The sequence below is a fragment of the Staurois parvus genome, unplaced genomic scaffold, assembly GCF_062004578.1.
Source record: "Staurois parvus isolate SC_StPar_1 unplaced genomic scaffold, SC_StPar_1.0 ptg000133l, whole genome shotgun sequence".
Classification (NCBI taxonomy): Eukaryota; Metazoa; Chordata; class Amphibia; order Anura; family Ranidae; genus Staurois; species Staurois parvus.
The window spans coordinates 7,884,973-8,140,915 of record NW_028317929.1 but is presented as its reverse complement, the minus strand read 5'-3'; the positions used below and the strand labels follow the sequence as shown (position 1 = coordinate 8,140,915).

The following is a 255,943-nucleotide window of genomic DNA, read 5'->3' as shown; positions in this document are numbered from 1 at the left end:
AAACAGGACTTTGGAAAAAGGTGATCTTTTATGTATACCAGCCACTCTTTCCTTTCGAGCTTGACACATTGACCGTGTCATCAGGCAAAAGCAGTTATGGCTGCCTTAACAAATGACCATAGGATAGCGCCAGGGTTCACCACAGTTGTTTTAAAATATACACTTCTTGATTTTCTGATTACCAAAGGTGTTATCAAAAATTGAACATCCCTTCCAGAAATTACAAAAGGATATATTCAGATCCAAGTCAGGATTTTACGAGTATGTACTGGTCTGTATGGACATGTTTTCTGAATGGCCAGAAGTTTGGCCAGTGGCAAATGCTACTGCAAAGGCCACAGTAAACAGTGTTATCAGAAGTAGTTCATGAGTAGAGAGTCCCAGAAGCTACAGAGAGTAACAGAGGAACTCATTTTATGGGAGAGCTCTTACAAGTTTTGATGTTAAGGAAATGGTTGGAGATACAATACAGCTTATATTTCATGTACAGTTTACAAAACTTGAAGGAAAGTCACCTGGATCCACAACAGACACTGCAAAAATGGCTAAAAGAAAGTATCCGTGTGTTTGATTTGGTTTCCTGTTGGAATCACAGCCTGAGGTACTATTTATTCAAATGCTTTAATAAATGTATTAGTAAGGGATATATATATATTGTAACAGTGCAGGGCCCTGTCATAGCATAAATGCAGGTAGCAGTGGTCAGGTAATGGACACAGGGTCTACACATGTGAGGAGTGCAGAACCGCAGAGCATAGATTTTGAGTGGAGAAAACTTCTGTTGCAGGTTTCTCCAGATTTTGGTATTTCTGGATGGGGCTCCGTAGTTTGGAGGTTTCAAAGTACCTTGGGAGGGAAGAAATCTCCAATCCAGTGTCCAGAGTTTGAAAGCAGCTAGCAAAATAATGGTACAGGTGTGTGCAGGCTTTAAATGAGTGTCTCTGTGCGAGACTGATGCTGGGTGCGGTTCAAGGACTCTACGGTTGTGTGCGGACCAAGGACTCCATGGCAGACCGGATGTTGCTGCCTTGGAGTCAGGAGGGCTTCACCAAGGAGAGGTGGAAGCCAGAGTAGCTGTGTGTTAGTGGCTAGCTGTGTGCTTTAAAAAAGCTCTACTATTTTGATGCTAGTTCCCACAATATATATATATATATATATATACAGTGCCTTGAAAAATTATTCATACCCCTTGAGGTTTTCCACAATTTGTCATGTTACAGCCAAAAACGTAAATGTATTTTATTGAGATTTTATGTGATAGGCCAACACAAAGTGGCACATAATTGTGAAGTGGAAGGAAAATGATAAATGGCTTTCAAATTTTTTTACAAATAATCTGAAAAGTGTGGCGTGCATTTGTATTCAGCCCCCTACACTCTGTTACCCTGACTAAAATCCAGTGGAACCAATTGCCTTCAGACGTCACCTAATTAGGAAATAGTGTCCACCGATGTGTAATTTAATGTCAGTATAAATACAGCTGTTCTGTGAATCCCTCAGAGGTTTGTTAGAGAACATTAGTGAACAGACCGAATCATGAAGGCCAAGAGACAAACCAGACTGGTCAGGAGTAAAGTTGTGGAGAAGTTTAAAGCAGGGTTAGGTTATAAAAAAAAGACTTAGGGGTGTACTCACTTTTGTTGCCAATGGTTTAGCACCTAAATGTGTTCCCACATCAATAAAAATCCCCAATAGTGCAGCACTGCCCCCTAGTGACCCAAAAAATTAACTAATAATAAATAAACGCCCTCCTGAGCATAAAAACCAATGTGTAAATGAATAAATCTGTGAAACAAATAAAGTCAATAGTTAACAAGAAAACTGGATGAGCCACTAAATCCAAATGGTATGAAAAATATATAAAAAATAAACCACAATCGAGTAGCAATAAACACCTGACCAGCCTATAATAATCACCTGGCTGAGCTGAAGAATATAGTGTAAAAAAACAACAAGAACAGTAATAAATATGTGAAATGTATATCAGAAATAAAACACGATCACAATAGCAGTACATACCTGGCTGAGCTAAAGCATTAAGTGTGAAAACCAACAAAAACAGTATTAAATAATTGTAAAACAAATGTCCGGCTGAGCAATCAGCCCCCCAATGGAATATATAGGTGATGAATCAGGTGAATGTTCAACTGGACTAGATATTCTCAAAAAGTTTGTAATAGAAAAGATAGGCAGCTCTACTGAATATATACAAAACACAGATGAATGGTGAATGATAGGTAACACTTAATAAAATGCAAAATGCAGTCCAAAAGTGATCAAACAGTCTCTTTCTTCCAACATTTAAAGTAATGCATCAGTGACATCAGCAGGTGTGCAAATCTATCGTGCTCCGCCACCTTCAGGCATGCACGCTCACCTTACAGCTTGTTCACATCTATGCGGGTGGTGCCACTGCAGGACCCACACAGATACCTGCAGCTGCACCACCCACACAGAGGAATGCGGGACCCACAGGTGGTGCCATTAATTCTAATGGCACACCGCCAACACTGTAAATCGCAACTGTACTGGGAACCTTGGTTCCCGTGTGGGATGCAATTTCCCAAGTAGTGCAGGGACTTCTTCCTTGCGTGTACCGGGGCATGGGAGTCCATTCAAATGAATGGGCTCTCTTGTCTGCACAAATCGTGGCCCGCATAGCCATACATATGTGAACCAGGGGTAATAGCTGACTCATAGAAAATATAGGTCAACATGTGCTAAAAATTAATCCCATGGGATTCTCTGGTTCCACAGGTCTCTCTAGGCACACTCAGGAACAATCCCCACTCTGATGGATAGGTGCTCAAAAGAGAAGGAACAAGGAACTCTCATCATGTAGTACGGCTTTATTACCATTAAATGTATAAAAATGCTCACAGAACATATTACAAGTATTTAACAGAAAAGCAGGGTGAACACAGATAGTGGCTCCCGCACGCGCCAGAAAAGATGTCGCAAGCTTCAGTCCTACGTGTTACGCCATGAATCAGGTAACTTCTTCAGGAATCAAAATATGCAGCTACCACCTTTTGATTCTACAGGCCCATTACTTTTAGAAAATATATCATATTTTGGGAAGGTTTCAAGGTTTTAATCTTCAGGCCAAAAATGCATTCATACATTTAATGTGCGTGTGTGTGTTTAAAAATGAAAACAATTGCCAGCAGTGAAAGAGTTAAAGGCTGAGAGTAGTCTTAGTTTTCCTTTTTTCCTGATGGATGAACCCTAGGCAGGAACTATAATAAAAGTGACAAGGCCACATATATTTAGCAATGCTGGGTTAAGGTATTCCTTTTTTAAAAGTACACTTTGCAGGTGTACTCCTTATATGGTCTGGCACTCTTTGAAAAAGCAGTCTTCCATGTGAAACATGTCAGAGGTGATTTCTGCTTCCACTTAAATAAACACAACAAGTTTCTGCAGTCTGGTTTATGGTGATGTGTTTTCTTTTCTTACTATTTCACTGGAGTGCAACAAGCCATGCTGCGCCCAGGGATTTCTATGTGGAGCCTATGGTCAGCCACTCGCCCTAAGTGGTAAACATATTTCCATATATGATCTGGGATTAATAACTACATTGTGTGTATCGGTTAGTTGTCTAAAGTCTTTTTTGTCTGTTACAGACACAAAACTAACTTACTGGGATATTATTATTATTGTTATTATTATTAATAATAATATTGTTCATATTATACCTTTTTTTTATAGCATAACCTGCAAACGCAAAAAGTAGATCCTTTTACAAACTGCAAGTTTATTACAGAATTTTGTCCCCTGCCTGGGGTTATTTGAATTGTTTTATTCATTTTTGGGAAGATGGGATGCATTTTTATTTTTTGAAACGGGAGTTTATCGGGCCTTTACTTGAGTGCAAAACATTGACAAATCAAACAGCACCACCTAAAGGAATAAATGATGCCCATTCCAATATGCATTTCATATATCTGGTGGTCGTGTTGCTCCTGGCAATAATTGTATAACATCTGCCTTGAATCAATATGCTGCCATTTTAATGGCTTGAAACATACTTGTAAGATTTGAAATGATCTCTTTGAAATTAAAATACTCACAAAGCAGCTATTTCTTTTACATGAAACATGTTAAAATATCGATGACAACTTAATTATGCAGTCATGATATAAATCCAATTTTGATATGAAGAAGATAATAAGCTATCGTTACTATATCTTTCCTCCCTCATACTCATCTTTTGCTTGTAGTTTTATTCTTCAAAATAAAAAGAGAAATGTGAAATTCTTTCTAAAATCTTTTTTTTAAATTATCTTTTATTATCGTGATTGCATATTATGCTGTTAAAATCAGCCATAAATTACTCATCTTAGGTGAAGTGAAATTACATCCGTGGGCATACATGCAATTACCACATTTGTTACAGTTGCTTTGTGGATTTTTCCCCCAGTTCTCTTTACTGGAATTACGTAATGTTTATCCAAGTCCTTGAATTTATCATATACCTCTTGTATCTTTACACGTGTCTCTACTTGCTAGATATTCATCCATAACAACCTTTACAGACATTAAACACATTTTTATTCAATCCAAAAAAAATACTTTTCATCAATTTATATGCCTTTGCTTTTTCAAAACCATATAAAATGTGCATATATTATTTATCAAAAGGTACAAAACAACTCTTTAAAAAAAGAAGTGCGAAATTGAAAATACCAAACATTTATACTCTCTTAGATGACTACAATTGTTCCCTGCCAGCTGTACACTGAGAATTGAGCAATCAAAGACCATTGATTGCTCAGTTCTTGGTCCTCTCTGAGCAGAGACTGGTGATTATCAGTCTCCAGCTCTCTTCTTTGACCCTCCAGTGCTCACTGGAGCACCAGACTGTGGAGGAGGCGGGAGCAGTTGGCTCGGGCTCTCAGCAGCGTGCTGAGAGACTGAGCCAGCTGCTGAACAGACAGGATCAGCTCAGTGATACCAGCCGACAGCCGGCTTTAGCCTGCTGCCAGCTGCATATGGGTCACAACTGTGCAGAACTAAGTGCAATCCTGTGACCCTTAGATCAAAAGCTTTGGCCATACCTCTCCTTTAAATATATGTGAACCCGATAACTAAAATTTCATATAAGCTTTAACATGTTAAGGTGGAGCTAAAGTCACGATCACTTCTTGGGCTCTTGGCTAAGATCAAGTGTATTATCTGTTCTTATCAGTGTCCAGTAGGGGTGCTCCGCCATCATTCTTGCCTTTGGTGAGGATGGCTGGTTGTTTAGTACCCTGCTGGGATGATGGGGGCTCTGAAGGCTAGTACCAGCCAAAACAGAAACCGAGGCACTCACCGGCAGTTGAGGCACGGGAGTAATTCCTCCCGGGAAACCAGATGGGCCCACTTCCTCCTGATTTGAATGGGTCTACCTTGTCTGGCAAGGGACCGGGGAGGCAGAAAGTCTGTGGAACTGTGCCCCCTGTGAGTGATCGCCCCAGGGGTGCTCTTAGTAACACTTGGGGGTGGGAGCCAAACACGTCAAAAGTGCATATGGTCACAGTCCTAAACACTTTTTCTGCATTGCTCTTTTTAGGGCGAGGCTTTTGGCTAAGTCCAGGGCAATTTTTTTGCTACGGCCTCAGGGCCTAGCCAGTGCTCTATTGCACAGCCGCATATTTATTTGTTTATTTTCTCCACGTGTTTGTCACCTTTCACATGTTTATGTTTTTTTACCACACTGGAAGTAGTGTGTGTGGGTCCTCTCGGACGTCTAGGGGCACTTTTCAGGAGGGCCCCTCGACCAAGTACTTGGTGGTCAGCTTTGACTGACCACAAGCAAAGGGGTCTGCCAAGTCTTTTGGCTAGGTGGACCATGTTGGAAACCCTTCGTCCTTGTCAGGAGCCTTGCACCCCGGGGGATCAGGGTAGAGGTCCTACCCCATCGGGGGGTGGACCAAAAGCACACCCCTAAGTGCACTTTTTTGTATTGGTGTTTTGCACTTGCACTTTTTTTGTTCACTTACGGTTTTTTGTTTTTTGCACTTCCGCAGACAAAAAATCTAAATCAAATGTGAAAAAATGCAGGGTATGTTTTTTGGCAAACAATGGCAGAGACCATGCAGCTTGCAATTCTGCTTTGTATATATATGTTGCACTGTGCATGCACCATGCAGTGTACTTCTCTGTCCTGGTATGTCAAGAATACACAGGTGCCAGGGATGACATACAATGCCTTGAAAAAGTATTCATACCCCTTGAAATTTTTGACATTTTGTCATGTCACAACCAAAAATGTAAATGTATTTTATTGGGATTTTATGTGATAGACCAGGGATCTTGAATTAAAATTTATGGAGGTCCAGTCAGCAAAATTTCCTTCCAGCAGAGGTCTGAATCTCGTTACCTATATAACACATCACAGTCCCCTGGTACATTATGATCTTTAGCGTACCTTTCACACTGTAGTCCCCTCTACATCACAGTCCTCTCTTTAAAGAAGTCCCACAGTTTCCTCTTTTCCATTCACATTATTGCCCCCCTTTACATCACAGCGCCCCTTAACAAAGCATATCATCTCCTAACACAACACAGCACCCCTTAACACAGCACAGTGCCCCTAACACAACATAGCGACCCTTAACATAACACAGCACCCTTTAACATAACACAGCAAATATATAGCAAAGGCGTGATGTCTCTTTGCTGGACAGGGATGTCTCTTTGCTAGATGGGAATGTCCCTTCTTGGACTGGGCTGTCTCTTTGTTGGATTGGGATGTCTCTTTGCTGGACCCAACTAGGCAAAGAGACAGCCCATCCAGCAAAGAGACAGCCATCCAGCAAAGAGACAGCCCATTCAGCAAAGAAACAGTCTGTCCAGCAGAGACAGCTCATCCAGCAAAGAGACAGCCCATCCAGCAAAGAGACAGCCATCCAGCAAAGAGACAGCTCATCCAACAAAGAGACATCCCCTCCAGCAAAGAGACAGCCCCTCCAGCAAAGAGACAGCCCACCCAGCAGAGACAGCCCCTCTAGCAAAGAGACAGCCCTTCCAGCAAAGAGCCGTTCAGCAAAGAGACAGCTCGTCCAGCAAAGAGACAGCCCCTCCAGAGAAGAGACAGCTCATCCAGCAAAGACAGAGCCATCCAGCAAAGAAACAGCTCGTCCAGCAAAGAGCCAGCCCCTCCAGCAAAGAGACAGCCCCATACAGCAAAGAGACAACCTGTCCAGCAAAGAGACAGCCCCTCCAGCAAAGAAACATTCCATTCAGCAAAGAGACAGCCCATTCAGTAGAGGCAGCCCCATCCACCGCCACTACAGAGCTGTCACAGTGTGCAAGTGGGTGAAGAAAAGAGGCTGCCATTGTCCCTTCAGTGCAGTGGCTGGCCGAGGAGGTGTCCCTGTGTCAGCGGCGCTTCCTGCTTGTCATTTGGAGCAATCACTGCCGCTCCTCCTGTTGGCCCTGCTTTAGGCATAGCTGCACAGCGGGAGGTGAGTGGCGGCTATGGTCTGTATTAGCCTCAGCCAGACCGTGGTCGCCGCTTACCTCCCGCTGTGCGGCCCAGTCATCCTAAACCTGGCGGCCCCGGCCCACTGGACAAATACCCGGTGGGCCCTATGGCCAGTCCGGGCCTGGGCCTGAGGGAGGGCACCCAGCGGTGGCGCGGCTGCGGTCTGGACGAGACTATCCCTCGGTCAAGTTCCGGACTGCGGTCTGCCATTTCGTGATCGCTGTGATAGACCAACACAAAGTGGCACATAATTGTGAAGTGGAAGGAAAATGATAAATAGTTTTCAAGATTTTTTTACAAATAAATATCTGAAAAGTGTGGAGTGCCTTTGTATTCAGCCCCCTTTACTCTGATACCCCTAAACTAACGAAAATCTAATGGAACTAACTGCCTTTAGAAGTCACCTAGTTAGTAAATAGAGTCCACCTGTATTTAATTTAGTCTCAGTATAAATACAGCTGTTCTGTTACGCATTCAGAGGTTTGTTAGAGAACAATAGTGAACAGGCTGCATCATGAAGGCCAAGGGACACACCAGAGAGGTCAGGAATAAAGTTGTGGAGAAGGTTAAAGCAGGGTTAGGTTATAAAAAATTATTGCAAGCTTTGAACGTCTCACAGAGCACTGTTCAATCCATAATATGAAAATGGAAAGAGTATGGCACAACTGCAAACCTACCAAGACATGGCCGTCCACTTATACTGACAGGCTGGGCAAGGAGAGCATTAATCACAGAAGCAGCCAAGAGGCCCATGTTAACTCTGGAGAAAGAGATCCGCAGCTCAGGTGGAAGAATCTGTTCATAGGAAAACTATTAGTCGTTCACTCCACAAATCTGGCCCTTATGGAAAAGTGGCAAGAAGAAAGCCATCGTTGAAAGAAAGCCATGTGGGGGACACAGCAAACATGTGGAAGAAGGTGCTCTGGTCAGATGAGACTAAAAGTGAACTTTTTGGCCTTTGGCAAAACGCTATATGTGGTAGAAAACTAACTCTGCACATCACCCTGAACACACTATCCCCACCGCAAAATATGGTGGTGGAAGCATCATGTTGTGGGGATGCTTTTCTTCAGCAGGGACAGGGAAGCTGGTCAGAATTGATGGGAAGATGGATGGAGCCAAATACAGGGCAATCTTAGAAGAAGACCTGTTAATTGTCTGCAAAAGACTTGAGTCTGGGGAGGAGGTTCACCTTCCAGCAGGACAACGAACCTAAACATACAGCCAGACTTGCAATGGAATGGTTTAGATCAGGGGTGGGCAACTGTGGCCCTCCAGCTGTTGTAGAACTACAAGTCCCATGAGGCATTGCAAAACTGACAGTTGCAAGCATGACTCCCAAAGACAGAGGCATGATGGGACTTCACCAACAGCTGGAGGGCCACAGCTGCCCACCCCTGGTTTAGATCAAAGCATAATCATTAGCTAAAATGGCCCGATCAAAGTCCAGGCCTAAATCCAATTGAGAATCTGTGGAAGACTTGAAAATTGCTGTTCACAGATGCTCTCCATCCAATCTGACAGAGCTTGAGCTATTTTTCAATGAAGAATGGGCAAAAATGTCACTGTCTAGATGTGCAAAGCTGGCAGAGACATCCCCAAAAAGGCTTGCAGCTGTAATTGCAGCGAAAGGTGGTTCTACAAACTATTGACTCGGGGGGGCTGAATACAAATGCGCGCCACTCTTTTCAGATATTTATTTGTAAAAAATAATGTTGAAAACCATTTATCATTTTCCATCCACTTCACAATTATGTGCCATTTTGTGTTGGTCTATCACATCAAACCCTAATAAAATAAATTTACTTTTTTGGTTGTAACATGACAAAATGTGGAAAATTTCAAGAGGTATGAATACTTTTTCAAGGCACTGTAAATCCTGTATACATACATATTTTAATACTGCTAGTACACTTCATGGTCTGAAGTTTTCTTACCAGCAGTATACTAGCAGTAATAAGTAATAAGACATTACTCAAATGCTTTATACTAGGTCATTCTGTATGAAGTTTCTTTATGTACCTGACCTTTTTGTTATCAGAAACTACATCCTATAACCAGGGAGAATTATACAATAAGGATATTCTGTACTTTTTTCCTATAGATATATTTTTTTATAGAACTAAACTACTCAGTAATGTTTAACACTAGCTACCTTACTTAATAAGGCAGTAACCCACTGCAAACAGTGTGCATCTTGCTAAAATAAGCACATGGAAAGGTAATACTGCATTTTGCACTGCCTTATTAACTACTTCAAGACCAGCATGTTAAAACCACTTCCTGCCCAGGCCCTTTTTTCAGTTTTCAGCACTGTGATACTTTGACTAACAATTATTTGGTCATGTAATGCTGTGCCCAAATGAATTTTACATCCTTTTTTGAAAAAGAACTTTCTTTTGGTGGTATTAGTCACTACTGTTTTTTTCCCTTATACAGTAGAAAATAATAAAAAAAATAAATTTTTTCCATTTCCTTAGTCCTTACTTTGAAACTTTGCAAATAAATAATCATTCTTCATAAATGTAGGCCAAATGTATTCTGTTACATTTCTATAGTAAAAAAAACAACTAAATAAATAAATAAGTGTATAATATTTAGACTTGTGTGAAAGTGTTAGAACGTCTACAAATGATGGTTTATATATATTTGAATTTTATCAACCCTGGTGTCCTGACTGCCTATTTCATTTTTTGAGCCCTTAAAATATAATATTTTGCCACATTTTTTGGGAAAATTAATAAACTAAATACAGTTTGTTTTTATTTCACAAAGTTGTCATTTTAACAAGTATTTCTCACACACAGCATGGCCATACCATAATTACACCTCAAAACACATTCTTCCACTCCTCCCAAGTATGCAGATACTGAAGACTAGACGCAAAGAGGCCCAAAATCAAAGAAGCACCTTCAGGCTTTCAACAGGCATAAATAATGCATCTGATTTCTTGACTATCTATCATACTTCTTGAGGTGCTGAAGTGCCAGGACAGGAGAAACACCCACAAAATGACCACATTTTGCATGTAATTTTATATATATATATATATATATATATATATATATATATATTTTTTTTTTAATTTGTTTTTTTTTACACACAGCTGTCATTTAATAAGATATTTATCACACATAGCATGGCCATATTTAGAATTACACCCCAAAACACTCTCTGCTATTCCTCACAAGTATGGGGATACCACATATGGGAACCTTTTTTGCACCCTAAAAGACTAAAAAAAAGCTTGGTGTTAAATCTCCAAATTACATAAAAAAACATTAGGTACAGCAGTGCTCAGTAACACATCAAAATACTATGTGATATTATACAAAGAACTATGTGATATTATACAAAGAACTCTACTGCACGCTGGATGGACTGCAAGCAAACATCCTGGGAAACATCTCCTACAAGTCTGATTTCCACTCCATCTACCTTTTAATATGCCCGCTCTATGCCTCCTTTTCATATTACTATCCTCTGTTCTCAAAATCTCATTTCTTTACCCCTCTACTCCAACTCAAAGCTTATACATATCACCCTCACTTCTACCACCTCCCTACTACTGCTCTCATCACCTCCTGCTGATACTTTACTCACTTGCTGACCCAAACACCAGGACAGGAAGGCATGTGCATTCATATACATCCCGCTTTCACCTTACTTTCCTCACCCTCCTTCTCCTAACCTCTGGGGATATCTCCCCAAACCCTGGTCCTCCAATATCTCACCCCCACACCAGGCACCTTTCTTCCTTCCTCCAAGAATAGCCACAATCCACTCAATTTAATCTCTATCCCCGTGCTCCTAAAAACCACCCTCCTTTTTTCATGTGCACTCTGGAATGCTCTCTCTGTCTGTAATAAGCTCACCTCTGTCCATGGCCTTTTTGTCTCCCACTCTCTTAACCTATTGACAATTACAGAAATCTGTCTTCAAGTAGCAGATTCTGCTTCTCCCGCAGCACTTTCCTATGTAGGCCTTCTCTGGACTCACTCACCCAGACCCAGTGGTTGGAAATGAGGTGGAGTTGGTTTGCTTCTATCCCCACTGAGCACCTTTCAAGTCCTCCATAACCCTCCCTCTCTATCCTTCTCTTCTTTTGAGACTCACTGCATTCGGCTGTTTTCTCCCATTTCTCTGAGGATTGCAGTGATCTACCAGCTTCCTGGACCGGTGTCCTGCTTTCTTGATGACTTCTCTGCCTGGCTACCCTACTTTCTCTCCTCTGAAATACCCACTATCATTCTTGGAGACTTTAACATCCCCATTAATGTTAACAACCCAGCTACAGTTATGTTCAAAATAATAGCAGTGTGTTGAAAAAAGTGAATAAAGCTCAAAATCCTTCTAATAGCTTTTATTTCCATACACACAAATGCATTGGGAACTCTACACATTCTATTCCAAATCAAAACTTGAAGAAAAATATATCAAATTTATGTTGTTTCTCTAAAAAAAGTGAAGATATTGAATATTAGACTGTTCAAAATAACAGCAGTGTTTGTATTCTTCTTTACAAAGTCAAACATTCACTATATAAACTGAAAAATGTTTGAAGATTTTGCTTTCCTTTGAATCACTTAATTAATATTTAGTTGTATAAGCACTGTTTCTGAGAACTGCTGTACATCTGTGTTGCATGGAGTCAAGCAACTTCTGGCACCTCTGAACAGGTATTCCAGCCCAGGATGATTGGACTACATTCCACAGTTCTTCTCTATTTCTTGGTTTTGTCTCAGAAACTGCATTTTTGATGTCACCCCACAAGTTTTCTATTGGATTAAGGTCTGGGGATTGGGCTGGCCACTCCTTAACATCAATCTTGTTGGTCTGGAACCAAGATGTTGCACGTTTACTGGTGTGTTTTCAAGGGCATTTCCTCTTTAGCATAAGGCAGCATGACCTCTTCAAGTATTCTAATGTATTCAAACTGATCCATGATCCCTGGTATGCGATAAATAGGCCCAACACCGTAGTATGAGAAACATCCCCATATCATGATGCTTGCGCAACCATGCTTCACTGTCTTCACAGTGTACTGTGGCTTGAATTCAGTGTTTGGGGGTCATCTGACAAACTGTCTCCGGCCACTAGACCCAAAAAGAACAATCTTACTTTCATCAGTCCTCAAAATGTTGCGCCATTTCTCTTTAGGCCAGTCAATGTGCTCTTTGGCAAATTGTAACCTCTTCAGCACGTCTTTTTTTCAACAGTAGGACTTTGCGGGGGCTTCTTGCAGATAGCTTGGCTTCACATAGGCGTCTTCTAATTGTAACAGTACTCACAGGTAACTTTAGACCTTCTTTGATCTTCCTGGAGCTGATTGTTGGCTGAGTCCTTGCCATTTTGGCTATTCTTCTATCCATTTGTATGGTAGTTTTTCGCTTTCTTCCACGAGTTTCAGGTTTGGGTTGCCATTTTAAAGCATTTGAGATCATTTTAGCTGAGCAGCCTATCATCTTTTGCACTTCTTTGTATGTTTTCCCCTCTCCAATCAACTTTTTACTCAAGGTACGCTGTTCTGAACAATGTCTGGAACGACCCATTTTCCTCAGAATTTCAGAGAGAAATGCACTGTAACCAGCATGTACAACATTTGCTGCCTTCCTTCCTTAAATAAGGGCAATAATTGCTACCTGTTTTTCAAAGAATGAATGACCTCACTAATAGAACTCCACAGTGCTATGATTTTGAACATGCCCCTTTCAATTAGTGATTCAATTACACAGAATCAGCAGCATGCATGTCATGACTGTTGGGTCTGTTGGATTTCTATTACTCTGCTACACCTGCTAGTAAATTATTTGCCATGTAGAAATATCATTTCTACCAAAACAGTGATTGATCAGGTTAGTGATGTCTGACTGCTATTATTTTGAACACAACTGTACATCCAAACTCTTCAACCTAACCTCATCTTTTGCTTTAACACAATGGACACAGTCCTCCACTCACTCTGATGGAAATACATTAGACCTTGTTTACTCTCAAGTTGCACTCCCTCAACCTCACAAACACCCCCTTTTCTCTCTCTGATCACAATCTCATCACCTTTACAGTGTCCTCGTCTTCAAACACCTATCCCTCCAAGCAGCAAAAAATTACCCGTAGAAACTTTCACAACTTAAACCCTTCTCTTTTCCACTCTGCAACTGACTGCCTCTATGACAGAATCTCTCCCCTGTCCTGCCCTGACCTGGCCATTGCTGTCTACAACAGTTTGCTTACATCCACACTAGACTCACTTGCTCCTCTAACTACACGAAGTATCAGGCCCCAACTATTACAGCCGTGGCGGACTGACGACACCAGAAAACTTAAGAGACATAGCCGTGGACTGGAGCGATTGTGGCGTTAAACCAAATCTCAGCAAGCATTCACCCTATATAAATCTGCTTCCTTAAAATACAATCCCTCCCTCCATGCTGCCAAACAAGCCTACTTTATCACTCTTATTAATAGCTTGTCATCCAGTTCTCGTCATCTCTTCTCTACTTTTAACTCTCTACTTTCTCCACCTCCACCCAGTACCTCACTCAATGCTTATGAGATTGCAAATAATTTTAAAAACAATATTGATGCAATTTGTAGGGGCATTTCCACTGCACAGACATCTATCCCACTTAGCATACCTTATACTAAACCTCCCTCAACACTTTTCTCTATTGGCCTTGCTACTACTGAAGAGGTCACTAAAGTTTTCTCAGAAGCCCGTCTCACCACCTGCCCCCTGGATCATGTTCTCTCACAACTACTACGGTCACCCTCTTCTTCTATCCTATGCTCCCTCACTCACATCTTCAATCTTTCCCTCTCTAATGATGCCTTCCCCACTCCTCTAAAGCATGCAAACATCACTCCCATACTTAAAAAACCCTCCCCGGACCCCACCAACTGAACAACTTAAGACCCATCTCCCTGCTCCCATTTACCTCTAAACTCTAGAACGCTTAGTCTACAATTACCTGAGCTCCTACCTCACTGACAACAACCTTCTTGACCCTTTACAGTCTGGCTTTCACTCACTACACTCCACTTAAACTGCTCTACTAAAACTCACTAATGATTTACTAACTGCTAAAACCAATGGCCACTACTCCGTACTCTTACTACTTGACCTCTTTGCGGCTTTTGATACTGTTGACCATCCCCTCTTCCTCAAAAAACTCCACTCTCTTGGCCTCCGAGACTCTGCTTTCTCCTGGTTCTCCTCCTACCTATCGCAGCGCTCCTTCAGCGTTACCTATAACTTTGTCTCCTTCTCTCCACTTCCTCTTTCTGTAGGGGTCCCTCAAGGTTCCCATGGCTTTAAGTACCATCTCTATGCTGATGACACACAAATCAATCTTTATACTCCTTACCTCACCCCTTCAGTCTCCTCTTGCATTACTAACCTACTAAGTGACATATCAGCATGGATGTCACTCCACTTCCTCAAACTCAATCTTTCGAAAACTGAGCTCATACTATTCCCTCCAGCCCATGCCCCCTCCCCTGACTTCTCCATCAAGATCAATAATAAAACCATCAGTCCCTCCCCTCATGCCAGGGTACTAGGTGTAATCCAAGACTCCCATCTATCCTTTCAGCCCCAAATCCAATCGCCGTCCAAATCTTGTAGACTTCAACTCTGCAACATCTCCAAGATACGCCCGTTCTTAATTCCCCAACTAATAAAATTCAAAACATTAACAATCACATATAAAACCATTTATAATTCTGCCCCAAATTACATCACCAATCTTCTCTCCAAATATCACCCAAACCGTCCTCTCCGCTCCTCCCACGACCTCCTGCTCTCTAGCTCCCTTGTCTCCTCCTCCCATGCTCATCTCCAGGATTTCTCCAGAGCTTCCCCCATACTCTGGAACTCTACAGCAATCAGACTATCGCCTACTCTGCCCACTTTTTGGTGATCTCTTCAGGGAAGCCTATCCTGCTGTCAGCTAATAATGGAATTTTCTATTCCTTCTACCAGTCCATCCCCCAAAGTTATTACCTTTTGTACCACCAACCCCTTCCTCTTAGATTGTAAGCTCCAAGGAGCAGGGCCTTCCTAACCCTCTTGTATTGCACTGTATTGTTGCTGTATTGTCTCCCAGTTGGCACTATATAAATCCTGTATAATAATAATAATTATACCAATAAATAATAATATTGTGCTGTGCCTTTAAATCATCAATTTTAACAAAAAAAGAAATTCATAAATAATTCATAAATCATAGAATTCACTAAATGTAATCTCGGCCAATTACTGATTATACTGTGCCTTGAAATCATCAAACGTACTTTGGTGAAGAACATATGTTTAATGTTCTGCTATTTCAAACACAGCCTATAGTCAGTTATTCATTTTAGGCCAAAAAAGAGTGCAGCATTATACCTCCCACTTGTATTATACAATACAAATACTTAGGCACAGTCTGTTAAATGTTCAAAAGTTTTACTAAACATTTAACAAAGAATAATGGAAATACACTGTGCAGTAAATAGTACATTCACTTACAATCTTCAAGGTGACTTGACTGATCTAAACCTTAAAGCCATATAAAACCCAAAAGCAAACATTTATTATATTGCAGCTTACCAATGTATAGATGTGATGACTGTATTCTTTTTTCTTTTTTAGGCTCTCTTTTATATTTATCTGGTAATCCAGCCAGTAAGTCTGTTGCATTTCAATAAAACACGCTGTCCTGGAGATGTAATGGTTAGAGGGCTAAGACAAACCATTTACTTCTGACAGGGGTGCATAAAATGAAAAGCTTTTATGTATTTATGCAAAAATGTACGTTTATCACAAAATGAACAAATCTGTTGCTTTGACTGCCTAAAAAGTGTTAGCTGGAGTTTCAATTAGTGTATCTGCTAGTCCATCTTACACTCCTCTCCCTCTTCCTCATGCTATGAACAAGGCTGTTACAGCCGAAACTCGTTAGCATATTACCAGTGTATTTTACATGCAGCCAATGAAGTATCTTCCTTTTTATGGATTACACAGGGTGCCAGCTCAACTGTATTTTGGATTCTTTGGATAGAGTGCAGAGACTGGTTTCCAGCCACAAGAAGCTGTGTGAGCAGTTGAGCTTGGGTATTGTATATCCTTATGCTCAATAACAAATTCCTAACATGGGTAACAGCAGGCATCTTTAGGTCCAAGCAGGGCATTTGCTTAAAAATAATTTTAAAATATCTATCAGGTTCAATTTAATGCATTTCAAATCAAACAATGTAATCACTGAAATAAATTTTCTCTATGGAGAAGGAGAGGGTGTGTCTTTGTCGGACCATCGGCACTGCTTTTCTGCCCGAATATTCAAAACTTTTACCCATTGCATCATTGCATAGCTAGAAATTCAGCTAAATTTCAGCTTTAAGAATGCATTACTTCATACTGCATATAGCTAGAGAGGTCAGGGATGGCTTGTTTGAAAGCTCATTGCCTGTTTAAGAATATGTAATTACTTCAATGTTAACAGTCTGGGTACCAGTACACTTTAAAAACTAATAGTGACCAATCGGCATGTTATAATGTAAAATAAAAGGAGTATTTGCATCGTGATACCGAAGACTATAAAGTCAGATTTTATTCTTTTAAATATGAACATTTTCAAACAGCTGTATTAAAAAAGTCTTGCTATTCCTTATTTAAATAAAAGCACAGCCATGTGTGCTATCCCTGTGTATTTAGCATCAAATCACATTTGAATTAGATTTTAGCACATTCACTTATCAATGCCACCAAAGCCTTGATCCTAACAACTTTATTACAGTGATAATAAAATATATGGTCCCAGCTGCCACTAGGGGCCAGTGAAGCTTCATATGACTGCATCCACTTTAAATCCATATGCTTGATGACATTTAGATATATCTAGCTAATGTGTCATGCATTTATGAAAAAATATCTAGAGCATATAAAGTATAAACTTTTTTGTACTGACAGTGAAACAGTGTATAAATGTGTTTTAAGAAGCAATTTCTTACATTTGCATGTAAAAGGTCTAGACAGTAGAACAATAGTTAACTTTTTTGTTCAATCATTTTTTATTCATATAGTACATAGAAAAGAGTAGAAAAAAACTCTAGTGAAGATTATGTCTGACCTTGAATCTGTGTCTAAAGAAATATACAATTGAGGGGTGTTGAAATATCAGTGGGCTCACCACCTATGAGCATAAAAATTGCTGCACTAAATGAACACCCTACTACATATAGGGTCCCTACAAGAGTGCATATACTTCAGTGCCCTATGGGCTGACAATTATATCCCTCCTACCCAGTGACTAAATCATAATTAAGAAACCAATGTATATACTCAGCGTGCTCAAATTGCACAATTGTGCTAAAAATAAATATACAATACCATCAAACTATGTATACGGTGAACTTATATGCAGAACACAATATGTATGTTTGTTAAAGTCCCAATCATTGTGCGAACATATGAGTTCCAATGTGAAAAAATCCCCATCCACATCCAATGTGAATACTAAGTGATACAATAAATCTTTTTATCCATAGCAATTCTCTGTGCGAAGTGCTCTAATTAGTGCTCCCCCTCCAGACCCCACTCACGACAAATAATTGACCACCTTGGATGGTAGGTCAAATATCGCATTAGATGTTGAAGCCCTCTCCTACAGAAAGTTGGCCGTCTGTATGGTCTTGATACCTCTATACGCGCGTAATGGACTCCATATGTGAAAATACCTCTAGACCAGTCGCTTGTGAAAACTCCTCCAGAAAATCTACAATGCTCCTCCACCACCGTAAAAACATCAAAAGGAAACTTCCATAGTGTAACACCGTATTTATTAGAAAAAAAACACTTAAAAATGCACTTACATAAAAAACATGTGTATGGCACTTTAAATCCCAGCACAAAGCAATTCCTTCTCAGAGGACAAGTGTAGCGCTATCAGGCCCTGCCTTACGTGTTTTGTCATATGATGTCATCAGGAGCTATGGTGTTGCCAGTGCAGGAAAAAGGAGGGATCTACCAGGAAAGTGGGGTAACAGTAGCTAGGAACTATTATTCTTTGAAGATGTTAAAACTGGGTTTTAGTATACCAGGAAAGCTGCTTGGTCAGTAAGGCTGCTTTCGGTCTGCTCTATTTCAAGAACACGGTAATAATGCATATGCTTTTTACACCTATGAAAAAAGGACATGTGACTCAAAAAATGCACCAAAAATGCAACCACAGGTGCATTTTTTATGTGTTTTTGATGATTTTTTTATACATTTCAATTCACATCAATAGGGAGGCATGTTTTGCACCAAAAATGCAATGCAATATATACCAAAAATGCAACAAGCATGACTTTTACAAATGCAACTGACCTGCAACTGACTGGTGTGAAGAGCTACATAGCATTTAATGGTCATGCATTTAATTTTTTCGCCTGCTTTTGGTAAGGCAAAAACAGAAGAAAATCTGATCAGCATGAAAGCAGCCTAAAGCCTCAAATGGGTGCTTTCAGTATATCCCTGGTGACTGTGCAGATCACCTGAAACCACACCTAACCAGAACCTCATAACCTTTGGACATCCCCACTAAATGTGGGCAAAGTTGCTTTGTGACATGCAATTGTAAATAGGAGGGAAACTTACTGGACAATAGTCAACTTTTTAAATATAACTGTAACACCCTCCTAGATAAGTGTAAGGGATTTCCGACAAGACGAATCACGATCAGAAATGCGCATAGGAATTCCCAGAGAAGAATCACCGGTTGTGCGCATGCGCGCAGAAATGCGCGATCGCGCATACGTACGGCGAAGATTGGCGCCAGACGGCCTATTTAAAGAGTGTCTTTGTCCATGTTGAGTGCTGACTGGTCTTCAGCTCCCACGTGTCCTGCTTGTTCCTGTGTGATTCTTTTGTTGCTGCCCCGGCTTGTTCCTCACCTGACTCTGATTGCTCTCCTGATTGATACTGGTTCCTGACTTCGGCTCTGCTCCTGACCTTGGCTTTCCTTCTGATTCTGTACCGTGCTGCCCGACTGTTGATGACCCTGGCAATAACCATGACACTGCTCCTGTCTCTTACCCTCACTACCTGCCTTGCTCTGGTGCACGCCGGGCAATCTACAAGACCCGCTCTGCTTGTTACTACTGTGCCTGAATCAGAAGATCATCAGTCTTCCAGAGTCATCATCTGCAAGAGCTGCAAACAACAACTACTGGCGCTCTTGTTCCCCTGGGTCCTAGACTCCCTCTGTTCCAACTCCAGTGGGGTAAGGGCTAGTGACATAAGTGAGGCTGACCTCGTCATTTCAGTCTCCCATCAGGTACGTGACAATAGGGGTTAGGTTAGGTACACTTAGTTCTGGCTCACTGTAATCAGTGTGGCTGCATGTGATTTGCTGGGTCTGTTCTCTGACTGGAAATGTTCTGGAAGACAGTGGGCTGGAAAAGTCAAATTGGAGTCTGAATATTTATGCAGCACTGGCCAATCCTTTGGGAGAGTTGCCCAGATGGTGACTGGGGGTGTGTATAAATACTCTGAGACCTGTAACAGAAGTGTCTTGTCCCTGAGGAGAAGATCACAGCCTAGGGAGACTGTTTGCCCCCGCGGCAACCGTGCCATGTGTCAGTGGTTTGTCGAGGTCCCAACTGACCAAGCTGGGGAATATGGTTGCTGAAAATTGCTGGAGCTGACTGAGGGGATTTTCATCAGATTTTCGTCTGGTACCACTGGGAGAAAGTGTCTGGAAGGTATTGCAAGAAGGCATCCAATCAGATCCTAGAGACGGTGCGCTTTTGCCACCGCTCTGGTACTATAGAGGCAGCTTTGTTCAAAGAAGACATTGTGTCTGATGTCCTAAAAAGTTCAGTCTATGCAATTCCTAGTAAAATGACACTGCTCAGATCTCTAAGAGAAAGATTAATATCCTCATGTTAGAAAGTTTAGTGTCCTCAAATTGCTTCTAAAGGTTACTGAAGTATCCCACAGTTACCCTAATCCTATCCAAGTACAAGTTCTACAATAAAGCATCAGAAAAGTATGCCCCTAGACTGTTCATTGAACCAAAGTAGTGCTTGTGACTCTGTGCCTGGCTGAGAGACAACTACGACAAAAGACCTAAGGGACTTTTAATACTGCAGGCTCCTACAGGGGCACCGCTACATATCTATCCACTTGGAGTTGATAAGAATTTTACCTTGAATATTCCTTTTTTTTAAGATTCCAAATATTTTTGGACCATAGCCAGTGGTGTATTTTGGTTTTGTGCTGCCGTAGACAAGACTAAAATTGGGAACCCCCGATCTAAACTTTCCCACCGTTTCATCTGCAAACCCCACCCCTTCCCATTTAGGCTCCACCTCTTCCTATTAGAGCTCCGCCCACTGACAACGATGATGGGGCACGATTCCTCCCACTGACACTAATGATGGGGCACTATTCCTCACACTGACACTAATAATGGGGCACTATTCCTCACACTGACACTAATGATGGGACACTATTCCTGACACTGACACTAATGATGGGACACTATTCCTTCCACTGATACCAATGATGGTGCCCCATCATTATTGTCAGTGTGTGAGGAATAGTGCCCCATCATTAGTGTCAGTGGGAGGAATAGTGCCCCATCATTAGTGTCAGTGGGAGGAATAGTTCCCCATCATTAGTGTCAGTGTGTGAGGAATAGTGCCCCATCATTAGTGCCCAGGCTCCCTCCTTCAGGCACAGACACTTACCCATCAGCTGTCTTCCTTCTCCAGCCGCTCTCCTCCTCTTCACTGGCTCCAGCTGCTCCCTCACTCGATCTTCAATCTTTGCGCTGCCGCTCAGTTCCTCCTCTCCAAGCTCCACCTCCTTGCATGTGATTGGCCACCTTTGTGCCTTCCAGAGGGAAGGACAGGCTGCCATAGGCTGCCCAGTGATCCTAGGGGTGTGACCAGATTCAAGGGGCGGCTTGTCATCCCGCCCATATCGCCATCAAGATCCAGGAAGATGAAGACACTGGACGGACACCCTCTGCACTCCTCCTCAAGCAGCGCCTTGTGGGACGTGGGAGTCGCGGACACAGGTAAGACACAGCAGCCCCTGTCCCTTTGCCACGGAAGTGTCCCTTCCGTGGGAAAGGGGGGCGGCGCTGCTGCTGTGCCGCCCTCCTGAAAAGTGCCACCCTAGGCAAATGCCCTGTTTGCCTTGCGGCAAATACGCCCCTGACCATAGCAGTAGGTGTTTGGTTAAACTGCTGTGAGGCATATATAATCCTACATCTTCCTCTTTAAAATAATCTTTTCTATGCTCCAAACATGTAAACTTGATACATTCATAATTTGTTGCAAAAGCACTCTTCCCTTTAGCCAGATGCACATTCCAAGCAGGCGTAACAGCACTGTTTGTGATATGCAGGTTTTGACTTTTAGTAAAAAAAGCACCAGCTGAGCATTCATCTTTTTCTCTAGACTTTGAGGCTAACACATACAGAGAGTTGTCTTTCATGTTTGGGATGTGTTTAAAAAATACTTTTAAATAACCCTGTTGCTTAAATTAAAAAGGCCAACACAAAAGTGCCTGCAAAGAAGGTAGATACTTACCTCTCCCGCTGCCTGTGCCACCAAACACTGCTCAGATGTGGAGAAGTCATTCCTCCGAAGTCTCTGCTAAAATTGACACTTCCTGAAGTGTCTATATCCTGTGTTCCCCACTGCAGTTGTAACCTGAATATAAATACTGTCTTTGTGTACTGGCAATGTACAATACCCTTTTTTTAACCATTTAGTACTCATCATGGCTTTGAGTCTTCAGAGTTTCTGTCCTGATAAGCAAATTTTATAATGTGGATAACAAGAAGTTTAATATATGAAGCTTCAGCCCGTAGTGATGTCAGAGAGGAGCAGCACATAGATCTGGCTATTGGGAGATTGAGGTAGTTGGAGACTGTTATGATGTAGCTTTGTGAAGCCTGTTAAGTCCACCACCACACAGAGGAAAAGCATGTTAACTACTTAAACTTCTGTGAATGCTTGGAGAAACTGAGAATTGTGGGAGAGTTAGTTCTATACAGACTATGCCTGCTTTGTAGACTGAGGAGAGGAACTACAGATTGCAGAGTCATTGGTATTCTGGGGAGCGGAAAAAGGAGAAGGCGCTTTCTTGGCTTAAAGTGTTACTAAACCCAGGACCCTGTATTCACTATATCTGGTCTCCCACAGTACACACTACATGGAAATGCAATTATTTTAGTAAATATAAACTGCTAAATACTTTTTCTCATCAGCAGTTAGAGCAGTCTTGTGACTTTAGCAGAGCACTGGTTGAAGCTTGTAGGAGGAGTTTTCATTCTGGTCTAGGAAGATGCAGAACCCCTGACCTCTGCCTGCACTGTGCTGATCACATGCACTCTCTCAAGGGAAAAAAAAACCTCTCTAGCAATACACACCAAACTGAGCATATGCAGAGTGTCTCTACACAATATGTCTTATCAAGAGATAAGAGGGGGCACTGGAAGAAGGGGAGAATCAGAGAAGTCAGCATCAAACTGCATTTTTACACAATGCAGAGGGTTAATCCCTTAGGTTCCACAGTGAGTATAACAAGTATGCTTTACTGCATATACAGACTGATTTTACTGTTGTGGGTTTAGTAACACTTTACGGGGATGCAAGGACATTAAGGGAGAAAGCATATGCATCTGATTGCTGGCAAGATGCTCACTACTGCATCTGAGATATAGGGAGGCGCTACTGACCTGAGATTGTCACTGTCACTAACTGGGCCTGGCCAGTTGTTGAAAGGAATGCTGCGGATGCTGACTTGGAACAGTGGAACAGAGAGAGATCATCTTTTACCACAGGAGTCGGTAAGAGGCCACTGGCTAGCCTCACTATACCCTGTAAAAAAATAGCATTGTCCCTGTGGGCCGCAGTGCAGGTGCTTTTACTGTGTTTAGAATAACTTTATCCTAAGCGTTTCAACATCAGGTTTAGGCCCCAATGTGCTAGCAAGTGGGGAAAGGGGTTTAATATATTATTGTGGTACTACTCCCTTTAGACAGGATTACCCCAAGTACAGGAGTTAAGGACTACTCTCTATTCTGTGTTTTTATTTACAAGGGATAGAATTTATTGGTAAAATGCTATGAGAAAAAAGATCACCCAGCATTTATAATTTAGTTTTAAAAATCATATAGCTGTATTCCTGCATACAGTAGATGAATAGTGCTTTGTATACAAGTTGCCAGCAGGTTCCTAACTGTCCCTGGAAAATGATGGTAGGCAACGCTTTTGCAAGAGCTCCATCTGATTTGAGCAAAGTTTGTGGTAATATGTGAATTAAATTTCATGAGATATAAAGCCCTGAAGATCCTGGTTCCTGCAACAGGTCGCCATGGTACACAGTTTTATTGTAGATGGGCAAATCTCTCAAATCTTCTGTGTTTAGTAAGAGATCTGCATTGTCACTTTAGAATCTGAATTAGTGTGTTTTTCTTCAAATTTTTTGAATGTAGCAAAGAATAACTAGAAGCATGCAGTAAACAGTGGTGATCAATATGCCTATAATAAATAATGCTGTTTAGCTTTAAGATGTCCAACTTGTCAGTATTCTGATCTGTTTTGAGCACACGATAGCACAGTTCCTATTTGCATAATATCGTGCTTAAAGGATGACAAATATCAATAAATCTGCCATCTTCGTTTCACGCTTCTCTTATCTTCACCATTATAAATAAACATCAAAGATGAGGCCAGTAGAGTTTTAAGCTGCATGAAGTAGAAAAAGTAGATGGATTTTCATTCAACTTTCACCAGTAGACAATAATTCAGTATGGTATTGTATTATAGCACCTTTAAAAAATTGATAAAGTGCAAAGATTATTATTCTTTCTAAGCAAATTAATCACTTTTATTAACATTCGACTGAACCTACTCTAATATAAACGTAATATAATTTTTAAAACATTTTTTAAAAAAATGTAAATATCCCAACTATGTTTTTTATATTAAGATTACAACAATTTCGATTCAGACCACATGCAAAATGCACTCCATTTGTGATCTGCAGCGGGTGTCAATACAAAGTTAACAACATCCCAAATGCAGGTCACAAACACAGTGCGTTTGCCCTCTCCTACCCACTTAGGATCGCATGGTACTTTTGTACTATGCAATCCAGTTGCAGTGCATTTTAAAACGTGGTGCATTTATTCAAAATGAATGGACTGAAATTGCACCACACAGAACCACATGTGCATTGCACAGAACATTCCTGTGCGGTTCATGTGCGGGCATGGTGTGAACCGGCCCTAAGAAGACATTTCATTTGACTAAGGGTACTCAATGTTTTGCCTATGCTTCCAACTTAATTTTAATTTTACCATAAAGCTTATCTATGGTCAAAACTTAAAATCATACATTCATTTCCACATTGAATTTCAATTATTTCTAGACCACTCCTATTAATCTGAATGGTATTGAAGTTTAAAAACGTACCTTTTTTTGTAATACCACACTTTTCCTTCCTAACATTCTGTGACATGTATTCACTACGCTATGTTAACTGCTTTACCGCCGCCCCCTATAATATACTACTACAGGGTGGCAGCGTGCGCAAAATCATGTATATATATATGATTTTGCATTTTTAGGGGGCGTGCATGCGCTCTACCCTGCACCACCATTCGTAGCCTCGGCTGTCAATAACCTGGTCCCCCCCGGTGATTATTCACAAATTGCACCGCAAAGTATTGGTACTCACCGATACAAAAAATGGTATCAGCGCATCCCCACTTTAAAGCAGAACTTTTTTTTTTTTCATTTTGGATAACAGAGGGTTATAACCTCTGTATTTTTTTTTGTTATCTGTTTCCCATTGTGGAGATTTATTTTCTTATCTTGTCTCGCAGGAAATGAGAGGAAATCCTCCAAAGTGAGGGAAATCCCCATTGGAAAATTTCCCTTCTACTGGTACTGGTAACTACACAAAATTTGCAATTTTCTTTCACTTTCATTCTTGGTGATAACGGTAAAGAAGACAAATACAGAAAGTGAATTTACCTAATGATACAAACAGCAATAAAAACCTGACATATGTTTGAATCCCTTTCCTCTCTATCTGAACCTAACTGTTGTAATTTAAATAAAGTTGACAGCTGACATGTCCATATGTTACAACCCCACCCCATCCCCCCTTTTTTTTAATAGATAGCTGGTAGATGTAGTGTTTTTATCTCTTGGATTTATTTTAGATTTAAGATAAACAAAAGTATGCAGTGATATACTCATAAAATGTTATCTTTGTAGAATGGTGTAATCATACACTCTGTAGCTGGAAAAATGTTGTTAGAAGTACACTGTCGAGACTTGTTTTATTGCAAATATTACAACAGTAATTCAAGAATATTCACAGTTTCTTGTATTTATGAATCGTTGTAGACATCAATGTTACAGTCACAACTTCCTATTGGGAATCAAGCCAATTATCTGAACGGGTTGTGAAGAGTTAAAAGGGCTGTGTACGCAAGTTAAGAGGTTCAAACAAACTATGTGGGAGTTTTCAATGCAGCCACAGCTTCAGGAACAAAGCTGGTTTGTCTCTTGAGAAGTCGTCTATTGAAAGGAAAAGGTTAGTTATTGAATCAAAACTAATTTGGTGTTCAAACTGACACACTCTAATTGGTACAGCAACATTAAATGTGCATTTGCACTCTCAGGATGAATTCACTATAAAATGTGTTAGGATGTATTGATCAAAGAATAACCAAATTTTATGTTAGGTGATATGACCCAATGGAGTGTAAAAGCTTCAGTACATTTTATTTCTAGGACTGAACATCATAAAATGTACTTATATGTATCTGCCAATAGCAGAAATGATGCTAGAAATGAACTAATTAAATGAAATAAGGAAATACATTATTTGCCGTGTATTGAAAAAGATCCCTGACTGTATCAACAGACTGTAACCCTGATTGTTTCAAAAGTAAAAATGTGTATTCTTTTGGTATATGGAATCCTTTGTTGATAAGGGACAGCTGACCTGTGAGTATATAACACTTTAGAAGTCTTTACAGGTTGTATTTTCATTACACGGTAGAAAATGCCTCTTAAGCACAGGAATATGAGACATAAGGATAGGATTCCAGTGCTATGTTTACTTTATAGTAGGTTTATAAGCTCGTTAAAGTAGAAGTACCTATCCAGTTTGCTGTTTAGACAAACTTTCTATTCAATAATTGTCTGTGGAATGGCTGTTGAAAAAGAAGCTCGGATAATTTCTGTATTATTCAAAGACCACTAACATGCCATGTCTCCTAATACATCCAATTCAGGATGCCTTCACAACTATGTTTTGGGTAACATGCAGTCGAAATACTGTATGTGCTTTACCAAAACACATACACTATATCAGAGGTGTCCAACCTTGTAACTTCCCTGGGCCACATTGGAAGAATAGGCATTGTCTTGGGCCACACATAAAATGCACTAACAATAAGGATAGCTGATGATCAGAAAAAGTCAGGCAGATCACAAGTCAACAATCACTAATATAGATAATGTACCTATTTGAGTAATTATTATTATACAGGATTTATACAGGAGTAATAAAACTTCCTTTTTTTTAATATCTTTTATTATAAAAATAAAAGAGTGAAAAATAAATCTAGTGCAATATTTGACACTGTTTTCCGAGGTTTGATGGATGTAGTAGCAATTCTCAATTAATTCTCAAGGTGCTCATCAGATATTTTGGTTATAGTTTTGCCCTTCGGTGTGCTTCATCCTTGAAAATAGTTGCTTACAAATATAGGTGCTGCCAAAAACTGATGATATGAATAAGGCGTGATTGTGAAGAGCGGGAGATCTTATAAAAGTCTGGTAAATTTTTCTTCAGCTACACATGTGTAAGTGTATTTTTACAAAACAATTCCGCCCAAAAAAATCAACATTTTTAAGTAAGTTTATGATTTTGTGTTGGGTCGCATTCATAGCTGTCTTCGGCCGTAAGTTTAACACCCCTGCACTATATGATGTGCGGTGCATTGTGGTGCCATTCATTTCATGTTTTAAAAAAATCTACAGGGTCATTTTTTCTTCCATTGTTGTGTCAGCAGACCATTCCTAATGAGTCATAAAGCAATATTTATTAATGCTCAATATACCTAGTGCAGTAACACACTGCAAATGAGTACACAGAGGCTATTAAATGCAACTTTGCCACTGCTTGGAAACCTGGAACACACAATCTGTTGATGGTCCCTGATTACTGGTTTGCACCCTCCAGTTTTAGTAAATAACTCCCCATTGCAGGTATGAGATGTGGTAATGAAAAGCCACCTTTGTGAACAAATCAAAAACTTTCCACATATTTCATTTTGTTTCCTGTTGTACAAAATACCTGAATCCAGAATTTTAGTGTTTTGGTATAAAAATTTTTTGTGGCCCGTGGATTCATTCTCAGCAGTCTACGTTAAAATTTTTAGAGCACAACTCTTGGTATATTGGCATTAGGGATGAGCAAAAAAATGGCTTGTTATTAGCAACATTATATTATAATTTTTTTCCCCATGAAAAATAAACACACAAAGTGGGAAAACAAGAGAACAACGAACCCATAAAAACAGATCTCAAAGAGAATTTTAACTACTGCAGAAACCCTAAAGACACCCCTTAAATACAGAAAGGAAGAGCTTTTTCAAGCAAATTTTGCCTAAGCAAGACATTGAGTAAATTTAAGGCTCCATGCGCACTGGACTTAAAAAAACACCAGTTCCCTTGGCAGAAAAAAACACTGATATAGAGTGTGTTTTACACAATTTAGGTGAATTTTGGAGAGTTTAGCATTTTTTCTGCCAGACGAACCCATAAAAACAGATCTCAAAGAGAAATGTAACTACTGCAGACACCCTAAAGACGCCCCTTAAATACAGAAAAAAAGAGAAGGGCTTTTTCAAGCAAATTTTGCCTAAGCAAGACATTGAGTAAATTTAAGGCTCCATGCACACTGGACATAAAAAAAAACACCAGTTCCCTTGGCAGAAAAAAACACTGATATAGACCTATTTTTACACAGTTTAGGTGAATTTTGGAGAGTTTAGCATTTCTTCTGCCAGATCAAAAAACTCAAACCAGAAGGATTTTTTTTCCTGCCTGCGTTGAACTTAAAATATGCCTCTAATTGTCCTATTGTGCATGAACATAGGATAACACTGAGCTGCTTCTACACGCAAAAGACAAAACTTCTGTAGAGCCAGTGTGCATGGAGCCAAAGAGTTTCTATTTAGGTAATGTTTTGCTAACTTTGAAAATCATTTTCTCTGAAATTATTTGATTTCTCACTAGTTAGCATACAAAAGTACATTAATGCCTGCCTTTTATGCTGACAGCAGTTGATAATTATCGTGGATTAGAGGTAATGCCTTAAAACTGTTTTAAATTCTGTTGAAGTTGGTACATAGATAATGGAGAGCCACTCCTGTATTCCAACTTTAGTCAAAATTTCAGGTTAAGGCATGAATTCCATTTTACTGATATCACTGGAATTCTTAGCAAAACCTGGTCTTGATTCAACTATTTTTACATGTTACATTCTAAAAATGAAGTTAAGGTTGTGTTAAACTTTTCAATAAATTTTTTGCACACGTGTTAAAATCTGCAACTTTTTCCTAGAGCCTTACTTTAACCACTTGCCCTCCTGAGGATTTACCCCCCTTAATGACCAGGCCTCTTTTTGCTACTTGGCACTGCACTAATTCAACTGATAATTCCACGGCCATGCAATGCTGCACCCAAACGAAATTTACGTCCTTTTTTTCACACAAATAGAGCTTTCTTTTGGTGGTATTTGATCACCTGTGCGCTTTTTATTTTTCACGCTATAAACAAAAAAAGACCAAAAATTTTGAAGAAAAACTAAATTTTTTTACTTTCAGCTATACAAAATATATAGTAAACTCAAAGTTAGTTATAAATTTAGGCCAAAATGTATTCTGCTACATGTTTTTGGTAAAAAAAAAATCCCAATAAGTGTATATTAATTGCTTTGTGTGAAAGTTATAGCCTCTACAAACTATGGTATAGATACTGCAATTTACGCCATTTTTTTGCTATACAGCGCTGCGCTAGTTTAACGGACAATTGTGCGGTCATGCAATAATAAATGAAATTTATGTCCTTTTTTCACACAAATAGAGCTTTCTTTCGGTGGTATTTGATCACCTGTGCGGTTTTAATTTTTTGCGCTATAAAAAAAAAAGGCTGACAATTTTGAGAAAAAAAAATAATATTTTGGACTTTTTGCTATAAAACGTGTCCAGTAAAAAAAATTTAAAAATCAAATTTCGCCATAAATTTCGGCCAAAATGTATTCTGCGACATGTCTTTGCTAAAAAAAAAACCAATACGTGTAAATTAATTGGTTTATGTAAAAGTTATAGTGTTTACAAATGGCGGTAAAGATACTGGGATTTTTTAATTTTTTTTTATACTAATAATGTCGGCGATCAGTGACTTATGGCGGCGATCAGCGACTTATGGTAGGACTGCGGGACTGCGGCGGACATTCTGACACTGGGGGGGGGGAACTGACTTGGGGTCACTGACATCCCCAGTGACACCAATACAGTGATCAGTGCAAAAAAAAACACTGACACTGTACTAATGACACTGGGGAGGAAGGGGTTAACTTTTTTATTTACTGAAAGAGTTAACTGTGTGAGGGGAGTGTTTTACTAAGGGGCGGGGATGTGTACTGCCTGGGGGGGAGGGGGGACAGCTGATCAGGAGAGATAAACTCTTCTCTCCGGCTCACCTTGTCAGGAGCTGACAGGGAACTGACAGAAAGCAGAGCTACTGCAGCCCTGCTCTCTGTCAGTGATTGCCGCTAATCGGCGGGACACAGCCGGTAACGACCCGGCGACTGACATCCGCGGCCGTGATCGGCGGGATAGGTAGGGCGGTGGTGAGGCAAATCGCAGGGATACAGCTGATAACAACCGGCTGTGACCCGGCGACTGACACCCGCCGCTGAGATCGGCGGTGAAGGTAGGGCGGCAGCGTGCCCCTACCTGTTTTGCAAACACACGTTTTAAAACATGGTTTTCCCCAGCCGTGCCGCCCTTCCAACGTATTTCTACAGTGGCTGGTCGGCATGTGGTTACCATCCCCCCCAAACATTATGTCACGTGATATTTGTGCAATTGTTTACCAAACATGTATTTAAAGAAAAAAAAATACTCTAAAATGAAATCTAGTACACTCAAACACAATATAGTATCAATTACCTAATTAATAGGATCACGTACATAGATACCAAATTTGGCAAGCGTTAAAATTAGGCTTGTTATGAAATGGCAATAAATGGTGATGTGTGGTGCAATTGCTGTTTAAATACACATGCATGCCCAACACATGCATTTGATGTACATGTGGGGTAAAAGGGGTGCCTTTAAAATGTATGTTTTATTACTTTTATTTTATTAGAGTTTTTTACAGTCGCTTATAAATCACTTATATGTGACAGCTGATTGCCGGTTGAAAAAAAAACAATACCAAGCTCACAGCTGTAGCCATTGGCTTATTTTAGTCTCTTGAATACCAAGGTGTGTATAAATGTACCTTGGTAAACAAAGAGATAAAGTGTATCCAAACCCAACAATAGAAATGGAATATATTCCACTAGTCTAAAGATGTAGTGACTGCATTCATTTTCTTTTTCAGACTTTTTTTCATGTATTTTTAATGTGGTGATCCTGCCAATAATACCCTTAGGCTGGCCATACATTATACAATTATCTGCAGATTTTCTGCCCAATTTCCTTTAGATTTACCTTCAACTATGTAGTGCAAGGGCCTGCCTAATTGGATACAACTGAAAGTGTTGTTTAGGTTTGTCCTCCTATTATATGGTTTTTGGTAAATCTAAACCAAAAATCTGCAGATAATTGTATAATGTATGGCCAGCCTTACCTAAGCAAAAACTGAAAGTATCCCACTATGTAGCCTGGAAAAGTAAAATAACATGGTGTCTGATTAACACATAAGGCACCATTCAGTAGTTCTGCCAATTCTGCCAAGCGTGAACAGAGAGGTCAATTCTAAGTGTACTCTATTTGCCACCTTTTTAGCTCGCTATGGTGTCCTTTTATCAAGCAGTGACCACTACTCAGTTCTCCGGCATTCTCAGAGAACACAGTTCTCCTGTGAATGCCTTTTATGAAGCGGTGTAGATCAGTTCTCCGAATGAAGGGAGAAGCGATCTACAAACACTGGTAAACGGCTGCTTTTACTATAATCTCGTGAGATTACAGTAAGAGATCAGTCAAACACAGTTTACTAAGCAGCGGTAAATTATCGCTGCTTCTTTTGCGGTTCCTCCGATTCTCCAGCTCTGGGCTGGAGAATCTGGAGGGAGAACACAGATCGCCAGTGAAGGGCTGACATCACTCCTTCATATACTGGCCATCTGTGTGCTGAGATGATCAGCGGAGAACATGTTCTCCACTGATCATCTTTGTTTCCTAAACCACAAATGATCGGAGATCAGCAATGATCCTCAGGATCGCCACTGATCTCTGTTTCATAAAAGGACACCTATATGACATGACAGCGTAGGGGTTTTCTCCAATTATCACATTCCAAAATATACTGTTAGGAAGATTTCTTTATTAACCGCTTAAGGACCACCCTATAGCAGATACACTGCTACAGGGCAGCACCTGTGCGAAAAATCACGTATATATATATATGTGATTTTGCATTTCCCGATAGGGAGCGTGAGCGAGCTGAGCGCACGCCCTACCAGCGCCGCCATTCGCAGCCACAGATATTTATAACTGGGTCCCAGGCGGTAATTACCCGCCGATGCCTGGTGATTACCAAGCATCTCCGAAGAAGAGGAAGATTGTTTTGTTTACAAACAATCTTCCTCCCTGTCTGCTCGAGCACACTGCTCAGGATGGCTGTGTACAGTACAGCCATCCTGATCAGTGTGCTTACAGTGAAGCACACCCCCCGCCCCCTAGTAAAACACTCTCAGCACACAATTAACCCTTTGATTGCCTCTCACATTAACCCTTTCCTGCCCGGTACCATTAGTACAGTGTCAGTGCTTTTTTTTAGCACTGATCACTATATTGGTGTCACTGGGGTGTCAGTGACACCATGTTAGTTCCCCCCAGTGTCAGAATGTTCGCAGTAGTCCCGCAGTCCCGCTAAAAGTCGCTGATCGTCGCTATTACTAGTAGAAAAAAAAATCCCATTATCTATAATGCCATTTGTAAACGCTATAATTTCACGTAAACCAATTCATTTACATGCATTGGGGTTTGTTTTAGCAAAGACATGTAACAAATTACATTTTGGCCTACAGTTATGACAAAATTTGATTTTTTACATTTTTTGGACATGTTTAATAGCAACAAGTTAAAAATATAATAAAAGAAACGTAGGTGCAGCGCTAAAAACAAAATATAAATGTTTCTCTATAAAATATATAAAAATATCAGTGGTCAAACAGATATGCCACACAGGTGAATAATGCATATAGTCTATAAAGAGTGCTGAGAGCACACATAAAGTTCTCGTCCCAGAGTGATGGTAATAAAAGGTAAAGGAAATCCTGGAAAACAGATAGAGTGCGCACTCACCAGAGGTGCGTTAAAATAACGCATGTAAGGAAATAGCTGCTGCAAGATCTCTCCAGCATCAGGGCTCTGGTCAGGTCGCACTGCGTCCTATCCTCTGTCTCACGGCAAGGAGAGGTGGCTAAGTAGCATCCGAACGTGTGAGCGTCAGGGAACTCCTTGGTCCAAAGAAGTACTGTGGGAGATGGTGCTCTCAGAGAGAGCCCAATGAAGGACGCCACATAGTGTAATACTGTTTGACTTGCGTTTAATAGTCAAAAGGGGTAAACAAACAAGAGTACTGAACATAGATAGTTGGCCACATAAAGTGGCTAGATGTCCATGAGCTGTAGCCCCCCCTGACGCGTTTCGTGCGATGCACGTCCTCAGAGGGTCAGGGCTTACCCAGAAATCTTCTGCACCAACTCTAGCAGCATGGAAATCCTTGGTGAATAAAACAGTTCCATTTTATAAGGCTGCTTATCTAAGTAGGGGGGCCTTTGCTAAGTTTGACAAGGTATGGGGTGAATGGACAGCTTCCTCCAACACTGTCTCTGATTAGGCTATGGTTAGAGTCCTGTATTAGTCCCTCTCTGTGTAGAGTATGACCATATTTGCTGGGCGTGTCAGCTGACACTGCGCACATTCATCAGTTTCATTGGGGCAAACTGTTCCATCCGATATATATGTACTAATGTGTTCGGGGGGTTCCTTCAAAGATTTGATAATTGTATTGCATGGGTTGTTTTTCGAACATTTATTTCTTTGTGGGAAGGGGAGGGGGGGGGTCCTGGGCTACCACTTTGTCTGTCCATATGTATCCCACTGTGGGTTGCACTTCACTGGTTTACAGTGACTGTTCGCCTTCTGGTGCTTTTTGGGCGGGGCAATGTTTGTTCTTACCTGTCTTAGGCATCTATTTTACTGTTTTGTAATACCGCCATGGGCGGGTTTTTGTTATTGTTTTTCTAACTGTTAAATTCAACAATAAAAAGAATTTTACAAAAAAAAAAAGTGATTGTAGGGAAGGGATATTTTTTTTATTTTTTTTTAAAACCAAACATTTTATACTTCCTGTATCTGCTCTGTAATGGTTTTACACAGAGCAGCCTTGATCCTCCTCTTCTCGGGTCCCTGCCAGTGCTCTTGTCTCCTCCCCCCTTACCCCATAACAAGCCGCTTGCTATGGGGCACTCATGTAGGCTTGATCTCGAGGTGTGCTCTGTGTGTCCATTGACACACACAGCTCTGCCCTGCCCCTGCTCTCTCCTCACTAGCCTTGATTGACAATAGAAGGTGCCAATGACTCCCATTGCTGCCTTCAAAGCCAGTGGGGAGAGAGAGAGGGGAGAGAACCGCTGCTACCGGGTACAGTGCTGGATTGAGATCGGGCTCAGGTAAGTATAAGGGGGGGGGGCTGGGGGAGCTGGAATCACTTTAAATTCTTTACTCCATTTTTCACTTTCTGTGTGCTGATCTGACTGCTTGTTCTAGATAACTGTCTCAGACAGAATTGAAGGCAGAGAAAGCCAGATAACTAGTATTTTCGGAAGGAAGTCAACACTTACAGCCCCATTTTCCTCTTTGTGAAGATTTTAGGTAAAGAATTTAATATTCAGAATACTTTTTTCACATTCTACACCAACTACAAAACCACAGAAAACAATAAAAATGATTTGCACTCAAAGTGGGAAATGGTTAGAATATCTTTTGGGTTGTATTTTCTCTGCCTATTGTGGGAAAAAAATTTTCTTTATTTTTAGTGTCTAGGGTCGTTGGTTCATATTCCCACCGTGGCCTGGCGTTTGCATGTTCTCCTTGTGCCTGCGTGGGTTTAGTACTCTGGTTTCCTCCCACACCCCAAAGACATGCTGGTAGGTTAACTAGCCCTAATATGTGTATGATTGCAAGTTAGGGACCTTAGGTTGTAAGCTCCTTGAGGGCAGGGACTGATGTGAATGTACAATATATATGTAAAGCACAGCATAGAGGGCGCTATATAAGTACCTGTACTAAATAAATAAATAAAATTAAATAGTGTCACCAGAATGGAAAGTAAAACAAAATATCACTTAGTGTGGAGAGGGACAGTAACAAAAAGACCTATTAGATCTTTCTAACATATTTTTCTAGAACCGAAAAGATCACAATGCCCAAAAAATGCAAGAATTCAAACAAAAACAATTTCACATATTGGATATATAATCTGAATGTGAATGATAATTTTATAATTTTCTTCTTTATTTTCTGTTCCCACAAACTCTTAGACTATATGGCCAAAATGTTTGGACACTGAAAAATCACACTTATATGGGTTATTGGACATCCCATTCTAAAACATTTGCCTTAATAAGGGTTTCCCTCCTCTTTGCGACTGTAACAGCCACTTTTCTGGGAGGATGTTCCACAAGATTTTGGAGTGTGTGTATAGGAATTTTTATCAAATTAGCCAAAAGAGCATTTGTGAAGTTAGGTACTGCTGTTGGATAGCAAAACCTGGCCCACAATCTGCATTAGAATTTTACCAATGGTGTTAAGGTCAGGGCACTACAGTTCCTCCATGCCAAACATGTGAGAACATGTTTGGTCATGTCATATATGAACCTGACTTTATGCTATAATATTATTTGGGTTCAGATTTTAACACTGAACTCAAATGTGTTGGGACTTTCAACATAATTTGGTCATATTGCAAATGTATAAATGCATTGATTGGACCTGCCTGGGACTGTGGGAAGCAATATCAACCAGCAAATGACCACAAGGATATGCAGTATATTAGGAGGTAAAATTATTGAGATCATGGACTGGAGTCCAATGTTGTTAATCTGGCTGATATCTCTCATACTTTTCTTTACACATAAGGATGGAATGTTTAACTTCCACTCCTTACTACTGCTGTTGCAACATGTTCATTATGTGCATCTTCGTTTTTTGTTTTTTTTTCTAATCATTTTTTCATTGATTTCATGACAGTTGACATCTACAAATGCAAACCTTTTGAAACAGAAACTTATTTACCATGTATTTTAATTATGTGTGCATGTAGTGTGTATAAACATTTATAGTAGGTGTGGTCCATAATTACCTGTTAGGAATACACTGGCTGATCTCAGTTTATTATTAACTAGCAACATAGAGCAGGTGAAGTAAATGCAGTTTTAATCCTGCTGGTTTACAATACAGGTAAGCATATAACTTTCTAAACATGATGGATTGAAAGAAATCTGGCCATCATGGAATTGTCAGACTACTGTTGAGTAGTGTCCATTATATTTTTTGCATTAGCATTCAAATTTTCAGGACAAGCTCCCAGTGTGCGTCCTCTTCCTGTAAGATCCAAGTAGTACTCATACACAAAGTTTAAGCAAAATGTTAAGTAGGAGAATCTCTGAGAGAAAGGAAAAAAAATACAGATATGCATAGCAAAGGTAAACTGGGATAGTTGGTGAGATAAAGAAAGGACTGGGCTCAGACTACTGGGAAATAAAGAAATTCAACTGATGATGACGAGTCTGCTTGCAGTACTTCAATTCTTTCCTATTATGCATAGAAGACAGAAGAGCTGAACTTGCTCTTTACTGCACCCTTTAGCCTGGGTTTACACTGATGCGGTGTGGAATTTGCAGCATTTTCTGTGCGAATTCCCACACCGCATCACAATCGCACCCTAATTGAACCGCTGCGGGTGTGTATGTTAAGTTAACAACACCCCGAAATCAGTAAGCAAAATGCGGTGCGATGTGCAGAATCGGATCACATAGGTGTGAATACCCATGTGATCCAATTCTAGTGCGGACCAAAAAAAGGGTCCTGCACCTTTTTGGTGTGGGTGTGGTGCGATAAGAGCCATACAAAATGTATTGCTCCAAACACACCACACACAAATTGCATGTGATTTGTACATGAAATAGGAATGCAGTGCAGTCCCTGTGCGAATCACATGCGATGTATCGCACTGCATATATGTGAACCCGGGCTAAAGGTCCAGAGCTGAACCACTATTGAAAGTGTCAGCATTAGATCAAGCTTAAGTTGCTATTATTGGGGCATTTATAGCCACTCCTACATAACAATTTTTTTCATAAACTGATTTGGGCTGTCCATAAATTATTCTTTCAGTTCATATGCAGTAAATGCAATGGTTGCATATCTAAAATTACAAGAATACACACTATACTAGATTCTAGAAATAATATGCAAAAAATGTAGCGACAATCTCTTGAATTCATAAAGAGCAGTGCAGACTTTCTTTCGAATTATGTCTTGCCTTCATATGACAAATCTCAGTGCATGCAATTCATGTACATGTCGGAAACATGACACCAGAATCTGTACAAATTACTCCAACATGGCAGTGGTCTAATTTACTTTCAGTTTTCCTAACTCTGATATGACAGTATTGCTTAATGAATTTATTGCAGTCATAGCGACATATTAGAAAAGTGTCACGAAGTTGATGCACTTGTCATAATTAACTATGGAACTGTCCCAAGAGTTCCACATACAGCCATAACATCAGTATTGTATCACAAAGCCTTTACGGAGATGCTCCCAATGTTTTTACATTTTCCATGGCACCTACTAAGAATATTGCTTTCATGAGTGGTGGCCATTTTTATTTTCTGTATATGTAATTTATTCTATATTACCCTGCATTCTGGGCAGTATCCTATACCAGTTAAAGTAGAACTTGCAACTGAGGGATGCTTTTCTGTTCTTATGAGTTCTATCAGTGTAGCTATAGTGGTTCACAAACATAATCAGTGTAAACGGTTATTTCTTTACAATGGTTTTCTAATAAATTGTCATCTCATCACTTTAGCTATCCCCTTTATTGGAGACCTGGGTACTGCTATAGCTGAACTGACAACACAGAGAAGCTGAATTAGTAAAGAACCTTAACTCAATAAACTGTGTAAAGATTCGCTACAGCTATCCAACCATGTGAAAAGCAAATTCCTCTTCACTTTGAACAGCCAATTATGTGCAGATGAAATGACTAATGAATTTACTTTTCACATTGTTGAATAACTGAAGTGAATATTACACCATTTAGTGAGTGAGGTTTTTTTTTTAAATCCTTTAGTAAATCAGCCCAAGTGCTTTTGCCTCACTTAAATCTCAGTTCGAGTCGCCAGGCTTGCTCAGTTCTCTCCTGCTGAACTTCATAACACTTTTCCTGCTCTTCTTATCTCCATAATATAAGGTGAGTTGTTCTTTAGTCCATGAATTTTAATGGCATCCCAGTCTTAGTCCATAGGGTGCAATATTGAGTTGGCCCACCGTTTGTAGCTATAACAGCTTCAACTCTTCTGGGAAGGCTGTCCACAAGGTTTAGGAGTGTGTCTATAGGATTGTCTGACCATTCTTCCAGAAGCACATTTGTGAGGTCAGGCACTGATGTGGTGTTCTATCGGGTTGAGGTCAGAACTCAGGCCAGTCAAGTTCTTCCTCCTCAGACTTGCTCATCCATGTCTTTATGGACCTTGCTTTGTGCACTGGTGAGCAGTCATGTTGGATTAGGAAGGGGCCATCCCCAAACTGTTCCCACAAAGTTGGGAGCATGAAATTGTCCAAAATGTCTTAGTATGCTGATACCTTAAGAGTTCCCTTCACTGGAACTAAGGGGTCAAGCCCAACGCATGAAAAATAACCCAACACCATAATCCCCCCTCCATCAAACTTTACACTTGGCACAATGCAGCCAGGCATGTACTGTTCTCCTGGCAACCGCCAAACCCAGACACATCCATCGGATTGCCAGACAGGGAAGTGTGATTTGTCACTCCAGAGAACAAGTCTCCACTGCTCTAGAGTCCAGTGGCAGTGTGCTTTACACCATGGCATCCAACACTTTGCATTGCACTTTGTGATGTAAGCCTTGGATGCAGCTGCTCGGCCATGGAAACCAATTCAATGATGCTCTCTACGCATTGTTGTTGTGCTAGTCTGAAGGCCACACGAAGTTTGGAGGTCTTTCGCTATTGACTCTGCAGACAGTTGGAGACTTCTGTGAATCAGTGCACTTCAGCATACACTGACCCTGCTCTGACATTTTACATGGCATACCACTTAGTGGAGTTGCTGTTCTTCCCAGTTGCTTCCACTTTGTTATATTACCACTAACAGTTGACTGGCAATATTTAGTAGCAAGGAAATTTCACGGATGGACTTATTGCACAGGTGGCAACCTATCATGGTACCACGCTTGAATTCACTGAGCTCCTGAGAGTGACCCATTCTTTCACAAATGTTTGTAGAAGCAGTCTGCATGCCTAGGTGCTTGATTTTATACACCTGTGGCCATGGAGGTGATTGGAACACCCAAATCCAAGGATTTGGAGGGGTGTCCCAATACGTTTGCCAATATATCGTGTGTGTGTATATATATATATATTGTATACATACACTTGTTTTTCATACATTTTTATTTTAAATTGAATGGGTTATTTTACGTACAAGGTAAGGGTTCACATATACTTTGTTAGGAGTGCAGTAGATTTATGTAGGAAAATGTGCATGTATTGCAGAATGTACTAGATATGTTTTTTTTTTAACCAGACATATAGGGGGAAAGCATGAAGAAAATTCTGACTAACACAAAAACAGCCATTCTTTACTCTCTTGGTGTAAATGGATTAGACAACCCCGTCATTATTTATTTTATTATGCACTGCTCTTATGTATGTGCACTGTTCTAGCTGCACTGATTTGTTTGAAAACTTGAGTAAGGACCTGTTCACACCACTGAGGTGGAGTAACACATGTGTTGCATGCATTGGTGCCATGTAGTATCATTTATTCCAAATGGCAGCCCAATACACTTTCTTAGCACACTTGCATTGTGCTGCTGTATGCACAATTTCAGGTCTAAAGTGGTGCATTGGGCAGCCCATTCAAATGAATAGACTGCCTTAAGAAAATGCACATGAATGCACAGTAGTAGACATTAATATGAGCTGCTGTGAGCAGGCACTTAACAAATTTCAGTGAACCCTTTGCAAGATGTTGCAAAATGTTGCTGGTCATGTGCCTAGTTAATATAGTTTACTAAGCAAGTCAGATTACTAAGAAAGCGTGTAGATTGTTTGTTGTTACACTGAGAATTTGCACATTCACAAACATAGTTACATTTAAAGTGTTACTAAACCCAGGACCCTGCATTCACTATATCTGGTTTCCCATATTACAAAGAACAAGGAAATGCAATTATTTTAGTAAATATAAACTGCTACATACCTTTTCTCATCAGCAGTAAACAGCAATGTTGTGACTTCTTTCAGTGTCTGGTCAAGCACTGGTTAAAGCTTGTAGGAAGAGTTTTCATTCTGACTGTCTTATGAGGCGGCATAACCCCTGACCCTTTTTCTGGACAGTGCTGATTGGCCCTGTGCTGATCACATGCACCTTGCCAAAGCAAAAAAAACCTCTCTAACCTTACACACTAAACTGAGCGTGTGCAGAGTGATTCCTAGAGCTCTGTACTATCAGGAGATGGGGACAGTAGAAGAAGGGTAGGATCAGAGTGGAAAGGATCAAACAGCGTTTTTACACAGTGTGGAGAATTAACCCCTTAGGTTTCACAGTGAGTATAACAAGCATGCTTTACTGCATATACAGACTGATTGTGGGTTTAGTAACACTTTAAATGCAGTGCATAAAGATTGCTGTGTTTTAAGGCGATAGGAAATACTAGGGCTGGTGATTTCTGCTTTACCTCTGTGCTGCAAGGAGCATGTACTTGTGGTATAGTGTTTCTGCAAAGCAGAGCTCTGATCCTGACAGGCACACGAAGAGAAAGCAGCAGCATTTTATAAAGTCTTTTGTATTTGTGAATCACAAATGACTCACTTGAAACTAAGCTGTAAAACTAAGGTGAACAACTGCAAAGTGTCTCATGAGGAATGGCTGTATAGTAGACGATAACAAATCCTTCATGTCCCTACTATGGGGTCTGACTTCCAAATTCCAGAATGATCTGATTCACAAAGGAAAGTGAGTACCAAGTGATCTAATTTTATTTTATTTTTATTTTTTATGGTAGGATGACTATATTAATGTAATCTTCTCATCAACCAACATGGATGATTTAGTCATTCTTGATCTGCTGAACTGTCCCGTGTGCTTGGGAAAATTGGATGCTACTGCAAAGGTGTTGCCATGTCAGCATACCTTCTGTCAACCATGCCTGCAACGGATTCTGAAAGCTAAGAAAGAGCTAAGGTGCCCGGAATGCAGGACCCCAGTATATTGCAGCATAGAAGAGCTGCCAGAAAACTTGTTGTTAGTACGCCTACTGGAAGGTATAAAAAGTGGGAAAGGCCTGATGAGAAAAAATTCCTTTCAAAGAATGGGAGGGCTTTTTGCCCAGGACTCCTTCAGGAAGACCCGTGAGCAGAAATCAAACCATGAATCAAACTACAGGCTGTTTCCAAAGAAAAGGATGCCTTTGGAAGGGGTAAGAAGTGCCATGTTTTAAAATTCCATTAGATATGTGTCTCGGCTGTAAGAAAATGTCATAGCGATAACTGTTACTGTTTCATGAAAAAGCTATTTGTGGCATTGCCTCGCTATCATTCCTGCAGTTAAGCTGTCTATATGTCTATTATACACAATATTCTTGTTTTTACATGTCAGATAGATGTTGGAGTGTTTTTGATTTAAAATGAAAATTCAAAATTACAATTTGTAACAGTGTAAGATGTTACATTTAGAGGTGTATGCCTTGGTGGACATACTGGTGGCCTGGTCTCAATACTGCATTGTTAAAGGGCTTTCCTTTTTTTCATCTGATGGTTATAAAGTGCTTTCTTTACAGGCAGCACAGAGCTGTCTTAAAGTTGGCTACACATTACATTCTGACTGTACAAGCTCATTTAAATTTGGCCTATCTGATATATTGATTGATTATATTGGGTTCAGAGGGTGTCAAAGCTTCAGCATAGGTAAAGTGGAACTTCACTTTCTCAATCAACATAGACTATTATACTGTGCAGGAAAAAAAGCAGCATGTTGCTCTTTTTTTCTCTGGGCCTAAAAATCAGTGGAACGCATTGCACTGGTGTGAACTACGCCATTGGAACCCATATAACCTACTTTCCATGCTTTTTTGATGCAGAAAAAAATCACTGCATGTGGTGTGAACAGGGCCTTAGAGCAATTATTTTTTAGAATTCTTGCAGGCATGTTATTCATGGTGACACACAGTGCTTAGTATGCCAATGAAACTGTTATTTGTAAAACATTTGCTTGTATCACATCATATATCAAATTCAAAATCCTAACGCTGACGTACAAAGCTGTCCACCATACTGCCCCGAACTACATCACTGACCTAATATCCAAGTACCGCCCAGCACGCACATGCCGCTCCTCACAAGACCTCCTTCTCTCTAGTTCCCTGGTCTCCTCCTCCCATGCCCACCTCCAGGACTTCTCCAGGGTGTCACCCATCCTTTGGAACTCCCTGCCCCAACCCATCAGATTATCACCTACTCTCCTCTCCTTTAGGCGCACCCTGAAACCCATCTCTTAAGGGAAGCCTACCCCACCCCCTACTAACTTGCCGACCTCCTCCACTCTTCCTACCACTCCATCCCCCACAGCTATCTCCTCCTGTACCACCATCCCCTCCCTCCTAGATTGTAAGCTCGAAAGAGCAGGGCCCTCAATCCCCTCATGTTTTGCATTGTATTGGTATTGATCTGTCACATGTTCTGTCCCCCTTTGTAATGTACAGTGCTGAGCGAACTATTGGCGCTTTATAAATACTGTATAATAATAATAATATATCCAGGACGATTAATAGTCGTGTTGCCTCATTTAGACTGGATTCACACTTGTGTGTTGCAGTAATGAGCGGTAAAATATACATTGTAGAAAAAATCCTGTACGTGGTTGAGGATTCTTCGGCCCCCAATACTTCCAAAAATGGAATGCCTGGTCCCCTCTAAACTCACTGGTTCTGTATACTGAATACTACATAGTGGTGTAGGGGACAATAAATGAAACCATTGCTTGCAGTGTGGGACCTGGTATCTGACATACCCAGAAGTGTGATGAATGCAGAAAATTGCTCTACAGCTGTACTGTAGCTTTTCAACAGAGTAAACCTTGATGGGACAAGCGGCAATACAGGAGCATATAATTGTAGTATGATCCTCCTGCGCTCCTAAATAAATTGCTATTGACCGTGGGGAGCTGCTAACACCCAATCATATACCATATGAAAAATACAACAATAATAAATCAAATGGTGTAGCGCTAACCTATAAATAAACTATTACAAAAAATTATACTAATATAATTACATACGTGACAAAAAACGTGAACTTGATCCATAGTGAGAAAACGTGGTTGAACATAATATTCAGAGAGTAAAATCAATCAAGTCTAAATGGGACTAAGATAAAGTGAACAAAGTGAACTGATCCTAATCAGGGATCCAAAGTGACATCCTCAAAGTGATTCAACGTGGTGGCTTGAAAAAAATATTAGGATGAATCCAAACAAAGTCCAAATGGGACTAAGAATGTGAAAACAACAAAAACAAAGTGTCAGAAATCCCTTATTTTGGGATTAATATCACTCAAACAAAACACAATTACAGTGACCAATGCTTATCTAAAAATAAATAAAAAATTCAAATACAAGTGACAGATAAGTGAATCTCTAATAGGGGATAAAAAAAACTCCTCTATAGAGGTGCGTGCTATGTTGAATCTTCAAAAAACTCTAGTGATAATAAAATAATCCTAAAAAACATCACTATCCCTTAATTCACTATCCCCTCCTGCTGTCTAAACACACATACCGTATTTTTCGCCGTATAAGACGCACCTGACCATAAGACGCACCTAGGTTTTAGAGGCAGAAAACAGGAAAAAAAAATTCTGAACTAATGGACTGCAGACAGAGTACAGGAGATGACCAGAGACTGCGGACAGCACAGGGATGACCAGAGACTGCGGACAGCACAGGGATGACCAGAGACTGCGGACAGCACAGGGATGACCAGAGACTGCGGACAGTACAGATGACTGCTGACCTTTGAGGAGGTGGGGAGCGGGTACCTGAATTTGACAGGTACCCGCTCTTACTTCCGCAGAGTTTTTGTTTGATCTTACCTCTTCCTCGATCCAGCCGCGCACTGTCTTCCCGGCTTCTGTAATGGCGCTCGGCATGACAGCCGGGTGCCCAGTGCGCATGAGCGAGAAGCACTTGCGCTTTGTGATTGATCCGGCGGCTTCTGGGATCTGTCATGTGTCCCAGGTACTGCCTTACCATTCACAAAAAGCACCGCTTCTTGCGCATGCGCACTTGGCACCCGGCTGTCATGCCCAGTGCCCACACTACAGAAGCCGGGAAGACAGCGCGCCGCTGGATAGAGGAACAGGTAAGGTCCCGCTGCAGAGCTGAGCGGCCGGCCCGGTATTCTGACACAGCCGCGGTGGAAATACCGGACCGGCCGCTCCATATTCGCTTTATAAGACGCACTGACATTTCCCCCCCAGTTTTGGGGAAGAAAAAGTGCGTCTTATACGCCGAAAAATACGGTAACTGAAGGGGATATCACCGCTTTGGGAGGATATCATCCGCAGAAGAGAGTCTTATCGTGGAGGATCCTTTTGTGATCCTAAAAGCGTTTTTGGCCCGTTTGGGTCGCTTGTTTGAGTGATATTGCCTTCAGTAAATCAACCCCACTGTATCTTTTAGCAAATCAACCCCTCTGCCCCGGGACTGTTATCAATTGGCATTGTTCCCTACTATCAGTTGACTATTCCTGATATAGAAAAGAGGTAGGTGTTATGTAGTTAACACACTCCCTGTCCTAGGGTGACAACACTGCTCAGTACGGTTGTCACCATAGGACAAGAAATGTGTTAATGGCAGGATTAGCAGGTTAAAGTAAAGGAAGTAAGTGTGAAAAGATCAAATAAATGCAGCCACCACATATAAAAAAAATCTGGTATGCTGCAAATTTTGTTCTTGGGTTTAGATATACTTTAACTTCTTCCTGTTGTGTTTGGGTTTGGTGATTGGCAGCTCAGGCCAGAGGGTTGCATCCTGGGTCACATGCTTTTTCATACCTAGAAGCACTGAGCAAAGTGACTGGTTCTCTTTAAACTTAGCAGACTAATGTACTGTACCAAACCATACAGTATTCCAAGAAACACAGACCATTCGATACATTTATCAGTGAGTATATTGTGTGAACCTGAACTAAGCAGAACATTCCGAGGAATCTCTTACCTGTTCGCACACAGCAAGATAAGCAATCTACGTCATGTCTGCCATTGAATACAGCCAGAGTGTGTTTGGTTTGGCTTAAACATCAGAGCACTGACAATATTAAATATTGTGTTTTGTACATGTTAGCACTAGGCCTGTCAAATCAAATGGATTTTCAAACTAAACATTCATTTTTCTATCAGTCGATTGTAAATTCAGTGAGAAAGGGTGATGTCCTACAATTTGTTTATAGTCAAACTAAAATGGTATTTCGCTATGACAGGGCATGAATCGTGATCAGGTTACTGAACGTATTCTTTGTTTGATAGCTAATATATTATTATACTAAATTCTGTAGTTATTCATTTGCACAACCAAAACCCCACATTTTGTAACTAAAATACATCATTTTAAAGCAGAACTCTAGGCAGATATAAAAGACAAAAAATAATGAAGCTCTGTAATAATTAATACATCATTAAATATATTTATAAATCAAGTAGTGTAAGTACCTGACTTAAACCTGGTATTAGCCGCTGCGGAATGGCAATGCTGGAAAGTGAGATGCAGCACAAGGAGACAACTGGTTAATGTGCTGACAAAAAACATGCTGATGAAAAGAGAAAGCATAGTGGCAGGGCGATGATCTCATCATTGTACTGCTTTTCTTTTCACTGTCTGGTGCACCTTTGAAACAGGGAGAGAGCATTGGGAGCCTTAACCATGAAGTGCCTGAACAAGGACCATCATGGCAGGATCACCAAGTATTTATTTTATAAAAGATGCAGATTTAGTATTGAAAATTGCAATTACTATTGAAACTTATATGCGGTTTCTGTGGTTGGGATTGCATATACTTTAAGTAGATCATAGTCACAATAATATCTACAAAATATATTTATTTAACCACTTCCCGTCCAGCCCATGTATGTAAACAGCCAGATGGGAGCAGTGGAGGGGCCGGTTTCCGTTCATAAACGACGCCCACCATTTTAGCCTGTGTGCACTCCCTGGGAGCACGCGGCACCTCGATCCGGTCCCTCTGTGTCCACCGATTGCTGTACGGGACCTCAGTGTGAGGTCCCGGTCATTGCTTACTACTAGTGAAATCTGTGAATGATCACAGAGGTCACATGGTACAAGGCCATTCACAACAGCCTTGTACCATGTGACAAGCTGTGACCAATCACAGCTCTCACAGTATTTCTCTCTGGCTGCAGCCTTTATGGGTGTAAGAGCAATCAGTGTAAAAAAAAAAAAAATCTTCATCATCCCCCACAAGTAGTACAGTGTCACTATGGTGACACTGTACTGCTAGGGTGGCAGTATGTTTTTAAAAAAAAAACAAAAATAATATAAAAAAAAAAATAAAAATGTAAAAAAATATTTTTTTAAAAATTACATTTTTGGTTATAAACTAATTTGGGTTAATTTTTTTTAACTAAAAAGATAGACAAATACATTTTGGCCAAGATTTATGAAGAAACATTATTTATTTGCAAAATTGTATAAGAAAAACACTTTTTTGCAAAATTTTTGGACTTTTTCATCTATATAGCAAAAGAAATTAAAATCCCAGTGGTGAATAAATACCACCAAAATAAAGTTTTATCTGTCTCAAAAAAATGCTAAAAAATTCATATGGGTACAGTGTTGCATGACCACGCAATTGTCATTCAAAGTGTGATAGCACTGAAAGCTGAAAATTGGCCTTGATAGGAAGGGGATAAAAGTGTCCGGACTGGAAGTGGTTAAACTATGTCTTTTTACAGCAGGATATAGACATTTCATAATCTATAACTTCTATAATCTCCTAGAATTGTTGCAACTGTTTTCCCTTTAGCTCCAGTCGCAAGACCGACTCATGGCATCTTCGGGGAAGCATTACAAAAAGTATTAAAGTATCTATCTATACAATTTCTTATGAGGGGAAATACATAAAGGAAGGTTGAGGTGAGGGTATAAGATTCCTACTTTATAAGTCCTCATGCACAGTGGATGTTTTTGGCTTTTGAGGTTTTTTTCTACAGCCAGTAAACTCTCCAGCATGTTATCCTATGTGTCCATACACACATAGACTGTAATCAGCGTTTTTTGGCTGGAAAAAAACCCAAGACTAGTGGGTTTCTAGAGGAGTCTTATAGCTGTAAAAATGCTCTAACGCTGAAAAATGCTGTAAAACACACTAAAACACAGTAAAACGCCACAAAACGTTGCAAACTGGTGTTTTTGGGCTTTTTTTAAAAAAAAAACAGCTAAAAATGCAAATGCGGAAAAACATGGGGAAACGCTGCTAAAAGCGGCAAAACGCCACTAAACGCTAATGCAAAAACGCCCCCGTGTGCATAGAGCCTTAAACAAATCTAAGTATCTAACAATGAGTTTATTGCAAAATAAGCAGGGCTAGTCTTCTAATGAGTCAAGGTACTTTTGAGTAATTGCTCTTCTAATTTGAGTGCTTTTTCTATACTTTCCTGTATTAGTACACTTATAGATCAAAATACTTAAAGAGGGTACATATTTAGCATTTTAAGGTTTATGTGTTAAATTTGGATGCTGATCTGTAGATCAGGCATCTCCTGGTGCCTGCACACATATTCACCTTGTTTTGAGAATGCCCAGAGAGCACCAATATCTGGGGTACTATATAATGAAAAATTCAACCAGACATCATGGTCACATTTTCCCTACCACTTTCCACCATCTTGCTGTCTCTCGATAATAGCACCAAGTCATATTTGCAGCCCAATAGTGCAGATGGCAGATAGTAACAGGCTATTAGCGTCCATTGCTATTTTATATTTAACCACTTGCCCTCCTGAGGATTTAGCCCCCTTCCTGACCAGGCCATTTTTTGCTACGTTACTTTAACTGACAATTGTGCAGTCATGCAATGCTGCACCCAAATGATGCACCCAAATGCCCCCACAAATTGAGCTTTCTTTCGTCTGTGCGTTTGTTATTTTTTGTGCTATGAAAAAAAAAAGACCGACAATTTTGAGAAAAAAACAATATTTTTGACTTTTGTTATTAAACATGTCCAGTAAAAAAATTTAAAAAATCTGATTTCATCATAAATTTAGGCCAAAATGGATTCTGCTACATGTCTTTGCTGAAAAAAAAGTCCCAATTTGTGTAAATTAATTACGTGAAAGTTTTTTTCTTTTTTTACTAGTAATGGCGCAGGAGCTGACAGGAAGGAAAATTGGTGGCAGGAGCTGACAGGGAGGAAAACTGTTTTGTTTACAAACAGTTCTCCTCCCCGTCGGAGATGCTCGGCAATCACTGGGTGCCGGCAAGTAATCACCAGGCGGGACCCGGTAATCGACAGACGCGGCCGACTCGCCCGCACCCCCTACACGAAAATGCAAAATCCACATATATACATGATTTTGTGCACTCATGCTGCCCTGTAGCAGTATATCTGCTATAGGGTGGTTGGAAAGTGGTTAAAGTGTGCCACATATTTTGGGCTTCTGGTACTGCTTATAACAGCAGGTGGTATGTGCAGTGGAACAGTGCAAAGTGTATGATTGCAGACAGTGGGATTGATTTACTAAAGGCAAATGGTCTGTGCACAGCAAGTACAGTTGCTCTAAATCTCAAGGGAAGCTCTGAAATGAAGGGAAGCTCTGCTGATTTCTATCATCCAATCATGTGCAAGCAAAAATACTGTTTTTTTTCCTTGCACATGATTGGGTATTCTTTGAAAAGTGAAGCTTTACTTAATTTACTAAGCTCTGGAGCAATTGCACTTGCAGTGCACAGTATATTTTCCTTTAGTAAATCAACCCAAGTATGTGCCTGAGAAGAGTGCAGATGATATGACAGCAGGCAGTATGTGCAAAAGAAGAGTTCAGAGTATATGACAGTAGGCAGTATGTGCAGAAGAAGAGTTCAGAGGATATGACAGTAGGCAGTATGTGCAGAAGAAGAGTTCAGAGGATATGACAGCAGGCAGTATTTGCAGGAGAAGAGTTCAGAGGATATGACAGCAGGCAGTATGTGTAGAAGAAGAGTTCAGAGGATATGACAGCAGGCAGTATTTGCAGGAGAAGAATGCAGAGGATATGACAGCAGGGAGTATTTGCAGGAGAAGAGTGCAGAGGATATGACAGCAGGCAGTATTTGCAGAAGAATTCAGAGATATGACAGCAGACAGTATTTGCAGGAGAAGAGTGCAGAGGATATGACAGCAGGCAGTATTTGCGGAAGAAGAGTGCAAAGGATTTGACAGCAGGCAATATTTGCAGGGGAAGAGTGCAGAGGATATGACAGCAGGCAGTATTTGCAGAAGAGGAGTGCAGAGGATATGACAGCAGCCAATATTTGCAGGAGAAGAGTGCAGAGGATATGACAGCAGGCAGTATGTGCAGAAGAAGAATGCAAGGGATATGACAGCAGGCAATATTTGCAGGAGAAGAGTTCAGAGGATATAACAGCAGGCAGTACTTGCAGGAGAAGAGTATAGAGGATATGACAGCAGGCAGTATCTGCAGGAGAATAGTGCAGAGGTTATGACAGATGCAGTATTTGCAGGAGAAGAGTGCAGAGGATATGACAACAAGCAGTATGTGCAGGAGAAGAGTTCAGGGGATATGACAGCAGGCAGTATGTGCAGGAGAAGAGTGCAGAGGATATGACAGCAGGCAGTACTTGCAGGAGAAGAGTATAGAGGATATGACAGCAGGCAGTATCTGCAGGAGAATAGTGCAGAGGATATGACAGCAGGCAGTATGTCCAGGGGAAGAGTGCAGACAATATGACAGCAGGCAGTATGTACAGGGGAAGGGTGCAGAGGATATGACAGCAGGCAGTATTTGCAGGAGAAGAGTGCAGAGGGTGTGACAGCAGGCAGTATTTGCAGGAGAAGAGTGCAGAGGGTATGACAGCAGGCAGTATTTGCAGGAGAAGAGTGCAGAGGATATGAAAGCAGGAAGTATTTGCAGAAGAAGAGTGCAGCGGGTATGACAGCAGGCAGTATTTGCAGGAGAAGAATGCAGAGGATATGACAGCAGGCAGTATGTGCAAAAGAGTGCAGAGGATATTATAGCAGGCAGTATTTGCAGGAGAGGAATTTGAATGGTATGATTATAGGAGAGAACTGGTAGAAAGTATGACAGTGGCCTGTATGTGCAGAAGTGGAGTACAATAGAAAGGTGGCCATTATGTGCAGGAAATGTGTGTCAATGGTATTAAAGTGGGCAGTGTGTGCAGGAGAGTCTCCACGGGTAAGATGGCTATCAGTATGTGCAGGAGAGAACATGTGCATGGGGGAAGTTATATTCACTCAATACATACAACATATACTGTAGACTGAAATCCCTGCTTAGTTGTGCTGCACAATGATTGTGCTTTTATGTTGCACTCACTTACTGCAAGTCTGTCAGGCTTATCCTGTAAGCTAAGCTGCTGTTCAGCAGGAACATCTAGCAATACCGCACATGGTACATATTTTAGTATGTATAATTTAATGCCAAATCACTAAAGTAATAGTTTGGAAAATTGCCATTTCAAAGCATACAGATATTTAAACAAATTATTGTTTTTCCAGATATAGCAAAATGACAGATACGGTAGTCAGACAGGTAGCAGAGATGTCCGGGCTATGAAATATGACTTTGAATTCTCAAATAGGAAAATAATTCATATGTATGATTCTCGTCTTGGTGATGTTACTAGTGCTTTTAAGCATAAAATTAATTTTGCTGAATGACTAGTTTTAAAATGCAGCCTTTTAGTGTAATATCGTGTGCTCAACTCTAGGTCTGGAGGAAATCTTCCACAGCTTATTTCATACGTTCTCAAAGTGGCCTCTTTCTCTCTTTCTCTATTTCAAAAGAAATAATAACAGTCATTTTTTATCTGATCTGTTCTCTGAGGAGATTTGGAAAAGGCTTGTGAAGCAATAAATTAATGGTAAGTGCCATTTGGCAAGTCGTTACAAAGTGTACTTCATATATATATTTTTTCATTGTTTAATTGTGTGAGGAAATAAGAATGTCCCCACAGTACTTTACCCCATAAGAGTGGGTGATACAGTTGCTTTGGAGAGGGCTAAGCAAATTGGGGTCTTAACTGCCACCCTACTGTACAGCCATAGGGAATTTTAGGCCTCAGCTCAGTATTCTAGTGTTTCAACAGTTGTCCACATTCAACAGGTCATTCATAAAATGCAAGCACCAATGTTTAGCTGATGGAGTTCTCTCTACTCTAACACTAGGTTCACATCTGTGCTGGTGGTGCCGCTGTGGATCCACACGAAAATCCGTGCAGCCGCACCACCCGCACCACCCGCACAGAGAAATGAGGACCTACGGGCGGGTGCCATTGGTTCTAGTGGCACACCGCCCGCACTGGAAAACGCAACAGTACTAGGAACCAAGGTTCCCGTGCGGGCTGTGTTTTCCAAAGACTTCTTCCCTGCGTGTCACGGGAATGGGAGTCCATTCAAATGAATGGGCTCTCGTGCCCATGCAAAACGTGGCCCGCATGGCCGCATATATGTGAACCGGGGCTATCTAAGTATTAAAATAGTTACAGTATATCAAGGTATCTTGGAACTTTTATTGTGCCCCATTAATCCGCTAATTGCCTTTATTTAATTTTCTTCAAACAGCAAAGGATTAAGAAAGGGCTGTATTATGGAAACCTCTAACCAGGGGAGGACTGACAACTCATGGGGCCCCCGGGCAATAGGGGATCATGGGGCCCCTGTGTCCTTGCCCAAACTCAAAAAAGCCTATGAAAAAGGTACCAGGGGCATCTCATGGGGCCCCCTACTGACCCCGGGCCCTCAGGCAGTGCCCGAGTTTACAAATGGTCAGTCTGCCCCTGCCTCTAACCCATTCATTATCTGCTTATTTCTCTAAAACTCACCAGTTAGGTAGTCTGCAGACTTTCTTCTGAATTCCAAGAAGGAATTGCTGGAAAACCAATAGGAAGTGCCCATATCATGCAGGTAGTAATGTGGACACCCAAAGAAGGACCTTGCCTTCTGTGCAAGAAAAAAAAAAGAGTTTGTACCTGAACACAGATTTAGGCCTTGTTCATGCCATACGTGTATAAAAACGTGCATACGTCTCTGCAAAGACAGCAAGAAAACAACTGTTTTCAATGTGTCCTGTTGTGTACAGAATGATATGTGATGATTTGTACAGTTTTACTAACACATGCCAAGGTTGCAAGACTGTGTTCAGGCATTATGATTTTGTTATACCCTTCATAAACAGTCATTTTTTAATTCTTTTGATTGCTGGAGTAAAGTGAAACATTGCATCTCTTTGTATTTCTGTGTCTTCCTACTTTGCAGCACATTTTCTCCAGAACTACAAATGGTAAGGGCCTAGTCAGAGAGGCGATGTTTGCATGTGTGAATACGCTAAGGATTACTACCTTGCAAATGAGAAATTCTGTGTCTATATAACCAAAACAGATAACCTTGTCAAGTGTATAAGAATTTACTAGGCATGCCACATATGTAGGTGAAAGTTTCCAAACAGTAAGATATTTGATACTCCAACTTTGATGTGCTGCCAAGTGTTCTGTTATCAGACTTTTAATGAGGTTTACAAGTGGCTGTTGACAATATCCAGGGATTACAGGACAGAAAGACAGCTATGTGTAAGAGAGGATCCTACTTCCAATGCCGCCTATAGTATATCCTAAACATTTTCTTTTGTGATCTACACCTGAATATTCAGTATATTTGTATGCAACTGTTCATTTCTGTAAAGCAGGTTGTCATTATTTTACTGGTTTTTAACATACTAGTTAAAGCAGTAGTAAAGTCTGCAGTCATTTCTCTTTTTTAGGGGCCCCCAGGTAGGTTATGCAATAATGTGCTAGTATGCACAGCATATTAGCACAGTATGACAGACTGATCTGTCAAACCGAGTCCTCCAGGGCTACGCTGTAAATGATCCGATGCTTCCATCTTCGCCCGGTCTTTCTTCTGAGTTTCATGCCTTTGGCCACTTGCTTCGCCGGGCCGCTATGATTTCTCTCCCACAGATATGCTTCAAAATCACATCGCAGAGGCAAATATCATAGCCATAAATGTTCACTGAGCTGCGCAGGAACAGCTCAGTGTCTATGACAGCTGACAGGCAAGAAGGAGCATTTTTGATAGAAGAGACTGATAGTGTCACTTCTGTTACAAGTATTTAAAAAAACAAAATTTACTACCACTTTAACTACTTCCTGTCCAGCCCATGTATATAAACGGTCAGACGGGGGCAGTGCAGGAGCGGGTTGCCGTTCATAAACGGCACCCACCATTTTGGACTGTGCGCGCTCCCTGGGAGTGCACGGCACCGCAATCTGGTGCCCCGATCGCTGTATGGGACCTCTGTGTGAGGTCCCAATCATGTGATCACTGATTTGCCAATCAGTGATCACATGAATAGTACTTCTGACATCATTGCTTACTACGTGTGAAATCTGTGAATGATCACAGAGATCACTTGGTACAAGGCTATTCACACCAGCCTTGTACCATGTGACAAGCTGTGACCAATCACAGCTCACACAGTATTTCTCTATGGCTGCAAGAATGCAGCCAGAGAGAAGGAGAAATGATTGCTTTTACAGCCTTTATGGGTGTAAAAGCAATCAGTGTGAAAAAAAAAAATCTTCATCAACCCCCACAAATAGCATAGTGTCACTATGGTGACACTGTACTGCTAGGGTGATGGTATGTTAAAAAACCCAACATAAATAATAATATAAATAAAATATAAAAATGTAAAAACATTTTTTGAAAAATTATAATAAATAGCAAAATAAAAATCCCAGTGGTGAATAAATACCACCAAAATAAAGTTTTATCTGTCTCAAAAAATTGCTAAAAAATTCATATGGGTACAGTGTTGCCTGACTGCGCAATTGTCATTCAAAAGTGTGACAATTGCGCTGAAAGCTGGAAATTGGCCTGGACAGGAAGGGGGTAAAAGTGTCTGGGCATGAAGTGGTTAAAGAGCATGCAGTTGTGTGCAATATCCCACAACAACTAATCAAAACTAAGGTGGAAGTCACTTATTCCAGTGGACTTAACATATCACTAGAGGTGATGGCTGACTATCAGACAGGAAAAACATTAGATTAATTTAAGTCCTTAAACAGAACATCACAGACATTAGTAAAGTCATCCAGATTATGGTCAGACTGGGCACAGGCAAACCAATCCTAAGCAGTCTAGATTTCAATCATGAAGACAGAGCAATGACTGACAATAGCAGATTCAACAGGCCAGTGATGAAGGCCAGCACAGACAATCTGAGTACAAACATAGTCCAAACAAGTTGTACAAATATTTCAAGGCATGGCCAAAGAAACGTTAGACAGATATGTATAAAGGACATGGGCAAAGAGACTAACATGATTGAATAGATACAGCAATCAAACTCTTAAGTCCATGCTCTAAGCTTCCCCCTGGGTGCAATCACCACTGCCGACCTCTACAATTAAGCACTTATCAGATAAAATGCATCAGAGAGAAAACATCTCATGGGGCATTACTATGAACTATCCAAGTGAATAAAGTAGATTTTGAGCTAATTTTGGTGTGTGGTGTTTATGCAGTAGACTAAGGCTGGCCATACATTATACAATTATCTGCAGATTTTTGGTTTAGATTTACCAAAAACCATATAATAGGAGGACAAACCTAAACAACACTTTCAGTTGTATCCAATTAGGCAGGCCCTTGCACTACATAGTTGAAGGTAAATCTAAAGGAAATTGGGCAGAAAATCTGCAGAAAATCTGCAAATAATTGTATAATGTATGGCCAGCCTAACCTGTAGACTAGGCAGAGGCTGAATGTTCAGCACACCCTTTTAAGCTTCTCTGATTAGACCAGGTGTGCATTGCAGAGACCTGAGCTGTAGTACCAAGTACAACCAGCAGATGGCAAATACTTTTGGACAATCGTTAAACGAGATTTGACTAGTCAAGTGTCATTTTAGAAAAAAGTAATCAGCTCAGAAAGCCCATCTGACTGATAACTCATTTTTGTAAGAATAGTCTGCTGCCCACATGCTGCTGACATTCAACTTACTTTTTTAAGGACTTTACGCTACTGAAAACTGAGTTTTGATAGGTTGACCTGTAGAACTGTGCAACATGCTTTGTTTTCCAATTATTATATGCTTGTTTAATGATATAGTGCAAAGTATCCAGACAACAAATAAATCCGTTTCATGCATAATAAAAGTGATACTGCAACGTTTTATCCTGCATCATGATTCAATTGTTCGCTAACAACCTAAGTTTGTGGATTTTTTAAAAACATTTCTAAAATAGTGTCAGGATAGTCAATTCCTAATATATGACCTACCTAAATCTACCAAAAAGTATGATTGCTCAGGTAGGTATCAATTTTACTAAATCTTTGCCCTTCCTGTGGGCCAAAAATGTATACAAGGACAATATAGAACTTTACATATGTTTGCATGACTCTGCCAAAGAAGATAGATTTAAAATATGCCCAAAAGTATGTTTTTGTGTGTGTGGCTGAATCTCTGTTTTACAGTGGTATTGCATTGTATTTACATAGTCATGTAATGAGGGATGCTCAACAACATAGAGCTGGATGTGCTGGTTGCAAATTGGACATTTAGGATAGTATGAGTGTTTATACATCACGTGGTCTAAATGCCAATATCAGAAGTGAAACAGTCAGTATGGTGTCCTTACTGAACATAATCAAAGTACTGCTGTATAATTGGTACATTTCAGTAACCCCAAGGACAATAAGTGATGTGAATGATTCAGTGTTCTTTTCAAAATCCTTAAGGAACATGTCAGACATAAATATAAATGAATCATGATAACAGTAAAAAACCTGTAATTTAGTAAATTGTAAAAACATGAATAAAAAGGGAAACATTTCAGAATCCTATATAAAAAATGTACAGCCCTATTAATGGCAACACTGAAAAAGTCAGTGAACCAATGACAAAAAGTTAAAAATACACTGTTAAATCAAACAAATAAGAAAAAAAGATTGATGTCCTGTTGTTCAGTTAATAGAAATGTCTAGAACGATATCTTAATGTAGAAAATCATTTTGTTTTTTTTTCCTTTAATAGCATGAATTCAATTTTATTTTGTGTCAAGCTCTTGTATGCACAGCTAGATTTCTAATTCAGAATATAATACTTCATGCCTTCAGTTAATGAATGCTAAAAAAAATCTGCCACTCATCTTTTTTTTAAGAATACATATTTCACTTTTTTCGGCATTGTGCATTCTAACAAACATTTTAGTAAATACGAGTCCTATTCAAGCAATGGAAAATAGACTCTTGAGAGCATTCTTGTTGAGAAACACATCTATTTTTCTTTAAATGTGTGAGAAGTTGCCTTGTTGGAATATCTAGTATGGAATAATGTTTTCCTGAGTGCTCTACACTTTTCTATGAAAATTGAAATAACTGCAAATTAGCTGATATATAAAAAATTAAATCAGTATACTGATGGACTATTGTTTTAAACTAGAGAATAGCTATTTCGGGTAACACAAAATGATTGTGCTGTTGGGATTGTTTCTTGATGTTTCTGTTACTGGAATCTTAAACTTCTTGTAATTAAAGTAGATCTAACCCTAGTCGCTAAAATCCGTAAAATATAATCCCAAGGCTATTTTCACTCTGTTAAAATCTGCAGCATTTGTTAAACATATACCTGGTATATGTCCTCCCATGACAGCCATATTCAGACACCCATACATTTGAAAGACTGTTCAGGGATGTACTCATGTAAATGGTGATGGCCTTTGCACACGCATTTATCTGCATATGTGCATACTGCACCTCTTCAAATGTGATACTTTAGCATAAAAATCCAAATTCTTTCCCAAGGTCAGGGAGCTGCAGGTGTTGTGTACATCCACCCATACAAGTGAAAGGCTCTAGGCAGCTGTAAACGCATTGACATTTACCCACGTGTGCCCACATGGTGAATTTCCCTGAATGCACCATTTTTACACTTGAGTAAATATGCCATACAGGCATGCATGGGTAAATGCTGATGAAGAAGTCATCTGTGTACTGCCAGGTACAGATGATGGCTGTACGTGACACCTGGGGCTCCTCGGATGCAGGAAAGCACTGGACTTTTTCTATTAGTAAGTAAGTTTTTTTCAGTGGATTGTGATTATGGAGTTTGGTGTGTGCAGTTAGAATTAAAGGGAATGTCCACTAAAATCTGATATTTTAGGCATTGGTGGACGCTTTTGGGAAGTATATTTATAATTGGGGCTTCTTAATCTCTTGGAGACTCCATTGACAAGATTTTCTTGCTGTAATTCTCACATTGCAACCCCTCATTTGAAAACTGTCTCTTCCTGCTATAGTCTTTGTAATGTCAGATAGATTAAGTATCCAGCATAGAGAGTGAGACCACATTGCAGAGGTAGCAGCAGTTAGGTGGACCTAGAGGTTCAAATGCAGAAATCTGGCCATCTCAGACCCCAAGGGAAGTAAAAGATAGAATGATTTAAGCCTAACATTTAACAAAGACTGAAATATAGTTTTGGTTGAAATATAGACCAGTAAACTTTACACACAGATATAACTGCATGGCCCAAGGAAAATGCAATGTTTATTAACATTAAATCATATTTTTATTATTACAACTACTTAAATATCCCCATCAATTTGGGCACCGCCTTACATACTATTTGCTAACATCAGTCCCTGTCCTCATAAACTTGCAATCTAAAGTCAATGCAGCAACAGTGGTCAATGCAGTGGCAATAGGTTCTGCTCTCTCCCCAACAAGGCTTTCTCTATACTTGTACTGTCAGGCAGAGATCACTGAGTACTGCTTGACAGTACTGCCTTTACTTCAGTGCTGGGTGCTGAAATGTTTAAAGCATTTCAGCTTTGGTCACTCTGCTGCAGTTCTGCAAAATCCACATGTGCACAATGGGTGAACCAGCTCAGGACATGATAGACCACATGGTCACAGGGACCTTATATCCCTTTCTCATGTTTTATTAAATTCAATTGAGTGGTCATGGGTAGCTACCAGAATATGTGAGCAGCAGCAGTTATCAACAGCGGCGGTTAGATTTGTATGCCATACAAACCAGTGGCCAGTGCCACCATTCTTCACATGGAACCACTCATCAAGGTGTTAACATGCTGTATTTCTGCAGAGCTTCTAGGTGTCTGCAAACTGGCTGCAGCTAATTGGTTAGTCTATATGTGGCCTTAGCACAGAATGCATCTGTGCCCAGAGGAGCAGTTTGACGCCTCTGTATGCATCAAACTATCTTGGCCCTGGCTGTCCATGTAAGGTTCAGTCTTATTAAACCATCTGATTGTCAGTGGTTGATGGGAAAGAATAAAAGTTTACTTGCAGCAAACAATTACCTTTACTCAAGAGTAGCAAAAACCTATGAGAAAATAGTCTTGTTGCACAACATGGGCTATCATACACCAAAGTCTTCACAAATGGGTGGTGGAAATATACAGATAAAAACTGCATGCCTTGTAAAAAAAAAAAAAAAAGTTGTAGGGGCCAATGGTAATAACTCATTTCTTTCCAACTGGTACATAGACTGCAAAAGCACTAGTCCATGCACACTGGCTCCAATAATTTAGTCTAGGGGATATCTTTTTAATATTTATTGTTTAAAGATCTTTAAACAGGAAAGAGTTAAGGGCATTGGATACTCTAAAACATTTGTACAGAAACAGGGGGACATGTTTCTCTATGTTCCCTTACATGGGTTCTGCTGAGGACACAGGGGAATGGACAGTTCTCTAAGACCCTATGAGAGCCATCTCAGTCCATAGCTACCTCTTGCACTTACATCCCAAAACACACAGTCACCTGGAATCACTGTTCAGGGTCAGTACTCACAAGTCCCAGGACAGCTTTACACCTTCCAGCTTCCACCAGACACTTCTCAATAAGGCAGACAATCCTTCTCCAGACCAGGTCCCATAGGGGGAAGACGCACAGCCAGGTCTTTATTCACAATGTCCCAGGAGATGTCTGCCATCCAGCATCCACAGGTACATCCTCAGTAAGGGAGATAAAAGATAATTTATCCAGACCAGGATAGTGCCCAACAAATTTAAAAAAAAAATATCCTCCCTTTAAAGCAAGCCAAATTAAAGTGTGTATCCACTTTTGTATAAAAATATTTTTTACAAAACTTTATTAGTACAAAAATAATTAAAACATCAAACATTAATATGTTTTAATAAACAATATACATAGTTGCTCTGGTACACAAATTCTTGGTTAGATACAAACTGATAACCTTCAACCTCGGCAGAAGTTAAGATTTCTTTAAATATGAAATGCTGCCAGAAACGGCCCTGATGCATTTAGATTAGATGGTATATATATATATATATATATATATATATATATATACACATATATATATAAAATTAAAAAAATGTAAGGCCATAAAATGCTAATCATAAAAGTCACACATCCAACCCCTACAGGATTCATAGGGTTTCACTTACAAAAGGAGTATCGCCGTTAATTGACCACCAGATCCTATCAAAAATTAAGTGCTGTCACCCCGGACTCCCGTCACCCGCACCCTTCACTGGACCCACAAGGGATTGCATGAACTTTCCACTGCTGGCAAGGAAGGAACCAGCACATCAAAGATCTATCAACAAATGTTGCAAGAACATAATAAAGAAAATTAATAGGGAGATCACACAGTAGTTTCAATGTAAGTAAATACCTATGACTCCTGTTGGGCTTGGATGAGAGCTCTTAACTTCTGCCTGAAGTTGAAGGGTATCAGTCTGTATCATATCAAGAATTTGTGTACCAGAGCAACTATGTATTTTGTCTTAAGATGTTTGATATTTTAATTGATTTTATACTAATAAAGTTTTAGTTTTGTAAAAATATTTTTTTTTTATTCAAAAACGGTTAAACACTTTAATTTGTGCTGTCTTAAAGTCCCAAGGGAATAGAATTTGCAATAGATTGAACCCCCCTAGGACTTGGATCCCTCCTGGGAAGTAAAGAACAATCTGCTTTGGCCACCTGCATATTTATCACCTCCGTAGTCACCTTCTGGATATACCTTCCCAGGGATTGGCTGGGACCTGATAAATATTCAACTTATCATTTGAATCTCCCTCCCTATGCTTCGGAAACGTCTTATATGGGCAGGAGGAAGCAATCAAACCCTCAGCTCAGGAAACCTTGATTCGAACAAAACAATCAATCACTGCTACACTCACTACAATGGATCCATTTTGCTTGAGGTGATTGTAGCCGTATTAGTGCACTTACGACAGAAACAATTAACTACTGTCTGCGATAGTTTTTTTATTTGCACTAACATACAAAATTAATCCATCAAAAAGTGTCAGACACTCAAAAGGGATCTTCAATATCACAAGAACATACAGCTTCACCTCCAGTAATGTTGTGTACCTTATCCAGTGCAGAAAATGTAGCAAAGAATCTTATGATGGCGAAACAGGACAGAAGTTGCAAACAAGGATGAATTTGCACAGACATACCATCAAGGAACATAAAGAAGATGACTTTTGCACACCTGTGGGACACCATTTCGCACAACCGGAGCACACTGTGGAAGACCTCAATATTTTAGGTCTTAAAGGAAATTTCAAAACTATCCAGGAAAGAAAAACGTTTGAACTAAGAATGATATTTCTATTTGATACAAATGATAACAGCCTTAATTTGGACATGGGATTCCTCACTCATTATCCAACAGTTTTACGACCCCCTGTGTGAGTGTGGTCCCAAACCCCCCCAGTCTTTGCTTTTGCTCTGTCGTATTTCTAGTCTAATCCTAGTTTTATAACCATAGCTGTGTATATTTGTTTAGGTGTGTTTTTCTTCTGTTTTTTTTTCTCCCCCTTGGAGATTGTTTTTTTTAACATTCTGCTAAAGCTTTGTGAAGCAGTACTGCTTGGATCTTGAAGAATGGGACATACCCCGAAAGCTTGTCCTGAAAATTGTATGTTGGTGCAAATAAAAAAAGTATCACACACAGTACTCATTTGTTTCTGTTACAATGAATCCAAAAACTAAATTTACCTAGCAGCCTAGGAGGGTGCTACACACATTGCATATTGTGTGTGCATCTATAGTGTGTGTGTGTATATATATATATATGTATATATATATATATATACACACACACCGTATATGTAAAGATTTGTTAATGATGTATACAGTAACCCTGTCTGGTGCATATTTAAAATATAACACATAAAAAAAACTTTGGGAAGCAAGAGCTACTACAGTATGATTTATCAGTGTCTGTAATTATATATCAGCTAGCTGACCTAGAAACTTTTCAGCAACTCTTTACAGCAGATTTCTTAATCATATATCCACCCAGACTACTAATTATGAACATTACTGATTTGACAAAAAAACAAGGTGTTCACATTATTATACACATGACTCACTGTTGCATGTTTTCTTTTATATTTCTTTCTATATATATATGTTGTTTTGATTACCTGAATTTTTAATGAATTTTTTAAACAAGAACACAAAGGGCATGGACACTGCTACAACATCAAGTAAAATGTAATCAGTGATTTTAAAAGTTATTTATGTTTCAGAATAAACATTCAATACTTGAACAGCACTGAATATCATTCTAGTGGAACTCCCTTTGGGTTTGTGTACTTGGGCATTTGTATGGGTCAGATATGTTTTCTTCTCATGCAAGTAAATAAGAATGCAAACACAATTTAAAGCAGCTCAGAACAAGGTCAGAAGCAGCTCAGTAGGAACTAAGAAGCCTTTCACAAGAAAGTGAAAGAATGCAGCATATGCCTATCTACATAAGCCCTTTGTCAAAACCAAAACACTGCATGAACAAATGAAGTGCATATAAAGCAGTTGTTTTAGCTGTCAAGGGTTTGGTATTTCCATTTATTCCTGAAATTTGCCTACTCTGTTACTCTGGGCAGGGGGTGGTCTTGGGGATGACTTGATTTTTCATTGCTGCAGATAGGTAACACCTACAGGTCTTATCCAGTCCCCTATCCTGTGACTGGACAGTGAAAAGAGAAATAGCAGTCTGAAGAGTTCATCTCTCTGTCACTTTGTTCTGTCTTTCAATCAGCATGTTCCTTGTTAGTACCTGAGCACTACACATCTTTTACTTTACATTGGATTGCAAGAGGACAATATAATGTTACATTTAGGCACTTACACCGCTAGCATTTTAAAAATAAATGTAAAAATGGAATACAAAGCTGTGTTTTTATCAACCTGGAGTTCAACTTTAAAATAGCTTTTATATATTCACATAGCTGCTTTTTTTTGCGAAATTCTTTCTTATAATTTTTAAAAAATTGACAGTGTACATGCAATATACATCAAAATACACATTTGGACTAACAGCCAAACAACAATAAAGAAACAGCACCTTTGGCTAGTACAGCATACTACTCAGCCCAACTAGACAAAAGATACATAAAAATATATACATTAACAATCCATCCCAGTAACCCCTACTGGAATAGGTAGCTTTACAAAAGGGAAGAGCCTTATTGATTAGAGCTTTCCAAGAAGCAGGAGAGGGTGCAGAAGATTTCTTCCAGAGAGGATAAAAAGTCTTCTGGCATAAAATAATAGCAGGGTGAGCAGAGTGCAGATGGCTTTGTTGGGAGTTAAGGGATCTACAAGACTTAAGAGGCAAACCTCAATGGTAGGAATGATAGAAATAGTTGTAACCAGGTTATTACAAGCTATCCCAATTTGGCTGCAAAAGTAAAAAAACACTAAGGATTTGTATCTCTAATTAGTAACACTGGCATTTCCTGTGCTTATGGCCAAGCTGTTAACGGCAACTTCATAAAGTGTTTGCAACGGCTCAAATTTTTTATAAAAAAAAAATATATATACAGTAGTTACCTGTACTGCACAGAGAGGCCTCTTACCTCCTCTTCTGGGGTTCCCCGCCTTCTCTTCAGAGTGTGCCCCTATACCAAGCTGTGTTACACAGCTCTGAATTGAGTGAGGGCTTAGGTAAGTGTTTAGGGAGTGGTGGGGTGATACAGCTACTGGGACATTTTTTACCTTAAAGTGACATTGAACCGTAATTTTTTTAATTAAATTACCAAACATGAATATGTACCAGCTCTGTGCAATGGTTTTGCACAGAGCAGCCCTGATCCTCTTTTTTCTGCGGTCTGCTGCAGGTGCTCCAGGCTCCTGCTCTTCAGCAAGTGCTCCCATGGAAACCCAATTTCCGTGGGGGTACCCGTGTGGGCTCACTCCTGAGCTGCCCTGTTTGTGTCTTTTGACACAGAGTAGGCGGCTGGGCCCTGCCCTTCTCTCCCTCATCACAGCATTTGACTGACAGCAGTGGGATCCAAAGGCTCCCATGACTATCAATCTGCCCAGTGAGGAGGGAGACAGTGGCGAGAGCTGCTGCTCTCATGTGCATCGCTGTATCTGATCTGTCTCAGGTAAGAATAAGGGGGGGGGCTGGGAGATCCTGCAGCACAGAAGGTTTTTTACCCTAATCCAGTGGTCTCCAAACTGTGGCCTTTTGGTTGCTTTTATCTGGCCCATGGGGCAATATTTCATCCACTGATACCAACAATGGGGCATAAATCCCTCCACTGACACCAATGATGGGGAACAATTCCTCCCAATGACACCAACAATGGGCCACAGTTCCTCACAATGACACCAACAATAGGGCCCAATAATACCAATTATGGTGCATAAGTCCTCCCAATGACACCAACAATGATCCACAGTTCCTACCACTGACACCAAAGAAGGGGCATAGTTTATTCACACTGACGTCAGGACCTTTTCTACTCCCAATGGTCAAAGTGGGGCCCCCCTAAAGTCTATCGGGCAGTAAACTGGCCCTTTGTTTAGAAAGTTTGGAGACCCCTGCCCTAATCCATAGAATGCATTGAGGTAAAAAACCTTAAGGCTTTAGAAGAACTTTAATGCAAGGAATGCATTAAGGTAAAAAATGTAATGACTTTAAGCAACCGTTCCCTAGCTCATAGGCTGCACACCTGCTCTGGGGCAGTGAAACGGAACCTGTTTACTTAGCCACAGATCTGAAATGATCATGCAGCTGAAGAGTCAATGGCTGGCCTTATTTGTGAAGGGCAACACCTTCAAATTCCATTACATTGTACATTTATTCCAAAAGAGTTACGTATCCCTATGTTTCCCATATCTGTATGATACCTGTATCATGACACTTCAGAAAGTAGGTGACTTCAGTTCTGCAGCTAATTTACATTTACGTGCTATATGAGTCAGTACATGCAAATATGTGGTAGGTTTTTGGAAAAGGAAATCATTTTTTTTTATTGGAAATTAATCCTTTCAATTTTACAATGATCACAAAGCGTGGGTGTGATCCCAACTAAGAGATCACCTTCTTCATAACATATTAGACAGGAATCAAGCTGGTACTGGCTCAAAGCAGGTTTGGGACAATCGTCAGTTGGTATCAGCAAACAGTGATATTAGTGTTCTAGAATGACTCATTGGTAGAAAGCTGGTTTACAGTTGTGTTGGTTGGACACAAAAAAATACAGCATAGGCTGTTTAGAAGTGTGTGTGTGGATTATATTTGGTTCATGTTCTCACAAAAAGAACACATCTATTGGTAGGACTGTCACTTTAAGAACTATTTTTAATCGGTAGTTCTTTTATGTAAACTGAAGGAAACTCTGCAATGAAAAGGCTTCCTTGCTAACTTCCTTTTGGAAATGCTTGTTGCCTGGCTGTTTCTGTCATCAATTGTTTTAAGTCACTGACTTATAAAAGTATGCAGTTGATAAAGTCAGAGAGAACGCATAATTTCTGATCTACATTCTCTTTTTTATTTATTTAATTTTTATTACAAGAAAAAGAGAAAGTTCTTTCAAATTGACACATAGTCACCCAAAAAAGTTAATTCTTTATTCCCATTTCCACCTATTTATAGTTCTTAAAATTACACATTAGCGTAAGAAAAGGGGAAAAATTAGGATTTTTGTGATCTGCATTGTCTTTCCAGGTCAGTGCCTCAGAAGATATTAAACTGATTCAGCATGATGGCCAGACAACTAGTATTTATAGGAGGGATCAGCAATCACAACTTGTTTCTTTCACTTAAAATGGTTCTAAAGGCTAAAATCTTTTTACCTTACTGCATTCTATGCAGTAAGGTAAAAAACCTTCTGAGTGCAGCCCCCTGCCCCCCCCCCTTATACTTACCTGAGCCACATCTCGATTCAGCAATGTACATGAGAGCAGCGGCTCTTCGGGGACTCTCCTCTGTCAATCACAGCCAGTGAGCCAATGGAGAGAGTGGTGGGGCAGGGCCGATCTGCACTCCTTGTGCGAATGAACACAAACAGCACGGCTTACAAGCAAGCCTGCTCAAGTGCCACCATAGTAAAAGGCTTGCTATTGCAGGGCACCCGACAGGGGGGAGGAGCTAGGACCACTGTTGGGGACCCAAAAAGGAGGGGTTTGGGGCTTCTCTGTGCAAAACCATTGCACAGAGCAGGTAAATATAACATTTTTTTTTTAATCTTTCCTTTAGAATGACTTTAATAGATGTGTCCTTTGAAGTATATTAAATGTAAACCCAGCCACTAAGATCTGGTCTAAGCTTTGACATATTCATGTAATTTTGAAAGACATTTTCAATTACTGAAAATTTTGTTAAAATAACACCTGATGATCCTGCTATGAATGTTCCTGTTTTGGCACCTCCTGTCGTAGGGCGGTACTTGATGAGCCCGGGTCTTCTTCCTTTTCTCTTCCCCAGTGCTGGACATTCCCCAGTGATGCAAAGATCAGTGCTGACATGATGGCATCATGCATTGTTGTATGTGAGTAAATGGAGCCATAGTGACACTTTCTCGGGCAAGGTCCATAATGCTCTGCACTCCAGGATGTCCTCAGTCTTTCCTCCAGGTTGAAAGGCACTGAATGTCATTCAACCTGAAAAACAGAAGACATCTTGTTGCAAAAGGGGATTACTATATGCGGTCAGTCAGAGCTGAACAGGAGGTTATCACTGCAGCCAGAGTCACTTATCTTATTTTACAAGATTTTGGGCACTCACAAAAGAAAGTTGTCCTGAGCTGGTCTTTAAGAAGAGTCTTTGAAGCAGTGTTGACGTGATTTAATTTTCTTGTTTCTTGCGTTGTGAGTATATTCCTGGTATGTCCTAAAAAATACAATCATGGGTTTAGTTTTGGGATTAATTATCATTATGTCACACATGAAATATATAAAAATACTTGACTTGATATTTCAGACATTGCAATAGATTTTGATGTCACTTTATTTTGCATGCTAGTAAATGTGTCAATTAAAAGTTTAACATTTGCTCCAAGCCCTTACGCTCCATAAATCAGAATGAATGTGTGTCCAAATGCCTGCAGCAACAGTGTCATAAGATATATTATATATCCTAGCTGTGGCTTATCCCCCTTTCTGTGCTAATTTAAAAAGCCATAAAGCATTCCCATTCAATGACTACTGGAAAATCACAGAAACCTAATTAACAAATTTGCATATAATCAATGTATTCATTTCATGACATTAAACATATATACCCGCTTTAAAGAAAATAGCATATTTTTAGTGGGCAGATATTTTATTTTAAATTTCCATAGAGTTACTGTATATTCACAAATCTGTAGATTCTAGGTTTGCTAGTACATCCCATGAATCACTTCACCCCATTTATAATAAAGAGCCTGTGAAGAATTTTCTGCATAATGCCAGAAAGAACATTCTGAGATAGGAGAGCATTGTCACGTGACCTGGCAAAGTCGTGAGATAGGTTTTGTCATCCTCCCTACACTTTTTCTCTCAATAAAATTCATGGGGTTTTAATGGAGTCCTACAACAAGGAAAGTGGAAATCAACTTTGTAGAGTACACAGCTGTGCTTTATAAATCTGCCAGAGAGTGCTTTCTTTTTATCAAAGTGGTCTTACCACCATACCACTGATTTATGCATGGGACCCTTAGCCTTCCTGGTCACTGCAGACATTTTGGTTCTCTGATCCACAACTATTAAAAGTGCACTCATCATCACTCGCAATTGTAATCTGACTTTAAACCATGGGCAGGCAGCAAAGTCTATACTGACAACAAGGTTGATACACAGGTAGTATTGCATTCCCCAAACACATCCAACATAGTGCATGTAACTGCTGAGGAGCAATTAAAATTTACAGTCAGTGTTGAATGTGTATGCAGATAGCTGTGTTCTACAGTGGGTCTATTACCCAGAGATTCATAGCAATGAAAAAGGCTGAGCAGCCTGTTGGTCTCCATTAGAATGGAGGTGCAACCAAACCTGAAAAAAACTGCAGCTGCTGTATTTGTGGTCATTTTTAATTTATATTCAGCTAATTATCCTTTGGATATTATTGAAAACAATATTGTTATAAAGTCATTTTATTATACCTATGTGTGTTTCCAGTGCTTGTACAAGCATGTAAGCAGGTGCAGGTAGTTACTCTGCCACTAGGTAGCTGTGTCTGGGAATAGTGTCTTCAGGTGCTAGGCCCCTTTTAGATGGAGCCTTTCTGTAGTGATGTAATCAGTGCCCACATATAAGCCAGGTTGGGAGGAGCCCTAGTGCAGTTGAGGCATGGGAGCCAGAGACCCCACCATTAGGCAGATGGTCAAGGTCAGAACTGGACAGGGCTGGAGGACAGGGAGAGACAGACCTGCACCAAGAGGAAACAGCTGTAGGCATTCTAACTCTTATGGTGGTGGAGGCTAGAGTGGGTTGCAAAAGGCTTTTTAGGCCAGGCCAAGTGTTCCCTGGAGTGAGGCTATCTCCCTGGAGGATCTAAGAGAAGTGAACCCAAGCCACAGATGACTGCAGTCATCCTGTCTCAAAAAGGCTACCTGTAAGGAGTTGTACATAGACAGCCTAATCCAAACCTGGACCTTCTGAATGAGTCATTATGAAGAGAGATTGAGTAGGGAAGAGAGATTGAGTAGGGAAGATAGCTTACTAAAATTTACTGTGTGCTGCTCTCACATATGACTGCTGTAGTTTGTTCACTTTATGTGATTAACAAAATGCTGACAAGTGACCCCAGATAGTATGTCTATGTGACGTAACTGAAATGCCATCTTAACTTCTTGCCGACCGCGCATAGCCGAATGACGGCTTCACCGCGGCCGGCCAGTTCTGAGTGGACGTCATATGACGTCCTCCCAGAACGCGCTCTCCTGCGCGCCCCAGGGGGCGCGCACCCGGCAATCTCCGTGATCGCTGTGTCCTACGGACACAGCTGATCACGTGATGTGGTGAAAGGCCGATCCCACCGGCCTTTTACCACGTGATCAGCGGTGTCCAATGACACGCTGATCACAGGGAAATGCAAGTGCCGGTTCTCGGCTGCACTTTCCTCACGCTGTCAGATCGTGAGGAAAGTACTGCCGAGAACCGGCAGTTGTCAGAGCGGGGATCGGCACCGATCATCAGGGCACTGATGATCAGTGCCCTGATGATCGGTGCCCAGCAGTGACACCCGCAAGTTCCGCCCAGCAGTGCGCCCACTAGCCCCGCCCACCCGTTCCCAGCAGTGCCCCCACCTGTGCCCAGCAGTGCCCCCACCTGTGCCCAGCAGTGCACCCACCTGTGCCACTCTGCAGTGCCACCTACCTGTGCCCAGAAGTGCCACCTACATGTGCCCAGCAGTGCCACCCACCTGTGCCCACCCACCTGTGCCCACCAGTGCCACCCACCTGTGCCCACCAGTGCCACCCACCTGTGCCCACCCACCAGTGCTGCCCACCAGTGCCACCCACCAGTGCAGCCCAGCAGTGCTGCCAGTCAGTGCCACCAGTCAGTGCCCAGGGGTTGTGCCAGTCAGTGCCGCCAGTCAGTGCCCAGAAGTGATGCCAGTCAGTGCCGTCTATCAGTACCCATCATCAGTGTCACCTATCAGTGCCGCCTATCAGTGCTGCATATCAGTGCTGCCTATCCGTGACCCCTAATTAGTGCTGTCTATCAGTGCCTCCTATCCGTGCCACCTCATTAGTACTGCCTATCAGTGCCCTTTAGTGCTGCCTATCAGTGCCCATCAGTGCCCATCAGTGCCGCCTCATCAACGCAAATCAGTGAAGGAGAAAAAATACCTGTTTGAAAAATTTTATAAAAGAAACAAATAAACTTTTTTTTTTCAAATTTTTTGCACTTTTTTTAATTTATAGCGCAAAAAGTAAAGCGCCCAGTGGCGATTAAATACCACCAAAAGAAAGCTCTATTTGTGAGAAAAAATTGATCAAAATTTCATATGGGTACAATGTTGCATGACCGCGCAATTGTCAATCAAAGTGCGGCAGCGCTGAAAGCTGAAAATTGGCCTGGTAAGGAAGGGGGTATAAGTGCCTGGTAGGCAAGTGGTTAAAGTACCACCAGTAAAGTGCAGCAATCCTAACTTTTTGTGTGGACACTCCTTCATTGAGATATAAAGCAATGGCCTGGAATATTGTGAGGAGGCCTCTGGCATGAAGATGGGCACAAGATGGCGAAGGGTTGAAACATCAAGTAGGTGGGTTGTTGTTATGGTAGGAGAAGAAGCTGTGCAGAGACTTGTGCTTTTGGTGTCAATTCACAGCCATTCACAAGCGTTCTTATAAACATGTTATATTAAAAGACCTCTGAAGTGAACAATACCATATATTTGATCTTAACACATACTGCCTAAAGGTAGTATTCGCTATATTAACCAGCAAACATTTTTTTTTTCATTTGGAAGTGTTGGAATCTCTGGCAGGTTTAAAATGTGAGAAGACTAGGGACATTTCCTCTCACATCAGTCTGACACCTGTACAGGAAGTAAGAGTAAATTTGCTTAACAAGGCAACCAAATCTGCTAGATCAGGGGTGTCAAACTGGTGGCCCTCCAGCTGTTGCGAAACTACAAGTCCTTTGGGAGTCATGCTTGTAACTGTCAATCTTGCAATGGCTCATGGGACTTGTAGTTTGGAAACAGCTGGAGGGCCACCAGTTTGACACCCGTGTGCTACCCCCTTCCTGTCCAGGCCAATTTTCAGCTTTCAATGCTGTTGCACTTTGAATGACAATTGCGCGGTGATGCAACATTGTACCCATATGAAATATTTACAATTTTTTTTCACACAAATAGAGATTTCTATTGGTGGTATTTAATCACCACTAGGGTTTTTATTTTTTGCACTGTAAACTAAAAAATAGCAAAAAATGTGGAAAAAAATGATTTCTTTGTTTCTATTATAAAATTTTTCAAACAGGTAATTTTTCTCCTTCACTGATGTGCGTTGATGAGGCTGTACTGATAGGCAGCACTGATGGGCACTGATGAGGCAGCACTGATAGGTAGAACTGATGAGGCGACACTGATGAGGTAGCACTGGTGGGCATTGATGATGAGGCACTGATGATGCACTGATATGCACCAATGATGGGCACTGATAGGCGGTACTGGTGGGCACTGATAGGCTGCACTGATGGGCACAGATGGGCGGCACTAACTGATAGCACTGACAGGCGGCACTGATGAGCGCTGATGGGTGGCACTGCTGGACACTGATTTGCGGCACTGCTAGGTGGCACTGCTGGGCAGCACTGATGGGCGACACTGCTGGGCACTGCTGGGTGGCATGGCTGGGCAGCACTACTGGATGACACTGCTGGGCACTGATGGCTGACACTGCTGGGCACTGATGGGTGACATTGTGTAGCACTGATGGTTGACACTGCTGGGCACTGCTGGGTGGCATTGCTGGGCACTGCTGGGTGGCACTGATAATCAGGGCACTGATAATCAGTGCCTTGATTATTAGTGCAGATCTCCTCTGTCACATTTGCCGGTTATCGGCAGTAATTTCTTCACGCTGTGAGGAAAGTGCAGCTGATAACTGGAAACTGTATTTACATTGTGATCTGCTGTGTCATTGGATCAACGACAGCGCCAGGTGCGCACTGCAGGGGGAGCACAGGAGGCGCGTTCTGGGAGGACGCCCTCTCAGAACTGGACCACTGCACTGTAGCCGTCTTTCGGCTATAGCACGGTTGGAAAGCAGTTAAATAATACAAACTTACCTTCCTGTTTGCATTCTCCTGTTGAATGTACACTGAGCTGCACATGTGCAATTCAGTGGGAAGTCCCGTCACACTGCGGAGGTGCTAGAACGAATGGCTCCCATGCACATGCTCAAGAGCCCCATCATCCGCCACTGGAAATTAAGAGGCCAAAGACCCAACACCTGAAAGCAGCCCAGGGAAGAACATGTCAGTGGCTGGCGAGGGGTCTAATGGTCTCGTTGCTGAAAAGTGGAGGTTAGTATATGTGAACACAAAAAACTACAACATAAAGTTAAAGCTAAAATAAAGTTATAATTACATACCCTGAAAGAAAATTAATTGCCCAATGAAATGTTCCACTAGTAACAAAAAAACTCTAAAAAGCCTTAAAGTGTTATTAAAAACCTTCAACATGAATACAAAAGTTAAAAATCAACCACCAATAAAAAGAAATTTAACAACGGAAATGGTTAAGGGCAGACAGTATAAGTTGATATACAGTTGTGTTCAATAGTTTGCATACCCTGGCAGAAATTGTGAAATGTTACAGTTGATATTGAAAATATGACTGATCATGCCAAAAAACTGCATTTTATATAAGGATAGTGAACATATGAAGTCATTTATTATCACATAGTTGTTTGGCTCCTTTTTAAATCATAATGATATCAGAAATCACCCAAATAATCAAAAGTTTACATACCCTGGAATGTTTGGCCTTGGCAGGCCTGCTTAACAAGGTAACAGAACTTTATGAAGTTGGAAAAGGATATAAAAAGATATCCAAAGCCATGAATATGCCAATCAGTACTGTTCAATCACCTATTAAAAAGTGGAAAAATCAGCGATCTCTTAATACCAAGCCAAGGTCAGGTATACCAAGAAAGATTGCAGCCACAACTGCTAGATGAATTGTTCAGGATACAAGAAAAACCCACAGGTAACCTCAGGAGAAATATAGGCCACTCTAGAAAAAGGCAGTGTAGTTGTTTCAAGCATCACAATACAACAAAACTTGAACAAAAATAAGCTGCATGGTCAAGTTGCCAAAATAAAGCTTTATGGTCACAACCATAAGCGCTATGTTTAGAGAGGGGTCAACAAGGCTTATAGTGACAAGAATACCATCCCCACTGTGAAGCATGGTGGTGGCTCACTGATGTTTTGGGGTGTGTTAGCTTAAAAGGCACAGGGAATCTTGTGAAAATTGATGCCAAGATGAATGCAGCATGTTATCAGAAAATACTGACAGACAATTTGCATTCTTCTGCATTAACATTTGCATTCTTCTGCATGGGACACTCTTGGACTTTCCAGCACGACAGTGACCCTAAGCACAAGGCCAAGTTGACCCTCCAGAGGTTACAGAAGAAAAAGGTCAATGTACTGGAGTGGCCATCACAGTCTCCTGACCATAATATCATTAAGGCACTCTGGAGAGATCTCAAACGTGAGGTTCATGCAAGACAGCCAAAGACTTTGCATGATCTGGAGGCATTTTACCAAGATGAATGAGCAGCTATGCCACCTTACAAAAGACTGCATGCTGTCATTGAAAAGGGGGAACTACAAGGGTATGCAGACTTTTGAACATGGGTTATTTCAGTTGTTTAATTGTTGCCATGTTTTCTTTTTTGATTGTGTCATTCTGTTATGATCTACAGTTGACTATGAATCCCATAAGAAATAAAAGAAATGTGTTTTGCCTGCTCACTCATGTTTTTGTTTTTTTAAAATAGTACTTACTGTACAGTATATTACCTATTGTCCAAGGGTATGCAAACTTTTGAGCACAACTGTATCTATTCAGTTTTGTTGATCTATAGGATAAAACACTCCTACCCGGGGCTGTAGGGTGCTGTGTTGGGGATTATTAAAATTGGTTTTGTAGTTCCATCTCCTGCTTTCCTATTGAATAAAAAATTATATTATGATCACTTATTACATGTATGGACCTCATACAGTCATCAGAATACAAAATGTTAAATGTAAGTATTTTAGAAAGCTTTATTTTCTATTTTAATTTCCTCTTCAGGTTTTTATTTTCTCCATTGTTCTGCCTTCAACATGAAAAGTAAAAAACAATATTTAGCTCTGCACTGAAATGAGAGGAGAATACAGTATATGACAGGATAAAGCCTAAAATTTAATTATGAACCTGTTTTTCAGCTTTGAGATGTTGGAGCAGAACAAATTGCAGACAAGTAAAATTGACTTGCCATGACTCAGAGTGACTTTTAAAGCAGTGAGAACAGTATTGTCATGAAATAATAATGCAGTGGAATGAGATAAATGGATGAAAGAAATCACATAGGAGTTTCCATTTAATGATAAACTAGCACATGCCTCTTGGGAGTATACCTTGAAAATAGTTGATGTAATCTTCAAGTTGGAGATATCAAGAAACCCTGAACTGGCAAAGGAAGCTGTGCATCTGTTATCACGTTATTTTACATATTAATGAACCAGAGTATGATCTCTGCAAACTGAACTGACATGGATTTTTGTTATAACCTTGAACCTAATATACACCTTGAAAGTTGTGTTGGTTTGCTGTATGTAGTATGTGAATTAAAGGAATCGGGAAATTAAATACAATTTGAATTGTACAGAAATAAAAATTTTAATAGCATTTAAAGATCTATATGTGTTAGCAGCTTATCAGACTGAATGCTAATCTAGAACAGTGGTCTCCAAACTGCGACCCTTGGGCTGGATGCGGCCCTTTGCTTGTATTTATCTGTCCCTTGGGGCAGTAGTCCTCTTACTAATATGAGGCACTATTCCTCCTACTGACATCAACAATGAGGTATCATTCCTTCCACTGACACCAACAAAGGGGCATAATTTCTCTCACTGACACCCAATGATGGAACATTATTCTTCCCACTGATACCAATGATAGGGCACTATTCCCTCACCAATACCAACAATGGAACTATTCATTTCACTGACACTAATGATGAGGCACAGTTAATTATTTTTTTTCACACTGATCACCAAGCCTGAGACATTGTTTATTCCCACTGACACTAGGGCATTTTCTACACCCACTGGCATCAATCAGTCTGGTCCCCCTATAGTCTGAAGGACGGTAAACTGGTCATTCATTTAGAAAATTTGGAGACTCCTGCTCTAGAAAAATGTGTTTGTAGTACAGCAAGTGACATTTTTCTAGGTAATGTCCTTTGACTCATCTCAAATGTCTCTGCTTGGAATGACTAATAATTTAAAACTGTTACATATCACTGTAGTTTAAAGTAATGAAGTATATGTATATCCAAAAGGTTTTGTGTAAAGTAAAGAACAGTTAGAACCCACTGGAAGAGGTGTTCCACTAGCGGCATAAACCATTATTTATTCCTTTGATCCTCCAGTCCAATCCAGATCTCAATTGTCAGAAATTTACAAGCCCTGAAGAAGAGGGATCCTTGCAAAACACATTGGATCTCTTAATCCATTAATCATATATTTACAAAAAAAATATTCCTGACTTTATGGCCATTTGTCTGACTTCCATGCTGCTTCATATATCTTGACTTCTCTTAGGACTTCTCTCAGGTTCTTTACTTTCCTAGGGGTGGAGATATGTAAGCGCCACCATGAAGAATATCAGTACGATCAATAAGGTAGTCATTCACAACCCTGGATATTAATAATAGAAGATCTATTAGAGGAAATCAGCATGTACCCCAAGATTTTTATTGTTGGCTGTGTCCCTATTCAGGAGATTTATTCTCTCTGTTTGTCATGGTGCCCATTGTCCCAGAAATAGAAAGTAATTGGATTACAAATGTTACTATTGTCACTGTAATAGGAAGTGAGGGGAGAAATCTTGCAATGGAGATACCTGTTCTGGTGACAAATATCTAAACCTGGCAATGGATTGGAAATTTTTTTTTTCGTTCCGCCTGCTTCCTGAAAAACTAACAGATTCCTTCATCCATCTCGCTTGTGAATCTTTCCCTCCACAGCTCCATTGCTGGAAAAGGTCTGTAAATTAGCAACTGCGGCCACTGATCAGTGCAGAGTCCCACTGTCAGAATACACTGATCACCGCCAACACTTTTCCAGCACATTCCTTCAACAGAAATCGATTAAAAAATCAATTTCATCCACACAATATGCAAATTTGGCCAGTCTCTGTTGAAGCAGACAGGTTTTGGTTATGATTTATGGCCAGCTTATGCCAATTGTTTAATTCCCCCCAATTTTAGGGAGATTTCCTCTTAATTTCTGCTGAGTCTCTGGGAGAGGAAGTAAAGGAAGTTCTCTCTAAAGGAAAACAGACCTAAAAAGAAACTGTCTGGGGTTTTAACTGTTCCCTACTCTCTACACTTTAGATATGCTGTCTATTTTGTAAGTTTAGGAATTTGTACATTATAGGTAATTAGCATAATTAAATTAAGGACTTTCATGTTGTGCCAAATGTTTTGTTGTTGACACATTGAGTGGTAATGTTGCAATATGAATCACACCCACACCAAGAGTAGGAGGAGCAATAAGTAAATGTGTCACATATGAAGCACCTTACGTTTACTGTTAAATTCATGCTGCAATTGCTACGTAGTCAACAGAGGAAAACTGGCAATTTTAGTCATTTTAAAACTGACACTTGACTTATTGACACTGCATAGAAGTGGGGTCCTCTGCATTGCTTTGTTCTTAAACACTGCAGATTCTTATTAAATATGGATGCACCCACAATGATTTTTGTACTACAGTCTGTTCATACAAAATTGTTGCTTCAGTTTTTTTGTAGATGCTGGTGTTTTTAAACTACTTGACAGTTTATTAAATCTCTGAGGGACCCTGTTGGTTAAAGGATGAGTTCACTTAAAAAAATAAATTAATACACATCTTCTTTGCAGGTAAAAAAATATGCATTTATTATTTTTTTTACTTGGAGCCTAGAAATCTTTGCACCCACGATCAGCAGATTGGACTCCTGCAGACTTGTCAGTGTATCTCTCTGCTTGTACATCATACGGGCAGGCAGATACACAATAACAGGAAAAGACTACAAACTACCACAGCTTTCAACAGTGCAAAGGTTGAGCGCAAGTTACTTGCTAGGGGTAGGACCTCTGGGGGAATCCAGAATGGATGGAGTCCTTGTAGAAGACAGACTCAGCAATGGCATGAAATTCCAAGCTGCAGCAAGCAAAGCTAGCAGAATATTAGCATGCATAAAAAGGGTATGTTCACGAGATAAAACAATAATCCTGGCACTTTATAAAACTTAGCCACATCTGGAGTGTGCCTTCCTGTTCTGGTCACCAATCCTCAGGAGAGAGGTGTTGAAATTGGAGAGAGTCCAGAGAAGGGCAACAAAGTTAATTAGGGGACTGGAGGACCTGAGTTATGAGGAACGACTACAAACATTAAACTTATTATCCCTGGAGAAGAGACACTTGAGAGGAAATATGGAAGGGATATACAAACATCTTAATGGCGATTCTAGCATATGGAAAAACTATTTAGTCTCAAGGGGTATAAGAAAACATGGGGCCACTCAATGAAATTGGAAGACAAATGGTTTAACCTTAAACTGCATAGGGATTTTTTTTACTGTCAGGGCGGTAAGGATTTGGAACTCACTTGCACGATCGGTGGCATCAATGGCAAGCATCAATAGTTTCAAAAAAGAAAGGCATCTTAGCAGTTTTTTAGCGAACACAATATACAGGGATTAGGGATATCATTTTTGACAGGAGCACCCACACCCACATATGTTAAACTGGATGGACTGGTGTCTTTATTATTTTTACTTTGGCTATTGGTACTTGTAGTTTTCCATTCACAGAAATCTGTGATTGAATGGCATGGCCAGGTGGTCGGAGCTCCACACGGCCACATTTTTAAAAAAAATAGTGACAGCTAGCGGGTGGAAAATATTCACTGCTAGCTGTCGCTAGATGCAGCGGAGCAGGCAGCAGCTTCAGGAGTGGGAATATTCTACATGTTCCACCCTAAAAATGAGTGGAACATGTAACATGTTTCCAGAGGTGAACTTATCCTTTAAATCTCTGCTCTTGATCAGGGGCACAGATGTGCCTCCTGAGCCTGCACATCTGTGCCCCTTAAAAGGGGTTCCCATTCTACCTTCACAATTACTTTATGTTATGGTGAATGAACAAGGGATGCTGGAACTTGCCAGGCTGTCCCTATTACCAAATTATCACTTTTAGGTGGATTGTCCATTTAACTTGAACACTAGCTGACTCAGTAGAAATATGTTTTATTTAACTCATGATCTTCTGCATTACAAAATACTTTTTTTTTGTTTTATGGCCAATTCCCTTTAGCCTTTCCCCACCTTCAATCTCTATATACACATACTGTACCCCACCCTGATGATATACATGTTAAATTTATAAATGTCCTCAAAACATTGTGCTGGTGGTGGCTTTCAGTCGTGGCTGTCACTGGCAGCTCAGGTCACCACTGATGAATCAGAGTGGTTCCTGATCATCCTGTTGCTACGCCAACTATGAAATAGTGACCAAAAGGTGGCTGGAGACTTCAGTGAAAAAAAATAAATAAAAGACTTCTGCCTGTAGGCTTCAATGGCATCTGCTATGCATTCTGTTTAATACTGTAACTGTCTGATGCAATTACAATATTTAGAAAATTAAAAATAGAAAAATAAAAAATATATGTCTGTTACATTTGTATGCATTGGTAAGTGTATGATAAAAATTAGAGCAGGGCTTTTATCAAAACAATGTAACATATAGATCCTTCAAAAATATATACAGGTATGCAAATTAGTTTCAAAGTTATTGTCAAGTTAACTCTTGTCAAGTAGAAATGAACGGGCCACACACTAATGCCATCATCAATGTAAGCCAGCTTTATAAGTAGAGGATTCATAACATATAACCTCACCTGTCAACTGCCTGCTCCAAGTGGCAGAGCTGTGATGGATTCAACTAACAGATGCACACTGTTGCTACTATATTAGCCTGAACATCTAGGCTTCGATAACCTCTTGTAATAAAAGGGATACTGCTTAACTCCAGCTAATTACAAGCTTTTGTATTATAGGGCAGAACAAGGGGCGAACTGACCATTCGAGCACTCGGGGCACTGCCCAAGGGCTCGGGGTCAGTAGGGGGCCCCATGAGATGCCCCTGTTACCTTTCATTGGCTTTTTCGGGTGTGGGCAGGGACACAGAGGCCCCATGATCCCCTATTGCTCGGGGGCCCCATGAGTTTTAAGTCCACCCCTGGTCAGAACATAATCATACTATCTTTTGGGGATTATATCTTCATTAGTTTTTTTGCTTCCTTATGCTTGCAACAACTACAAAAAAAAGCTACTCAATGGCTCATAGTTGAAGACGAACATGCCTTTGTAAAGTGATCCACAACTAAACGATGATATAAATACACTAAATACACTTTTTCTTGAAAAAGTAAAAGTCTTTTTCTACAGCTGCCATAACATCCAAAAACAGTGCAGGATGGTGATGCTAAGGCCTTGCCTCCGTCCACTCCCTCTTAACATCTTTTTATAATGCCTATACTGCCTTACAAACTTGGACCTTGAGCAGAACCTGGAGAACCTGTATAAAAAAATTATCTCCAATGCTATCTGAAACTAAACTTCTAAAGCCACACAATTTCTTCTAATTGGTGAGCTGAGTGAGAAGACAGATGCTAGAAACTATATATGATAAACTTGCATTGGCTCACAATAAACTTCTTTAAGAGGTAACAACTCTGCAAGGATAACTCATTCTCCAAATAGAGGATTCAATGAACTGTAAAAGACAAAACAATTTACACATCTGCAGAGTATCAGGAATGGTAACAGACCTCCAGGCCTATGTCCTTGGCTTCTTCAGCCTTAAGCTTCGTAACACAGCCCAGGATACGTTAAATATGTTCATATACTTAGAGCTCTTTACTCCCAGCTTCCAGCTGGAAACCCTCCAAGAAGTGTTATACTATGCCTTATACACTTTAAACTACAGTGGGCTTTCCAGAGACTTTCGTTTAACCTGTTCAACAGAAATAGCCATTTAATGTTTTTTTTGTGTTAAAATCTATATACTGACATTAATTTTATTTCCAGGCGATTCCTCTTCTACTGGGGTGCTTATGTAACTTGCTATTTTATGCATCAATCCGAAGCACATAGAGTTGGTCCTGTCATCAGTCAGTCATCCACAGCTGCATGTTCAAATGCATTTTTTATATATTACAAAATATATGAAAAATATGTTTTAAAATATATTTTTTTAAACTATATTCTTCAGATTTTTTTAACATATAAAAAAGTAATTTTAACATATATTTTTACATATATTTGTAAATGCATTCCAAAAATGTAGATTTGTATTTTTAAAGACATACAGTATATTTGAAATGCATTTTTTAAATATTTTTCATATATTTTGTAATAAAAACGCATTTCAACATGCAGTATATATATATATATATTTATTGACATATATTGAATATAGCCAACATTGTAGCATTTCAGATATATGTCAATATATTTGGGAAGAATATTTTTTAAATATATTTTTTTTCCATGTGGGCAAGGGCAGTGTTACAAGTAATGCCTTGGCTTTTATGGTGCACCTAGTTTTCCTGTGATATTAAGATTCAGTGAAAGGTATTCTTAAAAACGTGTTTTACCATATCAATCATTAAAGGTTTTTGCTTAATTTGTTCATATAACTTTCTTTGGTCAAGGATCGTATATTGTACTAGTCTTGCGTGTTCTTACAAAGACACAATCTTTGAACTTTGTCATTGTCTAGACATTCATGTTTAATTCAGGTGAGGTTCATACCATCTCTCTGAATCAGGAAGGACCGGTTGTCATTTGGTAATGAGAACAATTGTATGATGTCCCTCCTAGGCTACATATATTGTGTGAAAATAGCAAGGTAGTTTTTTTCCTTTTAATAAATGATGCTGGGGTTTTACACTAATACTGAAAACTTGGCAATTTAATACATATAACTGATATCTGATATTTCAGAACTTATAGGAACAAATGTCCCCCAGGCCAATGAATAATAAACTGAATATGTGTGTATGTATTGTCTAGATTTAGTACTCTGAGTCATTTGTCTGGTTTAAATTTTAAGTAGTGATGGAATGTTTCATTGCATGTCATTGTACTCTGAATGTTTGGACCATTTTAAAATGCAACCGACTACTTGATTACAGCAATTGCATTGATTATTTAGACCATTATATTCTTTCTCTTTACCCCAGCAACTCCAACCCCCAGAGAAATGACAAATGAGAGGCTCTATATGCTGCATTGTTTTCTCTAAGCCAGAAATGTAGGTATTCAGATTTCTCCATAAAGATAATTGAATTAGCATGCAAATAGCACTACCCATACCTGTGGAATGTTGTTTGGTATATGTCAGTGATGATATTTAACTCTTAATTAATCATTGGTGTAGCAAAATCTATATTTCAATGATATATTGGTGATTTACTCACTTGTTACACAAAGCAGAAAATAGCTGAGTTAGTGCACTGGAACCCCCGAAGCTGGGTTGACTGCCATCCAGCCAAAAACTACATTTTCCTATTACTTAGCAACCTAACTAAAAGGGTGCTACACTAGCAATAGATGTAGCCTTTTTCAGGCTTCTGTAGAATTTGCACACAATGATGGCTAGAAAGAGAAACTCCAAACATCCAGTACAGCCCACTTAAAAGGGGCGGACTGACCATTTGGAAACTCGGGCACTGCCTGAGGACCAGGAGTCAGTAGGGGGCCCCATGAGATGACGCTGGTACCTTTTTCATAGGCTTTGTTTGAGTTTGGGCAAGGACACAGGGGCCCCATGTTCCCCTATTGCCCGGGGACCCCATGAGTTGTCAGCCCGCCCCGGCCACTTAACCTACAATTCTATCTCGCAAACATCAAATTAATGACTTGCTGTCCTGGGCAATTTTTACATTTTTCACATGCATGTTAAAATCAGCATTTTTTGCTAGAAAATTACTTAGAATCCCCAAACATGATATATTTTCTGAAAGCAAAGGACCTGCAGAATAAAATAGTGGTTATGACAATTTTTTTTGTTGGCACAATATTTGTGCAGCCATTTTAAAATGCTAATTTCCAGGAAATAATACACCAAATGAATTTTAGTGCACAAACACAATATAATACCCATTTTTTTGGTTAGAAAAAAAGATTATGTTCTTTTGAGTAAATAGATACCAAAAAATGTCAGCATTTAAAATTGTGCACGCCTGTGAAATGGCTACAAACTATGGTGCCTAAAATTGTCCACAGGCAACGCTTTAAACACCTTTAAAGTTTACCAGTTTAGAGATTAACATGAGCTCTGGCATTAGAATTTTTGCTGTCACTCTGATGTTGACGATGATACCTCACTTGTGTGGTGCAATCACTGTCTACGAATGCACGTGGAACCATTTGCATTTGCGTGTAAGCATGGGGTGATGGGGGGCTGCATTTGCATGTGAGCACGGGGGAGACTGGGGGCTTAAACATATTAAAACAGGAACTAAAAGATCATATAAAAAAGTTTTAGATTTTAAAAGAACAAAATTTGCTGAAAGAGGTAAATTTCTAGAAAATTATTTGAAAGGTTGAAGTAAAATGACAGGAGTAAGTAATCAGTGGGCACTGTTAAAGTCTACCATCCTGGAGGTAACTAGATTATATGTCATGAAAGCTAGTAAGAATAAACAGAAGAAAAAAACAATATGGTTCACTAAAGAGGTAAGTGGGATAGTAAGGCTCCTTTCACACTGAGGAGTTTTTGAAGCTTTTGGCATTAAAAAAACAACCTGAAAAGCTCAAGAAAACTTCTTCCCTTTGTATGTGAATGTATATCTATGTATGTTTTCACACTGAGGCATTGAGCTTGCGGTGCGGTGTAAAAACTCCTGCTTGCAGCATCTTTGAGGCATGTTTGGGGAGTTAAAAAAAGCCTCAAAAACACCTCTTCCCATTGAAGTGAATGGTAAACGCCTCAAAAACGCTCCAAAAATGCTTAAAACCGCTCCAAAAACGCACCACACATGTGTGAAGATCTGGTTGTTTCAGATGTCAGCAGGGTTCCCCACTGACAGCTGAATGTAAAAGAAAGAATTGCCAGCAATTAAAAAATAATTAAAAAATGGCTTGGGGTCACTCCCCTCCATCCGTACCAAGCCCTTCGGGTCTAGTATGGATTTTGAGGGGAACCGCCACCCCCCCCAAAAAAATGGCGTGGGGACCCCCAAAATCCATACTAAACCCTTATTTGAGCATGCAGCCTGGCAGGTCAGGAAAGGGGGTGGGGACAAGCAAGCACCCTCCCTCCTGACCCATACCAGGCCACATGCCCTCAACATGGGGGGGTGCTTTGGGGCGGATTGCCTGTACACGATCGCACTCACGTTATAGGTCGCTGATCACTGCCATTACTAGTATAGTGTTTGTACGGATCAATATATTGATCACGAACAGAACTATACTAGTGCCTCCTTAGTATGGTGTTCCCAAAACGCAGTGTTAGCAGCCCTGTTCGCTGCCAGCACTAGCGTTTAGCCCCCCACTGTTTTTCACAAAAGGTTTGTATGAATTGATTGTAGGCCAAAGCAATTTAGATGCACAACAATACATCGCCCACCAAGATTTAGCTCTTGCCAGACAATTTGCATGGAAACCTATCATAGTTTTTCAATGTAAAACTTTCTTGGGCCTAACCCTCGACATGGGCATTACAAAAAAGAATAAATTGCGGTCATATAGGTCCACAGACATGATTCATCATATGCCCGTGTTCTCTGCTGTTAGATATATGCCCAAAAAGGACAAGCAATGTACTGGTATGACCCTGGACTTTGAGTGGTTACACTAGGATAATGTGTGCAGCATTATCCTGGTATCGTTTTTTTTTAGGCGGGTGGTCGGCTTTCATGTAAAAACAATCCTTGCAGCTATTTAGCCGCTGGATCAATTTTACAAGCTGCAGGGAGAGATGTGTCCCGCCTCCTTCCATGGTTTTCTTGGGCTCTCCTGTCCCACCGGGAATCCAAGAATGCAACCAGAAGTTCTGCTGGCTGACCATAGAGCTGATTGGAGACCAGAATGCCTCCAGACATCTCTATGGTTTAGGAGAATAGAAGCTACGAACATTTCATCATTTCTGTTTCGCTAGGTATAAGCAGCGCCATTTTAAAATTGGGAAAGCATCTGATCACACTTGGTGTGGTCTTGGTGGGATCAGATGCTTTAAGAGCAGAGGAGAGATCTAGATTCTAACAGACCCCAGATTTCTCTGAAAAGAGTAACTGTCACTGCCTATTGCAGACACAGGGGATATATACATTCCCTGTGATAACAATAAAAGTGATTAAAAAAATGAAACGGATAGTGTAAAAATAAAAAAAAGCAAAATAAATAATAATTTAAAAAAAATCACCCCCCACCCCATCCCCGTGCTCATGCGCAAAGGCAAATGCAAGCGTCAGTCCCGTGTCGGTATGTAAACAGAGATTACACTATACATGTGAGGTATCACCCCGAACGTCAGATTGAGGGCAGTAATTCTAGCACTACACTTCTTGTGTAAATCTAAAGTGGTGACCTGTAAAGGCTTTTAAAGTGTCGCCTATGGGTATTAATAATGTACGTAGTTTGTCGCTGTTGCACGAACATGCAAAATTTTAAAGTATGTCATGTTTCATATCCATTTACTTGGTGTAACATCATCTTTTATACTTTATCAAACAATTGGTCAATATATTGTGTTTTTGTGCATTAAAGTTCTAAAAAGTTGCGGTTGAAAAATTGCTGCACAAATACTGTGTGACATAAAAAATTGCAACACCCACTGTTTTATTCTCTAGGGCCTCTGCTTTAAAAAAAAGTATAATGTTTGGGGGTTCAAAGTAATTTTCTAGCAAAAAAAAAAACTGTTTTTGCATGTAAACAAAAAGTGGCAGAAAAGGCTTGGTCTTCAAGTGGTTGGAAGAATGAGTGATGTGTGCTTCTAATGTTGGCAGTGGATAGTAAAAGTACCCTCTCAAATGACACCTTTTTTGAAAGTAGACACTCCAAGGCAATCTCTAAGGGGCATGGTGAGTATTTTACAGATCTCATTTGTTGCCACAAGTATTTGGAAAACAAAGAAAGAAAACGAAAATGTATTTTTTCTCTTTTTTTTTTCTTTTTCAAAACCCTGTGACAAAAATGATATCTGCAAAATACTCACCATGCCTGTTATCAAATTCCTTGGATTGTCTACTTTCCAAAAAGGGTTCATTTGGGTGGTTGGTTGTACTATCCTGGTATATTGGGGCCTTCGAAACTTAATAAGTAGTGAGGAAGTGATATGAGGAAATATATCATATGTACTCTCCAGCACTTCAGGAAAAGGACAGCCAAAGGGAAGCCAAGGGAGCCAGGACAGAGATTACCAAAAGAAGATGCTTCAGGGGTGCAGCCCTCCTCAGACGGGGAGATCAGCCACTAGATAAAGAATAAACAGGTGGCGCACACACCTAGTGCATTATCCAAGGTTTATTCAAAGGTATAAAAGATAAAAACATACTAACAGACGAAGCATGTATCTAAAAATCTTTTGCATTAAGAAGATGGCCACAACGACAAGCAAGGTGTTCCAACTGTCAGTGTGGTCAAATGGCTGACACGTTTCGGGGACAAGTCCCTTTCCTCAGAGCTGCTGACCAGCCTCTTAGACTGGTACAGATGTATAGTGGATAAGGTGGACCGATGGTTAGAACAACGTTGCTGCTGATACATTCAGGGGTGTAAATTTTCCAGAGGGCAAGTGGTTAAACAAGATTTTTTTATTTTTTTTGCAAATGTCATGTAGTAGGCTTTATACATTGTACAGATGTGACAATTCACAGGCAGATTAGAACATCCTCCATGCATGTTATTTAAAGGATTTTTGCAATTTTAAGGTTTCACTTAGCATTATTAAAAGCATTTCTAAAATTCAGTTCTCATTTACTTCAATGTGATTCAGATTTGGCATCCAAACTTTAATAACATTTATTGAACTCAAATACATTTGCTCATCACTGGCTCTGATTGTGTACTCTACCCTCCTCAGATATGACAGTCCTGTTTTGCTCTTTTTATATTTGTTGTTACTGTCAAGTCAGTGTTCATCCCTTTCTTGTTGTTGTTCTTATTAGGTAGTAACTAATATAGTCACTGCCTAATAAATTACATTTAGTAGGTAGTGACTGGCTACATAAAAGTATACTCTAGTTAAATCTAAATATTTGTCAGCAAAACATGTCTGACCCTTGGTTTATGTATCTGTGGTTAACATAACCATAACCAAGTGGCCAGGGGAGACGTGCTGTAGGCACCTTGAGATCATTGGTATGGCATGTTGACACTTTTTAATTCTCAGCAAAGGTGATAAAATCATGGTGGATGCCAGACCTCCAGCTTGAGCAGTTAATGACTACTGTTCCACATTTTGTGTATGGGAGCATTTGAGCATATCCATTCCAATCAACAAAATACAGTATTCTTGCTACCATTAGTTATGTTGTGCCTCTACGGTGTCCTGTGTCCCTCTGTTCTCCTTAAAGAGGGTGTTACTGTTGTTGTCCCTGCCTTTTCTTTGGCACAAGGGCTATCACAGTGCTTTCATAGAGATGTGGTGGACACTGTCCAACTGGTTCAAAAGATGTTATGTACATAAAAAACATACATTATAATAGCTAATATTTAAACTAAGAACCTTAATTTGTACTATTAAGGTAGGCCAAAGTGACCTTGAATGAAGAGAGGTAATACCTGACACTTCTGGAGAATTTTTGTAAGAATCAGTTGTACTATTCCACTCCACTTGCCAGTAGTGTGTTTCTCATCTGTGACAAGTAAAAGAGCAGATTGCAAGTGCACATATAAATCAAGACTTTGATAGCAATTATTTGAAGACACCTGTTATTTAGTCCAGGTGATGAATCCGGCGTAGTTTGCTTCCCTTTGGGAAATGTCTGCATTTCATGGCAAAGTTATTCCTAGCACTGTGTAATTTTATAGGCATGTGTTGTATAGGCTTGTGATCTCCATCTAAATTTATGTGCGTTTTCTCAAACACAAAGTATCTTAATCCACAATAATGTCCTGAAAATGAAGATGCTTTCTGACAGCTACATTCTCATTAGATGATCAGCATTAACCATTAGCTTATCTTCCTGTAGAAACTACTTTATCAGACCATATACCCATTTGTATTCCAGGGCTATCATTTCCTGAAATGTAGTTTCAGCTTTGTTCAGACAGTTTCAGGCATCAGAGCACAAAATAGGATTAAAATATTGTTGCATTTTAATCAAACACCCATAAAGTTGAAAATATTCTTAACTTCCATTTGTCCCTCCACTAGTGGCCAACTGTCATTTCTTGAGAAAGTCACAAAATCTGCTCTGACTTCAGTGTTTCTGAAAACATAGGGATACATTTAAGTCCTTTGTGCCACTAAGCCACTGCATTACCCCCAAGAAGTGAGTTAATTTTGTGAGTATGCTTCCACAAACCTTCTGTAAAATAGACATATAATTTTCCAATCCCAGATCTAACCATTGCCTCACTGAATAATTGACTACCAGATCTCATGAATACACAATTCCTACTAATATTGCAAATTATAATTGCAGCTAAACAAACCATGGCAAAGGTCTAGAAGTCTCCTGGAATTAACTTAGTAGAAACCAAAAATTACTCAAGCCAAGTTCCACTGTTATATAGAAGCCAACCTCTTAAAGCACATCCCAAAATGTACCAAGATGTGGCAGCTGTGGCTAACCCACCATCCCACATATTATTTCTAATTGTCATATGGACCCCCTTTGAAATCAATCCCTCCTTGACTCTAACCCCCCACTCCTTTATTCCCCCATACAGCATTGTGATGTACAGTATAACACTTGACTAGATATTTGTTGCCCTTATAGACTATATTAGTTTTTACCTATAATTATTTTTGTAAGTTATAACATTGCATTATCTATAATAAAAATAAAAATATTGAACAAGAAAATATACACTTTTCATGCTGTCAGGCACTGCCTGGCGGGATCTCTAGTGACCCACAGAACGGGATACCCCAGGGCGCGGAGTCTAAGTCCCAGTCTGCCTTTTCACCAGAGCCCCTGATGGTGGGGATGGACTTGGCGCAAGACTGAGACCAGGTCGCGGCCCCTGAGTGCACCCAACTGTGGTAGAGGGGTCCACCGAGGGTATGTGCCAGGGGAGAGCCTGATGTGAAGGGGCTGGCAGGTCCGGACAGTAGTAACTGGATCCGTGCTGGATCGGTGGAGGCAGATCGGTACAGAGCAGCGGGCAAAGAGTAAATGGGTCACGAGCCAAGGTTCAGCAACAGGAGGTCAAACAGCATAGGAGTAGGCAAAAGAGTAGTCAGGGACGAGCCGGGGATCAGAGCAGGAGACGGTCAACAGGAATAAGGATCAGGCAGGGTCGGCAACTAGGTAACTTCTCACAGGAACAGATGCACAGGGAACTAGACCTTACGGCAACCTGATCATTGCATGGCTGGTTTAAATAGCGTGCCCTGCGCCGTCATTGGTACCAGGCACGCGCCCGCGTGCGCATGAGTGGCCGCAATTGCCGCCGCGGACGCCCAGGTCCTAGTGCCTGCACATTGGTACACCTAGGCAATCTGCGCATGCGCAGACCCGTGCACCGCGGCGAGCCCTGAAATCCCTGACACATGCATTATCTTGTGCATCGTCCTTCAGCTGCTGCTAATGGGGCTAATTGGAGCAGTCCCACACATGCGTGATTGCTTGTCAGGGTAAGTGCAACACAAGTCAAATGAATAGGAACATGAAGGCAAATGCTCTGCATTGCATTCATAAAAACAGCTGAGTGTGACACTATGAAGGTGGGGCCTAACTGGATTTCAGTGCTATATTTCCCCGTAAAGACATGCTGCCCCGGAGATCATTTTGTCTTTATGATCCCTTGCACTTGCATGCATTGCTTTAGTATTCCTTTACTATTGCAATCTTCATGTTTAGAAAGGTCATAAAACAAGTTGTCATTTCCTATGGCATTTTCCACAAATCCTTTCAAATAGTGCTTAAAAAGCAAGGGTCTAAATGTCATAAGGATATTTTTTACTAATTTGCTGAAACTAGAAAACCTCTGAAGAACATTTATGGACAGCTGTTTAAGAGACCTCCCAAGTCCTGTCTATACCACGATTCAGTTAACACAGATGGATCCCCCACCCAGTGCTTAAAGGATTCAATGAACCCTACCAGCAGTGGTCCCAAAATATATACTTCAAGGCATGGAGTGTGTGAACACAATTCCAAATTATTGAGTTTAGGCTTTTACAGAGAAGGGTACTGCTACAGCATACAATGATATTTTAGGAAACTATACACTTCCAACGTTATGGTAAGAGTTTGGGGAAGACCATTTTTTTGTTACAGCATGACCATGCTTAATGATAAGTTCACCTTTTTACAAAAAATAATAATTACACATTTTTTGTAGATAAAAAAATGTGCATTTATTATTTTTGGATTTTGTAGCCCCTAAAGCATTGCTGCTGATCACTGGTGCTATGCAGTTCTTCTGCAGACCTGTCAGTATATCTGCTTGCCTGTACGAGATGTACGGGAAGCAGATATACTGACAGGAAGAATCGATGAACTACCACGGTGCTCCACAACTACAAGCCAATAGGTGCAAAGGGTATGGGGACTTGTAGTTCATTCATTCACAGAACATCATGAATGAATGACATGGGTGGGCAGAGACACATTTTTTTTTAAATTGTGACAGATAGAGGGGAGGAGAAGATCCCCAGCTAGCTGTCACAATGGGGAGCGGGGAGGAGCAGGGTCCGGTCTGTTCGTAACATGTTAAATCCTGAATATAGGTGTAACATGTAACATGTCACAAAAGGTGAAGTTATCCTTTCAAGCCGGGTTCATGAAGTTTGGGGTGGAGGAACTCAAATGACCTGCACAGAACCCTAACCTCAACCCTACTGAACACCTTTTGGATGAAATAGAAGGCTGATTGCAAACCAGGTTTTCTCATCCAACATCAGACATATTACAAAATCTTAAAAAAGGAAGGTTGTTATTGCTGCAAAGCAAAGGGGAGGGACAACGTCATATTAATGCTCATGGATTTTTAATGTGATGTTTAACAAGCTCATACACGTGTGATGTTAAGGTTTCCAAAAATCTTTGCCCATAAATTGTACATCTGCATTTGGTCATTTGGCCATGTCAAAAGTACAAAGCATCTCAATAGAACCTTTATATTGTGTGGAGCAAAACAGTTGAGTATAGGCCTGTGCAGGAGGATCTTGGGCAGCCTCTGAAATGAGTGTCCTCACATTCTCTTAAATGTCTACTAATTCTAAAACAAAAGCTGCTCTTTATAAAGATCTGTCTATAAAGATACCATTTATAATATTCATGTTGACAAATGCATAAATACAATATATATACGAAAATAAGATTGGTTTTAATACAAAAAATTTGATTATCTTACACTCTGTTAGCATGTGTTCTTTTACTATATAATTATGTGCAGCCATTTCTGTTGTTAAGGGGACTTACAAATGGCTGTGTGATGACCAGGGGCGGACTGACCATTTGAAAATTTGGGCGCTGCCCGAGGGCCCGGGGTCAGTAGGGGGCCCCAAAGGATGCCCCTGGTACCTTTTTCATAGGCTTTGTTGAGTTTGGGCAAGGACACAGGGGCCCCATGATCCCCCATTGCCCCCATGAGTTGTCAGTCCGCCCCTGTTGATAACACCATAAGCACAAGTCCCTGCTCCGCTTCTTCTTGCTACCAGAACAACAACCCTTCACAATCTTGTGCTCATCTCTTTGCCAGAGGCCTTCTCACAACATTCACGGCCATTGACCTATATACAGTATCTCAAAGAATGAATTTCCACACAAAAAGTTAGGATTACTGCACCTTACTGATGTTACTCTAAGATGGCATTACAGTCACATCACATAGATACAGTGGGGCAAAAAAGTATTTAGTCAGCCACCAATTGTGCAAGTTCTCCCACTTAAAAAGATGAGAGAGGCCTGTAATTGGCATCATAGGTAGACCTCAACTATGAGAGACAAAATGAGAAAAAAAACTCCAGACAATCACATTGGCTGATTTGGAAAGAATTTATTTGCAAATTATGGTGGAAAATAAGTATTTGGTCAATATGAAAAGTTCATCTCAATACTTTGTTATATATCCTTTGTTGGCAATGACAGAGGTCAAACGTTTCCTGTAAGTCTTCACAAGGTTGGCACACACTGTTGCTGGTATGTTGGTCCATTCCTCCATGCAGATCTCCTCTAAAGCAGTGATGTTTTGGGGCTGTCGCTGGGCAACACGGACTTTCAACTCCCTCCAAAGGTTTTCTATGGGGTTGAGATCTGGAGACTGGCTAGGCCACTCCAGGAACTTGAAATGCTTCTTACGAAGCAACTCCTTCGTTGCCCGGGCGGTATGTTTGGGATCATTGTCATGTTGGAAGAACCAGCCACGTTTCATCTTCAATGCCCTTGCTGATGGAAGGAGGTTTGCACTCAAAATCTTATGATACATGGCCCCATTCATTCTGTCCTGTACATGGATCAGTCGTCCTGGTCCCTTTGTGGAGAAACAGCCCCAAAGCATGATGTTGCCACCCTCATGCTTCACAGTAGGTATGGTGTTCTTTGGATGCAACTCAGCATTCTCTCTCCTCCAAACATGACGAGTTGTGTTTCTACCAAACAGTTCTATTTTGGTGTCATCTGACCATATGACATTCTCCCAATCCTCTTCTTGATCATCCAAATGCTCTCTAGCAAACTTCAGACGGGCCCGGACATGTACTGGCTTAAGCAGGGGGACACGTCTGGCACTGCAGGATCTGAGTCCCTGGCGGCGTAGTGTGTTACTGATGGTAGCCTTTGTTACGTTGGTCCCAGCTCTCTGCAGGTCATTCACTAGGTCCCCCCGTGCGGTCCTGGGATTTTTGCTCACCGTTCTTGTGATCATTTTGACCCCATGGGGTGAGATCTTGCGTGGAGCCCAGATCAAGGGAGATTATCAGTGGTCTTGTATGTCTTACATTTTCTAATTATTACTCCCACAGTTGATTTGTTCACACCAAGCTGCTTGCCTATTGCAGATTCAGTCTTCACAGCCTGGTGCAGGTCTACAATTTTGTTTCTGGGGTCCTTCGACAGCTCTTTGGTCTTCACCATAGTGGAGTTTGGAGTGTGACTGTTTGCGGTTGTGGACAGGTGTCTTTTATACTGATAACAAGTTCAAACAGGTGCCATTGATACAGGTAATGAGTGCAGGACAGAGGAGCCTCTTAAAGAAGAAGGTACAGGTCTGTGAGAGCCAGAAATCTTACTTGTTTGTAGGTGAACAAATACTTATTTTCCAGCATAATTTGCAAATAAATTCTTTCCAAATCAGCCAATGTGATTGTCTGGATTTGTGTTCTCATTTTGTCTCTCATAGTTGAGGACTACCTATGATGCCAATTACAGGCCTCTCTCATCTTTGTAAGTGGGAGAACTTGCACAATTGGTGGCTGACCAAATACTTTTTTGCCCCACTGTATACTATATGGGGTCACTTAACAGCATTTGTAAATCACATATAGTGAATGAACCACAGAAGTCACATGTGGAAGCCAACACACAGTACACTTTAGTAAACCATCTTTCCTACTCAGTCTCTCTCCTCCTGGGGTCCTCAGTGCACACTCACAGGGTCCTTGTTTATCCTAGGCTGTTGGTATCCAGCACACAGCTCCTTACAGGTAGCCTTCCTGAGACAGGACCACTGCATTCACCTCTGGCTTGGGTACAGATCTCCCAGGTCCTCTAGGGGGGATAGCCTCACTCCAGGGAACACTTGGCCTGTCTTTCAAGACTTTTTGCAACCCGCTCTAGACTCCTCTACCATAAGTCAAGATGTCTACAGCTATTTCCTGTTGGTGCAGGTCTGTCTCTCCCTGTCCTCCAGCCCTGTCCAGGGCCTCCACTTGCTGACTACATCTGCCTGATGTTGAGGTATATGGCTCCCATGCCCCACCTACACTAGGGCGACTTTCAACCTGGCTTTTATGTGGGCATTGACTCACCCATGACATCACAACAGAAGGGGTTTAATTAAAGGGCCCTAACACCTGATTACACTATTCTCTGTTACTAGAGAACAGAGTCATCTAGTGGCAGACTAACTAACTGCACATGCTTGCATATTTGGGGATAGGCTGAGTGTTATGCTAAACTGGACTACTGAAGATGAAATTAATTATTTAGACTAACTACCCTCTGGATTAAAAAATAAATAAATAAAATTAAAAAAGATCAAATTGTTTACATTCTGCTTGGATCTTGAAATGTAAATTCTTAGAACAATATTGTTACAAAAGCTATCTTGTAATGGAGATGGTATATTTAATACATTTCTTTTGGTTCAAGTAGACAGGACACAATTTTATAAACCAATCTTCCTGTACTTTTCTAAAGTTACCCTGTCACTATCCTAAAAGAACATAATGCAAAAGGCATTAAATGAAAAAACTGAATATTTATCTGTCTGGTGGATGGTGGGGCACTATAGCTGCAGCTGCTATCCAACATTTCTGGGTGTGCTGGATAGCTTGTTCCTCACCTCCCTCCCACTGACGCTATGTCACTACAGAACATAGTAGCACAACCCCTGTAGTTCTTTAAGCAACCAAAGATTTATTTTGCCACCTGCCAGACAGGTTGTTTTTTTAGCTTATTATTTAACAGGGTTGCCTACTATTGAGGTATTTTGGGATAGTTGTAAGTGCAGAGCAAGGAAAATAATTTTAAAAAAGTTGTTATGTTTCAAAATGATAATTACAGGCATGACACGCAGTTCCTGCAGAAGTCTAAACTATGTAAAAGAAGCAATGACACTAAAAAAGAAAACACCCTTTATACCTGTGTGACTAGTGTATAGCATTATTGTAATTATTACACGCCCTGTTTCACTCCTTTCTCCTTAAAAGTCTTTATTAATGGCCAACTTCAGTATAAGGGAATTTTTACCTTAAGATAGCCTTACAGTATTAGAATTTCATTTGAAAATGTTAATTTTAGGCATGTTCTTTTGATTTTCTAATTGTTAGTGGGGTCAAATCCATGTTTTCCGTATAAATGTTAATTTCAAAATCTGTTAGTGTATGGCCAGCTTTTGATACAAGTATGTCAAAAATAAGTGGAGATCCTACCCAGTGAAGCCATATAAACAAGCCACTCAAATGATATTCTGGCATAATATTAATTTCGACCATCAGGGATAGGTCCCATAAATTGAAAAAAACATGGTGTGTCTATTTTGCAAGTGTAGGGATCTGCTAACTACTGTTAGCTGCTAATATCACAGTGCTATGTATAATTATGTATTAAAGTGACTGTAAAGGTTCTGATTTTAAAAAAAAACAAACATGTCATACTTACCTGCTCTGTGCAATGGTTTTACACAGAGCAGCTCCGATCCTTCTCTTCTTGGGTCCCCTGCTGGTGCTTCTGGCTCCTCCCCCCCTGCTCAGTGCCCCCAGAGCATGCTGCTTGCCCTGGGGCACTTGTGCATGCTTGTTCCTGAGCCACTTCTGTGTGTATAAGACACAGAATGTGGCTCTAAGCTCGGTTGTGTCTCAGCCAATGAGGAGACAGAGACCCGGGAGAGCTTCTGCTCTCATGCACATCACTGGATTGGGATTGGGCTATAAGGGGGAGGGGCGGGGGTGAGCTGCACACTTAAGGTATTCTACCTTCATGCATAGAGTTCAGGCTTTAGAACCACTTTAACACTTTCTCTCTTGGGAAGGGGTTTGAAAACCCCAGAAGGAGGAAGTGAAGAGAGAGACAGAATTGAACCACCTTTTACACACAGGTATTCTACCTTCATGCATAGAGTTCAGGCTTTAGAACCACTTTAACACTTTCTCTCTTGGGAAGGGGTTTGAAAACCCCAGAAGGAGGAAGTGAAGAGAAAGACAGAATTGAACCACCTTTTACACACAGGGGCTCCTACTACTGTTGTATTTTCACCCAGATCAGAAGCAGATTATTATGCAAGTAATCTTCTGTTCTAATAGTTTAAAGTGGAGCTCCACCCAAAAGGGGAAGTTACGCTTTAAGGACTGCTCCCCCGATCCCCATTAAGGATTGGCACTATTGGGGGGCATGGGGTAGTGGGTACCCGAATTTGACAGGTACCGGCTGCCAATTGCGGTCGGACCGCCTAGGTGATCGGAAATGGAAGGCGTCCTCCCTCCTTCCCTCCCGTAGACGACTACAGGACCATTCATGAAGCGCAGCGCTACTCGTGCATGTGCAGTGGGCACCCGGCTGTGAAGCCGCAAGCAATTATAGCCGGGTGCCCAAACTGAAGATGCCGGCCTCCAGGAATCCAGGGCGGCAGGTGAGACTGGCTGCGGGGGACACACCATGGGACCAAGGGACAGGTAAGTGGCTGTTTTTTAAAAGTCAGCAGCTACAGTTTTTGTAGATGTTGACTTTTATTTTTTGACAGGATGAGTGGAACTCCACTTTAACTGCAGCTGCCCATAGCTTCTTAAGTGTATTTCTGAACCCTAGTGACAGACGAGCCTATGTCCTATTATTGTTATCTCACATACACAATGCCAGATAGCTAGGTGTGTGCTAATGCATGTGTGTAATGGTCACCTTCCAGTATATTAGTAGGTGAACCTGTTTATTGCAATATGCAGCCCCTGTTATTCTAGTTAACCCTGGGATTCTATAGCCAGTTTTAGCTTAGGGCTCAAAAGCCTGCATAGGCTAGAGCCAGGTAAGGTATCCAACAGCCATTTCTGGTAGTCAGAGGTCTGGTTGCATGTCAGATTAGAAACTACTTCAGAGGGACTAAAACAGAGTCATTAGGCTGGCTCTGAGTTCAGCTGCCACACCAAGGTTCTTGTCGGTGAGAAGCTCCTTTCCAGGCTGGATAGACAACAGTTAGAGGACCCCCTGTGACTTCTGATCTTGTCTTCAGATCTCTTACACACATACAGATGCCACATCATCCTCAGGGGCCCCTGCAAATGGACTTTGCTACAACATTCATCTGCAAGTATCTCTATATTGCCAAACATATTGGGACACCTCTCTAAATCATTGGATTCAGGTGTTCCAATCACTTTCATGGCCACAGGTGTATAAAATTAAGCACCTAGGCATGCAGACTGCTTCAACAAACATTTGTGAAAGAATGGGTCACTCTCAGGATCTCAGTGAATTCAAGCGAGGTACCGTGATAGGTTGCCAGCTGTGCAATCCGTGACATTTCTTTGCTACTAAATATTCCACGGTCAATAGTTAGTGATATTATAACAAAGTGGAAGCAACTTGGAACAACAGTAACTTAGCCACAAAGTGATAGGCCACGTAAAATGACAGAGCAGACTCAGTATATGCTGCAGCACACAGTGCACAGAAGTTGCCAACTGTCTGAAGAGTCAATAGCTAAAGACCTCCAAACTCTGTGTTTCTTTCAGATTAGCACAACAACAGTGCGTAGAGAGCTTCATGGAATGGGTTTCCATGGCCAAGCAGCTGCATCCAAGCCTTACATCACCAAGTGCAATGCAAAGTGTCGGATGCAGTGGTGTAAAGCACGCCGTCACTGGACTCTAGAGCAGTGGAAATGTGTTCTCTGGAGTGATGAATCACGCTGTCTGTGTGGCGGTTGCCAGGAGAACAGTACATTACTGACTGTATTGTGTCAGGTGTAAAGTTTGGTGGGGGGGAAGGTTGTTTTTCAGGGGTTGGGCTTGGCCCCTTAGTTCCAGTGAAGGGAACACTTAAGGCATCAATATACCAAGACATTCATGCTCCCAACTTTATGGGAACAGTTTGGGGATGGCCCCTTCCTATTCCAACATGACTGCGCACCAGTGTACAAAGAAAGGTCCATAAAGACGTAGATGAGTGAATTTGGGGTGGAGAAACTTGACTAGCTTGTACCTCAACCCGCAGAAACACCTTTGGGATGAATTAGAGCAGAGACTGCGAGCTAGACCTTTTCCGTCCAACATTAGTGCCTGACTTCACAAATGCGCTTCTGCAAGAATGGTCAAACATTCCCATAGACACACTTCTAAACCTTGTGGACAGCCTTCCCAGAAGAGTTGAAGATGTTATAGCTGCAAAGGGCGGGCCAACTCAATATTGAACCCTATGGACTTAGACTGGGATGCCACTAAAGTTCATGTGCATGTAAAGGCAGGCGTCCCAATACCTTTGGCAAGTGTATATTTCTCTTCTTATATACAGCTTGTATTATTTCTATACTATTGTGTATCTTTTTACTGTACTTATGGTTAAAGTTATACTGTATGCTGGTTGCAGTATTTATTCTGCTCCCATTACTTTGTATGGATTAATTAATAATTTCCCAGCAAGGGAATCCCCTCTTTTAAATGGAGTCCCTGTCCTGGGTGGAGGCACTGCCAACTTTAGTGTCAACACCACTCTTCCAGTTAGTGAAGGTTCTTGTTCTCGTATACAGTATACCTACAAGTTTAGTGCAATATGCTGTTGGGGAGGGCCATTTTTTATAACTATCTTCCCTAAAAGAGGACCACACGTAAATAGCATTGTTAGTGTAAGTGACAGTATTTGTCCTGTTACTCTATCCAGCCTACATTTCCTCCAGCAATATGTGTGCATCCAAATAATACACTAACCAAACAGGTCGCTTCTTAGTGGATGTGCCAACAAGTCGGAACATGCTTGTTCACACAAGTACTAAAACAGGAAAGTGATGAACTTGCAAGAATAAAAGTTTTGGCAATTAGATCTTAATGTGATTAATGCAAAGAGCAATGAGCTAATTAAGATTTGTTTTTTTATTCTGTTGCCACTGAATAAATTTATTGAATAACAGCTATTCAAAAGCTATAGTTCACTGTCCTGGAGAACTCTTCTTCCTTTTTGATATATCACTATTTATCTCACATTCTTTAGTACTGTTCTGTAAATGTTTCTCAAATCTCAAGTATATGCTTTAAATGAAACCTGTACTGCGAATAAATGGTAAGCTGCAATTACTGACTTCCCTTTGAAAATGCTAGTAACCGTACATATCATCACAACTACTTTGCACATCCAGGTGGATTATACCTTGATTTTTTCAGGACAAATTGGGCTTTCATTTGGTGGTAAATGGTAATGGATATCTCCTGATTTTTTTTTTTATTATCAAAGGAAAACTGGCCAAAAATAGTAAAAAAAATCCTTTTTTTTTATTTAGCTATGTGTTTCTTATTATGACCATAACCTACCACCAAAGAGCAACCCAAAATAAATTCTCCAGCTCTTGACGATCGCAGCGATACCATATATGTGTATGTTATTTGTTGTTTGTACCCGTAGTACAGCCCAGAAACCATAGTGCGCATTTTGTTTTTGTCTTTTTTTTATTTTTTATTTAAAACACACTAACACTAACTGACACTGACATTAACACTAACTGACACTGATACCAATTTTTTTTAAATCCTGACCTTGACCTTTGACCCTGACCTTTGACCTTGACCCTGACCTAAACACTAACCCTGGCACTGAACTAGATCAAACCTTGATCTAGGTATTTTTTTTTCTTTTTTCTTTTATTTTTTTAATATTTATTTATTTATTTATCTTTTTTTTTTTTTACAAACTTTTTTTTTCTTCTCTCTGACAGGAGTTCGAGAGATACAATGTATCTCTCTTCTCCATTCATAGAGAGAGAGAGAAAAAAAACAAGGGGGCCGGGCTGCACAGTGACTGATTACTGTGATAGCCAATCAGAGGCTATCACAGCGATCATGTGACCCAGGACCGGGAGTCCCGGGTCTCGATCGTTAGAACGGGACCCGGTGCTCTCAGTGACGCCGCGGTCTCGGTGCTGGGAGCGCGCTGAGGGGCGCGCTCCCAACACAAAGACAGGTATGCAAATATGCGGCCCCACGGAAAAAAGCCCAGGTCCGTGAGGCCGCATATTTGTGTTACGTCGGCGTCAAGGGGTTAAGGAAGGAAGGCAGCAAATGTTGTACATGCTGAATACAGTGCATTTCTCTCTGAAATTCTGAGGAAAATGGGTCGTTCCAGACATTGCTTAGAAGAACAGCGTACCTTGATTAAAAAGTTGATTGGAGAGGGGAAAACATATAAAGTAGTGCAGAAAATGATAGGCTGCTCAGCTAAAATGATCGCAAATGCTTTAAAATGGCAACCAAAACCTGAAAGAAGTGGAAGAAAGCAAAAAACTACCATTCGAATGGATAGAAGAAAAGCCAAAGTGGCAAGGACTCAGCCAACAATCAGCTCCAGGAAGATCAAAGAAGGTCTAAACTTACCGGTGAGTACTGTTACAATTAGAAGACGCCTACGTGAAGCCAAGCTATCTGCAAGAAGCCCCCGCAAAGTCCCACTGTTGAAAAAAAGACATGTGCTGAAGAGGTTACAATTTGCCAAAGAGCACATTGACTGGCCTAAAGAGAAATGGCGCAACATTTTGTGGACTGATGAAAGTAAGATTGTTCTTTTTGGGTCTAGTGGCCGGAGACAGTTTGTCAGATGACCCACCAACATCTTGGTTCCAGACCAGCAAGATTGACATTATGGAGTGGCCAGCCCAATCCCCGGATCTTAATCCAATAGAAAACTTGTGGGGTGACATCAAAAATGCAGTTTCTGAGGCAAAACCAAGAAATAGAGAAGAACTGTGGAATGTAGTCCAATCATCCTGGGCTGGAATACCTGTTCACAGGTGCCAGAAGTTGGTTGACTCCATGCAACACAGATGTACAGCAGTTCTCAGAAACAGTGCTTATACAACTAAATATTAATTAAGTGATTCAAAGGAAAGCAAAATCTTCAAACATTTTTCAGTTTATATAGTGAATGTTTGAGTTTGTAAAGAAGAATACAAACACTGCTATTTTTTTGAACAGTCTAATATTCACTTTTCTTCATTTTTTTTAGAAGAACAACACAAATTTGATATATTTTTCTTCATTTTTTGATTTTGGAATAGAATGTGTAGTGGTCCCAATGCATTTGTGTGTATGGAAATAAAAGCTATTAGAAGGATTTTGAGCTTTATTCAAACACAATGCTATTATTTTGAACACAACTGTATGTAACTGTAGTGCCTGTCTAAACACTGGTGAGATATAAGATGGAGATTAGAGATAAGTGTGGTAGTAGTTTTAATTTACTAGTCATGTAATCTAATCTACTGACAAAACACTGTAAAGTGTAGGACAGGGAAAATATCATATGAAGCCTGAAGAGACTCCACCACTTAGTATTCTGTCCCTAACTAGTTGGAGTGGTGCTAATCCCGGTGTACTTAACCAAGCATCCCAAATAGTTGTGAACTTCCGTGCACATCCCTTATGTTGATAGATTCATTTCTCTCTGATGAAGGTATCATTAACGGTTTTAATCCATGACACATGGGAATAGCAGTGTAAGTATGCGGGTATATAGCTCCTCATCTATGACTCCCAGCAGACAAAACTTAGGGTCCAGGGGAAGATTAAGAATCTAAATTCTATTTATCATTTCTATAATGTACATCCAGTATCTTGCTAATTTAGGGCATTTCCATAACATATGGAGAAGCGTGCCTTTATTAATTTTGCACCTAGGACAAAGGGGGGAATCCCTCCTATTCCAGGCATACAATTTTTGAGGTGTGCGGTAAGTACGGTGAATGATAAAGAGTTGGGTAAGCTTTTGAGTTGGAGACAGACAGATCTCAGTTGCTTTTTCTAGTATTGTGGACCATTCCTCATCTGAAGTAGTGCCTAAGTCTGTCGACCATTGTGCCCTGCAATTGAGATACAATGCCTTAGAAACCTGTTGTACACAGGAATGATACAACAAGGATATTTAGGCCTTTCTAGAGGTTGAGGATATAGTTCGAATAAGAACTTCTGGCTCACTGAATAACCATACAGAGATTTTAGATTGTGCAGAGATGACATGTCTAAGTTGTAAAAATATATAAACGTGATACTTGTGATTTATTTTATGAAATAAAATTATTAATTAATTTTCAAATTAAACACAGACACATGTATGTATATATACACACACACACATGTACATGCACACAGACACATGTACACACACACATACACATGTACTCACACGCATACATGTACATACATGCAGAAACGTACAGATACACACATGTACATACACACAGACACATGTACATGCATACTCAGACACACAAAAACACACACACATGTACACGTGTACACACACACCACACCCCCCATAAAAAGTTGCAGTACTTTGTTGTTCACTTACAGAGTTGGGTACTGTACTCTAGGGGGAGGCAGAGAGCACAGCACACACTTCTTCCTTTGCTTTCACTGCGCTCAGCTATTGAGCAGTCTGACGGCTCCCAGTGCCAATGACAGATCCGGCCTGACCTCTGAGCCTGCTCAGCAAGACAGCCCTGGGGGACACACTCGCCCCCACCAGAATTTCCACTCGCCATTTGCTGGTTTAAGAGATTTGCTGATCACACATGGCATAAGTATACACATTAGTTTAATAATTTTCAATATTTATATATTAGTGGAGCGCGACACAGTTTTGTATAGGTTGATGTCTAAGTTGCAGATATTGAAAGAAAAGTGATTAGGTAAGCCATATTCAAGTAGCAAAGCTCAAAAGTCCTTCAACAATTGACCATGATACAATTATGATACATACTACAGCCAGCAAAGCCCTGCAACTTCCCTAGTTCAGAATAGTTAGTACTATAAAAAATACGAGTGAAGAAGGTGTAGCCAGAATAATTAAAGTGAAGTTTAGCCTTAGACCATAATTTATCTGTCAGTACTAGGGTAGGGTATCAAAAAACAAGGCTCCAAACTCACCTGCCTCCAGACATTCTACGAAGTTATCATTGGAGAGGACACTTACTAGGAGTGGCTTAATGGTGTGAGTAAAGGCTTCATCTTGCCTGGCATTAACATGTTGAAGTTGTGCAGATATAAAGAAATAATATGGATTAGGGACTGCCAGTCCACAAGCCTCTTTAGGCTCCTGAAAGTTTCTAATTTTATATGAAGGGATCGCTTCTATCAAATCAGAGAGCGAAACACAGTATCAAATTGCTTGTAAACATACATGGGGATCCATATTGTGGCATTATGCAGGGTATATAAATAGGATAAATGTCCCTGAGGAAGTCACGTGATCCATGACATAAGGCGTAGGACGGAAGCGTGGTGATGTCATTTCCGGCGTGGACGGCAGTCACCATTTTGGTACACCTCATTGTATACACCTTGAATTACACTTTGTGTCATTGCAGTTTTTATGTTCTTGGGTCTGTGGACCCTGTGTTTCTGTGTGAGTAGGCACTTTGCTGCTTTTTGTATTCAATAAATGTCTTTCCTTACTACACTATGGGAAGTTCTCTGATTTAATCTTCCATGTGGGGGCCATGTAAGAGGAGATTGTCTGGCCTCTCTGAGGGGACATCACTACTGCTGGTATGCTCATAAGTGGTTTACTGCTTTTCACCAAGAGAATTGCCCTGTTTACTGCTGAGTGTATATACAGTTATATTTTGAAGTTATTTGACCCCTGTCTGGAGGTGAGCGTGCACGCTAGCTGGTGGTGGATTGCTCGTTGCAGTCGTCACTGGATTTTCACATGTGCTGAAGATCCACAGATGTATTAGGACTGTGCACAGTTATGTTTTTTCACATCATTTTTTCACATTGTTTTCACACGGTTTATGCATGTCATGTGATTCCATTTCATCTTGCTCATGCTTATTTATGTGTCATGTGATTTACTCATAATTTTTTTGCTCACCTAATATGTATTGAGTTATATTATCACATTTATTCTATTTGTTCCATTTGCTTTTTTATTTGTATTTACATTTTTTGGGTCATATTGTTTGGCTCATCAGTCATCACAGGGGTTGGTTTTTTTTGGGGTAGCACAGCAACATTTTCTAAATTTTTTTGTCACTATTGGTATTATAGGTAGGTGCTAGCATCCATCCAGTTTTTTGTTTTGGATTTTGGCAGCACAGGCGGAATATATATATATTTTTTGTCTATGTAGGACATGTAGCCCAGATACTTTTTATTAAATTACACCTGCCGGCCACTGATAACGGTAATTTATTCCAGCTAGCTGTTTTCTGCCAGAACTTAAAAAGTAAAGGGTGAAGGTTTAGCCAAACATATTTAGACAGGTTAGGATGTATATGGATGCCCAAATAACGAAAGGAATCTACCACTTTTATTTGGGATGCAGCCTGTGGCAGGGGATTTGACATCAGGTCTAAGAGTAGTAGGGTAGATTTATCCCAATTAATTCTAAAGCCAGAAAAGGATCCAAATGTAAGGGACATCAGTCTTATAAGGGAAGGGGACATATCACCCAAAAACAGTAGGGTGTCATCGGCATATAAAGCCAATTTTTCTTCACTACCAACCTGTTTAAAACCTGCTATATTCTGATCACCCCTAATGGCCACTGCCAAAGGTTCTATTGCCAGAGCAAAGAGCAAGGGCAACAGTGGGCATCCTTGTCTTGTGCCTCTGTTTAATGCAAAAAATGGGGATAGGGCGTTATTTACCAGTATTCAAGCTGTGGGTGCCTTATAAAGCAATTAAAGCCAAGAGGTAATTCCAGTCCCAAAGTTAAATTTGTCAAGGACCTGTCATAAATACGGCCATTCAACACTATCGAATGCCTTTGCGGCATAGAGAGAGAGAATTTCTCTATTGCCCACATTTTCTGGCGGTAGTTGTTAATTAAGATACAGCCTATGGAGGTTGATGGCATTTAGTCTGTTGGGGATAAACCCCGACTGATCCGGGTGTATGAGTTTAGCAATTACTTTGAAAAGCCATGTTGCAAGTACCTTTGTTAAAATCTTTAAATCTGTGGGCAATAGGGAAATTGGGCGGTATGATTCTGCCTGAGTAGGGTCCTTTCCTGGCTTCAAAAGAACTACTATAATCGCCTTGTTCATAGAGGCTGGAAGGGACTTTTGAGTCATAGCAGCCTGTATTGTATTTAGTAATTCAGGAAGAAGTAACTCTCCAAAAACTTTATAAAATTTTGATTGGCAAACCATCACTACCTGGAGTCATAAGCGTTCAATCGCTTCCTATCTGCCTCTGATAGCTTCGGAAGATTAATTTAAGCAAGGAAATCAGTTAGCCGTTTCACAGGATATGAAACTTTAGAAGGGTATAAGGAAGTATAGAAGGAACTAAAACCCTGTAACATGGTGGGACTGTCATTGGCCACCTGAGGTTAGAGACAGTTTTAATGACATAGGTTGATGGCTGTTGGGACTTTGCTGTAACCACTAATAGGTGGCCTGTTTTCTCCCCCTCCTCAAAAAAGGTCTGAGAGGAAAAAAGTTTCATTTTCAGCATGTTGTAATTGTGTAGCATTATAAAATTGCTGCACATTTATCCATGCTTTTTCAGTTATGGGATTGTGCTTAGACATATATTCCTGTTCTGCTTTATCAACAGCTGCACTAGCATCTCTTGCCCTCTGTCTAGTATTGCTCCTAATCATGGAGATCTCCTGAATACATAAACCTCTAAAGTAAGCTTTCAGAGCATCCCACAACACCATAGGTGAGGTCCAGTGCCTGTTGTTAATCAAGAAATCCCTCAAGTGTGATTGTATGCAGTTAATATTGGGAAAAAGGAATAGCCAAAATGGATTAAGCTTCCATAATGTAGGAAATCGGAAAGTATGTGATGACAAAGACAAAATAACTGGTTAGTGTTCAGATATACCCCTAGCCAAATACACAACACTAGGATTAAGGGCTAGAGTAGATTCTGTTCCCAGGAAAAGGTCTATAGGTGAGAGAAAGGAGTGGGTCAATGAATGGCAGGAAAATTGGGCCGCTAATGGATGTCTAAGCCACCAGAGATCTACGAGCCCCACCTCAGCTATATGGCAGGTGAAGGGAGTCAATGCCCTAGGGCCTTGCAGGTAATATTGTTTATATAGATGAAGTGATACATCCACTACGTTATTAAAATCACCCACCCAGGGGCGGACTGACCATTCGAGAACTCGGGCACTGCCCAAGGGCCCGGGGTCAGTAGGGGACCCCATGAAATGCCCCTGGTACCTTTTTATAGGCTTTTTTTGAGTGTGGGCAAGGACACAGGGGACCCATGATCCCCTATTGCCTGGGGGCCCCATGAGTTGTCAGTCCGCCCCTGCACCCACCGCTATAACCGGAATGTGGGGATGGCATGCTATAAATTGAAACAGGCACTGGAAAACCCCAGGATGAAAGGGAGGAGGAATATAAATATTAGCTATGATACAGACATATGAGTCCCATTTACACAGAAGAAAAATTAATATGACCTTAGGGTCAATCTTCGAGGAGTTCACCTTGAGAAAAGCATTTTGGGAAATCAAGACACTCACCCCTCAGGAGTAGTGAGTATGTGTAGAGTGAAATTGAGGAGGAAATATAGGCCGTTGCAATAAGTGGACAGAGTCCTCAGTCAAATAGTCCTCAGCCCTGAAATTGCATATTTTCTGCCTAGCCAGGCGTAGGAAAATATGCCTGTCTTTGTAGTGAAGGAGCTTCAATAGGAAGGGTCTATCAGGGCCCCCTGATGGAAGAGCTCGGGAGGGGGGGGGACCCTGTGTGCTCTTTCCACATAGAAAAATGGTGTCAGGTTATCTTTTCCAAAGGTGTTAGAAGCCAAAATTCTATAAAATCAACAGGGCTCCTACCCTCAGCTTTTTCAGGCATACCCACGATCCATATATTAATGCGTCTGAGTCTATTTTCCATATCCTCAACTCTGGCTGCATGTGCAGATGTTTTAGCTGTAATGGTGCGAACATCTTGTTCTAAAGGGAGCAGCTCATCCTCTATGGTGCTCACCCTACCCTCCAGCGCAGTAGCTCTTTCTCTAATCTTCTGCATAATATGTGTAATGTGAAGTATATCCTCCTTCATGCCCTTGAATTCTAGAGTTAGTCTAGAGTGAGGAGCCATAGGTATGAACAGCTGTAAGGATTTCTTTAAGTGTGGGTTCCAGATGGTCTGCCTCAGTATTCTCAATGAGTGAAGGTGAGGAAGGCAGTAATGTACTTACTGCATCCCAGGAGGAGGAAGGCATCAGAGTTATCAGAGCTGGCTGGTCTGAACCGGAGGGACTCGGCGGAGGAGGGTACAAGGGCTCTGGTGGTGAGCGTACCTTGTTCGGTGTGTGCATATATCCCCAGCTTAGCCGCTGCACCCACTTGACGGTCTCTTGCAGCACGCTGCGGGAGCAGGTTTTCGCCATGTTGGGTAGGCCGCACAGAAGAAGTGCCATCCTCCCTCTTCCTGGTCATGGCAACGGAGGAAGCAGGGTGGGTTACCACACAGCTGCAGCAGTGTCTCTTAGTTGTACCGCTAATGTCTGGGTCTCAGTGTAGGATTCTGTTGAAGCTGTAGTGTGTCCACTCACATGGATGGCCAAGCCATGCCCCCCAGGATCAGATTTAGCAAATAAGATCAGACTCAGCCTTAGACTATTTATGGGCTTTCCAGTCACCTACTGGGCACACCTCCCCAGGGATTGGCTGTACCCCGATAAATATTCAGGCTGCCTCTCTCATTCTTCTTCCCACTATATTTCTAGAATGCTATAGAGTACAAGGGGAAGTAATGAGGGCGCAGCCTGTGGGACACTGAGTGGGCAAGAATAACCATCCCCTGCTCTACTGATTACAGAGCAGCTATAGCCCGCACTAACTAGGAGGGTGCTCCAAAAAATGAATGGGCTGCCTTGATGCAATACACATTAACGTGCAACAGATCACTACTAGAGTGTAAATGGGCCCTTATTGTTCTGGTTCACAAGTAAACTTTATGGCTTTACATGCAAAACAGCATTTACAAGGAAGTCCACTTTCTGTCGTAGAGGCATCTTTTCCTAGAATCCCATTGTTATATTAAACCACCTAATCATGAGAGTGTTAACATTGATATGTGTTAACATTGATCATCATGTTAAAATGTACAGCTGTTGAGAACAAAATTATACTCCATATCCAAAGTACCTGCTAAATCAACAATAAAAAATGCAAATAATTCAAATAAATAGGTTTACATACACAAAAAGACTAAAATGGAGAACTTGAAAATGGGAAATATCTGTGTACTGGAATGCTGAAGCCGACTGGAAAATTGGATGATTAGAGTGGACAATGTACTGTAATTTGTATCTGCTATCACTGTGTCACTCAGAGACCACTTCTTGTACATAATAACAGTAACTACCTCCTTCTATTTTATGATTACCTAGACTGTCAGGTGTGATTGTACCCTCGTCATGAAGTATTATTACAGGGGCATGGATACTTAAGATATCATTCAGAAGATCACTTTAGAACAAAAAGAGGATTTTGAGTAGATGGCTAATATAAATTACATTCAAGCCAGAGTGTAATATTGCTTATTTTTTTATTCAGTAGAAATACTTAATTCACAAACTATTTTTTTAAAATGGCCAGTCTGTAGCCATATTGTATTTCAATAAAAGGAATGTTCTGGTGTTGATTTGCTAAAGGCCCTATTCAAGTAAATAGGCCCACGCGGCAACTGTGCTGCAAACACTTGAAATGCATACGGTGGTTGCAAGCTTTTAGGGGATAAAACGGGTGACAAGGAGACAACATCCTCACCACCTGTCAAACACCCTATTAAAAAAAAATCACCCCAGATCACTCTTCAGATGGCGATATTACTGTAAATTATCCTTTAGGGCCCATTCACACTGGATCACTTAAAAACGCTGAATGCATTTTTCAAAAATGCATATCTCTTTTTTTTACATTTATTATTTATTAAGAAAGATTCACCAGTACAGGAAAAGATAGTTATCAAGGCTACTTTCACACTGAGGAGTTTTTGAAGCGTTTTTGCTTTACAAAAAGCTGAAGAAAACTGCTCCCCTGTGTATGTGAATGTATATCTATATTTGTTTTCACACTGAGGCGTTGTGCTTGCGGTGCGGTGTAAAAACTCCTGCTTGCAGCATCTTTTGGGCATGTTTGGTCAGATAAAAAAAAACTCCCCAAAAATGCCTCTACCCATTGAAATCAATGGAAAACATCTGAAAAACGCCTGAAAAGCACCTCAAAAAAGCCTCTGAGAAGCATTTTTGGTGCAGTTTTTAAATCACGTGTCCTTTAAAAACACTCAGAAAGCACGGTAAAAGCGCGGTAAAAACGCAAATGTGTTTTTTTGCGGTAGATCAGTGTGAAAGTAGCCTTATAAACGTACAAGCTGTTAGCTTTACTAAACACATACCCAACTATATATAATAGGCAGATACAGACTTTGCATCACGTTTGCATAGCGTGTTCTCAGTCGCAATTGACATCTGCTGATAAAGAAGCCAATGACATGCTTTTAGTGAAACCTTTCTGATTTGAAAGTTGTTTTGCTGAGGGTAAAACACCCATTACTTGGGGGTGTAATGAGAGATAAAAATGGGAAAAGAAAAAGGAAGGAGAGAGAAAAAGGAGGGGAGGGCTCCTACCAGGGGAACAAGGGGTGAGTAGGAGGTGTGTGGCATCCAGGGGCGGACTGACCATTTGGAAACTCGGACACTGCCCGAGGGCCCAGGGTCAGTAGGGGGCCCCATGAGATGCGCCTGGTACCTTTTTCATAGGTTTTTTGAGTTTGGGCAAGGAGACAGGGGCCCCTTGATCCCCTATTGCCCAGGGGCCCCATGAGTTGTCAGTCCGCCCTTGGTGGCATCTCACATTATTAATGTGCTTTTAATGCATTTTTAGAGTACTTTCTGGTTTCTTGACTCCCAGCATGAACCTGTGAAACATGGAAATGTGGCTGACAAAAAAGCGCATCAAAAACGCATTCCGATTGACTGACAATGGCAGGTGCATTTTTGGTGCACCAAAGCTGCAGCATGCAGGACTTTTCAAAACACACTGAACCTGCAGCACAGTGAGGTGAACAGTTACAAAGGATTTAAAGGGGAATAGTTGGCATGTGATTTTTTCACTGGAAAGGTGCATTTTAGTGCAGCAAAAGCACACCAGAATGAACAGTGCCTTAAACTGATTGTAAACTTTATTTTTTTTAACTTACAAACATGTTATACATGCTCTGTGCAATGGTTTTGCAAAGAGCAGCGCCAATCCTCCTTTTCTTGGTCCCCCTTCTGGCACTCCCAACTCCTGGCCTCTACTGATAGCCTCCATAACATAGTGCCCTTGTGCAGACTCCCTCCCGAGCCATGCTCTGTGCGTCCATTGACGCACGCAAAGTGGCTTGGCCATCCCCCCCCCACACACACACACTCACATACACTCCTTCTTCACTTGCTGTGATTGACAGCAGAGGGAGCCAATGGCTTCCGCTGCTGTCTCTGAGCCAATGAGGAGGGAGAGCCGCTGCTCTTGTGCACATCGCTGGATCGAGATAAGGCTCAGGCAGGGGCAGACTGACCATTTGGATACTTGGGCACTGCCCAAGGGCCCTTGGTCAGTAGGGGGCCCCATGAGATGCCCCTGGTACCTTTTTCATAGGCTTTTTTGAGTTTGAGCAAGGACACAGGGGCCCCATGATCCCCTATTGCTTGGGGGCCCCATGAGTTGTCAGTCCGCCCCTGGGCTCAGGTAATTATAAGGTCGGCTGAGCATTGAAGGTTTTTTTGCCTTAATGCAGAGAATGCACTAAGATTAGAAAAAACTTCAGCCATGTCAAGGTTATCTACATAGTTACATAGTCTAAGGTTGAAAAAACGATTCATGTCCATCCGGTTTAACCTATGTGTGTATGTGTGTTATTTCTATTCTCTACACACACCAGTTACATCCTATCTAATTCAAATCTTTCATCGATGAATCATCATCAATACAGCATATTCGAAACTCTGTCGAATAGCCAGGCGTGTGTGACAGTTTCGGGATTGATTCAGCCTTTCCTAAGGTCTGACACACATTGAAGGTTAATTACAAAGTATCAGTATAATAGTTGCTTTTTGTGTTTGAGTATGGGTTCCCTGTTACTACCCTCTCTAGGTGGTGCTACGTGATCTATTACCATGTACTTGAGCTGGGACACTGAATGTGAACATGCTACCAAATGTCTGGCTTACTGGTAATTCAACTTGAACCCTATTGAGGTCATTTCATCACATTCACTAAACTCTGAGCATAATTCCCATACAAAGTGCAACTTCCCTTGTAACGTAGATGGCCTAATTGTCTTTAGTAAATTAGTGTGTTCACTTTTGGAAACATTTTGGGATACAAAATATTCCACCACACATATAAAATCATAAATTAAGGATTCTTTTTTTTTTACAAAACTTAAATCAGTATTAAACCCAAAAGTAATATTTTATTATATTGCAGTTTACCAATTCTTCGATGCGATAGCTGCATTTGCTTTCTTTTTTAGGCTTTCTTTCATATTATTTTACCTGGTGATCCAGCCAGTAAGTCTTGTTTTTTTTAACAGAACATGCTGTCCTGCAGATGTAGCAGTTAGAGGGGTGAGACAAACCACTTAACATTGACAGAGGTGCCCACAGTGGTCAGCTTATATGGAGTTTGGCTTAAATTTTTTAGTGTATCTAAATCTGTTAGTACATCTAACACTCCCCTCCCCCAGGCTGTCAATGATGTGGTCCAAAGATGTCTCTATAAAAGAACAAGAAGACTATAAAAATAAAACTAATGCAGACACCACATCTAATGATTGGTAAGCTGTATTATATTCAGGGGCGGACTGACCATTTGGAAACTCGGGCTCTGCCCGAGGGCCCGGGGTCAGTAGGGGGCCCCATGAAATGCCCCTGGTACCTTTTTCATAGGTTTTTTTTAGTTTGGGCAAGGACACAGGGGCCCCACGATCCCCTATTGCCCGGGGGCCCCATGAGTTGTCAGTCCGCCCCTGATTATATTACATTTAGTGATTCAGTGATTCTACATGAATCCTAGGGCTCTTGAGATTTAGCTAGTCTATATACTTCTATCAAGCCCGGGCTGGGTCTATGAGCATGTCAAGGACTTTTGGAAGCTTCTGCACAGTTCACTCCACCCAAAATTGACTTGTTGATGACTATGCTGAAAATGATACTAGCAAACAAATAGTGAATATGTTATGTTAATAAATATAAACTGCAAAATACCTTTTTTCGTCAGCAGTTAGGGCAGTCTTGTGACTTCTATCAGCTGAGCACTGGTTAAAGCTTGTAGGAGGAGATTTCATTCTCCTCTGACTGTCCTATGAGATTGCATAGCCCCTGACCCTTTATCTGGACAGTGCTGATTGCCAAGTGCCAAGAAAAAAAAATTTCTCTAGTAGTACACACCATACTGAGCATGTGCAGAGTGTCCCCGAGGCTGTGTTTTATCGGGTGATGAAATGGGGAATGTGGAAGAAAAGGAGGATCACAGAAGACAGGATCAAACATCCTTTTTACACAAAGCAGAGGATTAACCCCTTACGTTCCACAGTGAATATAACAAGCATGCTTTACTGCATATACAGACTGATTTTACTTTTGTGGGTTTAGTAACACTTTAAATCTCCAGAAAGTGGAAATGACATAACAAAATCAGCACAAAATACAGTTGAGAGGTGTTGCATGGGCTCGCATGCCATCCCCACATATGCTGATGCACCTATGAACATGATTGACAGTGTTCATGTCTATGATCATCTGCTTTTTATGCTTTTTTTTTTTCTTGTATCGCTTTATGGATGACATCCTCACCGCATGGGGTGGCTTCATGTGATTCTTGGAAGAGTTTGATGCACACTTGAACTCTCTGTGCCCTGGTCTATAATTTAACCAGCCTAGGAACAGACAATGTATTTCATTTCACAAACCCGCAGATGGTAATCAATTGTTACACTTAGGAGTTTTCGCCCTCCAAATATATTTAAATCAATACCTAGGAGCTAACTTAAATGGGTTAAAAGGATAGTCAGTACCAAGGAACAACAGGAGACACCTTTAAAGGAAATAGAGAATAAATGAATAGCTAGAGGTTACCCCAAGATAGTCATCATGAAAGAGACTGATCATATTAAACAGGCTGAAGAGATTCACCATGTCGTTACCAATGCGTCTCTGAGTTTCAATGTCATTCTTACTTCTTGGATTTTCACTCTAGTTGGGGGAACTCTGCGCAGCAAATCCAGCCTCACCAGGGCCATTGTGCCTTATGAAATAGAATTTGACTATTTGTAATTCTGTATTATTTGATCACCATTGTCCCAATCGCCTCTGTGAGATTTAATTGAATTTTGTATTTTTTTTTGTTTCATGAAAAAGCGATCATTTCTATGCTAGAACAGCAGTACTACTTCAGTATGGCTAAATGCAGTTTTTTCAACCATCCACCAGGGGCAGACTGACAACTCATGGGGCCCCCAGGCAATAGGGGATCATGGGGCCCCTGTGTCCTTGCCCAAACTCAAAAAAGCCTATGAAAAAGGTACTAGGGGCATCTAATGGGGCCCCCTACTGACCCCGAGCCCTCGGGCAGTGCCCGAGTTTCCAAATGGTCAGTCCGCTCCTGCCATCCACATATGGGACATCATCTGTCTTTTTTGTATTTAGCTTAATCAGATGGAATACTTTCTGTGTCTACATAATGCAGCTCAGGATTTCCATTTATTGAACATTATTTTACACATTTGACACAGTTAGATTGTTAGACATTGTTACAATTGACGGTTAAAGTAGTATGGTTATTCTCTAGTAACTGATGTTTTCCTGTGTTGACAGCTACACATGATTACTTTGTTTATAATTATGTCATTTCCACTTTCTGGAGATTTAAAGTGTTACTAAACCCACAAAAGTAAAATCAGTCTGTATATGCAGTAAAGCATTCTTGTTATACACACTGTGGAACTTAAGGGGTTAATCCTCTGCTTTGTGTAAAAAGGATGTTTGATCCTGTCTTCTGTGATCCTCCCCTTCTTCCACATTCTACATTTCATCACCTGATAAAACAAAGTCTCGGGGGCACACTGCACATGCTCAGTTTGGTGTGTACAAATAGAGAGTTTTTTCTTTTTCTTGGGAAGGTGCACGTAATCAGCACAAGGCCAATCAGCACTGTCCAGACAGAGGATCAGAGGTTATGCAATCTCATAGGACAATCAGAGGAGAATGAAAAATCCTCCTACAAGCTTTAACCACTTCCCATCCTGCCCATGTATATAAACAGCCGGATGGGAGCAGTGCAAGAGTGGCTGTTTATAAACATTCTCCCCGCTCTCCGCCTGTGTGCGCTCCCTGGGAACACCGATCGTGTACAGGACCTCTGTGTGAGGCCCCGATCAGGTGATCACTGATTGGCCAATCAGTGATCACATGAAAAGTAGTAAGCAAGATGTCGCTTCCTGACATCATTGCTTACTACTAGTGAAATGTGTGAATGATCACAGAGGTCACATGGTACAAGAATATTCACAACAGCCGTGTACCATGTGACAAGCTGTGACCTATCACAGCTCGCACAGTATTTCTCAATGGCAGCAAGAATGCAGCCAGAGAGAAGGAGAAATGATTGCTTTTACAGCCTTTATGGGTGTAAAAGCAATCAGTACTAAGGAAAAAAAAATCTTCATTACCCCCCACAAGTAGCACAGTGTCACTATTGTGACACTGTACTGCTAGGGTGACAGTATGTTAAAAAAAACATAAATAATAATATAAAAAAATTAAATAAAAATGTCAAAAACATTTTTTTAAAATTATAATTTTTGGTTATAAACTAATTTGGGTTATTTTTTTTTTACTAAAGAGATAGATGAATACATTTTGGCCAAGATTCATGAAGAAAGATTATTTATTTGCAAAATTTTATAAGAAAAACACTTTTTTTTCAAAATGTTTAGGCTTCGTCATTTATATAGCAAAAAAATAAAAATCCTAGTGGTGAATAAATAGCACCAAAATGAAGTTTATCTGTCTCAAAAAAATGCTAAAAAATTCATATGGGTACAGTGTTGCATGACCGCGCAATTGTCATTAAAAAGTGTGATAGCACTGAAAGCTGAAAATTGGCCTGGGCAGGAAGGGGGTGAAAGTGTCTGGACTTGAAGTGGTTAATCAGTGCTCAGCTGGACACTGACAGAAATCAAAAGACTGCTGTAACTGCTGATGAGAAAAGGTATTTAGCAGTTTATATTTACTAACATAATTCCATTTCCATGTTCTCTGTACTGTGTACTGTGTACTGTAGAAGATCAGATATAGTGAATGCACGGTCCTGGGTTTAGTAACACTTTAAAGTGATACTTTGTAATTTATATTAGATATATATCTCAGACCTGAAGAAGGGCTGAAACAAGGCCAGAACTTCTGGCTTGTAATGCTTAGCTATTCGGCAGAGTTTCAAATATGCTGTACCAGTGATGATTCATCGATAAAATATCTGGAGTGCTGCAACCTGCAGTCTTTGGGATTTTCCTACATATTGAAGTTGTTTAGTCAAGTCCCAGTCTGAAAGCACCCACAGGACTATTTAGAAGTGCAATCCACCTGATTGGGCTGTACACAGTATATCTAATGAAAGATTGTCTACTGTAAAAGCTTATATTATTTATTATATTATTATTATTATACAGGATTTATATAGCGCCAACAGCTTGCTCAGTGCTTTACAATAAAATGGGAGACAATACAGCAACAATACAGTTCAATACAAGAGGGATAGGAGGGCCCTGCTCCTTGGAGCTTACAATCTAGGAGATTTCATTTATTAATATTTATTATATATTTAATAACATAATTTTCCAATAATGTTTATTGAAAACAGTTTTTTCAAAACAGTATGGTATAGATTCAATGAAAGGAATGTCAGATAGCAGTCATATATATATATATATATATATATATATATATATCTATCATAAGACTGCAAGGAGGGATCCTACCCCTTCTTCCTCATCACGCAGCAGTCCTGCACCATGGAGGGGGTAAACCATGGTCGGCTGCACCCTAAGGAGTAGGGTACGTCTCACTCATAGTGCAGAGAGGTCCCATCTATGCCTAAATAGATGACGTAGATATTCTAGTATCACAGAGTATCTGACAGTTGTACATTATATGCGATCTAACTACAAAATGAACAATTACCATAGAACCATATAAGGTTCTCAGTGTCCATCAGCTCCCATGTTAGGCTAGGGAACCCTTTTAAGTTTGTACCAATACATCAAAAAAAAGGTCAATGTGAGAGTCAGGTAATAGAAAGGAAAGAGGGTTACAGTAGCATAGAGAGAAAAGATAAGTGAAAAATGAGACCACCTGCCTCCCAACCCCAGGCCACCTCACCCACTATGGAGATTGGAGGTATCTGATCCAGAAATTCCATATCTTTTCAAATTGAGGCTTTTTATCCATGGAGGATGCTGACCAATTTCTAATTGATCATAATCCAGGAAATATTATGTTTAACTAGTGCAAAGTTGACCACAGGAGTTTTCCAAACTTGCGCCACAGAAATCTTGGCTGCTGAAAAGATATAGAAGGATTCTGAGACGTTTGTGTAGCTTGCTCGACAAGCTTGTTCGACAGGTCAGAGAATAGTGCCGCCTTGGCATTTTTGGGGACATTCAGCCCAGTTACTGAATAAAGTAAATTGAATATTCTGGTCCAAAACCATTGAAACTTGCTGCAGGTCCATCAGATGTGGACCATAGTGCCATCTTGCTACTTGTCTGAATCCCAAAAACATAATTTGGTATATCTTTATGTCTTAAGGAATATGTAAATCCTCATCTTGTAAAACAACCCAATCAATTTGAAATACAAATGAAGGAAAAACATGTGTGTATACATATAAAAGATTCTAAATACATTTTTCTTCTTTTTTATAAGTGATCACATATCCTCTGCTATCAACAGCATAAGGATCACAAGGAGGAGAAACAGCAGCACACTGATCTTCCCAGTGAATGGCTACACGGGGGGGGGCTGTAAGCACAAGTCATTGGATTAGCTCCCAGCACAGCTAGAGAACTGACCATGCTGTGGTCTCATGCTTAGTGTGGTCAGTTTTTATAGGAAAGAAAAGGACCAGGCAGGAAAACAAGGATTTCACAGAAAGAAAGCAATATAAAGAGAATACAAAGGTTACTTTTTCATGCATGTATACACATGGTATAGCAGGCACATGTCAGGAATATGAAATGTTAGGTTTACATACTTTTTAACCATGTGAATGTAAAATGGTCCACTGATGTGGGCTTGCATTAGTTTGCTTATTGCCGGTCTTATACTGAGTGGTGTGACAGACGTAATATTGTATAGGTGTTGGCTGAAACCAGTTACATTCTCAGCAGCAGAAATCTGAACTAGTAGTGCATACAGAATCAAATTCATATGTACTTAAATCTGTTGATTCAGATGATGACAAACTTGTATTGTTTCTAGAACAGAAGGAGATGTACTGGGGCGTGATGACTATGTATAAATGTCAAAAATGTATTTTTTGACAAGTTTGTTGTGTTTTTGTTTGGTCACTCCCCACTCTCTCATTCCCTTTTGTATTTTAGTGGAAGAAAGTCTTAAAGTGGTAGTAAAGATCCCTTCAGCAGCCCTCTTTCACCACTGACAGGGCTTCAATCTTCACCTGGTCTTCCGTCTAGGCTCATAGGGCACTGGCAGCTTGAATAGCCAGGCCACAATGACGTCACTCCCACGCATGCTCATGAGAATCACGGCCACAGTACTCTGAATGGACAGCACAATCGAAAGTTCCATCTATTCAGAGCACAATGCGCATGAACTGGTGATGTCACTGGCTGCTACTGAAGTGAATATCTCCTAAATGGTGTATGTTTAGAAGATATTCACTGTACCTGTTGTCAAATATGAACCAGTTCAAAATGTGCCTTTATTTGATTAGGCTGTAGATGGATGCTTAACCCCTTGGCGCCGGTGCCTCCCTGCCCTTTAAACGTTTCAGAAGCCGGGAGGCAGGGCGGGGTTTAGAGTCATGTGACCGCCGTGACATGACATCACGGTGGTCACATGAACAGGACCTTTCCATGAGTACCGGACATGTGTGCTGGGAGCGCGCAGGGCGCGTGCTCTCAGCACATATGTCTTTTATTAATAGAACACAAATGTGCAACCGCTCGGCGTCTAGGCCCAGACGCTGGGAGGCTGCACATTTGCATTCAGCCGGTACCAAGAGGTTAAAGTACTTGTGAACTCTTACCTTTGTAAAACAACCCATTCAGTTTAACTCCTTCCCGTGATGCCTATTGTATGATGACGTCCAAGCGGGAACCATATCATCCTGGGAGGATGTCATATGACATCCTTCCTGAATTGCATCTCACACGTGCTACATAGGCCATGCTCCGGGGAGATCTGTCACCGGCTGTGTTCACAGGACGCGGCCGATGACAGATCACTACATCGGCCTACTGCCAGTGTCATGTGATCGCTGTTACCAATCACAGCAGATCACATGTCAGTTGTAAACAGTGAATGGTTTCCTTTTATGCCATTCAGTGCTTTCAACTGCAAGCTGTGATTGGTCATAGTGATCACATGTACAGACTGGACCAATCACAGCCCATCTTTAGCATGTGCTCAGGTATAGCCAATCACAGCTGATCACAGCAAAAACTACTGAATTAATCAGTTTCATTCAGTAAAAATGCTTGCTTATACCAATGTATTTTGTTGGTACAAGTAATCATAATGAAGAAAAAAATCCTGATAACTTGCCTAAAGTAGTACAATGTTACTATGGTAACATTGTATTGCTCTGGCCACAGAAGTAGAAAAAAAAATAGTAAAAACTTTTTTTAAATGTAATTGTTTTTTCTTCTATACTCCAGTCAGTCGCCAGTCAGTGTCCCTGATCACCGCCACGCCACCTATATGATGACGCTGTACTGCATTGGTGACAGCATCTAAAAAGAATAAAATATTGTGAAATTTTTTTTTCATTTCTTATTTTTACACAAAATGATGACAAACAATGACAACTTAAAAAAATTCTCAACATGCCTCTTACTAAATACCTCAGACTGTCAACTTTCTGAAAAGCGGTCATTTGGGGGGTATTTGTACTGTCATGGAGTTTTGAGCCTCAAGAAATGAGATCAGCCATCAGTACAGTGTAGAAATATTATTTATCTTTCATAAGGGTACAGTGTTGCATGACCGCGCAATTGTCATTTAAAGTGCAACAGCGCTGAAAGGTGAAAATTGGCCTGGTGGTTTAAATAGAAATGAAAGGTAAAAGGTTTGTGTATAGATATGAAAAAAATATATAAATCCTTTTTTTATTTTTTGATCACATAACTTCTGTTCTGTAGGAGGTGTGTCACTACAGGTCTGATCATTGGAACACAGGCAGACAGTCCTCCCAGCACAGCCAGAACACTGACTATGCTGGGATGGATGTGCTCTCATGCCTAGTGTGGGCAATTTGAAATAGGAAAGAAGAGGAACTGGCAGGAACACCAGGGATTTCACACAAAGGAAGTAATACAAAGAGAACAGGATAGTTTTTCAAACAAGTACATGGTACAGCAGGCACATATCAGGAATATGATATGTTGAGGTAACATATCCTTTAAATTAAGGTTCCAAGGTAGTAATACATTTATCACAAATGTATGTAATTTGTGGCACACTAGAGAATGAGTTGTCAGCCACTTAGGTATGAAGGATGCAAAATAAAAGGAATATATTGAAGTTCTAACTTGAATTTGGCATTTTTAAAATCTGTTTTCGTTTTGTATGGCAGGGATGCTATGCTACAAAATGCAAGAAGAGAGAATACAAGCGCTCACAATTATTATTGTTTTTGAGTAGAATGCTGCTTATTGGTAACACACATAAATCACCCCTGAGGAAGGGGGTAAAGATCCCTAAAATGTGTTGGATGACCTTTCAATCTTCAAATAAACATTCTACATGATTAAAAGACAGTGCTTCATCCAATATCTGTATTCAACTTGGCTCCTATATACTGTATAAAGGGAAGCACTAATGATCCCACCTTCTTTCTCATGAACACAAAAGAGATGCTTTGACTTTCACTTTTCTTTGACTTTCCTGATCTACATCCCTGTTCAAGCCAGTGACTCAAAAGTCAGATGATGAGCATAACTTGCATTTTCAGAAGGAGATCAGCAATGGCAGCCCCATATTTTATCTAATAATAGCTTTACTTGAAAGGGTTTCTATATATAGCAGCTATGAATGCACTTTAAAAAAATGTCAGTGGATGTTTCCACTATATGCCTCGTAGCTTTTTTATGGAGACCCTAGTGTATTGTATGAATATGTGTACCATTCCTATACAGTTATTTTCTCTTGACCTGATATTAAAAGTCCATTCTGTCCTGCCCTGATATTTCAGGAAACAGAGTCTGGAAGTTAGTGAACTAGCAGAAAGAATCAGAATTAGAGGCTAGCATTGTGCAAAGTCCCTGATCAAAGCTTCTTTCCTTGTTTAAATAGAGAGGGTTCTGAAGTTAAGCAAGCCATAGATGATGTCATTTTCTTTCCTGCAACCACAGGTTACAGGAAAGAACATTGCTCAATTTCCCCATCAACACAGTCAGTGTTGATGGGGAATCCTTCCCGCTGAGCTATTGTAGAGCTAATGCATTTTGAAAATTTAAATAAACCTCCTGTGGGTAAGGTAAGTGAGAGAAAAGCACACTGGGATGGCTGGGCCAGAAATGGAATTGGAAAACGCATCTACTGTATTTATTATGAAAAGTGAAATTCTTTCCAAAAAATGTATCCTTTAATTTGGGGTGATATTTATTTTATCAGTATCTTCAAATGTAACAATTATAGAGAATGCTTACGGGAACTAGCAATTAAATGTAATGTTTTTTTCTAATTCAATCTAGTGTTCTCTAGAATTGTAACATTGTACAGTATCTATTGTTACAAAGTCATATGTATTTCCAATGATTCTTGGTTTCATCCAGTGACCATAATGTGGTATTTATCAATGCCCATAATAAAAGAACTTTTGTTCAGAAGAGAAAATAGCCTAAAGAGCATTCCTTTTTCTCCAATCTGCAAAGAACAATGTACAATCGAATTTGCTAGACAAAAAGCTATGCAAATATTTTATAAATAGACCTTCTGAAGTCATATTCTTTTTTTAACACTCTTCTTTGCAGCCCTCCATCTGCTTTTTATGTAGTTAACAGTACGAATTGATCATTTTCTTCCCATGGGCTACCTACATTTGGTCACTCATGCATAGTCCAGCATAAATAAGTGGAATGGTGTGGAAGACCTAAAAGTAAAGCTAAGCTTTACAAAAAAAAAAAGTAGTCTTCTTGCCCTGCAAATTCTGCTGCTGGCAGTCATCAAGATACAGTAAGGAACAGAGGTATTTGAACACCCTGCAATTTTGCAAATTCTCCCACTTAGAAATCATGGAGGGGTCTGAAATTCACATTGTAGGTTCATTCCCATTCTGAGAGACAGAATTAAAAAAAAAATTCAGGAAATCACATTGTATGATTTTTAAAGAATGTATTTGTCTTGCACTGCTGAACATAAGTATTTGAACACCTGAGAAAATCAGTGTTAATATTTGGTACAGAAGCCTTTGTTTGCAATTACAGAGGTCAAACGTTTCCCGTAGTTCTTGACCAGGTTTGCACACACTGCAGCAGGGATTTTAGCCCACTCCTCCACACAGATCTCCTCTAGATCTGTCAGGTTTCGGGGCTGTCGCTGAGAAACACGGAGTTTCAGCTCCCTCCAAAGATGTTCGATTGGATTTAGGTCTGGAGACTGGCTAGGCCACTCCAGAACCTTGATATGCTTCTTACGGAGCCACTCCTTGGTTATGCATGATGGGAGTGCGCCCTTGTTTGTTTTTGTTCACCATCACCTAGATTTCCCGATCTCTGAAGGGCTGCACCTCAACCTTTGGCATTCAGAATCTCCTTAGTCTGCATGAAGATTTGAGCGCTGGTTTCGTTTTGTTCTTTTAGAAGAATTATGGAACGCCTAGCTGTTTTGGAAATATTCCTTGTTTGAAAATGTTCTATGAATATGTACACATAATTATACTTTCCCCTATGGCACTGCTCCCTTTTGATAGTAGTCTTTCGCTGCATGATGCCTGTAGATCAGAAACTTCTGAGTACAAAAGATGTAATAGCCAAAGATTTACAAAACACAGCTGCATTTTCTCCAGGTTCTAAAACAAATAGGCAGCAATCTTTTGTACAATACACAAATCTATGAAATTTGCATCTGCCTGATTTCCCTAATCTTCTATGCCCAACTTCCTTATTGATATGCAGCAAGGCTGTTTAAAAGTTGTTCTCTCTTTTTCCAAACATTCAAATATAAAATAAAGAGCTCAAAACTATTCTTATATTTCTATCTTTTTTTTATACTAATCAACAGCAACAGAATTATAACGACATTTCGGGGCACATCAGCTTTAAAATGGTGAAGTCCATCATATACATACAGTATGTACAATGTGTGTGTATACTGTATACAAATATATACATTATATATATCACACAACTATATAAAAACATAGAATATACAGCGAGGAACAGAAGTATTTGAACACCCTGCGATTTTGCAAGTTCTCCCACTTAGAAATCATGAAGGGGTCTGAAATTGACCTCTGAGGAAGGGGGTTCGTCTTCCAAAACGTGTTAGCCTATCCCCTACAAGGTGTTTGAATCCATTGGACTGTCCTTACGGATCACCTGTTCTGTTTTTATCCCTTTTGGTTTGTGAGCATTTATAATTTTTCAATAAATACGTGGTGTACCACGTTAATGCACAATGGGAGTGCGCCCTTGTTTGTTTTTGTTCCATAATTCTTGGTAATAGAAGTGTGCTCAGTAATGGCATACAAATATTATTTGAAAATCAAAAAAATGTGATAACCTATCCATTAGATAATAGTCTCTATATAGCTATGTTTTAAAAACAAGTTTTAGAAGAAAATTTGTCTTTGTTCCTAATCCAGTTGCTGATCAGACTTTTGTTATTCTTATTGATACATCTACAAACCCAACATTTTGATGTTATCAAACACTTTAAAGTGGAGTTCCACTCACCTGTCAAAAAATAAAAGTCAGCAGCTACAAAAACTGTAGCTGCTGACTTTTAAAAAACAGCCACTTACCTGTCCCTTGGTCCCGTGATGTGTCCCCTGCAGCCCGTTTCACCGGCTGTCCTGGATTCCAGGAGGCTGGCTACTTCAGTGTGGGCACCTGGCTGTGATAGCTTGCGGCTTCACAGCCAGGTACCGCTGCGCAGGTGCGAGTAGCGCTGCACTTCATGAATGGTCCTGTAGTCTTCTGGGACCTGTCACATGACCCAAAAGACTACAGAAAGGGAGGGAGGGAGGACACCATCCGTTTCCGATCGCTTAGGTGATCGGACCGGAAATTGGAATGGGTACCTGTCAAATTTGGGTACCCGCTCCCCCGCCCCCCAAAGGTGCCATTCTTTAATAGGAGCAGTCCTTAAAGCGGAACTTCCCCTTTTGGGTGGAGCTCTTCTTTAAGATGCTGTAGAGTGGTTTTGTACAATTTATTTGTTATACTCAGAACTAAAAATTAAATATTTAAACAGATTTTTGTCATTTAAATATAGAATATTGAATATGAGTAATATGTAGTCTTAAAAAAAAGTTTAGTCTCCTTTTCACGTTTTCCTCTATCTCAATAACATCTATGTTGTAAAAGTGTGAGTTTGGGGACACGCACCCACGCCCACATGGATGTCAAACTGGGAGAAGCAGTTGTGTCCATGCAAGTCTTCCAACTTTAGAGCTCAACTAAAAGAAGCATGCAAAACATTAGATGGGGCAGACGGTACCAGTTAGTGCCAACATTTACATGTTACAGCAGGCCAGCAATGAAGACGCCTGCTCTGAAAAAGGATGCAACTAAAGATAGTTGCTGTTCACATTGTAGTGCTACAGACAAGGCCAGTGCTAGACTATTTTTCTCCCTAGGCAAGACCAGCTACTTGCACGCTAAAAAAAAATAATTTTTTTTCCATAAGTCCATTAAAAACCTGCATAATCAGAGAATGCCAGCTCTATATGTGGAAGACCAGAAAAAGACAGGGGGAGGCACCAGTAATAGTCACTATTAAAAGACCAATTTAATAAACAAGCAGGGTTTAAAACTCACAAGAAAAAAATAAAATGTCAGTTATCATCGATAATGGTCACCATCAGTCCTTCCCAATCTAAGGATCAGCCAGTGTGGGTCTGGAGCCAGGGATAGAGAGATGTCAGGATGGCGGCAGACAACTCGAACTGTCTGGGCCAGCTTGGAGCACATAAGAGGTGGGCATAACGTCCTCACAGGGGGAAAGCCCAGACTACGGACTACCAGCATTACATTTTTTGGAACAACTCAATTAAATAAATTAGAAAAAACAAAGTGAACATAAAAGCAGGTAAAAAAACACTCTATGTGATACAATTTTCAGCAAGCAGGAGAGTAGGGAAACCAGTGGCTGTGGCTGTGCCCTAGGCTGCAGTGCATCGTAGGCTGTTGCTTAGTTCGCCTAGTGTTAGCACCTGTCTTGTCTACAGGTGCCCCTTAAAGCCCAGCTCTAGACTCAATGGAACTCAACCTGACCCCCAGAGGCCCAGTTGATCATGTGATGCACTTATTCCACTTTCAAGTTTGATCTTGAAGATTACATCAGTGTCACTCTCTATCACATTACACAGTGAGTTTAGGGTGCAACGGTAGAGTCCATGATGCCCTTACAGTATGCACTTAGGCTAAGGACCTCTTGTGGTGGAACTGGATTACTGTGTGGAAGCACAGAGTCACTTCTATACAATTATATACCTGTGAAAGAAGAAGCTTACTTTTTCAGCAGCCCATTTGTTGAAGAGTCACTACTTCGCTGCTCTCAGCTGCTAGAAGTGGTCCATACTTATAGTTGTGTGGACGACCTGCTCCCCCGCTGCACACTATGGATCCTCCCACTGACTCATATGACACTATAGGTTGTATGAGCTTGTGGGAGGAACCTCTGCACATGGTGGGGGTAATTTGACCAATCCTACCAACTGAAGCAACGAAGCATCAGCATTTAAAAAAGCAGCCTGCCACAAAGGGACATACAGTAAATTTCCTCTTATTTTAGAAGTCATATAATTGTATACAAGTGACCTGATACTGAAAGGGTCATGTTAAGCATGTCTGGGCAGGTGTTATCAAAGTTTGACCAGACTTGAATGAGATGACTAAGTTGTCCCAATCGTACATAACAATGAAATGGGCATCTCTAGCTATTCAATATCACTGTTTTCTGTGCTAGAGACCACATACCAATTTTGCCGACTGGGATGCATGAAGGAAACAATGAAAGGTGGATAATGGGAGAGACTCAAGACAGATATGACAGAAAGAGCAAGTAGTCTATCTGGGCTTGCAGGGGATTTCTACAGCTGAAAGACATGAGGGTGCAGCCTTGTTAAGGGATTTTCATGAAAGGAATCAGGGTTTAACATGTAATTCTGTTGGATGTGTAAAGGTTCTCTAAGTGGATATGTTTTATAAAAGAGATAGGAGTGCTTTATTGTGCAGCAAAATTCATTTTAGGCCAGATGGAACCAGCTAAGGACATCATGGATCAAGAGCAGAGTGTTACAATAAGGGCACGATGTGTTGCTTTGCATAAGTAAAAATTCAAATCTAAACATGAATTTTATTATAGTATTACACGGCAGTACTCTTCTTTCTCTGACAAGGCTTGTATGAGATCATTTATGTCTTGTTCTTGACAAAAGGAAGGAGGAGGGGTTATTCAAACCTGTCTGGACTGCACCACAAACATTTGCTTTGCCAACAACTGCACTGTCTTGCCCTCAATAACTGCTGTAAGCTAAGCCAATCACAATATTTGATCTAGGAACATTAAGTTGGTAAATATCTTGGAAAAATAAAATCTCACAGCAGCATTTGTCTATGTTGGAAGTCTCAACTCATTGTTGCTCATAATCTCATGTTATTTGTGCAGGATTAGTCATGGAAATGGAAAGGTTAAATCACAATAAGCTGTGTAAAGCCTATCAGAGCAATAGCTACAATAATGTTAAAATAATACATAGGGACATTTTACTGGATGATATAACCACAAACATGAAAAAATAGAATATACACAGATTGTTTAAAAGGTGGGATCCAAACTCAAGCCACAAAAACTTTCATGGAAATTTATTTCTCAATAACTAGAAATGATATTATCCTGTAAAAGTAACAAATACACCATCGCTGTGTTGCAAATAACTTGTGTAGAGAGCAGAGCTGTGGTAGGGACCCAGTAGGTTTACCCACTACAGGCTGCCTGTATAAAATGAGTAGAGGGGGTGGATACAAGACCAGTCACCGTGCACAAGTAGAGAGAGCAGCATTGACTTGTCTTTATTACAGGAAGCTTCTGCACAGAGGCAAAGTTTCACACTGGAATGCTGCACAGATCTGGAAGAAACACACAAAGCACAAATTCAAGAATGAATACACAACTCTTGAATTTAGATAATATTTGTTTATTCTGGATTTTAGTTTTAATTTAGTAAGCAGTAAGTTTATATTGTTGGCTACCGTAAAGCAGAACTTTTAATATAAGGACACTCACTTGTTCAGGGATCCAATCAGCTTTGGTGCAGGTGCCAGCATCTTCAGTATGGCAAATCGCCAGAGAAGCCTTGCAGTTTCACAGCCGGTTTCATACTGTGCATGCACGAAGAACACTGCGCTTTGTGAATGGTTACACAGTCTTCTGGGACCTGTGAAGTGTCCCAGAAGGCTGCAGGGGAAGGAGGGGGGTGAACATCCGGCTCAGATCTCCGTGGCACACCTGACCAGAAGTGAGAGTAAATACCTGTCAAAACCAGGTACCTGCTCCCCTCTCCCCCTGTGGCAGTGGAGAGGGGGATGTAAACAATTGGAACTTCCCATTTTGGGTGAAATTCCACTTTAAAGTCCAACTGATCCTTAACTATATGTGTTAGCAAGTAAAGTTAGCTTGTCTGCCGCTAGATGGTTCTGTTCCTAGTATAGTAATGTATAGTATGGTATGGTATGGTATGGGTAAGTATGGTATGATATGGGTAAGTATGGTATAGCATGGATAACTAGGGTATAGTATGGTAAGGGAAAGGCGTAATTAGATGTTGGCTCGCCTTTTATAGCAACCCCTCCTGTAATGGGTGGGTTAGTGCCCACATAAATGCCAGTGGTGAGGGTAGCCCAGAGTAGATGGGACATGGAAATCCCAAAGCTATTATAATGTAATCTTTGGTCGTATTGATCTAAAAGGTCCTATGCATGGTTGAAGTCCCAGGCGAGGTGGTACGGAACATGCGAGGAGCAGTTGTAGTCACCCTGTCTCCGCTGACCATTTTCTGTGGGTCCTGAGTGATAAAGGTCTGAGGGGTCTGGACAGAGTCCTCTTATGTAAGCAATGGTGGAAGCCTGGGAATGAGTGTATTATCTGGGAGTGTGCCAAGCTGGGCAGAGCCGTAGCAGGGACACTGAGAAAGAGACTGGTATACCGAAGAGGGCAACTTGATCCCCCTGACCCTCAGCTGCGGATCCTGTGACCAGTTGATGGAGGCTTAGTGCTGGGGACTTAGTATACACGAGGAAGTGGTCCCAACACTGGTGCTCCCAAGCAGAGGAATAGAGGTGTAGAGGAAAGATGCCTTAAGCATGTGCACTTGTACTGAATGACTGCAACAGAATATCTAAACTTTGTACATGGCGTTCCACCCCGAATATTCTGCTAGTATGTCACCATGATATATCACAAGAAGCTTTAGTAAAGTGCAAAAAAAACGGTGTGCATACGCCTTTGTTTCCAAATAGTTGGGCCTCAGACGAGGGATGTCACGATTGGGCCTTTGGCCAGGAGTATGACACAATATGGTGGAGGGTACTTAACAACATGTGGGCAGCTGTCCTATCCACAAAGAAGTGGAACAGGGACTTGCACTATTTAGCACCAACATCTGCCAAATCATAGTACCCTTTACATGTGCTAAAACAAAAATAACATATACTGTATGATGCAGTATATGCATTAGTCTTTGCTTTTCTTAGTGCCGCCTGTAGCATAGTTTTATTATCTGCAATCCTGCCAGTACATTTGTTATTTTTTCAACTTCCTTTAAAAGCAAAGTTTAGGATTTTTTTTAACTATACTAACCTAGGTAAATGCAGCATTGATCCAATGCTGAATCTGTACCTTGTTGGCTCTAAGGTTGAGGAATACGCGATCAGACACCGCTTATTGCTCAGTTCTCCCTGCCACTCTGAGCAGAGAGTGGTGACTGTCAGTTATCACCATCTGCTCTGCCTCCTCCCTTACCCAGCACTCACTGAAGTGCTGGGCTGCGGACAGGACGAGATGGGAGCGGATCGCTGAGAGGCTGAGCCAACTGCTGGTCCAGGGTATCTGGCTATATCTCGACTTTAAAGTCAGAAACTTTCCTCAGTCTGGAGTAGCTGAGTGACATCAGCCTCAGCGGACTTCAGCTCGTTGTCGGCTGAAAATGGGTCACAGGAGTTCAGAACAAACTACACTGCTCTGATGCACAGAAGTACAGCCAGATGGACCTTGACTGTACTTCTCCTTTAACAGACCGAGTTGTTAAGCAAAAGTGGCAGTTAAAGGGTTAAAACAAACGGACAGGGGTGCTGACAATGGTTAGCTTTGAATTATAAGGAAACCTTTAGCCCAAAAGAAAACAGTGGCTTAAAATGTTAGCTGATGTTAGGCTTTTATTTGTTAGTCACCTATGTAAAGTCCATCTACAGTAAATCTACTAGTCCCGCTAACACTACCCTCTCCACAGGCTGACAATGCTTCTGTCCACATGTGGCTACACTGCTCCTCCATCAATACAGTTTAGTGAGTAAGCTTAGCGCCTCTAAAAAAGGAGGTGTGTTATATGCACAAAGCTTAAAAAAAGAAAACTACCGCAGTGTTTAGATGCACTTTACCTTTCAATTAGATAAATACATTACAGTTGCATCAAAACAAAAAATGTGTACCGTCTTACAGTTAATTTTTTTCAGAAAACAACCCAGAGAAAAAAGCCTGTCTTCTGCCAACATTCTGCAAAGAAGGACACTTTTTCTCTATATGGAAGCAGTGGTCTCTTTGTAGAGGTCTGATACACCCCCTGCTAAGTAAGATCTAGAGCTCTACCATTAGCAGCGAGCATGAGCTACACTATATTACCGAAAGTATTGAGACACCCCTCCAAATCATTGGATTCAGGCGTTCCAAACACCTCCATGGCCACAGGTGTATGAATCAAGAACCTAGGCATGCAGACTGCTTCTACAAACATTTGTGAAAGAATGGGTCACTCTCAGGAGCTCAGTGAATTCAAGCGTGGTACCGTGATAGGTTACCACCTGTGTGATAAGTCCATCCGTGAAACGTCCTTGTTAATTAATATTCCACAGTCAACTGATAGTGGTATTATAACAAAGTGGAAGCAACTGGAAACAACAGAAACTCATCCAGAAAGTGATAGGCCATGTAAAATGTGGTCAGTGCGCAGAAGTTGCCAACTGTCTGTAGAGTCAATAGCTAAAGCTAAAACTTCATGTGGCCTTCAGATTAGCATAACAACAGTGTGTAGAGAGCTTCATGGAATGGGTTTCCATGGCCAAGCAGCTGCATCCAAGCCTTACATCACCAAGTGCAATGCAAACCGTCAATGCAGTGGTGTAAAGCACTCCGCCACAGGACTCTAGAGCAGTGGAGACGTGTTCTCTGAAGCGAAAAATTATACTTTTCTGTCTGGCAATCAGATCGATGTGTCTGGGTTTGGCGGTTGCCAGGAGAATGGTACTTACCTGACTGTGTTGTGCCAAGTGTAAAGTTTGGTGGAGGGGGGATTATGGTGTGGGGTTGTTTTTCAGGGGTTGGGATTGGCCCCTTAGTTCCAGTGAAGGGAACTCTTAAGGCGTCAGCATACCAAGACATTTTCATTGGACAATTTCATGCTCCCAACTTTGTGGGAACAGTTTGGGGATGGCCCCTTCCTATGCACCAGTGCACAAAGCAAGATCCTTAAAGACATGGATGAGCGAGTTTGGGGTGGAGGAACTTGACTGGCCTGCACAGAGTCCTGACCTCAACCCGACAGAACACCTTTGGGATGAATTAGAGTGGAGACTGTGAGCCAGGCCTTCTCCTCCGACATCACTGCCTAACCTTACAAATGCGCTTCTAGAAGAATGGTCAAACATTCCCATAGACACACTCCTAAACCTTGTGGACAGCCTTCCCAGAAGAGTTGAAGCTGTTATAGCTGCAAAGGGTGAGCCAACTCAATATTGAACCCTATGGACTAAGACTGGGATGCCATTAAAGTTCATGTGCGTGTAAAGGCAGGCGTCCCAATACTTTTGACAATATAGTGTATGATGTTTGCAGAGCTAGTATGTAGGATGTTTTGACATCAGTTAAAGATTAACTTCACTCATCCCACCCCCCATAATTTTTTCCCCTCTTACCCTTTTCTGTTGGTGTAATGCACAATTCATATACTCACCCAGCTAGTGAATCCAACAATGTCCTGCTGTGATCCATTGTGAACTGTCACACAGCTCCATGCCACCATCTTCATGGCTGAAATCTTTGTGGTTCAGGCAGCCTGATCCCCTGATGACACGCCGACAGATCCTCCCACCTCTGCCCACATAAATGGAGCCTGACGCATCCTGGGATATATGATGTGCATAACCCAGAAGGTTTCAGAGCACAGAAGATGTCAACGTGGCCTAGGACAGAAAGGTAGCCAGGGGCAGAGCTAACCAAAAATATTTCTTAAAAAAAAAAAGATAAACAAACGCAATTTTATTCTATGTTTGACATTGTAAATGGAAGTGAAAGTGGATGGAGTGAAAAAAATGGAAAAAAAATGGAGTGAAATGATGATTAGTACATCTGATGGATGAAGTTCTACTTTGCAAAAGAGAGACTAGTGAAGTAATGTCTAGTGCATCAGGTGGGTGAAGTTCCACTTTAAGATCAATTTACAGTTTCCACTTTGCTTTTGTTGCTCCATATAAGTAAAAGTGAATACATTGAAAATGCTTCCCTAGCCTCACACTCATATGTACTTATTCCTAAATAGTTCTAAGGCCAATAGCAGCTTCTCTGGAGCCATTTTAAAATAGCACTTTGCCTGAAGTGGTTAAGAAAAGCACCGCGCTGACTGTCATTCCTCGAATCACCTAGTGCTAGCACACTCCAGTGGTGGATTTTTATGTCAGAACAAATGGAGCTAGTTCAGTAAACAAATTAAGATTTGTGAACTGTGGAAGCTAGAATACGTCAAGCCAAACAGATATATTTGGTTGTTTCACAGCTCAAAAACTGAAATGTACCTGGGAAAACAGTTTACACAGTGTATCAGGGTTTATGAGATATGAAGACTTGATTTAACTCTGCTTCCATTTTTCTACCCTTTTTTTTAATATCACGTGCTGAGCTATTTGTAAATGGACTAACCTGGGAGCAAAGCTTAGCACCTGTATTTACTTGAGTTGCGCTCTACATTAATAAATGAGGTTTTCTTTGTACATTTAGCCTACAGTAAGTAAATCTTCACTCATGCTTCTCTGAAATGACAAGTTTTAAAAAGTAATTGTATCCTCACAAATTTTATGAAGATCTCTGCTGACAGTCTGCACATTGGACTGGACCTTTGCCAGCCTTTTGTCCAATAGTTATACTCTCAGATATTTTATCAGAATCAAGATGTCATTGTTGTAAGAGTGCATTAACATTCCCATATGGCTCTTATCTTGAATTACTTCTTCTAGTGCTCTTTGCACACTATAGGAGATTGGCACCTGCCTTGACCACTTAAATATATCAGTTTTATTGCAGATACATTCCCATAGACCCACTCCTAAACCTTGTGGACTGCCTTCCCAGAAGAGATGAAGCTGTTATAGCTGTAAAGGGTGGGCCAACTCAATACTGAACCCTACGGACTAAGACTGGGATGCCATTAACGTTCATGTGCATGTAAAGGCAGGCGTCCCAATACTTTTGGCATTATAGTGTGTATAAATATATATATTGGGAGAAATACAAGCGTGGTTTGTTTAAAAAGTATATGTCCACAAACCCACAAAGCACAGGCATCAAAGCAGTAAACTAAAACAAAAACAGACAATAAATCCTTGCCATGCTAGGCAGTTAACTACAATCACTGGATCCTAACTGCCTGTCTTGGAGCAATCTACTGCTGCCCAGGTACCTGCCTGTCACACAGACCTAATGTCACCATACAAGCAAATTGCTGCTCCCCAGTCTGCCCTGCACAGAGATCTGGTTCCAGGATGGAACATCTTCCCTAAGCAGCCCAGGAGTTTTAAAGAGCCCAGAGTTCCCAGCTCTGCTTCAGCTGGGCTTGTTAACGCCTCAGTGAGCCAGGTAAGCTCTCCGCACAGCACAAAAAGAAATACAGTCTCTGTATTGCTTGAATCTGAGACCAATATACAGTATCTCCCATCCTAACCAGTCATTTTTTTCTGGCTTCCTGTCACAATATATAAACCTTTATAATAGATAGTATCTATTAAGCAAAGCTCAGGTTAATAGAGTATATTTGTCAACACAAATATGTAGACAGCAATGTAGACTGCATTTTGACTCAATTTCTGTTGGCTTTCTTCGATTTATCAATATGTGGAGGGGGGCTTTAAATTTACATAGGTTTATGCTGGAATGACTTCTCTAAATCAGACCCAGCAAATGCCATTATCCTATAGTGGATGCTTGTTTCAGCAGTGCTATCAATTTCTCCATGTTATCACTGGGCAGCTGATGAACAGTAAATGTGACACCTGAAAACCACTGGCATTAAATGTTGTTTTCAATGATCTTTATTGCTGCTGCCTTTTATTCGTTCTCCTTTCATAAATGGGGGCTGGATTGTGATAAGGTGAAGCTCCTTTACCTGTATATATGTGCCTCACACCCCAGTCACATCAAACCCTACTTTTAAATCGTGTGACTTACAGTGAAGTCGCACTATTTAAAAGTCGGGTGACTTGCCGATTTCAGGTGTGATTGGAAAGACATCTGACACAGATGTCTATGCAAATCGCACCAAAAGTAGCACTTGCACTACTGCTCCGCGCCGGTATGACCGTTCTAATTGCGGACAATAGGGTGCGACTTGGCATGCGATTTGCAAGTCTCATGGCATGCAAATTGCATGCCAATTCACATCCAGTGTGACCGGGGTGTTAATGAGTATTCAGCAGAGATAAACATAATAGCTCATTTGAGCTAAGGTATTGTATCCAACAGATCTATCTATCCGATCCTAAATTCTTAGTTCTATCCTTCGTTTTTTTCTTCCTGAGCAAGAGGAACAGCTTGGTTCCCTGACCAGAAAGTGCATAAGGACTCCGTTAAATCATTAATTTACACAGTCTTTATGATTAACCACTTGCCTACCAGGCACTTATACCCCCTTCCTTACCAGGCCAATTTTCAGCTTTCAGCGCTGCCGCACTTTGATTGACAATTGCGCGGTCATGCAACATTGTACCCATATGAAATTTTGATCATTTTTTTCTCACAAATAGAGATTTCTTTTGGTGGTATTTAATCGCCACTGGGCGCTTTACTTTTTGCGCTATAAATTAAAAAATTGCAAAAAATTTGAAAAAAAAAAGTTTCTTTGTTTCTATTATAAAATTTTTCAAACAGGTATTTTTTCTCCTTCACTGATGTGCGTTGATGAGGCAGCACTGATAGGCACTGATAGGCAGACCTGATGGGCACTGATAGGCAGCACTAAAGGGCACTGATAGGCAGTACTAATGAGGTGGCAAGGATAGGCGGCACTGATAGACAGCACTAATGAGGTGTCACGGATAGGCGGCACTAATATGCAGCACTGATAGGCGGCACTGATAGGTGACACTGATGATGGGTACTGATAGACGGCACTGACTGGCATCACTGCTGGGCACTGACTGGCGGCACTGACTGGCACAACCCCTGGGCACTGACTGGTGGCACTGACTGGCAGCACTGCTGGGCTGCACTGGTGGGTGGCACTGGTGGGCAGCAATGGTGGGTGGGCACAGGTGGGTGGCACTGGTGGGCACAGCTGGGTGGGCACAGGTGGTGGCACTGCTGGGCACAGGTAGGTGGCACTTCTGGGCACAGGTGTGTGACACTGCAGAGTGGCACAGTTGGGTGCACTGCTGGGCACAGGTGGGTGCACTGCTGGGCACAGGTGGGCGGAGCTAGTGGGCGCACTGCTGGGCACAGGTGGGCGGAACTTGCGGGTGGCATTGCTGGGCACCGATCATCAGGGCACTGATCATCAGTGAATAAAGGGGAGAGAACAATGTTCTTGGACAACTTGCCAGCCAGCTTGCTAACAACCGAATTAACCTGTCTAACAGTATGCGTTTATAACAGGGGTTTAGTTAGCACACATTTGCAAATACATACGTAAGCCACAGAGCCACAACACGGCACCCTGGTAATCTGTGGTCCTAACTCTAAAATTTGTGAGTCCCCATAGTAGAGGCACATGCATTTAATGGATAGATCATGGGCAGGTGGACCTGAGGGAGCCACCCCTCTTAAAGGCAAAGGAGTGCACTGGACCCCAGCATGTAGCACAATGGCAACCAGGGCCCTAGTGCACCCATGTACCAAAAACTCAAACATGCATAAAAGTGGCCACCCGCCCAAGTCTATAACTGGCTTATGAAGCAAGGACACATAAACAGGCATCACATAGTGAATAAAGGGGAGAGAACAATGTTCTTGGACAACTTGCCAGCCAGCTTGCTAACAACCGAATTAACCTGTCTAACAGGCTCCCTCAGGTCCACCTGCCCATGATCTATCCATTAAATGCATGTGCCTCTACTATGGGGACTCACAAATTTTAGAGTTAGGACCACAGATTACCAGGGTGCCGTGTCGTGGCTCTGTGGCTTACGTATGTATTTGCAAATGTGTGCTAACTAAACCCCTGTTATAAACGCATATTGTTAGACAGGTTAATTCGGTTGTTAGCAAGCTGGCTGGCAAGTTGTCCAAGAACATTGTTCTCTCCCCTTTATTCACTATGTGATGCCTGTTTATGTGTCCTTGCTTCATAAGCCAGTTATAGACTTGGGCGGGTGGCCACTTTTATGCACTGATCATCAGTGCCCTGATGATCGGTGCCGATCCCCGCTCTGACAACTGCCGGTTCTCGGCAGTACTTTCCTCACGATCTGACAGCGTGAGGAAAGTGCAGCCGAGAACCAGCACTTGCATTTCCCTGTGATCAGCATGTCATTGGACACCGCTGATCACGTGGTAAAAGGCCGGTATGATTGGCCTTTTACTACATCACGTGATCAGCTGTGTCCGTAGGACACAGCGATCACGGAAATCGCCGGGTGCGCGCCCCCTGGGGCGCGCAGGAGAGCGTGTTCTGGGAGGACGTCATATGACGTCCACTCAGAACTGGCCGGCCGCAGTTTAGCCGTCATTTGGCTATCTGCGGTCGGCAACTAGTTAACAAACCTGGCGGTATTCCCGAGTGTAGTTCAGGGTTAACTTTCAGTACCAGAAGCGGTTACCCCAAGCTACACTCAGGATTACACTGCAGCGTTGCTCAGGGATCCCTCGAGCACTTACCTTGTCCTGCGGTCCCGCAATGTCCCCCCTACAGCATCTTCGGCCATGTCCTCCAGCCAATGCCAGCATCCGTCTTCCGGGTTCCGTTCCCTGCGAGCGTCGATACGTATGGGGTACGGAACCAGCGGGAATTTAAAAAATGTTAAAATTTGACATTCACTCAATACACTAAAATCTGATAGCATTACATTACTATACCAAACCATTTCACATACATTTTGTCCCTAGTGCTTTGTCCTGTGCCCTGCCTACATTTTTACTGTTCTTTCTGCCTGGAAACTGAGAAACGTCCATGGCATCCAAAAATCGACCCTTTAGGTCAAAATCGGTTTTAGACCAGCTAGAGAACAGCGATAGTAAATTAGAACTACTTGCAGAATTGAGTGATAATGATTTGTGGGGAAATTCGTCATCAGACACTGAAAACGATTTTGCGACTGAGCTCAGTGATGTGCGAACTTGGCTCTATATTTAAAATTTCAGTGTTTTTTGGTTTGATTACATTATTGAATTAAATTTATCATTATATTATTATTTTTTTTTATTATTTATTAAATTATAATTTATGATTTCGTGTTTCAAATTTTAACATACCCGGAATGTTTACTAGACTCTTGTTTGGACAGATTTCAGTGAGTTATTCCTAAGAATTACAGGCCTACAATAAAAAAAAAACATATTTCCATTGAAAACAATGTACCACTTTGAGCACAGAAATACTGACATAATCAGACCGCCAGGGAGGTTAATATATTTGATGAGCAATGCAGGAGGTCTATGTACAGAACAGATCCTGAAAATGGTATATGTTGCTTATTTCCACTTTGGTTTCCATAACAACAGAAACATTTATGCTTTGTGCCTTTTCCCTTTTAAACAAAATTGTCCAAATATTCACAAATGTGCATACTGTACTGTGTTTCGGAATTTCAGCTCAGTAGGGCTGCTTGTACTCTGCTGTGCTGACTTTATTATGTCAACCAACCAGCAATTAATCGAAGATGTATAAACAAATGATCTGACTGTCTGCATTTAACTAGAAGAAAAATGTTTTCACCATTACAATATTATTCAGTTTCAATAATTTTAGCTCGGGTTTTCTATACTGTTAAGCAGAAATGGTAATGATGAGTCTTTGCAGGGGTCACCGCTTAAGTATTCAAATTGTTCATTAGACAAAGAAACAATGAACACATAACTACATTTTTTTTTCTTACAGTATAAGCAAGCCTAAAATTGTATGTTCTGTCTGGAACGGGAAAGGCAGTAATGCAGCTTTTGGAATGGGGGAACAACATGATATGGAGGGAAACATAGAAAAGAAGTAGGTTAGGATTCTATGGTTGCGCTGCATAGTTGGGTGTTGGATTGAGAGGGCAAAATTATGCAATATATCCCATATGGAAGAAAAATATATTTAAAAAATATTTTTCCCAAATATATTGCCATATATTTGAAATACTACAATTTTGGCCATAATCAATATACCGTATTTTCCGGCGTATAAAGCAACCCCCTAATTTTCCAGTTAAAACATAGGTTTTGGGCTATACTCGCCATATAAGACTACCCCCCTTCTGAGGCAACACCATTTAACCCCTAGCCTACAGGGTACCTATACCCACTTCCCCCACAGGCCAATTTTCAGCTTTCAGCGCTGTCACACTTTGAATGACAATTGCGCGGCCATGCAACACTGTACCCATATGAAATAGGTGGCACTGATGGGCACTGATGAGGAGGCACTGGTAGGTGGCACTGATGGGCATTGACAGGCATCACTGATGGGCACTGAAAGGCAGCACTGATACATGGCACTGATACATGGCACTAATACATGGCATTGATAGGCGGCAATGATAGGTGGCACTGACGGGCACTGTTAGGTGGCACTGACTGGCACTGTTAGGTGGCACTGATAGGCGGCACTGATGCGCACTGTTAGGCAGCACTGATGCGCACTGATAGGTGGCACTGATTGTCAGCACTGATGGGCATTCACAGGCATCACTGATGGGTACTGAAAGGCAGCTCTGATACATGGCACTGATAGGCGGCACTGACTGGCACTAATAGGTGGCACTGATTGGCAGCACTGATAGGTGGCACTTACTTGCACTGATGGGTGACACTGAAAGGCAGCTCAGATGGGCACTGATATGTGGCATTGATGTGCACTGGTAGGCACTGATATATGGCATTGATGTGGCACTGATGGACACTGACAGCTGGCACTGCTGGGGCTACACTGATCATCAGGGCACACTGATCATCAGTGCCCTGATGATCAGTGTACATGTCCCCTCCGCGGAAAGCCGATTACCAGCTCTCCTCTCCCCTCGAGCTGTCAGCGTGAAAACTGCATCCATGAAAACTGTTGTTTTAGCTGCGGTTGGCTCATTCAATTATACCAACATATAACATTTTGTTGGACTTTTGGTAATATTGCTCCAGATTCTTTCCTGTTCAGTCTGTGATTTGTGGGCAGCAAGGTTTTCTTCCGATTTTTTAATATGTGAGTATAGTTTGTAAGATTTGTTTGACTTGAGTGAGCATAGCGTGGATACCAATTTAAGTGTTAAGGTAAGGTGGTGGATCCAGTTTTTCATTTGTAGGAATCCAAATCTTTCAGATATCGGTACTTTCAATTGTTTATCAGGGTGTCCCATAAGAGGAGCTCTTTCATGACAAGAAAATGGTAGACAAACATGATTTAGTTTGGGAACCATCATTGGAAAGTGTTTGGGCACTCCACACCACAGCATGAGTAACTAAGAGGCTGATTTACTAAAGGCAAATAGGCTGTGCATTGCAAGTACACCACAAGTGCACCTGTAAAGTGAAGTTGCTTTAGATCCTAGGAGAAGCTTTGAAATGAGGTGAAGCTCTGATAATTTTTTTCATCCAATCATGTGCAAGCAAAAATTCCATTTTTTATTTTCCTTGCATGTTCCCCTCAGATCTAGAGCAACTGTACTATCAGTGCTCTTGCAGGGCACTTCCAAGTGCACTTTCAGTACTCAGCCTATTTGCCTTTAGTAAATCAACCCCTAAGGGATTTTTGAGGAACAAAAGTAGCGGTTGATAAAGTGATGCTAATATTGCAGATTACTTCACTGCATTCGTTTTGGGGGTTGGTTAGGTGGTGGGAGCCATAGTACAGCATTAATCGGGATGGGTTTTATTCTAAAATCTGCAGATGGATCCAAGGAGGATTGAGATATTGCAGTTTAGCCCTGATACATGTTAGTTAACTTAAAGTCCATCTCCGGGCAAAAAAAAAAAAAGATTGGAGAACAGAAATATACTTACCTAATCTTCTGATCCTCCCTGCACAAGACCGGTCCCAGTGGCTCCTACTCCCCCTGTGGTCTAGTGGTCTTGTGCTTTGGATTGTTCCTGGCATCATCACTCCCGTAGACCTGCTTTGGACATGAGTATGGCAGGAACAGCCCACCACTGAATTATGGGGGAGTGCCATTTGCTGGTGGAGTGGAGGATTGGGTGAGTATACAGCTTTCTCTTCTACCCTGGAAAAAACAAGCAATTAACCCAGCCCCACTGCACAGGAAAAGTTTCTTTTTTTTAACCTTTTTTTTTATTTTTATTTTTTCTTTTACCTGGTGATCCTGCCAGTAACACACTTCCTGTCCTACTGTGTCAGTACAAATTTACTTTGCTGTTTCTATGCAACATCAGCATTTTCACCCAGAATAGGAGGCATGTTAGGACCACAGGATGCCTCCCCCTTTCCTCATTCCAGTAACACAGGTGGAGGTGTTCCATAGTCCAGAAAGCTGGGGACAGTCAGCAGAAGTAGAGACTCTAGAATAGGGGTGCTCAACCTTTTGAAGAGCAGGGGCCACTTTAGTGATGTGGTAACAAATTGCAGGCCACAATGAAATGAAATGGTTCAGAATTTTAAAAATTTTATTTTGAATAGCATAATGAACAGTTTCCACCTGCAGCTGCTGAATTCCGACGAGAAAGAGAGGAGAAGTCGGCTTTCAGCGGTTGCAGGAGGAAAATGGAGAGGATCAGTTTCTGTATATGCCACCCTGTAGCCCCTCCTCTCCAAGTGTAAAACAGAATGTGACAGTAAGGCTGCATGGCCCCCCCGCATGGGTTGCCATTGTGACTCCTGATGCCACACCAGTGGTTGGGGGTGTGTGGCAAAAATACATCTTAACTATAGGGTTTTACCCCCCCAAACTACAAATGTATATGAGCCCTTACTATTCTGAGCCCCCTATAAAGTTGCTTTCACACTGATGCGCAGCAGTTTACCTGCGGCTTTCCTATAGGTTAGCTGTGCTTTGCAATAGACTTCTATTATATCTTGTGGGTGTGGTGCACTTTCTGGAAGCACACCAAAACACCTGTATTCAGTTTGAGGGCCACATCAGAGGGCTCCGAGGGCCACATGAGGCCTGCAGGCCACAGGTTGAGCACCCCTGTTCTATAATGTTATCATCTCTTGCATGATCTACAGGTATTTTTTTTATCTCGAACAGATACAACAAAATGCTTTAAATTGTGTGCTTAACAGTTCAAAAGGAGCAAATAAAATTAGTCCATTGTTAGGGTTTACATACACTTTTTTTTCCTAAAGCCAGGTATGCAAGATTTGTGGCCTTTTTAATCAGAAAAAGTGCAAATTCTTAAGAGCAATTAATCAGAATCTTGTACCAGTATATACAGTAAGTGTGCAGTGCTCAGGAAAGAGAAAGTAGACTCCTCTTATTTCTAATAGGTTTATTTAAAAAAACATAAAAAATTACAAAGTTTAAACAACAGATGAACATTAACATGACATAAGTGCATTCGGCACTATCAGATAACCACATGTATAGGAATGCATGTATTCTGATTGATAGCTATGAATTGTGGCTAATAAGAGTTAGCACTCTTTGTTGAATAAAATCTGAAACATTTGGGTTGATTTACTAAAGGAGCATGGACTGTTCAATTAGCAGAATGTATGTTTACTCTGCAATGTGAATGTTACTAAATAGAAAGAACCTGAGTTCATGTTGAATACCCAATCATGTGCTGCATCGGCTACACATCATCACTCCAGACCAGCTTCTTGATATTGACAGTGCTAGATCACACTCTTACCCAGGGTAGCATGTAATATGGGGACAATGAAGAGAATAATTGGGAAATAGTTGTCACTGTATAACAGGACGTGCCTAAACAAGGACCTTCATATAATGCCATCTTTAATGCAGGGCAAGTAGTAAATCTGCAGTATCTGGTCATCTCCTGCAGTGTATCAGCAGTTTCTGGTTATCTCCTGTAGTGCATACACAGTCTCTGGTCATCTCCTGTAGTGCATCCACAGTCTCTGATGATCTCCTGTAGTGCATCTGCAGTCTCTGACCATCTCCTGTAGTATGTGTAGTAATCTGCTGCTTTACTTGCTCAATTATTTGGGGTCACTACACTGCTCAGTGAGCAGTAATGATGTGCAGTAACTTCTAGTAGCCAATCAGTGAACAATAGGGATCTGCTGCTCTAGCAACTAATCAGTGAGCTGTAATGTGTGCTGTAACCTCTAGCAACCAGTAAGTGAGCAGTAATGATGTGTAGTAAACTCTAGCAACCAATCAGTGAGCGGTACTAATGTGCAGTAACCACTAGCAAACAATCAGTTAGAAGTAATGATGTACAGTAACCTCTAGCAACCAATCAGTGAGCGGTAGTGATAAGCAGTAACCTCTAGTAACCAATCAGTGAGCATTAATGATGTGCAGTAACCTCTAGAAACCAATAAGCAAGCAGAAATTATGTGCTATAACCTCTAACAACTAATCTGTGAGCTGTATTGTGTTCTGTAACCTCTAGCAATGTCAGTGAGCGGTAAGGATACTCTGTAATTTCAGGAAACCAATTGCAATCACTGTGTGATCTGCTGCAGTAAAGTGATTTTGAATCTACCAGCTATTTGTTGTATATCTCAAAGTGGGTGGGGGGCAAGAAATGTTTTCCCAGGGTCTTATCAATATTAAAGACGGTACAAAAAATGGCCACTGCCCCAGTCTATAACTGGCCTTCTAAAGACCGCCCTGCCTTCAGAGCAAGATCACAAGATAATATGTTGTATTTTAATAAAAAACATAGATTCAAAAAGATTGAACATCTGCTTATGACGCTATTTCTATTCTTGGGATCCAAAGCTTTTAAACTACTATTTCTCCTACTACTTACTGGACAAGGAATTCAGCATAAGGAATGTTATGTGTGCTTTGTAGCAGTAGCTTGTAACTAAACAGGTTAGTCTGGCAGCTAGAGTCCCCAAGAGATTCCCCAAGAAGTCAGCAGAGGCAAACTCAACTGCAATCCACTTATAACTGAAATATCACTTTTAGATGAACTCTCCCTTTAGGAGTACTGTTCAATATGTGGGCTCAGATTACCTGACTGCAGTATGCAATTGTATGATGGCATCACAGTCATTTGTACTGGATTACTAGATGAAAATGTCTTTGCGGAAGCTTGTTGGCCACTTTAAGCTAACAAAAAATGCACTCTGCTGTGTATGAAAAGGTACAACAAAAAAGAAAGCAGTTTGATAGTATCGTTCAAAGGAAATGCCAATAAATTGAAACAGATTTGTGAAACTACTTATAAGCTAACCTGTGTCTCCTCTTATAGGTTCCACATGCAAAATCTTTATTGAGCCATAAAGGACGATCTCCCGGCGACTTGTCCTTCAATAACGGAGATGTTATTATCCTACAAAAACAGCTGGATGAGAATTGGTATCATGGAGAAGTAAATGGAGGTAGCGGAGTCGTTCCTGCAAGTTCAGTAAAAATTCTAAAGAAAATAGAACAACCTCCGGCACTTTGCAGAGCTCTCTATAACTTTGATCTGAAGGATAAAGACAAGGCAAAGAACAAGGATTGCTTGAAATTTGCAAAGGTACTGTAGTAGTGACGAATGCATAGGACCCTAGAGACTATGGTGAAGCAGTTTGTTACATGTGAAGCTTGATGTTCTGCCCTGTTATTATAGCTATAAAATATTTGATCATACACAGCATAAATTTAATCATAGGCTGGCAGATTGTTGGTACCAGGGATGGCTAACCTTGACCCTCCAGCTGTTAGGCTAGTCAAGGCTGATGCCACTTGCATTCTGATGAAAGTCAGTATGGGGGAATGAAGAGGTACAAATTATGGACACTATTTTGTAATATTACAGTACTGAATGTTTTTGTTCTATTCACCCAGAAGTGTCATACTATGATTCATATGTTCTTCTGCTATAGGACTAAGCTTACCCAGATATCCATTTCTTCTGTTTCACACTTAAAGTACTTGGGACATGAAAGAAATAGCAAAGCCATTTCAGGCTGTATGGATTTTCCAGTGACTGATAAGCTTTGCTGATGGAGAGTTGATTAAAACAAGCACTTTGCTCTTTTTTTCCCACGCCTATGCTCATTAGTGATGTTCTGAATTGGCTGCGAGGAGTTGTACAATGATTTACAAGATTAGCTACCTAATACACAAATGATGAGCTCTATCTGTCTGAATCTTGTTCTGTCACTGTTCAACTCATATGGTGTGTGCATAAATTCTGCATTTGGATTAGCAAGTTTCTGTCTGCCTACTTAGCAGGATCCAGGTCAAAGAAAGATCACATAAAAATAAAATTCTGTACTTCTGCCAATTTGGTTTAGGATTCTGACTCTGCTTTAATTAACAAAATAATGGGAATTATATGATATGGGTCGTAACTGTCTTAAAAATTCAAACAATACTGGTAACCACTACAGTTTAAATACATACAGAGTATATAATAGCACTTGACATATACTATATATATTTTTTATTTTTTTTTCAGATGTGCAAAGGTTTGCAAACCCTGGCAGAAATCATGAAATTTTGGCTTTTATATTGAAAGTATGACTGATTGTGTCTTTTATTTAAGGATAGTGATGTGAAGCCATTTATTATCACATAGGTGTTTTGGCTCCTTTTTAAATCACAACAATAACAGAAATCACCCAAATAGCCCTAATCCAAAGTTTACATATCCTGGAATGTTTGGCCTTGGTACAGACACACACGGTGACACACAAGGGTTAACATGGCAATTAATGGTTAATTTCCCACATATGTGATTTTTTAAATTGCAATTAGTGCCTGTGTATGAATAGTCAGTGAGTTTGTTAGCTCTCACATGGATGCACTGAGTAGGCTAGATAAAAGAACTGTCAAAAGTCCTGAGTAACAAGGTAATGGAACTTTATAAAGATGGAAAAGGATATAAAAATATATCCAAAGCCTTGAATATGCCAGTCAGTACTGCTCAATCACTTATTAAGAAGTGTAAAGTTCGGGGATCTCTTGATACCAAGCCAAGGTCAGGTAGACCAAGAAAGATTGCAAACAAATCAATAAAAGTAGGTGCTAGCCTTTCTCATATCCAGTATTTCCCCTCATAGCAATAGTGCAAAATACAACCACATAAACCAAAAACAAATAATGTAAAAAAAGGCCAAATGTTAATTACTAGGAAAGTCTTCACACACCATATTCTAGTGAATAAAAAAAGGAAGTGAAATGATCAGTTCTTCTTAGTTTAATCAACAGTGTTCCGCCAATGTGTCCAGATGAATTGCACACTCTCAAGATCACCTCAGCCACCAAAGTGTCCAGCAAAGTATTCGGTGACAGATCCTGTGTATGGCCAAATTGGGTGCTCACTTCTTTATGCAGAATCCCTGAAAATGATTCTCTCAAACACTTACTAGTAAACCATTTCCAATATCAAGCAAATCTCAGAGAGAAGCCCAAGTGGAAATACTTATAGTGTAGTAAGTTTTATTAAAATCATAAAATAAATATGAAAAATATATACATTCACATGCACTTGGTGAAAGAGGGGCACCAACATAAACAGCTTACTGGAGGGACCCTTCCCTCACACCGCCACTCGTACTGTGGCCGGGCTGCATTCCAGCAACCAAATGTAATGAAGGAGAGGGACTGATAATGACGTGTGCGGCTCAGCCTCAATGCATTTCATGTGATGCACATCTGGTGAGTGTGCAATTCCTCTGGACAAGTTGGTGGAACACTGTTGACTATACTAAGAAGAATTGATCATTTCACTTCCTTTTTTATTCACAAGAATGTGGTCTGTGAGGACTTTCCTAGTAATTAACACTTGGACTTTTTTGTTACATTATTTGTTTTTGGTTTATGTGGTTGTATTTTTCACTATTGCTATTAGGGGAAATATTAGATATGAGAAAGGCTACCCTCTACTTTTATTGATTTGTTTACATATATAGTGTAATTTTGTATTTCAAGGGGCCTTGGATATTATTGCTTTGGTTTGTGATTCACTAATTTTATGGAATTGCACATTCTTATCACTAATCAAGAAAAATTACAGCCACAACTACCAGAAGAATTGTTCGGGATACATAAAAAAAAACCACAGGTAACCTCGGGAGAAACACAGGCTGCTCCTGTAAAAAGACAGTGTTTTTTTTTTTAGGAACACAATATGACAATACTTTTACAAAAATGAGCTGCATTATCGAGTTGCCTGAAAGAAGCCTTTGCTGCGCCAATGCCACAAAAAAGCCTGGTTACAATATGCTGGACAAGCAATATAGTTAGCTGGAATATAGCAATATAGTTAGCTGGGAAATTATCACATGCAATGTATGTATAACATAAAGTAGTTTTCTGCTACCAAGTGAGTTCATTCTATTAGTGTGATCTGTTGTCTGCACATTTTAGTAAATAAGCTGCCTTTTTATTTTTCTTCCATATCTTCTTTATTTTTTTGGCAATGGATATGTTCATTTTAAATATTGCAGCTAGTGCTATCATTTTTAATGTACATGTTCAGAGAGAGTTTATGTCTCTCGCCCCAGAATACAACTTTTCTGTGTACCTTGTTGCATATGGAGAATAGCTTTGTAGCTCAGTCTATAATAAAATGCATCTGCTTAAAGAGAAACATGAGAAAGTTGTGTTCAACTTGACTCAAGGACATATACTACCTGCGGGGTGGTTTTAATATCTATCCATAATCAATCATTCATCATTGACTCCTGTGTGTCCTGCTAACTATATGTTTATAGTTGCCAATATCTTTGATTTCAGATGACTTCAGATGGGTGTAGTGTTGGCATAGCTCAGTTGTATCTGCTCTAGTTTCCTTTTAAAGTGTTACCCACTAGATGGCATATAGGGTTTTTGTTGGGTTTTTTTTTTTTTTTTGCAGAGTGGCAATAGAGATTGCTGGTGCTTTTGGTCCAAGTGTCATTTTGTTTTGGCCAGAGTTGGGGCTCTCAGCCAGAAGTGTGGAACAACACACCACTTTCTATATGTACAACCCATAACAGCCCCAGTTGCAATGTTTTGGCTGGTCCAATTAATTTTGCCAATGTCAAATTTTTGTAAAAGAGGGCAGGACTAGCACTCAATAAAAGGAACGTGCATCAGATCACATGAAGACAAAAGCAATTGCTGGGTAAGCAGTGGGAAGTACAAGCTAAGCAGAACCTGGCAATACAACTTTGAGCAGTCACTAATGAGTAAAGGATGTGATTAATGGCTGTGGGGGGCATTAGGTCCCCCATGTGCTTCAACAGCACATCAGTCAGATATCTACCATTAGTTTTGCATTTTTTTCTCTGTATTGTTGCAACATTTCTAATTACAAAAAAACTTTAGCTGGAGCAATCATATCTTCCACTATTGCAATGTACATTACAGTAGAACATGGAACACAGCTTTAACATTTTTTTGTAGCTTTAATATTAAGGATGCTGTTGGGTGCTTTTGTGTACATTTTCATATTTATTATTTTTAGTGATGAAAAATACAATTTAAATAAATTTGTATTTCACTTTAAGGAATATAAATAGAACATATTATACTTGAATATTTAGAATTTTCAGTCAGCAGTCTACAGTCAGGCAACTATAATTTTTTTTCAATATATTTTATGGTATTTGCAGTGCAATTAGCATAGCATTTGGCACTTCTCTCAGGCAGACCTACCCATGTAAGCTGCCCCATGACTTTAACAAATAAAAAGGGATTTAGGAATGCTTAGTGTACTTTGAATAAAATAATTGCCACTACATTTTTGCTATGTAATATATACAGTATGTCTACTACATACATATACAGTTTGTCTGGCATCAGTATGTGAAAACCTCTATATGTGATATGTTGCAGTTCTGTGTAATAATTTCAGTTTAAGAATTTCATATGCAATATTAACCACTTCAATACCGGGCACTTCTACCCCCTTCCTGCCCAGGCTAATTTTCAGATTTCAGCGCTGTCGCACTTTGAATGACATTTGCGTGGTCATGCAACAATGTACCCAAACTATATTTTTATTATTTTGTTCATACAACTAGAGCTGTTTTTTAGTGGTATTTATTCACCACTGGGGTTTTTATTTTTTGCTAAATAAATTAAAAAAGACCGGGGTTTCTCTATTGCACGGACTAGATCACTTGTCAGGATAGAAGGAAAAATAGATGGGGCAAAATACTGTTCAATTCTTGAGGAAAATCTGCTTCCCTCTGCCAGAAAGTTGTCAATGGGATGAAAGTTATTAGAGACATATCCCAACAGACTAAAGGCTGTAATTAACATAAAAGGTGGTTCAACAAAATTCTGACACAAAGGGGTGATCCTGTTTGGATGTTATAAGTTGCAAGTTTAAATAAAACAAAATATGTGTCTGTCTTCATTTCGGGCTGCAAAGCAACACAATGTGATTATTTTAAAGGGAGGTGATTCTTTCCTACTTTCCTTTCATACCCACTATATACAAATACTTTGGCAGGTAAAGCAGTCCCTATAGGTATAGTTCAACTGTATATTTATCTGTTTGTCTGGAGGCTACATTGACTTCTGGTTCACACTGATGCGGTGTGGAATTCGCAGCATTTTCTGTGCGAATTCTGCACTGCATCAGAATCGCACCTCGAAAGCGGTCCGCAAAACACGGTGTGTTGTGCAGAATTGGATCACATAGGTGTGAATACCCATGTGATCCGATTCTAATGTGGACCAAAGAAAGGGTCCTGCACGTTTTTGGTGCAGGTGCATTGCGATTAGAGCCATACAAAATGTATGGCTCCAATCGCACCGCACAAAAATTGCATTTGATTTGCACAGGAATGCAGTGTGGTTCCTGTGCAAATCACGTGCGATATACCCCACCACATATATGTGAACCCAGGCTTAAAGAGAGAAACAATATAACAGTGGAAAAGAACAAATTATGTGATTGAGATGGTTTTTTTGTATATGAAAATAAAGGTTATGATGTAATACATCAAAAAGGAAAGCTCTTCTTTGAAGGTACTCTGAAATATGGCCTTGCCTTAAAACAAAAAGTGGTAACAAATCATCATTTCTATAACAAATCCATAAAACATGTAACGTTTTCTCATTTAAAGTGACAAAAATATATTTTAATAGCTTAATGTCCTCACAGTTTTGTAAAGTAAATTAAATGTCACCTTTACTCCTATTATGTTTGGATATGCAGTACTCATATATATATTATTCATCTGATGGATGCGAGCTAAAACACAAGTTTGCTTCTTGTGCTAGTTTTTAGAAAAGGTAGAAATATAAAGAGTACATTTCTTGCTTCAGGTTCTCTTGTTTGTTTGGATGATATATTCATTCTACCAGTAGAAGGTTTCCATGCTCATTGTTCTTCAAGTTTGTTTAAAGCTGAGCTTCACCCAAAAAGAGTAGTTCCACTTTAAGGCCCCCCACTCCACTCCTCTTTCAGTAATGGCACTTTTGGTGGGGTGGGGAAGAGTGGGTACCCGATTTGACAGGTGCTCACTCCCACTTATGCTCCAATTGCCTAGGTGATTGGAAGTGGAAGTTCTCCTCCCCCTCTCCCTCCCCGTAGTCTTCTGGGACATGTGACAGGTCCCAGAAGATTGCGGGGCCATTCATAGTGCGCAGCGCAGCGCAGCACAGCTCACCCATGCGCAGTGGGCACCTGGCTGTGAAGTCACAAGCTGTCACAGTTGGGTGCCCACAGTTTGGATGCTGGAACCGAAGCCAGAAGATAAGAGGTTAATACGACTGGGGTGAGCACTTTGCTGGATCAAGGGACAGGTGAGTGGTTGTTTATTAAAAGTCAGCAGCTACAGTTTTTGTAGTTGCTGACTTTTAATTTTTACACAGGAGACTGGAAATCCTCTTTAAGCACCATCAGTATCCTTCATTACATCAGTGGGGATATAGCAGAGACTAGGTGATACTACTGCTCAATTCAAAACCAGATCTGCAGTGGTGGTGGGTTCCAAAATGGGATTTTAGGAGGGGATCCTAAAGACTGTCAGCAACATAGTGGGTGACTAAACTTTGCTGGAACCTAAGTCAAAACTACGGTATATGATCACTTTAAAATGAGTTTATTTGTAAATTTAAATATATTGCACATATTAATGAACATGGATGGGTTGTTTATTGTAATATCCTAACAACTTCTTGTCTTTCTTACAGGATGATATAATTAGTGTAATTCGGAGAGTAGATGACAACTGGGCGGAAGGCCGGTTGGGAGATCAAGTTGGCATTTTCCCCCTGCTCTTTGTAGAGGTACGAAAGTCATGCACATTCTGCTAATTTGCAGTGAATAACTGTATATACTGTGCAATCAGAAAGTTTTCAGCCCCCTTCACTTTTTTCGTTTTTGTTATGCTGCAGCCTGGTACTAGTTGTTTAAATTATTTTTTTAATTAATCTACATTCAGTACCCCATAATGACAAACCAGAAAAATAATTTTAGAAAGGACTTTTCTAAGAGATGGTTGCCCAGTGAAACTGAGCAAAAAAAACTTGCAAACTCCAAGTGGGCTTTCATATGTTTTGCACTGAGGAGAGGCTGCCTCAGAGTCTAGCCACTCTGCCACTGCCATAAGTTCCAGATCTGTGGAAGGCTTCAGTTATACTTGTTCTTTCTTCTTGGAACTTTGTCCCATCTCCACACAGGATCCCTGGAGTTCAGTCAGAGTGACCATCAGGTTCTTGGTCACCTCTCTTACTAAGGTCCTTCTCCCCCAATTGCTTTTTTGCTGGGCAAACAGTACTTGGAAGAGTCCTGGTTGTGCTAAACTTTTCAGAGAATTATGAAGGCCACTGTGCTCTTGGGAACCTTCAGTGCAGAAGAATTTTTTTTGTAGCCTTGGAGGTGTTTGGAACACCTGAATCCAATGATTTGAAGGGGTGTCCAAATACTTTTGGCAATATAATGTGTGCGCGTGTGTGTATGTGTATATATATATATATATATATATATATATATATATATACAGTCAGGTACATAAATATTGGGACATCAACACAATTCTAACATTTTTGGCTCTATATACCACCACAATGGATTTGAAATTAAACAAAGAAGATGTGCTTTAACTGCAGACTGTCAGCTTTAATTTGAGGGTATTTATATCCAAATCAGGTGAACGGTGTAGGAATTACAACAGTTTGCATATGTGCCTCCCACTTATTAAGGAACCAAAAGTAATGGGACAGAATAATAATCATAAATCAAACTTTCACTTTTTAATACTTGGTTGCAAATCCTTTGCAGTCAATTACAGTCTGAAGTCTGGAACGCATAGACATCACCAGACGCTGGGTTTCATCCCTGGTGATGCTCTGCCAGGCCTCTACTGCAACTGTCTTCAGTTCCTGCTTGTTCTTGGGGCATTTTCCCTTCAGTTTTGTCTTCAGCAAGTGAAATGCATGCTCAATCGGATTCGGGTCAGGTGATTGACTTGGCCACTGCATAACATTCCACTTCTTTCCCTTAAAAAACTCTTTGGTTGCTTTTGCAGTATGCTTTGGGTCATTGTCCATCTGCACTGTGAAGCGGCGTCCAATGAGTTCTGAAGCATTTGGCTGAATATGAGCAGATAATATTTCCCGAAACACTTCAGAATTCATCCTGCTGCTTTTGTCAGCAGTCACATCATCAATAAATACAAGAGAAGCAGTTCCATTGGCAGCCATACATGCCCACGCCATGACAATACCACCACCATGCTTCACTGATGAGGTGGTATGCTTAGGATCATGAGCAGTTCCTTTCCTTCTCCATACTCTTCTCTTCCCATCACTCTGGTACAAGTTGATCTTGGTCTCATCTGTCCATAGGATGTTGTTCCAGAACTTTGAAGGCTTTTTTACATGTCGTTTGGCAAACTCTAATCTGGCCTTCCTGTTTTTGAGGCTCACCAATGGTTTACATCTTGTGGTGAACCCTCTGTATTCACTCTGGTGAAGTCTTCTCTTGATTGTTGACTTTGACACACATACACCTACCTCCTGGAGAGTGTTCTTGATCTGGCCAACTGTTGTGAAGGGTGTTTTCTTCACCAGAGAAAGAATTCTTCGGTCATCCACCACAGTTGTTTTCCGTGGTCTTCCGGGTCTTTTGGTGTTGCTGAGCTCACCGGTGCATTCCTTCTTTTTAAGAATGTTACAAACAGTTGTTTTGGCCACGCCTAATGTTTTTGCTATCTCTTTGATGGGTTTGTTTTGTTTTTTCAGCCTAATGATGGCTTGCTTCACTGATAGTGACAGCTCTTTGGATCTCATCTTGAGACTTGACAGCAACAGATTCCAAATGCAAATAGCACACTTGAAATTAACTCTGGACCTTTTATCTGCTCATTGTAATTGGGATAATGAGGGAATAACACACACCTGGCCATGGAACAGCTGAGAAACCAATTGTCTCATTACTTTTGGTCCCTTAATAAGTGGGAGGCACATATGCAAACTGTTGTAATTCCTAAACCGTTCACCTGATTTGGATGTAAATACCCTCAAATTAAACCTGACAGTCTGCAGTTAAAGCACATCTTGTTCGTTTCATTTCAAATCCATTGTGGTGGTGTATAGAGCCAAAAATCTTAGAATTGTGTCGATGTCCCAATATTTATGGACCTGACTGTATATATATATATATATATATATATATATATATATATATATATCAGCTCTAGCTTCCTACTTTTTTCACTATTCAGATATAAATATTATAAATATTCCTAAATAAATAAATATTATCAACCCACTTAGTGTAGTCTTGTTAGTTGCACCTGTTTAAACGTATCTTTAAAATCTTTATTATCACAATATTATAACATAGATTTCTGTACTTCAGATAGGAGATCCTACCTTAGTAACTTACCAAAACATACACAGTCTCCAATGTAGGACCAATAAGGAATTTTATACATAAATATTGTCAGTGTAATATTGTCCTTCTGTCTGCAGAAAGATGAGGGCACACACATCATTGCTGTAGTCATTTGGGGTTTCAGTGACCCCATTGACTTCAGCACAAATCGATGAGATACCACACCTACAGTGCCTAGATGGGAGATCAAAAAACATCATATGGCAATGTTTGTAAATAGAACGTAAAAACCATGACAAGGGTATTGTAAATATCCTGACTCCCTTAATTCCCATAACCTGTTCCCCTCTCTTATAAACAAAATCTAAAGGTGAGAGGGTGGGAATATTCATTCAATGCTGTTATCTAACTCCACCTCTCATACTCTTCCCCTTACATCTATAATTGTTGTTAACAATGTGTTACCTTGGCACTCCAAACCCAGTCATGCAGGCCTTACACATATGCCTCTGTCTCCAGCTACAGACTTGTCCTTTTGACCATGTGGCCTACAAATTTTTATGTCCCTTGGGGTAGTTTGGGAAACCTTACTTTTGCTGTGTATACTGTATTTATACTATCAGTTGTTTAGCAAAAACAGACATTGCTGCCCCTTGAAGTGCCTAATAGGACAATGCCAACACATTTTAGAGAATACATGGATGCAGCATCACCCAAAGCCATTTGCGTCCCTAAACATTTATTTATACTAATCAAGGGTTCCAAAGAAACACTGGATATTAGTACCTGCAGTGGTGCATGGGGTAGTCCCATGATGCTCTTTCAGTATCGGGGACTATGCTTGTGGTTTAATGGTGTTTTTGTACTATCTATTATTATCCATAGAAAATTGTATCTTAGGCCACAGGGCAACAGGGAATGACTGTTAAAATAATATATGGCTTGCTTCATCTTTGGCCTAGCTGTGATGATATGTATTTCATTTGCAGCTGAATAGCACTGCCAACCAACTTCTGGAGTCAAATAAATATAAAAGGAAAGAGGCAAATAACATGGCCATCATCTCCTCTCCTCAGAAGAAGTCTCACTCCAATATTACATCTGAATCTACAACAATACATCAGGTGCCACAGGGCAGGCGAAAGAGGCAGTTCCTGATAACAAGTGCCCTAAATACACTAAACAAGATCGTACATTCTCCATCAGTAAGGCACACTCCAGAAATTAGCATGCCCATACTCATCAGTTCAAGCAATACAGCACTTATTGAGAAGGCCAGATTCCTGTCCAATACACCCAACCAGGTAATGTGGCAAATTTTTGTAAAATTCTATTGTTTTCTTTGGCAGGTTTTGTTACACAGTTGCATTTGATTGTTTACTAGCCAGTGTTGGCAAAAGGATTTTTTAGAGAATTTTCCAGCTGCAATAATCCAAGAGTGGAATTAAAAGTAAAAAAAACTTTTCCCCCCTTTTTTCTGTTTATTTTTATGATTATAATCAGCTTAGCTTTGTGAAAGTTGCAGGGTCAGCACAGACTTCCTTTTGCCAAGGCCAGACTTGAGGTTTTCTTGGGAAAGTCCAAGGTGTTTCCATTGGCAGATTCTGTGTCTGCCCTAGAGCATCTTTTTGGTTGACACAGATATATGGAATGTAGATTGGCTTCTGAACTACATGCGTCTCATGAAAACTCAGCTTGCTATTACTTGTTATCATGGCACAAGGTATTAAAGCCCAATATAAATCAGAAGTCCCAGCAAATATAAATGGAAAACATGCTCTAGTTAGGAATACATTTATTCAATAACATCAAAGAATAGCTGTGTGTTTGTGTAAGAAATACTTAGCACTGATCAAAACCTCCTTGTTCCACTGCTGCCTTGCATAGACCCACCTATGACCACAAGCTGCTGCGGAATTCGTTTCAGGCTGCCTCAACGAATGATGGCCAATTTGAGGTAGACCACACCCACTTTTCTCCAGATTGCAGTAACAAGCAAGCCTATTTACAGAAGAAATATTAAAACTCAGAGTACGAATGTCTGAATCAGTCAGACATCTAGCATTCTAGGAGGAGGTCTGCAACCTACAGTATCTACCGAATGCTCTAAAGGCATGGCTAAGCAGTTAAACAAAAAAACACAGCTGTCCTTTAAAGTACTATCCCATCCAGAACTTTTTTTTTTTCGTTTTGCACAGTGTGGAGATAGGTAGATGTCTGTTTTATTTGTTTCTTTTAATTGCTGTTTCCCGCTGGTCATGGCGGTGAGGGAGAGTGCAATGTAAGCACTCTCCGTAAGACAGCCTCCTGTCCCTCATTGAGCCCTGCAATGAAGGTAGAGGTGCCCATTAAGCCCTACCTGTAAGTGGGTGCCTGCTGGAGACATAGAGCATGGGTAAACGTGGTGGAGCGGGTCGGTCGGAGCGGAGGACGGGGCGGCTGGGGACCATTGCTGCAGGACGGCTGGAGCTTTCCGTCTGGGGCAGCAGGTTGCTAGGAGCCCAGAGGACAAGAAGCGGCCATGTGACCTCCCGCAAAGGAGTACTGAGAGGAAGAGAAGCCGGCCGGCATCACAGGCAGAGGGAGACGCCGGCTCTCCCACCGACAAGCTGAAGTACAGACCCCCAAGAAAGGAACCCCGCAGGGGAATCTCCCCATAAAAATAAAAGTAAAGGCGCAATACAGACGGAGGGGCTGGAGAGATCAAGCTCACAGCCCACGGAAGGAAGACCTGTTAGCCACCCCATGTGGAAGAGAGGACGGCAGGAGGGTGAGTGTGAGAGCTGAAGGAGCAATGAAATATATTGCGTGAAATAAATTAATGAACTATACTTAAAGTGAATGTATAGGGGGAGATTACCCAGGGGAGTAGAAGTAAGGAAGAAAAAGTAATAAGAGACTGGTGGTAGAGAATTTAAAGTGATATTTGGGACTGTACAATAGCTAACCCTCCCCACAGAGTTTGGATAAGTGATTCAAATTTCGGACGGCATGAAAAACAAAATAGCCAAAGGAGGTGGACCCAAGAGTTCCCAAACAGGTACGATTAAAAAATATATACCCTCACAGGGGAACCTGACCCCAGAAAGACAACAAGGATTAAGTGAAAGGAGTGTGTTGGAAATCAGTATGGAAGAAAGTCCTAGACTATCCCTGGAAACGGCTATCGGTAGTCAAAAATGCAGAGAAATAGTGGAGGTGGAAGAACAAGAAAAGGAACTACAAATGCCAAACAAAAGAGAAATAGCAGAAATGTTTCAAGTCTTGAAAAATCAATAAAACAAGAGATGGTGATAATACAGAAAGATCTGGGGCAAATGATAGCAAGAGTGGAAGAAACAGAGGGAAAAGTCGAAGAACAGGCCCAAATTATTTTGAAACTAGAAAAGCGGACGATAGAAATGAGAAAAGAACAAAGAAAGCTGCTATATAGGATAGAGGAACAAGAAAATAGGGATAGGAGATGTAATCTAAGGATAAGAGGAGTACCAGAGATCTCACACGATGAAGACCTAATGGGAATAATATGTAAAATCTTGAATACAATAATGGACAGATCAATATCAGAGATGCTTAAATTAATTGCTGTTTCCCTGTTATGTACTTTTCTCCTCATTACCTGACCTGGTGTTATCCGGGTCATTGCTGTGAGTCACATTTCCCATTTCCCGTCTCTGAAGTGTTTCCTAGATATGTTTCTTAGGAAAATCCAGTGTGTACCCAGGGGGAATCTTCCTCTGCTTCTGGGCAGGGAAAAATCAATGTAGGTACACGCAACAATCAAAAAAAGACTAGAAGCTGGAGAAGGAGGTACTTACAGAGAATCACAGTAGGCAGTCACATAGGCAATTGCAGCCTCTGAAGTGTCACTCTTTGACTTTTTAGTATAGAAAGGATATGTGAACTGAATATAAAATAGATTTCAAAGTTATATTTAGCTATTTGAGTAAACATTGCAAGCAATATACTGAAACAGGATCACCCAGTAAAACCAATTAAATAATAGTCTTCTGTGCATATGACTTCTTGAATTGAATGATTTATGGTCACATAGTAGCATGCAACCAGCAAATTGTTGTAAAATTCACAATCCACTACTATTCTTTCAGTAAGGCATTTTAAATATATTGTATTGTAAAAGCTTTGCTAGCAAAATTTTACCTTGATTTCTTTTACAAATTATAACTGAGGATACTATCACTCGTAAAGAAAGCACTAGATTCATGTTTCAATTTTCCTATATAACCTGGACTGTAGCGTATATCTGCTATGGAACCACTGCACTGCTCAATTATCCTTCTGCATTGTGGACAGGGTTAAACTGAATATTCATTAATACAGGAATGCAGCAGCCATTTTTAACGAGACCACTTTGCAATGTTCATCTATGGCATGTCTCCAGTGCAGGGGGCAGCCATTTTGGCAAAATGATGCAACAGAGCAAGGGAGAGTGAATTGCGCTGTTGGAAAAGGGAGCTGTGTTGTGCCACCAGCCTGGAGAATGCAGGGAGGAAGCCACTGTTGAGACCACTTTGCAATGTTCATCTATGGCATGTCTCCAGTGCAGGGGGCAGCCATTTTGGCAAAATGATGCAACAGAGCAAGGGAGAGTGAATTGCGCTGTTGGAAAAGGGAGCTGTGTTGTGCCACCAGCCTGGAGAATGCAGGGAGGAAGCCACTGTTGGGACCATGTGTTGCTGCAACCATTTTCCTGTGTTAAGTAGCTGAGAGAGAGAACAAGGTTGCAGTGAAGGGGAAACAGTGACGTGTGGCCAGAGTTTGCTAGAGCTATCTGATGCTGTGCTGCCCAGGAGACGTCTACTGATCAGAGACTGCTTCTTCCATCAAACTCTTTTCAGTGCTAGATGTGAAGGGACCTTGGAGAGCCCGCACTGAGGATCAGTGTTTCACTTATTGGAAACGGTAAATGATTGTGACCGCTGGCTACTACTGCTGGGTGCTAACTTGCAAGGAAGGACCCTTTTGCAAACCTACAAAGAAACAACTGCAGTTCAGAGAGTGCCTTCTGTGATGAGAGGTCTCTTGGCCACTGACATTTCTTGTTTCCTGGCTCTGTGAGATAATTCTATCCCAATGGGGTTGTGTTAACTCCTCTTTAGTAGGGAACAATCCAGTGCCCCTTTGGATTGCAAAGACTGTACTGGAGAGCATTCCTACAGTTTGTAAGAAAGTTAAAAAGGGACTGTCTCAGCAGGGTTGAAAGAGAGAGATCATAGCAACTTCTATGCCTGTCTGACTTGAACTTGACTTGTAATAAGTCATAGCAAGACGAGGGTGCCCTGGAACTGGTAAGAGACTGGTAAGATCATACAACTTAAACTGTTGACTTCTGGGAACTGGTGTGCTTTCTTCAAGGGCCCCAACTTTGCCAGTCAACCTTTTTTGTTATTTCATCATTCAATGGCCAGTGTGACAAAATGGGGACTGTTTTAGCAAGTTAGGACTGTCTTTATATACTGATGCTAGGTAAATGCAATTCAGTTTTGGTAATTACTGTTAGTCAGAATACTGCATGTGTTTAACCATGTTTCTCAGAGTAATGTTATTGCCTTATTGATTGTTTGTATAAGTACACTTGATAATCCTCTCTTCTTTTATGCTATGCTTGGCCTAATAAATCAATAATTTGTATTGGCCTAATAAAAATTTGAAATACCTCAAGGTGTGTTGGTAAGTGTTGAGTGAGGTGTGTCATCCTCAGGTGTGCAGTGAAGTCACAAAAAAATTTAGTGGCTCTTCTATGGGTAGCGCTACACTTATATACATTAAGTCACAAAAACTTCCTGCAGTAGTACTTCTAAAGCTTATCCTGTCCTAATGAAAAAAAGCCCTTCATGTGCTAAAGATAAAATTGCTTTACCTTTATTCAACTGATATAACCTTATCCTTTGTACACCGGTCAGAATAAAACAACAATATAAATACATTGTATTAATGGCAATGGATATATTTTTATTATGTTGTGTTATGTTATGTTATTTTACATCCCCATCTATTGTATCCATAAACTAAACATGCCTGTTTTTGACTTTCTTATATTGAGATCTCCTATCCCTTTTATAAATTGATATGATTGTCTTTGCACTTTCCTATGGCGTTCTTACCATGTGGTGCCCAATACTGTACCCCATATTCAGTATATGACTTATATGTGAGTTAGCTGGTACAGTACTATACTGACATCATGGTGTATTCCCATTTTCCAGGTGTGCTAGTTTACAAAAAAAATACTTTGTAAGTGCCTGTAAAGTAATGAAAAATATGTTCTGGGTTTCTGTTGAAATTATCAAAGTCACATTTTTTATCTCTCCTCTCTGTTTGAGTGGCAGCTGCAGAGAGGAAGAATGAGCACTGTTTGGCTGTTAGTGCAGGCAAGGGGTAGGATCCACCCCTAGCAACCTGCCAAGAAGATTTTTATTGGCTGCTGGCTGTACTTAGCCCAGCCCACAGCCCAGGACAGCAACTGGAGGGCAGTGATTGGCTGCAACACTGCATGGTAAGAAAACAGCCAGCCTCCAGTTGTGTAAAGACTGTTGGAAGCTGCAAGGAATGTTGGGAGGTGTAGTTCACAAGAATACAGCCTGATCCAGTAAAGGATATTGTGGAAGTACAATTCCCAGGGAGAAATACTGTGGCGCAAGAAAATAATGGGAATGTCCAGGGCTGAGGTCTCATGAGGAAGAGCAGTGCTGTGCAACTGCAGGTGTTTCTGCCCTGTGGACTTTGCTGAGGTTGGTGATGCAGTGGAGTACCAAAGCTACCTCATGCTTGTTGGATTGGGACTGATCTGTTGCATCCCCAAAGACCAATACTGTCATTGGAAGCATTGTACCCTGGAGAAGAGGGACTTAATGAACCATGACAGAAAACACCCAAGGCCAGAGCGCAACTAGCTTCACCCGAGATCATCGCTACCAGCCACAGTTTTTGTCATCACTATAAGATCTTGCAGGAAGCAGCCTATTGAATGTCCTGGGTTATGGACATTTGGAGACGGAGGCCACTGGCCAGCATCTTGTTAATCCCCTCCTAAAGGGACAGCACTACCCACCCTAATTTAAGATTCAGTTTTTGGGACCCCTCCACATTACTGATCAGATTACAATAAAATTTGTTAATAGCAGTTCAACATCATCTTAGGCCCCAACGCTAGCCAACATCAGGTGTACGGACCATCCACAAGAGGGAGGCTGACTGCTGAGTAGTAAGAGGCCACTGACCATGCCCTAATTTTAGATTCAGTTTGGGAGCCACTGGCTAGTGGGAGAAGTTACAGAGGGACTTAGCCTCTAAATGAGTATAACCCATATTTAGAGTTCCCCTGTAATTCAGGACCTAGAAAGTGTGAATTTTACCCCCGTGAATCAGGATTTGGGTACTCATTGAGGTTGTGTGCCATAATACATGGTTTGTAAATTGTTATTAGCATAACATATAATTTTGTTCTTTGTTTGTAACTGTTTACTGTTGTTATTGTTGCTTTTTTGGGTGTGTCAGCCAAATAAATATTATTTTATCCAGCCTTGATGTGTCAGAGGGTGTTGCACTGCCAGACATCCTATATATCAACGGTTCTTCCAAGGATATGCACCACGCAAGCATATTCTAATGCATGGCAAATGAAAGGATGATCTGGTTTGTGAGTTACAGATTTTCATGCACAGCGAATTCTGGAAGAGAAGGGGCTTCATCTGTCTCAGTGCAAGTGGCTCCAGTACAGCCTAGACAAGTGAGGGTATAAGGACTGAACGTAATGTACCAACAAAGTGTGCATTCCAGCACTGGCCTGTCTGTAGCCAATATCAACTCTCTAGAGCTGCAGTAAGCACTGCAATGGATACTTGCTATGGCTACTTGCTAAAGCATCAGGCTGAGAGATAGGCCGGATGGGGGAAAACTGCCCATTGGCATTAATTTGAGATGGCTAAGGTCCAGCAACAGCAACAAAATCAGTCTCTTGGTTTTTCTGAGCACAGTGAAACACCTTTGGCTGTGAGCCATTCAGCCAGGTTTCCAGTCATGTATAAGGACAGTGTGATTGATACTTACTTGCTATGGTTTGAAAAATGTTTAATCAGCTCCACGTACCACAGAAACATTGGCATGGTATCTGACTCCAGGGCTAAGTGGCAAAGCCCTAGATCCCTATGTGGAATTGCCAAGTGAGAAAGATAATTATAAAACCATAAAATACTCCACAATCACAAAATATCACCTGACACTAGAACTATATTACAAGAAATTTAGGTTGCTGCGAGAAAAACTTTCAGACACAGGAATATCGCATTCTGTCAGTTAATGACTGAAAAAAGTATTGCTGTGAGTCCCTGGAGGACCTCAAAGCAGCAGCAAAATTAGCAGAAACTTACACAAGCACTTGGGTATGTGAACACCGAAGGGCTCCCTCTTCTAGTCTATTAGCTAAGTCCCCCAGCAAATAGCACCTGGAGCTCCTAGTAACAAGTTAACATTAGCTAATACCCTTGTGGCCATCCAGGACACCTCAGAAGCAATTGCCCTGAGCAGAAGAAGTCAAAATTACCAGACAGCTAGTTAGCACCCATTCCTCTGTGTTATTTGTCAGTGGAAAAGCAAGAGGCAACCACACCAACCTACAGCTTGTCATCAAGGAAAATCAAATTGTCACTAGCTTTCAAGACCCCAGTGCAGAAGTCAGACAAATCAGACCAAGAGTAATGAGGCAAAAATGGTTAAAAGGAAACTTATTGTACCTAACACATTTTAAGAGACACTTGTGGATGGTGGCACATGACATTCCCCTAAAAGGCCTGGGAATCACTAAGACCAAGGACCAATCAATGAAGAATTGTTTATTGCTGAACATGCTTACAGACATAGCCAACTTCTTTTGGTTCCTGTGTTACCAGCCATCAGGTTGGCAAAGTGGAAGATTCCACAGGACTCCACTATAACCTTTGCCTGTAATTGATGAACTTTTTAAGAGGGTGGCGTTGGACTTCTCTCTTCCTCTAGTCTTCCCCAATAGTTAAGGCAAAACTACATGCTGACAGTAGTGGCTTATGCTACTCAGTAACAAGAGACTGTGGCACTATCCTCCCTCAGAACAGATAAGGCCACTGATGCCTTGCTAGGAATTGTTAGAAGAGTAGGATTCTTTGCGGAGACCCTGTTGGAAAATACGGATTATGCATATTGTGGCTAGACCATACCATCCACAAACGAACAGTTCATGCAAGTGTTTCAATGGAACTTTTAAACAAATGATGAGGATGTTTGTGGAGATGTAAAAAAGTGACTGGAATTATATTTGCCTCATCTGCTGTTTGCCTACAGAGAGGTACCCAAGTTCCACAGGCTTTTAACCATTTGAACTCCTATATGAAAGGCAAGTGAGAGGGCCTAATATGAAAAATGTGTGCTGGATTAAGTACTAAGTACCAGGACAAAACAAAAACACTGTTTGGGATGATACAGAAGAACATGACACAGGCTCAGGTCGAGCAAAATTTCTGGTATGACCAAAATGATAGAGAGCAGACGTATAATGTGGGTACAATATGGGTATGATGTGGATCACCAGATGTTCTGGTCCCCAAAAAGTATCAAACCACCAGGTTCTGTATTGACTAATGGAAACTGAATGCCATAACTGCTGCTGGGGCATGCCCGATGCCCAGGGTCGATGAGCTGTTGGATAAGCTGGTAGCTTCCCACTATCAAAGAATCATGGACCTTAATATGGGGTACTGACAAATTTTTCTAGCACCTGAGGCTCGGGAAAATCAGCTTTCATTACCCAGTTTGGATTATTTGAGTATACAGTTGTGCCTTTTGGGATGAAGAATGTGCCAGTCACCTTTTAAGAGAGTTGTGAATGACTTACTGGAAGGGTGGAAGCATTTTTATTCACCTACTTGGATGACATTGCAGTGTTCAGACCTACCTGCGAAGGACATCTTGTGCACTTGTCCAAAGTCCTAGACTAACTGGCAGTGGCTAAACTGACAGTCAGACCCAGTAAGTGTCAGATTGGCATGACGAACGTCAAGTACCTGTGATGCTAGGTATGAGGAGGCACCCTGTGACAGGGAAACTCATGTCATATTGGTCTGGCCTAACCCCCAAACCAACAAGCAGGTTATCACAATCTTGGGGACAACAGACTTCTATAAAATGTTTGTGCAATCACAGTTCCATGGCTAAACTCCTAACCTAATGAACAGTAAACTGCCTAAGCTGGTCTCCTGGATGTCAGAGTGTGAAAAAGCCTTTCAGGCCTGGAAGAAGATGTTGGCCAGTGCTCCTGTATGACAAGCCCCAGATTTCAAACATTGGTTTCTGCTGCAAACCAGGGCTTCTACCTATGGCTTAGGAGCAATTCCAAGACAAGTTGTCCATTTAGGGGAGGAACATGCCATCCTCTACCTGAGCAGGAAGCTACTCAATTGGAGCTTGTTTCCCCAGCAATACAATACAATACAACACATACATGTATGGATGGTGTTTTACTGACTAAAGAATTTATTTTTTTGGTGATCCCATTCTGACATTTACCAAGCTATGCCACACAGCACAGCCCTGTATGACAGAGCAGAAGACCAGATTTTTCCCTGCTGCAGTTAAGTAACACCTACAGGTCTCCTCACTACCTCCTCCCTGTGACAGGACAGTGAAAGGGAAGCAGCAGACTGATAAGCCTCGCTGCTTTTTCCTCTTATCAGCATTCTGCTTGTTAGTACATAAGCACTATAACACAATAGATGGCTCCTCATCACACTTCTTCCTCTCCCAGTCTGATTTCTGTTATACAGCACTATAGCACAGTAGACGGCTCCTTACCACACTTCTTCCTCTCCCAGTCCGATTTCTGTTATACAGACGGGAAGAAGCCTGAGAGGGACCCACCACTCTTTATACGGTACAACAAACATCAGTCCCATTGAGTGGACAAAAAGCGTTATTAGCCTGTTACAGGCCAATCTGGAGGTTACTACACTGTGGGCATCCCTTTACTCTGACTCCTTTGAGGAGCTTTTGATCCACAGCTGTCCTACCAGAGAAGGAGCCTCCATTAACCACAGAGGACTGCACCCACATTTAGGGAGCTCTGGAAGATCTGGATACTGGGGAATCCATGCTTTAAAGTCCGCCTGCCCACAGAGGAAAGGCTTTGGATTCCTGTTGTCATCCCATAGTGATCTTTGACGACATCATAAATAATACACATGAGCATTTTCATGCGCCTTCTGGTGAGTGCACATTGCTTATTATTTCTATATATGCACTTTCACCGAGTCAAGAAGATGTATGGTTAATGAGCACTTCAATCACTTTATGAACTTTTATCAGCAATTGACATCTGATTACTACCTCATGTTCATTTAACTTTTTTAGCGCCACACATCATTTTGTTATACCTTTATGCAGAGCCTGAGATGATGAGGGTGGCCTCTTGCATCCCATCCGAGCAGCTCCGGATGTTGAGACAGGGTTTGTGGAAGTGAAGAAAAGGTGTAGACACTGTGAGCAGGAATGTTGGGGCACTGGTATATAATGTCAGGTCCAGTTAAAGGTGGAGTCAAGTCCTAACTTAGTCAAATGATAGCCGAATGGAAAGACACCAGGACATAAGCAGAATCAGAGTCAGGAACAGGCAGAAATCGGCAACAACCAGGCAGCGAGGTACAGATTCACTAGGCAAAAGTGTGGTCAGTTGTCCAAGCCAAGGTTGGTAGCAGAGGCACACAGCAAACATCAGTAGACAAGGATATTCCGAGAGCAAGGTCAATGCAGAAGTTGACTCAGTAACAGGATCAAGATGTGTATCAGGAACTGGATAACAGGAACAAGACTGAAGAGCATTGAGCAAAGAGCTTGTGCAGAGTTTAGGTTTAAATAGCCCGCTTGGCAGTGGTGGATGTGCACACAAGTCTGTGCGGGCTTGTACATATTAGCGATGATATACGTGCAGTCTGTCTTCTATGTCTGCAGAAATGTGATCCCATTTGTACTTATGCACATGCCCATTAGCCAGATAGCGCACATATGTATGTGCCCAAACATTAGCCTGATGCACCATGTTGCTGACACAGGGGTTATAACCTTTTGTTAATCTGGCCTGAGCACTGACAGGCTGACCCCCCACCCCTTCAGCCTCTGCAGCAATGCTAGCAGCACTCATACATCTATTTCCCAAAGACAACCTCTGGATATGACGCTGAGCACGTGCACTCAACTTTTTTGGTCAACCATGGCGAGGCCTGTTCTGAGTGGAGTCTGTCCTGTTCAACTGCTGTATGGTCTTGGCCACTGTGATGCAGCTCAGTTTCAGGGTCTTGGCAATCTTCTTATAGCCTAGGCCATCTTTATGTAGAGCAACAATTCTTCTTTTCAGATCCTCGGAGAGTTCTTTGCCATGAGGTGCCATGTTGAAAGTCCAGTGACCAGCATGAGAGAGTGAGAGCGATAACACCAAATTTAACACACTTACTCCCAATTCACACCTGAGACCTTGTATCACTAATGAGTCACATGACACTGGGGAGGGAAATGGCTAATTGGGCCCAATTTGGACACTTTCACTTAGGGGTGTACTCACTTTTGTTGCCAGTGGTTTAGACATTAATGGCTGTGTGTTGAGTTACTTTGAGGGGACAGCAAATTTACACTGTTATGCAAGCTGTACACTCACTACATTGTAACAAAGTGTCATTTCTTCAGTGTTGTCACATGAAAAGATATAATAAAATATTTACAAAAATGTGAGGGATGTACTCACTTCTGTGACATACTGTACCTCTAAGGGATCCTTTCTTAACCAGGGCCCTGTGAAACCCTGGGGTCACTCTAGAACAGGGGTCCTCAAACTTTTTAAACAGGGGACCAGTTCACTGTTCCTCAGACCATTGGAGGGCCAGACTATAGTTTCTAGAAAAAAAAAATGTTAAACAAATGCGGACACAGTACAGGAGATGACCAGAGACTGCGGACATACAACGGTGGCGGGAATACTGGGCCAGCCACTCCATAAGACGCACAGACATTTCCCCCCAAGTGTGTCTTATGGAGCGAAATAGTGCCCCATCATTGGTGTCAGTGGGAGGAATAGTGCCCCATCATTGATGTCAGTGGGAAGAAACGTGCCCCATCATTGGTGTCAGTGGGAGGAATAGTGCCCCATCATTGGTGTCAGTGGGAAGAAACGTGCCCCATCATTGGTATCAGTGGGAGGAATGGTGCCCCATCATTGGTGTCAGTGGGAAGAAACATGCCCCATCATTGGTGTCAGTGGGAGTTATAGTGCCCCATCATTGGTGTCAGTGGGAAGAATCGTGCTCCATCATTGGTGTCAGTGGGAGGAATAGTGCCCCATCATTGGTGTCAGTGGGAAGAATAGTGCCCCATCATTAGTGTCAGTGGGGGGAGGAATAGTGCCCCATCATTAGTGTCAGTGGGGGGAGGAATAGTGCCCCATCGTTGGTGTCAGTGTGGGGGGGGGAATAGTGGCCCGTCATTGGTGTCAGTGGGAGGAATAGTGTCCCATCATTGGTGTCAGTGGGAAGAATAGTGCCCCATCTTTGGTGTCAGTGGGAGGAATAGTACGTCATTGGTGTCAGTGGGGGGGATAGTGTCCCATCTTTGGTGTCAGTGGGAGGAATAGTACGTCATTGGTGTCAGTGGGAAGAATAGTGCCCCATCTTTGGTGTCAGTGGGAGGAATAGTACGTCATTGGTGTCAGTGGGCGCGAATAGTAATCCATCATTGGTGTCAGTGGGGGAAGGAATAGTGTTCCATCGTTGGTGTTAGTGGGGAGGAGGAATAGTGCCCCATCGTTGGTGTCAGTGGGGGGAGGAATAGTGCCCCATCATTGGTGTCAGTGGGAGGAATAATACCCCATCATTAGTATCAGTGACACCAATGATGGGGCACTATTCCCACTGACACCAATGACACTTAACTTGCTGACCCCTGTTCCAGCATGGTGCTGCTGCAGCCAGCATACCTGGTTGCAGGAGCACCATCTGCACGGCACACTTACCTGTCAGCTGTCCTCCTTCACCCTGGCCTCTCCCTCACTCGATGTTCGCGGGGCCACTCGGCTCTGCCTCCTCACAGGTGATTGGCCGCCTGTGTGCCTTTCCTGAGCTACAGTTCTGGTGCCCAATCACCGGTGAGGAGGCGGAGCCAAACGGCAGGAGTGAGGGAGTGGCTGGAGTGAATGAAGGAACAGTGCTTCCTGGACTGGATCGTCGTGGGACTGGGACTGGAGCCAGGTAAGGTATAGCAGCCCCCTGCCCACCCCTGTACTTAGTGTCCATTCCTTGCGGAAAATACGCCCCTATCGGCGGGCCGGATAAATGGCCTCGGCGGGCCGCATGTGGCCCGCGGGCCATAGTTTGAGGACCCCTGCTCTAGAACTTAACAGGGTTTCCTTGAACTCTGGGTAATGGCAGATGCATCTCCCACCTTCTGGTGCTGCACCATCACTCAGCAGATTTAGTAGCAGGGGACCTGTGGAGCATCACCTCTCTTATTTCAGCTGAATGTCTACTGGCACGGGTTATCTTTATATTCATCTGTAAGGGTGCATTCTTACTACAGACCATCCACGAAAGCAGGCACTAAACTGATATCCAGTGTAAGTTGCCATTTTTCCTATTACCATTTTACCTTTTATCCTTCTCCCACAGACTGCCAATCTAAGAGGGTCCCTCTTCCACTTACCACCAAGGTAAAAGGGCCCTCCTCCCAATCTAAGGGGGCAGGGGAGTTTTAAAAGGGATCTGCTCCATGTGTCAAAAGTGCTAAGTAGGCCTCATTCCTTATTTATCATTTATAATCATTCTTATATTTATAAATTACTGATCGCGATAGTGTACTATAATCTACAGATATATTAGTTTCTTGCAAGGGTTTCCTGAGACATAAACTTATATCAAGGGTTCCTCTGAGACTGCTTGAAGGTTTTGAGGAGTTCCCTGAATACTCTGAATAAACTGGAATATTCTGCTGAGGCCCCAAGATAAAATACTGTGGTGAGGTAGATATAGTAGGGGGTAAGTTTCACTTGATTACCGGGCTAAAAGCTTGGGCTTATGCTTCATGGGCTAAAACATATTACAGCACTCAGAATTCCACATTTTATCATGCAAGTCTTAACAGTTAAGCCATTCCAGACTGAATGACAGATTTGTTAGGAGTTCTCACAACCTGCAATTATAAACAAGTTATTTTCACTGACTTTTTATGATGGGTGTACTGCCAATATATCAGACATAGCGCTTCACAAGGTGTAGAAAGCAATAAAAATGTAATTGAAACAAAAGGGATTTGTTTCAAATTAAAGTAGAGGTTATCATTTCTTGAGTGAACGCTGTCTTATTAATTTTAAATATTTGTAAGCTGTTATCAGGAGAATACAGGTGTGTTTCTCCAGTTTTATCATGTGTATTACTCCGTATAGTATTGTGGTGACTGAAATGGGCAAAATCCAGAGAAAAGAATTCATATATGAAGCTTGCTTCTGACTGGCAGGGCTGAAAATGAAGGAATGTCTGAATTAATATTCTCAGTGAATCATTGCATTTTGTTCTAAAGATACAGGGGTTGGACAAAAATATGGAAACACTACATGATTTGCAGGTGTGAAAGTGACTACAAGTTTCACTTTGAAAGTGGAAGTGATGTAACATTCTTTTGCTTCAGTTGTATGATGAGACACCTAGCTAACAGGTGGGAAGCCTCATTTTCATCATTCAATGCATGTGCTGCTAGTAACACAGAGTCATTCAAAGAGGACAAATTGTTGGTGCCCACTTAGCTAGTGCCTCAATGACTACAGTTACCAATGCATCTGCGGTGTCACAAAGTACAGTATTAAAGGTTATGACGGCATATACAGTTTTCTGGAAAACGTCATCTGATATGCATAGGTGCGGTTGACATGATTGTCCGAAAAACTGTCCGAAAGAGACAAAAAGACATTGCTCAGGATTGTGACCCAGAATAAGAAAACATCTGCTGCAAAAGTGACTGCAGAGCTCAATCTCAGTCTTCCAAAGCACATGTCCACAAAACCGTGCGAAGGGAACTCCATAAGCAAAATATTCACAGGCCAGCTGCAATTGCCAAACCACTTAAGACCGATATTAATGTTCAGAAGAGGAGAAAGTGATGTAACACTAATAAATCATGGACTATCGATCAATGGAAGACCGTAATATGGTCCGATGAATTGAGCCTCACATTGTTCCCAAACTATCTGATGCATTTACCTGTGGCAAACACCGTCCCAAGCTTACAACCAGGACTGTCTTGTACCAATGGTAAAAAATAGTGGTGGAGCAATCATGGTTAGGGCAGTAATATCTTGGTATTCCTAAGGCCTCATCATCACCTTGAAATGTAGAGTAACTGCCTGCGACTATGTACAAATGTAGGTCGACCATGTGCACCCCATGGTGAAGACATTGTTTCCTGAAGAGAGTGCCATTTACCATATTATTCAATTCACACAGCTGGTGTTGTCAAATTGAAGTTTGACAAGCATGCAGACAGTTTCACACCTTCCCTGGGTGCCACAGTTGCTGGACCTTAATATCTTACAGCCACTATTGTAAATTATGGAGAACAAGATTCGGTCTTCTTTCCCAGCTCCAGCATCTCTGTGAGAACTGGAACATTTTTTGCATGAAGAGTGGTATAATTATCCACCATCCAAGACATATATATCAATTCCCAGGAGAATTCAGGCTTGGATGCCAATGGCAGTCCAACACCATATTAGGTAACTATTTTGTTCTTTTACCTGGTGTTTCCATCATTTGTCCAACTCCTGTATATGCCTCATGCAGACAGGGCATTTAACCCTGGTGCTCGAGACCCCAGTGTTTTGGTGCAGGCAAAAGGCACATCAACTAGCCCTGTTGCTGGCAGCCTGTAAAAGTCTAAGACACTAAAAGTTGCTGTGGCTGGACAGAGCTGGGCATTGAGTGATACCAATGTTCAGGGAAGTATGCACACAAGGACGATTGCTCGGACACAGACTGCTTGTGTTACGGGCATTTATCCATGTGTACATACTGCCCTATATGTTGGTACCACTAAGTGCGATGTTTAACCCTGTCCAGCTGTAGCAGCTTCTGTGCATTCGCACTTACACGTTTCAGAAACACACCATACACACATGTGTGAATAAACTCTGATACAAAGAAGCATCAGTGTTTAAAAGAGTACAACCATGTACAACCATGCACTTGTGTGGCAGGCTGTTCATGGCACCTCTGGCTCCCCAGAAAAAAACACCCAGAATTTTACAGCTTTCACCATCTGGGTGCATGTGGCCAAAGGGTCTGTATATATTTTGACTGGTGTGTAAAGTGTTTAACATATGTAATAAATGTTATTTGTCCCAATTTTGACTTTCTCCATATTTCTGGTGCTCACACATAAATAGTTATTAATAAATAAATGAGAGGATCGCCAAGACTGTAGAGCTGTTGGGTTTTTACAGTTTAACAGATAATCAATGAATGGGCCAGCACAAGAGACCCCAAGAAAAGGTAGTCTGTAGTAGGTATAGGGTGACATGGCTAAAGCAATATCATTTTGGAATACGCAGCCAGTACCAGGATACAGAGTATAATGAACTCTTGACTGTATAGGGTATGAGAGAAGACAACCTCATAGAATAACTCTTCTATCAATGGAAAACAGCTGAAAGCATTTGCAGCAGACTAAAAGGCATCAGTGCTGTACTGTTGACAGGAAGAACATACAGTGGAATGTACTAAAATGGGAGCAGCCAGAACCTGGAGCAGCTTCTTGCTTTCATTTCCAAAACTTAACTGAGCAAGCTGAATATTGAAGCTGAGTGGATGCCATTCACTTCTGCTCCAGATTCTGTCTGCTACATTTTTAAAATAAATTTTCCCCCTTGTTTGAAGTCCCAACTCCATCTGCATTGCAACTACTGTGATAGACTCGCCTATCACTTCACCACTTGGCCTCAAGCAGTCATCTGACACACTGATGTCTGTGAGGGTGGCCCCTGGACACTACGAGGTCCCATTTACAGAAGCATCCAACAAACTACTAAACAGAGGTTTTCATTTTCCTGCCGCTGTTTAATTGGTGAGCAGCCATCTGAACTAAGCAACATAGCATATTTTTTTGAATAAACAAGAATTTGTGATTTATAACAGTTGAATTCCATTTAACAGGTAATTGTTTTTATACACTGACTGACAGCCATGGTTTTAAAATTAAGCAATAGCATGTACTTTACATATATTTATTCGTCCTCATAACCTGTAGAAAACAGACTGTCAATTTGTTGTATTGAAGTATTATCGTCTTTAACATATGCTACCAGTTGCAGCCCGCTGGCTTCCACCGGTTATCTTCATCTTTGGCTACAGCTGCCAGGATGAATTGAAAATGTGGCAGGATTTGGGGGGTTAATAGGGAGCTGTGCTATCTGGTCTGTTGGCTCACTTCCTGCTCCTCAACTCCGCTAATAGGTGTTGCTGGAAACCACAGTTACGCTGTAAGACTTCTAATTTCACGCTGGCAGCTTCCAAGGCAGAGAGGACAGCTCATCTTTTCTATCTACCCAGAACAGCTTTGGATGAAATACAACGCAGCACACCACAGACAGACCGCTGCTTTTAAAATGAATAATGCATGCCCAATTATGACATAGATTAACCACTTTTATATTTTTAATATTTGGGTAAGGGCCAGAAGGAATAGTTTTTATGTTGTAAACACACACGTTGGTCCTCTCTAGGGCTTGGCAGATTTAGTTCCCTTCTCATGAGGAATTCCCTTATAAATCAGTGCTAATAGGTGAGATCAATTTTTGACCTCAGTTAATGGCAGGTTTGGTAAAGTGCTCAAGCCATTAGCGGCTAGTAATGACCATTCATTTAACTGTACGTTAATGAGCGGAGCAGAATGACGTGACTGCACAAGGTGTTGTGTCCTGTAGTCTGGGAAGCAGAGTAGTTATGGTGTGCTTTATTAAAAAGGCATCCATAGGTATATCAGGAACAGGATCTTGAATTATGTATAAAAAGTATTATACATGAAACAACTGTAAATTGTGGCAGCTATAGGCTAGAGGTATGAACACCACACAAGGTATCCCAATAGAAAAATAAACTATTAGCTCTGGCTCACACTAAATGTGGCTTTGAAATCGCGCTACTTCGGTGTAATTTCTAAGCCACAGATCAGTGTGATTTGCACTGCCAATTTCATTGCAGCTTGCGACTTCATAAACAGCAAGTCGCAATGAAATCGTAGTTTAGGAACCTTTTTCGTAATCGCTGCAACATGAGTCCCTGCAATATGAATGGTTCCATTGCCAGCAATAGGGTGTGACTTGTCATGCAATGTGGAACTGTCAAATTGCATGACATGTCACACCTGTGCGAACAAGGGCATAGGCTGAAAAGAGTGACTCTGCTATTTCAGGCCCACCAGAGGCTGGCATGATTATGTTCTACATGCAAGAAACGCATACATATTTACTGATACAAAATCAAACACCTAAAACAGTGGTCCGCTAATGTGTTTACATCCTATAGGGCCTTAATCATAGCTCAGGTCACTAATAGGGTTTTTTTTAGTAAAGTTAAATAGGCTGTTCACATTGCAAGTGAAGTTGCACTTCGTAAAGGAATTTGCCCCAGAGCTTAACGGTGGTGATGTGGCGTGGTGATGGTGTTAGTGGCAAAGTTTCATTTCGCTTAAAATACCCAATCACATACAAGGAAAATAAAAGAAAAACAGCAGTTTTGCTTGCACATGATTGGATGATAGAAGTTAACAGAGCTTTACTTCATTCACTAAGCTATGGGTAACATTCCATTGCAAAATGCAACTTTCCTTGTAATGTGTACAGCCTATTTGCCTTTAGTAAATCAATCCTACAGTGTGCCATCCAGGGCTTTTCATGCAACATAAATGAAAAAACAGGAAAGGCACCACACACAAATAGGATCTTGCAATTCATTTTGAAACATTGATTCTGTGAGGGTTATCTATAAAACTGCATTGTTCAAAATATGGTGCAGCTCTGCAGAGGAACCAATCAGCTTCCATTCTTTACTGTGAAAGCTACATTGAACAAGCTGAAGTTAAAATATTTTGATGCCGGCTATCCTCTTGTGTTTCAAGCCAATGACCCCACTAAGCAAAGAGGGCTATTGATTGCATTCCACAAATCTACCCCCTCCGGGTATAAGTCCCTCCTTGTTGCACACTCTCAGGCTTTGGGATTCGATCAAATACTCTGCTGGTTTGATATCACCCTATTTGCCTCTCCTACGCCTTCTCCCCTGTCCATTGTTTTGATTAGACCAACCAGGTCAGTTTTCCTGGTGGGCGGAACATGGGTTTTCAGACGTCCACTCCCTGCTCGCCCTAACCAGGATTCTTACTTTTAACATGCTTCGCTCCTCTCATGAAATACCTTTACGGGAACACTTCCTCTACCTTCAACTCCACCACTTTGTCCACAATTTGATTAGGCCTCATCTAGCCCCATATCTCCTATCGACTTTTGAAAGCATCTGTAGGTTGTGTCCCCGTTCAACAGGTGTAATCTCTCTTATATACTCTTCTATCGTTTCCTCTAAGAAGCCACCTATATGCTCTTTTCAACTACATTGGGAACGTGAACTGTCAGTGACCTTGTCACCTGATGACTGGCTGACAATGGTTCAAATGGCTTACATATGCTCTAGAAATGTTTCCATATTGGTAAATGCCTACAAGGTTGTCTACCGCTGGTACTACACACCAGCTCGGTTAGCCAAGGTCATTCCACAATACCCACGACCTGTTTTAGTGGTTGCTCCCAGTCGGGTACAATGGCCCATACTGTATATGGTGTTCTTGCCCTAAAGCAATGAGAGTATGGATCCAGGTTTACGCTATCTTACGTGCTATATTTAACTCAAATATAAAAAAAGAATCCTTGTGAGACCCTCCTTTTTAAACCCATTGAATCACTTTTACGGGTAGAACGCGAGTTAGCAATGCATCTTTTTTAGTGCCATGAAGCTTACAATAGCGAGGGCGTGGAAAACTCCTGCCCTTAGTTTTGAAGCGGTAAAAAAATCGCATGAACAATATCATGGTCAATGAGAAATTGACGTCTATTCTTTCCGACTCTTCCGACCGGTTCCTGCGGGTTTGGCAACCCTGGATTTCCAATGTATACCCTTCACGTTTTGATTATACCTTATTAACATTGAGATCTTTTGAACATGTTTCCCTCCGAAACCATTCTTCTTCTTTCTTTCTTTTTTCTCCCTTCTCATGACGGTTCTTGGGGTCGTTAGGTCTTTCCTGCATATATGACCCCATTACTTTTTCCTCATTCTCTCTCTCTCTCTCTTTCTTCTCTTTTCTGACTTTCTTCTAACTTTTCTTGCTGATTTCTTTTTACTACACAATATCTCTTTGTAATAGCTTTTCATTGTTAAATTGGCTTTAGGGCCAAATAAGCACAGTAATTCCGTGAGCTGTTACTTTTCTTTTTTATTTCTTATAAAAGGCTGTTTCTGCCATCTATGTTTACATAATATGTGTCAGTGAACTTTTTCTGCACTCAGCTTCAGCCTTTTGCAACCGTAATATGTATATTGCCCTTTCTAATATTTTGCCACGACTGAATGCTGTACTTTGTATTACGGTGTACATACTTTTCTGATGTATTGATATTTTTATATGCCATTTGTCAATAAAACCCTTTGTTAAAGAACAAGCTGAAGTTAGAAACTAATTGGCTACTATGCACAGCTGCACCAGATTCTGAGTGCACCAGTTTTAGTAAATCTCTCCCTATGTGTCTCTTGTTGATGCATCTCATTTCTTTGTGGAACGGTACAGTGGTAGTCACTAGAGATGAGCGAATCGAACTTGGCGAAGTGGAATTAGTTTCGAATATTAGGAAAAATTCAATTCGCACCGAATCCGAATATTAGCAAACTTCGGATGCGCGAATCGAATTTTTCCCGATCGGCCGATTTTCATCCCTTCTACAGCCGGCAAAAAGTGTCCCTGCAGAGAGCTCCGCTATTTCTGACAGTTCTCTGACAGTTCCTTCACATTTACAGCGGTTGAAACATTGTATCTATTTGTTTCCATTTAGGATACAGATGTTTTTATTCGGAAACAAATAGATACAATGTTTCAACCGCTGTAAATGTGAAGGAACTGTCAGAGAACTGTCAGAAATAGCGGAGCTCTCTGCAGATACACTTTTTGCTGTACTGGAATTCTTCTTCTTTTCATTCTTCTTCTTCTTTTCATTCTTCTTCTTCTTCTTCTTCTTTTCATTCTTCTTCTTCTTTTCATTCTTCTTCTTCTTCTTTTCATTCTACTTCTTTTCATTCTTCTTCTTCTTTTCATTCTTCTTTTCATTCTTCTTCTTCTTCTTTTCATTCTTCTTCTTCTTCTTTTCATTCTTCTTCTTCTTCTTTTCATTCTTCTTCTTCTGCTTCTTTTCATTCTTCTTCTTCTTTTCATTCTTCTTCTTCTTCTTTTCATTCTTCTTCTTCTTTTCATTCTTCTTCTTCTTCTTTTCATTCTTCTTCTTCTTTTCATTCTTCTTCTTCTTCTTTTCATTCTTCTTCTTCTTTTCATTCTTCTTCTTCTTCTTTTCATTCTTCTTTTCATTCTTCTTCTTCTTCTTTTCATTCTTCTTCTTCTTCTTTTCATTCTTCTTTTCATTCTTCTTCTTTTCATTCTTCTTCTTCTTTTCATTCTTCTTTTCATTCTTCTCATTCTTCTTTTCATTCTTCTTTTCATTCTTCTTCTCATTCTTCTTTTCATTCTTCTTCTTCTTCTTTTCATTCTTCTTCTTCTTCTTCTTCTTTTCATTCTTCTTCTTCTTCTTTTCATTCTTCTTCTTCTTCTTTTCATTCTTCTTTTCATTATTCTTCTTCTTCTTCTTTTCATTCTTCTTCTTTTCATTCTTCTTTTCATTCTTCTTCTTTTCATTCTTCTTCTCATTCTTCTTTTCATTCTTCTTCTTCTTCTTTTCATTCTTCTTCTTCTTCTTTTCATTCTTCTTTTCATTCTCTTCTTCTTCTTTTCATTCTTCTTCTTCTTCTTTTCATTCTTCTTCTTCTTCTTCTTCTTCTTCTTCTTCGTCGTGCCCCGTGACTGCCCAAATGAGTGAAGTGTGCGGTGATTCTAAGATCGACGGCACTCATCTGCATGTCATACTGACTGACAGTATTATTTCTCTTCCCCAGCAGACTCCAAGGGCATTTAAATTAAAGGTACAGTGTTCTGCACTAATATAAAGGCTCTCTGAAGCCTAGAAACCCTTTAAATAAGTTAAATTCGCAGCGAATAAATTCGCATCGAATCAAATTTCTTCCGCAAATTCGGCGAATCAGCCGAATCGAATTTTTGAATAATTCGCTCATCTCTAGTAGTCACATAGACACAAGTAAATGCAATAAAGTACAACCTCGGACAGATGTACAAAGGTGATCTGAGATATGCTGCCTGTAGCTACTGATCAGGTACCAACTGCTATTTCTGCAATCCAGGTAAAAATGCAACAAAAATCAAATTTTTTAACAAAAATAAAAAAGATGGTATACCTACCTGCTTTTTGTATTGGTATTGCACAGAGTGGCTATGACCCTACTCTTCTGAAGTCCCCTGCTTCACCTTTTCATTGTGTGCCGCTTCCTATGGGGGCACATGTTCAGATGTGCTCCCAACCCAGTTCTCACTGGATTGGACTGACAGTGTAGGAGCCAATGGTTACCGCTGTGCACAGCCAAGCTTGTGAGAGTGGAGATAGAGTATAGAAGACATGCAGACTGGATCGAAAGAAAAACAGAAGAAACATGGGCTCCCACGAACAATTTCTCACTGTAACCATCAGGCTGCCAGGAAATGTATATAGTTATACTCCATATAAATTAAAATATCAAACGCATAGGCGGGGCTAGATAACTAAGTTATAAATTGTGAAATCATACATTCTATATCCAAAATATCAGTTTGAAATATTACCTTAATAAACATGTATGTATATAAATCATGCATCTGCACAACACATATGAAAGGATCCAATCCACCAAGTATACTAAACCGTGCAAAACTACAGCAAATAACATGTAAATGATGCAAGAAAATAAAAAATATAAGATGTATATAGAACTTGTGCAACAAAAGTTCATAGTCCCAATGTGAAGTTCCAGTAGATTGGAAGATAGTCCTCTTAGTACCATTAAAGCCAAGGTTCCGGTGCACAAAAGGGGAATGTGCTGACCAGAAAGCCATAGAAAGAATGGTCATGACAAGCATGTGTCACAAATCCTTCTGGCTTGATCTCTCCCAGGCCTCCAAGGGTTAATAGTTCCACATCTCAATCACACAATATGTACCCAAAGAGAAGAAAGGCTGGCAATAGTGTAATTCCACAAGTTAATAATTTATTAAAAAGTGTTCATGTAGACTTACCAGACCGGCAAGCATACATTAGTACAGCATAGGAATTTCGCCTCGTATGCGTGATGATGCTCCAGAACCCCTGGAATTCCTATATTATGTAATTTACATGCCTAAATTATTGCACCTATATAACAACTGCAGTACTGGCCAGTGCTCCTGTCTTCTCCTCTTCTGACTTGCAATGGATGTGATGATGTTTGCAAGAGCGAGACCCCATGACTGGCAAAATTGACGACAGGTTATCCAAGAAGGGAGCCTTTGGGACAGAATAGTAAGGTAAACACTCTTTTAGAGCCCCCCTAGAAAAAACAAGCAGTACATTCAATATATGTGGGGAGGGTAAGACGAAGATAGAAGATACCATTATTTATTTTTTATTACTGCCCAGAGTTTAAAGGATAAGTTCACCTTTGGGAACATGTTACATGTTCCACCCATTTTAGGGTGGAACATGTAACATGTTCCCAAAGCTGCAGCCCCTGCCCTAGGACCGCCACCCCCCACTCCCTCTGACAGATAGTATCTGTCAAATCTGAAAACAGCCTGGCTGTGCTAAGCTTCGCCTACACAGCAATATAATTCATTCACAGACTTCCGTGAATGAATGAACTGCAAGTCCTGACAGCCTTAGCAGCTGATGTTCTGACAGGTCTGCAGACCTGCATGGCATCAGCAATCTACTGATCACTGGTGCAATGTGCTTCCCAGGCTCCTGTAGACAAAAATAATAAATGAATTTACCTGAAAAAAATAAAATAAAATAATAAAAATTTACCTGAAAAAAAAATGTGCATTTATTATTTTTGTCTAAAAGGTGAACTTATCCTTTAAATGTAAGGGACATCTTGCAAGCTTACCTCGTTATTTCCAAAATCTTACATCCAAATACTGTATATACTTCATAAGATGTTCATTCTTTTTTGGGGAGTATTTGCAAAGTTAACATAATGAAGAAAAATACACCTATAGTTATATACTGTCCTGTATGTAAGGGTATTTTGGGGATGTTAGATGATCTCTCATCTACATCCCCATACAGGAGCTGGGTGGGAGCTACACTATATAGTATCCTGCAGTTCCTAAACCTTTAGTGTCTCCACATAGAAAAGCCCTACTTTGTAAAGGGGTTTCCCTCCTTGGAATACGTTTTTCATGGGTATATCACTTATATACTCTTGCATCTATTAAGAAATGCAGGTCCAGAATTGAATTCAGTTTTGAATGCTTTACTTGAACTTAGTAGGTAGGACAGGTGGACAAAAGAGGTGGAATACCCAAAACTTCTACAGCTCTTTGGCTAGGTGGGTCACAGCATCTAGAAGCATCACTCAGAACTTCTGCTGGACATAGCCCCACAAAACAAGAGGTTAACTCTGTTCCAACGATGACTTTATCTGTAAATATCTTTTTAGGGCCTGGTGTCCTGCCTTTCTTAGTTTGATACTGTCTAGATCTGGTCTCCAGCCATGGGGCCTCACAAAATAAGTACACAGCCTTCTTGAAAAGAGAGATGGTATCCTCCAGGCCCGGACTCCAGCCCTAGGACTTAAAACCAGGCACACAGCCTGCTCATTCCCCAGCAGAAGAAAAGTTGAAGGGCCTTCCTTTCCCCAAGGAGAGAAGACTGGCACCCTCTTGCTCCTCAAAGAGGAAGGCTGCAAAGTACCCTTCTAGAAAATTGCAACCCTCTTTTGTCTAAGCTAGGTCCAACCCACTGATGACACACTTACTGGAGTTTGGCCAGGAACCTCCTCAACAGGATGACTGGCAGATTATCCCTGGGCAAAATGTACTGCAAGTCAAACTAAAAAGTGAATGTAAAACAAAAATGCAGCAAGTCTGCTGAGGAACACAACCCTATATATTCATTTACAGAAGAGGAATAAAATACAATTGCAGTTTGACATGAGAAGCAGCACAAAAAATTATATATTTAGGGAGAGCTTTGTCTGATTTGCACTTAAAGTAGAACTATAGGCAAAACAATTTTTTATTTTCATTTTGAATAGAGCAAGGGAAGGTTGTAACCCCTATCAGATTTTTTTTTTCGCCATCTGTGTCCTATTTGGGTAATTTCCCTTCACTTCCTGAGTCACAGCCAAATAGGAAGTGAGAGGAAATCCTTGAAAATTAACTTCTTGCCGACCAGCCACTGTAGAAATACGGTGGCAGATCGGCACGGCTGGGCAAAACCACGTTTTAAAACGTGCCTTTGCAAAACAGGTAGGGGGCGTGCACGAGGCGCGTACACGCCGTACCCGTTCCACCGATCGCGGCCGCGGGTGTCAGTCGCCGGGTCACGGCCGGTCATTACCGGCCGTGTCCCGCCGATTAGTGGCAATCACTGACAGAGAGCAGGGCTGCAGTAGCTCTGCTTTCTGTCAGTCCCCTGTCAGCTCCTGACATGCTGATCCGGAGAGAAGAGTTTATCTCTCCGGATCAGCCTTGTTCCCGTGCAGTACACACCCCCGCCCCCTAGTAAAACACTCCCCTCGCACAGTTAACCCTTTCAATAAATAAAAAAGTTAACCCCTTCCTCCCCAGTGTCAGTGGGTTTTTTTTGCACTGATCACTGTATTGGTGTCACTGGGGATGTCAGTGACCCCAAGTCAGTTCCCCCCCAGTGTCAGAATGTCCGCCGCAGTCCTGCCATAAGTCTCTGATTGCCGCCATAAGTCACTGATCGCCGCCATAAGTCGCTGATCGCTGCCATTATTAGTATAAAAAAAAATTTAAATCCCAGTATCTTTCCCGCCATTTGTAAACGTTATAACTTTCATGTAAACCAATTAATTTACACGTATTGGGGTTTTTTTTTAGCAAAGACATGTTGCAGAATGCATTTTGGCAGAAATTTATGACTAAATTTGATTTTTAAATTTTTTTTTACTGGACATGTTTTATAGTAAAAAGTCCAAAATATTGTTTTTTTTACCTCAAAATTTTCAGCCTTTTCTTTATAGCGCAAAAAATAAAAAACGCACAGGCGATCAAATACCACTGAAAGAAAGCTCAATTTGTGGGAAAAAAAAGGATGTAAATTTAATTTATGTACCATATTGCATGACCGCGCAATTGTCCGTTAAACTAGCGCAGCGCTGTATAGCAAAAAAATGGCGTAAATTGCAGTATCTATACCATAGTTTGTAGACGCTATAACTTTCACACAAAGCAATCAATATACACTTATTGGGATTTTGTTACCAAAAACATGTAGCAGAATACATTTTGGCCTGAATTTATAACCAACTTTGAGTTTACTATATATTTTTTATAGCTGAAAGTAAAAAATATTGTTTTTCTTCAAAATTTTTGGCCTTTTTTTGTTTATAGCGTGAAAAATAAAAAGCGCACAGGTGATCAAATACTACTGAAAGAAAGCTCTATTTGTGTCAAAAAAAGGACGTAAATTTAATTTGGGTGCAGCATTGCATGACCGCGCAATTATCAGTTGAATTAGTGCAGCGCAGAGTAGCAAAAAGAGGCCTGGTCATTAAAGGGGGTAAATCCTCAGGAGGGCAAGTGGTTAAGGAAATCCCTTGAAGACCCCCAGGTCAACGGCACTAGTGCCCTCATTGAAAGATTTTTCTTCTAGCACTTTTCTGGGGACAACCCAAAATTTGGGATTTTCTTTCACTTTTAATGATAATGATAAACAGGACAAATAGAAAGGGTGAATCTCCCTAATGGCGACGCGCACATCAATAAAAACCTAATAGGTGTTCTAATTCCTCTCCACTCTCCACTTCCAAAACTAAAAAAAAAAATTTTGCCTTTCATTATACTTTAATTCTAGGATATGGGTGTATGATTGAAAGCTCCTGGGTTCTGCAGCAAACTCTCAACAGGCACCATTTGTGGCTTATTGAAAAAACTTGGTAAACTTGACCTTCCAACTCGCAATTCTTTGACACATTGGGATGCCTGACTCCATCCTGACCTGGGTAACTGCCCTGTATTTGGCCCCCACCACCATAGTTAGTGTGAAACATTTACAACAGCACAATACAGGGTTTTCCGCTGTCCCCTCTCCTATTTATACTCCTGTTTGAACCTCTTTTACAACATATCTGGAATCATCCAAACAAAAAAGGCCTTGAAACTGACAAGCACCATCATGAGGTAGCTGTGCTTGCGTATGACCTGCTTGTTTTTTACGTCTCAGACTCAATAACCTCATTGCCTGTCTTATTATTGAAACTATCTAGAGCTGTCTAACTTTAAATTAAACTTGTAAAAATTAGAAGCACTCAATGTCTCTCTAACCCCACAGTCTACCGCTAACCTCAGTAATAACTTCCCCTTTCGATGGGCTTTACAAACCATTTAATACTTGGACAGTAAAATCCCTTCCAACCTCCAACACATTTTCCAGATTAACTTTCAGCCTTTGCTGTCCACGATAGCAGCTGACGTGGAGAAGTGGCAGTCCTTAGTGGACTCCGGGTTTGGCAGGTGCAGTATCCTTAAGATGAATATCATGTGACACTTTCTATATCTCCTGCGGGCCATATCCATTAAAATACAACAATTGTATTTTCAAGTGATCAGAGTAGCCTTTATTAGGTATATTTGCCAAGGAAAATTGTCACTCCTCAAAAGAACCCTTCTACAGCATCTGAAACTTAGAGGCATTGTTGGCCTTCTGTACTATCATAAACATAACTGGAGTGATCGATTGGTGCAGGAACTCCCCTATAAGCTCTGGGTCTCCCTAGAACAGGACATGATTCCTTTCCCCTTAGATGGCCTTACCTGGACAGGCGTCCAACTCTGCAGCATCCACCTATCTTGTCCTTTAATAGACCCAACACTACTTGAACTTGATTGATATTTTAAACTAGCAGCTACACCAAGCTTTCCTTCCCCAATGACACCCTTTATCAGACATCCAGACTATGCCCTAGGGTATACGGACCAAGCCTTTCAATTCCAACCAGATTTGAGCTTAGTTAGGGCCACCTCATTCTGACTCCCTTCGGACCTCTTCAGCTGTTACAGCTATTATACTTTTTGTGTTCTCTTCCAGACCACATGGGCTTCCACAGGCAACCCACCTCCCCTCCCCTGTTTGAACATCTCTTTCTTGGAGAAGGGCCCATATGTAAATCTATTTCCACTTCCTATCATATCCTGCTTGATAAAACTTTTCACCAACCACCCATACTTGCATAAATGGGAAAGGGACTAAAAAAAACAACATTCTCAGATGATCAAAAGAACTGCATACTCTTTTTTGCTCACAAATCTTCTCTACATAGAAAACACCAAGTACCCACATGAAAAATCTTGACATGATAGCATAGGGCTCCTTCAGTTTGGCATCCTTTTTTCCCCAACACAGTACATTATGTTAAACCACTTACTGAACACTGCCAGCGCCTGTATCCCCTGTATGAGGACACAACTCTTTCCTCTTATCATGTCTAAATGGTTTGCCAGGGTAAATAGCATCCAACAAATGATATATCTTATTGCTGCCCTCAGGAATAAAACAGAGGAGCACAACAAACGCTGGTTCTACTTGGGATCTGTTTTGTTTTTCTGATGAATACTTATTATTCTTCTGATCTGTAGTTACTCCTCTTCATGGACACTGACTTTCTGCATTGTCAATTACACTGTACACCCCCTTTGCCCCTTCCTCCATGTCCTTTGTCCCCCCATCTCTCACCCTTTCCCACCCCCTCTTTTTTTTCTGTCGACCCTTGTCCCCCACCTCCCATCGGGACACCTGAGTGTGTCACCCTCTCTGACAAAGCTGTTTATGATGGTTTCATTATACCTGCTTTCTTTGCTATATCATTTTATTGTATTTTGAGGCATACCACTAAATAAAGAAGTATAAAAAAAACTTGTTTGGCACTTTACTACCAACTTTAACTGTGGGCCTCGCAACCTTTGTAGAGGCACATACTGCAGATAAAAACGAAAAATACTTTCAACTTCTTAATACACCAGGTTTTTGAGAGTGTTAACACATGTGTAATAACATTATAAATGCTACCATCATAAAAATTTTAAGAAAACTATAAAAAAGCAACTAAAAATTATGCTCTCTGGTAGCACAATATTGAATTCAAAATACAATTGCAAAAAGTGTTCTTCACGCAAAAAACAAATAAATGCGTCAGTGATAAAGTTCATGAAGTTATTTAATGCAACCATCAGTGTTCTCCTTCTAATGAACCAAACTAATTCGTGCAAATCTTCCAATCCTCCACCACTGTGTAGAAAGTGCTCACCAATTGTCGTAAGACACTACACTCACCAAAGGTATTTGCCTCTCATTTTACTGATCAGCAAATAGTGTACAAAAAGGGCCTTCTTTCACGATCACTGGTTCTTTTAAGATAATTCCATGAGCTCTCCATAGTCTCCATATAACGTACTAGGACTCAAAAAAATTAGTGGCCGACGTAGTGTAATCCAAATTTTTTAAACAACCAGCCGTGTCCCCTGCCGGTGGCATCTAACATCACAACCAGTTGCCATATTGTCCCGCTTTGACGCATTTCATCACTTCTGACTTTGGTCTTCAAGACGAAGACCTCCAGATGAATTCGGAAGTGATGAAATGCACCAGAGCAAGACTGTACAGTGACCAGATGTGACATCGGATGCCAGCCCAGACTTGATGTCAGGCACAGGGGACGCAGCTGGTGAGTATGGTGAGATCAGTAAAATGAGAGGCAAATACCTTTGGTGAGTGTGGTGCCTTATGAGGAGTGGTGAGCACATTCTACATAGTAGAGGAGGATTGGAAGATTTGCACAAATTAGTTTGGTGCATTAAAAGAAGTGAGATCAGAAGGAAATGATGCAGCGCTACTCCAAAGCTATAAAACACATATTATAACCTAATTATATACAGTACATAATATAAATAAATGTGAAAGCAATATATAAAGTGACACAACGTGCAAGGAACATAAATGTGACCTGATCCTCCCGGGATCTACAGATATCTAACCGTGACCTGATCCTCAACGGATCCATGAGTGAACAAAGTGGATCCTAAACCACCACAATGATGTTGATAGCAGAGATATGTGAACCAATACCAAAAAGTATGGTACAAAAGTGATTAGATCCTGAGTGGGATCTGAAGTGATGGTGAATATAAAATGAAAAAAATAAAGAAAATAAAAGAATAAACTACTCCAAATTGGGATTAATAAGTGATATGTCCAACGATTAGGACGCAAATCAAGGAAAACACATAAACATGCAAATGTATATCAAAAGTGTATAAACAATACACAAAAAATGAATGAGCCCCAAACACTATATAGTGTTTCCACAAACAGTTGTATACATCAGGTATATATCAAATGAACAAAAAAAATATGCATTAGTGAAAATATCTGTGTGACTGTATCTGACAATGAACATGTAAAAAACGCATGACCCAAAGCAACAAATATACAGGTGAAACTCAAAAAATTAGAATATTGTGCAAAAGTTCATTTTTTTCAGTAATGCAACTTAAAAGGTGAAACTAATATATGAGATAGACTCATTACATGCAAAGCAAGATAGATCAAGCCGTGATTTGTCATAATTGTTACATGCAATCATTAAAACAAGGACTGTACAGAGAACAATATCGGACCTCTGAAAAGTATAAGCTTGCATATGTACTCAGTACTTGGTTTGGGCCCCTTTTGCAGCAATTACTGCCTCAATGCGGCGTGGCATGGAATCTATCAGCCTGTGGCACTGCTGAGGTGTCATGGAAGACCAGGATGCTTCAATAGCAGCCTTCAGCTCTTCTGCATTGTTCGGTCTCATGTCTCTCATCTTTCTCTTGGCAATGCCCCATAGATTCTCTATGGGGTTCAGGTCAGGTGAGTTTGCTGGCCAATCAAGCACAGTAATCCCACAGTCATTGAACTAGGTTTTAGTGCTTTTGGAAGTGTGGGTAGGTGCCAAGTCCTGCTGGAAAATGAAGTCAGCATCCCCATAAAGCTGGTCTGTGGAAGGAAACATGAAGTGCTCCAAAATCTCCTGGTAGACGGATGCGTTTACTCTGGACTTAATGAAGCACAGTGGACCAACACCAGCAGATGACATGGCTTCCCAAATCAACACAGACTGTGGAAACTTCACACTGGACTTCAAGAATCTTGCAGTGTGTGCCTCTCCATTCTTCCTCCATACTCTGGATCCTTGGTTTCCAAATGACATGCAAAAGTTGCTCTCATCAGAAAAGAGGACTTTGGACCACTGAGCAATAGACCAGGTCTGTTTTTCTTTAGCCCAGGTAAGACGCTTCTGACGTTGTTTGTTGTTCAGGAGTGGCTTGACAAGAGGAATACGACATTTGAAGCCCATGTCCAGGATCCATCTGTGTGTGGTGGCTCTTGATGCACTGACTCCAGCCTCAGTCCACTCCTTGTGAAAGTCCTCAACACTTTTGAATGGCCTTTTCCTGACAATCCTCTCCAGGCTGCGGTCATCCCTGCTGCTTGTGCACCTTTTTCTTCCACACTTTTCCCTTCCACATAACTTTCTATTAATGTGCTTTAATACAGCACTTTGGGAACATCCAATTTCTTTTGCAATTACCTTTTGAGGCTTTCCCTCCTTATGGAGGGTATCAATGATGGTTTTCTGCACAACTGTCAGGTCAGCAGTCTTTCCCATGATTGTGATTCCTACTGAGCTAGACTTGGAAACCATTTAAAGGCTCAGGAACCCTTTGCAGGTGTTATGGCTTAATTAGCCGATTAGAGTGGGTCACTTTGAGCCTAGAATATTGCACCTTTTCACAATATTCTAATTTTCTGAGATTGTGGATTTGGGGTTTTCATGAGCTGTAAGCCATAATCATCACAATTATGACAAATCACGGCTTGAACTATCTTGCTTTGCATGAAATGAGTCTATCACATATATTAGTTTCACCTTTTAAGTTGCATTACTGAAATAAATGAACTTTTGCATGATATTCAAATTTTTCGAGTTTTACCTGTATGTGTAAAAAGTCCAAAAGTGGTGCTGATACCACCATGCAATCCAGAAAACAAAAAAACACTTGTGCCTGTGGATGGTGAATGTGAGTAACCACAAAAGGGTATCCGTAAGTAGCTGAATTAGGCGCTCACCTCCTTGCCTCAACCCGCAGGGGTCAAAACACTTTTGGGATCACAAAACCGGATCCTCCATGCATATGATTCCTCTGTTTCAGGATACCTCTCCCTGCAACGATCTTCCTCACAGGGATGTGCGTATTGGTGGCAATATCCCCTCCAGGAATACGGGTAGGGTGCAAGCCAATATCTGGATTTAAGGACACATGTTTAGCTGTGTAACCGGTTTCCATCAAGCCTCTTTGTGACCAAGTTGTGGTCTGTTCCACATAATCCTGCAAGGTGTCCTGTGTCCAATGGGCCTTGATGGCCAATATTCCCAGAAAGAACAAGGCAATCGGCCACTTCTCCTCTACTTCTAGGCACTTTTCCTTCTCAGCTCCAATTAGCCACACAAATCATCCACTGGACCAACAAATCCTTCAAAAGCGAAGCTGTAGAGAAAGCCTGGAGGGAAAAGGCTGAGTTGTATCCTGTGCGCTCAGCGGTTCTTTATATGGATTCCTAAGGCTCTGCTAGGGCTGCAGGATCCTCTCCTCTTCTCATACACTGCTAGACTCAGCTGACTCCTGTGCTCAGGATGCAATGCTGCTGCCTTCTTAAAAGAAGAACACTGATTGTTGCATGAAATAATTTATGAACTTCATGAAGATATCACTGATGGATGCATAAAATAATTTCATAAACTTTATGAAGATATCACTGTTTGGTTCATTTGTTTTTTGTGTGAAGAACACTTTCTGCAATTATATTTTGGATTGAATTAATATTGTGCTCCCAGAGAGTATAATTTTTAGTTGCTCTTTTTTATGATTTTCTTAAAGAAAAAAAACTGTCGTTATAAAATGCTAATTTTGTTTTTCTAATAAAATTGAAGGGGGATTGGAAGATTTTCAAAAATTAGAAGAAGAATACTGATTGTTGCATGAAATAATTTATGAACGTCATGAAGCTATCACTAATGGCTGCATAAAAAAATTTCATGAACTTTATGAAGATATCAATTTTTTGGCTCATTTGTTTTTTTGTGTGAAGAACACTTTATGCCATTGTATTTTGGATTGAATTAATATTACGCTACCAGGAGTATAATTTTTAGTTGCTCTTTCTTATGATCTTCTTAAAGAAAAATAACTGTTGTTATAAAGTGCTAATTTTGTTTTTATAATAAAATGCAACATGAGTATTTATGCGTAAGAAGCAACTACTGTACATATGGGACCTCCTTGACCTTATGGACCCAGAAATGGTTGTTCCATCTGCATTCATTGTTGCCATCACCTAGATAAATGTACCTGTTGGATAAAAAAGACAATTTTTGATGCTTTCATTACATTCCCTTGTGTAAAGGAACCTTTATATCCAAAATGGTAATAAGTATTGTTCTTCCATAGTTGCCTAGCAATAGTCAGCTGAATAAAACAATAGCTGTCTTTTTTATATTTATCTTCTACTTGTTTTAGAAAGGAATATAAATGAAGAAGTCTGACAGTAGCTTCATTCAGCATCCCTATATAAGTAAGATGGCTTTCTTTAGTTGCCATGTGTCATAATAGTGCCATTTAGCAAACATAATGCTTTAGCCAGGTGCTTATTTTTAACTTGGTGAAAAAAAAAGTCTTATCACAGGTATTAGTCTTGAAAATGTCACAGTCACATAACTTTTATTTATTGGTTCTACTGTCGCAGAAGATACAGTATCTCTCGTTCCATTGCTCCGCACAGCTTTAGTGTTATTTTTAATACGCTCTACCCGTGTGAAGTGGTTATTTAAAATGTCTGAGCTGTGATAACGTTGAAGTCTGAGGAGTAAATACACATTTCCTAGTTATCAACTAGCACAGACTTATGTTGCCAGAGGCTTTGTATGTTATCTGTAGCTCTTTGGGTCCAAGAATAAAAATGAGCTGGGCGACAAACATGCTCAGCTGCCACTGTAAACATTTATTGAACGACACACTCTGCTGCATGGAGTTATTATGTATTATAGAAATGTAAGCGCATATATTTGTTAGCTACTTTTTTTTTGTCTTACCATATCATTATGTGCTCTAATTAGTTGTTGGGGAACAGCCCTGTTTGTTAGGTGTATATTTTCCATTTAAATATACATAAGTAAAAAATGGAACATCAGCAACCTTATTCATTCACTTTGGCATATAACGGCATATATTGAGACCAGGAGCCATTGCCTTGCTTGGTGTCACAAAGCGTAGGAATGATATGAGAATTGGGATTTAAGAGGAGAACTCCAGGCAAAAGATACAATTTAGTAATACATTTGTAATTTGTAAAGCCTTTTATCTGAGTTTTATTTATCTTCTTGGACGCAGTCTTTGGAAAGAAATGTAATAATTTACAAGGCTTTGTGTTGTATAAGAAAGCCTGTAGCTGACATCAAGCAACAAACCAAACATAAATAAAAAAGTACTATATAGCCTCACTAAAGCTAGGCAGCACACCTAAATTCAAGAGTCCAAGTCACTTGGGTGTACATATATATGTTTCCAAGATTCTCAGCTTTAGAAAACAGTGGCATCAGAAGTATTGATGATGAAGCTAGGTAACAATAAGCTATATACACAATGCATTTCAATCAGTCAGGAATTCAAGCACAATATTCCCAACACACATGTTCCTGAAGAGTGGTTGTAAATGTAAGTGGGTGCTGCAGGAACCACCGGCTGGGAACCAAAAACATTCAAAGTAAAAAGTATGTCACCAGCACACCTCGGATCTCCAGAATGGGTCCAAAAGCTTTGTTCAGCGATCATATCATATTTATAGAAGCAACATTTTGAAGTCTTGCAGAACCACTTTATCAGGCATGAGACCACCACATGCCTGTTGAAGGGCTCTTTTGAAGCTCCAAACCATTGCTTTTGTAATTATGACGTGATCGCTGAAAAAAGCTTTTGTACCCGTTCTGGAGATCCTAGCTGTGCTGGTGACATATTTTCTTCTTCTCAGTCAGGAGCCTCTTCCCATTCATTCAAGAAACCTGCACTTACTTGCTTTGAATTAAATTGAATTCTGCTTAAGGACTATAACAAGTCAAAATACACAGAGAACAAACAAGTGACACTGCTTAATATTATATAAGGTAACCAGCATAATCCTGTAAACCTTTTACACTCTTAGTGATAGGTCAGTTTTTTAAATTTGACTCTATGTACCAATATCTCAGATATGTTCATAGAAAAAGTTAGTGTTAGGGTGTGGCTTTGGTAAGCAATGCCAACCTTTAATTTAGAAATAGTATAGCGTTGCTAAGCAATATCAATCTTTAATTTAGAGAAATACTTCAGCTGAACTGTCGTTCCCTGACCTGCCTGAGATAAATCAGAACTACACAGAAAATGCAGGAATGACAACATATTCCTTACTGTAAGGCTTAGTTTACACCTATGTGGGTGGCTGTGGGTGCGGGAATCGCAGCGATTCCTGCACCTGCAGTGAAAACGCTCTGCTGTGAGAAAATGCACGGGGCTGACATTCATTCTGAATGTCACCCCCACACATGTACAAATGCAGCGTGTTTGTGAGTGACAGAGCAGCAAGGAAATCGCATGGTAAAAACGACCATGTGACTTCCCTGGGGGACGCATTTTGAAAAAAGGTGCATGCACCTCTTTCTGCTGGAAATGCAGACATGGCAGCCCATTCAAATGAATAGGCTGCTGTCCCCAAGCAAATGCAGCGCATATATGTGAACCTAGCCTAACACATCTCCGTATTTCACAGGCAGGAATACAAATTCATTGCTCACTGTCACAACATGATCATTTTTCAACATAATTGGTATCCAACTACAGAGCACAAACTCTTAGCAATAGAAAATTCTTAATACAGGAGTGACAAGGTCCAACACTTAAAGAGAACCAGTTTCTAGAACATGCACACTAAAGTAACAGCACTTTAAACATCACTTATTTCTCATTCATCTCTATATTTATAAGCATTGTGGAGAAATTCGTTTTTAAAGTTCACACAACACAGTTAATTCATTTTTGAAATTCACAACACAGTTAATAAAATCTTAAGATGACCAGACACCGAAAATTGTCAGCCAAACAGCACCTGTATCTAATCAGACTCTTTATTGTGATTGTTGTGGATCTTTGAGAGCAAATTACTTCACATTACACACAGCTAAAGAGGTAATGATGGCTAGTGTGAAAACTATTTTGTTGTTTGTTAAAGTCTAACACCATCTTTTACATCACATTACATATTACACTTATATTTAGGGAGCAATGCATGTGCATGAGAGCAGTGCTCCTATGTTACCTAGGAGAAGTGCATGAGTACTGAGATGCCAGGCCAGTATGATTACCTAGTATTAGTCCCAAATCATACTTAGTTAATTGCTTTGTCATATCACAGTACTAAGGAACGCAAATAAAGCAGGCTTTATTGAAATATGACAATAGACAAATGACAATGGAAACAACAAAAAACCCATCATGTATAGTTAATCTGTTGCATATGCTATGTGCTGCTTAATCTATCTTAATATCAAAATCATGTCTGTTTAGTGGAAAATGTTTCATCTAACTTGCTATATCTTTTGGAGATGTACTATTACAAGCATATTGCTTACTATTAGACAGCATTAAACACTATACCAGATATTACTTAAAGTAGCTTTAAACAAAACTTTATTTAGTTTTTGCAGAGTAGAAAAGAGAATATAGGTTTTATTGTTGTTTTATTGGGTAGATTTTCCTTCAATTCCTATCTACACCAGGGATGCAGACGGGAATACAAACTCATCCTTACTTAACTCAAAACTAAAAGAAAAAACTAAATTCACCATATTTAGTCGTGTAATATGCCCATGTTTTCCACCTAAGTGTTATTGTTAAATAGATGCCCCCAGTTTGAGGACTGTGCTGTTTAATGGTATATTAGTATAGATGTCACCAAGTAAAGTGCTTTTCATAGATCAGACTTTGGGCTGTGCGTAGATGCAGAATTGTAGGCTTTTATTGCATCATCCTACACTTATTACATGACTAGCTGTAGAAATGTGCATTGATACAACACAAAATACGATGGGCACATTTTACTTTTTAGAGTAAAAATAAACAGCTACTGGGACAATAAGGAAGACAATGTGTTGTCAGATTTGTAAGTAAAAGTATTATGTAAAATCAGCACAAACCTTTTATTTTTTTACTGAGTCATTGGAACCTATGTGTAGGTTTTATGATTTACTTGCAGTAAGTCTACATGCCAACATATCATACATTTTTAAATTGCTTTTATTGTGTGCATTAAATAGCATTGGGTGCAGGTATGAATGTATTTCCAGAGATAATATATATATATATATATATATATATATATAGTGCATCATTTGTTAGACATGCATTTCTTTTGAATTTTTTGTTGCTATTCTGTCTCACAGTGTCACAATACACCTACCATTAGATTTTAAGACTGATCATTTCTTTGTGAGTGGGCAAACATTCAAAATTAGCGGGGGGTCAAATACTTATTTCCTTCATGTGTATATACTTTATAACCAAAGGTATATGGACATCCCTCCAATTTAATGAGTTTGAGTATTTCCAGTCAAGGGCAATGTTAATATTACAGCATAGAAAGGCATTTTAAATAACTGTGTGCTTCCAACCATGTGGTAGCAATTTATTGAAGGCCCCTTTTTGTTCCAGCATGACTGGCCCTTCCATATAACCAGGTATAAAATTTCCCTACCTGGAATTCTTCTTTAAATATTTGTCACATGGAGATGAGGTTATGTGTTTCATCTCTTTGGGTTTTAAATAGTGTAATCTAATATTTTGGTGCAACCATATAGGTACAGTGGTCTTCTGAAAAGCATTTCATTTGAGTTTTAGAAGCACTGTTAATTGTTTTCATTGTGCACTGTTAGCAGCTTTGGGAGATACATACAAATAGTTGATAATATTGGTCATCCTGATTATTAAAAACACTGCAGGGACCTGGTGCAAAATATTAGTGAAGACCCCCTCCATGTCTCACACTTTGCTGGGTAAATTTTCACATTCTGTTTCTTTAAATCCAACTAGAGAAGGGTGTTTTGTTCTTTGCAGAATTTAAGGCAAGCTGGTGAATACAACAGAGGAAGGAGATAAGCTAGGACCCTCTGACCTTGTGGGTCCATGAATATTGAAACCCTCTACATCCCCTAGTTAATCATGCAGTTTGCCTATCAGTTGTAATAAAGGAAACTTGATGATGAACAATTAGTCTACAGTAACCAGCAACCCAGTGGCAAGATACTGACTCAAAGGGAGGTCCCGCTAATTGCTTACTTTGAAGTCCGTTGTGCAGGGTAGGAGAGGCTTGTTTGATTTTTATCCACCACTGTCTTTTAATATTACATGAATGTAGATTAGATCCACCCTAGTATTTTCATATAATCTATTTATACATGCATGAGGGTTGAAAATTTTTGTTTACTAGTAACAATGAGATATAATCTGTTTAAATATTTATATTATAAAGGTTTAGAGGCACTCACGGGTCTTGCAGAGGAGGAAGATCAAAAACAGCAGTGTTTTTATAATCAATTTTGACAATAAATTGACAATAAAAACACTACTGTTTTTGATTTTCCTCATCTGCTAGACCAGTGAGTGCCTCCAAACCAGTTTTTGATTTATATGGATTTCTTTGTGGGTGAGCACCTGGGCATTTACCTCAAACATAGAGTGCCTTGGCTACCCTTTTAACTATATTAAATAGTTATTATTTTAAAGGTGTCATAACTACCTTACATGTCATTCTGTTTTTCTTAAAAAGATCAGTCCACCCAAAACTATTTCCATTTGTTGGTAGATACTGGGGACATAAGCCACCTAACACTTTGTTTTATATTTGTCAGAGACTTTGTTAACAAAATAAGAGTCCTGGGTATGCACAAATATTGTGACCATCATAATTGGGTTCTGCTATTCCTTTGGAATCCATGTCACCTTTTTGATACTCCTGGTTGGGAGTATGGCATTTTTTCCAGCATTTCCAGCACATGCATGCTGTGAGATCTTGCACCGCAGATCTCTGCCAGTTTCCAGGGATGGAGTATGGAAATTGCATGATACTTCATCCCTCACTGAAACATTGCTTCTTGGGATGTGTGATGTGTACGTCTCAGGAGGCAGCAGATGGCTGATGACCATCCTTGCCTAGGTGAGGAATCAGGAATTGGTGGGTCACATCCCTATGCATAAAATAAATGTATTTACTCATCAAGATATTAATAACCAATCCACAATTGTGTAACAGGGCAGGAGGAGGAAGCAAATGAGAGGAAATTCATTTTCTGGGTGATGTGCCGCTTTATCTAAGCTCCATTGTGCATATGATACAGAGACACAATTTTTATACAGTGAGTCTATGTCACACAATGTCAAGAACCATGAAACAGGTGGAAACAGAAAGTGCAGTTAAAAAAATCACACCTTTAATGAAATAGCAAATATACAGTAACATAGATCAGGTACGTAGTCAAAATAGAAGCCAGGGTTTGGATACCAGAATGAGTAATCAAACAAGCCATCAAACAAGGAGTTATACCATATAAATGAGGGTAAAATGGAAAAATTAAGAAGGAATGGAGAAGACGGTTTGATTTCAAGACAACCGGAAAATATTTGGAAGTAGTGGGAGGCCCAGTGACCTGACCAGAGGTAGGAGATTTAAAGGGAATGTCTTGTATGACCGTAGCAGAAAAAGGAATAGGGAAAAGAAAGGCAGGCGGGAAAGAAAGAATAATAAGGAAAAGAAGAATAGGAAGAGAGGGTTTCTGGAGAAAGGGTATAGACATGAACTGGATTGCTGGAGAGATATGGACTGGGGTGGGTTGTGTGGAGGGGGGGTAGGTTGGGACGGGAAATTTGGGAAAATTGTTTGTAAATGTTATATGGTTGTGTTTTTGTAATGAAAAACTTAATAAAAGATATAATAAATAAAACAAAAAACAAACAAAAAACAAAGATCAGGAACATAGTCAAAATAGAAGGCAAGGGTTGGATGCCAGAACAGGTAATCAGATGAGACAGAGTCAGGAAACCAGAAGCCAGCGTAGTTAGGAGCCAAAAATCAGGAACAGGAATCAGAAGAGAAGGCAGCCAGGCCGAGTTGTACACAGGAACACAGGCAGGAACATACTGGAGTTCAGGGACCACGCAAAGGCAAGAAGGAAATGAGCTAAGCTGCTAAAATAGTAAACAGGGTTGGCAGTGGGCTGGACTGGACTAATAAGGCAGTTAATGGTATCCAGGTCAGTCACTGTGGAGACAGGGGTGGCTGGTAATTAACCAACAGGTGAGCAGCTTCTGAGCACTGAAAGAAAAGAGATGCACATTAAGTAGCAGGAGCCCAGCCCTGACAGTACCCCCTCCTTAACGACCCCTCCCCCTTGGGGGGGCACCAGGTTTGAGGGGAGACTATAAATGGAAAGCACGGAGGAGGGCAGAGCAGTACATCTGAGGATGAATTCCATGAACGTTCCTCCAGACCGTAACCCCTCCAGTGAACTAGATATTGTAAGAGTCCACAAAACCTACAGGAGTCAGTGATAGATTTTATCTCATATTCTTCATGGTTGTCATCCTGAGGGGGTGTGGTACTGAGTTTGTATAGCAGTTACACACCAAAGGTTTTAATAAGGAAACATGGTATACGTTGGAAATACGTATGTTGGAAGGAAGATCTAATGTGTATGCCACTGGATTAACCCAACGGAGTATGCGGAAAGGCCCAATATACCGAAGCGCCAGTTTATGTGAGGGAACATGGAGTCAGAAGTTATGGTCCATCAGAAACCCGGCAGCATTTTTTACATAACCCAAAAATTTAACCTTTCCAACTTGCAATACATCTCTCTCAAGCACACAGGATATATCTCTGTGGTGGTTCTCTAGGGATTCTGAATATATGGAATATCATCGAGTTAAACCACCACACATTGCTGCAGCATATCCCGGAGGACATTATTAATCAGTTCCTGGAAAACTGCAGGAGCGTTGCAGAGACCAAAGGGCATTACGAGGTACTTGTAGTGTCCGTTCCTGGTATTAAATGCAATTTTCCATTCATTGTCCTCTTTAATCCTCACAAGATTGTATGCCCTTTCACATCGCGGTTAGTAAAGACTGTTGCTCCCTCGAGGCGGTCAAATAATTCCATTATCAATGGGATCGGATAAGCATTTTTAATAGTAATGCAATTGAGACCCCTATAATTGAAACAGGATCTCAGTTCACCACTCTTTTTTTTCAGAAAATAAAACAGGCACTGACAGGAGAAAAGGATTTGTGGATGAACCCCTAAGATAGTGAATTCGCAACATACTCCTCCATAGCCTTATCCTCCAAGACAGACAAAGTGTAAACCCAGCCATGAGGAGGAATGGCACCAGGTTGAAGATAAACTGTGCAACCTTAAGGCAAATGCGGCAGCAAAATACCAGCGTGACCTTTGTCAAAGATATCAGAGAATTCCTGGTACTTCTCTGGCAAAGAAGAGACTGAAGATGTGCACAAGACCCTACTCACTTTCTGAAAACAAGTATTAGTGCATTGTGGTTACCATGCCAGAACCTTGGCTCTATGCCAATAAAATGAAGGATTGTGCTCCTGTAATCAAGAATAATCAATGACAACTGGGTATTGAGGTGAGGAAATTATTGGAATTGGATTATCTCATGGTGAAGAGCCCCTACAGCTATGGTCAACAGAGTAGTTTCATGGGTCACATGGGCAAGCTGTAGAGGTCTCCCAACAATAGCCTCAATGGCAAGTAGGGAAGCATGAGGCTGCAGCGGTATCGAGTGCTTCAACACGAAGGCACTATCTATGAACAAGCCTGCAGCCCCAGAATTGATTAGTGCCTGGGTGTCGAAGTAAAACTCAGACCAGAAAGGGCAACCAGAACTAGAGGCTTAACTTTAAGGATAGCAGGGGATGCATAGACGCCACCTAAGATATGTTCCTTACAGGACTTCAGGTGTGGGCGTTTCCCAGATGGATTGGACAAGACTTCAATAAGTGACCCGCTTGGCCACAGTAAAGACACAATTTGTCCCTTCTCCTAAAGGCCCTCTCTTCGGGAGAGATGTGTGAATCCCAGCTGCATGGGCTGGAGGACTGGGAAAACTCTGGCAAGAGGTCATGTGGGCTGTAACCCAGGTGACAGCAAGGTGCTGTCACCTATGTCAGAGAGAGAGAAAGCCTGAATAGAAAGTGGTCTGGGAAGCAAAACAAGCAGAGTTGTAATATTTTTTCCAAACTGCACGAGCAAGACCACCACTTGGATCAGTTTGCCTTAGCATTACAAATGCTTCTAATCTGAACTGTTCTTCTGGGTCCTCCTACTCTGGCTGCTCTAGTACAACCAGTGTTGCAAGCCATCCCTGCTGTTGCTCCTTTCTTGGTTCAGGCAGCCGCATCTGATACTACCACTGTAAGAGGTATGACTGGTTCTGCTCCGACTCTGCAGTGGTTTGGGGGAGATCCAGCTCACTGCAGAGGCTTTCTCAACCAGGTTGGTATATAGTTTAAGATGCTGCCCCAGGTGTTCCCTACGGACAGAAGCAAAGTAGGCTTCATTATTTCTTTGCTTTTTGACAAAGCCTTGGCTTGGCTTGGGAGACACAAAAACGCATTGTCCAGAATTACCCTGAGTTTGTGGCCTCCTTCAAAAGGGTATTTGATATTCCTGCTCACCTGGGTTAAAGCCCACATGGCCTCTTGCCAGAGTTTTCCCAGTATTTCCAGCTTGCACCCACCAGAGACTTATGGATTCTCTCCAGCCACCCACCCCCTTTGACTCACTGGCCTTCTCAGCTTCCTCAGTCCCCCAGATCCTCTCTTGGTTTCCAAGATTATCTGAGCTGGCCAGACTTTCCCAGTCCTTTGACCCAAAATCTGTCTCACATGGGTTGTAGTCTCCACCAGAAACTCACAGATGTCCTGACAGGGTTCTGTCTTCAAACAGCTCCAACTCCCACCTCCTACTGCTCTCACCAGCCAATCAGCCCATCGCAATAAGGGCTGTGTGCATCTGGGCAACACACCCTGCTGCTTGTCCACAACACCCTGACACTGGGTTGGAGATTCCATCCTGCCCAAGACTCTTAGGAATCTCCATACTACAGAGCACCATCAAAATACTGTGTCTTTTCCCTGGTCATTTCCATAGTAACAGAGCCATGCATGTCTCAACATACTACCGAAATATATAATAGTTATAAAATATACTTTTTAATTTCTATAATACTTATGTACCAAACAGCATTTCTTTCAAAATCTTTCCAACTTGCCAGTCTGCTTCCCACATATACAGAAACCTAACCATTATTTATAAAGATCATATAATATAAGGTTCATCCACAGCCTTAAGTAGAGGTGAATGAAGTATAGGCCATTCATACAGAGGAACATACTGGCCAACTGGGCAGATAGTGGAAGAAAGGCTGCAGGGTGTCTAGTAAGCTTGCTAGTTATGATCTCCAGAACAAAGCATCACAAGATTAGTATTTAATATCTAAACCCCTATTCAAGCTTGAGTGTTTTCAGCTTATTTCCTTATGACTGACTATGTTTAACTTTCAGAACGCTTGTAAGCACAGTCGCCCTACACTCAAAAAAGTACAGGAGCTTTTTCAAGAGCAATAGACTTCAATGGACTTTTTTTTGCCCCAATAGACTTCAATGGGCGTGCTTGTAAACATGTGAAGCACACGTTTGCACATTTTCAAACTTTTCTCCTCTTATAAAACTGCTTCCCTCTGTTTCACAGTGCAGAAAACAAATTTCTTAAGCTCTATACACATGCAAATACACTTGCACAAACATTGTAAAATGGTCAGAAAAAATGTTTCAAAACTACTAAAAATACATTCTGCTTCCACGCTGCTCATTTGTAATAGCATGCTAAAAATGATAAGCATGGGGAAAGAGGCCTAGTGAAGAAATGTGCATCTATTCTTTAATACTAAGACTAACCCATATTAAATTAATAAAACTAAAATTAAAGTATGCATGGCATTACAGATCTTTAATTAGCATTTATAGATATAATTTGTTTCTAAATGTACCGAGTATAACCGGTTATTAATTTTTGAAGTAATAACACTGCAGATGGTTGATCCAGGGAGTATCTGATCACTTTAGGAGATTGGAAGGGGTTGTTTCCCCTGTTTAAGCAAATTTTACCTTGCTTCATTTGGGTTTTTTGCCTTTCTCTGGATTAACTGTGGGTGTAGAGTTCTGCGGATATAGGTTTTCAATTGTAATTATTTATTTTCTATAGGTTGGACTTGGTGGACTTTGTCTTTTTTTAAGCTATGAAACAATATATATTTAAATTGCACAGCACCCATCTTATGTTGAAATACAGGCTGCACTAACCTACTTCTCATATTGTAATACAATATGAAATATCTAAATTTATGTCAGTGTTTGGAAACTTCTTTGTTTAAGTTTATGAAAGTTGTCATATAGCATACAGTAAGTTAAAGACACCCTGTCACCCTCTATTTCAACAACAAACTTCCCATGAGATTATATGTGCATTTTATGTAATTTATTCATGCTATTTACCGCCTTCTGACGTCCAAAAGGCCTGAGACAGCTGCCGGGCACTGCCATCTTGGATGTGGTATCAATAGCCCCAGTAGACTGAGAGGAGCCATTCAAATGAAACTCTATAGTATCCCCCTTCATTCCTTCCCCGACAGCTACTTAAAAGATTATGTAGGGAGGTGGAAGGAAAAGGAGCTGAACCAGTACAAACAGTAATAAGACATTCCCAGAAGAGGAGAGAGCTTTGACGTGGCAAGAGAGAGGAGGAACTGTGCCTGATTTAAAGAACTGACTCTTCCTGAAGTGGCTGAATTTCTTAATAAGTTCAAATGCATATTGCAAGGGAAAAAAATGTTTATGAAAAGGAAAAATATAGCAAGTAAGCATCTAAAATCTAATACTTTTACCTGTATTTTTTTTTAATTGGTGACAGTCTCATTTAGCAAACCTAATGTGTACTTAGACACAAACGAAAAAAATTATGTTTTCTTATGTTTGAATTTCTAGGCCAATGGCTCATTTTACTATGCCACTCTAGGATCACAAGGGACAGGTCCATCACTGGTTGCCGTTCCAAGCAGTCATCATAATGTTTTGGCCAACATGTGAGTATATTTAGTTCTATTTGACTCAAGATTAAACTACGGTAATAGGATGTCCTTAACAAAAAGCATTTGGGCAAATATCTGGGCATAATCTGCTTTTAAAATGCTTGAAATGTTTTTGTTGAAAAAAGTGTGCTCCACCTCCCTAAAGATACTGGCAAGAAACACCAGTAATACAAGCTGGTATAACCAAAGCAAGAGGGCTGTAAGAATGCTTTGAAAACAAGCTGTATAGCTATCTTGCACTGGGTATTCTAAGCTTGTATCCTGGGTATTCCAGTTATAGAATAAGAGAATTTCATTGAGCTGTACTATTACCACGTCTGAACAAGGACATATGTTCCATATTTTGATAGCATAATTACTTTGCTATTTAATTAAAAACATTTTCAAATATAAACATGTAATAAAATTTTGTCACGAAGACTGGCAGCAGGGCTGGATTTTATCACAGGAAGTGTAAAGTTGGATTATGCCCTGGGTGAACAGTACTGGTAGTTGTATTTTGAGGACAAATACAGTGGGGCAAAAAAGTATTTAGTCAGCCACCAATTGTACAAGTTCTCCCACTTAAAAAGATGAGAGAGGCCTGTAATTGGCATCATAGGTAGACCTCAACTATGAGAGACAAAATGAGAAAAAAAATCCAGACAATCACATTGGCTGATTTGGAAAGAATTTATTTGCAAATTATGGTGGAAAATAAGTATTTGGTCACCTACAAACAAGCAAGATTTCTGGCTCTCACAGACCTGTACCTTCTTTTTTAAGAGGCTCCTCTGTCCTGCACTCATTACCTGTATCAATGGCACCTGTTTGAACTTGTTATTAGTATAAAAGACACCTGTCCACAACTTCAAACAGTCACACTCCAAACTCCACTATGGTGAAGACCAAAGAGCTGTCGAAGGACACCAGAAACAAAATTGTAGACCTGCACCAGGCTGGGAAGACTGAATCTGCAATAGGCAAGCAGCTTGGTGTGAACAAATCAAGTGTGGGAGCAATAATTAGAAAATGGAAGACATACAAGACCACTGATAATCTCCCTCGATCTGGGGCTCCACGCAAGACCTCACCCCGTGGGGTCAAAATGATCACAAGAACGGTGAGCAAAAATCCCAGGACCAAACGGGGACCTAGTGAATGACCTGCAGAGAGCTGGGACCAACGTAACAAAGGCTACCATCAGTAACACACTACGCCGCCAGGGACTCAGATCCTGCAGTGCCAGACGTGTCCCCCTGCTTAAGCCAGTACATGTCCGCGCCCTTCTGAAGTTCACTAGAGAGCATTTGGATGATCCAGAAGAGGATTGGGAGAATGTCATATGGTCAGATGAAACCAAAATAGAACTGTTTGGTAGAAACACAACTCGTCGTGTTTGGAGGAGAGAGAATGCTGAGTTGCATCCAAAGAACACCATACCTACTGTGAAGCATGGGGGTGGCAACATTATGCTTTGGGGCTGTTTCTCCGCAAAGGGACCAGGACAACTGATCCATGTACAGGACAGAATGAATGGGGCCATGTATCGTGAGATTTTGAGTGCAAACCTCCTTCCATCAGCAAGGGCATTGAAGATGAAACATGGCTGGGTCTTCCAACATGGCAATGATTCCAAACATACTGCCCGGGCAACGAAGGAGTGGCTTCGTAAGAAGCATTTCAAGGTCCTGGAGTGGCCTAGCCAGTCTCCAGATCTCAACCCCATAGAAAACCTTTGGGGGGAGTTGAAAGTCCGTGTTGCCCAGCGACAGCCCCAAAGCATCACTGCTCTAGAGGAGATCTGCATGGAGGAATGGGCCAACATACCAGCAACAGTGTGTGCCAACCTTGTGAAGACTTTCAGGAAACGTTTGACCTCTGTCATTGCCAACAAAGGATATATAACAAAGTATTGAGATGAACTTTTGATATTGACCAAATACTTATTTTCCACCATAATCTGCAAATAAATTCTTTCCAAATCAGCCAATGTGATTGTCTGGATTTTTTTCCTCATTTTGTCTCTCATAGTTGAGGTCTACCTATGATGCTAATTACAGGCCTCTCTCATCTTTTTAAGTGGGAGAACTTGCACAATTGGTGGCTGACTAAATACTTTTTTGCCCCACTGTATATACAGTATGTGCGTGAGCAGTTGTGTGTGGGTATGTGTGTGGCAGTGCATGTTTTATGTGTTGTTATATATGTGGTTGCAGTTTTTGGAAATGTGTTGGCATGGATGGTGGTGTGGGTGTTGTGGTTGGTGTGTGTTAGTGTGGATGTATGATTTGTCACTGGAGGGGTTGTGTATATGTGCATGTTTTTGCATGGGTGATTGGGTGTGGGTTTGTATTTGAGGATGCATGTGTAAACATACATGTATGGGTGGTTTGGACAAGTTCAGGATGATGTGGTTTTATGGGTGGTAGAGTATGGGGCATTTGAGGTACAGCTGGATTGATTAGAAGGTAGGATACACTTGGTAGAGTTCTGGTTTAGTGAGTGAGAGATTATGGGGGGTTATGGTTGTATGCTGTGCATGGTCTAAGTATGATGGAGTGTTTAGGGGGACATTGGTAAGCCTGATGTAATGTGGGGGAACTCTGGGGATTCTGATGTAACATGGGGAGACTCTGTGGACCCTGATGTAATGCAGGGGGACTCTGGGGATCCTGATGTAATGTGGGGGGGGGACTCTGGGAACCCTGATGTAATGCAGGGAACAATTACAGGCCTCTCTCATCTTTTTAAGTGGGAGAACTTGCACAATTGGTGGCTGACTAAATACTTTTTTGCCCCACTGTATCTAGAAATACAGCACTGAAGTACTGTACAAGTTCAAGATTCTTGCACTTAAATTACTGTTGTGAAGGTTCGGGATTTGTCCAGCCTTTCAGGATCACTCTATCTCTGGAACAGTTGACGAAAGATAATCTTTGAAAGTGTCTGGTCTTCACCAGAGGGTCTGATGGTGAGGATGAGTTTGACTTCAAGGCAACTGCTCAGTACAGATATCAGGTGGAATGGGAAGAAAGAAGCAGAGTTGCAGTTAGGGACAAACCAGATGTCTGGACAGGCAGCATGTTATGTGAGCCCTGTTTCACTGTCTGCAACGATCATGCTAGCCAAGGGCCCCCTTCCACCGTCCTCCCAGCAACAGGAACAAGATTGGGCACCAAAATACCTGGACTATAGAGGAAATCTGCCATCTTAGTTACTCACATGCTCTTGGCCAAGTCCAACTCCTGAAATAAAGCCTTTCATAGATTTTACTGTAACCGTATCAGAGTGAAAAGATCCTTTCCCATACATAAGTACTCCTCCTCCTTCTTCCACTAGTAAAAAGTACAAGTGTATAACCATATAGTCTGAATTTAAATGTAACACAGGGATGCTGACCAGCACCTCCATATTCCTGGAGGGAGGCCTATACTGAGCCTACCCCATAGGGCTCACTCAACTTGAACTATAACTTACATAGTGATGTTTTGTAGGCTAACACCCACAGTACCCACCCAGAGGAGGGGTTTCCCTAAAAGAAGTACTAACCCCTGCTTACACTACCCCCCTGTTTAATAATGACACATCCCCATGCCATGGGTACCACAACTGTTGAAACTCTGGTGGTTAAATCAGAACTCTAACATACAAAGATGCAATATGTTCCAACAAAAAATATAAACAGAAGCACACGTATACAAATGTGCACGTGACATGACACCGGACTAGATTTTTTTTTTTAAATCCGAAATTACGTTTATTAATGTTGAAGTCATACAAATCTCAAAACGACAAAGCATATACAGAAGGGTATCAAAGCCTCAATCATTAACAAACTGAACAACATAGTAAAGAGAATCTTCCAGTGCTATCACTTAGACAAGAAATCCAAGAGTTTCTGCAACATTACAGATGTTACAATGTAGTCAGATGACATGGTAATTTTTTCACATACAGGACAATAGGAGTATTCCCACAATAGTAGACCCCGCAGGAAACAGAAAGCACCCCGCCCCTCACCAGGGAATGCAGGAGAGGCATAGGTTAGATTTGAGAAAGTAATAATAAAATTACAATTGAAAGTAATTACAACAGCCTATGCATTATTAGATAAAAAAGGGCTAAACTAGGTGTGGCCAACCAAGCATCCCAAAGTTTCTCAAATTTATTCGAACATCCTCTGTGCTGGTAAACTAGATGATCATATTGTAAAATAATTCCCATATTTTGCTTCCAGTCAGCAACAGTGGGAGGAGTATCCGATGTTAGAAGTGCTTTGCGCGCCTGGAATAAGGCCTTGGAAAGGGCTTCTAATATAAATGTATCCTGCGTAGCTGAGTCTAAAATACCCAAGAGGCACTGCTTAGGATCCAGAATTAAATTAGTTTGAAACACCAAATTAAGGGTAGTTACCACCTCCTCCAAATTCCTATGAAGTTTTGGACATCTCCACAACATATGTATCAGATCCCCATAGTCCCGCTTGCATTTGCCACATAGGGGGTCCTGATGTAGCCCCATCGTGTACAATTTTGCAGGAGTGTAATGAAACCTAAGTAGAATATGCAATAGAAAAATGTGATGGGGAAACCTTCAACGAACTAAGATATACGGAATGCAAGGCAGCCTCCCACTGGTCATCCTCAAAAGTCCCAACATCTCTATCCCACTGCCCACCGGCCCTACTCGGGTGTTTTTCCAAATAGTCTGTCAAAAGCATGCTATAGCAATGAAAGATGAGCCCCCTGGTCACCGTAGCAGATTGTAAGTAATTAAAAATAGGGGTAGGAGAGGAGTGCCAGAAGGCAGATGGGCCCTGAGCAGTAACTGCGTGTTTTAACTGCAAGTAGTAAAATAGCATCATGAATGGTAGTTTATATCTAGACTTCAATACATCAGAGGAGAGAAGTTGACCATTGCTAAATATACTGTATGCTTCAAGTGAGCTATGCCATAAGCTTTCCATTTAGAAACATATTGTAATTTGGCTAATTCTGGTATTGTCACATTGTTCTATATGGAACTATAGACCGTATGATCCGTAATCTGTTGTAACTGCTTAACCTTCAGCCACATTTTTTTGCATTAGGTGATATGTAGGGAAGGATTTATTAGGTTTACAAAAAGATTGAGCCTCAAGACCCTCAGGCAAGTAGCCAGAGGCAGTACAATGCAACATCACTTTTAGAGTAGAGTCATCAATCGGAGCTGGGTCAATACCTATCTCTGTAATATCTTTATGAAAATTCTGCAGCTCACTAGCAAGGTAGTACAACCATGGGTTGGGCAAAGCTATCCCCCCGCTATCCTTGGGACGCTGCAATTGTGCCAGCCGAAGCTGAGGTGAATGCGCCCCCCAAAGCAACTAGCGAAAAATGGTATTCAAAATGATAAATGGTAAAAATTATTGCAAAAGCTTTCAACAGAATCATGACTGGGGAGTTATGAAGGAAGTATAACAATTGGGACATAAATATAATTTCCTGGACTAGATCTTAAGTTAATTGCAGACATTGATGAAACCGTAAAACATGTACTGTATATAAAGTGATACCTGTTTAACACTTGCATTTTCTAGAACAATTAGAAGTAGTTCACATATAATAATTAGGATCAGGGAAGTCCCTCCATTCCCCAGTGACAGCATGCTGCCTGTAAACATAGTGTAGGTTGTCATCCCCAGGCTGACTCAACACAACTTTATCTATAAAAATGTGTCCTCTGTAGTTCAACTTTATATGACACATGCTGAATTCTTGAATGGTCACAGAGTCCCCTACAAGAGCAACTTGGGCACTCACAAATGTTCCTCATAGAGTTCCTGATGTTTTGTTTAAATTACCCAAAAAAAGAGCCACAGGGATATATGGAAACTCTAGCCCATAGCTTTGCTGCACACTGTGGACAAAATAATGCTGGAACCATTATTAGTTCAACCAAAGGCCAAATCAGGAGGCAGATAGGAATTAGGCACATGTGCATTTGTTACAGGCTTCACCAGCTCTTCATTACAGTCAGGCACCTCTTCTACCATGACTAGGGCACATATTCCCACAAAACAGATAAGGATACCTCCAGTACAAGTGCTGCGTCTCACCCCCTTGGGATAGCTGAGCTCTCCAAAGTACTCCCAGAGCATCTAGCTCTCTTCCAGTCCTCAAATCCTGCTCTGCCTCTGTTACTCCCTGGTCTGCCTCCAATGTCAACCTGACAGTAGGAGTACACTTCTCTGCTGAAAATCTGTTCCACAGACCCAAAGGATCCCTTTACTCTTTTCCTTGTCCTGACACCAGAGTAGAGCAGAATGCTGCAACTCCCATCTCATCCATCACACCCAAAGTCAACTTTGCAACTGTAAATAACAGGTTTCATGATTCCTCCCACTCCACAGTCACAGACTCCCCATGAATGGGCTTGTCCCCTTTGGCAATGGGGGAATCTGTCCACAGCTCACTCAGCCTCAACTTGACAGGGTCCAGGAGAGCCTGGCTGCTCTGCCTCCAACTGATCCGCTAGATCTCCCTTATCACATGGCACCTCCTCCCAGGCTGCATCCTCTTCCCAAAGGCGCTTTCAGGGAGGACCCCAAAAAAGGCGCAACACCTTTCACAACATGCCCAAGGTGCATATGTTACAATTTGGGCAAATAAGGACAAGAGTTTTGTTTACACCATAGCAACACAAGGTGATCCTTTTCATGGCATTACCCACAGACCGGTATCCATTGTCATCCCCCTGTATATGGGTACCAACATCTAAGGCTTAACCCCCTTCTCTGATGCCTTCTTTCATGTGAATAGAAACATATCCTCACTCTGTTCACACAGCTGACCGACTGTCGTGCCTTCTGACTATTGTGTATTGTCCACTTCTCCTTTAACTCCACCTTCCAGCACAGTTGCAAAATAAGAGCACATGAGGTAGAGACTTGGAGAGGACAGATACTGTACACAGATTACCCAATTACAAATAAATAAGCAACAGAAAAGAGTAGTGAATAATTTGGATTGCCTCTAGGATGATGTTCTCATTAGATGCCCATTATGTCATGATATTTTTAGAAATATGACCCCTAGAGTCATGTTGTCAATTTTCCCCAGAAGCACATCATGTTTCCTGGAAAAAAGCACTGTTCTTCCATTAGTTTCCTTTTTACTTAGTTATTCTCCCTTTACGTATGCCTTTTTTGCTGTATAATGTCTTTATGCAGTTTATTGCAATTATTTGTATTATTTGTGCTAGTGTTTTTTACAATGCTAAATAACATGAATAAAAAATATTCAACCATTAAATGCATGTCAGCGTAAATGAACACATGTATTGATGTTTGTGTTCTGGAGTGAAAAAGCTCAAAAATTGTTTAAACACTGGTTTATTGCAAAATTTCTGTACTATTCACTGTTTACTTTTACTAGGGGTATTGCTGTCCATCCCTACACAGCTCATGGACCAGATGAAATAAATCTGCAGAAAGGAGAAGGTATTCGTGTCCTGGGAAAATTTCAAGAAGGCTGGCTCCGAGGAATCTCATTGGTCACAGGAAAAGTTGGCATCTTCCCCAGCCATTGTATTCACCCAGTACCAAGGTTAGTACAGCTAAATACAGTATATAAAATGTCTAGTTAAAACTACATTCAAACAACATAGATAGCTCTTTAATAAAACAATGTTAGAGGGAAAGGGAAGAGAAGAAAGGAAGGGAAGAAGGGAAAAAGTTGTATCTTCCATAATTGCAGACTTAAATTTGAACTCCAGGAAAACATCTCAACATATAGATGAAATACACATAAGTGAGCTTATTTACCCTTCAAAAGATTTATACACTACTCAACAAAATTAAAGGAACACTTTTTAATCAGAGTATAGCATCAAGCCATTTAAACACCTGGGATATTGATCTGGTCAGTTAAGTAGCACAGGGGGTTGTTAATCAGTTTCAGCTGCTTTGGTGTTAATGAAATTAACCACAGGTGCACTAGATGGGCAACAATGAGACAACCCCAACAGGAATGGATTTATAGGTGGAGGCCACTGACATTTTTCCCTACTCATCTTTTCTGACTGTTTTTCACTAGTTTTTCATTTGGCTAGGGTCAATGTCACTACTGGTAGCATGAGGCGAAACCTGAACTCTACAGAGGTTGCACAGGCATGCCAACTCCTCCAGGATGGCACGTCAATAAATGCCATTGCCAGAGGGTTTGCTGTGTCACCCAGCACAGTCTCAAGAGCATGGAGAAGATTCCAGGAGACAGGCAGTAACTCTAGGAAAGCTAGACAGGGCTGTAGAAGGTCCTTAACCCATCAGCAGGACCGGTATCTGCTCCTTTGTGCAAGGAGGCACAGGATGAGCACTGCCAGAGCCCTACAAAATGACCTTCAGCAGGCCACTGGTGTGAATGGCCGTGGAAAACATTATGCCTCCTGTAACATCGTTCAGCATGACCATTTTGGTGGTAAGTCAGTGATGGTCTGGAGAGGTATATCCATGGAGGGACTCACAGACCTCTATAGGCTAGACAATGGCACAATGAAATCCTTGGACCCGTTGTAAGACCCTATGCTGTTGCAATGGTTCCTGGGTTTCCTCCTGGTGCATGACAATGCCCGGTCTCATGTGGCAAGAGTATGCAGGCAGTTATGGAGGGTGAAAGAATTGATAACATTGAATGTCCCTCAAGCTCACCTGACCTAAATCCAATAGAAAACCTCTGGGATATCATGTTTCGGTCCATCCGTCGCTGCCAGGTTGCACCTCAGAATGCCCAGGAGCTCAGTGATGCCCTGGTTTAGATCTGGGAGGAAATACCCCAGGACACCCTCCGTCATCTCATTAGGAGCATGCCCTGACTTTGTCAGGCATACATACAAGCACATGGGGGCCATACAAACTACTGAGTACCATTTTGAGTTGCTGCAATGAAAATTCAGTAAAATGGACTAGCCTGCTGCATCATTTTTTCACTTTGATTTTCTTTGTGTCTTTGAATTCAGTCATCTGTAGGTTGATAATTTTCATTTCCTTCAAACGATGGGACATCCTTATGTTCCTAACACATTACCCAGTCCATATCAGTATAGATATCCAGCATGATATTTTTCCCCATTGAGATCTGATGTGTTTTCAAAGTGTTCCTTATCAGCAGATTTAATGCAGGACACCTGGTAGGCTCCCAGAAATTACCTTCTTTTTCAATCTGACAACTGCTGAAAATCTGGAGTTGAGCAATAAAGCTGAACATCAGGAAAACAGCTAAATACACAAATTAAGTTAATATATGAGACAAAGGATTTATATTTTCATCCATCCAGTTCTGAGAATCACACAGCCCTGCTGCACAGCACAGCCCTGTCTGGTAGGGCAGAAGACCTGATCGCTTCTCACTCTTCTCCTCTCTTAGTGCAACACTATCAGACAGGTCTGCCTGGTTGAAAGCAACACATTTTCTGAATTGTTGATTAATGAAATTAAAAATTGTATACAGATATACAGCTACTAAATGAAGAATCATCAACTTGGTATTTGTAATATAGTAATAAAAACATTTCTTTAGAGGGACCCCTCCCTGCCTCCTGTTAAAAAAAATGAAATAGTATTTCTTACCTTCTCCATGCTGCAGGGCTGTGCCACCCATTTTCCTTTATTGTCCAGCACTGGTTCAAGGTTGATTGATGCTTGGGGTCATTCAGCCCACTTCTGTGCATCATGAAGACATCCTGGGCTCACAGGAGAATGCTGCAAAAACAGTGTCATGTCATTACATTAGCACAGTTCTCTGCAGTACTTAGGAAGAGGACTATGATATCCTGTAACCGACCAAAAACAACAGGTAAAAAAAAAAAAAGAACTGGTGTATAGATAGTGGTCTCCTCCTTGAGTATGGGCTTTCAAGCACAAAAATGTCAGACAGTGGAAATACCTTCATGTAAGCATTACAATAAAAAACTCAAAATACACTGTCAATGTCCTTTAAAGTGATTGTAAAGATTGAAGTTTTTTTATCTTTATGCATTCTATGCATAACGGTAAAAAAACCTTCTGTGTGCTGCTCCCCCCACAGCCCCCCTAATACTTACCAAAGCCTGATCTCGATCCAATTCTTTGAATGGGAGCCTCTTCTCTCTCGAGTCTCTCTCATTCGCTGAGACACAGAAGTGGGAGACACTGGCTCCTCACTGCTGTCACTCACAGCCAATAAGGTGCGAATGGGGACTGGGGCTGGGGCTGAGCCATGCGCTGTGTGTGTGCAGCTTGGGAATGAGTGCCCCCAAAGCAAGAGGCTTGCTTGCTGGAGGGGGACCCAAGAAAAGGTGGATCAGGGATGCTCTGTGCAGAACCATAGCACAGGGCAGGTGAGTATGACATGTTTTATGACATGATCCTTTAATATTTCTTTAAAATGCCACATTTTTAGCTCTTTGCACAGGATCACAGGTAAAAACATTGCTGATTTTACATTGGGACCGATTAATTTTCTTGTGTCGCCACATGTTTTGGACAGAGGTCCACCTTAATATAGATTGGGGTAGAGTTTGGACCAACCATACTATGATATTTATATGGGCAGCTTTCTGGCTAAATGGTTAGCACTTTCACCTGGCAGTATTAGGATCATTGGTTCAAATCCCAACCATGGCACCACCTGCCTGGAGTTTGTATGTTCTCCCTGTGCCTTCTCCCTGTGTTTCCTTCCACACTCCAAAGACATGCTGGTAGGTCAATTGGCTCCTGTCTAAATTGGCCCTAGTATGTCTATGTATGAATGTAAGTTAGGGACCTTAGATTGTACACCCCTTGAGGGTTAGGGACTGATGTGAATGTACAATATATATGTAAAGTGCTGCCTAAATTGACAGCACTATATAAGTACCTGTAATAAATAAATAAAATATTTATACAGAAATAATTGGAGTTTTCGTTAGGATCTGGACACGTTTGTGCAGTACAGCTTTCTATACTAAGCTGTTTGCTGTGAAAAAGTTAATATATATTTATTTATCTAGATTTATGAATGTTTAAAAACGAACATTATATGAAAGCTTTTAAACATTCTGGCAATTGCTAGAAAAGCTGCAACTTTGACTAAAATGCCTTCACGTTACATACTAAAATGTATAGAAATTACATACTGTGATTCTGTAATTATACATTCGGCAGTCACGATGCATTCCGTAGCCATCCTGTTTTCCTACACATTGTTATAAAGGTGTGATTGTGGGGAAAATTAGATCCACTTTGAGAAAATGCAAATGGGAATGTGGGTGAAACGTAAAATCATTGAGAGAGAAAATGCATTAGTTCACTTTAAGTGGTTACATTAGTAGTTACAGCTCTGGATGGTCATAATGTATTGAATATAGCTAATACGAGGGGATGGAACCATAGATTGTGATTGCTTCAACAGAAGTGGAAGGAAGTGCATTGAAAGCACGAATTCCATTTTAAAGGGTGGCACCCTGAAATTCTGGAATGGCTGTGTGTTTGGTTATTTGTATAATTTATGCTTTTGTTTTTAACTATTTTTTCTTACATCTTGTTTATCCATTTATCTGATGCTCATTGTTGGCTGAATCGTTGCTTACAGCATCACTTTGAAATTAATTTTTACAGATATCACACATTTCTTGTGATGAGTTGTCAAAGTTGTTACATTTAAATTAGCATAATTATTCTGTGTGTTATTTATAACACACAGTAATTATTTTGCATCACACCTTTTAATTAATGAACCCTTCTATTAAAATGTATATAGTGCTCACCCCAATAAGGGCCGCATAAAATTCCACCAGTTCTGCCAAAGTAGTACAGAGGCTGCCAATCACAAGCACAGTTCCAGGCACACCTGTAATACTGGCTCAGTCTAGGGGTTGTCTTTTTAGAATTTATTGTAGAATAATTTGAAACAGAAATGGGTTCAAGATATTCCAAGGCAGTCAATAGGAAGACAGACTTCTAGCAAAAATTCTTGTTGTAACAGGTACACATTAAAGTCCCAACTAGGTCATAATCACAACGCCCCAGGAGCTGTCTGACAACCCGCCTCCACAGGGAGATCCTCAGTGAAGGAGATAAAAGATCCGTCTCCAGACCAGGACTTCAGAACAGTGCCCTCCAGCAAAAATCCATTAGCAGTCTTCTCTAGGCCCTCAGCCTATCTCTTGCTGGGGCCCAGATTGAAATTCTTGTCTCATTGTAGCTGCTCCTCTCCTAGCAGAGGAAAGAACATTCTGGAAAGGCCTCCCAAGCATTCATCACCTCCCCAGCCAGCTTCTGGATGCCCCCTTTCAGGAAGTGGCTGGGGCATGATAAATATTCATACTGGACTCTCCCTGCTCTATATTCTGGAAGCTTCTTCCAAAAGGGGGTAGAACACAAACACCCAGCTTAGGAAACCCTGACCAGACAAAAACAATAGATTACTTCTTCGCTGACTACAGTGAGGAAAAAAATAAACAAACAAAATTTAGCTTAACAACCTAACTAGGGGATGGTGCTACATGTATGTCCAGAAAAACATTTTTTATATAGCTGTGGAGTAGTAGTAGAGAAAGATTGAAAGTTTTTATTGCTGTGTCTCCACTGGGTAGATTTACCGATGGGGACACAGCTGCTTTGGTGGCAGCTCTCTAAGAGGGTATTTTACCCCACTTTGTAGAGATTTTTTCTCACTTTCTTTTGGGTCTCGTGGACAGATTAGCAAAGGGAAATCTTCTGAGTACTACACAGACAAGAAAAAATAAACTAACAAGGACAAACCTTCCTCATGCTATCCAAAACTTAAAAAAAAACAAAATAAAAAGGTTTGGTTTGTAGGTGTTATTCAAGAAAACTTAAAACCTAGCAGTACACAGCCTCTTAAGGTGGAAAAACACTATCTGAATGTTCAAGAGATATTAGACTGTCAAAGCCATAGTTAAGGATAAGTTCACTGTCTAAAACATGTTACACGTTACACCCGAATTTAGGGTGTGTAAAATGTTCTAGATGCCCCCTCTCCTCTTCAGCACTCCCCCTAGTGTGGCAGCAGTTGGGGGTTCTTCTCCCCGCACTCACTGTTACATTTTGAAAACAGCATGGCTATGCATGGCTCCACCCACACAGCCACATCATTCATTCATAGGAATCTGTCAATATGATCTTGTTTGCCACTGTCGCAGATGGACTTGTAATTTAAATTAACTATGAGCACACTGATCAGTACGCCCGTAGTTCATTCACACTGACTAAAATTCTGAAAATGGCAGACTGTACAGAGGTACGGGCACAGAGCTGTATGCGACATGTGTAGGATCCTGACATTGCACCCACAATATGCTACATAGGTGCAATACTTTGTAGGCTCCTGTTTTAAAAAATATGTTCATTTATTATTTTTTAATTAAAGGTGAACTAAAGGTAAAGGTAGTTTTTAAATAATTGTAATATCATGTGTTCAAGTTGGTATAGAGGAGTGCCCTTCTACTCACAATGCTCAGATGCAGGTGCAGGCCCCTATAACTGCTTTTCCCACAAATGCCAGGGTTCCTGGATGCTCCCAGAGAAGATAAGTTTCCCTACTTGTTCAGAGGCCACACCTGATAAGGCAGAGTTAAGTGATCTGCAGCTAGGTGAAGGGCCTTCACTGCCAGAACCAGAGTTTGGGCAGCTGGGCAGGAGCCTAATGGCACACAACTTCTCCAAAATACCCAGTTATCGTGGTGAGCCCATCCCCAATTGCTACCAGAGTACTGTAGTTCCAGTGCGATGGTCCCTGTATCCCCTCACCTACAATCACTTCATCTGTTCAGCTGTGTTACTAGATCTGCCCTGGACTGAGATGAATGCTGTTTATGAGGATAAGTGCAAGTAGCTGTTTGTGTTCTGAATTATTTTGCTGCAGGAGTGATTCGCAGACTCACTGTCTGTTGCTATAGAGCAGGGGTCTCCAAGCTTTCTAAGCAAAGGGCCACTTTACTGTCCTTCAGACTTTAGGGGGGCCAGACTGTGGTCATCAGGAATAGAAAATGTCCTGGCATCAGTTGGAGTAAATAATGCTCCATCGTTTGTGTCATTGGTAGGAATTGTTTTCCATTATTGGTAGGAATTGTACCCCAACATTGGGAGGAATTGTGCCCCAACATTGTCATCATTGGGCACCATTGTTTGTGTGATTGAGAGGTGTCAATGTGACTGGTGTCAATGTGAGGAATTGTGCCCCATCACTGGTGTCATTGGAAAGAATGTGCCCGGTCTCTGGTGTTATTGGGCCCCATTGTTTGTGTCATTGGGAAGAACTGTGCCCCATCATTGGTGTAATTGATAGGAATTGTGTCTCATCGTTGGTGTCATTGGGAGGAATTGTGCCGCTAGATTTGTGTCAGTGAATGAAATAGTGCTCCAAGGGCCAGATTTAAGCAAGCAAAGGGCCACAGTTTGGAGATCACTGCTATAGAGTCTAAAAGAGTCTGTGCTATGCAAATGCATCTTAACCTGATTCACAGGGACATTGCTGTGAAGAGTCCATGTTTGGGCAGTTTTCATAATATGTTTTGTATTACTGATCATTCTGACCCTGTTTTGCATTATTGATCCCAACTTGTACCTGTAACTGTAAGCTACAGTTACTTTCCCATCTGATCATTTGGCCGATTACCTATTCTGTTAAACTATTACAAGTTGTTGTTTGGTAAGTAATATTTTGCATTTCTTTTGTTTGATTTATGGGTCAAGCAAAACCTGTGCTGCAGCTTCTGTGTTTATTACATATTTGTGGATGGTGTTCCTGATAGAACATTTGTTATACATTCTACCCCGTTGATTTCCTTTACCTTGGCAGAACGCGTCTTCATTTACATTCATGTGTGAATCCTCATTGCCTAGTACGCTTGAAATATTCAGGCAATGGAATGGAAATTGTGGTTTGTGTTCTTAGTGCTCATTCTGCATCCTCTTCATTGTTCTCCCCCTAAACCATAACAATAAACACTAACTACAAGAAAAGGCATTAATAGAACGGTAATAAGCAGCACAATCTTGTCGCTGAGCAGGCAATTCTGTGTTTGCGAAGCCTATTTTATCCTCCCAGAAATGTCTGCACAAATGAAATGAATCGGTATGTTGGTTGCTTTGCCAGGGAGTAGCCATATTATTAAACAATAAATCAGGACCACTAGGCAGTCGCATACAACACCAGCCAAGTTTGTGAAAATTGCACCATATGGCATAGTTTAGGTTGAAATATGGGAACTTAGACTTTAACCGCATGCTTCAGGGAAAAGAGACAAATTTGTACATCTTTACAAGTAATGTATACAGATGCCTCTTTCGTTAATTAAAACACTTAGGGGTATATTTATAAAGCAGAGAATCTGACAATTGCAAAACATTCACTGCAGGTGAATCTTCCTGCTGCATCTGTTAAATGACACCACCATAGTTGTCACATAGTTAGTCTGGTTGAAAAAAAGACATGTCTATCTAGTTCAACCATTAAAAAGAGGGGAAAAAATATTATATATCTATCTATATATATATATATATATATATATATATATATATATATATATATACACAATGCTATATATTCAATCCTTTACCCACAGATGATCCAGAGAAAGGAAATGAATCCCAATAAGGCCTGATCCAATTTGCTCCAGCAGGGGAAGGACATCATTCCTGATACCCCAAGAGGCAATTGGATATTCCCTGGATCAACTTTACCCCTAAATGTTAGTATTCAGTTATATTATGTGCAAAGAATAGGAATTAATTCAGCCCTTTTTTAAAGCAATTTACTGAGCTGGCCAGAACCAACTCTTGAGGGAGCCTATTCCACATTTTTACTGCTCTTACTATGAAGAAGCCTTTCCGTATTTGGAGATTAAATCTCTTTTCCTCCAGACGTATAGAGTGCCCCCTTGTCCTGTGTGATTACCTTAAAGTGAATAACTCTGCACCAAGTTCACTATATAGACCACCAATGTATTTATACATGTTGATCATATCCCCCCTTAATCTCCCCTTAATCTCCTCAAGAGAAAATACTTTCACCAGCTTCCCAATATCCGTTTTGTGAATTGGTGCCCAAAACTGAACTGTATATTCCAGATGAGGTCGTACTAATGATTTGTACAGGGGTAAAATTATATCTATCTTTCTCTCTGCAGTCCATACCTTTCTTAATACAAGAAAGGATTTTGCTCGCTTTGGAAACCGCAGCTTGGCATTGCATGCCATTATTGAGTTTATGATCTACCAGAACCCCCAGATCCTTCTCCACCATTGATTCCCCCAGTTGTACTCCCCCTAGTATGTATGATGCATGCATATCCTTATCCCCCAAGTGCATAACCTTACATTTATCAACATTATTTGCCACACAGTTGCCCAATTAAACCTTAGATAAAGGCGTGGCAGTGGATGTAGTATACTTGAATTTTGCAAAAGTGTTTGACACAGTTTCCCACACATGGCTAATGTGTAAGGTAAAGTCTACAGGCTAGGAAAAATCTGTATGTAAATGGATAGAAAACTGGCTAAAAGGCGTATTCAAAGAGTAGTGGTTAATGATTCATACTCTGAATGGTCTAGGGTTGTTAGTGGCGTACCCCAAGGTTCAGTGTTGGGACCCTTACTTTTTAATATATTTATAAACGATATAGGGTCTGAGATTAAAAATCCCATTTCAGTCTTTGCAGATGACACCAAGCTGTGCAGTGGAATAACTTCCTTACATGATGTCTTCAACTTACAAGCCGACCTCAATGCACTGTTTAATTGGGCAACTGTGTGGCAAATGAGGTTTAATGTTGAAAAATGTAAGGTTATGCACTTGGGGGCTAAGAATATGCATGTATCATACATACTAGGGGGGGTACAACTGGGGGGAATCAATAGTGGAGAAGGATCTGGGAGTTCTGGTAGATCACAAGCTTAATAATGGCAACAATGCCAAGCTGCGGTTTCTAAAGTGAGCAAAATCCTCTCTTGTATTAAAAGAGGTATAGACTCCAGAAAGAGAGATATCATTCTACCCCTGTACAAATCATTAGTAAGACCTCATCTGGAATATGTATTTCAGTTTTGGGCACCAATTCACAAAAAGAACATTGGGGAACTTGAGAAAGTACAGAGAAGGGCAACTCTTGAGAAGAGGAGAATAAGGGGGGATATGATCAACATGTATAAATACATCAGTGGTTCATATAGTGAACTCGGTGTAGAGATATTCACCCTGAGGTCAACACAGAGGACAAGGGGGCACTCTTTACGTCTGGAGGAAAAGAAATTTAATCTCCAAACATGGAAAGGTTTCTTCACAGTGAGAGCTGTGAAAATGTGGAATAGACTCCCTCAAGAGTTGGTTCTGGCCAGCTCAGAGGATTGCTTCAAAAAAGGCCTGGATTCTTTCTTAGATACACAGAATATAACTGGATACTAACATTTATAGGTAAAGTTGATCCAGGGAATATCTGATTGCCTTGATCAGGAAGGAATTTTTTTCCCAGCAGGTGCAAATTGGATCGTGCTTTGCTGGGTTTTTTTTTTTGCCTTCCTCTGGATCAACTGTGGGTATAGGATTATAACTTTTTTTTTTTTGTTTATTGTTGAACTGGATGGACTTCTGTCTTTTTTCAGCCGGACTAACTATGTAATTATGTAACTATGCATGCTCTTGTTGTTTACAGCTAACATTCAATTAATTCATGTTATGGTCACTGCTATCCAAATGTTCTTTTATATGAACATTAGTAATAAGCTCTACATGGTTTGAGATTACCAGGTCCATCAGAGCATCATTTCTAGTTGGGGCCTCTATGAACTGTACCATAAAATTGTCTTATATTAGGTTTATAAATGTTTGCCCTTTAACTGTTCCAGTAGTGCCATTACTCCAATTAATATCAGGGTAGTTAATATCCCCCATTATTATCACTGTGCTAGCCCTTGTAGCCCTTTCCATCTGTGCAAGGAGTCTCCGCTTGCTCATTAACACTCGATGGCTTGTAAGAAACTCCAGTGATTAACTTTGAACTAAGCACATCCATATGCAGTTCCACCCATAATGCTTCAGTCTAATCACAATCTCCATCAACCAGGTCCTCTTTCACACTTGCTTTGAGATCACTTTTCACATAGGGACCAGGGGCATATTTACCACAAGGCAAACAAGGTACTTTCCTAGGGCGGCCGTTTTCAGGGGGGCAGCAACTCCCCCCAGAAGAAGGGATGAAAGAAAGGACACGTGCGCTATGGGGACCAGGTGGGATCCGAAAGAGGCTGCAGGCTGCTTGATGGTGTATGCAGGGGGGTATTTACCACTAGGCAAACACGGCACTTGCCTAGGGTGGCAGATTTCAGGGGGGCAGCACCTCCCCCCAGAAGAAGGGATGAAAGAAGGGACACGCGCGCTATGGGAACCAGGTGGGATCCGAGAGAGGCTGCAGGCTGCTTGATGGTGTATGCAGGGGCGTATTTACCACTAGGCAAACAAGGCACTTGCCTAGGGTGGCAGTTTTCAGGGGGGCAGCACCTCCCCCCAGAAGAAGGGATGAAAGAAGGGACACGTGCACTATGGGAACCACGTGGGATCTGAGAGAGGCTGCGAGGTGCTTGATGGTTTGTGTAGAGCCTGACTCTCGTTCCTGGAGATCTCCAGAGCTGTGACGATGAGTGTCTTTTTCTCTATCGCCTGCGGAAGGGGGGTTTGGGTGGTTGGGGAAGGGGGGGTAGTGGAAGGCTCTCCCGGATGGGGGGCAGGGGTGTTGTTGGTCAATATCAGCAATGTCAGGCTCTCTCCGTGGGAGGGGGAAGGGAGGTGGTGTTGGTCGGTGTCCATGGGGGCACACAATTTTTGTGTTGCCTAGGGCAGCACAAAACCTAAATACACCACTGATAGGGACAGACTGTACATTTTACACTGTCTCTCTAAAAGAGAACATAGCCAGGAATATTAATGGCCCAGTCATGTGAAGAATGAAGCCAAGATTCAGCAATACGAATTAAATCATAGTTCTCTTTGTGCACCAAAGCTTCTAACTCACCTATTTTGCTTCTGGCATTGGTGAACAAACACTTTAGTTCATTATCACATTTTGTTCTTGTGTTTAGCATATCTTTTTTTAGTAGCACAAATAGTACTATAATTTCTAACGGTTGTATGTAACATGTTTGGTGAACGGCATATTCACTGCTTTACATATATGCCCCAAAAGTGTGCTTTAACTGAATGTAAAGTTTGCAGAGTCTGATGATTTAAAGTAGGGGTCCTCAAACTTTTTAATCAGGGGGCCAGCTCACTGTGCCTCAGACCGTTGGAGGGCTGGACTATAGTTTAAAAAAAAAACCTATGAACAAATGCGGACACAGTACAGGAGATGACCAGAGACTGCAGACATACAACTGCGGAGGAATACTACACGCACAGACATTTCCCCCCAAGTGCATCTTATGGAGCGAAATATATGGTAAATGCAGGACACCTTGTTGGGTCAGATCTGTGTACAATGTAAAGAGAGAGAGGGGGGGGGGAGAAGAGATAAGGAGGGTAGACAGAGGAGGGGGGGAGGAGAGAGGAGGGGGGGAGAGGGGGGAGGGGGGGAGAGAGGAGGGGGCGGGGGGAGAGAGAGAAGAGGGGGAGTGGGTGGGGGGGGAGGGAGAGAGAGAGGAGGGGGGAGGGGGGAGAGAGGGGGGAGGGGAGAGAGAAAGAGGAGGGGGGTATGGGAAGAGAGAGAGGATGGGGAGATAGAGGAGGGGGGGAGATGAGGGGTGGAGAGAGAGAGAGAGAGAGGGGGGAGGAGAGGGGGGTGAGAGGAGGGGTGGGAGAGAAGGGGGGGAGAGAGAGGAGGGGAGAGAGAGAGAGAGAGAGGAGGGGGAGAAAGGGGAGGGGGAGTGAGAGGAGGGGGGAGAGAGGAGGGGGTGGGGGGTGGGGGGGGGAGAGAGGAGGAGGGGGAGAGAGAGGGGAGGGGGAGAGAGGGGGGAGAGAGAGAGGAGGGGGAGAGAGAGAGGGGGGAAGAGGGGGGAGGGAGAGAGGGGGGAAAGAGAGAGGGAGAAGATCGATCATCTATTGCACTTATCTATGGTACGTGGCCGTGATACCAGACATGCAGCGATGGAGTCTCTTCTCTTGCTCCCCCTCTTCATGGTCAGCTCTAGGCTCCACTCTCCAGCCGCGACGGTTGCATGCACTGATCAGAATAGATGGCCGGCTGGCTGCAGAGAGGCCAGGCAAGCGGCGCGGGTTCATAAGCCAAGCCCACCTTCCCCTGTTCTAGAATTGCTGATCCTGCCCTCTTGCCTCCCGCCTGAGCCCTGCCGAGCTCTCCCGACCGCGGCAGATAAGCGGGCCGGATAAATGTCCTCGGCGGGCCGCATGTGGCCCGCGGCCCATAGTTTGAGGACCCCTGATATAAAGTGACCTCTAAATTGTAGTGTCTGCAAATGTCCATTTTTGCATTCAAATCTGAAATCTCTTTGAGTCCTGGGCTCAGGCTGTACAGGGACCCTTAACATTTCCAAAGGTAAAGCTGGCCATAGGTGGGTCAGTTTTTTAATTCAGCCAGAACAGATTCCTCCATCCACACAAGGGAGGTGGATGGGGGAATAAATTTTGTCTGCAGAACTAGATGAATTTGTATCTGTCTGTGCCCAGCCTTAATGCTACAGTATCAAACTGTATCAAACATGTTATTTTTTATTTTAGCTATAGTACAGTTTAACTTAAATTCAGCAACTTGTATTGCTGAATTCGCTCACATACAACATCTAGAGAAGCTGATAGTACACCATTATGACAAATTCTCTGCATATATGGACACTTGGTGCATCTGGATTTTTTTTCAGATTTTCCCAAGTTTCAAACTGTTTTTTCTTCATCAAGCTGTAGTGCTTACCCAGGAAGGAGCCCCTGTAGTAATGTTCAGGTCTTCCTTAACTTTGCTCCACGGCCAGGTGCATGGTAGTTTCACAGCCAGATGCACACACAGGTTTGCGTGTTGCCTCCAATGATCAGTCTAGGGGTTGTTGTTTTTGTTGTATTATTATTGGAGAACTTGGATAGGGATGAGGAATTTAGTAGGATACTCCAGGAATAAAACTAATTACAAGTGAAAACAGAACTTCCTTAAGTAGCAGCATTGAGCAAAGTCTCAATGTTTGGATGGAGTTATACGGACGGTGCTCTTCAGGAAGCCAGCTGGAATCCCTTGTTTCAGACCCATGCTGACTATAAAGCACCAGAGAGTTGGAAAAGCACAAGATCCCACAGTGTCTATACCCACAAGGCCCAAGGACAGCATAGTAGCCTCCTTTCAATCTTTCAATTGATGTCCTGCAGTGATAGTATACAGATTTTTGGCAGACAGCTCCTTTCAATCAGCTTACTGAGGAACCAGGGTCATGCTCTATCTTACTTGAGGCTCTCAGGTCGCCCACCCAAAGCCACATGGCAGGCCCCCCTCAGGATGGTGCATTCCTCTCCAGAAAAGCTCATGGCTCAGTATACCCAAAGAGCAATAACCTTCTCCCAGCATTCCTCAAGGCTGCACTCCCTGGGATTGGCTAGAGTGGCATTAATATTCATACTATGTTCTGCATGAGTTCCACCTACATTCAGAACCATCCTAGGTTACTTGGATACAGAGGAAGTCAGGGGCAGAACTAGCAGCACTTGAACACACTGAGCAAGCACTGCTAACAATTTCAGAAAGCCTAATTAGACTTTCCTAACAGTTCTCCTGTTAAGCAGAGGATTCAACTATAACCTGCCTAACCTAGCACATCTTTGAGAGGCTGCTACAAAGGATTCACCATACAATACTATCTCCCCATCTTAATCATTCATCTATAGGCTTTTAACTCTAATATTTGTAGCATTCTCCTGTGCAAGTATTACCCCCCATCATTTATCCATTAGCTGTTGTTTATCACCCAAGACCCACACCTCTGCACCACACCTAACCAGTGACTCTGGACAACAAATCTTTTCACACTCTCCATTACCGGGTCTTGACTAATACTGGGTGCACACCATCAGCTTTTTTTTTTCAACCCAGCGGCTGAATGAAAAAAACTGAAGAGCTTGGGAGGAGCACTGTGTTAACTATCCAATGTTAGTACATCGATATCCATTGTTAGTACAGTGGGGCATGCCTGGATGCCTATCAGATGCTGGTTTTCCAGCATGCCCGTTCAACAGAAGCCAGCCATTTGTCCGGCTTCTGTCGAATAGGGGGGTGTAAACACGGGCCTAACATTGGCCAGTTTCTATTGAACCGTGTGTAAGGGGCTTTAGGTTGTACATTAAATGTTCTTTTGTGTATCCACAAATCCAGGCTGTTTCTCTTTGCAAGATTTCTTGTTTTAATTGCCTAATACTGATGTGGAGAGAATAGACCTATTTGTATTGAAGTTGTAACTTAGAACTACCTTAAAGAAGCTTCATCTCTTTCAGGGTCTATATTTGTATACTTGAAAATAAATAATTATTTTTAAAAAAGGCTTTTAGACAAGTGCCTACATTACAACACTGCTGTTACCTTAGAAATGTTTTAGGCAGGGACATAACCAGGGGACATTGTTGAACAGTGGAAGTAGTGCTTTGAAGCTAAAATTACTATAGCAGTTTAATCTCTCTGTAGTTGGAATACTTTTACTGGGGACACTTAAGCAAGACATTTGCTATTTTGGTCTACTGTAGCAGGCAATAACAAGCACTTCAATGGTCTGATGGTCACCTTATTGCACGCAGAGATTTTCCAGTGTTTGCAAATCTCTGTATTAGAGAGACAGTCTTTAGTGAAAGTAAAGTGTTAACTAGATGTGCAACACATCAGCCTGTCTGGTGAGACACATAAGAAATGGCAGCAGGTTCCATTGCTATAAAGAAGAGGCATATTTTCTACCTAGCTGTCATTGTCAAAGAGAAGTGGTTTATTGTCAATAAATGTGAAGGTAACATTAGTTAGGACAAAGAAAGCATTAAATAAGGTGCTGTCATTAAATACTAGATCTAAACACAATAAAACATAAATAAATGTATTCCAGAACTATAATGTAAATGCTTTCATTAAATCTATATTATTGATGTAGCAATGTTTACATAATTTTCTACTTACGCTATTCCCTGCTTCTGTGAATTTAATTCTTCCCAGCAGAGAAATCAATGTGTGCTACATTATGTAATACAGGACATATATATTAAAAATGATACACATTAAGAATGAGAAGTAAGTATTGTTCACAGCAGATGATAAATGAATGTATGCCTTGTGGCAGGAGTAGCGTTAGGTTTTACTGGAAGCATGATGCAAACAGTCAATGGGCCTCATTTATCCAAAGTGTCGGAAAGAAAAAGTGCAATGTTCATATTACTCAATCAGAGTTTAGCTGCCATTTTTCTGGCACAAGTTAGAAAATAAAACGAAGATTGTAACTGGCATTTTCTGTTTGGATAAATTTGAGAAATACTCTTTAGATGTGCAAAAGGCATGTTTTAAATACTAATATTTGAAAGGTGTATCTATGTTGAGAATCACAGCCTAACAGTTCATCCCTTTTACTTTTAAACTGCCCTGGAAAATTGATGCTCAAGCATGGAGACCCTGTTGCAGTAAACCAGTGTATTTTTTTTTCTTTTTGCTGCAGTGAAGCATGTAATGATAATGGATTTCTTAATGCATCTCAATTTCTTGCTGCAACATTGTCTCCTCATTTTTATTTTGTATCGCAATGACCAATCCCACAGTAAGACCATGGAAGTAAAATTGTTGGTTAAAGTGGTTTTATGCTCAAACATCAAAGGTGTACATATAACAACCCACTGTTTGACACCCCCCTCAATTTCCCTATCAAGAGTACACATCTGACAATGACTGGTCCATCACTTTACACTGCCTATTACCCTGCAGACTCTACAATCACTTTGAAGCCATAGAGATGAACAAGCAGGGAGAAAGGAAGGTCATTCATTGTTATGGCTGGTGCCATAACATTTGCCCAAATGTTCAAATTACAAGTGTAACATTCTGCAAGTCCTGCACCCCAGCATCTACTGACACTGTTGATCATGGGGTTGAAAAAAGAGGGGGGGGGGGTTACGTGTGTACAGTTATTCATAAAGCCATTCTAAAGACTTGCTGTGATTAATACATTAAAGTGCTACTAAACCCATAACAGTAAAATCAGTCTATATATGCTGTGAAACATGGTTGTTATACACACAGTGGAACCTAAGGGGTTAATCCTCTGCATTGTGTAAAAAGGCTGTTTGATCCTGTCTTCTCTTATTTTCCCCTTGTTCTACTGTTCCCAATCCATCTGCTGATAAGACAAAGCTCTAGGAGTCACGCTGCACATGCTCAGTTTAGTGTGTAGGGCTAGAGAGCTTTTGTTTTCTTTGGGAGGGTGCATGTGGTCAGCACAGGACTAATCAGCACTGTCCAGATAGAGGTCAGGGGTTATGCAGCCTCATAGGACAGTCAGGGCAGAATGAAAACTCCTACAAGATTAACCAATGCTCGACTGGAAACTGATAGAAGTCACAAGACTGATATATACTGCTGAGAAAATGTATTTAGCAGTTTATATTTACTACAATTATTGCATCTCCATATTCTGTGTACTGTGGGAGACCAGATATAGTGAATGCAGGGTCCTGAGGTTAGTACACTTTAAGTGGAAAGAAAGAAGAAAAAGCAAAATTGAGCACATCAGATAGTTTTATTGAATAAAAATATAAAACTTCAGCAATAAGTAGCACAAAAACAAATTTAGCTGCTCCTGGCATGGGGTTCTGTGTCTGCTATGCACAAACTCCTCTTCTGGTAACAACAGCAATAGGGTCAGCATCCCCCTCACTCCACAGCAAGCATGCAACTAGTGATAGACACAGTGATGTCCAGAAACTTTATCTTCTTATCTGTGGTCTGGGAAAGTTTAGGTAGGATTGAATATTGCTGTATTGCACCATCTCTTGTGATGCTAATTTTTATGTATATAATATGAAACCCTAAAACCAGGATTTTGATTAAAGGGTATGTTAAGTAATGTGTGCATTTCTATTTAATAGCAAGAAGCCTTCAAACTTTGCTGATGCAAGACTCCCTGGCCAGCAGACGAAGTGGATTTCCAGCAATGTCTCTGTGTCTTCACAAAGCAGTATGTCAGAAACTGGAATCAGTAGACCTTATAGGCCTTTTCATGTGCCAACTGCTGTGGTGGAACCAGTTAAAAAAAACACACCTTCTTTTTCCCTGATACCTGTGCCACTTCGACGGAGGAACAGCAGCTTAACGAAAAGTTAGTTATGAAGTAACTGTATTTTTTGAAAATGCACAGGTTATTTGGGCTTTCTGTAAAACTGAGACAGACAAACACAAAACAAATCAAACTGTTAAAATGCTTAAAGATGAAATACCTGCCCAGGGGCGGACTGACAGCTCATTGGGCCCCCGGGCAATAGGGCATCATGGGGCCCCTGTGTCCTTACCCAAACTCAAAAAAGCCTATGAAAAAAGGTACCAGGGGCATCTCATGGGGCCCCCTACTGACCCCAGAACCTCGGGCAGTGCCCGAGTTTCCAAATGGTCAGTCCGCCCCTGTACCTGCCCATCTATGGCAGTTCCCCCAGTTTATTCCTGTGATCCAGTCCTCAAGGGTTCTAACCTGCTGAACTGCCACTTTTTTTGTTAATTAGAGAATGCTAAGGGGTTCGTAAATAAAGAATACACTTACTCCAGAATTAATAACACTGGCCAACACACATTTTGGTGCCTTGAATGCTAGACCTGTTCCTGGGTATACAGTATTTGACCAGCTGATTCCAAAAATGGCACCAATTTTTCCCTATCAGCTCTAGCTTTTGAGATACAGCATAATTGCCAATTACCACTGTTCAGTCTGGTTCCCCTTCAAAAATCAGGATATTTTAATGTAGTGTTTTATTTAATTTTCTTGTAGCATGAAAGAAACATAAAAAAGTAGCCCTAACCTCTATAGTGCTCGATCTGCAAAAATGGAACGATATGACAATAAGATAACAATATGGCAATATACACACACCTCCTATACAATCATAACTAAAATACAGTTAATAACTTACACTTTACAACTCAGTGTTTCTGATGTAAAATTAAAGTTGGAAGCACATAAACACTCACTTATAACACCAACTAGGTAACAGAGGAACAAATTCATCAGCAAATCTTTTCAAAAACTCACTGAAGAATTATATATATTGGACCATATCTAAGAAACTAGAGTGGATACAGTCTAGCCAATGCAATTTTCAGAATCAGCAAACAAAAAAACCCCCGAAAACAGGTTTAAAAAGCAAGGCAGCAAGAAAAAAGTGTTTTTTTGGGCTGTGTAATCCATGGGAGTGCTTTGGGATCCATATTTTAGCTAAAACCTGTCAGTGGCAAAAAGCCTGAGAAGAATACTCAGTCTATTAGAGATCTGAAGTAATGGTGACTGTTAGATTTTTTGGAAAATTCCCACAGTTCGTTATGCACACTCTGACTGATTGATTGATTAATTAATTACTTATCCCTTCATTTTGACATATGGGCAGGGGCGGACTGACAACTCATGGGGCCCCCGGGCAATAGGGGATCATGGGGCCCCTGTGTCCTTGCCCAAACTCAAAAAAGCCTATGAAAAAGGTACCAGGGGCATCTCATGGGGCCCCCTACTGACCCCGGGCCCTCGGGCAGTGCCCGAGTTTCCAAATGGTCAGTCCACCCCTGCATATGGGTTAGCATCAGCATAGCAGAAGACCTGAATTTGTGCAGTTCTCTAATTTGGGATGCCAGCTCATATTCCTTGTTTGGTTGGCAGTACTGTTTAAGGGGTACGGGGAAATCATATGTCTTTTTTCTTTAATTTGATTTTTTTTTTTAAACTAAAAAATGAGCATCATTTCAAAACAGCCAAGCACCTAATAAAAAAGCAACCTTGGTGATATAACATGTGCTTAGGCAAAGTTAAGACCATATCAGTATTAAGGCCAGTGTCAACAGTCTTTGATGGGTACATGCAGCTTGCTTTTTAGACATTTTTTAGATCATTCAGAATATATTGCAGGTGCTTGTCCTAGATGAGCTGCAATTAGGCGTAATCAAACTGTGTTTGCATCTCTATAGGGAGCAATTCTAAACTTAACAAAAGACCATCAACATGATGGGGGAGATTTACTAAAAGTGAAGAGTGCAAAATCTGCTGCATCTGTGCATGGTAGCCACTTAGATTATAACTTCAGTTTATTCAATTAAGATTTGACTAAATCCTGGAAGCTGATTGGTTTCTATGCAGAGCTGCACCAGATTTTGCATTCTCCAGTGTTGAGTGTGTGCTTAATACAGTATGTGTTCCAGATGGCCAACAATTTAACACCTGGCAACATGCCCACATGGAAGAAAAATATATTTTAAAAATATTCTTTCTAAATATATTGACAGATATTTTATATACAACAATTGTGGCCATATTCTATATATATATATATATATATATATATATACACAGTATATATATTTATATATATATAAATATATATATATATATACATACTATATGTTGAAATGTGTTTTTTATATATTACTAAATATATGAAAAATATTTTTAAAAATATATTTTTTTTAAATATATTATTCAGATTTTTTCTTACATAAGAAAAAGTCATTTTAACATATGTTTTTACATAATTTGTAAATGCATTCCAAAAATGTAGATTAAGTGTATTTTTAAACACATACAGTATATTTGAAAATGTATTTTTAAAAATATTTTTCATATATTTTGTAATATATAAAAAAAGCATTTCAACATGCACTGTGTGTATATATATATATATATATATATATATATATATATATATATATATATATTTTTTTTTTTTTTTTTTTTAAATATATTGAATGTGGACAAAATTGTAGTATTTCAAACATATGTCAATATATTTGGAAGGAATATTTTTAAATATATTTAAAATAAATTTTTCTTCCATGTGGGCATTTATACATCTCCATCTCCCTTTCCTAGAATACTACTTAAAAGATTTAATCCCTAAGCGCTCTGTGCTCCAGGTTCTTGTATGTTCTATTAGCGACTTTCATTTTCGTGCAGAGTAAAATAAGATGAAATCCTAAGGCAGAATATAATTAATAGCAGCCTGTGTGTTTTGCCAGATTTGCCTCCTCAGAGGACTGTACCAAGCAGTTCAGGATCCCAGCCTGTGGGCATCATCACCAGAATACCCTCCGTGGTTACTCAGCCTCAGCAGATCATCATCAATTCTGCTCATTCCAATGTAGGAGCTAGTGTTGAAACCCGCACCAGGCCAAATTCATTGTATGATGTTCTACCCATTGTAAGTAGACCCGTGGACTATAGAAGATATTCTGCTGCCAGTTCAATTGTTTTCGAGCCCAAAGAGCTGATAACTAGAAGCAATTCAACAATGAAACCTCCGATTTCTGCTCCTCCATCTATTTTGGTGAAGCCTGACACACCTAAAAGTGGCCTTGAAAAGGTAAATACTGTAAAAATGTTGTAATTATTAATCTGCAGTAAATAATACATAAACAGGCTTGTTATCTCAAACAAGATCTATCTTTACAACTACTAATTTCTGTAAGACGACGGAGTCAGCCTCATCAACTTCAGTTTGACATTTTATGACAGCATAGCAATTGGAGAAAGTTGAGTATATTTCTAATAGATCATAACATCCTTTGATATTAATATAGACACTGTAAAGCGACATACTGTATACTTGTATGTGTACACTATGCCCTTCACCACTCTTATACATATATACCAATGGCACCAGTTTCCCTCTGACTGACAGACCTACAAATTAATTGTAGTGTTCATGAGTGTCTGTCATCTCTCTGTCATCTACCTGAGAAGCCCATCAGTGGCTATTCCTGCAGTGCACACATATACAGATCAGTAGTTCTGAGCACTGATAGCCTGACATCGTTATAGTTTGGTCACGGCTATTAGCACAAGTGTGAGGATATGACATAGCTGCTCACTGCCAAGTCAGAGGTGAGGTTATTTTGTATTAGGACTTGGTTTAGGGGTTTGTGGAGGGTAGGGTAAGGGTAAATGGTGATGGAATGTTTTAACTTGAGCTACTGAACTCTATAATCAGTGGGTTTTTTTTAACTGAGCAGCTAAGGATAGTCTGTAAAATATGTGAAAATTAGCCAGTATCTCCACCTGCTGCCTAGATGTGTAAATAAAAAGTATTCATATGCAATATTTCATATTTACTAAATGTAGCACTACCCTCTAAGGAGCCACTGAATTTTGGGTCCCCTTATTTCTTGCACAGCCAGGCAACACACATTTACAACAAACACACGAAGTCAAGAATCCAATCCATGGGTTTGTTTTTGTTGTAGCCCAACTTGACTAGAAAGAACAGTTTGAGGACAATATTCGTTTATGTACAAAAAATAGATCCTATTTATTAAGATTAAAAATACCCACAGGATAAAAGGGGAAAAATGGCATAATCACATGTAACAGCTATACAAGCATCCAATCCTACTCTTGTGCACGGCATCAGCCCACTTCTGGGTCTCGGTTTGAGTGATGGTGTCACCTCCTTTGACCCTGCCCAAATGATGGCTGAGCAGGAGCACTGCTATCCCAGATGGACATCATTTGACATCCTCCTAGGATCACGTCTCATGCTCGCCCCCATGGGTCAAGCTGTGGCGTGATCTGTCACCCACTGTGGCAATTGTACACAATAAATAGCTTCTATTCATAGCCATTCATTGTGTACTATTAATCACAGAGATCACATGGTACATACAGGGCCAATCAAAGCTCATCTGTACCATGTGATTAGCTGTGGACAATCACAATAGTACACACTGGAGGAAAGGATGTCATAAAAAATTGTTGCTTATAACAGTGATATCAACTACAAGCAATCATACTGTGTTAAAAAAAATCCTGATCACCTTTCCAGAGTAGTACAGTGTTACTATGGTAGTACTGTATTGCTCTGGTCACAATATGTAAAAAAAAAATTGAAAAATAAAAAAAAATGTATTAAAAAAGAAAAAAGTCTAAAAAAAAATGAAAAAAAAATATTACACCAGACACCAGTCACCAGTCATTGTCCCTGAAAAAAAAACTATTTAAAAAAAGTCTTAATTTTCCAAAAACATTGTCACAAAAAATACTTCAAAAACTTGTCATGCCTCTTACTAAATACCTTGGACTGTTTACTTTCCAAAATGGGTTAATTTGGGGGGTATATGTACTGTCCTGGTATTTTTGGGCCTCAAGAAATGAGATAGTACACCATCAGTACATCAGCACTGATCAATTTTCAGTTATATATACCATACTTTGTTGACTCTATACCTTTCCTACAGACTAAATTATATACACTGATTTGGATGTTTATTATCAAAGAAATATAGCAGAATACGTTTTGTCCTAAATTTATGAAGAAATATTATTTAATTGCAAAATTGTAAAACAGAAACAAAGAAAAACACATTTTTTTTCAAAATTTGTTGACTTTTTTCATTTATTTAGCAAAAAATAAAAAACCCAGTGGTGATTAACACCTTCCCGCCTAGCCTATAGCAGTTTGACGCCCTGTCAGAAGGAGCCGCTCATGTGGCCCCGGGGCCGTGCAGCTGCATGATTTGTCACCAGCTGTGTCCACGGGAAGCTGGGGACACACTGTGAAGGAGGGACAGCTGTATTAGGTACTTTGCTGGCTTTGCTTTTTGCTTTTTTTCCCTACATCCTCTTCAGTCTGGGTCCATGAGGTTTGGATTGTTTTCTGTTGGTGTCTGTTGGTTGTGGGTATGGGACTCAGAGCCTATGAATGCAAGTGGACAGGGTTGGCTGGCAATGTATTGTTTCATGAATAGGCTGTTGTACCTTTGCAAGTTTGGTGGCCGATGTGTGGGTGAATGTGTCGTGGTGTATATATATATATATCAGATAAGTATAAGGGGGGGGACTGGGAGGGATCCCAGGCGCCGAAGGTTTTTACCTTAATGCATAGAATGCAAAAACCTTAAGGAGTAACACCACTTTTGCTGAGAAAAAAAAAATCCCCTTTGGGTCATCAATGTACATTGCATGGAGTTTACCAAACTTTGTTGCATAGACCTCTTGGTATTCTTAAGAAATAGCTGTGTGTTTGTTTGCACCCATGTACATGAGTGAATTTGTATGGGAGTGGGTAATTATTAATCAGCTACTGCATCTGCAGGGCTCTAATGAGGAAAATTGCAGGGTCTGCATCCCTTTAGACGTGATTTTCCTTTACCAAAATTTACATTTTTCTGCAGGGGATGCCAATAAATCTGACTTGTGTATCAGTGCAGACTTCTGGGAGAATCAGTAAGCCAGTCAGACAAGCAGGAAATTAAATTTCTGGGGGGTATTCTGTACACCATCTGTGAACAAAAGGCCTCCAGGTAGCCCTATTACATTGCATTTTACAGACAATTGCAGTGCTGCAGATTTTTAATACCATTCAATCACAATATGACTTGTGTTGCAATTGTATATACTATATATATATTTTTTTCCCCAAGAAAATGGAGTTATCATTTAAGGCTTTACAACCACTTTAAGTTCTACAGAAAATTGCAAATACATAAATGTTTACTGAAATGCTGCTATACTTTAAGGTTCCTTTCACACCAATGCGTTTTTTAGTGCTTTTTGCAGAAATGCACTACAGTCCATTTAACATGGTTTCGTATGGAACATGTTCACATCTATGCTTTTTTGAGCTGCTGCGTTTTTGAAAAGGGCCAGGGACTTTTTTAAAAACAATTTTGCTACAATAGAGTTCAATGGAGAATCTGCTGAAATGCATGGTAGTACATTTTTTGCCGCTTTTTGCGTTTTGCATTTTTATTCTGTCCAGCAAAAAAAATCCACTTTAAAGAAAATAAAAGAGCTGAACAAAATGCGGTAAAATCGCATCAGAAACATATCAAAAACACGTAAAAAAAAATGTAGGAAAAACAAACTGCGAAAAGCACTGCAAAATGGACAAAAAGCAAACTGCATAGGTGTGAATAGAGCCTAAAGGTGCATAGATATTATCTTTTAGGAAATTACAGCCAGATAAAACTGAATAACTTTCAATGTGCTTTTCCCTTGCTTTTGCTGGTATTTTTTCTGAACACTTTTACAGCATGTGTTTTTATTATTTAGCAGGTAAAAACTGTAAGATTTATGAATTTCAGTCCTCCAACCTTGAAACGCCAAAGTGTTGTATTTGATATAAAAGATGAGGAGATCTTCAGCCAGAATGTCATGTCTGAAAGCTTGTACCTTGGGGAGTCCACCTTGACTGTACCACTACGACCCAATCCTGCCTTTCTCCATAAGACAGAAAGCCGTAAAATACAGAAGCTTAGGAGTAATGGAAATGATGGGACACCCATTCCTCCACAATCCACACTCTCCTTTCCCAAAAAACGGACCATCAATGATAACTCAAACAAGGCCGGCGCAATCTATCAAGCTCAAGAGATCCCGTCAACTTAATGCCTATGCCTTGATTTAACTCAGCCTGATTTTTTTTCCACCTTGGCACATTAAATTAGATTTTGTGTCTGAGAGTTTCACTATAATTTTCTCATCAATCCATTTTGTCACACCGGGCAGACTTACCATGACAAACAAAGGATCACTGGCACCTTCAATTATGAATGTCTCTTTCAAACCCTCATTCTTATTATCAAGACAGGTCTGTGTCAGGCATGCTGTCATGCTTTTTGCTACATGAAGATATATAGTGGATATTTTTGACAAGCTGACTGGCTTATTTTTCTCTGTAGGAAATAAGGTCACTTACTCAACAAGGTGAGAGAATGAAAATAGTTTGATGTCCCTCTCCATTTAGATGACACATCTAAAGTTTTTTTTTTTTGGCCTGGCAAACTTGACTTTTTTTTGCTTTATTGTATTTTATGCTTTCCAAAAAATTGCACTAATTTTAGAATGTAATTTCACCTTAGTGCCAGTTCGTTGTAGTGGCTTGTATATCAGCAATTAAAAGAAGGAAGTGGTAACTTCTTCTGAGCCCATTCAAGCTCACCCTAAAATATAAGAGCCAGCTATGCTTTAAAATAAGGTTGATAAAGACGCATTTATACTGAAGCATCTCCATTTTTTTATATATAGAAATCCATTGGACTGATCCAGCTATAGTAGCCAGCTATGCTTACAATGAATGTTGCTAAAATGCACTTACACAGCAGCATCTCCATTCTGTGTGCATTGGACTTGAATGATGAACTGAGCAAGCTATGCTTAAAACGAACATTTGCAACAAAGCATTTAAATTGTGTATAGGAATCAGAAAATGGACTGAATACGTTTTGTGGAAAGAACCACTGTTATTGAAATTTAAGCAAACCAGTTCACTACTGCCAACTCAGTACAGTATCATGTGTTCATGGCTGTACCAATACAGACTTCAGGGGTTTTCCCATTTGTATAAAAACATTGTGAGATGGAGACTGAAAATGATTAGGTTGACAGAAACAAATATTAGCACAATAAGAGCTATGTTTTAGCCTGGGATTGACCATTGATGAACACAGATACAACACCTCCTGCGCTCAGGGACCCAGATCAGTGAGGGCCAATGGATCAATAGTATAAAGGTGTATGGAAGTTTGTTGCAGACCGATCAAAGGCTGTGCAGCTCCAATACAAAGCTGAGGAAGCTTGATACAAACTGTAATGGAGAACAAAAATAGAGCGCACAAACCTTGCACATTACCTCAGTAAACAGTAGATTTATTGATTTAGGAGATATACTCACAAAAGTAATAATAAAACAAACATATAAAATCCAAAAGTGCATCCTACGATAAGGAGACACATGTGAATCCCATCTGAATGACGCAGACTGACGCAGAATTCTGAGAATTTCCCCTTCAGATGGTATTCGCTTGTGTTGCCTTATCGTAGGATGTGCTTTTGGATTTTATATGCCTGTTTTATTACTACTTTTGTGAGCAGGGGCGGACTGACAACTCATGGGGCCCCTGTGTCCTTGCCCAAACTCAAAAAAGCCTATGAAAAAGATACCAGAGGCATCTCATGAGGCCCCCTACTGACCCGGGGCCCTCGGGCAGTGCCCGAGTTTCCAAATGGTCAGTCCGCCCCTGTTTGTGAGTATACTACTAACTGTTTACTGAGGTAATGCGCAAGGTTTGTGTTCTCTGTTTTTGTTCTCCACTACAGCTTGACCGTTGGTGACACTCCAATATCCAATGAATTATTCAGCCTAAAGTAGGTAGCATTAATTTTTAACGGCAATAGGTAAACTCCTATTCATATTTTTTTTTTACTTACCAGCCTGGAACCTGGATTTAAAATAATGTGAACCCAATCACTAAACTTTTTGTATTGTCCTTAACAAGGTAAAGTGTTACTAAATCCACATCAGTAAAATCAGTCTGTTTATGCAGTAAAGGATGCTTGATATACTCATTGTGGAACCTAATGGGTTAATCCTCCGCATTGTGTAAAAAGGCTGTTTGATCCTGTCTTCTCTGATCCTCCCCTTCTTTTGCTATCCCCAATCCATTTGCTGATAGAACAGAGCCTTGGGGGTAAGATGCACATGTTCAGTTTGGTGTGTATTGCTAGAGAGGTTTTTTTTCTTGGGAGAGTGCATGTGATCAACACAGGGCCAATCTGCGCTGTCCAGAAAGAGGGTCAGGGGATATGAAGACTCATAGGACAATCAGGGTAGAATGAAAACTCCTCCTACAAGCTTTAACCAGTGTTCTGCTGGACACTGATAGAAGTCACAAGACTGTTATATACTGCTGATGAGAAAAGGTATTTAGCAGTTTATATTTACTAAAATAATTGCATTTTCCTGTTTTATGTACTGTGGGAGACCAGATATAGTAAATGGAGGCTCCTGGGTTTAGTAACACTTTAATGTAATTTTTAAAGTCATTCACAATATTTATAAATTTGCAACTCTTTAAATTTAAAGCGGAACTACACTGCTTCTGAACGCCACAAACCAAAAAAACTTTATTTTTTTTTTGTTAATATTCAGATCAAACTCCACTATCCATCCACGTCTCCTTGCTTTTTTATGTTCAGATATCACTTCAGAAAAATCCCCCCCCCCCCTCTCCCCTAGCATTTTATGGCCATTTTGAATAAAAACAGATGAGTCATGTAGCATTTACTTCCTGGAATCCAGCTGCCCTTAGCTCAGGCATGCAGGCAAGCCGGGGGTGTGCTTAACCAACATACCCCCCTCCTGAAGACTCCTGCGATGTATGACATCACTTGCCTAGGCCTGGAAACCAAGAAGTAACTGAGGACAAGTTAAAAACAAGAAATTATGATATACTTTCGACAGACTAATGCTGTAGAATACGGATTACAAATTGTCAATGTTGAGAGGGTGAAGTTCCACTCTAAATAATACATGTGATCCTGATATGAAGGTCCCTGTTCAGACACTTTCTGTTATAGGGTGGCATCACTGTCCCTGGCTCCCAATTAGGCATTGTCATCTTTCACTCCAATGTAGACTACAAGTAGCCCTTCCAACACCCAATATGCACATATGGTCCATTTTCACAGGAAAGCCACCCTGAAAATTACCATACAGCCATCATTTGGAGGCTATGCATGTAAGTGGAAAGCAGATGCAAAGAAGCTGCAGGACACCAGCAGCAATGAGAGGCAACAAAAAGGGTAAAAACAATAATTTTGTATAAAAATGATGGAAGCTGTTAGATACACAGAAACTTTAGAAACTAAGCTAAGATTTACATTTTCTTTAATGCTGTTAGGTAGCTATACTGGGATCAAGCAATAATATACAGGTGAAACTCAAAAAATTAGAATATCTTGCAAAAGTTCATTTATTTCAGTAATGCAACTTAAAAGGTGAAACTAATATATGAGATAGACTCATTACATGCAAAGCAAGATAGTTCAAGCCGTGATTTGTCATAATTGTGATGATTATGGCTTACAGCTCATGAAAACCCCAAATCCACAATCTCCGAAAATTAGAATATTGTGAAAAGGTGCAATATTCTCGGCTCAAAGTGTCCCACTCTAATCAGCTAATTAAGCCATAACACCTGCAAAGGGTCCCTGAGTCTTTAAATGGTCTCTCAGTCTGGTTCAGTAGGAATCACAATCATGGGAAAGACTGCTGACCTGACAGTTGTGCAGAAAACCATCATTGACACCCTCCATAAGGAGGGAAAGCCTCAAAAGGTAATTGCAAAAGAAGATGGATGTTTAATGTATCAAAGCACATTAATAGAAAGTTATGTGGAAGGGAAAAGTGTGGAAGAAAAAGGTGCACAAGCAGCAGGGATGACAGCAGCCTGGAGAGGATTGTCAGGAAAAGGCCATTCAAAAGTGTTGGGGACTTTCACAAGGAGTGGACTGAGGCTGGAGTCAGTGCCTCAAGAGCCACCACACACAGACAGATCCTGGACATGGGCTTCAAATGTTGTATTCCTCTTGTCAAGCCGCTCCTGAACAACAAACAACGTCAGAAGCATTTTACCTGGGCTAAAGAAAAACAAACCTGGTCTATTGCTCAGTGGTCCAAAGTCCTCTTTTCTGATGAGAGCAACTTTTGCATCTCATTTGGAAACCAAGGACCCAGAGTATGGAGGAAGAATGGAGAGGCACACACTGCAAGATGCTTGAAGTCCAGTGTGAAGTTTCCACAGTCTGTGTTGATTTTGGGAGCCATGTCATTTGCCGGTGTTGGTCCACTGTGCTTCATTAAGTCCAGGGTCAACGCAACCGTCTACCAGGAGATTTTGGAGCACTTCATGCTTCCTTCCGCAGACAAGCTTTATGGAGATGCTGACTTCATTTTCCAGCAGGACTTGGCACCTGCCCACACTGCCAAAAGCACCAAAACCTGGTTCAACAACCGTGGGATTACTGTGCTTGATTGGCCAGCAAACTCTCCTGACCTGAACCCCATAGAGAATCTATGGGACATTGCCAAGAGAAAGATGAGAGACATGAGATCGAACAATGCAGAAGAGCTGAAGGCCACTATTGAAGCATCCTGGTCTTCCATAACACCTCAGCAGTGCCACAGGCTGATAGCTTCCATGCCACGCCGCATTGAGGCAGTAATTGCTGCAAAAGGGGCCCAAACCAAGTACTGAGTACATATGCATGCTTATACTTTTCAGAGGTCCGATATTGTTCTATGTACAATCCTTGTTTTATTGATTGCATGTAATATTCTAATTTTCTGAGATTGTGGATTTGGGGTTTTCATGAGCTGTAAGCCATAATCATCACAATTATGACAAATCATGGCTTGAACTATCTTGCTTTGCATGTAATGAGTCTATCTCATATATTAGTTTCACCTTTTAAGTTGCATTACTGAAATAAATTAACTTTTGCACGATATTCTAATTTTTCAAGTTTCACCTGTAGACAATTTTGTTTTTTTAGACTCTAAAGTTCTATTTACTGTGGTGGTAAACGGTGACAAGCCGAGTCCCAGTAGTCAGACATAAGAGCTAGGTTCACACTTAAGCTTGAGCTTCAAGTGTTTTGGATAATTTTTCAAATGCAAATGTAATGTACACATCTTTTTCAAGCCTTTTCAAGCTTGTACATTTTTTTTTTAGGGAATGGAAAGCTAGTTACTAGGAGAAGAAGAGACAATAAATTGTGCAAAAAACATTTTAGGCATTTTTCAGGTGCTCCCATTAATGTCTATAATGACTCAAAGAAGCTCATGTTCTTTTGCTAATGGCAAGCTTCATGTGATTCAACATTCAGGTGTCAACAAGCACTATTAAATATAATGGGAATCTTGATATTGAAGTGCTAGGGGAAAAATGCATTAAATCACTCAGGTGTGGACTTGACCTACAGAGAAGTCCACTGTTTGTCTGTTTACCACGTGTTTGTTCTGTGACACTCTACCAGGTCACACTCTTTCCTCCTCTTCTAAGTAAAACAGGAATGTTTTATTGGTTGGTCTACCCAAAAAGTGATATTTTGTTTATCGGTTGAACCTAGGCTATATCAGCCTCTGTTTTCTTATTTGTCTTGAATACTCACATAGTGAGATCTACCTACCATAATTTTCAACTCTGCACCTGTCCAGCTGTGAATTTTGGCTGTTCCTGCTCTCCTTGCTAAGTTCAAAGCATCTCCTATCCCACTTGACTAATGCAGGCCATACATGGGTCGAATTCCAAATTAATTTTCTTTAGAAATCCGGACATTCATGCGTTTTGTAACCCGATGATGCTACAATTTCACCTCATGTTGCTACAGAAAAAAATTTTGTGGCAAAGAATTTTCTTTTCTTTGCAGGTCAAAGCTCATGCTCATTTCTTTTTTGATTATATTTCTTGCACGAGTCACCCATCATTTATTAGAAATTCCTGAGATTTTCAGAAAATTTCCAACATGCCTGATTACCCAAATTTGATGGTAATTGGCCATTTCTGTGGCCCACTAAAAGGTACGAAATTCGAACAAAAATTCTTAGAAAAGATTTTTGAAAGAAAATTCTTTCAGAATTCGACCCATGTATGGCCGGCTTTAATATAGCATAAATTAATTCAGCAGGTGGAGTGGGAACTCCCTATAATAAAGACATCAGGTGCTCTGACCCAAAAACTCACCAGTAAAGTCCACTGTCAGGTGGATTAACTCTCTGTTGTGACTTTACACAAGTTAAAAAGTATAAAACATTAGCTTATACGGTATACTTGATGAGTTCCTAAATGACTTAAAACTTTAAATTGAGAAAATTTAGTTTCCCTTTAAGATGCCATGCATGCTGTCATTTACTGTATAAGGTAGCAACAGTTCTCTTGCAAATCTTTTATGGCCCCAGCAATGCCAAAGAACCAAAAGAGAATAATTTCAAGTAAAACTCCAATCCTGTGTCACTGCATGGATGGGAAGTTTATTAGCAAACTAACTGGTGATATTACAGATAGCAGGCAGATCTTCAAGGTACAACATAGCTCTTACTACTCTACATCTCCCCTAGAAACAAGTTAAAAACTGCAAGAAGACCCAGCATGGATTCCCACCAACTTTGCTCTCATAAGTCCTGGGTCCTGCTCACAAACCCCTAGATAAGACATGCTTATCGATTATTATACAATAACAGCGATGAAGCTGACTTGCCTCCTCTAGTCCTTACCTTACTGTGGTTAAGTTGGACCATTTGGGGAATGTACTCGAGAAAGCCTTTCAAGCCGCCATGAGACCCTTAGCAGAAGTCAGGAATCCTCGGAAGAATGCTCTCCTGCTAACAACCAATTTACCCCTCTTTGGCATGGAAGCACAGAGAGTGGTCCAGTTCTGAACCCAAATACAGGATTGATCACTCAGGGTCATCATGCAAAGACATTAATGTGGCAGCGTTTCTCATTATAGCAAGGGGAAAACGTGGTAGATGCAGCAAGGGGAAAACGTGGTAGATGCATGGGTGTATTTAGGTTTTGTTCTGCCCTAGGCAACACAAAAATTGTCTGCCCCCACGGACACCCACCAACACCGCCCCCCCTTCCCCCTCCCATGGAGAGAGCCTGACATTGGCCAACAACACCCCTACCCCACCACCTAAGAGAGCCTTCCACTAACCCCCGGCAATAGAGAGAAAAAGACACTCATCTTCACAGCTCCGGACATCCTCAGGAACCAGAGTCAGGCTCTACATACACCATCAAGCAGCCTGCATCCTCTCTTGGATCCCACCTGGTTTTTATGGTGCATGTGTCCCTTCTTTCATCCATTCTTCTGGGGGGGAGGTGCTGCCCCCCTGAAAAATGCCACCCTAGGCAAGTGACTTGGTTGCCTTGTGGTAAATATGCCACTGGGTAGATGTTACTAATAGTTAAACATTGGGGCAGAATAGCATATTCTAAAATAATATTAATTGATACAGCCTCATCATGTGTCATTCTACCTTTGAAGTCCGTGTTCCCTGCAAGTAGGTGGGAGCTGAATATGTAGCATGCCATGTAATCAGACTGTGTACAACTAAGGTAGACATGCTAGCTTGTGTATGAGAAGGAGGTGTCATGGAAAGAGAGAAGACGGGGATATCAAATGGTATACTGTGACACTGTCATTGTAAAGCTTGAACCAGGATGATAAAGTAAATTAGTACAATCTTGTGAGGAGTGCATTGCTGTATGTATGAAAAATAAATAACGTGATGACAGATGTCCTTTAGAGTCAGTTCCAAAAAAGAGACTTTAATAAAATGCTTCTTACTCCAATCTATTGTCTCTTTGTATTTGTTGCAGCAACCTTTATCTGAATAACATAAAAAAATCCATAGATTGCTTTCTGTTTTTGCACATTACACAATTCAGAAGTAGGAATGAACTTTTGTTGTGAATTAATGATTTGCTAAAAGCTTTTTTGGCATTGGTAAATAATATACAGTACTATGGAGGTCCCTACCACCTTCTGTTATTTTTTGCAGACTGGTGACTTCATTTTTTGGCCACTGGGTGATCAGTAAAGTTGTAACTCCCACACATGCATGCTGGAATTTCATTATCCCAGTTTCACTCTATTAGGCTCCATGCACACAAGCGTTATTTTTTTTAAGCTCAAAATATGCTGGGAAAAATGCTGGATAAAAAACTCTCGTGAATAGCGTTTTTTAGTAGCGTTATCATTTTTTCAGCTGTTTTACAGTACATGTAGAAAAAAGCTGTTAGGAGTGTTTTTTCGTGGCTTTTAGCAGAGTTTAGGAGTGTTTAGGAGCATTTAGGGTTCGATTGTTTGTTCGGCCGAAGTTACCACCAACATTAAAAAAAATCGGCCAACTAAACCATAAAGTTAACACCATAACTTCTGTCCCTTGCAGCTCATGCGTGGACTTTTTATTGGTAAAACGATCGGCCAATTTACCCATCATTGTCAGGAAAATCGGGCGATCGTCAAAATCGGCCACGAATTTTCCAACATGACCGAAAAAAAAAAATGTGCGAAAAACGGCCGACCAATTACCCAACTGACAGTGAGAAAATCGGCCGATTTTTTTTCGGACAAAAAATTGGCCTATTTTTGACCCGTCTATGGCCTGCAAAAGTCTTACAGATGCTATGTGTACACTTCAATGCACATGCGCTGCAGGCAGTATACAAAATGCTAGAAATATTATTTTGGCAGAAAAGGGATTGATTTACTAAAACTGGAGAGTGCAAAATCTGGTGCAGCTGTGCATGGTAGCCAATCAGCTTCCAGATTTTTTGTCAAAGCTTAAAGCCCCTTTCACACTTGCGGACCATTCCTTTCATCAATTCAGTCATGTTTTTTCAAAGAATAAACAGATCAGTTTACGTCAGTTTTTCCTTCAGTTTTTTCCATCCATCTTAACCACTTGAGTCCTAGAGCCATTTTTTCATTTTTTTTTTAACATTCTTGGTTTACATGATTAAAAAATTATTTTAGGTTTGAAGATTACCTAAAACCTCCAAACATTATATACTTTATGAAAGCAGACACCTAGAGAATACATTTGTTGTTCCAATTTTTAACATCATATGATATTAGCGCAATGGTCTATAAAAAGTTAATTTTAGGCCACTCAGACACAATCATTCACCCAATTTTTTTGGTAAAATATAAAAGATGAAGTTCTTGATCGACAAACCTTATATATGTATATACCCAGCTTTTTCCAGGCTGCTCATCTTGGGCTTGGGTGTTAGGAACTTATCCAGTTGGGCTCCTTCCCCTTCACCTCACAGCCAGGGGCGGACTGACCATTCGAGCACTCGGGCACTGCCCGAGGGCCTGGGGTCAGTAGGGGGTCCCATGAGTTATCAGTCCGCCCCTGCTCACAGCTTTCTATGGTGTGGGAAGGGGGGGGAGGGGTGAGACCCTTCAATGCCCTGCGGAGAGGGTGAGAGACAAATGCTACCCCCCTCTATCACCCTTCCTCTATATCTTAAGTTACTTCACCTGATTACCACCTTCCCTTCCCCCCTCCTGCCTTCCCCACCCCTCCCTCCCCCTCCTGCCTTCCCCACCCCTCTCTCCCCCCTCCTGCCTCCCCCCCCTTTTTTTTTATCTTCTCTCTCTCCCCCTCTTCTCCCCTTTTCTCATTCGCCACACTCTATCACTACCCCACCCTCTCTCTGTTTCCTGCCCATAGATTCCCCTCATCTTTTTTTCCTTCTCTCTCGCTGGAATAGTGCTTCCAGCACACTGAAATCAACATTTTCATATCTGACTTAGAATCACAATGACAACTAAAGTACCTCAATGTAGCTTCTCTGCACCCACCATTCCGAAAATTACCTATATGTCAATGATTCCATGTTTCGGTGTATCATGAATCTATGTGCAATATTGACAATATGTTCTCAAACCATATTCACTCAACTCCTCTTCATTTATCGTTTTTCTAAACTCACATCCTCCTCTTAGTTTTCTAAGTTTTTGTATGGGTCACCCCCTTTATTCTTATGCATTTGAATTACATGCTATGCCCAGGGGCAGACTGACAACTCATGGGGTCCCCGGGCAATAGGGGATCATGGGGCCCCCTGTGTCCAAACTCAAAAAAGCCTATGAAAAAGGTACCAGGGGCATCTCATGTGGCCCCCTACTGACCCCGGGCCCTCGGGCAGTGCCCGAGTTTCCAAATGGTCAGTCCGCCCCTGCCTATGTCTTTTGTCTGACATACTCCCGTTATAAGGATAGATGCTCCTAGCAAATTGCTGTTTTGATACAACCCATGTCTTTGTCTATGTTTCTGTTTTTCATTGCTCAAGAAATCTTTTTTTGGAAAAAAAAAAAAAGATGAAGTTGCAAATAGATACCCAACATGTCAAAAAATTGTGTGCACCCATGAAATAGCGAAAAAATTTCAATACCCTATATTTTCCATAGGTGATGCTTTAAAACATGTGCAGTGATTTGTAACGTGTAGCACAATTGCTGTTTTTTACATAGGCGCCCCAACGGTTGCATTTTTTTATGTATACCTGCATATGTGAGGGTGGGGAGGCTCCAATTTTTTTTACTTTTCATGAGTCTTTTAAGTGTTTTTTTTTTTTAACTTATGATTTTATTGCTATCACATAGGGGACCAGTAGTCCCCTATACGATATAAAAAAAGTGACAGGTCCTTTTATGCTATAAAAGGCAGGAGAGGAGCAGTGTATACAGTGAGGGAGCAGTGTATATAGACAGGGTCCCTCAGTTGCCGGCGCTGTCATTACCGGCTTTAAATGTAATTGTTGGCTTTTTTTTTCCTTTGTTTTATAGTGTCGAGAAGGAGCTGTCATTCGCCCCACCGCTAAAGTAAACAAAGGAGTGGGGTCACCCAGTGACATAACCTGTAACCCTGCCCCTTTGTTTACTTCAGTGGCAGGGCTGAATGACAGCTTCTTCTCGGAGCTACAAAGAAAGGAAAAAAGAAAGCTGGCAATTACATTTTAAGCCGGCAATGACAGTTAGCGCCAGCAAGTCCCTGACTGTATACACTGTTCCCTCACTTTATAGACTGCTCCTCTCGTGCCTTTCTCTGCCCCCCCCCCCGCCCTATCTGCAGTAGACTCAGCCCCCCATCCTCCTGCCCCGCCACCGCATTATTTTTTTGCTTAATTTCTGCTGTCAGTAGAATTCCCACTGACAGCAGAGATGAGTCACTGGTTGTTAGGATGCCGGCGTGTGCCGGCTCCTAACATCCAATGCAAAAATGGACTGTTTGTCCGTGTATATACATTTACTTTCCACTACATTTTTTAACGGAACAAAAATAGGGCTCTGATCTTTTTAAAAAAAAATAGATGTAGATGGATGCAGATTTAAATGGATGATCATCCCTTTATATCCGTTTTTCCACAGAGATGCATTGATGTACGTTTTTCATCCGTCAATGGATGGATAAAAAACAGACAAACGTTCTGCCAGTGTGAAAGGGGCCTAATTGTGTAGTAGCAATTTTGGCAAACCAGAGAACTCCGGACACGGACTTGAGAAATACAAATGATTTATTAAAAACAGAGCTGTTTTGACTCAACAGATGGCTCGTGCTCTCATCTGCTAAATGAGTTATAGAAAACTTTTTACAAGCTTTTTTACCAACGATTATGTCACAAAGCATACATTTCTTCTTTCACTTTCTATACACTCAAATGTCTTCCTAAACTCTACAGAATAACCTTGGACAGCAGATACAGATAAGAATACCAGCTATGAACCATACACATTATACTCACAGGAAATAAGGGAGGGGGGAAGATGAGCCAAAAACCTTGCCTTTACAAACACAGGCTGCTAGAAGTGTTAGAGTTTAAAGGGGAACTCTTCTATATCTGTGTGCTACCACAATTGAACAAGCTGAAGTTAGAAGCTGATTTTTATTTTTTTTTTGTGAGGGTCCCTTATTAACATCTATACCAGACCCTCATCTGTGATAATAGTCTAATTTGTGTACAGACAGAACGAAGTTGCCAGCAGCTGTCATTTACCAGCACTACTTCCTTTTCTTTTCTTTCTTTGTAAATGTCAGTTTTGCGGTAGTAGGTTGTATACAGATGAACCATTTCATAGGCATGTTTATGGCATCCACCAGACATTTTTGAAATAAATTTTTAATTTATAATGCTGCCCTTTGGGCATTATTAAAATTGCTGTAACCCGCCAAATGGAACTTTTTACCAATTTTATTTTTGCTTTGGTCTATGTTCTTCATATCATTTATTTGACAATCCCTAGCCGATTAGCCTACAAAATATCCATACTGATGTCCAAAATTTTCTCCCATTGGCTTCTGTGGGTTTAGATTTGGCACAAGAACTTCAGTAATGTTTGGCGAACCCATCACCAATGTCTCAATAACAGTCAAGCAAAGTTACTCCTAATCAGTGGTGTATTTAGGTTTTGTGCTGCCCTAGGCAACACAAAAATTGGCGCCCCACCCCCTGACATTGACCAAGAACACCCCTGCCCTCCACCCGAGCCATCCACTACCACTGCCCCCCATACACCAGCCACCATCCCCCTTGGCGAGAGAGAAAAAGACACTCACCTTCACAGCTCTGGACATCCCCAGGAACAAGAGTCGGGCTGTGCATACACCGTCATGAAACCCACAGCATCTATTGGAACCCACAAGGTCCCCATGCCGCGTATGTACCTTCTTCCAAGGGGCAGTGCCCCCTCCTGAAAAATGCAGCCCTAGGCAAATGCATTGTTTGCCTTGTGGTAAATACACCCCTGTTCCTAATGGTGTTAAAACGTAATGCTCAGTCTGATGAAGCCCTCCTCAGATCAGGAAATCTTCAACCAACTGCAAAAACACACACAGGAAGGCACAAACTCCTAGTGCATTAGCACCCTACAAATTTATTTAATACTAAAAGACAATTGCATACTCAAAAACATAAGTATCAACAGGCATGTCATGTAGAAATTCCAGCTGTGGGCGATGTCACCTAGCCATGTAGAGCAAATCTGACACTTTTCGGGGAACATGCCCCTTCCTCAGAGCTAAACCCAGGTATGTTCAGCTCATCACTAGCTGCCACTAACCCTGCCACTTTCTCTATGTGTACCCCTGGTCCTATTTTGCCAAAAACATAGCCAATCAAAGGTGGCATCCTACAAGCCACATGCTGCAAAGTAAATTCACTGTGTTGGCCACACCTACAAGTTTTTGGCATATCTTCTCAATCCATTTATTCGATCTCCACTAATTATTTTCAAGTGTTGGGAGCTATGCTTCACTGCCTACCAGTCCTGATCAGTCTACTGCAGCTTTTTGATGTGCTTTGTAATGTTCTTTTGCTTACATGCTGCCATAAAAGTATGCAGTGTCACCGATTTGCATCCTGAAAGCTAATGTTTTTTATCAGTAATCTGCAAAAGAACGCATAGGGAGAAAACAATAAACAGTTAATTGAGTGTTTTATTATGCATACCAGTATCAGGCATAAAAAGATTTATTTACCACACCCTCATTTTACAATTCTGTTTGTGTGCTTGGATTTCACTCAGCCCATTAACTTTCAGTCTAATAGTTCCCCCACGTGTCATTATTCAGTGGTCACATTCCATTGAGACTTAATGAAATTGTGAAAAAAGTAAAGAAGTTCTTTCTGGCTTGAAGAATTGTATTAAGAGAAACATAAAGAAGATATATGTGTACGTGCTCCTGAAGCCAAATAGAGGCAAATATATAGAGACATTTAAGATCATGTCGTCCCTGGTTCTGCAGGTTTTATTTTTGTTAGCACCTCATTTGATTTGCCTGAATTTATGACATTGGTTGTGTGCTATAGTCTCATCTCGCTGATATCATTATTGTTATGACAGATTGATATTGCACTTTTACAGTGTGAATGCCTTGCTTTCTGAACAAGTTAAAACTGCTGTCTTGTTATTTTGCTGGCAATAACAAACAGTTTATATTAGGTTGGGGATAGTTTTGTCGCTTGCAATTGCTTTTAACAGCCAAATAAACTGGTCCTTGGGGACTGCATGGGGCCATCACCTTCTGTCTGTAAAGTAGCGACATCCGTGTGCGTGTTTTCAGTCTGCAAGAATAGCCATTCCTACATTTACCCCATATGTATGAAACTGTGTTATGCCTTTCTGCATCTGCTGCAGCTCAGTAAAAGAGGTGGGGCTTAGCATAAGGGGTGGAGATAATGCCTTTCTGCGTCCGCTGCAGCTCAGCAAAAGAGGTGGGGCTTTGCAAAAGGTGGTGGGGATAACGACTTTCTGCCTCCCCTGCAGCTCAGCAAAAGAGGTGGGGCTTAGCAAAAGGGGGTGGGGATAACGCCTTTCTGCGTCCCCTGCAGCTCAGCAAAAGAGGTGGGGCTTAGCAAAAGGGGGTGGGGATAACGCCTTTCTGCGTCCCCTGCAGCTCAGCAAAAGAGGTGGGGCTTAGCAAAAGGGGGTGGGGATAACGCCTTTCTGCGTCCGCTGCAGCTCAGCAAAAGAGGTGGGGATTAGCATAAGGGGTGGAGATAATGCCTTTCTGAGTCCGTTGCAGCTCAGCAAAAGAGGTGGGGCTTAGCATAAGGGGGTGGGGATAACGTCTTTCTGCGTCCCCTGCAGCTCAGCAAAAGAGGTGGGGCTTAGCATAAGGGGGTGGGGATAACGCCTTTCTGCATCCGCTACAGCTCAGCAAAAGAGGTGGAGCTTAGCATAAGGGGGTGGGGATAACGCCTTTCTGCGTCTGCTGCAGCTCAGCAAAAGAGGTGGGGCTTAGCATAAGGGGGTGCCGATAACGCCTTTCTGCATCCGCTACAGCTCAGCAAAAGAGGCGAGGCTTAGAAAAAGGGGGTGGAGATCAAAGCACATCTAAATGTGCACATTTTCAAAATACACAGAGTAATTTTGTTTTAGTTTTAGATATCACAAGAAAGAGTAAATAAAAAACCTGCCTGTTTTTTTTATTGCTGTCTATGTCCCAACTGGAGAGATTTTCCCTCATTTCCTGTCTGGGTGACACTTTTCCTGACAGGCTGTAACAGGGTGTCATTAAAGTAGGAAACTAGGGGAAATCGTAACAAATACATACACCGCGTTCCAAATTATTATGCAAATTCTATTTAAGTGTCACAAAGATGAAATATTTTGTTTTTCAGTTTAACTCATGGATGGCATTGTGTGTCAGGGCTCTTTTGATCACTGAAAACAATCTTGGACACCTGTGATAATTAATACCTGTGAGCCCAATTTAAGAAAAAACTACTAAAGGACGGTGTTCCACATTATTAAGCAGAGCACCATTTTCAAGCAATATGGGGAAGAAAATGGATCTCTCTGCTGCCGAAAAGAGTGAAATAGTTCAATGCCTTGGACGAGGTATGAAAACATTAGATATTTCACGAAAACTTAAGCGTGATCATCACACTATTAAGAGATTTGTGGCTGATTCAGAGCACAGATGGGTTCGTGCAGATAAAGGCACATTGAGGAAGATTTCTGCCAGATCCATGCATCGGATCAAGAGAGCAGCTGCTAAAATACCATTACATAGCAGCAAACTGATATTTGAAGCTGCTGGTGCCTCTGGAGTCCCACGGACATCAAGGTGTAGAGTCCTCCAGAGTCTTGCAACTGTGCATAAACCTTCTATTCGGCCACCACTAACCGATGCTCACAAGCAGAAACGGCTGCATTGGGCAGAAAAATACATGAAGACTAATTTTCAAACAGTCCTGTTCACTGATGAGTGCCGTACAACCCTGGATGGTCCAGATGGATAGAGTAGTGGATGGTTGGTGGATGGCCACCCTGTTCCAACAAGGCTGCGACGTCAGCAAGGCGGTGGTGGAGTCATGTTTTGGGCCGGAATCATGGGAACGGAGCTGGTCGGCCCCTTTAGAGACCCTGAAGGTGTAAAGATGACCTCTGCAAAGTATGTGGAGTTTATGACTGACCACTTTCTTCCCTGGTACAAAAGGAAGAACTATGCTTTCCGTAATAAATTCATCTTCATGCATGACAATGTACCATCTCATGCTGCAAAGAATACCTCTGCATCAATGGCTGTTATGGGGATAAAAGGAGAGAAAGTCATGGTGTGGCCTCCATCCTCCCCTGACCTCAATCCTATTGAGAACTTTTGGAGCATTCTCAAGCAAAAGATCTATGAGGGTGGGAGGAAGTATACATCCAAACAGCAGCTCTGGGAGCCTATTCTGACATCTTGCAAACAAATTCAAGCAGAAACTGTCCAAAAATTCACAAGTTCAAAGTATGCAAGACTTGTGAAGCTGCTATCAAATAAGGGGTCCTATGTTAAAATGTAACGTAACCTGTTAAAATGTTTAAAAAGTTAAAATGTTGTTAAAAGTTTGATTGAAATAGCTTTTGATTTCAGTAAATACGCTGCAAACACAACAAATGACAATTTTCAGTTCTTTACAACCTATAAAGTGTTTTGAAACTTACTGTGCGTAATAATTAGGAACAGTGCATTGGAAGTTTTTTATGTTTAACAAAAATACTGTTATCATTAGGAGGTTTGTTCAATAAAATTTGAATTGTTATCAACTCTTAATAGTTGATAACATGAGAATTATGCTGACTGTTATATCAATTATTTAGGTAAATGAGAAAAATATCATTTGCATAATAATTTCGAACACGGTGTAGATAAAAAAATTTATGAAAAATCTTTCCTCACGCAATCTGATCTAAAGCTTGGTTTTCACATATATAAAATAATTGAGAAAAGGTGCTAATACCATCCTTATAGGGTTGTCCAAGACTCTATAAACTCAGTTCATTATAACACGTGTGCTAGATTTGTACGGACTGTTTAATACAGTAGAACAGTACTGGTAAAGACATTGTTGTTCAATGCTGTCATCTGCATTCAAAGACATTACTGCTTAAACACATGCATGCAAAATGCCGACCTTCTTCACCTGCAATGCAAATGCACCTCAATAGAACCTGCTACACCCAAAGAAAAACAATGCATCACAGGCATACATAGCCTCACAACAGTTGTCCACACTGCACTATTGAAATAAATGGGACACTGACATGAATTTGATGGGTGTTTTAAATGCAAGAGAACAATGTTGATGACTACACGCTTTAAGGGCCATGTCACACAAACAACAACTTGCCAGAGACAGGAATGATAACGTAACACTAAGGCCTCTTTTACACGGGCAGACCTATGGGGGTTTATTTACTAAAGCTGGAGAGTCCAAAATCAGACTCCCTTCTGCATAGAAACCAATCAGCTTCCAGGTTTCATTGCCAAAGCTTCATTGAACAAGCTGAGGTTAGAAGCTGATTGGTTTCTATGCAGAAGGGAGTCTGATTTTGGACTCTTCAGCTTTAGTAAATAAACCCCATGGGGTCCACCTGTCCATTTTTCAGGTGGACCCGATCAGACCATCTATTGTTCTCTATGGGGTGGCGGATGTTAATGGACATGTGTCCATTTATCCCTGCCTGCATCTAATCCGATCTGCTTCAAACAGACAGATGGGGGATCTGTTCCCCATCTGTCTATGACAGGTGGTTCATTGACATCCAACTGCCCTATAGAGAACAGTGGGCTGTGTCATCTGCCTGCTCAGTGGGGTCAGCGGACAGATCCCCCACTGAGAGGGGGGACCCACTTGTCAGAGTCCGCCAATGTGAAAGGGGCCTAACATGTTTTATTGAAGTCACTCCCTTGCCAGCTGGATCGCAAAGACGTTGGTTTGTAGGCAGTGGTGTATTTAGGTTTTGTGCTGCCCTAGGCAACACAAACATTCACGTCCCCCCCCACAGAAAGAGCCTGACATTGACCAAGAACACCCCTGCCCTCCACCTGAGCCTTCCACTACCACTGCCCCCCATACACCAGCCACCATCCCCCATGGTGAGAGATAGAAAGACACCTTCACAGCTCTGGACATACCCAGGAACGAGAGTTGGGATGTGCATACACCGTTATGAAACCCACAGCATCTCTCGGAACCCATCAGGTCCCCATGCCGCGTGTGTCCCTTCTTCCATCCGTTCTTCTAAGGGGCAGTGCTGCCCCCCCTGAAAAATGCCACCCTAGGCAAATGCCTTGTTTGCCTTGTGGTAAATACACCCCTGTTTGTAGGCAGTCCCTAGTTGCTCCACATGACCAGGGGCGGACTCACCATTTGGCACTGGCCGAGGGCCCGGGGTCAGTAGGGTGCCCCATGAGATGCTCTTGCTACCTTTTTCATAGGCTTTTTTGAGTTTGGGCAAAGACACAGGGGCCCCATGATCCCCTATTGCCAGGGGCCCCATGAGTTGTCAGTCCGCCCCTGTCACATCCAAACTGTTCCTAGTCATAGTGCTCAGCACAGACTCCATTGTCTGCTTATGTGCACAGATGGGGAGTCCAAAGCCCCTCACACTACATTCTTCTGATCTGCACCTTCTTTGACCCTTGTTTACATCAGGAGCACACTCTCTTGCAGGACCCTGCATATTCCATGTTTCAGGATAGTCTGAATGCTTGAGGCCCATGTGACAATAACAAATCCCAAAAACATAGCTTAACACTAAGGTATTGGTTCCTAGCTCCTTCCTACCCAGCTCTAGAGTCCCTTTAACCCCTTCATGCCTAAGGGTAAAACAAATCTAAATACCTAAGCACAAATTTGCAATGTTGACATGTGTTAGTAAAACCGTACATATCATCACAACTACTTTGTACATCCAAGTGGATTATACTTTGTTTTTTTTTCAGGACAAATTGGGCTTTCATTTGGTGGTAAATGGTAATGGATATCTCCTGATATTTTTTTTATTATCAAAGGAAAACTAGCCCAAAATAGTAAAAAAAAAAAATGTTTTTGAAAATTTAGCTGTGTGTTTCTTGTTACTACCATAACCTACCATCAAAGAACAACCCAAAATAAAATTTTCAGTTCTTGACGATCGCAGCGATACCATATATGTGTATGTTATTTGTCGTTTGTACCCATAGTACAGCCCAAAAACAACATTCCCCTTTTTTTTTTTTTTTTTTTTACCTAAAACACACTGACACTGACAATAACTGACATTGATACCAAATTAAAAAAATCCTGACCTTTGACCCTGACCTTTTCACTTTGAGCTTTGACCCTGACCTTGACCCAAACACTTACCATGGCACTGAACTAGAACAGGCTTTGATCTAGGTATTTGTGTTTATTTTTTTATTTTATTTTTTAATATTTATTTTCTCTTATTTTTTTTTTTTACAAACATTTTTTCCCCTCTATGCCTGGAGCTAGAATGATACAATGTATCTCTCTCCTCCATTCATAGAGAGAAAAACAAAACAAAAGTGGGCCGGGCGGTACAGTGACTGATCACTGTGATAGCCTCTGAGTAGCTATCACAGAGATCACATGACCCGGAATCGGGAGTCCCTGGTCCGGATCATTAGAACGAGACCCGGGGCTCTCAGTGAGACCGCGGTCTTTGTGCTGGGAGCACGCTGTGTGGTGCGCTCCCAGCATAAAGACAGGTACGCAAATATGCGTTCCCACGGAACAAAGCCCAGTTCCGTGAGGCCGCATATTTGTGTTATGTCGGCTTCAAGGGGTTAAAGTGGAACTTTAGGTTAAAAATTAAATATGGGTGAACAGGCAGTATTTTTAATGCAGAAGAGAGAGACATGTTTTGTTTGTTCTACATTAAAGCTACTTACCTGCCTGTCTGCCCTTGTTGTACAGTGAGCCATGCAGGCACAGCTCACTGCACAAATTCGACAATGTCAAATCTGATTGAACTCCAGTGCATGCGCGGGAGTGATGTCATCCCTGCCATGCCAAAGACAGCGCCTGGCATTCAGGACCCAGAAGCCGGCCACCCAAAGATGTCACCAGCAGGGCGGGAATCTCCGGGACAGCGCATCCCTGGATCAGAGATGAGTATAGTTCTGCTTTAATAAGGTCTTCATGTCAAGGAGGTCTACCACAGTGGTCACATGATCGGGAACTGGTCCCTCTGGCTGCTGATCATTACAAAAGACCAGAAGTTGTCTATAACAGACATTGTGCTGTAAGCATGCTTTCAGCACAGAAACTTTGGCTGCCCTTGGAAACATATTTGTGGTGTGTGGGCATGAAAGCCCAAACTCATTGCTGCTGCACATATGTGATACGTAGTCAGAAAGAGGTTAATAGGTTGTAATTATCCCACTAACTTTACTCAGGAGAAGCTGCTATGGTGCTCACTTAAAGAATAAGTTCACCATTGGGAACATGTTACATGTTCCACGTGTTTTTAGGGTGGAACATGTAACATGTTCCTACTCCTGGAGCCACTGCAGGCTCTGCAGCATCTAGTGACAGCTAGCGAAGGATCTTCTCCCCCTGCTAGCTGTCACTATTTTTTTTAAAAATGTGGTTGTGTGGGGCTCCGCCCACCCGGCCACATCATTCATTCACAGAATTCTGTGAATGGAAAACTGCAAGTACTGACAGCCTTTGCATCCATCGGCTTGTAGTTCTCAATGAACTACCATGGCTCTGTTGAGCATTGTGTTAGTTTGTCTGTTCCTGTCAGTGTGTATCTGCTTGCCTGTATAAGGTATGAGCAGACAGATACACTGACAGGTCTGCAGGAGTTCTGCATGGCACCCACGATCTGCTGATTGCTGCTGCAAATACTTTCTAGGCTCCAGGTAAAAAAAATAATGTATGTAAGATCAAACCGGGCAAATCCCCAATCAACTGAAGTCACAAAGCTGCAAGTATATAAGAGGATATTGTCTCTTAAAAGGCTAATTCAAATGGATACTGCGCTAGGTGAACCCTTAAAACTTTATGAGCACTACGGAAACCTTCACACCTCTGAAAAATTATCAAAAATTAAAAATAAAACACTGTAATAGTTAAACTAAATAAGTGCATACATATGCCCTATGAAGACCCTCACCCCTCTGAAGGGCAATCAAAATTTGAAAAAAATTGATTGAATAAACTGAGTGGTCAAATTAACCTAAAATATCATGCATTATCTATGAGCCTTATGAAGACCCTCACACCACTGAAGAGTGATCGAGGTTGAGGATAGATCAACTCTCAATGTGCAAAAAATTCACCACAAATATACATAAAGGTTAGTAGAAAAAAAAACAATAACAAAAAGTCCATATAGACATAAACCATAGTCCAGAAGTATGAGAAGAAAATTCCACAGTCGATGGTATTATTGTAGTCAATGCTGTAAGTGCAAATGTAGATAAACTTGCTTCAACTAGTCACCAGAGTGCACACCACCACCAAAGTAACAAATGGAAGCTTACCAGAAATGGAGACCCCTTAATTACAGGGGGTCCCAACCAGCTTTATAATGTAGAGCACTGGCAGGCTTCCCGTACCAAAACATGGAACTTCCCGGACTCCAACTCAAATAAAAACTCAAAGTGTAGTGCCAGACAAGGTCATGAAAGAAAAAACATGCCTCTCACAGTGCAATACATATCAGAAAATTATTTATTTGTGCAAATAGGATCCAACTTACAAGCTGTAGAACAATTAAAAGCATTCACATGAACTGTATCCAAAATGGCCGACAGCACGATAACTTCAGAGGGAAGCTCTGCCCGACATGTTTCGTCATCAAAAGACGTCTTCTAGGGGCTTACCTGCAAAAGGATGTGCATTTATTTATTTTTTTTAAAAAGGTGAACTTATGCTTCAAGCAGCCCATTCATGTATTGAAATTCAGTTGGCTCAGCAGGGAGTGGCTGACTTACTTTCAATCCATATATGAGCAGGCTGGTTTTACAGAAGCTGATTTACTGAATACAATTGCTCAGCAGGGAGGATTCCACCAGCCACACCCACTGGTTGAATGAAAAAAAAAGTCTACAGCCAGCTTAACTCATGGAAGTTCTTTGCAGATCTCCTCTTTCATCCTCTAGGCATCCCCTTCCCCAGACAGATAGTGCCCCACTCGGTGGCAGACTACCAGAGACACAAAGGTCACACTTGCAACTGGGCCCTGGTGTTCCACCACTTTGGGGGGCTCCAAGCGATGTTGCCAGTAAAAAGAAGGCACTTTTCTGCTGTCTATAAACAGTAGAAAAGTGCCCATTAAAGCTATACTCTGAACTTCCTCTAGCCCCCATGCCCCCACCTTACTCACCTGAGCAGCGGACCCTCTTACATCAGAGTTCCCAGCATTCCCCCTTACATCAAAGTCAGCAGACTTACACTCTGCAGTCTCTGAGGTAAAGAGAAACTCTGCAAATTCTGAGGGCAGTAAGGAGGGCTCTGGTGACTACAGAACCTCTTACACCAGAGTCTGCAGAGTTCCCCTTTACATCAGGGTCCGCCGAGTTCTCCTTTATAGCAGGGTCCACCAAGTTCCCCTTTACATCAGGGTCCACCAGTTCTCCTTTATATCAGGATCTGCAGAATTCCCCTTTAGATCAGGGTCTGCAGAATTCCCCTTTATTTTTTTTTATATTTTTTTTTAATTTAAATATTTATTAATTTTTCACATTATTACAAAAATTCCATTATAAGAGACACAATACATATAAATATCAATACATTTCTACTCTGTCCCTTCTATTTACCTCTTTTCTTTCCCTTCCCTCCCAACCCACCATTTCCCCCCTTCCCCCCCTCCCTCCCCTCTGCAAGATGTCCAATTTCTCTAGGCCCAGTAGCTTTGAATAACTTCCTAGTTTAGAGTTTTCTATATTTCTCTTTCAATCCCGATTTTTCCCATTTTTCCCATCGTGAATAGTATATTTTCATCCTGTCTTCCTGAATATGATAAGATTTTTCCATTCTGCTAATCTGGTTTACCCTATTGATCCAATCCTCCTCCGTTGGTACCTCTGTCTTCCGCCAATACTTGGGGATCAACCCTTTTGCAGCACTTAAGTAGTACCATACACCCGATTCTTTATATTTATTTACTGTTGTCTCAACACTATGTAAGAGACACATGGTTGGGTCTAATCCTATATCATTTCCAGTTATTATTTCTATTAATTTGACTATTGTCTTCCAGTAAACCTGAATTTTTGGACATTGCCACTAGAGATGAGCGAATCGAAGATGACGAAGTGGAATTCGTTTCGAAGATTTGGAAAAATTCGATTCGCGACGAATCCGAAGATTAGCAAACTTCGGATGCACGAATCGAATTTTCCCAAAAATGGCGGCGACATGTGTGGCGACAGGAGAAAATGGACAGAGAAGATGGGGCGGGGATCTCTGGGAAGGCGCGCAGACAAGGCGCGCTGACCCATAATGCATTCATGAGTCATGAATCATGACATGTGATCGCATTAGCCAATCAGCAGCCAGCCAGCCAGCACTGTGTAATGGTGGAGCTATAAATCGCGGCCATCTTCGAATTCTCCATTAGCCTCCGGTCATTCAAGAGAGACAGACCTCTGTGTATTGAGGGACAAAGTTAGGGCCACAGAGACTTTAGGGCCACAGAATCGTTACTCAGGGACACAGAATTGTTACTCAGGGACACAGAATTGTTACTCAGGGACACAGAATTGTTACTCAGGGACACAGAATCGTTACTCAGGGACACAGAATTGTTACTCAGGGACACAGAATTGTTACTCAGGGACACAGAATCGTTATTCAGGGACACAGAATCGTTACTCAGGGACACAGAATTGTTACTCAGGGACACAGAATCGTTACTGAGGGACACAGAATCGTTACTCAGGGACACAGAATCGTTACTCAGGGACACAGAATTGTTACTCAGGGACACAGAATCGTTACTCAGGGACACAGAATCGTTACTCAGGGACACAGAATCGTTACTTATTGTACGTTCAAAGAGTTAAATCCATTTAGACGCCGGCTGGCGGTAATATTTTTTGGGTGATTAGTGCATTCCAGTGACACAAACGTACAGTTTCCAGCCAACGGCAAGCTGCAATTGACCGATTGTGTACAATAAACTGACTTTCTGCTTCACAACCACTATTGTACTGTTGTGGGCTTTTGAATTATGTCTCAAAAACATGATTTATCAAGACATAATCCTATATAACATCAAGTCAGCATAGCCGGATGTTAAGGGGTTAATTTGTCTTGGTTGGAAAGTCAATGACCATCTAGCTAGAGAAATGTAATGGGTGAAGGGATTGTTTTTCTTTCCTCCTAGAGACAATACTATTTTGAAGTTCTACAGGTGATCAAACACCATTATTCAGACTTCAATAAGCAGGTAAACATATACAAGGTCTGGACATGACAATAGAGGAACCAAACTGATTGTCTGAGAGCTTACCCAAACCTTGTAGAGTGTGATGAACCAACAGACCTCTGAAACTATTACCATATACTATTGTTCACCAAGGGTGAAAGCATTAACAGTTGTTTACCATGAGTCCAATACAAGGGCCAGGCAAACAGAGAGTTTTTTTTCCTACACAGAGAAAATGTTGATTCTGAAACAAAAAGGTGAAATTCAGGACATTTAAGTCTAAAAGTTCACTGTATATAATTACAAAAATATACTACAAAAACAGATTATAAATAAGATGTTATAGATTTTAAACACCACTAAATACTCAGCAATGGGAACTATATATCACTAACTTGAGTATTGAGATGATGGGAAGTAAGATGTATTATAGAATAGCATTAGTTACATGTCTTATCAGGAAACAAACAGGATGGTACTTAAAGAAGGAATAACTAAATATACACCTATATTCCATGGTCCCTATTTAGAATATTATAGGTATGATCACTGCTATATCTGGAAAAAGCCGTATATTTAATTCCTGAAATTACCTTAAGATTCCACCCAAGGTATGAGTCATCTCAAATACTCACATTGTTCTGTGATACATGACCGCCACCTGGCGGGCAGGTGAGAAATAGCTTATGTACACACATTTCTCAACTAGCCAATCAGGAAGCCTGGTGGGAAGGTATCTTAGAACAATGGATTAGTGGATATAAAAGCCTTTGTACCTTTAACAAGAGAAGCTCATCAAGAAAAAAAAAACCCTCATAAAAACCTCATGGAAAGACCTGATCAAGAAGAAGATCTCTGCTGAACAACTACTCTTCCATCTTTTAAAACTTCCTAAAACTTTAACTAAATTCCTAAACCTCTAATCTTATAACTTCCTACATTCTCCCCTACTGAGAATCTTTCACTTGCCCTATATATCAGTCCAAAGGCGTTCCACTGCCAGCTAAATCCACGGGAGAGTTGCCTAGTCTGAATTCCGGGTGTGGTGAGATGTTTATTTGATTTTGTATTAACCTATTTTCTCTGTTGTGTGGAATCATAAAATTATCTTAGTGTATCACAACAATATTGGGTAGTTAGAGATATGTAGAGAAATCCTATTTTACTGTTAAAAATTGTTTATTGCCATATTAAATTTTTTCATATTTCATAATTTATTGAATATTAATAACCAGAGTATCATATATCAAGGGCTTGCTTCTTGCAATCCTATGGCCACGGCTTGCGAGAATATAACCTTTGAGATATTCGAAATTATTAATTATTAATAAATTTAATAAATAATCAGATCATTTAAAAATTGTGATTGATGTAATTAGTTAGAAACTTTATTATTGTGTCTTACATTGGTAGGATATATTCTTGATTGTGTGTACCAATATTCATTTATCACCAGTCTTTTGCGTTTTGTGTTAATATATATATAATTTTTGTACATAAATAAATTTTTATATTTATCTATTATAAGGCAAATTTTGTGTGTATGGTACGAAATCATATTGGCTAAAAGAATTCAAGGTATAATAATAAGTGGTGATCAAATTATCAAGGTGTCCAAATTATTGGTTTACTAAATATTTGCCGTATTTTAACGGCTGGAGGCACTGTAATATTTCATCTAAGGGAAAGGGACACGCCCTTTATAAATAATATATATCCTTACATAAACCACCACAGGATAAATTTGGAGGCACTGCTGAGATCCATAGAAATCGTACCATAACACAAAACGCACTGGTGATTGTATATTTGTACACTTTGTCAAACATATATTTTATATCAAAATGGCATCCAGTAATCACGGATCCACCTCTTCCAAGCATAACGAGGAAAATATGGCGGCTCAAGGCATTGAGCAGGAAGCTATGAAGCCAGCTCGGAAAGCTGCCGGTGCTTGGCAGAAGTATGTTGAATGTGAAGTAATAGATTATCTCCGCAAGAGATTAAATTTGGGGGATAGCAATAATGAATTTGTGGATGAAGAGAAAAAGCAGGCTATGAGCACCTTTGAGGACCTGTTCAACCAAAAGGGCCAGGTTGTTGGGTTTTTAATAGCATTTGCTGGAGCAGAAAGTGATAGAAGCCGTGACAGAC

At 40.8% G+C, this 255,943-nt stretch overlaps 1 protein-coding gene and 1 pseudogene across 1 annotated transcript; both read left to right on the top strand.

The window, feature by feature from the left end:
- Positions 1-5,139: 5,139 nt before the first annotated feature.
- LOC149466054 (U2 spliceosomal RNA) lies at positions 5,140-5,259 on the top strand (annotated as a pseudogene).
- A 35,855-nt stretch (positions 5,260-41,114) lies between these two features.
- Positions 41,115-229,725, top strand: SH3RF2 (SH3 domain containing ring finger 2). Its single transcript, XM_089673020.1, has 9 exons — positions 41,115-41,524; positions 140,837-141,106; positions 147,712-147,807; positions 151,348-151,662; positions 197,036-197,133; positions 204,537-204,707; positions 222,168-222,397; positions 225,286-225,629; positions 229,316-229,725. The coding sequence occupies exons 1-9, from the start codon at positions 41,147-41,149 to the stop codon at positions 229,649-229,651; spliced, it is 2,238 nt and encodes a 745-aa protein (XP_089529146.1). The 5' UTR covers positions 41,115-41,146; the 3' UTR covers positions 229,652-229,725.
- The last annotated feature ends 26,218 nt before the right edge of the window (positions 229,726-255,943 follow it).

Coding starts and splice junctions, on each gene's coding strand:
- SH3RF2 (XM_089673020.1), top strand. CDS start 41,147: ATGGATGATTTAGTCATTCTTGATCTGCTGAACTGTCCCGTGTGCTTG. Junction 222,398..225,285: donor GAACAGCAGCTTAACGAAAA/GTTAGTTATGAA, acceptor GTGTTTTGCCAG/ATTTGCCTCCTCAGAGGACT. Junction 225,630..229,315: donor CTAAAAGTGGCCTTGAAAAG/GTAAATACTGTA, acceptor TTTATTATTTAG/CAGGTAAAAACTGTAAGATT.